We start from the raw sequence: 288,358 nt of genomic DNA, 5'->3' as shown, positions 1-288,358 counted from the left end.
TGCTGACAAATTTACCCCCTGAAGAGGTGGACTTAGCTTCTAGAATTATATTCAACTTCTTTAAAAAGACCACCGTGTTCCAGGTATCTTTCTGATCCTCTGTTCATAAGGGTTTTAAACTGAAGCCTAGAGCAAAATAAAACATGACTGGACTTTTTTTCCCACAAAACACATTTCACAGCTTCCTGATTTAAAAAGTAATTGTTTTTGTCCAGTGCTCATTCCACATAAGAATTGAGCTTGTGGGTGCTGTACTTTACTATTGTTTCCTTTAATATTTTAAAATTATATGATTTTTTTGCCGTTCCAGGATCTGTCCTTGAAGAATGCATGTTTAATCAGCAATGTTATATCATCAAGTGTTGCTAACCTCACAATTAGTAACTTAAAGGCAAACATTACTGTCACTTTACAGAATATCAAACCTAATCAGGTATGATTTACACTTTGGCAGACTTAAAGTACATTTCAGTGCCTCCATTGGAGTTGTTGTTGAAGAAATACTGTACTAAGAATACAGATTGATTGGTTCTGCTTTACTAGTGTGGACATTTCATCTCCATCTGGACTTTCAAAATCATTCATCTTTGCTTATTTATGACTCATATGAATTTTTGTTCTCAAATAGTTTTAGGTAATTTTGCTCTGTCACTTACCCATCCAGTTTATATCTTTCCTATCTACCCTTCTGTTTACTTCTTCAAAGAAAAAAACCTCTTAGATAAAGGCCTGACAGTGGGGGTTGCTATGGAGATACTGCAGTCATGACATCTGTAGGTGCTGCATGGCCAGAAAAGCAAAATAAGACTTTTCTCTTAGGGAGAATGTTGTTCCTTAAATTGGAACACAGGATTCTGTCATCTGGAAGTATTAGTACTCATATACAGGATCTCTTTCCTAAATGAGCATCAAGGATTAAAATATTCTATACCATATCTTAAAAGAGTTTTAAATACTAAAACTTTATAAACTGAAAATTGTAGCAATTCCAGTGATGTACCTGAAGCTTTTTTCAAGAGCTGGCTTAGTGTAGTCTTTACTTGTATTGATATAAAACTGAGTTTTGAGATGTAACTGTAGAAGCATCAGTAGTCGTAGCAGTCTAGTGTATTACTGCTACTGTTTTTAGGATTTTCGTGTGTGGGGGGGAAATTATATATAAAACCTTTATCATCATGGTAATATAAAGTGATCAAATGTTTGCAAATGATTTTTTTTCCTTTTCTGTGTGGTCATGTTCTTTATACTTACAAAATCAGGAAGGATGAGAAATCCCAATAATTTATATGGTGTGGGAAGACAATGGAAGAGTATTCATAATGTTCTACCAGAAATGGAATCTTAGCATAAGCACAAAAGCTAGCTCCCGTATGGTGACTTCAGATTTGTTCAGCACATTTTCACATGCATGTTGCAATATGAATCCATTCTATGCACTTAAATTAATTTTGTGTTCATGTAAACCAGGTATATTTGCTGTATACAGTATTTATTTTTGCCTGCATTTTGTAGATAAATTACTTGATCTTAAACTCAAAGTTTAGTAAACCATCTTTTTTTTAACTTCCTAAACAGGATAACTCAACAGTTAGATGTGCTTTTTGGGATTTTAATAAAAATGGTAAGTACTTGATGTTATGTTATATACCATGCTATGTTAACTCATGTTAATAATGTTAATATAAGGCTTTTATGAATAAAAAAGCTGTTTTCTTAACAGGTGGACATGGAGGCTGGTCATACGAAGGTTGCATAGTTAAAGAAAGTAGAGTAAATGAAACGGTCTGTTCATGCAACCACCTCACGAGCTTTGCAGTTTTGATGGTAATTATTAAAAAAATTATGCAATGATTCAAGAACACATTGAAGCATGTGTTATCTTAAGCAAATGAGTATTCAGTAAGCACATACAGCACATACCACCTATGAAATGCTACTCAGGTTTTATTCACTGCAGTATTAGTACATATAGCCATACAATTAGTCACATGCTTAAGCTGTTGAATGGTGGCCCATGAGTTCCATTGGAGTAAAAAATTTCTTAAGGACTTATTGAACTGCAGCTTTTACATTTCAGCAGTTTATATTGTAGGAAATAAAAATTAGGATAAATAAATTTAAAACAGGTTTTTAATCAAGTGGAATTTCACAATTAGAATCATAGAATATCTCAGATTTGAAGGGACCCATAAGGATCATTGAGTGCAACTCCCGGTTCCTTGCAGAATTAGATTGGATTTTCAGTTTTTCTGTTAACCTTTTATCAGATCCATGATGAAAATAACTGTTTCCTTATTTTTGTTTGTTTTAATTGCAAAGGGAAAGGTGCGTTTTGGTTTTGGTTTTTTTCTCTTTTTCCATTTAATAAACATGTTCTCTGAAATTAAGTTCTGTTTCCATTTTAGAACTTGTATGGAAATGCTCCTTTGAGTCCCACACAAGAATTGGTACTGACTTTTATATCCTATATAGGATGTGGCCTCTCTGCAATATTTCTTTCTATTACTCTTGTGACCTACATAGCCTTTGAGTAAGTACCTGTTCAACTAAGTTCCCATTATTCTTCAATAGTGATTGTTTGTAGTCTTCACTGCCAAGTCCTTTCCAATAGGTACAAATTCTGTCTCTTAATAATGCACAAATTTGTCCAGTTTACCAGGAAGGTGTTGATTCAGTCTTCAGGAATGTTAATCTTGTGGACAAGTGAATTAATCATGGGGCTCTATGCAGTAAGAAGTGAAGAAGTAGCACTCTTAAGTATAATGGATTATCATAATAGAAGTGTGAAGGAATGTGTTTAAAGTATAACATACAGAGAGCAGTGCAGAATGATAGCATTTAAAAATAAATTTGTATTCTTATTTGTTTGTTGGAACATTTTGTTATGTTTGAGTCTTAACTATTGAATCCTCCATACTGTGTTTTGGAAATCCTTCTCGAAGTTATTCAGCACACATTTACTCTCTCATTATCCTGTTATCAAGGACTTGTATCTATCAAGGCTTTAGAAGCCCAGTCAAAAGCCTAACCTATCTTAGCAATAAAGAATAGTCCCATTTTGTGTTTTAGAAGTACTGTAACAAGAAGTCCAACACACAATGTTAAAGAAAAAAATCATGGTACTAAAAATTGTTAATCTTAAGAATCCACATTTTTTTTTATTTATTACAACAAAATTTATTCATACAGACTGTTAATTTGGAAATCTTTTATAAATTACTCTCTGTGTATAAATGCAATATATGAAGCAATATACCTGAATGAAAATACATAAATGATTTTTTTCTTAACGTTTGTGCACTAAGGACTACAAGATAGGAGGTGAGCCAGGGATCCATGGGTAATTGATGTCATCTCACAAATCTGGTTTTTTTTAGGAAAATCCGGAGAGACTACCCCTCCAAAATCCTTATTCAGCTGTGTGCTGCATTACTTCTACTCAACTTAATTTTCCTCCTTGACTCATGGATTGCACTGTATGATACACAAGGCCTGTGCATTGCAGTTGCAGTATTTCTTCACTATTTCCTCTTGGTTTCATTCACCTGGATGGGCCTGGAAGCTTTCCACATGTATCTAGCCCTTGTGAAAGTCTTTAATACCTATGTGCGGAAATACATTCTTAAATTTTGCATTGTTGGTTGGGGTATGTATTTTTTTTCTTTTGGATGCTATGTAGATAAATCCTCTTATCAGGTATTTCAGTGAATGTGACACAGTTCAGAAATGAAAATGAAGCAGTTATTAATTTTACGACCTTGCAGTGATCAGGTATTCATTATCAGTAAACCTGATCCTATATATTCCACTTTTCTGAGGGAGGGAACTCCGCCCTAACTGCAGAACTGAAGCTGCTGCAATGAAAACTGATAATTATTTTTTCTTGTGCCAGTACAATAGAACCAATTTTGAATGTGCATATTTCCATTTACCAGACAGATAGTGTCGGTTGTGTTTTAAAACTCCATTTCTGGGATACTGGTGTTGCTAACAAAAAGCAGCAAAACAGGTCTAACTGGATAAAGGATGCAGAGATTCTGGACCTGATTATTCTCTCTGACTACTTAAGTAAACATGAATGAAGGCACTAAAAACAATTTCTTAAAACAGATGTTGGAAAGAAAATCAGCTATGCTGTATTTGATGTTTTAAATCAGTTTGAATGATAGTATTTATTGCCTGATTCAGAAAGGTTTGGAGCTAGCTGTGGAGAATAACTCTTGTTTCTTGGGAAGTTACACTCCTGAGCAGTTTGAATGCTCCAGTTTTTAGATTCTTTCAGACAACAGTAGTCAACAGAATTCAACAGATGAATTTCAGAAACAAGTTGTAGATTTCATAGAAAAAATAGAGTAATTTCAAGTCCTCATAATATTGTCTTTGTCATGATTTTCACTTATAGAATCATAGAATTGTTTAGGTTTGAAAAGACCTTTAATATGTGTTTACTCATAATCTCTTAGGGTTACCAGCAGTAGTTGTGTCCATTGTGTTGGCAATATCACCAGATAATTATGGACTTATAACCACTGGAAAGGTTTCAATAAACAGACCTGATGAATTGTGAGTTAAAGGGAGGTGCTTTTCTGGGGGTGGGTGGAAGGGAGGTCCTGTAAAATTGCTTTTCTTTAAAGTAAAGGTGGGGAAGGGAGGGAAACAGTGGGAGAGCTTTGAAACCGTGTAGCTCAGCAGTATGTCATGTATTTTGCGCTTATTGCCTGTATGAAAGCTCTTACCCTTTGGCCAAAAAATCCTTTTTACTGAAGAGGCAAAAATGGTTTGCATGTGCAACAAACTACACCTTTATCTGATGCTTGTTTTACATAATTTCTCTTTCTGATAATGGTTGACAGACTGTTCTTGTGTTCTAGCTGCTGGATAAAAAACAGAATTGTCTTTTATATTACTGCTGTGGGATACTTTTGCCTGATATTCCTGATCAATATCAGCATGTTCATTGTTGTGCTGATCCAGCTCTGTCGTATCAAAAAGAAAAAACAACTTGGTGCTCAAAGAAAAACCAGCATTCAAGACCTTAGGAGTGTTGCTGGCCTCACATTCTTGTTGGGAATTACTTGGGGATTTGCTTTCTTCACAGTAAATGAGGTATTTACTTACCTCTTTACTATTTTCAACACTTTGCAAGGTAAGTTCATCCTTTGTGTGACAGCCCATTGCATATAATATAATGAACAAAACATTTGGAAATGGCCTTTTCTTGATTCAGCAATGAAGATGTGATTTAACATGCTTTAACATACTAATTAAATTAGAGATGATACTGCTTTAGTGTAATCTTAAGTTACAGCTGTGTTACAGTAAGGTATGGGAAAGTAGCTACTTTTTATAGGTATAGTATATTTATATCTATAAATACTGTCATTTTAAAAATGTATGCAAACCAGACACCACTAGAAGTGACTGTATTTCTCTAGTCAACAGATCAGTTGTAAATACTTGATTACTCTAAGTGTTCACATAATAATGCAATTAATTTAGTGAAAACTGTATCATTTCTCCACTTACCCCTAAGGCTTAAGGGTGAGGTGTGACAGTCAAAAACGGGCCGTCAAGACAGGAAAGGGTGCAACATCGAAAAAGAGGTAGTGGTCTAACTCTTAAGCATGACCTTTAGTTCTTAACATACAGGAAGTAGGTGTGAAGGCATGTAGCTTTGCAAAGGCCAAGATGCTACTGGACATATCCAAAAGCAGAGTTTCAGAGGCTGCAGAAGCCTTCATATGAATAAGAGGTACTGTAGGTGCCTGCAGTTATCTAAGTATACCTGAATTGCCCTACTAAAGTTTGGATCCACACTTCTGCTTCAGTGGCACTTTAGATGACTGGGTGGCTGATTTCCCAGGGAGACTAAAGCAATTAAAATTACAGTTCAGTTTATGTACCCCTCCTCTGTTTGGTATGTTGATTTTTGAGTACCTTACTCTGGTCTTGGGCGGGTTGAACACGTATCTTCCCAGGTCTTGCATGCAAATGTGTTGAACTAACACAAGACTAGATTTTATGTGGTCAGAGTAACCTGTTATGTGAAGCTACGTTCCCCTTTTACCGGGTTTTAAGTTAGATGCTAGGTGCTATTGACTTTAATTAAGCTTATGCCAGTGTTTCAAAACTGCATTTGAGAATGGTATAGAGCCATCTGGGTAGAACAACACTTGGTTACTTTCAAAAATTCATCCTAAAAGACGAAGTTAAGAAAGTTGTGAGTAATCTCTTCTAGTGGGATTTTACATGCTTCACTGGCCTTAAAAACAGTGTAAACATAACGTACACGTGTGTCTGCACCAGTCTGATCATTTAGTTTTTCTTCATATTGTTTTCTATTAATTGTAAACCTAACACATCTGTTATCAGGGACACATTACAGCTGGAAAATTGTGCAAAAATTGAGAGCCACTTTTTCTTAAAGGGGGATGATGATGATCAACTTCTAAGCAGGGAAAGTTAGGTCCCACCCTGTGTCAGTCAGAAGTGAATGAGAAGCCGGCAGTGAGTCTGTCATGTGGCACTGCCAAGAGACAAGGGTGAGCCTCAGCCCTTCTAGAAAATATTTGGCTTAGAATTTGTGGTAAAGGGGATACTATTTATTACTGGCTTAGATACAAGCTGTTTTCTTTGCATGAATGCTCAAAATTTTACTGGTTCTGTTACAGTTGGTGGTAACAGGCTAGTTGCTAATAAAAGATGGAGCAGTGTTGCACCATGTGCTAACAGATGCATAGCTTGACAGTGCCATCAGGCCCTCTGTTCAGCATTGCTTTGAATGATTTTCCAAAAGTGTTAAGTAAATTTGAGGATCTACAGAATTTTTCCCCTCTTAACTGATAGAAGGAAGCTTTTATGCTCTTTGTGGATTTGTTTGTATTTGTTGTTCTTGCCTTTGTGTGTATGATTCCTCTCATCTGTGTAAGGGGAAACTACTATTCAGTGTTCAGAGTTGTGAACTTTTTCACCAAAGAAAGGTGTCATTAGTTTTGTTTAGAAATTTAAAAGAAATGGAAGAAAACCAAAACATTGTTCATTAAGAAGCAGTAAAAGTAAATTTTGCAACATTCTTTAATGTTATTGCTTTGCAGGGTTCTTCATTTTTATCTTCTATTGTGTAACAAAGGAGAATGTCCGTAAACAGTGGAGAAGATATCTCTGTTGTGGGAAGTTCAGACTGGCTGAAAACTCTGGTAAATATTAATATTTTTTTCCTTTTATTTCTGAATACTTCTAATTGGTGTTAAGTTCCTAGTATTTTGTAAGTCTTTTAAAAAAAAAATACTCAGTAAATCATGTTGCTGCAGTTGCAGTTCTAATTTATTATCCAAGGTATAATAAACCTCAAAAATTACTCATTAAAGGTGGTAGTTGATGCAGTTCTTACAGGCTGTTGCATTAAGCTGTTAACTGCAGTTGATCTCTTCCACTGCAGTATAAAGGCATGTCTTTGCAGAAGACTTTTGATCAGCTAGAAACTGTAAGATTTGTTCTGGCTTCTGAATCAACTGTAGCTTTACCAATGACTTCCATAAAAACAAGATGAAGACAGTTTAAACTAAAAAGACTATAAATGATTTTGTTATTTTGTTATTCAGTAGTTGACTTCTCATAAAGCTATATACTTTTTATACACTTTAACTTAAAGGATCAACTGTACTTCAGTTACTTTTTTGATCTGGTCTGTAGTCATAAAACTATGACAGTTGGATGCTTGTATTAAAAAGGGGACAAGAGAAAAAGGAACTAGATTGAAATAATTTTACACACCAAGAATCATTAAATTTTTAGGAGAATAAATTCTGTCTAGAATACTATGAGGAGAGTGGGTAAAGCCTTGTTTTTGTTTTAATTCAGTTACATTATTATCTATATTTTTATACGTTGCTTGTATGAGTTCTGCTATCTTCTGTAACATGTGTCTGTTGTAGACTGGAGTAGAACTGCTACTAATGGTTTAAAGAAGCAGACTGTAAATCAAGGAGTATCCAGTTCTTCCAATTCCTTACAGTCAAACAGTAACTCCACTAACTCTACAACACTGCTAATGAATAATGATTACTCAGTGCATGCAAATGGAAATGGTATGTATAATGCAAAATAGTATTTCTCAGCTATTTTTTTCTTGTCTTAAAACAGAAGTGCTGCACTCTATCATGCTGATGTAAAGTGAAGTGCTGACAAAATATTATTCATAAGTATCAGGTCCGAGTATTTCAGGGGGTCCTCACAAACAATACCACGCATCTGTTTTAGGGAACTACAGACAGTTTTAAAATGCTCATTTCTCCTACTCAGTGGGAACTCTTGATTTATCTATCAAATACTAAGTAATATTTGTTATTAGACCAATTACTTACCAGAAGCTGCTGTTAAAACTGTTCTTGTCACCTGAGTATATGACAAAAAACTTCAAGCGTGTTTTAAAACAGTTCATATTTAAAACCTTATTAAAGTAAACATTGCTTGAAGAAGAAAGACATACAAGATAATAATATAGCTTGAAAGTATGAAAGAAATTATGTAGGAGGCAGTATGAGGAAAAACATTAATGGAATGCTCACATGGTAGCTGCTTATGAGAGGAAAAGAGAAAATAGAGACTGACTTACAAAATCACCTCAGTGAAGAGAGCACTGCTAGGAGGGCTCACTGTTGGCTACAGAGTTAAGTAATGGAACTTAATTTCTCTACAGCTCTTTATTTCCCCTGTAGTGTTTTTAAGGATGTTTTTGCCTAGCAGATATAATCGTTGTTGCAGGAAACAATTCTTCAGAAGTAAAATTCTCTATGGTTCCTGTTCTAACACAGTACTGTCCTCTGAACTGTTACCCTCTCCTCTGCTCCTGAGAAGTTGAAATGCAGGTGTAGGTAGCACTTCAATTTCACTTGCAAATTAGTGTGGCTTATTTGTGTATTGAGGAAACAAGATATGAATCTCCATTGAATGTACTTATTAAAAAATTATCTTTTTTCAGTAGACATAATCTAGTTAGTTTTTCCACACTCTTGCTGGACAAACATCATGCCTATGATTTGAGCTCTTACAGTAAAGAGAATCACTTTTTCAAAGAGAAAAATAACTTCTAAATCTGTAATGTATAAAAGCCAAAGTTGAGCAAAATGTAGAGGATGTTACTCCTGTGTGCCTGAGGTATTTTTCCCAGCTGATCAAGAGCTGAGGCTAAGAAGTCATGCTATCAGTTAGATTGTTGATAGTATGAAGTTGTAGAACATGCTGACAGAGGCTGTGTTGTCCTTGTTTCCTGGCATATGCTATTGGAAGACAGCAGATAATCAATTGGATAATCCCAGTGCATAATCTCTCAGATGTACAGAGTAAAAGCTATGGAATACGAATGTGCTGCCCTCTTAATAGGTTACTGTCCATTTGGGTGTTCTAGCTGCATATTGTAAAGAAATAGCAACACTTCAGGAAATGGCATTTGGACATGCCCTGAATAGTTTTCCAAATTGAGTTTGTAAAATTAGTTCCTCTTGGGTGGCTTTTTTTTTGTTTTGTTTTGGTTTTGGGTTTTTTTTGTCAAACCTCTCTGTTTGGGTACCACACAATGTAATAATTAACATACTTTGTATCTAACAGATCATTTGAGAACCAGAACTCTCACTGTCATTAAATACAAGCAAGGCAGTATTTTTCAGTAGAAGTAATACTTTTCCAATTCTCTTTCAAAGAGAAATTTTCAGGCACAAAAGCCTGCATGTCTTGCAGGTTTTTTTCCAGCCATGTTAGTTAATCTCATGAAAGGTGCCACCTCTCCCTGCGACATTTGACATGCTCGTACACAGATACAAAAGCATTTTGGCTACTTTTCTCAACAGAAAGAAAGATAGCAGAAATGTTTTATTGAGCTTGGTTGTTGCAGCAGCTGAGCGAATGGTCCTGATGTGGCTTTCTAGAATAAGTTTTTGTTGATTTGGGTAGTATTTTAGAATGAGATACAAAATTGATGGTCTAAACCATTGAGCGATGTCAGTTCTGTGTGACATGCTCCAGTTCCGTCCTAGTTTAGTCATATAATTAGATCTTTCCAGGGTGAGAGTCTGTATGTCCTGTGCCAACTTCTCAGACAAAGCAGCTAAAAGAACTTCAATAGCACTTTGTTCCTATACACTCATGAACACAGACATCTCGGGTGACCCACCTCATCTCTTTTTGTATTCTACGGTATGTTTTGGATGCTGTGAACCCTCTACCACAGCCTCCATTCATATGAAGGGTTGTATGATACCTTGCCTGCATAGTTTCACTGATCAAGTAATTCTTCTGGGTCTTTAGGACTCCCACAAAAAGACGCTAAACATATACTTGGGTAGAGTTGGTCCTCCCAGCAAAGGTCTTTGAGCTTACACTTAAATCTTCCAAACATGGGGCAGCCGTATCTTAGAAGAGCTGAGCAAATGCCTGCAAAAGGTAGTTGACTGGTGTTAGGTGGAAACATGAAGCCTAATTAGTTGTACCGGATTTCCCCACTCTCACTGCCAGAACTTCAAACTAACATTCCAATGCCTTATTTCAAAAGAGTTCCAACAAGAAAACACTGTAGAAATTAAGACCTATTTCATAATGCACTGAGCTGTAAACACTTAAAGGTTTTGGTCTCACTGCTTCCACTGAAATGCTATTCCAGATGCAGGATTGAATGACTCGCCATGGTAAGTTTGGGGTGTCTATACAACCTGTGGCTTTGCTTGCCTACTCGACTGTGTAACTTCGTCTTTTCATGGCATACTAGTATTTCCTTGGTTTTGGTTTTTCTTTTACAGGTCTGCATGTTCGGGGACCTACCATCAGGTATCACATGGCTGAACCTGCAGATTTCATAACTGAGGAACAGAACCCACCTTTCTGAATTTGTTCACAGAATAGCCTTATTTTCTTCTCAGATTTTACCCTAGCATTAGGGCACAGCTATTTTGAACACTCCTTCTAAAATATGAAACAGTTGTAGTCAGGCGGGGTTTAAACAGCTATATATACACAGTTACAGTGTCAGCAAGTATGGTTATTTTCTGTCATTTCAGTCTTTATCTGATTTGAATTAGCAAAGCTCTTCTGCTCGTCTTGCCCTGTTTACATTTGTGCCTAAGTGCTTGGTGGACTTTTAAATTAATAGTTAAATATTAGATTTTGTACTTAAGAGGGTTTGCATAATCTGTTGGGCCATTGCTGCCATTTTGTGGGTCCAATGGCAGCTCAGAAGTTGTGCATGTAATTTGTGATCTTTGTTTGGCAGCCATCACCACAAGCCCACTTTCTTAAACTCCCATCTGGAGATGTCAAATTTATATGCATTACATTTTCAAACTGGTAGTAAGCTTTATCAGCTAGAAATACATGTTCACATTTTATTTAAAAAATGCCATCTCTCATTCCAAAGACAAGTTTGCCAATGAGACTTCGATGCAGCTGATAATGCTGACATCTGCTTGAATCAGTAGGATAACTGCTGGAAGGTATGCAGTCTGTCTAAAGTGAAGGATTATTTTCTGGAGGAAATGTTTGGGTAAACTGATACTAAACCTGTGTGCTTGGGGGATCTGGCCCAAGCGGAATAGAGGAGCAGTCCAGCCCAGGCACTCAAGCAGTAGAATCCTTTCTGTGGGAAGGATTAAGTGCAGGGGAGGGATGTCACCAAAGAGTTCCCCATCTGGTGACCCCAACAAGAAATAGTTGAAGAGCATCCTGTAATGTGGCCCTGCTGCTTCTGGAAGAGTTCAGGAGCTTGAGGTAGTGAGAGAGTGAAAGGGGAGGCAGAGCCAAAGCAGAATTCCGCTCCAGTATATTTGAGGTATTCTGTGTCTGATTACAACTGTACTACTAGAGAGGATCAGATTTTGATCCCTGTAACAGAATCATCTTTCACTGCCTAGAGGTTTCTCACTAGTGTTTTTCCTTCTCCTCCTAAACCATAAACCACAAACCGTTTCTACCTTCACTGTTGTGTCTTTTCAGTAGATTTACTGAAATCTCCCAAATCATGATGATGCTTGTGTATGAATTGTTGTGAATATTAACACAAATAGCAAACTTGGGTGCTTTATGGTTTTTATTAATTCTTTGTCTGGTATAAATGGTAAATGACAGCTCTGCATCTTAGTTTGTGAACTCACTTCTCAGTGTTTAACAAAATTATCCCTCCCAAAAGAAATACTAGCTCTGGTTTTGGTTTCTCCATTGCGCTATTCCTTATAGTTTATTCCTACTGATAGTGATGCATATGATACCAGGGTCCTGGCAGTTTTCTTAAACTTGACTGCTTTGCAAAAAAAACCCTGACCCCAACAAATCAACCAACCAAACAAAAAAAACCCCAACAAAAATCAAACTGAAATCCAACCAGAAGCATTTGCACAAATACTTACAATAAAAAAAAATTAAATTCTGATTCTCATCAGAATTATATAGAACGTGATGCATAGAGGTAGGAGATTCTATCCGGTGAACTAAGCATTTGTGGAGCATTTCATTAATAGGCTTCAGTCAGCAGTGGTGTCACACGTGTTCATTGTAGATTAACCTAAAGGTGTAAGAATCTGTCTTAATATATCCTAGACCCATGATTGGACCTAGGCCGTATTCTAGTTGTCCTCCAGAAATAAATCTTGCAAGTTGAGTGCCTTTCAAAGGAAAAAAAAAATCCTTATTTTCTCAAACACTTTTGTTGCAGATGCATAGCAAACCTGAGAGACCTTTTAAACTTAACTTGTTAAAGCAAAACTAGAATGAAAAGTGTTTTGCATCTTACCTAGTTATATTTATACCAAGTCGAAGTCTACATCCTGAGAATTGTGACCTTCACTGCTTAAAATATGGAATCCTATTGTGCAAAAATTTATTAACATCTCTCAGATCTCTTACTGATTTTGCACAGGAGAAGAAATACATATGCAGTATGTACAGAAAAGCCCACATTTTGAGATTGTTGCAGGAATAATACAAGAGTGCATGAACACCCTACAGTGACTGAAAAAGCATGGGAGACTTGATTCTGAACCTTTCTGATAGGAGATGCTCTTTTTTTTTGTTTCAACAGGCCATCTTCCCAGTGAGAAGAACAGTGTTTCTTTCATTGTACAGAATGGTGATGTGTGTCTCCGTGACTTTTCAGGCAAACAACTTGTATTTCAAGAAAAGGATGATACAGGCAGCCAAAAAAGCCATATCTCACTCAGAAGGACTTCAAAGAGGGGAAGCCTAACTTTTTTTTGAGAAAATGTGATTTCCTTTTAAACAGCACATTGTTTTACAGTGTGAAGTAGAGATTTACTTTAACAGTTTTACATAATGTGAGCAGACCAAGAACTGATTTTATTTAATAATATGGTACTGGAACTTCAAGGCAGCCATGCAATGGATTGACAAGGACAATTATTAAAAAAAAAAAAAACCAACCAAAAAAAAGCTACTATTTTGACAAGGTATGTTGGATGTCAAATTACAGCTGGCACATTTCCATTTCAGTTCTTTATTAGAGGTTTTATTGATGTTGTTTTTTACATTTAAAGGGAAGGTTTTGTTTAGACTTTTTCATTACAACTATGTTTATCTGGATATAATGCATAGTAGTATTGTATAAATGTAGGAAGTTACAACTTGTGCATACAAATGATGTTATCTTTAAAAACATTAGCTACACTGTCTACAACTTTTTGTATCTTGTAGTAGCAAACTGTAGTGATGTACATAAACAGAAAAATACCAACTTTTAAGCATCTTAATGATACTTTTATATTTATTTCTTGTAATATAAATTTAAATATTCCTATGTATAGAAAAATAATTGATATTTTGTTTTAACTTTTATTGTAAGTTTGCATTTTTCTTTAATTGAGATAATTAATATAGCATGATACAGAATTTTTCCAGTAAGTGAAATTACTTACAGTGGTTTAAATATATCACTAGATACAGAAGTGTAAATACGAACACTATCAATCTTGAACCTTTAGCAACCTCTTAGTACACCACAGAGGGAGAGAAACTGGGTGTCATCAGAGTGCCATGAATGAGGGAGTGATAAATAAGGTAGTCAATAGGTTATTGAATATAACTAAGATATGTTAGTGGCTTGAATAAGTCAGTGGGAGCTTTTGCCATTGATTTCAGCAGGGTCAATATTTATCTTGAGTTGTGGTTCCAGAGATTAAACACACTGCCATTTCTCATTTGCAGTGATAAAGAAAAGTAGAGAAGTGTTATTTTTTTGAAGAAAAAAATAGAGTAAATGCTAGCTGCTATATTTAGGAGCTGAGAAATTGTTCCATTGTGTGGCTGTTTTTTAAGGGGCAGCTCTTGAGCTATTCTAATGAATATTTCTGCTTGTACCTTGGCCCTTGGTTGGCAAGCCAAATCCTGAGGCCCTAGCTCAGTGCTTCCTGAGGCAAAATTTCATTCCTGTTATGGTATTTGTCTGAAAATGCTGGATTTTGGCTCTTCATGCACAACAGCTGAAACCCATACAACGGTGTGAGGATTCTTCCTGAACAGAAATTAGCCTGAGCCCTGGTTGTGCCTCTTCTTCCTTAGACAAATGTGCAGCTGTGGCCATTACTTCCTCCCCACCCCTTGTGTTCTTGGACAAAGGTTGGATGCTCCTGGAGCAAGAGCTAGAACAAACTGGTGCCACACTGTGGAGTGCCAGACCCCATAAAGGGGATTTTATGAGGCAAGTGCATGCTGGAGGGGAGCAAAGGGCATTGCTTTCCCAGAAGACTCTCTAGGGAGCCCTGTAAAGATCTTCTCAACAAAAGCATCGATTAAGTGCTTCCTATTTGGGGTTCTGTTGTACTTCAGCAATTGAACCTCTTCAGTACTCAAACCTGCTTGTGGTTTTATATGCAATGCATGGGTTCTTTTGGTCATCTATGTCCAAGACTACTCTGAATATGCTTTTAAAATGGGAATTTAAAGTATTTGTTGTGTTTATCCAGAAGGTTTTCACTGCATGTTAATAAAAGACTCTCCTGGAATGCTAGTAGCTGGAATGCATTTCTGTGAATGCTTTAACTGTTTGGCTAATTGCCTTTGCACTGTTTCCTGTAAATTTATTTAATGTTCTTGTATTTATATTTTCAACTGTAAAAAAATATTACAGCAAGTAAAACACGTAAAAAATATAAACTTTGTCTTTTAGATAAATGCCTCATTATGCTGGTTTTTGTTAGAATTCTTCAGATTATATGAGCTGTAGTACATAACCTCTTGGAGAAAGTGCAGACCCTAGCCCTTAACATTTATTGTCTTCTACATATTTTGCCTTTCACGGGAAAACCCGAAATTAAGTCTGCCCAGCCAATGCTCACACTCACATCTGCTGAAGCTCTTCCATAAGAATGCTATGAGCAAAAGTCCATGGCGACTTTGGCTTCAGTAATTAACTTACCTATGAAAATGCATATTTCACTATCACTAGAGTCTTCCTTTGTTTTTATTCCTGCACACTAACATATGTTAGAATTCTTTTAATCATTTTTTATTTGATATATTCCTGGGGGTGAGGAGTCTTTTCTGACTTCGCCACTTAAAAGCACACATATACTGTAGTAAAATCTTGCACCCACAGCAGCATACTGTTTTAGCGCAGTAAATAATTATCATCATTAAACTAGCCAAAAAAAAGTGTTTGCACACTGGGTGTTGTATCCTTTTGGTACTTGGTCTCTTGTGCACTGCTAGCGTTTTAGCCATGGCAGCCCAGGGCTCGATGAAAGCTGCAACCGCTTGCCAGAGCACAGAGTAAGATTCAGTGCATCATCTTGTGGCTGCCAAAGCTAACTGGAGGACATCTCTAAGGAAGTTTTAAGCTTAGTCATAGATCAACAGCAACAGGCTGTGTACAGCTGGAACCACCTTGCTGAGCAAACCTGTTCCCTAAGCATATGCAATCTTTTCTGTAAAAAGTAGTGCCCTGAAGAAGGAAGTTCATGCAGAGTTTAGGGGAGAGTGGACAGGTCTGTTTTGGGACTGCACAGCTTTCACCGAACTGCAGCTGCAGGGTGCTGGCTGATGGAGTTAAACCTGTGAGTAGTGCTTGTCACCTGCCTGCTGCACAGTCCCTACAGAAATGCTGTCTGCTGCCACTGCTGAATGAACACATCTGCTTTTGAGCCTGCTTTCTCAGCCATGGCTGTTGGTTACACAGTTGATGAAGTAAGCATCAGTTAGTTACAAAATTAACTCTCTTAATGCTGTAATTTCACATGAGGAAAAAGAAAAAAAAATCCTTTCGGAAGTCTCAGTGAATCCCACACCTTCAGCTACTCGGCAACAGCCTTTCCGTGCTTCAGCAGCCATCCATCCAGCGGCTGTCCATCCACACTCACCATCGTGTCTCCCTGCTGCCAGGAGCACAGAGCGAACTCTGAAGATTTTGCAACTGTAACACATGGTTTTGGTCGGTTAGTTGGTTTGTGGTTTTTTTCCTTTTAAGCCTTTGTCAAGTTCCCAAGTCTCGGTTCTCTTTGCCTGACTCCCCTACTTTCCGCTTGCTCCTGGCCCACCCGTGTGCGGGAGCTGCGGCGTCACAGCGCCAGCCGGCGAGCGCAGGGCGGGCAGGGCCGCGCCTTGCCTGGCGCCCCTAGCGGGTGCTGTGGGAACAGCAGGCTCATTCACAGCAGGAATCTCTACATCCTTACATTAGTAAAGCTGGAAAGCCAAGACTGGGGTGTGACGACACCTGATAAAGCCTTGCTTTCTTGCCTTTTTTTTTTTTTTTCCAAGGCTTTCATTCTCTCAGATGTCAAAACGGTATTTTTTTAAGGCTGGGGGAAAAAATCCACCTTCCAACAAATGTTCTGGCCTTTTGCATTTTATCTTATGAACTTAACGATGAGGATGTATAAAATCTCCTTTATTTTTGACAGTTAAGCCTAACTTTTGTCACTTGTCGCGCTGCGGCTCCCGCCGCTGGGCCTTTGCTCCCAGGCAGTCCCTCGAGCACGGACCCCCGCGGCGCCTCCCGCCCTTCCCCTGCCGCTTCCCAGGGCAGCGCGCTGGGCCTTGGTGCGAACACTGCAGGGAAGAAGCCTGCTGGTTCCTCGGAAAAGCTGAATATGGGATTTCAAGCACCTTACCCGCGCGGGAGCAGCCCTGCCCCTGCCCCTGCTCCCGTTCATGTGCCCGCCGCCACAGCCGGCGCCGCCCGCTCCCACCGCCCGCCCTGGGGGAGGAGCCCGGGGGCCGCCCCGTCCCGCCCGGGGGGAGGAGCCCGGGGGCCGCCCCGCCCCGCGCAGGCCGGCAGGGAGGGAGGAGGCAGCGGCCGCCATCAGGCAGTGGCGCCGCGCCGGTCGTGGCTGTGGTCGAGGGGCTGGGCCGGGCAGCCGGGCCGGCTGAGGCGGGGGGCGCGGGCCGGCCGTGGGGCGATGAGGAGCCGCAGCAACTCGGGTGTGCGCCTGGACGGCTACGCCCGCCTGGTCCAGCGGACCATCCTCTGCCACCAGGTGAGGGTATCCGCCGCCGCGGGACGCCTGTAAGGGGCCGGGGGTGCCCGGCGCTGGGGGGCCGGCCGGGGCGTGGGGGGCCGCGGCGGGGGGTCGCGGAGGGGCTGCGCCGAGCGGCTGGAGCGGCCGGGGCCGGTGACCGTAACCTGGGTGCGCAAGGGTCGCGGCGGGGCCGGGGGAGGAAAATACCTGCTGCGGCCGGCGGCCGGCCTCTGCGCCGCATCTCCTGTCCCCGCCTGGGGCGGTGCGGGAGCGCGGAGGCGGCGCGGGTCCTCGGGGGGCTCGCTAGCCGCTTACATAAACGCACGTCGGAAGATACGTGGAAAATACAGCAGGTCTGAGCTTGCGAACAATAATACAGCGCATGGCGATATGACACACGCCCACCCGTTGTAAGACTGTATGTATATACGTGCGCGTAACACCGCTGAGGCCCAGTGACACAGAGCTCCCCGGCAGGGCCTTCACAACCTGCCTGTCAGCATCGGCGCGGTGTGAGTGTGGGGCCGGCGGGGCCCGGTGGGGCTCGGCGTGTGTGCGGCGGGGCACGTCCCAGGGATTCCCGGGCCGCTGCCCTGCAGCTTGTGCAGCCCCGGTGTCGGTGGAGCATCACCCGATGTGACACCGCCTGGGCTCTGGCTTGCCGGTGTGTGAGCTGTACAAGAATGAAGGTGTCGGGGCTGGTAGGAAAAAACCTGTGACCCGCTCTGGTTTTTGGCCAGGCCGTACAGAGGAGCACGTAGGGTAGTGCTGGCTGCTTAATGTGCTCACTTCGCCCAGGCAGGCAGCGGGGAATTGCAGTGTGTTCTGCAGCACCATACTTTGCTTAAAACAGTTCAGTACATCAAGATGAGAGCAACAAGTGTTCTGGCACGAATCGGTTCCCAAATAGACGTAGTTGCTGAGAGTTATGAGAAACTGGAAAACAGTGAAATAAGAGGGTAGGACCCAAATTGGCTTAGGGCAGTAAGATTTTTGTCACTGGCTGTTGTGTGCACAGGGTCCAGACACCTGTGAATTAATGTTTGTGTACTAATTGCTGTAAACTCACAGGAGGAAATGCAAGAACATGGGGTGAGTGCTGTGCTGGAGTGCAGGAGATGCCTTGTCTTGTGCTCCTGTCTCTGCCTTTTGTCTGCAGAATGACAGAGGACAAGTCACTTTGGCTTCCAGTGCCTGCCTTGATTTCCACATTTATAGGATGAGGATGCTGATAACAGCCTCCATTAGGGGAGAGATGGAACCTGAGATCAAACATGCCCCATGAAAGCTATGCCTTAATGATATTAATAGTTAATAATAATAAGGGTAACTTAATGGTAATATGGTAGTTTATCCCAGTGACCTAGAATTTTGTAATTGCTATTTACAGTGCTTGGATGCATGTTCATGACTTGGTGCTGCCTTTTCCACTAAGTGCTCAATGCTGGGGAGAGCTCAGTGGTGGGGGGAGGCGATAAGTAAGTTTTCTGTGTGTGGAAAGCCAGTCACAGGCTAGCAGCAAGGCAGAGGGACAGTGATATCCCAAGAGGGCCCAGAGATGCTGCAAGATGTGTTTCTAGATTTGTTTTCTGTACCTATACTCTATGGTTTTGCACCGCAGTAGATTGTAAATGTCCTGTTCAGCTGGGTGAAAGGATGCAGTTAGACATGGGCAAGTTATGACCATTATCTCTGGGCTACATGCCCTGTCTTGCTTGGGACCAGAATAGCCCAGGCTGGGCAGCTGCTTCACTGCTGCTGGTGCCTTCCTGATGCCTTTCAGGACGGAGCCAGGGAGTGGAAATTTCTGCCATTGGTTTGCCCAGGAGCAGCCTGGCAGAAGAGGCAGGAGGCATTTAAGATTGCTGGTCAGCACAGGGGTGACGTGTGACTCTGACCTTGTACCTCGCATCCACAAGCATGCCGGATATGCAGACTTGGGCCACTTTGCAGGATTGCATTCGTAGCAAATTTTTTCTTGTTTTGCAAGTGTTGCATTCTGCTGATCAGTCTCTGCTGCATGCACAGTGATAAGTACAATCCTGTTAAAGGTTGTACAAGGAAGCTAAGACCAAATTACTGGCTCCTGTCTCATGCCCTTGCTTTGCTTATACTGGCCTGCTGTGGTGTAGAGTCTGCCAGCTATTGCATGTGCCCCTGGGGACCCGAGCCAGAGGAGTGCTTCGATACTGTAGCTGAGCAAGCGCTGAAGAGCATCACCAGAAGGCTGTTCTGGGCTGCTTATTACACTTGTTAATTTGCACGAGATAAGATATGTCCATGAAATAGCAAAACTTATCATCTATATACACTTTAAATATTGCTAGGGTACTATAAGAGAAAAGCATATGGAGCTGATAAGGAAAGCGCATCTGGCATACTGTCGTGGTTTACTCCCAGCCAACAGCTAAGCACCACACAGCTGCTTGCTCACTCTCCCCTGGTGGGATGGGAGAGAGAATCAGAGAAGTTAAACTGGGGAAATCTGTGGGTTGAAGTAAAGACAGTTTAATAGGTAAAACAAAAGTCGCACATTCAAGCAAAGCAAAACAGGAAATTCATTCACTGTTTTCCATCTGCAGGCAGGTGTTCAGCCATCTCCAGGAAAGCAGGGCGCCATCACATGTAACAGTTCCTTGGAAAGACAAAGTACCATCACTCTGAACGTTCCCCCCTTCCTCCTCCTTCCCCCACCTTTATATGCTGGGCATGACACCATATGGTATGGAATATCCCTTTGGTCGGTCAGGGTTAGTAGTAGTTCCTGCTGTGTCCCCTCGCAACTCCTTGTGCACCCCCAGCCAGCTTGCTGGTGGGGTGGTGTGAGAAGCAGAAAAAGCCTTGGCTCTGTGTAAGCACTGCTCAGCAGGAACTAAACATCATCAACACTGTTTTCAGCACAAATCCAAAACATAGCCCCATATTAGCTGCCATGAGGAAACTAACTACGCCAGCCAAAACCAGCACACATACACTTATGGGTAACCCCAATTGTGTTATGGCTGGTTTCATGCAAACGCTCCATCAGCAAACTTTGCTGGAGCTTACATTGTTTTTTGTTTGATGTATCAAAGAGACAGATGCAAAATAAATAGATTTTCAGCAAGATGCTAAATTTGGGCTTACTTGTACTGCTGCTTTGGTTACGACCTTGCTATTTTTGTGCCTTTATTGCTGAAGTTCTTATTAGCATCTGGTCCCCTGTAGGATCTGGTGTTGTGTTTGGGGATTTTTTTTTTTGTCTTCGGATTAATAGATAGACTTAAAAGTAGTATTTGGCATGATATAACAGTTTAAGTCTTAGTTCAGCAATCAGCTTTCTGTTGCAGTGCTCTCAGCTGACAGAGCCCGTGGGTGCTGGTAAAATTCTTTGCTGTGTGGATCTGTATGTGCAGTGTGATTTGCAGGATGAGACCTGCTAGTCCAATTAGTGATCGCTGCGTAGACATAATGCTTTAAAGTACTAGCTGAGCTGAAATCCCTTTGACATCTTTGGCATTAAGCACACTCAATATTTCTTTGGGTTCTTTAGCACCCTGTAAGGGCTGTACTTTTCATATGGTGTCAGCAGGTAAAAATAACTGTAGTTTTTAAGAGTAAGCACTTTCTAAAAAAAAAGAAAAAAGCCCAACCAAAACTATTTAAAATATTAATATATTGTGGTGTTCTGCTAACATTCTGAATGTGCATGAGGAATGACATTAATTTGTCAGTCTGTGAAAGCCAGCCCCAATAAGCCCCAAGAACTGGGACCTTCTTGTAGAGGAACCAAAGGCACTGAAATGGTGATAGCTGCCCTTGGATGTATTTAATGCAGCCTCTTGAAGATGGGCAGATCCCTCCCTGGGGACTGAATGGTCTTTTAAAGTCTTGCATGGGCCATTTTTCTGGGATTTCCATCTTGTTACTTGGAGGCATTTTTATTTTGCAACTGGCAGCCAGCCCAGTGTGGGAGGAAAAATAAGCCAAAATGATCATTTTCTCAGATAGCAGGGCGATCTCTGTCAAGCCAGGCCTGCAGGTACATAGGCATTTGTTGTCCTTCGTGGGAGGGAGGGAAACATAGTGCCCTCTAAAAATACTGGGAATGTGTAGTCTGCCTTTCGAGATCCTAGTTTTTATCACGTGGGCACAGTGATAAACTGGGATCGGGGTCTCCTTTCTTTGCTTGCTCATTTGTTCTTCTGTTACTCCCTGGTCTGACTTTTCAAGTTCAAAAAGTTTTTTAAGCTCTTTGGGTTCATGTGTGCAACTTTCCCCATCAAATAGATAAGTAAGCTGTCCTTTGGTTGCCATTTGGTTTGTGAAGATTATGCTGAGGGACTGTTTCAGCAGAACTACATGTTTCAGTGCTCCACGAGCCACTAGAGATTGCTGTATTTAAACCATAACAATAGCTCTGACTGTGCCCAGTCACATGTGTCAGGCTGTCACCCATGTCCTGTTCAGTTGACAGGTGCAAAGCCCAGGAAATTGTAATTGACGCTCCTCCCTCTCAAAACTTCTTTCTTAAAAGTAACTACAGGAGTCGAGTGAACCGGTGTGTGGCAGAAATAAAAAATTGGTGTATGTATTCTTTTTAGTTTTGCTTATCTTTATTATTGTAATCTTTACCCCTTGTCACAGCAGCCCTGGCAATTAGTCTTTGTTCACTGAAGTTTTCTGTAAAGGCTTGATTTGATTGAAATCTCTGTTGGTCTTTTGCCTCTCTTTTTTTTTGTTAATAAAGAACATAGAGCTGAGAAAGATGGTCTTAAAAATTAATGACAATGAAGCAATGGGAATTAATGATGCAATGAAAAATTTAATGGAGTATTTGGGATGCAGGAGGCTACTCAGTGTGCTGGTTTTCAGGAAGTGTTGCTTTTCAACACCATCAGAATTTGTCTTTCTGTACATTTTCTAAAGGAGAATATAAAAAGGCTTTACATGCGTTCATGCTTTAGCTATTATAAATCCAGTAGGTAAATAAATAGAAATACTTTTTTAATTTCCTAGGACAGAAGTAGTGGTTTTTTACTTCCTCAGGATTGTGCCACAGACCAGTTGCATAGGGAAGAAGAGATCCCAGACTCAATTTCTCATGTTAACTCAGTACCATCTTTTCCTTACAGATATGTAAAATTTAAATTCCTATTTCCTCAATGTATTTCAAATTTCACTCAGTGACTTAGCTAGTAATCCTGTGTGGATGAAGAAGCCCAGCTGGCTGCTATGAGCTTTACATCCTGAACTGTTCAAAGAAATTTTGCATTTCACTTGTGTGAGTTTGGGAAGAAAAGATGGGACCTCACTTCTGTTGTGAAACTGTGAGCAGCCTCAGCATGCAATCATCTTCAATCATATTTGGCGCTCTCTTTTGTTTTATTACTCTTTGATACAGAAAGAACTGGTGCTTCTTAATAGATGGGATTTCAGGCAGTAATGTTTGTTCTTTATTCCTTCTACCATGGCTAGAATCCAGTTACAGGGCTGCTTTCAGCTGGTGCGGACCATAAAGATGCTTGGGTACGGGACAACATCTATAGCATCCTGGCTGTGTGGGGGCTGGGAATGGCTTATCGGAAGAATGCGGACCGGGATGAGGATAAGGCCAAAGCCTATGAGCTCGAGCAGGTATGTCAAAGTTTTAGCATTAACCAGTTATGCTGTTTGGTTTTTTTCATATAGTAGTGGTTTTGAATGGTACATTGGCATTCCTGCTGTATATAGGATCTGGCACAGTTTTGCCACTTGGAGTACGTGTCTTGTTCCTGTGACAGCAGCATCCACGCAGCATGTGGTGTGCAGGGTTCCTGGAGCCTTCTAGCAAGCAGGGTTTGGAGAACTGAGTGGCAGAGAGACTAGCATCTGAACTAAAATATAAACAAAACAAAAGCATTGAGGGGTCAAATTTCCATCAGTTGGCCAATTGTTGAAAACTAGGCTTCTGAGAGATTTTATGCCCGGGTGTACAAGTCTCTGATTAAACCTTGTGATCCCTCCTGAGGTGTATAATGCAGCAGAACATCAAGCCTAGGTAGCTTAGATCGTAGGGTGACAATCTATCTGCTAGACCATTCTTCCCCGTAAGGAGAAGCATGCTGTTTAAAGCAGCAATCTTTGAATTGTGCACTTGTCTCGTGGAAGTTGTACATGTGTCTGATCAAAACAGACAAGGTAACAGTCTCCAAGCTGGTAAGTCTCATGTGCTGGATAACTGGAAGGGGAGGTAAGTCACACCGTTAATTTCTATAATCTCTAGCTGGGAAAGTGGGTACCAGAAGTAAGAGTGTGGAGGTGGGTTAAATGAGGAGTGAATGATGGTGTCAGTGTGCTGCTGTTGTTTTAAGGGACTGAGTAGATTTTATGCTGACATGTACAGTTCAGACCAGGGAGGCCTGTAGTGACAGAATAACTTTGACTCAGTTTGCACCATCATATTTTAAGGCTCTGTTTTTTGGGGGGTAAAAAGATGGGATTGATTTCTTCATTTAAGGCAAAATCCTGCGCTTATCCTTGTATGCACTAAAGGCCGTTTCTTTACATTAGTTGTCTGCTTTCTGTTGTACTCTATAAAAAGCAGAAGAAACTCCGCAGGTTTGCCAGTCATGTCAATGTCTGAGTGTTCCCTGGATCTGCCACTCTAAAAATTATTATTATTACTATTATTATTGTTATACATAGCATTCCTATTACTTCCTTGGCTGGATAGAAGAACCACAGAGTTGCTGCACTGTTTAAAGAGGGCCTTTGGGAAAAGATTGTTCTCTTAGATAGGGATCTGGGAATAAAATTCAACCATTGTACTAAAAAAAAATAAAGGTATGTAAAGCATTTCAGGCAAATATGTGGTTTATTACCTTTGGCGGGACATTAGTAGGGTGTGTGAACTTTGTCACTTTTGAACATTGTTTGTAACAGCTGATGAGGCTGGCCATGTCACTGGTCTGTTTCGTTCCTGCAGAATGTTGTGAAGCTGATGCGGGGACTCCTACAGTGTATGATGAGACAGGTAATGTCATAGGTATGAGTTGAATTGGTACATGTTGTATTTGCAAAGCATTTCATCTGAAGCATGTATTTCTTGTGTCTTTTCTGTAGAGTGATTTTTTTTTTTTTTTCTGCATATGTGTAGATGATGTGGGGAGTCTTTCTAAAACTCTTGAGCAAAACTCTGATCTTACTTGCACCTTTTTGAGATTGTGCTTGTATGAATCACAGTTTTGCGTTTGCAAACTGATTTTCACCAAGATGCATACCTGTAACTAAGATCTGAACTAAGCAAGGTAATTACATCTTCTTTCCTGAAGAGATGTGGATTTAGCTGGAGCCTAAAGCTAGAGTTGTGTTTAAGCACTCTGATCAATCTGAACACAGAAGTGAGTTAACAGGAATTAGGACTTTAAGTTTCTCCTCACCTGAGAAGAGTTGTTCGTTTTGAAATAGTTTGGAGAATTTATTCCAAAATCTTTCAGATTTTATATTTGTGGTGGCTTTGTAGGTAGATAAGGTAGAGAAGTTCAAACGCACCCAGAGTACCAAGGACTGCCTACATGCCAAGTATAACTCTGCAACTTGTGCCACGGTGGTTGGAGATGACCAGTGGGGGCATCTACAAGTGGATGCAACTTCACTGTACCTGCTCTTCTTGGCACAGATGACTGCATCAGGTAAGCAGGAGTCCTTTTAACCTTGACTGTTATTGCACTCTTTTGCCATTCTAGCATTCACTTGAAAAGGAAAAAAAGTAACTATCTTCAGAGACCTTTACTTAATTATTACTCAGATGAAAATACTTCTCTGGAAAAGAGATATGACTTAGTTACGATTTTATGTTTATAGTAACTGACAACGTTCATTCCCTTAATGTTTGTTGGCATACAAATACATGAAAAATTCAGAGTCATGTCAGAGAAGAGTTTCGTGTTTGAAGACTATGTAGGACATCCTAATGGACAGCTAGGTTTCTTCAGAGAGTGGCGATGTTGAGTCAGGTGCCACTAGTGCCATTTGTGTTCCACTTCTTGCTGGTACTGTTTTATTTTGTGCCCTTCTGAACGGTACTCCTCCTGTGAGGATAAGGATTTACTTCCTTATGTATTTTTCTGTCCTCAGAGCCCCTTGCCATTGACCCCTGCAGAGTGGACACCTGCTTGTCCTGATGGTCCCTCAATAGAACTCTTAAGCGGGCGAGGCGGGATGGGGAGCTGTGGGAATTGGGATGCACAGCTCTCAAGCGCCAGAGCTAGCTCAGATGTCTGTGCTTGGTACCAACTGTGTCTGAATGCCACCCTCCCAGGAGTGTTTTTTGGTTTGTGAAACTTCGAAACAGTATGTGTTGGTAGCATTTGAAGTATTTTATCAGTAGCAAGTATTGACTTACTGCCTGATCTTTTGAAATCAGCGTGAGTTTTTCTATTGATTTCAGTGGGGAGTAGATGGTAGCAAATAAACAAAAGCATGAAACTCACTGAAGAATAAATACTTCAGTTCTGATACAGTGTAATTACTCTCTTCTCTTCTTTTAATCAGGGCTACGTATTATCTTCACCCTCGATGAAGTTACCTTTATTCAGAATCTTGTTTTTTACATAGAAGCTGCCTACAAAGTTGCTGTAAGTAGTTATTTGTGTGTAAATCACCTGAACACTGCTCAGATGTGGGTGGAAAATTATATATTGATGGAGAAGGAAAATACAGGCTTCTTTTTCCATTGTAAGGTATCAGAACCTGTCAGTACTCTACATTGTGAGCATTATCTTTGGAGATGGTGGGAGGGCTGTGGAGGATTTACTGCTGCCCGGGTGAGGTGTATATATTCAATCTATATCTATCTAATAATAGTTTTTCTTTATTGATAATTAATAAAACTGCCTGATGTCTCATTAAAAGCTTAAGGTTCTTTCTAAAAAGAACCAAGTGTTAAAAAATGTTTTGGAAAGTGAAAAGTTGGAAGTGGCACAGGGAGAAGCACACACAGGAGGAAGGAATTAAAAGCTTTGTGTGTTCTGTGAAGACAGTGATTCATCACTGTAGACCTGATCCTGCTAGGGTATGTTTTTATGTGCTGCTCTTTAAATATGGGGAGGAGCTCTTTGGAGACTTGAAGCCTTTTGTTTTTTCTTTCTTTTTTTCTTTGTTTTTCTTTGTGGTTTTTTTTTGTTGTTTTTTTTTTAAGTCAAATAAACAAATTTCATGCAGGGGTCTGATTTTGTTGGGGGTGAGGGGGGGAAACATTGTTTTTATATATAATCATGCCATTTTTTCTTGATGATGTTGTTGTTGCAGGATTATGGAATTTGGGAACGTGGTGATAAGACAAACCAGGGCATCCCTGAACTGAATGCGAGCTCCGTAGGGATGGCCAAAGTGAGAATGTCTTCCTGATACCTTCTTCATGGTTGATTTGTCATGCTGAAGGGCTCTGACAAACGTGATTATTTCCTTTGCATGGTGGTCTTGGCTACTGCAATATTTAACTGACTGTATAAGAATTTTTATTTGGGCGTGAGTGAATATTTGTTAGTGTCAAGTCCTTGTGATAACGGCTTTCATTGAAGGACCTCAGTGGAGTTCTGGGGATTGATTGCAAGAAGGGTAGCAGGTTCATTGAGCCATTAATCTGATAGATTCAGTGAGGTGCAGTCTCATAAAGTGGCCTCTAGTTTTCTGTCCCTCATTCATAATTCTCCAGACCCAGTATTATATGTGATGTTTTCATAGTAAGATTAAGTTGGATGTAAGTTCTGGAAAACAACAGACTATCAGTCTAAAAATTATTGACAAATAACTTTGAGAAAAAAAATTAATAAGTAATTAAAAGAAAGTGGATATTTCTGGTTCCCCCATAGCACAAGGTCACAGAGATACCAAATGAAACTCAGAAAGCCATAAATGTGAATGTGTAATTGACAACTGCCTTTTCACGTGGTGTCTGGGGGACTCATAGAAGCCAAACGTAGCTAAGGTCAAAGGTTTAGTTGCATTTCAGTGGGATATATTAGTTACCAAGATCTTGTGTAACTGCAAGAGGGAAAACCTGCTGGTCTTTGCCACAGTTCAGTTGGATAGCAATGGGGTGGTGTCCATGGGGGAGGTTATTCTCTCTTAGCTGTCCATTACGAGATTTCTTGCAGGGAACAGTCTGGTGCAGGTTGCCATGGTCTCTGCACAACTTCTGGGCATGTCGATGTCGGGATGACCCGTGGGACTCGCTGCACAGCTTTGCTTTTCTGTGGCTCTGAGTCCAATAAAAGTGCTGTTTGGGGTGGGGACTTGGGGGGCATACTGGAAGCCGTGGTGCAGAGGGTGAGATAGATGCTATTTTTTTGTAATCTGCCTCTGGAATTCCCTCTTAACATTTATGCCTCATATCTGCTTTGTGTGGCTACCCACGACAGCGGTACAGCACAGAGCACAGGCCTTTGAGTGGTTCTCAAGTGTCTTTTCTGTACTGTTAAGACTGCCCATGGTCCAGGCTATCAATTCTTCAGTGGGGCTTTCTGCTGCTATCGGGAACAACTGCTTGCTCTAGCACTCAGCTAGAGAGGCTCTGCAGAGCCAGTAAACCCATGTTTGTGTTGGAAGAAGAAAAATACGCTTGTCCCTCTGCAGAGAGATAAGGCAGGTGGTGCTGTACAATCCTTCATTTGTCAGAGACTGACACTACTGTGAAGCTGCAGGAGAAAAATGGGCACAGAGCAACGTTCAGTGCTACTGCAACCCTGTGAATACACATTTCAGAGGAGGGCTTTGCTAGCCTGGCTCTGGCCAGTCCTTGCTGTCTTCCTGGCACATTCCCTGCATGGTGCTTCACACATCGCTGCTTCAAAGCCAGGTTTTGTGGCCTGCTAGGTTAAAGTAGAAGTGTCCAGATGGAGTGGGTGGTTGGGCTGCTGATGTCTTCAGTAGGCAAACGCATTATGGCCAAGAGGTATGAGATGCGGTGATTCCCCTGTTGACACGGAATGTGCTGTGCCTTGACTGGCTGTGGAGAGAGGCAGACATCTCTTTTCTCTTTCCCTCGAGAAGTGATAGTGTCAGAGTGTGGTGATGCTCTCCTGTTGGGGCACCAGCCTCTGCTGATTCTGGGTCGCCTTCCTCTTTGAACAACCTTTCAGACAGGAAAAGTGAAAGATCACTGAGTGGGGGCTATTTTGGAATATAGGACATGAGAAGCATTTATTAGTAAGTCCTTTGATATTTAGACATTATCTCAGTGGAAACCCATCTCCCCATTGTTTTGCGTTGCCTTTAAATTGTAAGAAGGGTCATCAGTGCATCAGTCCTGTATCCTGCTAGCAGAAAACCAGAAATACTTAGTTTTTCTAAAATACTGCCAGGCTTCCCTTTAAAGATGAAAAAATGTCTGTGGAGCGAACTTCTGTCTTAGGTAATTTCCTTCAGAGGATAAGCACAAGTGCTAGGATGTATACTTGGCTTAAAAGGTATTCAGTGATTTTGGGTGGTTGTTTTGTTTTTCTTGAAGGCTGCTTTGGAAGCAATTGATGAACTAGATCTTTTTGGAGCTCATGGAGGACACAAATCAGTGATTCATGTTCTTCCTGATGAAGTAGAACATTGTCAGGTAAAAATTAGTCTTCTGTTCCCTTTGCTAGGGGAAAACCAAACACCTGCTCCCTTTTATTTTTAAATGAAATGTTGATTAACTGAACCAAGCACTTGACGTAATAAGGATGGCTTCAGACTATGCTGTTCACCTTGTTTTCTAGTAGATTGTGTGAAAGTGAGTGGTGTGAAGCATTCTTTCTAATTCAGTTAAAAAAAAAATCATGCAGTGAGTTCTTTGTCACTTTGCAGGTAGTATAGTCTATTCCATTTGCACTTGACATAGTCTTTTGAAGTAGGTAAATTGTTTTACATCCCTGTCTTCTGTTCCTGTCTCACTCAGTCTATTCTATACTCCATGTTGCCAAGGGCATCCACATCAAAGGAGATAGATGCTGGCCTTCTGTCTATTATTTCTTACCCGGCTTTTGCAGTGGAGGATCTAAACCTTGTTAATGTAACGAAGAGTGAAATCATATCCAAATTGCAGGTAAGGATTCCCTTTATTTTATTTTTCAGAGGGAAAGAGAAGCAGAACCTCCCTTTCTTAAACAAAAATCCTAATTAAACAAAGGTTTCCAGACTTGGTTCATCCGTGTGTGGAAGAGAAGGAGGAAAAACCCCAAGCGACACTTAAAACTCGGCACATAACTTTTATGCTGATGTTAGTCTGTGAGGAAGAACAGTATGTGAAGTTTTCTATTTTGTCTGTTTTTACAGGGCCGCTATGGCTGCTGTCGCTTTCTCAGAGATGGCTACAAGACACCCAGAGAGGTACTTCTGATGTATATTTTCAGTAGGCATTAGGAATAATTTTATTTCTTGTTTATAGAAATCTTTGTCTCATTTTCATGAAGGGGTGAAGTTCTGTCTGTATCGCTGTTGAGACGTCTTAGTGGATTTGGAGTATCCACCCTAGAAATGGATGACACACATCTGAAGGAAACTAAGGGTTTGAAAACAAATTAAGGACAGAACTTTATTAATAATCCTGTAAGAAATGAACCATTAGATATGCTTATGGTACCTAAGTGGAAGCGGTGTCTGATGTCTCCCAAAATATTTTTGAACTGAGACAGAGCCAAGATTATTTGGGTGACGCCTAGATTCTGAGACTGGGAAAAGTTGATTTGTCTAGGGAGCGATTAAGTGAGTTTGGGACTGAATGTGAAAAAGAAGCCAAGAGACTGTGGAAGCTATTTCTGGTGTGTTTATTGGTTTCTTCGTTTTAATTACTTGTATAAAATAGGTGGCCATTATGATTGGAATATTAGTGACTAAATGAGTGTGATTGAATTTCTAGGATCCAAGCAGGCTGCACTATGATCCCGCTGAGCTCAAGCTCTTTGAGAATATAGAATGTGAGTGGCCAGTGTTCTGGACATACTTCCTAATTGATGGAGTATTTAATGAGGACAAAATTCAGGTGAGGAAAGGAGAAATTACTTTCAATGAAAATGCAAAGCCATTTACCCACGGTATTTTGTAGCTCTGCTCTGTGTTTAATTTGGGTATCAGTTGGATACCCCATCAGCAGGATGGGAGTAGTCTTCAGCCAATCCCACGTTCCTGGGGAGTTTGTGACATGGTAGAGGCTGCAGCGTTGTGCACACTGAGGCCTTGTTGCCTGCTCTCTATGAGGTTGAGTGGCTCTGTTAGCTGGTGTGGTCAAACTGGGCTGAATGGGATTTATTTGCCTGGTTCTGTCTTACCACCAACCTTGATGCTCTTTTCCCAATTAATTCAGGATGAGACCAGCTTCTTTTTCCCCTGACCTCTGTGACTTGGCTGCTGAGAACAAGATTCATAGTGCTTTCAGTCCTTTTGTACGTTCAGGGAGATCTGAGATTGGATTATGAGGAGCCATTTCATTTTCATTGATTGCCTGAGTTACTTCACGCCTTCACTGTGTCAAGCATTCAGTAGTCAGGGGAGCCAAACTGGTTGAACCCTCCAAAGTTATAGTGGCACCTGGAGAGTATTGGTGAATGAAAGAGTGACAAGTAACCAAGACTAAATGTATTCATACCAGGACTTCTGTAGATTGGTGGCTTGAAGGAAGTAAAAATACATGTGATTTAGAAGTGCCTAGTATGCAAAGGGACAACAGTCTGCTAAACATAACCCCTTAAAAAATAAAATGGAATCAGAAACAAAACAGAGTTTCAGACCAAAAAGCCCTCTTTCTGTACCAGATGTTGTAAATCAAGTGAAATACTTACTGACACTAGAAAATATAAGTTGCTTTCCTGAACACAGTAAAAATAGTCTGATAGAGAAATGGCATTAGGTCATGAAGAGGAGTATCAGAATTCAGTCATGTGAGTAAAATACCATTTCACAAAGCAGTCTCTAGAAATTAGTTGGATTATCTGGCATGGTATATACCTGTTTTCGTTTATGGTGTGCAGACAGGCTGTGCTAGGGTATGGTCAGACTGGGCAATTGCTCCCAGTTCCCACCATTTAAACATGGTTGAATGAGTCACTGAGACACTCAGGTGAGTGTCTGATCTGCAGAGAACTGGTTGCAATGGCAGCAACTGGTAGAAAAAGAAGCACCCTGAGGACTGAAAGAGTGGAGAAGGACAGGATACTGAAAAATCAGTTTACCATAATATGAACCTGTGGTTGCTTTACTTTGCATGTTCCACTGTACTCAGAAGGGATAGCAGAAATAGCATTTCAGAGGTGGGTGCTGGTAACACTTTAAAACAGTTCCCCTGTAAGTAAAGGTTTGTAATGAGGTAGTTAAGAAATGGAACAAAATAAGGGATCTGGTAAAAAGAATATTAAATGTTCTTTATCTTGTATCAGTCTGGCGTTCCTGTCCGTAATACGTTGTCTAACAAACAAGAAAAAAAGGATTTTAAGTTCAGTGAACTTAGATATTTTTAAACAGTTTATTCTAAGTTTTCCATCGGGCAAATTTTTAAGCAAATCGGGTAAGAGAAAAAGATTTCCCGAACTTGAAAATGAGAATTCAGAAGATGGTAGACAAATGTGCATGGTAGGAAGCTAACAATTGATATAACTTTTATGAATATTGGCAATCCTGGTGTCCGTGTCACTGCATTGGTGTCTATTGCAAATTTCATGTAGGATTTGTTCCAATGGCTTCTTGATAGGAATATGTTAGAAGTTTTGTACTGCAGCAGCGTGTTATAAAGGTATGTCTTCATGTTTCTGAGGCTGGTAATAGAGATGCTGGAACAGTCTCTGAGAATCTGAACCCTGATCTTCCATCAGCAAGTCATCAACCCCTCCCTCCCTTTTTATTTTTAAATGAACTTTCAGCAGAAAAGTACTGTTAGAAAGTACTAAAACTTTAACTTTACTCTTTTGGGTTTGCTGACTGCATGTAATGTAAATTCTCACTGTTTTTTAAAAATATTTCCAGGTACAAGAGTATAGAGAGGCTCTGGAAGGAATACTTATTAGAGAGAAGAGTGGAATAGTGCTAATGCCTGAATTGTATGCTGTCCCTCCAGAAAAGGTATTGTGAAAATGCAGCATCCACTTCAGTACGCAAAGTATAGATACCGAGATGAACGTTGGTTTTATAGTTTTCCTGTAGCTGATAAATTTAAACAAGCAATAAAAAAAAAAGCAACTACTGCACGTTATTTAAAAGTTAAGAGACCTCTCACAGCTCCTGCTGAGAAATGATGAACTTCAGGTGTCCAAATGGTCACATTTTTTATTTGGGAATCTGGGTGCCTGTGGAAATATTAGAGCAGGTCTAAAGTTTTAAATCTTTGTAGCAGGGCATATATTGAAGAAGTGCTGATGCTGACTTAGGAGCTGAAGCTGAAAGAAAAAAAAGCATACTGTCCTACCTGTGTAGTCTATTTGTTGATAGTCTATTTCTTTTCCAGAGCTTGTATCTGAGAGATAAACAGGTTTCAGATGGGCTCTCAAATTAGAGTTTGGGCTGGGGTTTTTGTTTTGTTTTGTTTGGGTTTCCACCCACCACCCCCCCGTCTTTGCTGTTACTGTTTACCTCATTCTCCCATTGTGAGAGAGAAATTCAGATGAGCTTATGTGCTTTTCCATGCTATTTGCCTTCATATCACTCCCTGCCAGCTTCTCCCACTCCAGACTTCTCAGCCTTCACTCACTAAGGGTGTGGAGCCTCCTGGGTTGGTCTGAGTTTGAGCAGGGAGTGTTGACAGCTGATGTCTTGCTTGCAGATCTGAGGTGGGAACTGTGAATTGCCTTCCTAGTGGGAACAAGCATGTAAGAGTTCAGAGCCGCCTTGGGAATTTTGAGGTGATGATGATCGGATGAATGTGCCAAATAAACAGGGTAGATTTTGCCTGTCATTTAGAAATTTTAAAATGGTTACAGTAAAGATATTGTCTAGGAGGGTTTTTCCCCCACCCTTAATAGATCTATATACCTTAAAACCAAGACAGTTTTCCTTTTTCTAAATTAATAAGAGTCTGCTCCGAATTTTTCCATTGACCATTCTTGCTAACACAGGAAAGGTGAAAAAGTCTTTATTTTTGGATAGCACCTTTACTTCAGGAATCTAGTTGGGCATTAATGAAGTTAAGTGCTGTCCTGCAAGGGATCAGAAAGCAGACACACAATTACTGACAAGCTGTCCAGAGAGAAGGCAGCAAAGGCATAGTGAGAATAAAGGGGAAGTGCTAACACCAAAGCTGTAACTGCACGCAGAGTCCCCATTCAATGCCCAGCTTTGAAGGGTGGGGCAGTGTACTATAAGAAAGCACAGTTCTTGTCCCAGAAAACATACAGCCTTAAAAGTAAACCAGAGAGATCACGATGTCACAGCAAGTTAAAAAGGCTAGATGATAGACCATATTCTTTTCAAATACTTCCATGTTATTGATTGTTCTTCACAACTTTAGGGTAATTTTTCTTGTTTATATGTTTGCTTTCAGGTAGATGAGGAGTATGAAAATCCTCACTCAGTGGATCGTGTTCCAGTGGGAAAGTTGCCTCATCTTTGGGGCCAATCATTGTATATCCTTAGTTGCCTATTAGCAGAGGTAATTGTTTCTTGTATAGTAGGTGAGCTTGTATTTCACTTTCTTTTGAGATGGCTTGTGCTTAAAGTACAGTTCTGTTGACAGGCAGGGTTCAGTGTGTTTTCCAGTAGGAACATGTACATGAACCATGGAAGGGTGACTCCGAGCTTTCAGGAGCTTTTTTGCTATATATAGATATCTGTTTCTAGTCGAGCTGAATAAGTTGTCAGATGAACTGGATGTATAATTAAGCTAGAGGAGTATGCCCAGGCTGATTTGGCTGTTCCAGAGCTAGGACTTTGCATTGTTTCTACTCCACTAGGCTATACCTTACTCTGTGACATAAGTTGCCTGTGGAGTTGTCCCTTATTAGCCATGGACTTGTTAAAGGAACCACTGAATATCTCTGTGGAGCTACAAAAAAAATCACCGGCCTGGCAAAATTGGTCAGTTGCTGCAACTCTAAAATAGGAAACCTGAACATGCAGATTGTCAGTCATAACCTTTTATTTGTTGTTCTGAAAAATATTGCAGCCATTGTTTTTATTGAATGTACTACTTAGTGGAAGGGGTAGATAAACCAGGCTTTAAGTCCTGTGTCTCCTGATAAAATATGGAAATCAGTTAAGAATTCTTCTGGGTGTCATCAGAAGCGTTTTACATAATTTTTGTTTGTTTCCTTTCTTTTTTTCTTTCCTTTGTATTTATTCTAGGGGTTTCTTGCTGCAGGTGAAATTGATCCCTTAAACAGGAGATTTTCCACTGGATTTAAACCTGATGTTGTGGTACAAGGTGAGGGAGTTTTTTGAACGTTCTGGGTGAATTGGATCATGTGATGGTGAAGTCCCTATGTACAGGAAGGAAGAAAGACATGTTTAAAAATAATGTGGATTTTTGCATGGGATATAGATGCTTTGATGATACTGTGAGAAGGAGAAAGGGGTTGTTTGCCTAGCTGCCTTTTTACAGGAGGGAAGATCAGGTTTAACAACTTTTTTTGTTTTTTAAATAGTGGATAAAACATTAAGGCTTGTCAGGGACTGGGAGACTGGCAAACTTGTAGTGAAAAGGAAAATCTTGGTGGGTTCTAGGTAGAAAGAGCAGGACTGACAGGTCAGTTTAGTTAGGTTTCTGTGCAGCCCCTTTTCAGAGGAACCAGAGAGCCATGAGTGGGGAGGATCTCTATAAACAGAGGTGAGGTGGCCAGACTTATGGCTATCTATTGGCTGCTGCAGGATGGGACTTCCTTAGTCAGTGCAGGAACAGCCAAAACCAGAAAATTAAGTAGAGGGCAAACACCAGCTGATTAGGGCTTAAAGGGTTTTCAAGGGCTCGTACTGCTCTGGAAGAGCAGCCAGCTCGTTTATCAGGAGCACCCTCTGTCAATGATACTGTGACCTGGGCAGGTGCTTGCTTACCCCATGTTCGTGGATCATGGGGGTGATATTTTTTTATTCCGAAGTGCTTAATTTCTAGTAGAAATAAAGTGCTTGCTTATTTTTGGCATTCTTTCACAAGTATTTATAATGCAAAGAAGAATACTGAGTTATCAGTCCCAAACCGATAAACCACCTAACATGGGCAAAACCTCAAGCAGGACAAGATGTGGAATCAGGTCCCAGACTGTAAATTCCTCTTATTTTGAGACTGTATTTATTCCTTACCTCTGCCATTTTGAGGCCTCTGTAAAGTTACTATACAAGTGACAGCACTTATTCCTCGTTGACTTGGCTGTGTTGTTTCAGTACGCTGTATTAAAACAACAAAGATTTGCAAGTCATGTTTCCCCTTGTTTTATGGGGGGAAAGCCCTATCTGCTAAAAGAGACTGCGTGATCCAAACCAGCAGTACTGAAAGAAATCAGAAGAAACTGATAAAGCCCCAAAGAACTTGATCTAACCTCAGAGCTTGACCCTGCCTTGAGCAGGAAGTTGGAGTAGAGGCCTCATGAGGGAGGACCCTTCCAACGTGGAATATCCTGTGGTCCAAAGTGGACAAGAATGGCAAGACTTGCTGAGAAGCAGAGAGCTGGTATCTGTCTGACACTCTTGCAATCCCTTTTGATCTCACAGGCCGATAAATTCAGAAAGAATTAAGGTCTTCATGCCTCTTTGGTCAAGCAAATGCATTAGTTGAGAGGTGACAGTAGTGACAGTTGAACAGAACATCGATTCTAACTTGTGTTTTCATTTTCGGTTTTACAGTAACTGTTTTGGCAGAATCTAATCAAATAAAGAACCTCTTGCAAGACCGTGGGATCAATGTTCAGAGCATGGCTGATATCCATCCACTCAGAGTGCAGCCAGCTCGCATCCTGAGTAACCTCTACACCATGCTGGGTAGGTATTTGAACATGGAAACCTCTTTCTGCTGCTGTGCAAGGTATTTTTTAAGGGTGATGTTTTGAGGTTTTTTGTTTTTCTTGCTTTACACTGTCTCAATTCCTTTGATTTAATTTATATAAATCAATTTCTTTGACTTTTAAAAAATGCATTTGTACAAAGAAGCTTAACAAAATTAGAATTTGTCTTAAATAGGGGATTCCAACAGGAAACATAATAATTCATAATAGCCTTCTTTCACTAGTAGGGGAGTGAGTAGGATGATTTGACACATTGGTGGATTGTTTTTAACAATGCCTTCTCTGGGAATTTTCACAGTGGTATTTTTTCAGGCACAAGGTTATTTGGAACAGATTGAAGATTCCTTGTCAGACAGATTCAAGTCAGCTCCTGACTGCTGGAGCAAATGGTGCATTGTGGATCATTCACTAGTAAGCTCTGCTGAGAAAAGTGCAGGTTATTAGCCTGATGAAAAGAATAAAAATCTGTCTTTGTATTTAGATGTACTTTGTATTTAGATTTAGCCTTCTTCAGGCAAGAATCTTTAAGGTTCTACAGTGAAAGCAGTGCAGTTTCTGTTGTGTGTTGGTGGCCTTGTTTTTTGAAAGGGTGTACCACCTGACCTTGGTGGGGAAGCTTTGGGTGCTGAGCAATGACTGTAATTGAAAAACCTGATCCAGTGGTCAGTGTCAGTGAAGCCAAAGTTTCTATTTTTAATTAGGCTTTTGAAGAACTCTAGCTTTTATATTGATGGCTGCTACAAATGGACCAGTCTGTAGCATCTCACTGTTATCTTTATGTGTCTTCTGCCTTGCTGATACCAATGAAGTAGGTCTCCTTGCCTAAACTGGTTGTTGTGGAAAACCACAGAGGAAATATTATGTGATTATTTTTTTTTTCTTCCCCTTTTCTTTACAGGCCGGAACAAGAACATGAAATTAAGTGGACGGCCACACCGACATATTGGAGTGTTAGGCACCTCCAAGTTGTATGTGATAAGAAATCAAATATTTGCTTTTACCCCTCAGGTGAGCGTGTAAAGCTGGCAGAGAAATCACTGCTTACTTAATGGCTAATCGTTAATGAAGCACTTTGCTGTTCTGTGCTGTCACTCTAGGTAGAGCAGAGCTGATAAAGCAGATGTGCTTTGCTTTGTGGTTTTTTTAAGTGTTGAATGATCTGCATGGTAGGAGTGCTGATAAATACCTTGTCATACAGAATCTGGCTTCTTTGGCTTCTGGCTTAGGAGAACACAGCAAATCAATAGTACAAAGTTGTTACTGATCTCTGCCTGAACCAGCATTCCAGCTAATGAAATACTTTCTCCAGAGATAGGTCACTTCATGTATCTTTCTCCTGATTGCTTTGATGGAAAATTTTGTTTCACAGTAAGTGTGCCAAGTACTGTAACCCCAAGAGCCTAAGATGTGATCTTTTCATTGTATTGTTGAAAGGGTCAGTAGGGCAGAGGAAGCGATATTTTGTCTTTGTTTTCTGTTTAGTGCCTTTTTCAGTGTTACTCAAAGTTCGGATCCCCCCAGAATCAATGGCTCTTACTTATGCATGTAATGAAATACAACACACTTATTCCTGTAGATTTATTCTAGCAGTTGGTACTAGACAGCCAAGGGGTCTCCTACTCCAAACATGTGCACCTGAAGTAGTATAAAGAATGCTCACACCCTCCTAAATAGATGTTTGATTAATTTAGTCTTTAAGTTCCAGTGGAAGATTTAAGTTCAGTGGACTCCATAGATGGCTTCTGCAGTGCTTCATGATGTCCAAACATCAGATTTACTGCCAAAAATGTGGATCCTTTCCCATTCTTCCCAATGTCAATTGATCACAAGCAGCTTTATGACAGATCATTTATGTGTTGTTCCCCCAACCCGTTCTCACTTTTGCAAATTAGGTAAAAATTCCTTAGTCATGATTTTTTTCAAAATATCTTTGTCCACATCTTACTATGTAAGTAGGACTCAATATTCCAGCTAAAATCTTGCCATGTGTCAAGTGTGGGCATACTAATATATTCCAAAATGGCATTTATCGTTGCATTAGCAGCACACTGACAGTTCCTGCTTATTCTGTGTTTGACTAAAACCTCCATAACATTTTCTGTTGTACTGTGTAGCCAGACATTTTCTCCTGACTTTTTTTTGAGGGGAGTATGACTTAATGTTTAATTTCACCTTCCTAATGTTAGCTCAGCATTAGTCCTAACATTAGTCAGCTCATCTGTGTTGATCTTGACTAATGTCCACAAATACCGTGGTTTTGTAGATTATATTTCATCCTGTTCTCTAATGAAATCATTGATTACGTGTGGGGCAAAGGCTGACCCCATTTAGATACCCTCTCATTCTGAAAAAAAGTGGTTAATAACTACCTTTCGAGAACAATTTTTCAAGCAGTTCTGCCACATCAGATGTTTTTTCTTCACCTCCCTAGTGTGAAAATTTGCAGGAGTTGAGAGATATCAACCAGTTTCTTGTACCTACCATGTAGTTGCTCTGAGAGAAGGAAATTGGACTCGTTTGCTGATATTTTTTTATATGACCGTTTATCCATTTTGCTTTATCATTTTGTAACTATCTTGGCAGTCTCAAACTGGCTTTGTTGTCATGTGCTCTCAGGCACTGGAATTGACTTGACTGGTCTATGTTGTCACTGCTTTTCCTTTCTAAAGACGGGCGGTGTGTTGCTTCTGTCTGTATTTCTGGGACTTGTTCATCCACAATTAGCAAAACTAATTGTGAGTGGCTCGGGGATTGTTTTGGCTAGTCCCTTAAGTTCCCTGAAGTAATTTCTCTGGACTTGTCCAGCTTGAATTTACATGCTTTTTATGTGCTGACCCATCCCCAAGTCTTCTATGCTTCCTTAACTTTTATTGTGGCAGCTTTAACATACTTACCACTGTTCATCTAGCTTTTTTGGTTTCCAGCTCCTGAAGTAGCCATGATAATCTCTTATTGTGGTTCTTGGCTTTTCTCTGTAGCGGAAAAGGCACGCTTTACCATGGTACATCTAGTGTACCTTTTATCCACAGTAACTGCCAGCTTTTCTGTATTCTGCTTGACTTTCAGATTGTTCCCAAGAGACATATGGTTACTAGTTCCCAGTCCTTAACATGCTACTGTTAGCTTTTTTCTTCCACATTTACAGTACTTCTGTCTTCCAGATCATAGGTTACTGTAATTCGTCATTGTGAGGATTCTACTTCATGGCTGTGTTTGTCTACTTTTTGTTTGTATGGCTTACTTCTTTCACAGTCAGCTTACAAGTGTAAGAAAATGGACTCTGCATAAGTATGGATTTCATTTTCACAGTCACATGCCTTATTAGGTTAATTCATGCAGTCTGTTTTGTGGGCAGGAATAGCTCATATGGCTTTTGTGAATGATTTAAGGGAGGAAATGGGAATAAATGAGAGCACTGGCAACTCATGTACCATATTTCTCTGTTCTCTAGTTTACTGACCAGCATCACTTCTATCTGGCTCTAGACAATCAGATGATTGTGGAGATGCTCAAGACAGAGCTGGCTTACCTCACTTCTTGTTGGAGGATGACAGGAAGACCAACCCTGACGTTTCCCATCACCCACACAATGCTTGGTAAACTTGATTTTCAAGCAAAGTAGATTACTGCAGGGGAGTAGGATGGAAGTCAGTTTGAGAGGAGGCAGGAGGCATGACTGTTTCAACATCTGAGTTCTAACATCAGAAGTACAATTTAACTTTCTCAAGTATACGCTGAATTTGTATGACATGGTAATATTTCATTTTGGTTTTACTCCCCCTTTATAATCTTGCATCTCCCCATCATCTCCATACTATTTCTGTCCAAAGAAATTTGATAGAAATCCCTTTGGAACTTGTCGTGAGTGGGTTGGGTTTTGTCCTGAGAGATCTCTTTAGAATTTGCCTGAGGGCTGGTTTTTGTTTGCTTGCTTGTTTGGGTTTTTTTGAATAAGCTGGTACTGGTAGCAGTTGTGGGTTCTATTTTAAATTTGTCTGATTTACTTCATAGAGAATACCCAGTAATCCACTGGACATGATAATTTGAGGATGTGTTGGTAAGCTTCAACTCTTTCATTATTCTTTTTCAGTTGATGATGGTACTGACATTCATCCAGCAGTTCTTGCCACCATAAGAAAATTAGAGGATGGTTATTTTGGAGGTGCAAGGTAATGTCAGAAACCCCAGATGACTGTCTCCATGATTTTTAATTTATTTTTTTTTTAATTAAATCTTGTACAGGCCTCAGTTTTGACCTTGTGATAGTGCACAGACCTTGTACTATAACTGCATAGAGCGAGGAGTTTCAGCTTTAGTTGTTATTTGGCGATCAGGTGGTAGCTGGACTTCAGATGTAGTGGGAAAGATCTGTCTCCCAAAAGGTGTAGCATCTCTGACTGCCATTAGTGGATAAGGAAAAACAAATGTCAAACTTAAGAAATACAAAAACTTGATCTTGGCCGGGCTTCTGTTTTTAAGAAGTAATTATCTTTCACAGTTATCGGACACATTTTAAACATGAATTACGTGTAGTACTGAGAAGCTTATGTGTTCCATTCATCAACATATAAAAGCAATTTAATTGTACCTTCCTATTCTCTTTCTGCTTGCCGTCTTTCAATCAGTATTTTCCTCCGACAATCAGATGTGCTTTCTGATTTTTTTTAGCAGCAGTGCAGTTCTGTGAAAAGCTACTGCTGTTCAGAGGAACTTCTCAGCCCCAGTTCCTCATGCATTATCCTTGCAGTCTTTGTTTAGGGTCTCTCTTCATGTAAACATACAGCACCCTGCATCATTAAACTTTGAGTTAGGCCTGTAGGTGTAATGCAGTTAGGTTCAATTAGCAAGCAGAGCAGTTAAGTACCCAGATGGATCTGCAACTGTTGTTTTGTGGGGGTTTTTTTCTCAGTATCAGTATCTGCTGCTTTGTAGTTACTAAAGGCAGATTTAACAGTAGGTCTTAGAATTTTGGGAGTTGTTGAAAGCTCATTGAGCATTAATCAATATCAAAATGGTGGTTGTTAATGCTCTTTGGTATGTGTTCCTGTTTGCAGGGTGAAGATAGGTAAGCTGTCAGAATTTCTTACCACCTCTTTTCACACGTATCTGAGCTTCCTGGATCCAGACTGTGATCTAAAACTGTTTGATGACCATAATGAAGGCCATAATAGTCCTGACAGTGAATATGAAGGTTTTCCAGCAGATTTCTGTGAAAAAGGTAGGGTTTTTTCACTTCAGATTTTTTCTCTCTCAAGTTCTATCTGCAGACCCTGGGTTTACCTACAATGCAGAGTTTTTGTGCGCAGTTGATAATCATACAGGTTTCTTATGTATCAGTCCTGTACCTGCATGACTTAATTTGCAGAAGGAATTTGTGCTTATTCTTCCTACGTCCATAGTATGGCATTGACCAGTAACTGCTGCTGTAAAAGCTGAGTCTGAAGAGTCAGCAGATGGAGGGGGGTATAGAAGAGGCTAGAGGGAGGAAGGGCCTGTGAGGAGCCATAGACAAGGGCTTGCATGGAGGAGATGACGGAATCATGGAATCATTTAGGTTGGAAAAAACCTTTAAGATCATCAAGTCCAACCATGATCTGTGGACTACCAGCAAGATAAAAACTATTTTGCTTCCTTTGAAAGGGAAAACCAACTTCTTAATATAACTGTTTTCAAAGTGTCAAAAACTGATTATTTTTTTTCTTTCCAATTTGTTCAGCTTAAAAATCTCTTGCATTTTTGTGTGCCTTTCTATATAAGTGAGAATAGAGTGGTGTGTTTGAAACAGAAAGCACTGATAAATTATGATTTTAGATTTAATAAACCTTGTATGTCACACTAGAAAGCCAGGATGAGCTGGATCAGTATATACATAATGTCCTGCAGAGTACAGCACTGAAGTCATACCTGCCTCCAACTTCAAAGACTGCAAATCAACCACCTGTGTTCAGCGCAAACCATTCTACAGAAGAGATACTGTCAATAATGGCCAAGACAAAGGGTTTAGAGGTTCCAGGTATTTCTCCCTATTATTTACTTAGTGATAATAATAATAGAAAACCTGTTTACCTACAAGGGGCGCAAGTTCAAGTACTTCAGAACTCTGCCATTGAAAAAGAATTGGTGGCACAAGTATGTTGTTACCAAGGAATGAGTCTGAAGCTGTAACTGTTGTGTTCCCACAGTATCCAGTATCTTGGTGTATGCATAGACAACCTGCTATGAAATGTAACATTTAATCAAAATTAGGTTTATGGAAACTCCTACAACTTCTCAGCTGGATAGAATTTTAGAACCTGAGTCAGTGAACTCATTTTTTTTGGTCTTTGTTTATAAAAAGGCTTTCAAAATGTACTTTCTTGTTTTAATAAAGTTGTGGTGAAATTAGATGTTTCAGTGCCAGAAAAATAGAAGTATGTGCAGGTACTTTCTAAATTTGTGAGAACAAATGGAGTAGAGATGACATTATTCCTAATAATGCTACATTTTTAATAGACTGATTGGAGGATTTACACCTAAATAATGCTTTGACTGAATTTCTAAATAGATTAAAACATATACCTTGTTTTATATGTAGGTACGTAGTATTTGATGCCCTGGTCAAGGGAAGGCTTCCCATAACTTCAGTGTAAATTAATAACTTTCAAGCTTTTTTGTTAGTTTTTTTCACCCATCTTTCATGTGCCGCATCATCTGATCCTCTATTGAATTCAGTATATGAAGGTAACAGAGCATTAGCCTGTATTTAGCATCACCACTTTGATTATGACACTTTGCCAGTTAGACCGTTTTCTCCACATTCTTCCTGTTAGAGTGTTTAAAACACTTGGCAGGGTCAGGTCATTGGGCTGTAGGATTTCTGAGGCATGGGCAATCAGAAGGGATACCAGTTGAGGACGTAGTGCCTGAGCCTTTGACGTGCTGATGTTAGAAGCTCTGGGGGCAAGCCTGGAAGGAAATAATGTTCAGAATGCGTGCTTGTCTCCCGAGTTCCACGTACAGCATCTCAGAAGCATTGCCTCTATATTTTGACTCTTGGAGGTATTTCTCTTCTTTTTACCTAGTATAGTTGCTTTGTGTAGGTGTTCTCGATTTTCATATTTATGAAATGGACTTTTAAAATCTTTTTTTCTGGTGGCTTTGCTTTCCAGCTGTGTCTATGTCTCTTCCCACTAAAGTTCTGAATACGCACCGGAAGTCTCTGAATCTCGTTGATAATCCTCATTTGTTTGAGACAAAGGTAAGCTGTGGGAATTTTTATGCTATTTGTAGTTTTAGGATGCAATACTGTGGCCTTTCCTGTGTTTTCCAGCCAAACCCTATGCTAGTTCTCATTTTCCTTCACAGACAAGCCATTTTGCTTGAGGCACTGGATAGCTGCTCCCTTGGTTTGAAGTTTATTTTTTGGCCAAGTGAAAGTTTTCTGGTTAAATAGACATTATCAAGTGGAAAAATGTTAATTGTGTGTGCAAACCAGAAAATAATACAATAGGTGCTTGTTTTGAAGGGCCAAATGCTGTTGTCTTTAATTCTAACTGAACACACAAAGGGAAGGATGGGATGTTCACAGCCTTTAGAGACGTTCTCCAAGAAATGCTACTTACAGTAATGTCTGGGGAGCAGCGTAGTGTGTGAAGGGACAGATGTCCTTAAGGCACCAGTCACATCCCACTACAAGGCATGAAGATGGGGTTGTGCTTGGCACTTGTTTTGTCTTAATATATGTGTGCAGTTGCTGAGAATGGTTACAGGAGGTAGTGTCCAGCCTCCTAAAGGATTCTGCTCTACAGGCTCTGTTTGTGGAAATGATATTTTAGGATCGTATAAATTGCTGAATAGCTTATTAGGCAAAACTCCTCTTCATCCAAGATCTCACCACAGGATTGCATCATCTCATTAGATAACATACTAGTTTCATAAGCTTGTAAAAGTTATGATGGCAACATCTGCATTCATAAAGCACCATATATATATACTGGTAGGAGGTGGAACTCAAAAACCTCTGAATTATTTTAGCTAAAAAAAGGTAGTATCCTTGTGCTTTTCTCTTTACAAGTAACAGCAAATGACAGGAAGAGCATGCAAATAAATTGGTTTCCTTCTTTGACAAAGTATTTCTTTGTTTTATCCAAAAAATGGCTTTCTTTGTTGATTGAACCAAAACTAGAGGCAAAGTTCCATTCTGGAACTTTCCTGGGATTAGTCTCCTTTTCATGCCTGCAGTGGTCTGGCAAGGACTATGTGATGTGTCCGTATGTCAGCTGGGGTTATGTTGCAAGTCTGTTGTGTTGTTTAATGGGAAGTTACAGTTTCACTACTTTTTTCAAGATGATTTCTTTGATTTTTCATCCATCTTTGTTATTAGGATCATGGAAATGTTTTGCACTTACCTAAAGATGCTCATGGTGATTTGGATTGTAGGAAGCTTGTTGAGCAGCTGAAGGAATGTCCAACGCTCCACGATCAAGCAGATATCTTGTATATCTTGCATATACTAAAGTAAGTTGTCTGAATATAAACTTCAGCATCTTTTGAGTTTGGTCACAACTGTCTGATTATTCCTGTACAAAAGCTTTCCACTGTTCAGGGTGGGTTGTTGAGGGGAGAGGTTAAAATTTTCTGAGCTTTAACAAGCATATTTTCATTTAGCTTGATTACATAAATGATTTGAATACAAAAAAAAATGCTCATGCAGATTTCAGAGTTGATTGGCACACAGTTGTGAATACATACAAGCTGCAAGGCTCACAAGTGAAATGCACAAATCCTTTCCATGAATGGGAACACACTATGCTGTATTTGTGGCATTCTTAAGTTCACAAAGATTTGGTGTGAGTTTTATGCACAAGAAGAAAAGCGGAGGGAAACTTCATCTTGTCATTTTCTAAATAAAGGCAAAATGCTATTTAATGACTAATTACTATTTTTCCTCTAATACCTCTCCATATTTAAGTGCACCACTGGCTAAAACTCGACGTTCTTCAGAACATTCTTGGAAACCATCTAAGCCCAGCTGCTGGGGTTAGTAAACAGCTGCTATTTAAACAGGTTTGATGGGACCAAAATGGAAATACACGCCATCAGAATCATCTTCTGGAGTGCATTTTCTGGGCCTTTTTCCATGTGCAGGAGAACACTGCTGGAACCTGTCAGGAAGCTAGCTTTGGGTGCAAAGACAAGCATGTATTAATCACAGATGGTCTTCCTTTACTGCTACAAAGATTGTACTTCTGTTTATTTTCATTTTCTCCTATGAGGAACTCTGTTTTGATCATCTTGATTTCCCAAACAAAACGTTTAGCAGCCTCTTTTTAAGAGCAAAGGAGATCCTGAAAAAAATACCATTTTGTTGTTTAACTACATGTAACGCCCTTCTTTTTCCTGTTTTGGACTTGTTTTGCTGTGGGAGTCTCTGTTGGGCAGGCAGGTGGACTTCTGGTGGAATCTGCCCCCCTGGCAGGGATTGGAAGGTCATTCTGTGACACAGCAAAATCTTATCAAAGAGAAGCCATGCTGCAGTGAATCTCAAAACCAGGAGAGGAATAGAAATCTCCTTTGCTTTTTCAGTAATGGCTTAAGCAGCATAGAAGCTTAGTTAATAGCTAAGAAAGAGGCAGGCCCCCCTGAGACATCTAAAAAATGGGTGCAGTCTTCAGCAGTACTGAAGACATTACTGAATTCTGCTCTGAAAAAGCACCACATGCAGCAGTGTTCCTCCAGCAAACTATCTGCGTGCATACTCTGAAGTCTGGTGGAAAATCCTTTGGGTGATTGCTTTGGAGTCACAGGCTCATGGCTAAGAGGATGCTCAAGTTAATATGAAGGTTCCTGGTGTCAAGAGGGTTTTGTCCACATACAACCAATCTCTGGTGAAGGCCCACATGTCCCATGCACTACTTAATTCTGTCACCAAAATGAGTAATGGGATCAAAGTCAGGCTGCTTGTTGTGTGGTAAGGTTAAGCAGTGTAGCTTTTTATCTAATGACCGTTACCTTCTGTGTCTTTTCTGGCAGAGGCGCTGACTGGGACACAGAGCTGGATGGACAGTACGGTGTTACTGTTCACTGCCTGCTCAATGAGCTTTACAGAAAAGCAGGCCTCAATCAAGAGTGGGGTTTAATCCGTTACATTTCTGGTATACTCAAGAAAAGAGTAGAAGTCCTGGCTGAGGTATGAAATATAAATAATGTTGATTCAGTTCCCTGCCTGGAAACCAACATAAACTACCGGTTTGCTGGTGGGGCTTGTGCTTGCCGTTCTGATCTTACTTCACAACATACATAGTGCAGCATTTTTCAATAACATTGGTCACTTTTCTGATCTAAAATCTTATTTTGACATCTTTACCTTTCATCTGTACTATGAACTGTGCTAATGTTGGCATGGACCAAGAATGTCATACTGTAAATGGTTGTGAAGGCTTCATTTCATCTCAGTTAATTGGAGAAGTTTAATTATGTGCTTTGAAAACTGTAGTTGTCATTGGTAATTATCTATTGCTGTTGTGGTTGCATGAACACTTTTGGAGCATCACTATGTCAAGATGCTAGCAGTGATGCAAAAGCATGTTCTGCCAATTTCCGTCCCATTGGGCAGACAGTCTGCTCTGTGTGTGGATATGAATGGTTGAAGGCATTAAAATATCTGGGACTATTATATGGCAAGAAGAAGGATTCACTGTAAGGGTACATACTTATTTTGAACATAACAAAAACGTTTCCTCTCAAGTACTCTAAAGTATTTGTTTAATTTCCTGCTTACCCTGCATATTTCTGAAGAGCTCTTTCACTAATTCCTGGCCATTTTCAAAGCTTTGGCTGTCACACCTAGGATGCCCTTTTTTGGTGACAGTCATATCTGCGGAGAGCACTTTGTGGTAATCGCCCTGCTCAGTACTTCATTAAGTGCATAACCTTTTCCATCCTGAAGACATGATGGACCAGCAGTACAGACATGCTCACAGAAAGCTGGGTATGTTAAATCAAGAAGATAACAACAAAGAATTGGGGAGGAAAAGAGTAGAGATGATCTGTTTTGTTCCACATAAGGGAGGGAAAATAGACCCTTAAAAATTAGACGATCAGTGCTCTGTGAGGTCTTTGATTCAGGATGCTAAAACAGGTAAACTGAACACCTAGTTTTAAAGGAGGTTGATACAAGAGAGTAAACATTGTAGTACTGGGGGAAGCACCTATTTCAGAATATATCAAGATGCCTAATTCAGGAATGTGATGCAATATGTTTGGTGTGTGAAGAGATTTATTAGTACGCAGAAATTTTTTTTAGCTAATACTACCAATTTTCATTCATTAAAAATGTTTTTTTTTTGTCTTAAATAAAGAATTATCTTATGAGAAAGTCCTTTACTGATCTGCCAGCCCCACTGGAGTCCCTAATCATCATGCTGCTGATTTCACTGAACAGGGAAGCAGGCTTTCAGCCTGGGCAGACTCTCATAGCCCTGTTAGCCTCAGGGGATCTTTGGCAACTAGTTAACAGCATTCTGCTGGATCTGCATGTCTGGTAATTAATAGAAATGCGCTTAAAAATTGTTAAAGAATTGCTTATTTCATGGAATACCGGATTGAAAAGGGACCTCAAAGATCATCTGGTCCAACCTTTCAATTTTTGGGAATTAAAAGCTCTGTCACGTCCACATGACTCAAAAAAGGTCTCTTGCTTTCTGTCTTATTATGGTAGGCATGCACAGACCTTCTCTCGCACCACAAGCAACTTACAGTGGGCCTGCCACCAGAACCCCGTGAGAAAATCATCACCACGTAAGTTGGAGCTCTGCCTCAGTTACAGAAGCAGCCTGCCCTTCATCTTCCTGCCTGTACCGTTCTGCTGCTATTACCGTGGCTTAAAACTTACTCCTCACCTTCAGAAGGAATTGCAGCCACCCAGGCAGACTCATAGGACCTTTGTGGTGCAAAGGGGTTTCTGGGTGACTTGGCTCCAGTGCTTGTTCAAGAGGTTAATAGCAGATGCCTGAGTCACTGCTAACTGTGGTTTGCCTTCTTGTAGCCCGCTGCCACCTGAGGAGCTCACAGATCTTATTTATGAAGCCAGCGGCCAAGACATCAGTATTGCAGTCCTGACACAGGTATGCAGCATGTGTAAAAAGGGTTCCTTCAGCTGTGCCCAGCGTGATGCCAGTGTTTGTGTCTGGGAAAGCCAAGAGGACCCACTCTGAATAGGTGCCCTTATGGATTTGTCCCTACAGGAAATAATTATGTACTTGGCGATGTATGTCCGGTCACAGCCTAGTCTTTTTGTGGAGATGCTCAGGCTCCGCATTGGTCTGATAATTCAGGTGATGGCCACTGAGCTGGCTCGAAGTCTGAAATGCTCAGGTAAGAGCAATTTTATCATAAGGGTACTTACAGTATTATTTCTGCTTCACCTCAGTGGTTGATTTTTCATTTTTGTGTGTTAAATCCTTTTATTAAATTCTTCATTCAGCATATGCAGTTTTTTGCTTTGAAAAAAAAAAACTTTGAAAATAATTTTCGTTTTGATTCAATGAAAGATTCCTGTCCCTCCATCCCCCAGTTATTCAAACTGAAGTGGATATTAAATACTTAAGTCCCCTGACTCTCAGTATGTGTTTGAGGTCCAGGTCATCAAATTGCATGTGTGTGTATATTTAGGGACCCTGTGCTATTAATGTCAATGGGAATGGGACCCTAGGTATCTTCTGAATATTTGAGCCTTAATTCATAGTTCGGTCATTTTTTATTCAAAGTAACTGCTGATCATCTTCCTTTTATGTGTATGCCTTCTCCCCTTGAATGTGCTTAGTTGAAAACTATCTGCTGTTTAGATTTCAGCTAGTGAAACATTATTTTGCCAGGAGGTCAGTAAACAAAATAATCTCACAGGCCCCCAGGATGTTGCATATGCCCTACAAAAACCCAAGAAGTAACAAACAAATGGTGCAACACAAAAGTATTTTTAAACTTATTTTGGAAGAAAAAACTGAAACTAGAGAGAAATCACGACTGAAGAGAGATCTGAAAAATCACTGAAGAGTTTTCCCCATTGAAAAGGGTCAGAAGTCTAAGAAGGACCAGTCTTGAAAAGTAATCAATTGAAGTGACATATATAGTCAAACATATGTGTGACACTTAGGAGCATGATCTGGGCCATATTTTTATGTTGTCAGCTCTTGTTACCATTTCTAATGCCCTAGCACATCCTAAAGGGGGATAACTTTGTAGAAGCATGTTTTCTGGTCTCCCCAGTTTTCTCCCTCATGTAGTGAAGAGGGGGGGTCCCTGGTAGCTGGTTAGATGGAGCCCACTTTGAATGCTACTGCTCTCTAACTTCAGCGGCTAGCTGCCACTGGGGGATAGCAGGTTTCTCCCTTAAGTTGACAAAAGGAGCCAAGTCATTTCTGGGACAATTTTTCTGTGTGAAGAATGTACAGAAAGCCCTGTTGTCCCCAAATCTGTAGCTGAATAGTGGAAGCTGTTTTGTTCACAGTCAAAGCCTGTCTTTCCTGGGGTCCCTGCTGTTATTCCTTAGCCTTAAATGCCAGCTGCTTTGTACACTGCCCTCGGCTTCATTGCTGCCTTTTTTTGTGTTCTCCTATGGGAGATTTGTCTGTGTATACATGTGTGCTCATGTGTATGCATGTGCTTTTTATATCTCTCACTTACAAGCATGATCGTTTAATCCACACGCATGCAGTTCTTTATAGAATAACTCTGGCCTGTAGTTGAGATCTACATGTCATCTGCTTTTGGGAGATGGCTGTAATGCCTTGCCAAGTGGTCTTGCCCTACAAAGGAGCAACTGCTTTCTCATCAGCAGCTTCAGTAAGATTTTGCACAAGGTGCAGCATAATATTCACTGTGCCAATAGTGTTATTTCCATTCAGTGTTTGTTGTTCAGTCCTGAAACATATTTTTGAAATCTGACTCTGCATATTAGTTTTTTAAAGGAAGTCTTAGCTACAAAGGTAAATGTGATTGAACTTCATTCATTAGCAGTTTACTTAAGAAAACAAGCTGTAAAGCCACCTATAGTGATAATTTGTCTTTTTTGTTGGTTTTGGCGTGTGTTTTTTTTAAACTAGGTGAAGAAGCTTCAGAGAGTTTGATGAATCTAAGCCCCTTTGATATGAAAAATCTCCTGCACCATATTCTCAGTGGAAAAGAGTTTGGAGTGGAAAGAAGCTGTAAGTTGTCCACTTGGGCACTTTTGTATGTTAAGTGAGAACTATAAATATAAAGTTAGATTGTCTTATGAATAGGAATCTACTCTCTCAGCACATAAAATAGAGGTATATGTAATGTGTTAATTATGGGTGGGCAGTACCTGTGTCTGCCTGCTGTGGAATAAACAAAACAAGTACAATGGAAGCTGTTGTGCACTGGAATAAGGTTGTATCAAGTTTTCACTGATATGAAGGCAAGCTTTTAAAATGAAGAAATTTTATATGACCTGTCCTGGTTTTGGCTGGGATAGTATTTTTCTTCTCAGTAGCTGGTACAATGCTGTGTTTTGGATTTAGTATGAGATTAATGTTGGTAACACTGATGGTTATAGTTGTTGCTAGGTAATGCTTATACTAAGTCAAGGACTTCTCAGTTTCTCAGGCCCTGCCAGCCAGGGGGCTGGAGGGGCGCAAGAAATTGAGTGGGGACACAGCCGGGACAGCTGACCTGAACTAGCCCGAGCTCCATACCATAGACCAGGGGTCCTCAAACTGTTTAACCAGGGGGCCGGCGTGTGGATGCAGTGGCAGGCCGTCATCTGCGGCTGCTTGGTTTCCCCCCCCAGCCCCCGGCGGGGGAGTCTGTAAATACCGGGGGCCGGATTGAGGACCCTGGGGGGCCGTATCCTGCCCGCGGGCCGTAGTTTGAGGACCCCTGCCATAGAACATCATGCTCAGTATATAAACTGGGGGGAGTTGGCCAGGGCCTGCTGATCACTGCTTTATTTTATTCCTCTCCCGTTCTCTCTCCTTTATTATTATCATCATCATCATTATTATTATTGTTGTTGTTGTTAGCATTATTGTTATTATATTTCAATTACTAAATTGTTCTTATCTCGGTGCTCGAATGTTACCTTTTCCCTGATTCTCCTCTCCATCCCACTAGGGAAGGGTGGAGTGGGGGAGGGAGCAGCTGCATGGCACTTAATTGCCAGCTGGGGTTAAACCACAACAGACCATAAGGAAAACCATAACAAGGTCACATGTAGCCTGCCTTCCAGGAGCCTGTCTCTGGTGCCCACATATTCCCAACTGGCATGTCAACTGTATCCTGGGTTCATTCTTGGCCCTCACAGACTCATTGTAACTCTAACATCTTTTAAGGCTACAATTGCTCAGTGTCATGGAAAATCAGACCCCAATATGGAACTAGGCCCTTTACTTGATGCAATCAGGTTTTGAACTGTTGATGTGATTTCAAAGAATGTTGTCATGAAGAGCATTGTACACTTCTGAAAGGATATGTGTTTAAATTGTAGATACAATTTCATCTGTTTTGCTACCCCTAGAATTTTAAAAATGTCCATTTGCTTCTTTTAGTGCGACCTGTAGATTCCTCTTCATCTAGCCCTGCAATTTCTATTCATGAAATGGGGCATTCTGGAGCAACCAAAACAGAAAGAAGTGGTATTACTAAATTGAAGAGTGAGATGAAGCAGGTGAGGGTTTTCTGTCAATGCTCATCAGAAAATGCAGCTGTTCTGGAACTGTGTTATGTTAGGTTTTATTCTTGGTAAATGGCAGAAATTTCCAAGGGTCTGATTTAAAGCTGGTAACTAAACAGAAGGCAGTAAGGGGATGTGCTGGTAACTAAATAGAAGGCAGTAAGGGGATGTTTCCTCCAAAAATGTGCTCCCTTTTTTGTTTTTGTTTCAATGCCTAAATACAGAACTTGAACAAACTAATGCATTCACAGCACCAACTTAAAACAGCTCTTTTATCATCTTTAGCTAAGGAAAAGTCAGATGCACAAAGTGAAGCTTTCATGCAAACAGTGTTCATTCTTGTGTTCCGTACAAGTTGCTAAGGTGGTCCACATGCCTTTTGGAAAAGATACACTTGGAAAAGAAATGTTGGTCTGTTTTCTTCCTGTTTTGTTTCTTCAGGAATGTGGGATGATTGCTGCTAGAATACACTTAATTTCAGTACTTTAAATCACACAGCAACAGAGTATATGGGGAGATATCACAGAAAACCCAACAAAATATTATGAATGAATGTGACTGATGGTTTTGTTACGAGTGGTTTTGATTTCTCTGTTTTGTGTGTCTATTAGTAATTTTCTTTTGCTCTAGATAAATAGGAAGGTAGTGGTCAAATAAAATGCATTTCTAAGAATGGTTCTATATTTTCCAGCCGGGGTTATTCAGCCTGGAGAAGAGAAGGCTCCAGGGGGACCTTATTGCAGCCTTTCATTATATAAAGGGGGCTTGTAAGAAAGATGAAGATGTGATTTTTACGGAGGCCTGTAGTGGCAGGACAAGGGGCAATGGTTATAAACTGAAAGTGGGTAGGTTTAGATTAGACATAAAAATAATTTTTTTTTATTATGAAAGTGGTGAGATACTGGAACAGGTTGCTCAGACAAGTTTTGGATGCCATCCATCATTGAAAGTGTTCAAGGTCAGGTACGACAGGGCTTTGAGCAACCTGACCTAATGAAAGATGTTCCTGCCCATAGCACGGACTAGGTGATCATTAAAGGTGAATTCCAATTCAGCTATGCTATGATTTTGTATTAGAAACCTGTTGTTTAAAGACCGTCTTAACGAGCCAGCCTGTATCATTTAATCTGGGGCCATTTCTGCACGTTTTGAAGGAAATATTTCATGTTTTCCTTTCTGTGAAACAATTTGCTCAATGAGCCTTCAGAAAGGAGTGGCATTTCTGCATGGCCTTGACATGGTGACAATAAAGATCAGTTAATGATCCTTCGTAGGACATGACCAGGCAGGGAAGCAAAGCCACCTGTGAAACGCAGTGTCTCTTATGAGACCTGCTTGTGGTGTTTAAGTCATGCCGCTGCCTCAGCATTGTCACAGCCAAGCCTCGTGCTGTGGCTGTGGCTGTGGAGGTGCTGCTGGTGGCTTTCCACGGGCCCTGAAGTGGCTTTGGGGGTTCACAGTTGCACTGCCAGCGTCTGACTTCGGCCCTTCCAGGAAGGAAGAAAGACTAGGCACTAGGTGGCAGCATTATTTTGTTTTAATACAATTTGTTTTAAATACAGAGGTGCACCCCAGCTGAAATATTTGGACCTTTCTTGGGGTTGGAAATGTCGTTCTTGTGTGGCTTCTGCATTAGATTAGATGGAAACTTGGTATCTTGCACAGAGGAGGAGTTGGCTGGACTCCTGGACATCATCTACCTGGACTTGTGCAAAGCATGTGACACTGTCCCACACAACATACTTGTCTCTAAAACGGAGAGACGTGGATTTGACAGATGGGCCACTTGGTATATAAGGAATTGGCTGGATGGTTGTACTCAAAGAGTTGCAGTCAACAGGTCAATGTCCAAGTGGAGACCAGTGATGAGTGGTGTTCCTCAGGAGTTCATCCTGGGACCAGCGCTGTTTTAACATCTTTGTTGGTGACACAGACAATGGGACTGAGTGCATCCTCAGCAAGTTTGCCAACACCGAGCTGTGTGGCGTAGTCAACACGGTGGATGGAAGAGATGCCATCCAGAGGGACATGGATAGGCTTGAGAGGTGGGCCCCCGCAAACCTCATGAAATACAAGACCAAGTGTAAGGTGTCCTGTACATGGGTCAGGGCAATCCCAAGCACAAATACAGGCTGGGTGGAAAATGGATTGAGAGCAGCCCTGAGGAGAAGGACTTGGGAGTGTTGATGGATGAGAAGCTCAACGTGGCCTGGCAATGTGCGCTCACAGCCCACAAAGCCAACCGTATGCTGCGCTGCATCAGAAGTGTGGCCAGCAGGTAAAGGGGAGTGATTCTGGCCAGCAGGTAAAGGGGAGTGATTCTGCCCCTCACCCTTCTGCTCTGCTCTTGTGAGACCTCACCTGAACTACTGCATTCAGCTCCAGAGCCCCCAGCATAAGAAGGACATGGACCTGTTGGAGTAAGTCCGGGGGTGGGCCACAAAGATGATCAGAGGGCTGGAGCACCTCTGCTATGAAGACAAGACATGCCGAGAGGGTTGGGCTTGTTCAGCCTGGAGAGGAGAAGGCTCCAGGGAGACCTTCCAGCAGCCTTCCAGTGCCTAAAGGGGGCCTACAAGAAAGCTGGAGAGGGACTTTTTACAGGGACTTGTAGTGATAGGAGAAGGGGTAATGTCTTTAAGCAGAAAGAGGGTAGATTTAGGTTGGGTATTGGGAAGAAATTCTTCACTGTGAGGGTGGTCAGGCACTGGAGCTGTGTTGCCCAGAGAAATTGTGGATGCCCCATCCCTGAAAGCATTCAAGGCCAGGCTGGATGGGGCTTTGAGCAACCTGGTCTACTGGAAAAGGTGTCCCTGCCCAGGGCAGGAGGATTGGAACTAAATGGTCTTTAAGGTCCCTTCCAACCCAAACCATTCTATGGTTGCATGTTTGTTCCCCCCACCTTGCCATTCATGCTGCTTCCTGCCTCATCTCACTGCATCCTTTGAATAATATGCTAGATATAAATTTAATGTCATTTTGGTGGGGAGGGAATCAACTTTGTGTTACAAGGAACATTTCAAGTACTTGTGCTACCATCTCTTTGCACCAGAGCTCAGGTGTTGAGTGACTGCGGCACTCTTGTTTGCTGCCATTGTTTCTCAAGTCCAAACATCAAGCCTTTGCCTGGGTCAGAACCATTAATGGTGAATAAGGAGGCATGGCTTGGGGTGGACAGTTACAGGAAAGTGCTGTAAGTCTGCGGTGCTGCATCTGCATTTCAGCAGAATTTTTTGCTGTGCATCTGTTTGTTTAATGCTGCCCCCTCCCAGCTGGCAGCCCGCAGACTTCTGCAGCAGGATGGCCTTCTCGTGCAGAGTAGCTCCTGGCATTGCAGTGAACAGGGAATGGAAGGAGGGAGCTTGGGGTTTTTGCCAGCTGTAAGTCACAGGGAGGCTTCTACCTGCGTCTTAAACTGTGGCGGTTTGCGTTGGAGCTCAGTGGATGGCGTGGGGGCTCCTGGCACCGTGGGGTCTGCCTCATGGTGGCCCTGGGAATGAGCAGCTGCCCCAAGGTCAGTTGATGTGCAGCACTGCAAGGGGCCCAGGGGCCCTTGCAGTTTTCCCCTGAGTACCTGAGCTTAATCCATGTTTCTTGTCTTTGCACAAACGAGTTACTTAACCTTGTTTGCATCCTGTTCTGTCATGGCTGGCTGGCTGACATGTTGGTGTCTGTCTGGTTTTTTTGTAGTTCTTTCATGAGGGCCACTCCATGCCCAGCAGCATGTTCACTTCCATGGTAAAACACTGTCTGCAGCTCTGCACCTGCTCTTCACCCTGTGTGTGTTCCCAAGGGTTTTAGTTCTAGACACCTCCTGTGACTTCTCCTGCCTACAAACTTCTTTTCAAACCCCGCCTCTTTCTTTTGTTCATCTTAATTGATAACCAGTTCTCATTAGTAATCTTTTAATAGAGGTTGAGTCTTGCATTTAGATCTACTTGGTTCTTCTGAAGCTTAAGCAGTTGTAGCAGATAAAACATTATAGCAGATTTAGCTACTTGATGGTGGATTACCTTACAGGTGTCATCAGTATTTAAAAGTAACGTAGCGTTGATAAATGCTGGCAGTCTCTGGGCAGTAATGAACCCAGAATGGCTTCAGGTTGCTGAGACGGGGGGTTTATGGGCATGAGTATCTCCTCACACAGTTACCTTCTTTCAAGGCAGAGAACTGTAGCTCTTCATTAGCTCTCACTGTTAAGAAGGAAGATTACTGTTTAAATATTTTACCAACAGAGACCTCAACAATTTGGAGTAAGTCTGAGGCTCCAAGTCTGTTGTGAAGAGATGGAAAGTTTGCAACTATACATGCACCTTGAACTGGCAGTTGTGATTTATGGTTCTCTGCACCTGCAGATTTGCTGTCAGTGGCACACCTGCCAAGTGTCCTAAATACACATCTGCAGAGCACCACTAGCCCTGTGGCCTGGCCTGACAACTGCCAGGTTGCTGATGTCTCTGTCTGCCCACAAACCAGTGCAGAGAGGCAGTCTTCAACTGTGTGTTTGATTCAAGTGCACAGAATTGTTCAATGACATCTTTGCTTCTCTGAACCACCTGAATGGCCAGATTAATTATTGTATGCAGATGGATTTCTCTACTTTGGCACTGATCCTCTTGCTGACCTCCTGCATCCCCTAGCTTTGCTCAGCAGGGTGGAGGAAGTTCCGTCTGTCTTGATCGGTGTGCAGTGGAAAGGAACAGCAAGCATCAAAACATCAAAGGAACACCACCTATGCCTCGCTGATACTGGTAGTAGTAGAAATGGGCTCTTCTCATTTGCTGGTCTGTGCAGAGCTTGGTTGTGTAGAATCAGTGAGCAAACAAACAGTTTTCAGTCTTAGTTTTCTCCTTCATAAGTACTTTGCTCAGGCGGTTACTTACTCGGAGATGATGGGATTTGAGATGGGGCGGTCAGTGAAGTCCTTTCTGGGCTGAAAGTAGTAGATGTGCAGAGAGAAAGGAAACAGAAGAGCACAGTCTCCGTGAGTGCAAAGAGCAGGCAGACTGCGTGTGTGGAAATGGGAATCAGAAGTTGGTGGTAGTGCCACAACTTTGAAGGTGATTGGCTGCCTAATTTAATCTTCAAGTCTGGTAGAGTAAAATAATAGAGCAATAGCGAGAAAGGAAATAAGACTGACTGATGCACAGAGGCAGGCATGATGATTACATGACCACATTAAGTCAATTTTTAATCTGCTTACTTTAATGGAGCTTTTTGCGTTGAAGACCTCTCTTGCTGGATGCATGGACCCTTTGGTTCTCTTACAAAACTGAGCCTGAAGTCCGAGTGAGTCAGACCTGCCTGCAAATCCCATCGTCTCGCACACCGGTGATGCTGCCCTGGCCGACAGCTTATGCTTGTTAAATCAGTCGGGCCGTGTGTGGAGCCAAGCCGTGAAGTTTACTGGGTTATGCCTTGTTGAACTGCTTGCCTGTTCTGTTGAGAAATGATTGAAGTACTGGAGAGGTAAAGCTTGTTGTGAAGGGAATAGAAAGGGGTCAGGCCTGCTCCATCATCTGGTATGACGACATGCCCTGTATTTTTTTCCCTGGTTTTGAGGTGACGTTTTAACAGAATGATGTGTTCCCCAGGAGGAGCCCTTGGGGTGGTAGTAAGCAGCTAACCAAGGCTTTAATTTTTTTACAGAGGGGCAGTACTCCATCATCTCCCACTAGTACTTCTCCTACTCGGTCCAGTGGAGACACGAGCTGGGGTGACCGAAAAGGGCAGTGGCTGCGCAGAAGGAGGCTTGATGGTGCTATTAACAGAGTTCCTGTTGGCTTTTATGAGAAAGTGTGGAAAATCCTTCAGAAGGTAAGCTGACAGCTGCGGAGGGCAGGAAGCAAGCAAGCTGTACAGTGACTTGGGGAAGTGGTGGTCCAGAGGTGGCATGTTGATGGGAGTTTAAGCTGGTCTTCAGCTGGAAGTCTGGTGGAAACTAGAGTCAGTAGGAGTGTGTCTCTTGAACATAAAAGGGCTCCATTAACACAAGTTCATGTGTTTGAAAGTGTTTTTCCCTGAAACCACCAGCACTGAATTTTGGCTGAATGATTCTATTCTGTCACTGTTTTGCATCACCTGTGGCCCAATACAAATTACAGTCAGTGCTGCTGAGGGACACTGTGATGCAGTGCAGCTGGTGTGCTGCAGTTCAGAAAGGCTGTGAGGAATGAAGTAGGAAACTGCACTGGCTCTTCCAAAAGGTCTTGAGATTTCTTGCTGGCTCTTCTGAGCTGTGTGGCATTCTTAACATTTGTTTGTTGTTTTTTTTTTAAGTGAAAAGTAAGTCCTTGTCAGCACCTTGAAGACCAGGGATATGGAAATGTTTTGAAACAGCTCTCCAGGAAGAAGGAGAGAAGAATTAGGAATTTTTATTCATTTCAAAGAACATTTGTTCTTCTGATTTGCTGGATAAAAGCCAGCATTCGGCACGTTGCAGCACTGAGCTGTTCATGCCTACACAGTTGGGAAGAATGTGTATCACCAGCTTTGATTTTGGTTGTCCTTCTAAAATCACTTACGCTGAAGCTGTTAGTGTTGATGTTAGCCAAGACGAGTCATATGTGACCTCGTGGCTATTTGCTAAGGGGATCTTTCAGCAGAGTGAGCATCACTTCTGTCCTGACCCTAATATAATAGCTGGGAGTATTTGAATGGTTTTCTCTGGCTGTTAAAATCGTTTGTGCTTATTTAAGTTGTCTTCAACATTTAATTCTTAAACTCTTTGGACGATTCGTAAAATATCTCTCTTGTTCTTGGTGCATTTTTGATACCTTGGGTACCCAGATGTTTTATTCCTTAGCCTGCCTACTTTTCACCATTTAGGTTTTGTCACTCTTTTCTTGTATACCACTTGGTATTTCTAACACTACCTCACCCCCACTGTTAGTGGCCCACGTCCATCGCCACAACATATTGACATGCTGGAGTTGTGGTGCCCTGGATCTAAAACGCTTTATGTTGTTTTAGGGAAAATGAAAGAAAAAAAAAAAAAAAAAAAGGTTCTCACTTTCGTGGTCTGTTGTCATGCTTTTACATTATCATTTATTTTCACATCCTTTCCCACAGAATGTTCTCATTGATTTGTTTCTCTCCTTTGTGTGCTTCCTGCTGTAGTGGCTCTCTAAGTACTTTTTTCCCCTTTAGTAGCTGAACTGGAGCACAGCACGCTCACTACGTGTCATGTCAGGCTATTTCTAATGTTTGCCAGGTTACATAACTTTTTCAGCAAAGATGAAATCATATTTTTAACAGGTCTTGTGGTTTTTGTTTGGGGGGGTTTGGTGGTGTTTTTTTAAACTGAAAGTTGTTACATACTGGCTTAGAGCAGAGAGCCCTTGGATTTCTTGCAAGAACTGTAATTACTGTTCATTGTCAAAATGTTTCAGTGCCATGGTCTGTCCATTGAAGGGTACGTCCTTCCTTCTTCAACCACCAGAGAGGTACAGTACAATGCCAATGATTTTCTAGCCCCATGACTGAATGTTTGGTTTGACAGTGTAAGATGCAGCAGGGCTGCTGCTGCAGGCCCTTGGTTTCTAGAAGGTCCAGATCTTCTGTCCTTCCCCCAGCACCTTGCCAGCTTCCCTGGGGCTGTGCCGATGAGTTCCTGCCAGGCAGGCCTGGGAGAGCAGCTGTGTGCAGGCTTTCCCGTCTCCCAGGCCTCCCTCTGCACACCTTCGCTGACCCCGTGCGCCTGTGGCTGATGGCAGTCCCTTGGGCAGGGTGAGGAGGAAGCACGGCCTTGCTGGAAGGAAGCAGGCACATTGCTTGCCGCTTTTCTTTTTTAATATGCTGCAACAGCAGCCAGTGTATTTTGGCATTACAGTCTCAAAAGTAAATACCAATTAAGGACGATTGTTTCTAACCAAATCTTGGACTCCTTATATCCGTAAACCCTTCCTTACATATTTTTTTTTCCTTAGCTGGATTGCCACTCTATCTTTAGGTGCTCTGCAAGTTTTGAATTTACACCTATAAAATGAACTCCTGTGAACTGTAACCCATCAGTGGAAGAGAGGTGCTTGTGTGCCTGAGACTTTTTTTCCTGTCTGGTTCCCTCAGATTTGTCTCTGGCTTCCTTTTCTTCAGAGGGATGGTGGTAACAGCTGAAGAGAGGAGCTGGAATTTTCTGCCAAAATTAAACATGTTTTTTTTTCAGAATGGAGAGCTTTATTTATTCCTATTGTGTAGACAAATAGGCTTATATTTTCAGCCTGTCAGACCTAGACAGTATCTAATTTTGGCATTTAAAGGAGTCCATCGAAGTAAGCACAAACCTCCTAAGGCAGCAGCCTTTCACATAACATCCATAGAGCTATGGCAGTGCAAGTCAGGCTGCTTTACCAAAAATACAGCTGTATCTCCGTGTTGAAGAGTTTTCACTCTAAGCAGTTATTTTTAAAACTCAACAATACTTTCGGCTTTGCAACTAACCTGCAATGCCAGAAAGATACTTACAAGGCAGTGTGTTGTGAGACCACAGCATGAGGAGCAAGGAGTTAATTTGCCAGCTAAGCATCAGCAGACCTGTATGCAACTAAAACGTGTGTGTGATGGATCGCAGGGCTGGAGCAGTCTTCGGAAAGCTGTCCTGTTCACAGGATCAGGGTCTAGCAACACAAAAAATCTCTGTAAGTGCTAAAGCTGCGCAGAAATGGTGCTCGCTTCAGTCAGCCTACCCCCGTGTGCAGAGAGGAGCATACATTTAAGTGCTTGCAGGACGTGGGGATCTAGTCTTGTGATTTGTCAGTTTTTCTTTCCATTTCCACTCAAACTCGCCAGATGACCCCGTGTGAAATCAAGTTTGCTGTGCACGTGGAGTCGGTGCTGAACCACGTACCCCAGCCTGAGTACAGGCAGCTCTTGGTGGAAGCTATTCTTGTTCTCACGTTCCTCTCTGACCTCGAGGTGAACAGCATCGGGGGCATCATCCACATAGATCGAATTGTGCACATGGCCAACGACTTGTTTCTGCAAGAGCTGGTGAGTTCAGGGGGCAGCGGTAGGAAGCCTCTGCATCTGAAAACTGTGCCCTGCTCCTTTTTTGATACGTGTGATGAGCTTGATCTGATTCTTTGCCTTACAAAGAGAGACCAGATAACTTAAGTATCTTCTGGAAATATATTTGGAAAACTAATTTAAGGATTGTAGGAGATCTAAAGGGAATAAAATTGTAGTGGCTGGCAAGCTCTGAAGTGGGTAGATTGAAGTGAAGTTTTGCTTTACCACAGCATTAGAATTACCAATATTTGAGTAATCCTGCTGCAAAGAACAAAAATCTGTGAAGTTATATGTTCCTCATTTACTTACGCTGATCCAGCGATGTCATGTGGGTCCTATAATGATCCTGATTAAGGTTTTCATGAGGAAAAGGAGAATTGCTTTCAGTGTTCAGCACAAATGCAAATCATAATGCGGTGGGGTGTTTTCCAATAAGTAGGCATGCACGCGTAACTTCCCTTACTTCTTTGCTTGTATCTTTTCAGAAATCATTTGGAGCTACTGGCTGTATCTTGGAGAAAGACGTAGCCACAGGAATTTGCCACTTCTTTTATGACAGTGCACCAAGTGGGGCCTATGGCACCATGACATACCTAACAAAAGCCATAATTATTTATTTACATGATTTCCTGCCTAGCACAGGCTGTACGATGCAGTAAGCGATGCCTCATGCAGGAGGGAAGGCTCAGAAGCTCCTTCTCCCCATTTCCCTGTCATGAACCTCTTGTTTGGTTGCTGCATGTTTGTGTGCCGTGCACTACCTCAGCATTTTACCCTAGTGATCGTGCTACGTGCATGCCTACCTGTGGGGGACAGGTAGGTGGAATTGGGCCTGGTTTTAAGAGAGTGTGTGAGAAATAACAAATAACAAGGCTTATTCTGCCCAAAGTGCATAAATGTAATTCATATTAAATTAGCAAGAATTACACAGTTCTGCCAAGGGGAGGACAGATTACTCTGTGGAGATCAAAAGGCATAATAAAACGAGAGCCCTGTATCTCAGGCATAAAGCCTCCCAAATAAGAGAAGTGATGGAATTCATTAATTTTTCTCCTGCTGTGTGTAAATGTGCATTGTTGTGAATCACTAATGCACGGTGTGAAACATCCAGGGAAATGTAAATTAGAGGAATAGGAATAACTTGAAATAACCAGGTGATACTTCTGATACATTTTTATCCTGACTCTCATTGCATTTGCATCTAGCCAGTTCAGGGCTAATGCCAGTAGAGACAAATGTCTTAAAATATCCACTCATTTGAGAAGGTAGCCTCCCTCAGGAAGTTGCATCTGTCTTTAATCTGAACAAAATAGCTTCCTTCCCTGCATCCCCAAGGCTTTGGAGGCAAAATGTCAGGACTCCAGCTCTTCCAGGGTGACAGACAGTTTTATGCCTGTAATCCTTTCCTCTGAATGCAGCAAGATAAACCTCTTCCACTCAGGCACCTGAGTGTCCCGGTCCTTTCCCTTGCAAATAGCCTCAGAGTTCAGAATGGCCTAATTGCCGGCAGTCCAGCACAGCATGAATTTATGGAAGGCTTTGATGTTTCTCTTCACACATCCCCACCCCTTTCCCTCCCCCCCCCCTTTTTCCCCACTATTTTTTTCTTTATTTCCCTTTTTTTACCACCACCCCCTTTTTTTTTTTTCTCCTTTTTTTTTCTTCTTTCCTTTTTTCCCTTTTTTTTAATTTGAAGTTGCACTTGTAGCATGTGGTTAGGGATGGGCTGCCTGGAAGTCTCCCCTCAGACAGCTCCCAGGTTAGTGCCTGCACCTTGAACCCACCAACCGGAAACCACTTTCTGGAGCTGCTGCAAGAATGGTTGTGTCCTGCAGGGAGGTGGCTCTGTGGCCACTGAAATTGAAAACAGAGGTCTGCTGCCTCTGGAGGGGAACCCCTGCTTTACCCCAGGCCTCAGCTGAGGTTTTCCTTGTGCCAGGCTGTTGGCTTTGCCACCAGCCAGCATGCCTGTGGCTGACAGATGAGGAAAGTGGCTGTGGCTTTCGCCTCTCCCGTGGCCGTGGGCTCCCTCAGCAGCGTGGGGGTGCGCCAGCACTGCTGCCGTGCAGGCAGGGGGGATTGGAGTGGTTCTGTCTTGCCAGGTAGAGGGGAAAAGAGCAGATATAGCCTGTTAAAAGCAAGTATTTTCTGTGCTAATAAGCCTGATAAAAGCAATTTCTGCGAGACCCCTCCTCCACTCTTTCGAAACATAACTATGCCATTTGTACAGGGTTTGAAATGAGACTTTTTGTGACAGTAACACGTGGTGCTTTTGCAAAAGAGGTTTTTGGTTCCAGTTTTGTACAGGTATCTGAAATAACCTTGATGAAGGGAAGGGAGTAAACCCCTGTCTCACTTGTCATTGCCAGCAGCCGCGGTCCTGGGCAGCGAAGCTCCTGCTGGCCGTGCCACCCCGCGTGCTGTCCCCCTGCAGAGTCGCTGCTGCGGTAACGTCTGGTCGCTGGCTCAAGAGAGCAAAGGTGTGGGGAGGCCTAAGGAGGTGACTTTGTGGTTTTGCAGAGACCAGTCTGGCGGTCCAAGGGTCTGGGATTTCTTGGACCGGGTGCTCCGAGAGGCATGTGCCCTGTTCACCACTGTGAAAACTGTGGGCTTGTTGAGGGTCTGCCGTAAAGGTACGGTTTGGGTACAATTAGCACTTGGATGTGGAAGTCATTTTATTGGCAAGGTGCCTGTTCTGTAGGGTTTTGCCTTCATTATGGTTTGGGGTTTTTTTCCGTTTCATAGGTATTGTGAGAGATCACTGAGCCTGTTTCCCAGCAAATGAAAGTAAAATCCTTTAGTGTAAGCAGACAGCTGTGACAGTGCAGAGCACGAGCACACGAGAGCCTGTGTGATGGCTTCTTGTTCTATCCAGTATCATACAAAAAGTCATTAGTAGCAGTTATTTTTGCTTTTCTTGTTGAATCCTAGATTGTGAGGGTTGCAAGGTGATTTTCCCTCAGACTCTTAGTTTATTTTCTTTGCCAAGGTTGTGGTGTTGTTTTTGGAAACAAGAAGGGTGATGTTGGTTTCACATGCAGCTGCGTTGAAGTCTAAAGCAATTGAGCTTCTGGCCAAACATACCCAGACACCCCTTAACACGGTTTTTGTTTTAATGGGCGTATCGTTAATTTGAAATTCATAGTATGACCTAGGTTTCGGTAGTTTATGCTCATCGTGATCAGTTATCACATGGAGTGCCAGTACTTAGAAGCTATTTATGTGGTAATTTGAAGAGTTTAGGTAGCTGGTGGCGGAGGGTAGAATTCTGAAACGCTGGGCCAGTAGAAGGGACACTCGTGTTACCCCGGGGTCGGGCCCAGCTGCGACTTGCTGCTGCGTTACTGCTCGGGCAGAAGAACCACACTGGCTGGAGAGTCGCGTTTTAGCCCAAACCTGATTAAGCACATAAGGTTTTATACAGACCCCCAGCTTTGCCGAGGATCCACCTGTGTGTGTGTGTGTGAGGCTGTTGCGAAGCAGAGGTAGCGGTGGTGCTGGCGGGGGTCTGCTCCCGGTTAAGTCGCCTGACAGCTTCGCAGGTGTGCGGGGCTGAGCGCTTTGGCAGAGGCGCGGCTTGGCTGTCAGGCCAGCCTCAAGTCCTTGAAAATTCATTTATGGAAACAAGGGAAAGGTAAACAGACACGTCCTGTGCCTCCGAAACCAGGGCACTGATGAATTAAAATAGACCCACCTACAGGAGCACCGGCACGGCCGTGGGGGCGGCCAGGCGCGCCTGCACACAGACCGGGGCCGCTTGGGGGCCAGGATAATGAGCGGTGCCCAGCTCAGCACACGTACCGCATGGCCCCCAGCCCAGCTCCTCCAGGCCAGCGCCCTCGTGGCTGTTTCCTTCTCCCGGCCGCTGTGCCGAGGGGATGAGTGTGTCATACTAGACAGATCAAAAGCAGCGTTCATCTCCCTCGGCTGCTGTTCCTCCAAGTAAATGTGCAAACATCATGGTTGGGGGTACAAAGTTTATCTGGTTTCTGCCCTGCGTATTGTGGTCTCCTTCCCCAGGGAAAGAGCCCTGCTTGCTCATGGAAGGTGAAGGTGAGCTGAGCAGCCCTAAACGGGGACTGTCACTTTCTGTGGTTGGAAGTGAAACACCTGGGCTGCACCCCTGGGCACAGGGCACTGCAGGGCAGCGTCACCCCTCGGCAGCGGCCCGGGGCTTGAGTGACACGAGAGCTTGGGTCAGTCTGGGCCCAGCACCGGGCACTTCCTGGTGTGGCCGGGGGATGGGAGCAGTTGCCCACAAAGTGGGAGAATGAAGGATGCCACCAGCGGTGGCATCTGCACCTGTAGGGCAAGAGTTTGGGGACTGATTCAGTCCCTGCTCAAGGGACCACTCCCAGCTGTAACATTAAGTAGCCGCTGCAATAAAACTGTGGGATAAAAATAAAGGATTTGTGCGTGGGGGTTATGGAAGAAGAGCTTCAGCTGAACGGTCCGGCTTTCAAGTACAAGTAGCCGGGCTCTCTCCCACTCCCAGTTGCAGTCTCGAGTGGCTTTTTATTCCTGGCATTAGATGTTTCACAGTTACTCCCCCTGCCACCCCCCCTTCTTCTGTTAGGGGTAAAGATGCTCTAGCGTGCTGCTGGCAGCTGACAGGACGGGCTGTTTCCTCTTCTGGCTGTGTGACTCAGCTCCTCTCATACCTCAGTACTGCATCCCTGAAAGCCTCTTCTCGCTGCCTGCTGAGGGAAGCGCTGCACCGCAACCTTCGCATCTCCTCTCCTGAAGCGATCCCTCAAGGCAAGCATCCTTCAGCTCCGTGTTAGGGTAGCTTCAGGATCACGTCACGAGAGGGGGACATCCAAGCTGGAGGCTGTCAGCCATTTCTGGGCTCCCACGTCTTGCTGCACACCCTAGCTTTGCCCTCTTCTCGTGGGGGTGGTGGCAAAGGACTTTGGAGCTGCCACTGTCCTGTTCCACCTTGTTGCTTTGCGCCCACAGCAAGGAAACCTACAGTGGGAAGCGAGAGCCCACCACACACGGTGTTTGTTTATCTTGGGTGGAGCCTTTTTGTCACCCCACTGGAGTAAGGTGGAACTCATCCTCAGGGTGCATAGATCAGAATAAATGCATGCTAAAAAATACACATTCAGTATTACCAATGCCATTAAAATTTTACTGTAAATCTTGTTTGCACTATTAAAGATTTTACTTTCCCCCTCCCCTAGGCAACAGAAATAAGTGTGTGCATATTTATTCATTCATCTGTCAAGTTACAAAATACTTACGGAAAAGTAGTTTGTATTTAACTGTAGAAAATAAGATTTAAGATGGAGCAGTACCTTAAGCTTGGGCTGTTGTGACATTGTGTGATGATGAACTGGGAAGGATGCTTTTTTTTGTACTGTCAACACTGTTATTAAATAAAACCTAGATACTGTACTTTGCTCATATTTTACTATTAAAATTTAAAGATGGGCTAGGCTGGAACCTTTTTCTACCCAAAAAGCACTTTATGCACATTGTTTTTACTAAGGCAGAATTAGGTTGTACTGTTTTCAAAAAGCTCCTGACCTGGTGGCACTTCATACCAGTGTGTCACTCTCGGAGTGTGGCGTGCAAGAGCATGAGGTCCAGGTCTCCCTGTTCTCCCCGCCAGGAGCCAACATTTGGCTTGAAGCCTTGGGGGAGGCCAGGGGCGCTGGACTCTGCCATCTTGCTGTGTTCCAAAAACTCAGTTTCAGAATTTCTCGGTTTACTTGGTAAAGAATTTATGCTTAACTATATGTAAGAGTATTTAGGTTCGGTAGTATCAAAGTTTGTTTCCTTTTGTGTTCTTACTCATCTCTTTTTTTTAAAAGATATCCAGTTCATCTCGGGAAAAGTGTGGTGTACTCTGATTATGTGTAGGATACCAAAATACAGGCAAGAAGACACCATACTTAAACATTACTGTGAAAGCTAAAGCTTTATTTTGTGATCTATCATCCGTTACATTAACATGCTATGGGTTTAGCCTTTATTAAGGTGACGAGCTAAGAAACAGTCCTAACTCCAAACCCCAACAAATGTAGGGAAAAGTAGCCAGTGGCAAGAGGAAATCTAGTGCAAGTGTGAATGCTTTTCAACTAAGCTCCTTTAAGCTGTGTCTGTAAACTTCAAGGAGGATACAGTGACCCGGAATGTTTTATTTCCGCTGCATCATGCAAAGAGCAAGATTAAATGCAGAACTACCCATTTGAACTAGATGGTTCTTCTTCCCCGTTTCCCTCTCCTGAGCTGGCTAGCCCCTCGCCGGCCTCTGTCCTGCCTGTTAACGTTGCCAGGGAGGGTCTGATATGTTCCTTGTAGCCACCAGTGCTATTTCTCAGCTGTCGCTAAGGCTGCTGAAAGAAATGTACCAACATTTCTCCTGGTTGTAGGTGTGACCTCGGCAGTGTTCACAGGTGAGATTGATGGGGGAGATGCCAGCACAGGAGGGGGAGTAATTTGTGATGCACTGATGTGGCAGTACTCTTAAGTACTGGGTTTTCATCTCTCCTGTCTCATTACTAGCAGGTATATATCACCCAGAAGGGACTAAAGAAAGGCTTACACGGTGACCACAGTGCTTACCATTTGTTGTCAGTCTGGAAATGGGTTTCCCAGACCGCTTACGACAAATGACAGCAAGGTGAGCTTCCCAAACAGCCCAGAAGACGTTCTGCCCTTTCATGAGTTTGCCTTTTTCTCTAGTCTATGAACCACATGAAAGGCCTCTAAAAATTCATTGAAGTCGATGTGGCCATCTTTGTTGTAGTCTATGCTGAGGACTAACTTGTCAATGGATTCATCATCTGCATCAATGCCCAGGTGAGAAGTGAAGAGTTTCCATGTCTGGCTGAACTCCTCAAGAGAAATCAGACCTAAAGGAGAAAGAAAGCAGGTTCCTTTTTCCTGTGCTGTTTCCCCTTGCTGCATGCATGCAATGCACGCACGCTCCTGCACTGCAAGAAAATTACCTGCCTACTGTGCCTCGGGTGTGTTTTGTGGTTTCATGACTGAAGTATGTTTTTACTTCAGGTGATGATCTGTTTTCAACAGTGGAATTGGGAAAGTAGTAAATACTGAGGGTGGACAAGGGGAGAAAAAGCCCCCAGAAGAATGAAGCCAGTACTGAAGATGGGATACGTGAGAATTTTGTCTCAAGTTAGGCTCTGTGCGCTGTCCCTTATATGGTGTTACAGCCCGACTGCTTAAATTAGGCTTCACTAAATGGGGAAAAAATGACATCACCTCTGGTTCCTCTATATTTGGAAGCCTTAAGGAGGAAACACGGTGGGCAAAGATAACTAGTGTAGGGCTTCCTAGAGCTGGTACAGTGAGGTTACGTACACTTACCTGAGTGATCTTTGTCGATGACATTAAAGATGATCTCCAGATCCTTTCTGTATCTGCACAGTGTTTCCACCAAAGCTGGCTGAACCTGGGTCTGAAATTGCGTACAGGAAACCACTCAGCCCTCAGTTTGAGTTAGTCTAACCAGCAGAATAGGCACTATCCCAGTTCTGTTTCCTCACTTTAACTTGTCAAATGTACCAAAATCCTTATGCTTGAATTCCCTGAAATGATACTTCGTGTCTTGCCCTGAGGAATAATCAGCTAAACCCCGTCACAGATGGCAGGGCATGGGGAAGGAGCCTTTCACACCTCCTGCTTTCAGTAATTATATGTGGAAATACGGATAATCTAGGGAAGATGCTGTATACCATGCACTCGTACAAAGTTTTTTGCTGTATGTATGTGAGTGGAGCCTACTGTTTAGAAAAATGATGGTGATAGCTAAGTACTTGAGCACTACACAGCCACCGGGTAACAACTGGCCTCTGAAGAAGAGACCTCAGCTACCATTAAACATCTAAAAGTCCATCGACAAATGTGACTCTCCTACAGGTGCCTGAACTGGCTCTGGAGCACACTTGAAAAGCTCATCTCAAAGAGTGAGGGTTGAGTGCTCTGGGTAGGATTTGACGCATCTCCTCAGCCACGTTATCTAAACGCCCTTGCAAGTCAGGGGAAAGTTAAGAAGCAGTTCTAGCATGTGATTCATCCAACCTATTTTAGGCAGCATCTACCTTAGCAGGGAATGATGAGTCGTACCCTAGCAGTGCTCATTTCCCTCCAGTGACTATAAAAGGAAGCTCAGCAACTAGTTCAGCCGTAGATGTCTACCTGATTGGCCAAACCATAGTCTTGTGCCTCAAGTTGCACCAAAAGCTGTTCCTCCAAGATTCACAAGGAGGAGTTTTCCTCCTTACCTCTTTTATAGGTTGGCCTATTTTCAAATCGTAAAAGCATGACATGAAGTCAATTTCTCCATCTGGGTTCATCTGTGCTAGCTGAGACTGCAGCATCCTCCAGGGCAGTTCCAGCTGTAGGACAGACTCCATGGCTTCAGCCCAGTTGTTGACAGAAATCCTGCCTGTCAGAAAGGGTCAGTTCATGGTTACGAGTGGTACGTGACACGGCACGCATCAGTCACCAGCAAGCCACCTGCCATTTTTAAGAACAGTTGCAAGAGGTAAACATTGTCTCCTAACCCTGGGATAAAAACCTTCAGATCAATGAGCGGCAGCATTGGGCTACACGTTTGTTTCCACAGGTAAACCTCAACAACTTTGTGATGCTAATACAATGTTTGGCATGTTTTAATAGCTTCTGAGAAAACCAGATTATGCCATAAAGAGTAGTTCTGGTTTGAGCTGAGCTGCAGCTAGAGAGACCTAAGTGGCTGAAAACCCAATCAGACAAAAATGTTAAACAGTTGTTCAGCGGCCTAAGAAACAGTACCATCAAGTTATCGATTGCCCTTTTAGGGACACAGATAACCCAGTCAAGTGAGAAGCCATCATGAGGAAAAGTTGTATTTGTGCTAGAAATCAACTCCTTGCTCCTGCATAAAACGTTTGTGTATAATTTTGCCACTGACTTTTCTTCAGCTGATGCATGAGTGTGTCTGCTAGTGGCATAACCAGGAAGCGTTCCATGGATGTCTCCCAGATTCAGGAGGAGACCGGTTCCCCCTCACCTGAGACCCTAGTTCCCTGCCTGACATCTTCTGAAGATGCTCGTAAGGAAAGGTGGTGCCCTCTGAGCTTCTGGAGCTGGATTTGCCTACCCAAACTCTGCCCAACAACAACCACCATTTCCTTATTTGCCCACGTGTTTCAGTTGTTTTCTTCTTCCTACTTAAAGCTTCATCCCCTCAAGTTGTTTTCTGGGGCTGAACACTTGCTAATACCTGTCCTTTGTGGTCAGGAAGAAGACGAGATCAACCAGTCTCTCTGCCCTCCAGCCTTACGCTGGCAGGCAGGACCTTTGTCTGTGGGGTTTGTCCCCTTTGCCCCCCGACACACAGAAGCTGTTTTCCCCGTGGTGGCAACTGGACAAAGAGGTAGCATTACCTGTGCCTTTGAGGTCATACTGTGCAAAAGCACTAGTGAGTTCAGATCTGTGAGCATAAATCTTCTCTCGTAAGGACTTTAAGGCAGATGATTCAATTGTACCCACCCTAGAGGGGAAAAAATGCAGACCAAATCATTAAAGGATTTAAATCTTCTAGCATTTTATGCTTTTTAACATGATTTGCCAAATTGCTATGTCCTTTAACATGTAGTATGTTTAGGGTCATCCTAAAAGACAAGACTGGGGCAAAAAAAACCCCAAACCAACAAAACAAAGAAAGCCCAATAAGAATAATTTGAATTTACAAGATAATCGAGTTTATGCAGGTAATTCTAAGCTGCTTTGCTTTAGTAAGTCTTATCACAGCGCTAGGCATGGCAAAGCTGTCATGATAAACTTTTTGGACTCAATTCGTAACAGGATTTGTCCAGATTAAGGCTGTAGCCTTAACACAGACCTGACAGACAGGCACAGGCCCTTTTATGAGTCCATGACAATTGTCTGTTCTAACCACTTACCTTCGGGAGTTTCTCAGGAAACCAGGTTAGAGCACTTAGAACACATTTTTGTCTACTGTATTAATTTGTAAATTGTAAAATAGAAAAAAACCAAGGAAACCCAAGGAAGATAGATGCTTATTCAACTACTCAGTCAAGCTATACATTTGTGGCAGGTACTCGCATGCTAAGTGGGTACGTGCTCACTGCACACAACGCACAGCTTTACCTCTCCCGAAGATTCTGCCTGCGTGTGTACTTGCTGACTTGATACTGTACAAACCGAGGAATCAGTTCAGGATTCAGTTTGATATATGCTCCCCGGTTGCTCCCCTCTTCGTAATAGTTAGAGGCAGAAAATATAGTAATAACCTGATCATAGGAAACAAAGAAACTGGATTGGCTACAACTCTTCTTGTGACCAATTTCTGAAACTGATCTTAGAAAAACATGCAGGTTACAAAATGAAGTGTCTACATGTAAAACCAGAGATCAAAAACTATGTTGTTGACCAAATTGCTCATATTTTTTGAGTCAGAGCTTCAGGCCTGTATTTTTGGCCTGTCATAGGAAGACTTCTGTTCAGAGGGCAGTGTGATACAACGTGCTGCTTAACAGAAACCTCTTCCCAAGATAGACCTGTTGTTCAGGATTCTAGCTGGCCTCCTGATACAGCATATCAGAAAGCAGGGCCAGACACTAAAAGACTTCTAGAGCCTTAGAGTATCCCTTGCACTGTATTTACACAAAACTCTCCTCAGGGATTTTGTTTATGTACATTTGTTTTCACACAAATAAGCTAGTTCCCCACTCCTGAAGCTGTCAAGAATTTTGTTTGTCAGAACTCCGTAACTCATTCTAACAGCTATCTAGCTCATGATTCCCGCAAACCCATCTTCATTTTTTTAATTAACTTTGCAGACAAATCTACTGCGAATGTGCCTGTGAAATTTACAGGAGAGTTCTACTTTATATGGAAGCATCTTACCTTCCCATTGTGACTGATCTCATAACCTTCTGGCTTAAATTCATGAGATCTGATGAGCATCTTCAGGTTATACTTTTCAAACAGCTTGGCAGTGACATCAGGACCAAAGTAACAACCTCCCCCTCGACACTTATTTGGTGTACAGCCATTTTGGCTTCTTGGATCACTCCAGAGAATGTCAAGGATCTATAAATGGCAAATTCAAGCAAGTGAGGACTGACAGGCTATGGCTGTGTAAAGTACTGGCCATAACAAAAACCCCGCAGCAGAGAAAACACCTGAGCTAACAAGTAGGTCTTGTGTTTTCTTCCTTCCTTTCAGTAGGGGATTCTTCTGGGCTGCAACTTCCGTTCTACTTTTCTTAAGAAACATTATGGAGACTTTGGGTGAACTTTTTTCAGATACATATTATTTCAGAAACGTACCTCCTTTTAACGCTGAGGTTTCCAGGCTCACGTAGGTGCAGCAGGTATGGTACCTGGGCTATTTGAGAGTGCAAAAGCTGCCGCCTTTGGATGTAGGTGAGAGGCATTTTCTATTTCCCAGCACAGACCTGATAACCACATGGGTCTGCGGTTCTACCTAAGCTTGGGAGTGCCTGCTCTGAACATGACAGGAGTTGCTTTTGCCTCTGTTGTCTTCGGTTAACTCGTATTTCTAAATAAGATTTTACATGTTAGCATTTTAGCAGGATTCAGACATGAGGACGAATTATCATGGTTCGAAGTCACCTAACCTAATAATTCTAGTCGATAGCAAACATTAGGCAAAAGACATTTGTTTAAAACTCCCTGGACAAGGTTTACATGAACACATTCCATTTCACATTTGTGAGTGCAGCTCAGTGAACACTTGGTTAGCTGGGGGAATGACAGATTTGGGAAGGAGTGGGGGTTGCTTGTGCCTATTACGTTAGTTTGTGGGTCAGATAGGTATCTTGGGAAATCACATTTTCAGAGAGATTTACTTCCCAAGAAGCAAAAGAAAATTGTCTGCCCCTTAAAGCGGTTGTCTGAAGAGAAGCTCAGAAAAATAAACTTATACAGAACTAAATTTTGAACTTCTAAATTGCCTTGCAAATTAAGCTTTTCAAGTTGTCACTATTTATTAAATTGTAGTACAACAAGAGCTCCATATTACCTGTAACCACTCAAGAGGAAATAAAGAGGTAGAGGACAAAATCTTCCCACTCTTGAGTAATCAGTCTCTAGGTCTCAGGAGCTGGGGTTTTTGGACGGTATCAGCATTCAGCTGTCAAAACCAGGGCCAAAAAAAGGTGCTCGCTCTCACTAACAATTGCAAAAGCTGACCTATTTAAAGCAACCACGTATGTCCCAACAGATCCAGCCACACGAGGGCATGCAAACACACTGCACACTCGGCGTTTCCCCCTCCTGACGGCTAAGAAAGGGAAACACTGGGCAAATTGTACTTGTAAGATATAAAATCACAAGCCTTTATTGCCAGGTCTACAAAAAGCATCCAACTAACAAATAGCTGGCTAGTATACTCCCCAAAATGATGGGTTTCTTCGTAAGAGACAGTTCCCTCAGACTCAAACATACTGCCTGAATAGAGCATGGGCTGGTTTTGTACAGGAGGGGTTTGGGTATCAGCCTGTCTTTGGTTTCACCTACTTGTTTCCATTCCTTCAGGGCAGGGTCTGGTGGCAAATGTGAGCCTGAAGGCTCAGTGGAGCCTGATGAAGAGATGTGTTGTGTTTTCCCTGCAACATTCTGGTTGGCAATATGTTTACTGGGTCTGGTTGTGGGAATTCTCTCCTTCCCTTGGTGCTGTGTGTCTCTCACTGAATTCGGTGGCCGCATCAAAGACTTCAACTTAAAAAAAAACAAAACCAAAAACAAACAAAGAAAAAGCATTGTTACCAGAACATAAAGAAGATACAGAGATGTTAGCTGAAAGGCCCATCAGTTCCCATTTCCTATACTCAATATTGAACTCTTGTAATGTCCTGAACTCACAGGTTTGGTGGAAGCTGCAGATTTTGGCACTTGCAGAAATTTTGCTTTATATCTATCGGTGAACAGCCTCTTCAGAGCTGCTCTCTTATTCTTATCCAGATGCACAGACTCATTTCAAGCCACAGTCAATCATAAGGTCTCACTGTACAGCAAGTACAGCCTAGGCTCAGGGATGACACGTAAGTGCCCAGCTTCACTGGAAACTGAAAACTCAGTACATTTATTGTACTGAGATGAAACTGCATTCACTACTGGTCTGATACAGTAACTTGCTGCTAGGTCAATTTGGCTAAAATAAATGTAATATCAGGAGGATAACAGTAAAATTGATGAAGTATTACATCAGGCCCTTTTATTGTTAAATCAGCCTCCTCCACTGTGCATGGGCATTTGCTTTTTATGGCTCCATGAATGCCCATTAATACAGACTCTTCTCCAGGGAGTGCCTTCTCTTCTCATTTGAAATTTTCTCATACTAGCTCATTTCCGGAACAAAAAAAAAAACCCCAGCAACAAAACACACACACTGCACAACCACACACACACATACACTGCACACACACCCCCAATTCTACTCTTTAACAAAGAAAAGGACTGATGCAAAACAAACATGCAAAACACTGGGTTATTCCCCTGTGCACTGACCAGTATTTGAGACCTGTCAGTTGCCAGCTGTACCAATTAAAATACATCAGTTGGCCTTGAGTGATATCGCCCTGAGTTGTGGCCCACACATGTCTCATTAGCAATGCGCTCCCGTGGCAGCAACTTTGACCTGTTCATTCTGCATTTCACAGATACCGCATCGGTAACACGCTGAGCCCAGCCTTGGTGAAAGCGTGGGCAGAACTCAACTCGCAGTTGACACACCTAAATCTGTAGTTAGGCACCCAATTTTAGTGCACAGTGGTACAGCCAACAGAGCCTAGGCTCCGATGACCAGAAGTATTCATTGCCCTTTTTTCACATCCTTAAGAAACAGATTCACCTGACTGTCCTGTAAAGCATTTAATTCTGCATTAGAAGACACGAGCATGAAAGAAATAGCTCTAGATTCCACCGATGCTAATGACAAGGTACACAAGGTTGCATAAACATAGGTATCTTGTGCCACCTGGGATGCTCTACCATGCCTGTGAATTACCATGAGGTGGACAGATACGAATCAGACCTAAAGGAGACCAGTGGAGGAGATCTGCAAAGACAACTTTCTCCAGAGGCCAGAGGGGACATCCCTAGGCTACAGGGTGCTTCCATGAACAGCAACAGAGACTTACACCTGAGCAATGACAAGACCAGGATCTCCACCAGATCTCCTGGATCTCCATTGATTATAAGGAGCCTAAGCACCCTGATCACAAGCAGACGTCTTGATTTAGTTGTCCAAATCGAGACCAAATCCCACACCATTTTCCACCGATTTGAAAGAGCTGTGTTTGCTCACCATTTCAGAAAAAAAAATGAATATTTCTGTATTCCAAATCCCTGAAAAACAGTAGTTTCTGTTCTTTCAAGGACAGGTCTTGAAGTTTGATTCTGCTGGAAAGAGTCTCCCACATCTGCAAAGCTCAGCTGCTGCCAAAGGAGCACCTCACAGCTGGAGAACTTTCCCCACACAACAGATGGAAGAAGCACAGCCCCAGGACAAAAGGCAATGCTAGAAAGATGTGGCTAGATTGATTTTAAAGTGTTTAGAAATGGCTGGGAATTAAGTACTTTTCATACTTCTCTGGCTAATGCGTCATCACTGCAGGAAGGAGGTATCCAAAGGGGGTTTAGTTATTTCCGAGTCAAAAGACCCATGTTGTTTTACAGCAGCCAAACAATTGGCTCCCAACACTTACTAAAACCTTTCTTCCTAAACACTGGTTTTGAACAAAAACAAAACTTTTTTTTCCTTACATGCCTTACACAGCAGCCGTTTCCTTTCCTATTGCAAACAACTTGATCTTAGCATTTGTACTGCTAAATTTTGTAAAGAAACAAAATTACCCCCACATGAATATGACCTCTTACCTTATTTCTCTTGAGTGCATTCAGGAAATCCAAATCTGTGGTGTCTGAAATCCCTCCGTGTAGGATAAGAACTTTGCTATCAATTATAGTGGCAAGGGGAAGCCAGCTAAAGACATCTTGCAGAAGACACAAAATCTGTTTCCCGTGGTCCTGTAAAACATACTCTTATATTAGATCCTATTTCTGGCAGATGCTGTTGCTTCTAAATTTAAGATTTTGCCGAAGTGTTTGCCACAGTCTGCAAGAACAGTTCTGTCCAGACACCCCAAACTGCAACACTGACAAACATGTTCTGATATTTACTTTAGAGCCATTTACATTGTCTCTGTAGCATTTCATTTTTCTTTCATGTTCACCTCATTTTGTGTTCTTGAGTGGCCTTATGGACGTTATTTATTTCATCCCATAGAATTCTAAGCATAAAAGAGTTAAAAATGTATTTTTAGTTATTCCACTGACAATCCAAAATTATCTCAACTACATTACTAAAGTCATTCTGTGTTACACCTAAATGAACTGGTTGGAAGTTTTCTTGTTTACACAGGTTTCATTTTACATGTGCAAGACTACAAAGAAAATACAGTGGGAGGAGGAACCACCTTACCTTGTACTTCTTCGAAACTTCTTTTGTGAAGCCGTATCTGAAAATAGGACAGCATCGTGAACTGGTTTTCAGTATGCTTCTTCTGCATGATTTTTTGTGCTATAGTGTTTGCCACGATTTTTCTAGACCTCTTTTTCTCCTGCCATTCTGTCTCACCTCAGTTTAAATGTGCTTTCTTCAGCTCTGTCTCGAGAATTGCGTTAAACCGATTCCTTGTACATACAAGGGATCAGGAACAGAATCCAGACCAGTTAATTACTAAGTTTTTCACATCTTTTTCACATCTAAATGAAATAGCTTAGCAGTTTTACTTTTTAGATACTGGAGAAAAATTTCAAAGGAACCTAACTGACGGTGGGCAAAAATTCTCACAAAACCTCCACAGAGGTTTTGTTCTAAATCGCTCAACTTGATTAGACAATGTTGTCTATCACGTCTTTTCCCCCACAAGGATTTAGATACTTTGTTCTTTTAACGCTAAGATATCTTTGGAGCAAGAGGCATTTTCACAACACCCTAACTCAGTTTTCAGATTTACTGATATGCAGCACTGCTAATCAAAACGCTCGGCAAAGAGCCATACGCAGGAATGCATCTTTGCACTCCGTACCATCACAGACTTAGTTAATATTTTCCGTTATTTTGGGTGGGAATTTTCCTACCTTGTAGATAAAGTAACTGGTTTGGTTTATGTTGGTTTGCTGTTTATTTTCTTTTAAATTAAGTGCTGGAAAAAGGAAGTATGTGAAACTGATTCTCTTAGGTGTATCATTAATAGGATTTGAACACAGGCAGGCCCTCTAACCCAGGTTTATGCCCGTGTTAAAACTGCAACGTATTCTGTGAGCATGCATCAAATGCTCGAAGTGGTACAACAGGTTACCCCCCAGCCAGTCACCCAAAGACTTACTGGGGTGCCTTAGAATTGTAGGGACTGGGACTGAGGCGTTCTCGTGTCTGTGAGATGATTTTGTTTACAAGTCACACTTCCCCTATGGCAAGAGACACTGGCTGTGCTCGCTCCCTTGGCAGGGCTGTACAGCTGAGTGCTACCGCCTGTTTTAGAAAACAGGGTCTCAGCTGGTCCTGCAACGGGGCAGACTGCCACCTCTCAGCTACTGGACCTCCACTGTGTAGAAGTTGGGATATTTACCTGCCCCTCATGTCTGAGAAGTGACATCTTAGTCTAAAGTTAAGTGAAATATCAGCTCCTGGTTTACTGGTTCCATTATATTGCATACTATTATGTCTTTTGCTATGCTATGGAAAAAGCCAATGTTTTAACTAAAATGTCATCCTCAAATTTGATACTCTGGAAGCTGCACTGAGCCCACTGACTTCAATGGATTGTGGTTAGGTCAGAGACAACACATGACCGCCATTCAAGTGTCTGTGTGTAATGAGGATGTTCTTTGTCTCCCTCCCACATTTTGAAGATGCAAAGCTACACCTGAATATCTAATAAAACATTATTTCTGCTACAGAGTGTCACAGTGGCTGAAGTAGCATTCAAAAGCTTCAACATTTCTAGTGAAAGGCCAGATACTCCCCCCTCCCCCTAAATCTACCTCAGGTTCATGATGTAGTCTTCATGGTTTCCTCTATTTAAGTGTAAATCATTGGGGTAGATAAGAAGAAATGCGAAGAGGATTATAAGTATTTCCATAGAGTTTTTCCCTCTGTCAACAAAATCCCCATTAAAGACATAACGGTTTTGTTCTGAAGGCAGACCATTCTGCAGAAAGAAACAAAAACAAGGACATTTAGAGATGCTGCTATGCTACTGTAATACAGGAAATAGCATTTAAATGATGATCACATTGCTAGAAAATCTGCAGAAAACCTGCCTAATACCAAGATCTAAAATGCAGCATTTCTTTATTTCCACTGCTTAAGAACAAAAATCTCCATATGAGACAATCTGTATGAGCCATCAGAGAAGAGGTGACCTCTTTAGCTGTTCTTATGATACCGTCCCCAACCCTTTGCTCTACTTGTTAAGTTAAACTGAAAAGGACCAAAAGGAACATGATTCTTGCAATAAAATACACTTTTCTGTTAATGCAGCTGCTGCCAGGAAGTTATGCACTTGCAAATAGAAGTCATTAATTTTTGAATGGAAGACAAAAAATCCATGGAAAATTATCTTCTGATGCAAGTCTGCAGGTCCTTATGCTTCCTTACACAGTAAGAAAATGGATTTCATATATTTATGTTGTTTGCAGCGTATGCTTCCAAAACTCCCGAGAAAGACTAGTCCAGAGGACATAAAATCTTAATACAGAACTCTGAGGAACTTGATTCAAGTTGCTTTAATCCTGAAAGCACTACTTGAATTTTACTCATATTGCACTTTGTCCCCACCCAGGGCAAACGCTCACAAATACTGGAACACTCACAAATCTGAGAGGCTGTACCTACAGGTATTTCTTACCTTATTTTTCCCTGAAGATACAGAGCAATGCTTTATTATAAATAGTGACTTACCAAAAGCTAGTATTGCGAATTGATGTCACGTTTCATTAGATTAGTTATCAACACGTCAATGGGTGCCATCAGCTTACAGAAAGTATAGCAGCAACTACACGCAGCTTCATCATTTCCAGTCATGAACATCAGAAATATTATTTCAATTTTGACTTGCCAGAAAAAGGAACCTCTCTTTTCACTATTGGCATGCACAAGAATTATCGATAGAACATATCTATAAAATCACATTACGACTGTGTAAGCCACTCTTAACAGGTTTGATAGCATTGCAAGACATTCCACTTCCTGAATATAGCCACTGCATCAGAGTCCAGCATTTCCTATGTTCCTGTGGCGTTCCCTGATGCACTGCCTTTGCAGGTTTATTGCAGAATGCATGACTGGGCCAGGGACTCAATTAAATGTTTCATTTGAATCCATTAGGAAATATCTTTTTTGTCCCAATCAGTGTCCTCTGCTGTTATGTCAGGATGCAGTAGTGAATCCTGGTCTCTCAGTTCTCACAGCAGCACAATCCTGACTGCTGTAAATATGGTTTGCTTGGATTTTGCCATAGCTTCTCCCCAGCTCTCTTCAAGTTTAGAAGAGGCCTGTGGTTGCTCTGTGCTCACAAGAGTGGAAATTTCTAAGACTCTGCTAATGCAGTGGATTGTAGTGGTTTTAAAAAAGAAAGGACAGATTTCAGGAGTGGAACAGACAGGAGAGACTCAGCAGCAGCTCCTGGAAAGATGAATTAACAAAAGCTTTGCCTTAAAAACCAATAGGCATGTGAATCACCAGCAGATTTTCACTATACACACAGCCACTCTGTAACTGCAGTCCTCACGAAAGATAGATCTACTGAAGCACTTGCCAGACTCTATCATTCTTCTTTTGGAAAAGTTTACCCACAATTCTTAGTTTTAAATGAGAGTTTGTTTTAGACTTCCGACTTCAATGAACATTTTAGTTCTGTTCCACACTCATGCAAAGTTTTAATTTCCTTTTCTGTGGTTTTGACCAACAATAAGAGCAAAACTAAATTAAAAAGCTGTTGCAGCCTCTGATCTGTTAAAGAGGTGAACAAGGCCCTCTAATGATTAGCAACTTGTTGCTGAGCATCATTACTGTATGTGCTGGGTTAGTGATTAATTAACTTCCATTTGTCCTTTGCATTTTCTACGGCTTCAGGCTATTTCTATCCATAGCATCCATTTAACAATCAAACTTAGCAATACATAATGTAAAATTCAAGCATTTCAAGGAACTTCAGAAATGTTGTAATTTAATGGAGATTAATGCAGGGACTGAATGAACCTTACAATCTGGCTGTCGAGAAAAAAGTAATTATCTTAGTCTTACCCAAACCAGGTTTAAGAATTATACACACTATTACAACCAGTATTCTATCGATAAACTGTAGACTGCTAGCTTCTGTGTATTTGCTGTTGGCAGTTTGTAAAAGTGCTGTGACAAAAGTTCCCTGGACAAAGCCCCATGCTCCAGGCACCTGGTCTGCATGCAGGACTGCAGAATACTTCAGCAGCGATTTCAGCTCTGCATAGCTCTGCACAGACTCCGGAGATCACCACGCTCCTCATCGCACTGTTTAGGATTGCACCCTCTTGTTTAAGGTTACAGGTGATTCATACCACATTGAAGGAAGAAATCTCTTCCAGCTGAAACAGAGTTAGGGAACCAGAAAACAAATGGATCCCAGAAGCTGACTGGGTTCACTGCTCAGCTGAGTAAACTGCTCAGAGGGGACGGAAAATACTGTGTCATTTAATTTGCTTCTAAATAACTAAGCAGCTCTATCATGCGCTCTCCATTTTCTCAACCACTCTGAAATGACAAAGTATTTATCCATTTTATTTGGTTTGGTGGAAGGACTCCACTAAAAGCTTAACAGAGAACAACTAGGGGTAAACTCTTGTCCCTGAAGTCAGTGGGAGTTTTGGCTCTGAATTTACTGAAGTCAGGATTTACACCTTGCTTAGAGGTGTTTTCTCTGTAACATCCATTAAAGCAGGGAAAAAGAATCATCATCTGTTTACCCCAGAAGGGTAAAATCCAGGCTGACTGCAGTTGTAAATATAACTATAGTCCAGCATTTATCTTCAAAACAGTTCTTTTTCACATTCCAGTGTATGAAACCAATTTGTATCATACTCCTATTCCAGTTTCAAAAACGGAGATTGTCTAATTAAAATAACAACTGAAAGCCTGCAAGCCAAGGACCATCTAAACGTAACTGATTGATTAATAAGAAAAGCAGAACTCTGTAATAAGGTCTGATTATACTTCAACAGACTTCAGGTATGCACTTGGGCAAGTTTCCATTCAGCCAATGTCAGATAACATGTAACAAAGTTGGAAGCAGGGGGGAATACATCATTTAAACACCTGGTTTAGTTCACTTCAGTTTCCATTCAGTGCAGATGAATGTATAAGGACCAGACACAAGCCCTTTCCCCCGGAAAGCTCAAATCAAAGAGTATCTGCTAAATGAAAGGTGGTGATTCATGCTAAAGATAAATGTGAAACTAAATACAGGAAATTTCCCGCATCTTCAGTTAAAGATACAATTGTGCAAAAGATAGCCTGGAGCTTAATCTTTTTCACATCAGTAAAATGGAGCTAAGCTTTTTTAACATTAAAAAGTGATCAGCTGTTCAAAGATATATGAAGAGTGCCCAAGGTACTTCCATTTTGTGCAGGCTATGTGACTGCTTCCAAGCCTTAAAAAGCTTTTAAACAGATAGCACTGTTTCATGTAAACAAATAACAATAATAAACATTTTGCAGGTATCAACGGAGAACCTAAATGAAAGCTTCTGCATTTTTTCTGGAGGGCCAAAATTATCCATGGTGTACTGTTACATCAGGAATTAAGTTAGCTCCTGATTTTAGAAGACTTAAGTCAATATGGAATATGAAACAGTGGCAAGACTTTGGAGACATTGCAAGAAACCCTCTAAAGTTTTGGTTTGTGCTCCAGTTCAACATTTAGGAAGAGAAACATCTCCTGGATCTCCTTGCACAGTGAGGAGAATATAGAGAAGGAAAAGCTATGATAAAGACACCATTCAAATTGGTGCGTGGTACACACACAGCACATGTACAGTTCTAACAGTGATAAATAGATCAGACATAAATATGTGTTCTCAACAACAAGTCGTGAAGTGAAAATGCTACGTCCCAGACTACCTACTTACCTTATAGAATATCAGCAAAAGATCATCCAGGTTTCCATGCAAATCTCCTACAGGAAACAAAAACATGATTTTCTTTTTTTTTTTCTTTTTTCCTCACAGAGGAGGGAAAAAATGAAATTATAAAACTGGAATTAGTTAATCCTAACAATTTTTTCCCCATGTTTTCCTTAGTAATTTGCCTTGTATTAGGATTAGCTTCTTTTTAAGGCACGTGCTGAAGCTGCTTGTAAAATCTGGCAATTAAATACTTAAAGGAGTATACAATTGTCTTGCATAAAGTTTTTGTCTTTCCAGCTGGATCTGAAGATCAGACTAGTCACACAGCCAAAATTTCACTCAGGCAAATGGGAGTGAGATGAACAAACATACTATGAACTTGAAAACCAGAAAATGTCACTAAAATACATTTACAAATATGATAGACTTCTACATTCTAACGTAGCTCACTATATACAGCACAATTGAACATCTGTCTGATTCAGGGTCAGGTTTTGATTACTACAGGCAGGATTTGATGGAGAGTGTCAAGAACTGTCTGTATTTGTATGCCTCAGTGCTAAGGCTACAGGAATGACAGATTTGGCCTTTCCAAGAGGTTTATTTTGGCAGGTATATTAGGCAGGGGGATTTCACCCCAACAGAAAGGATCACTGCAGCATAGCTCCCCTCTGTATGTCACTGAATTTCATGCTCACAGAAACAACCTTCTCACATCTGTGACTCACCACCACAAAGCCACAGAACGGTTTCAAAACCTATCTTGTGATAATATGCTTTCACCACCAATGAGTAGCAAAAGAGAAATGGCATTTTTACCCTGCCTACATATTTTCTGTGCAACTTTTTACCAGTTATGATCCTGCTGAAGTCATTCTAAGGAATCCTTCAGGCTATGACAGGTTGTGGATTCAAACATTTCAGGTGTGTATTTAATCTGTGTTATTCATTTGAAATCAAAAGAAAATGGGGAGAGGGATATCTTATTTTAAGGAAAAGAACATTTTGGACCAATTATATCTAAAAATTGGTCTTTCATCTTCTACAGAGGATCTTTCTGGTTAAAAAAGCTGTTAAGTTTCAATGGCAGGAAAGGGACCCCTTCAGACACTGCTTACATAGTTCAAATGCAGTACAAACATAAGGACGTACCGTTTGCTTAGTAAAAACATGCTGTGTAGCAAACAAGTATGAATCTGTGTTTCCTTCCTTTGAAGAGAGGTTGTGTTGGTTTGGTTAATGAATTATTGTTTATACAAACCTCATTTCAACAAACCATTTCTCGGCAATCAAAGTAGGTGCATAATCACATCTTAAAAAACATTTTTTGTTTTCCATGGGTGACAGTACCCATCTTTATACCGTTTTATACCACACACTGCTAGCTATCAAGAGTTAATGTCACCATTACTGTTCTGTTTTGCAGCTACTGTGTTCTGTGGTGATTCAGGATACTGCATCCCCTTATCCATAATTTACAAAAGCGTAACAAAATAGATGGGCAATGAGCTCTTGGTTCTTTACCTTATGACACATCACATCATTCTGTGAGACTAATTTGTTGGTTGTATAAAGACTGATTTATCCTCTTGGGTCCCTTTAGAAATGAGGGTTTATTATAATTTCAATTTATTTTAGATAGTCATGCTGTCAATGAAAGGTCTTGTTTGCCACCCTTATTAAGCCCTCATTAAAACCATTACTGAGTAAATTAAGATGGTAAAGTCTTTTTCTCAGTAAGAGGAGAAAGCAGTGAGACTTGCAGTCAGTGATCAAAATACTCAGCGGCATTTTAGAGATGGAAGTGCAGGAATATTTAAGCTAAACTGCAGTGTTAGCTGAATGAATACCGACTCATTCAGAAATGTTTAGTAAGAAAAGAAAAGAGGAGGTGAGGGACTTTCTTAAAATATAGTGTGGCTCAGGAACCTTTTTTTTTTGTTTGTTCCCATTTATGCATTTGGAGGGGTGGGGGAGTGGGGGGATGGGAAGCACCAAGAACTTTCTTGCAATGGCAACATTTGGAAATGTCTGTATCATTCTCTAACTACTCTAGAATATCAACCTGTAGCTCAAAGCAGTTATCCTCTCCGGCACCTTACCACAGATAGTTATCTCCTTGGAGTAAGAAGTTGAAAGATGGGTGATATTTGGCATCTCCTTGAGAACCCTCCTGGTTTCACATAGTAGCTGCAGTACATAGCGGGCATGAAGCAGCTGTGAGGAAAAAATGCAGGGAGAAAAGGAACTTATTAGAAGTAGCAATATCTCTGCCTGCTTTATTAACATCAGACACGTATTGCCAAGATTATTTATACTACAGACCTCCAGACATGATTATAGTCTGTATGGTTTAGTGCTGGGAATTATGAGTGTTCCTAGCTTTGCACTTGCTTCCCAGTGAAAGGATATAGGGGCCTTTATGAACTTGCTTTACATATTTTCATTTTTTATTTCTAGTGTACTGTTTCTAGTCTTCCCATCTACAGAACAGATAAGAGACTGAGTTATATAGCATTCAGCATCATTGCATAAGGTCATTTGTTCAAAGTAAGGTGGCGGGGGGGAAGGTGGGAAGGCTGTAGTTCTAGCTGTGAGTAAAAACATAGACCACAAACCAATGAAAACAACCCCCGAAGGCCATAAATGACATTTCAGCAAATTACAAAAATAATGAGAGGGAAACTCCAGCAAGGGTTGCCTTGGTAAGAGTTATCTTCCTGTTTACTGTGAAGATGTTACGACAATGCAACATTGAAGCTTCTGGTCTTCTCTGCTAATGCTTTTTATGAAAATTTTGTCAGTTATTTTTAAGGCTTTTAATTCAAACACAGCTCTGAGGAAATTTGGTAGAGGAGATGATAGATGAGCTACAGACTGACTTTTCAAGATTCATGTTTTTAAAGCAAACAAAAAGGTCAGTTACATATAATCATTTCCTTAATAAAATGCCAACCATAGTAAAAGGAGAGATGACAGTAAGGAGAAGTTTGGGTGGGCTCATTTATCATATTTTATATTGTAAGATCAACCTCCACAGAAAATTACAGAACCCCACCACCACCATTATTTAGTAAATTAAAAAGCAAGATAGACCCTTATCCTTTATTTACAGAATATTCTTCAGCACAAATGATCACAAGTTCCACTAAAGCTAATGTAAAGCCACCCTGCCCTACCCTCATCTTGTAAAAGGGCAGCATAGGGGCTGGCTCGGGAACACAGAGAGTCAGCAACAGCTTTCTCAGTGCCTCGGCAGCTGTAGACAGCAAGCTCCTGAGATTTGTGCTGTCACCCTGTTCCACTACATTAGCAATGCTTATAGTCAGTCTTCCATTAGGGTGGAGTCTTGCACACTGGAAAGAGATGATTAACTCTTACACCTCAATTGCTCTGAAAAGAATGGGATGCGAGGCAAAAAAAAAAAAAAAAAAAAAAGAAAAAAAGAACAAGGACCATACAAGGCGCACTTTTAACCCAGAAAAAGACAACTAGTTTCTAGGTTATCTTAGGACACCTTCCCCAGTCCTGCACCCTCACTGATAACCCCTACCTTGCAGCTGCTAAGGTTTCTCATTTCGTGATCACTGTAATCTCAGTGCTAGAGAGGAGGTTCCCACTAGTCCCTGCCCCTCCCCAGCGCTGGCTCTGGTGGTGTGCAGATCTGGTGGTGAATCAAATCTGGGAACCAATCCGGCTGAGAACTGACTGCTTTTGATTTTGTTGTGTTACCTTCCAGCCAGATCGGTTTCCCAAGACATCCCACTATGTACCTGTATGATCATGTGGGGCTAGCAGGAAAGGGTAATGGGATGGAAGGAAAAAGTGAAATATCTCATTGGGCAACAGTTTAGCCTTACATTGGATTCAACTAATTGTGTAGCTACAACTTAACAGACATGTAAAATCAGTAAAAAGTAATCAAACCAGCTGCAACTTACCTGTTCATTCCTGAAAGCATGAAGAAGAGCATTGGCATCTTTAACAGTAAGGGGGAATGAGAGTCGTGGTCCATAATAGGAGTCTGGAACATCAATCTTCTTTTCAAATTCTGTTAAACATAAGCCTTCATCCAACATCTGAGAAACACCAGGGCTGGTGAAAATGTGAGAAACTGGAACAAGAGGGAAGAAAAGCAATCAATGTAGAAACTCCAGCAGTCCCCCATAGGGCTGTAACAGCAGGACCAGAACCGGTTGAATGTAACTGATGCTTTGCTTGCTGCAGTATTACCATGGCTAACTCCTGCCTTGTACAGTGAAAGAGCTCCAGGTCTCCCTAAATTGTTTCACAATACTAAAACCAACCAACCAACCAACCACACACACACAAAAAAACCCCAAGCAAAAACCAACCAAATGAAAAAAACAGGCAAAACCTCTGTCCCAACAGCCAGTAGCTGTGGTCAGGATGCAAACCATTTTGCACTGAAGTTGTGGAGAAATATTCTATTATAGGTAACGAGAAACACAACGTGTTACAGTTACAGACTTTTCTTCTGCCCCCACAAAGCAAGGACATTCAAAAGTCATGGCTGATCATTCGATGACAATCACCTGTTTAAAGTGCAATATTACACTTTTAAAACAGTTTTTAAAGATTCATTTTTATTGCTTTTCTACATAAAATCTTTAGGCTAAATACCAGCAGGTCAGTGATTATTTAAAATGTCATCAACAAAATCCTATTTATTTACAGTGCTTGCAAAGCACTCCTTTCTGATACAACTAGGAGACAATGCCAGCTTTTGGTTGGCTGCCATAAAACCATTGGATGAAATAAAGTAAACAAAAACATAGCAGTAAAAGTAGAGCATAGCTTCTAATTTTCCTGGAACATAGACAAAGCAGGAACATTGCTAATTGCTTCCATCCAATATTTTCTTGACATACCCTTGAAATGTAACTGAGTAAACAGTAGATTTTCAGTGTTTTCTTCTTGCAGATTGTCTTTATCATACATCATTCTAAAAGACAGAACCAGACCCTAGAGGACCGTGTTCTGGCAGCTGCTGCTGCAGAACTGCTCTTGTGAGATGATTGTTGTAAACACTTTTTGCTGGGCCACGGGTAAGTTTTCTGTAACCTTGATTAGATGCAACTGGAAATAAAAATGTATTATTCATTGTTGGAAGAATACCTGTGGCTGTGACTCAGAACTCACAGCAGCCAAAACTGGCATGTGGCCTCATAAATTATGAAATTCATAAAGGCCAACTTGTCTTGTAACTGGATAAAATCCATAGTAAAGAAATAAACAGACAAAAATACACTTCTAATCAGCTCTGGATTAAACCTCCCCCCTTTTTTTTATCAGCTCTTCTGCTGTGAGCTGATTATCACATTCAGTGTACAGCCATGTAAATGGATAAAGGCATCAAGTAACAGCAAGGTGCTCAGGGTTCACCGTTTCCACCAAGTACAGTCTGTTTTGCAGTCTTCCACCACAATGACAGCTTTGACTGGCTGGATGCCAGAGTATCACCCATGGACTGAAACTGCTGGTTCCCACATACTGATCAGCCAAGCACATCCGCACCAAGTCTCATCCCACCTCTAGCAGCAGGTCTCTGGACGGCATCTCCCCCTGTGCCCTATTTCTCAGGAAGTGGGTGGCTGCAGACCACCGAGCCAGTTCTTCAGACCACCCAAATTCCTCATTGCTTGCCTTTTCTAGCCAGAGGTTCTCCTCATCTGACATGATTCCTTCGGAGTCAGCGGTCTCCTCAGCGTTTCAAGCCAGGCAGACACCTGCCCATGCCTGCTTCTACTCCGGCCCTCCCTTCCTGCACACAACAGGCTACCTCCGAACGTGAACCCTGCCTTCCTCACAGCCTTGCTTCCTTTTTGGCATATACCCAGGCTGGGAAACCCAATCTCCTTCTCTGTAGGGCATATCTCTGCAAAGTACACCTCATTTTCTACTTCTGGATGAATTGTCAAAAGCCAGTCATGGTCATTAGCTTTAGAGTGCACTTACGTCGCCTCAGGCAGTTTTTCAGCGGGATTTTAAGGCTTTTTCCTGCACGGAATGAGTGTCTTGTCTCAGAGCAGTCAGTAATGGATGCCCTAATGCAGCCTGGAGATTAACTCACTGGCCAACAAGTACCCCAGTTCACCACAAGCCCCATACAGGACAAAATCTGAAGGGTTTGGCACCCCTCTCATTTTAGTCATCTTCTAGTCGAAACTGTCAAGGCTCTTTCAGTCCATGTTGAACAACAGGGACAAAAACGCTCAACGTGTCTAGTTCAGGCACATGTCTTAAGACAGAACGAAACACCCTCTGCCAGTATCTGCATCTCTCCACCCACTACAGAGAGCACAGGCGATGACCTGCTTTGTACTCTGACACCAGAGATCTAGCCCAAGCTCAGCGAGTTGAGCCTTCACTGTTAGCAGACCCCATACAACTACCCTACAGGACAGTAGCCATATTCCATGTTAAACATGAAAGCCCAGAGCTATGTGGAGTCAGTTTGGGCACAGAAAGTCCAGGGACCTGGTTCTCCTGGCAAGACCACCTCGCCATGGGAGTTGTTCAAGGCAAGTCAAAGACACCACTGCCAAGGATGTACTCACTATTGGGGTAATAGGGAATCCGCTACTTCTGCAGCTTCAAAATAAGCTCTCTTTTCTGCTACCATCCATGCACCTTCAGACCATTGGGGTACCTGAGAGCACCTCTGACTCCTGAGAAGTGCTCTTATCCCTGCCAGACGCTGATCCCCAGCCACCATGTCAAAGCCAGATGGTCCTTAAGCCCACTCAGAGGATAAAGATTTCTCTCCGAATTTGTATTCCTTCACTCCATTCCTGGTACTGTGAGCTGCAAGCAGCTGTAATTCCCCACTGGAAGAATCACTCTATACAAAAAGCCTTGAAAGGGTGTTCATGATGTAAGGGAGGCATCATGGGGAGTGAAACTGCAGAAAACAGCAAATTTTTTTGTTCCCTTTTGAAGGAAGGCTCCAGAACGTGTGGCTCCTGCCCTGGTGACCTTGAGAGGCACAGCCAGGACTACCTTGGACTCCCAGTCCTATCACTTTGCCCAGGACATATCTGCAGCCTTCTCACCCTCAATGCGCCCACAAAAGAGTGAGTAAATGGGTCACCTCTTGCTAGAAAAGCAGTTTCCACCTTTCTCTGACCAGAGGTCTTTCCATTGAAAGGCTGAGTAGCTATGAAGGTTTTTTGGTGATGGAGGAAGAAGAGTATAAAGTGGAAAAGGTTTTAATTTTTACTTCCCACAAACCCTTGGAAAATAGCCTTTAATCAGGAGCAGAACAAGAACAAGACACACAGCTAGATAATATCCCAATCACAACTTAAACAACACTGACATCTTAAGCAGGATGACAGGATGAAAAAAAGCTTCAGGGTACAACAGATAAATAATCACATCTAAAGCACTACTGTGTTAATGAGATGGTGGCTGCTTCTTTCTTTGAAAAACATATTCTGAAAAAGAAGATTAAGAAGAGGAAAGTGACAAGATGAATTGTGGAGACTGAGTGGTTTATAATGCAAGGAAAAACACAGATCAGAAAATCTTCAAGTAGCTTTCTCATCACATACCGAGAACAGGCAACCTATTCTCTGGTAAGAATATTATATATTATCTTCTTGGAGAGGGCTTTTGAACCATATGCTATCACTCTAACTAAAGTGAGCACAGACTGATGAAAAAAAAAGCCAGAGAACCATGGGTTTTAGAACATGCTTGAGAATAGCAAAGCCAATTTAAAGCCTCTCTACCTGTTATGTTTACACTCACCATGGCTCACATCTTAAGACCATGATTCAGCAGAAGTGGAAGCAGTTTGTTAACAATCACTCTATTCAGCACTGATTTTGCTTAAAACAGTGGGGCTAGCATGCGTGCTGCAAAGGTCACTTACAGGGGCAAGCAATCAAGAGCTTGAAGTAAAGAGTGCACACAGCCAATAGTTGGACAAACATAACCGCAAACCACACAACACAAATTTGATATGCAATTTCTCAAAAGAGACCTGAGTCAGCTCCTTTACATAGATGGCCTCAGCCATCTCTCTATTAAACATGTACTTTATGGAATATTTGTTTCATTTTAGGTTCTGGTATCTGTAACACGGCGTGTTAGAAAGGGGGAAGTAACAAACCAAGATGAAAATAAAGCCTCTGGAGCAGTTACCAAGTCTTAACAACTTCAGTCCTAACAGATGAGTTTTAAGCAAGCCAGATGAAGGGGAGCTTTGCCATAAACCATACACTTTATCCCGTGTTCAGCCTCAACCACATCCACAGCTCCCAATATCTGCAAGACCAAGAAACAGGTCACCCACGCACTGGTGACACAGCACAGCCCACAGTACTCTCCATCCCTCCCTGTGCACAGGTAGTGCCTGCGTCTCTACCTGCCCACAAACAGCCTATGCATGCAGCAGCTTGCTCTGTACCACCTGCGTACTGAACCCTAGCAAGTCACTGAGGCACCTCACCTTTGTTCTTACTGTCAATAGACACTTCATAAAGGTAGATAAATCGTATCTACAATGAGCAGCTATAAAATTCTCTTTCAATGTTATCATGCAAATAGAGATTAACACTATTTTTCCAAATCTCAGAAGTAGCATTACTATTTTCTTTCCCACTCAGGTGGAAAAGATGAACTGAGGTATGCTATCAGCATGTAGAAATAGACAAAGTGAACAGTCTCTGATTTTTCTTTAAATCTGCCAACTCCTTCCCAGGAAGTTAAATGACTAAAGCAGATTGCTTTTCAGAATACAGTGGTAATGGGAAAAAAAAAAGCAAAGGAAGGACTGTTGTATCATATGCCTTGGCTTTGGAGCAAGGCTCAAACATAATTTCTTTTTCTGCAGAGCACAGAGAGCATTAGGTACTCTAAAGTATTTAAGAGAGAAAAAAATGCCTTTTCTAATGGTTGTTATTAGAACACGGAACCACTTACGGTTTTGATGGTGGTTTTATCCTGCTATCAAAGTGTCTTGTGCAAATTTTAATTGGAATAACCTGTGGCTGGACCAGATGAAAGAGAAAGGACATTCTCTTGTAATTCAATAAGAAGGGGACAGCCTCCTTTTTAATTCTGCTGGGATTAGATCTATACTTAGTTTGTTCAGGGAAGTCATGTCTGTTTTCTGGACTTAGGAATCACTTTCAGTGTGTCCTTCTGTAAAGCTTGGCCTCAAAAGTAAGTTTTGTCCAAGGATCCCAAAATACTTCAAAAATTAATGGTTTTCTTTGAATAACTGAGCTTTAATTGAGATGGTTTCTAAAGATTTACCTCCAGAAGTTGAAATGCATTTTATTTTTAATCACATATTGATACATGTTTTGCAGTGAAATCTAGAAGAAACTAAATTAAAAAGTGGTCCAGAACTGCTTCAGGGGGGGAAAAGAAAGAAAAAGAAGAAGAGCAACCTCTTTGAAGGCAACTTCTTTGATTATACCTGCCCTAAACCAACTAGACAGGCCTTCTGGATAATCTCATCTCACAGTTTAAGAAAACAAGCTGTGAAAACTGGAGTCAGTAAGAATACTGGGAGAACAGCCTAAGGGCAGTAACATATAAGAAACCACTCTGAGCACCTCTGAGTATTCTCATAAGGACAACAGGTCTATGTTCTGTCTTACATCTTGACTCACTGAGTGGATATTGAGCAGAGTCAACACTTACAGGATCAAATTGTTATTACAGTATTTGGGAAATTAACACTCAGCCCCAGCACATGCCATAGGCTGTAAACATCACATTGAAAATTAATTTTCCTCAGATCAGGTTTTTCAAACAGAATCTCCATATTACTTTGATTTTTATCCTTACCTGAATCAGGTTGAGTACAGTGATCCAGCATGAATGTAAAGAAGTTGGATAGCTGAGTGTGGAAAAGAAAAGAACAAACACACACTGATCAGTTTAGGGGATCCAACAAGCATTAACATTCTCTTTCCTTACTCAATTACTAGTGATTTCCCATTTACGGGGATCTAAAACACTACTGTAAGTTCCCATATCATCAACCTGCAATAATGACACAACTTGTGTCCTACTACAAAAATTGGTTTACTCCTTTCCTTCTTTGCTATGAATTTGACACTATATGAATACACAAAAGTTCCAGGACTGTATCAATGCTGCTGACAGTTTTGGGTGTAATTCGTCTTAGCTTTCATCTAGACTACTTGCCTAGACTTCCTTGTAGTCAATAGAAAAATACTGCTACAACGCACCGAACTGACTTTAGACACTGATGCTAGGATGAACACAAACCCCTAGAAGTTCCTAATTCCCTGTATTGATCCTAAAGGAAGCCTTCGCTGACATGCTGAGACACGGATGTCTCTCTTGCATGTATTGTGCCTCACAGACGTGATTAAGATCACCCATAGTGGGATAACCTGCAATCCCTGGCTAATAGAGCTGTTCTGCAGGAACCTCTAACCTAGATATGGCTGTATAGGCAGAATGGTGTCCTGCTGCTTAGATGTGTGTGTGTATATATATATATATATGTATACAGATATATATACGCACAGCACACATATATTTATGTATGTATACACACAACATAATTAGTTTATGTGTGAGGTAGGGAAGCAGACACAGCTCTGTAGGAAGAAATAACCACATGTCCATTTTGTTTGTGCAGCTTCAGTCCTCTGGGGATAACATAACTGTTCATACAGGAAGAATTGAAGATTACAAACCTGTAGTTGATCTTGCTCATCAGCATATTCGATTGACTGAAAGATATTCAGAGAATAGCGGCGCCTCATTTCTAGCCGGGCCATCGTGAAGCGGTACCAATTCTGGATGAGGATAGCAGCTCTAATGGCTGTCAAAACAGAAAGCAATGGAGTACACATGGAGGCAGTATAATCTACAATGAAAACACACATGCTGCCTTTGCAGAATTTTGCAGACAGATGACAAATTCAGTCCATTGTGCACAGTTGACATTAAGATGAAACTGCAAAAGTGAGACTGAAAAAGTGTTTTCTGATAATGAACACATGATGCTTTTACTGTTTCTGTCTTCACGGACAGATCCCAAACTAGCTGACTTGCTCAGGCCTACATTGTTAGAAACCTTCCCCATTTCATTGTCCTGAAGACAGTACTCATTTAAGAAGTCAGCCATGTTCAGCTGATGGGCAGTATGTGGGTTTTGGAAAGGCGAGGAAATGAAGAGCAGCAGTTTGGCCTACCAACAAAATGTATTTCTTTACCAAGCAGCAGTAAAAAGCTTCAGAATTCGCAAGCTGTAACATGAACACCATGTAATGACACAGTTTGTAATAGCTTCTTTTAACAGAAAGTTTTTGCCTGCACAGCTGTATCACCAAGCCAGAAAAATTCAAACCTTAGGATAAAATGTTAACTAATAGTACTGAAGGGCAGCATATGTTGCTTAAATAGACGTGCCAAAAGGCTAGCTTGGTGAACAAAGGAATGCTCGCCACAAGAATTCAGTGGGACATGCCAGAAGATAATTTTGGACTATGTGTTGAATACACATCCCACTCAGCACTTTATGAAGTTGTGTCTACTATTGTCTCAGTCTGGAGTACTGCTGGAAACATCACGGAAGGACAATCACCAAGACTGCAGCCTGGAGCAAAGGGCCTGCTGCCTACAGGACCCATTCATGCCACAAAAGGATCACATCCCCTTAGCTGCTCAGATAAAAGTTTATCAACCAGATCAACAACTGGTTGCACAAAGAGGTCCTAGAGTGGGCACTGTCCTGTGCAGGGAGCTCCTCACACCTTTATCAAGCAGTTAGTGCCACATGAACAGTGGCCACCAGTGAGAGCTATGCGGGAGGACAAGAGCTCCAGGAGCTGATGCCCACTTGATCCCTCACTACCATGCTGACAATCCCTCCTGCTACTCCTGCTACCCAAAGGGCAGCAGCTGTAAGGAGACGGGGTGTGAAACATGGGTGGCAGTAGCACTGCTAGCAGGAAGACAAGAGGGAGGAGTGAAAGCAGAAGGCTGGAGGGGCTGTGTTCAGCCTGAATTAACCATGAGCTTGGGAAAGGAGGAACAGGTAACCTCAGCAGTAACTTCTGCTGTTGAAGGGTGCTTATTCAGAAAAATCAACTAACTTTGAGAAAAGCACTCCTTGGTCACTTGTTAACGGGTTTTTTAAGGTCAGCTACAGAGGAATAAATGCACCTTTCAGATACTTAGGGCATATGTAAGTATGGATTTATCATCCAGGGGAGGACACCGTTTACTATACAAAATTGGAAAAAAATGCAGCTACTGCCTTGAAGATCGAGCAGCTGAAAAGATGGTAAATTCAAATCTAGTCATTTGCTTAAATTATGGTCAGAAGGGGACTCAGTATTAATGTGCTTAGCCCTACAGAGCACTAACAAGGGCAGTCAAGAGGCATTACATGCATCACTGCGTAATGGTGAGAGGAAGATAAAGCACAGGGGTATTGCTTCCTATACCTGTCCCAATATAACCACATTGCCGCTACCATATTGCCTGGCAACAAAAAATAGAGTAAGGTATGAGACTGCTCTCAAGAGATGACAAGTTTACTCAAAGTTGAACACAAGTATTTGTCAGCTGGTTCCTTACCTTATTTTCCCTACCTCTTCTTCCCTATCTCTTTCCCCCTGTACTCTCAACAGGATACCAGTAAATAGACAGGGCCAGCAATGCCAAGCCTTTGCCTCCAGCCCTGCCAGCTAACACCTCACTTTAAGAAGTTTCCTAAGGAACTCAATCCTGAATAGCTCAGCATAGGACACAGAAAAAAAGTCTTTACGCTTCTGATCTTGGGGGAACAAGCCAAAGCACCTGCAAGGCACCACTGTCAAAAGTACAAGGACCAAAGGGGTACACTGATCTTAGCTCCTGACACTCCCAAGAGCTAGAGCTCATTTCTGAGCAGATGAACAGAGGATCAGAAGCACAGAAACAAAACTGAGATGTTCCCCTGAATTCCAGAGTTTGACAATCACCACTGCACAGCACTGCAAATTCAAGAAAAAGGAGGAAACGAAAACCAACACTAATGTCTTAACACAAATGTTTCTGTTTTATTACTGTTGCCAAAATGAACAGTTGATGCTGAAAAACAAAACAAGAAATAACAACCAACAAACAATTCATATTAATGCTTTTTCTCCCTCCAAAACAGCAAAGAAAAGCTCTGTATTAGAGGGACAACAGTTTATACTAGTCAGTTATTCTAGCTGATCACAAATACCAGGAATTTTGAGACTCGGACGAGTAGTACCCCCGAGCGAGAATGATTTTTTTCTTAAACTGACAGTTACACAGGTAAAGAAAAACCTTCATGGAAAAGTGATTTGAGTAATAAATGTATAACATTAAGGGAGCTTTTTCATTAAAATGCTTACAGGTGCCATAATAGCACGTTGTTGGTATATTTTACCGTTAATAAGTATACAGTATAGTTAAAGTGGTAAAGTTTTCCAGTCCAGACAAAGCCATAATCAGTAAAGACTCCCATCCTACAGGTATCACATCCAACCTAGAAAAATCCTCCTGCCTGAAGGGTACGTAATCCTTATATGACTAAGAGCATCCTTCATACCCTACATAAACCCTGAAATCTCTCTTATTTTCTGTCCTTTCTAGAATTCACCACCACTACAGACCTGAAAATCTGACACACCATAGCAAGGCTGTCATCAGCTTTTCTGTTTAGAAGAGTACCTAAGGGGCAAAGCGCAGCCACCAGCACAGAAACTGAATTCCAGCATCAGAACCATTAAACTTCCCATTAAAGCCCCTCTGGGTTGCTTAATGGTCCTGAGCACTTAACACAGCACAGTTCCACTGGTATTACAAAAGACAGATATATATCGACCACTATGGTTAATGTTGCAAATCTAACAGAATATTTCCTGGTGTTTTTTTTTTTAATTGTACTTATTACAGTCCTGTTATTCTCAGGACTGAATCAGAATATGATTTTCACACTAGGCTAAACCGCATCTGTAAAAGAAATTAACAGCTGCAGAAGGTCCCCACATCAGCAAATACCTGATAAATTCATGTTATTAATGCATTAGAGGGACGTACAGCCTCAGGCTGCAGATGGAATTATGGTTCAACATCATTTGACTACTGCTGAAGTGCAGAAAGAACACCATCCAGCAACTGGAGAGGACAAAGCATTGTCAAACAAGCACACAAAATCATAAGCCAGCTTTGGAGTAGTGAAGCCTGGCTCCATGCCAATGTGTATTGATGACTGTAAGATGAGAAAGAGTACAACTCCTTGTGACGACTCCAAGCTTTTACACCCTCAGAAATATTCCCAACTAACTCATCGCTGAGGCCTTGCAAGGCACAAATATGCACAGCATGCAAACCCAAAAAGGATGGACTGCTTCCCAGTTACAGGTAGGTCTGTGACTCCAGATGTTTCCATTCTACTTTCACTGCTGTGACACAGCACTGATGGTGCTGTGACAGCCAAGTAGTGTACCTCAGCCAAGCTGAGGGCTACATTAAACCAGTCAGCTTGGATCCCTGTAGCCATGTAACTCCAGCTTCTTAGTCATGAGTTTCCTGTGACTTGTGTCCTGGTTGTTCAGTGAAATAATCTCCTAAGACTATGCACAGTGCTACAATAACATGGCTCTCGGCAGACCTGTAAATTGTGCTTTAATGACAAACCTTGAAAGAGAACACAAAGAGTCTGAACAAAGGTCTGAGCTAATCCTGGAATCCACCTGTCTGTGCAAAGCCCCGTGTGTTCACATCAGGGTGTGGTATGATTAAAAGCAGGGAGATGATGCATTAATTTTTTAATTGTATGTTTAACTAGGTACTGTAGAAACTTCCAACTGACAGCCCCGGTAACTGTCAGGGAGAATTTCAGGCCAGGCACTTGTATGGCAGAAAATTGATTCTGAGAGTCATTGTAGTAGCTCTGCTTTATTACAGTTGTTTCTTATTTGGGGTCACCCAGCAGCAGGGAAGAAACTGGGGCAGTTTGCCCAGGAATCTTGTGTTGTGAAAGGGCATAAGAAGTCCCCCTCAGTACCTTACCCCATATGTTTTAGCGGTGACAGAGCAAGCACAGACACATCTGAAATTTAGCTTCTGTCTCAGATGCTGTGAATCTTTTCCAACTCAATCTGTAGATGTTAGAGATTGTCTACAGTTGCCCTCTGACCGCAGCCAGCATCTAAAAGCTATGCACAGTCTTTTAAAAAGAGGACTATCAGAAAATATTTTTTTCTGAATAAGTATTTTGACACCAGGACTAGGGAGAAATATTAACTTGCAATCCTCTTCTGGTATTACAGAGAGAACAACCACTGACCCTGAAGACAAAGGCAGCACTCACCTTTCTCTGACCTTCTGTCAGCTACAGAACTGCTGCACCCCATGGTTCCAATGGTGCTGCCCATCAGTTTTAATTGCTGCTGATACGAAGCATGTTTCTGTCAGCTGTTTGCATTACACACTTTCCTGTCTGCTCCTTCTGTGATGAGGATTACACCCCTCGGGGCTCCTGGGCACCTCCTAGCACTCCCAATGAGCGGACTGGGGGAGAGGGAGAGGGGAGGAGGGGAAAAAAAAAAAAAAAAAAAAAAGTGACAACACAGAATCGCACTTACCTACTGCTCATAACAAATTACTGTACAGCACATTCTACACAAACTGGACCTGATGAACCACACTAGGTTTCTTTTTCACATTTGATTACTATCAGCTTGCATTCAAGACATGAACTCAGTAATTAATACAGTTTACTCCTTATATGTTAGCTGAAAGTTAATATGCACCAGTGATTTCTTAATCTGAAGCATAGCTATTTAAAGCCTTACTACCAGGGACAAGGGACTACAGAGGCATGTTACTCTTCATTCTTGTGATTTGAAAATCGGAACTGCAGAATTTTAAGGCCTTAAAATTACATCTGATACTACTGCTAAAAAAACCCCAAACCTCAGTCCTCCTAACACTATTGATTTGAAAAGGTGCCCTACCACCCCATTTATTACTTTAACCCACAGTGTCACCACCACCGCACTTACAAGGGGAAACAGCGCCATTGTAAATTGCTTTATTATCAGATTTCATTTAAATAAACCATCCAATTTTCTGTCGCATTTCTACTGAAACATTCTAAAGAAACGATCGGGTTTCATTAAATAAATGAACAAAGTACATTTTGCAGTGTGGCCTTTTGGGTTTTTCTCCTGGCACTTGCTCAGCCCTTCACTCAATGGTATCATTCACTAATGCAACACACTTCCTAATCAACAAGTTTAAATGAATGCAATTCCCCTGAGATAGAAAATGGATTAATTTCTAAGTAACAAGAAAGTCACTGATGCTCTTAGAGAGACTGAACTTTGCTGTAGCTAAAGATTTCTTACATGATCACAGTGACCCCACTCTCTCCCTGTCTCCAGGGATACATGTTTCTCTCTAGCATGTCTGACAGCTACATTTTTACATTTGTTTTGTTTCATTGATATTCCTTTTCTTTTAACTTGAATTTTAAAACAAAGAAGAAACTCATTACCATATAATGAATGCTTAACTACTATTCTTTTCCTTTGGCTTTACTAGCAGAAGTAAAAATAACAGGATGATAAGAGAGAGAAAAACATAAATGCCTATTTTCAATTTCAATAGTTAGACTACATTTATTGTTGTGGGACTATTTGCAGGTTTAATATATTTATTATTTTGTATTAGATTATAACATGTCATGACATATTATATTAATAACATATGACTCTTTATACCTGTGGGGCTATTTTTCAGGGTCCCACAACACAAGGGTATCCTACACTTGAACTGGTTCTGTCTCCTTCTGAGTCAGTTTTTATTTCAGAAAAGAAGGATTTTAGGGTTTTTTCCCTACAATGGACTGCTTTTCTTCTCTCTGAAGGAGCTATCATGAAAACCAAAAAAGTGCTGTTACATTAATTTTGAGCCAATCCGTGGCTTTGGCGGCATCAAATACAGCACTGATATTGCCAATAGCTCAAATCAGTCTTCTCTCCAAACCATTGTTGTTCTCCTGAATAACATTTTTGCACTTGCCCTCTTTGGAAAATCTCAGGTTTTCATTGCTCCATCTCAAAACAGCCAGCCATGACTTGAATTGTGATCTGAAGACTAGTACCAAGAGCAAAATAGAGCTTACAATCTAAGTCCTGTTGTAGCAAGACTGTCTTCACCAAAGGGCACGTCAGTGTATGCCCAGCGACTGGGCAACAGGAGCCCCAAACAGAACCATCACACCTCTCAGGACTCCACCCAAGCCCTAGCAAACAATGGAATAGCCCAAGAAAGGGTGATCTGAATCACTGTCACACCCTACTTTCAACAGCTTAAGCTTTTCTCCCAGTCATTCCCACTCTTCCTTCCACCTACCTCTAAATTCATGGACTTCTATCACCTCCTTGAGCAAAGAAATAAAAAAGAGACATAGGGACAGAAATTTTATAGTGATAGTAAATGAAACCTGAAACATACACTCAAAGCTTGGAGGAAAACTTGCAAAACAGTCTATCGTTAACCTCTTAACAAAGCCAAATCTGGCATCAAAGAGCTGGTACAGGGGAATAATCATCACCTTCAGTCCCAAATATCTGCATCCTAAGCTGGACACAGTAAGCATCCAAGCTACTACCCTATTTCCTGATGGCTTCTTAAGCTGCTTCAGAGCCCTCCTGGCCACCAACCTGCATGTCCAGACTGCAGCATGCAGGGTCCCCACCCAGGCTCAGCAAATTCACTTTCTTCCCTTCTTGTAAGAATCATGAATGAGGGGAACAAGCCACTGCAGAAAGAGACAGTGCTACCCCATCCCCCCCACCCCCCCTTCCCGGGCTCTTCATTGCTCCTGACTGAGCCGCTTCAAAGGAAGAAATCCCTCGCCTCCCCCTCCTTAGGTAGGTTTGTTCAAGCCAACTCCTGCTCCATGCCAAACCCTGCCTTCCTGGGCAAAGACATAAAAAAAATACTGGGCAAAGGCCATGAAGGCCTTCCAAAGGGAAGAAGGTTGAAAACCAAGCATTTAAAACATTAGAGTAATTTCTGTGAGTTATTTACCATGCAGTGTAGCAATGTCTGGTGAAGAATCATTTGTCATTACAAAACTTCCCCAAATGTTGGCTGATGAAATGGAAATCTGGGCGATTACCAAGGTACTGAAAAAGGCTTCAGAGAGCCAAGGTAGCTGGATGAGAATTTGGGACATAATGCTCTGTTAGCATTCTGGATACTATACCACTAATTCACCCTTAAGACAGAATCTGTCATGCCCACTAAAAAGCAGGCAGTAATTCAATCTCTACAAGCCAGTGACCTGTCCCATTTTCAGACATAACTCCAAGAAATTGCTACCTTTCAGTTCAACAAAAAGGCATTTTTGTGATGGACAGGCACTAAATACACAGCCCATCCACTGAAGCAAAATAAAATGTTATTCCAACCACGCCAATAGACGTGCATCAAGCTAAGTTGGAGTGGCATATGCTGCTCTTTTTCTGGATAGGAGTCACTGAAGGTTACACTGTAGCAAGTGCTCAGAAATTTGGGGTTCAGAACCTGAGCTGTCGAAAGCCTGATTTACAGAGATAATGAATCAGCACCATTTGATCTGGATATGATAGGTGCTGCCCAAAATCAATCATGCTTCCAGTTTGTCAGTCATGTAAAGACCAGGTTGCCTCAAGAATAATGGAAATCTTGTAAAGATTTATAGCTGACTTTTAATGAAATCAGCCTGAAGATCCTTTGGGAGGGAGCTATCCTTTCAAGCGTACCTTATCTTTTAAAATTAGATGAGCTGTGCTGCTGGCGGACAAGTGTAAGCTAGGTCAAGCCTGAGGATGTGGAAGCCATATGAATAAGAGCCACTAGGCTTTAACTTCTTATTCTTGCTTTGTCCCATTTGTTTCTTACCTTTGATAAGCAAAGAATGAAAGGCTCTTCCCTTTATTTTTGTTAATATGGGATTTCCACAATTATGCTACTTCCCCTACAAGTTGTTTCAACAGCTACCACCAGCAATGTGCCTTGTTTCCCTACTTGCTCCTTTCTCAAACGTATTTGTGAACAGATAGTTATGATCTCCCATGACTTAGAAGGTACTCTCATGTCTTAGAAGGTACATGTGATTGGAGAGGTGATGAGATAGGGAGAGTTTTCTCCATAAGGATCAGGTAGATGGATGGGTGGATGCTTCCAATGCTATCTATTTTTTAATGTTCTGTGACTCACAGATTTCTTCCAAGAAAAAGTTGTTTTCCTTTGGAAACAAGGACTGAAGAGAACTGAGAGATCCTTTAACATGGGTTTGTGATGGATTTGCTGCTGTGCATTGCTGAGGGAATGAAGCAGGAAAGAGAAAAATACCCTAGAGAAGAGAACCCAGACATTAAATCACAACACCTAGGTAGCACCTGTAGAGGGACAACTCTTTAAAACTGTCTTGTTGCCAGAGCTGGGATTGTCAAGGACAGGAATCTAGAGATGAGTTAAAAGTTTTCATTAGCTAAAAAGACCCACTCAGCAAAAAGCAGGATGAAGCAGCCACAGTCAACTAACAGAGTGAAAGAGAACCTAGCTATGGCACAAGAGCTGTAATTTTGACACCGACACTGAATTTGGTGTGCTAAGAGGCTGGCACGAGAACATCAAACACAGGCAAGGCAGTATGTATTTAGTTCTCTCTTATTTTACATCCATGGGACAAATTGATGCTTCTATCAAGTGACTTTCAGTGATTATATATATGTGAAAGAAAGAAATGAGAAAGCCTTTTTGTTTACAGATAATTTCTTCAGCCTGCTCAGAGAAGCAAGGCTAAGCTTAATATAGAACTGATGGAATAATTTCTAGCGATGGCTGTGTTGACAGATCTCAGTGTTTGGGCCAAGAATCAATACGGAATGGATGTAGTAAGATACTGGAAAGCCAGCAATGCCTGAAAGAGAATAAGATTAAGACAGACCAGCTCATTAAGGTGTACTCATATTCCTGACCCCAAAAATGCACTACAAAAAAAAGAAATAAAAGCAAGAGCTACAAAGGTGTGAACTTGCAGAGGTTGTTTGAGCAATTGTTGAGTTCAGGAACTGCAGGCAAATCCAAAGAGAATCTGCAGAAAAATGATGGGAGAATGCCAGTTCATGCTATGTAAAATCAATAAAGGATACATTTAAACAAAACATTTGCACTTCTTTGTATGGAACATAAGCAAACAAAACAAGCAGCCTTATTTTTTGTGCAGCAAGACTTTGGGGAGAATGTTTTTTAAAAAGAGGGGAAATGGCATATACAAGTAGACAAATGGGGTGCAGATCACCTTGAAGTATAAGCAAAGCCATCATATCACTTTCCAGAAAGGTTAAATGCCTCTAGGGGGAGATTCCTATAGGAAGCAAGGAAAAAACTGAAAATCCTGACGGGAAGTTAGTTCTAGTAAACTTGATCCAACTGGAGCATAAAAGTTAACACCCATTGTAAGCAAAATCCGAATCATGCACTGTTCTGCAGTTAATGAGCAGAGTCTTAATGACATCCCATTCAATTCTCCTTACTTGAAGAGGGAAAGTGGTGAAAAAGCAAAGCTCCAGCATAAATATGTGTTGACTTCTGAGTCAGTTTAAAACTGAAAATCATGCTTCAGCTGAAATTCATGTTGGTTTTAATAAAGTTTAAGTTAAGCATCAGAACAAGGTTCAAAATTATTATAAAATACTTCTTCCTAAACAGAAAGCACATGAAATATTCTCAAAGCTATTTGATCTCATCTGTGCTCGGAAGTTCTGGATAACTGATCTAGTCCAGGTCAAAATTTATAGTTTGAAGCACACAGATTCTTCTATCATAAATAGTCCACATACAACCGTCATTCATTCCCTACACAGACTTAGGATGAAGTCAGTTTTCTCTTTAAGTGAGCTAAAATATATACATACACCCCACCCAAAGATATTACCTGTTTTTTTCTTTCTGCTTCAGCAATATCGGGATTTTTTCTACAAGAGTACCTTTAGAAGATTCTTTTGTTAAGAGAAAGCAGCCCCTTTTTGGAAGCAGAACTGCACAATGAGGGGCACAGCTCTGCGGAACAGGTGCTCCGATTCGCTCTGGGGCTCTGGAGCTCAGGAGCTGCAATGCACTTGCCCTCCACCTATTTATACAGCTTCCCGAGAGGAAATTTCTTGAGCGCTGCTCTTCAGAAACAGTCAGGGGAAAACACCGTATTCATTGTCCAGCCTGATGTGAAAGTTCATGGCTGCAGCCCTCCAGCTGCACTGTGTGCGTGCTGTTGAAGAGCTGGTTTGTCACCATGCATCCTGAATCTCAGGCAGAGAAAGGGATGGGCTGAAGTTATCTGCTTCGCATCTGGAGTCACATGATCTCTTTCAAGAGGAACGGTCTTTCTGCTGCGTTGAGGCAATGATCTGCATTTTAGCAGATCTAGCACAGCAGGAAAAAACCTAAGGGCTGTCTAGGTATTTGGTTATTGGATGTGATTGGCATGATTATGAAAGACCTTAAGGAAAGAAATACTGAATTTACCATGAGGCATTGTATCTGCACATTAGTGATATAGGTGTCCTCTGAAACACTCAGTCATACCCAGATAACGGGGCAAGTACAAAGCACTCAAATCTTGCGCTCAGAAGCACTGCATTAATGCCCGTACACTTTATTTCTTCATGTTCATGCACATGTTTCTCCTCTTAAACCGTGAATTCAGTGGACTCGGTTCATGCTTCAGCTCGTCTGCTCCTTGTGCAACCACTGGAAAGGGATGGGACAAGCCGAGAAGGCTGCAGCATTGCTCCCCTGTGCGGTCAGGAAGCCATGGTGCTGCATGCTTTGAAATCAAATCCTGACCCCTAGCAGCAGGGTCTGCACCTCTGCCCTGGCTCCTCACCCTGCTGACCACGAATTCTCAGTCACTGCACGGGTGCTTGGGGAAGGGCAGAGCCATCACACCGCAGGTGAGTTGTCACTGCCCACTGCTGGCACAACAGCCCCTGAGGAATCTGCCACTTCTGGCAGTGTATCGATGGGGACACTGCGATATTGAACACATCCACCACAAACCGCTCAAAACCAGGAGGTGTCAGTAGAAGTATGGTATTGTAATATCACCGGTACAGTTTTGGGCCCAGTCTTCAACACCACTCGTCCACATCCTCATCACACCAACTTTTCCCCCCGTCTGTCCTTCTGTCCCTCTCTGAAAGCTGGGGAGGGGCTGCTTGCTGCTGCGCGTAGTGATGGAACAGAGCACAGCAGTCACTTCTGTGCAGTCAGCATGGAGGCCTGTGGGTCCAAAGAGGACCATGGTTTATAAAGCACGCTGTGGTGGGAGAAAGCTTCACATGGATGGGCACAAGATGGGGGATCACTGTGCCCCTTGCCCTGCAGCCTCTCCACATAACGGAGTCCCACCAGGACTGGATAAAGAGCAAAAGATTTCTGAGAAAAGAGACAAACAAAGCAAGATCTTCTCCCTCCTGCCCCTGCCCCAAAGTACTAATAATACTGTAATGTGATATTTTAAGGAAATTTTTGCCATCAGCCACCACTGTGAAGGACAGAGTGATCCAATTGTCTTTTGGGACAGACAGACAGCTGCCCTTACCATGACAGAACGGATACAGTTGTTAATATGCAAAAGATATTTAAAACGCCAAAACAGCAGAGCAGAAGGCACTGTGTGAATACACTGGTTTGATTGACTGAGCTAGTCCTTTGAGATTCTGGAGTCCCAGACACAAGCTTCCACTTTCAAAGCTGTTCCTCTCCTGTGAGACGAGATAGTAAGTGGAATACATACCAGGCAATTCTGCATGACCCAGAAGACTTTTGATGTTTGTTTTTCTGGCAGGGTGCACTTTCCCTGATCAGGGTTACAGTAGCTAATCATTTATGTATGATCACACTGTTCCGCCAAAATGCATGCAAGCAAAAATACGTCATAAACTCTTTCCACTGCACTCTGGGGATACACATTATTTATAAAACATTTACAGTACCTGATAAATGCATCTATACTGGCATTGACCAAGATCTCTGCACAATTAGAGGCTATAAGGTTTGTTCCAATGGCCAACAAATCCATCAGAAATATTTCATCCAAGATCACTGGGAGAGGGATCAAACCCTTGGCTGTTAGATTCTGTAGGACTTAAAGTCCCCACTGCATGTTTTCTTTTGTTATTCATGGTAGCTGTTCATCCTCTGTCTTAGTGGTCAGCCATGACTAAGCAACCTGATAAAGAGTCAGTCTTGCTGGACTGAGCCACCTCTCCAGTTACCTATGGGGATCACAGTAACATGCAACTTGAGGAAACACAAATGTGATTTCCAAATTAACCTTTCCTGTTCAAGTCCAAGGACATAGGCTGTACCAAACAAGACCATTCTCCTTCCTACAAAGGGCGAAGAGAACATACTAGTCCCACCAACAAGGTCACACATACTACTGCTTTTTTGTTCAGCAGTCATGTCACACACTTATGATACTGAGAAGGGTTTTAGCATTAAAAGCTGGAACAGAAAGTAGGCCAGAAATTCTGACAATATGTTGTTGAGCAGTCTAGCATGACAAGAAAAAAACCAGTTATGTTGCTAGTGCAGAAATTGGGACATCCCTTTACAAGAAGCCCTTTTCAATGTAAAAGCACATATTCTGTTTTCCAAATACTTTGGAAACATTAACCTCCTGACCAAGCCTCCATGCAGGCATTCGACATACATAATTCAAATTCTGCTTCAGGCTTATTTCTCAGAAACTCCCACTACAAAGTGATGTAACCATTATTTTTCAGAAAGACTGAAGATAACCATAGTCTAAGCGAATGTGCTCCTTCTGAGCCCTGAATATGGTTCCCCTCCTCTTACCCTACCAAGCTCAAAGAATTATTTTTATGTGACCCAATAAAGTATTTTAAAATACTAGCCAGGGGACAAGTCCCTGTCTGAGAGACTTGGCTGTCCAGTCACAAACAGAAAGATTAAAAGGAATAGAAGAAATGAAGAAAGAAAGAAATTCCAGAACAATTTTAAACTGTGTCTCAGTCAGTGAAACGACAGAAATCTGTTCTCACAATCAGAAGGAGTAGGTTAATTTGGGTGAATGAACAGGAAAAGAAATCTCTCCCCCCCTGCCCCCCCCCCCCCCCCCCCCCAATTCTGGGTGAGATGATGAATAAAAGACACCAAAACACACAAAATCAGAAATGTGAAAGAAAGGCAGATGTAGGGCTTCCAGACTCCTGAAGGCCAAGAAACTAGACCAGAACTCTATGAAAGCATCAGGATACCTTCTGTAAAAATTAGAACAATTCTTTTAAGAAAGGAGAATTTCCCAAATTATTAGTTGAATGCAGATTATTCTGGGAAGCAATGACTAATAACCTAATTTGTACAATTCTACCTCCCTCACGTTAGCTTCAGCCTCCACTTAGACCTATAGAGATGACAGCTATCTACAGCACTCAGGTTTTGCCAAATCTTAGTAAAGCAACATAAGGAAAAATAAATGGGTTCAAGAATTTCCTAATGACAGCTTGGTCTGCATTTTGTTGGTCTCGTGAACCATAAGCTGCACAGAGAGTGCAAAACCTACATTCTGAAGCCTCAAGCCTACCAGATTGTCTCTTCCTAAAAGGTGCCTCTGGGTTAAAGCAGGATCTCCAGGTCAGCAGAGTACACAGATTTGACTCATACACTAATGGATCACTATGTAAAAGGATTTAAATTTTTTAATTGGTTTTTTTTTTAAGACTGGGACCTGTCAACAAAGTGAAGCCATCACATACATGGTGGAGGGTCAGCAAAGTCTATAGAAACAAATTTCTTCACCTCCATATTAATCTTGTCCTTATGAAATTGCTTCTAATGACAAAAAGACAGAATTGCTACCTTGTAATGGTAAATCATCTGCTGCTTCAGCAAAAATATTAGTTTCAAAATTCACGGCAACTACAATATTTAGCTACAAAAAATACAGTTTTGCCCACAGGCACCACGTGCTTCTGAAAATTCATAAACTCACCTTTATATTTCGAATAAGAGTTTCTGTTCGTAACTTTTAATCACAGCCCTATAAACACTGTACAGGTGCCTTAATTTGTACTTCTAGAAGCCACTCCCTTTGGGATGTGAAGATTTAGTATGGTGGGGACTGAGGTAAAATGAATAGTGCAAAACCCCAGGTAAAACGTAATAGAGGAAATAAGGCAATTATTGTGTGGTATAACAGAAGACAAAGAAGTCCCTGAATGAATGAATACCTGATGCAGATGGGCACAGAACTGCACAGAAACAGCCACGCTACTCTGCATCCTCACCAAGAGCCATCTTCTGCAGCAGATACACCATGAATCCACAACCTGAGTAATCTTGGATATTGCTGGATGGAAGTAGGGGGTTAGCAGACAGTACTCCATCAGCTTCCCTTTAGTAAAGACACGCTTACGCACACTCAAGGCCTTCTCATGCTGCTTGTAACAAAACACTTTCCCCTCCCCCCTCCCCCCCAAAAAATCCAGTTGCAAAGGGGTGTCATTCACAACCCCCACGGACCGGGCGGCGCAGCACCAAACGCCTCGGCCCGGGGCCCTGCGGTGAGTCGGTGAGCGCGGGGCGCCCCCTGCTGGCGGCGCCGCACCGGCAGCTGCCCCGCTCCGAGCAGCCCAGCGCAGCCCAGCGCAGCCCAGCGCAGCCCAGCCCCGCTGCCACCCCAACCGCCCCGATCCCGCCGTGCAGGCCCACACAGGCTTTACGTGCTACGCGACGAGATGCAGCAGCGTTGTGGGGGAGGGTCTGCTTTCGGGGCCTCTGCCAGGCTTGTAAAGGAAGGTCCTCGATGCTCTCAAGGTGGATTTTAGAAAGCATATGGTTTCGCTTTCACACCTCGTTCTAGAAACACTGATTGGTGTGTCCCATGCTGTGTCTGAAGGGATAAACCACAACTTTTGCAGATCCATTAGGCACCACACACCTTCCTCAAGGGCTTTACAGAGTCACTGACAAACTTCAGGCTCTGCCACCTCTTAGTACATTATTTTAGACACTGTCTCCTGCGCTGAGGAAATGATGTACACCTTCTTCCTGCAGCTGAAAAGAGAGGTGAAACACCCCACAGTAAGCAGCAGAGCACCTTCCCATGAGTGATTTACACAAAATCCATGCAGCCAGGTTCCCCTGAAGGAGTGGGGGTGTTGCTACACCTCTCACGGGGCTCAGCCTGCCTTTCCCATGCTCTGGGCCACCTGCCAGGTACCGAGAAGTAACGCACCAACCCAGCGACCTCTGTTCTCCACTTACCTGGGAGAACCGAGCAGCCGATCAGATTGCAGGAAGGCTTGCCAGCTGTTTCCAAAGTCAGGGTTGGAGGCAATGAGGTTAGGAGCGCATAGGCTGAAAGCAGAGATGTACCAAACACGTGCAGGGGAGGGGAGTGCTCAGGGTCCCCGCTGCAGCCGGCATAAGGCCATAACGGGGCCCTGCCCCTCAGGCTGTTACCGGCCTCCCTGGGCCCAGCCTGGCGGGGAGGGCCGGGCCCCAGGCTGCGGGCTGGCAGGCCTCACACGCAGGGGCAGCCTGCAGCGCTCCCACAGACACCTTACCTCTGCTTTCCGATGCCATGAGCCCTATTAAAGTGATTTACTCCCTTCAGTGCTCCTCTGCAGCTATCCGAGGGGCAGAAAACGCGTTAAGATATTTGTTAATCACTACACTTTTAATTAACTAGCAATTAAAAAAAAAAAAAAAAAGACAAGGAAAAGCCCAGGGGCTGCTGCTGCAGAGAGCTGGCCCGCCCCGCCCTCAGAAGCTGTTCCCCACAGCCCAACGGCTCGCCGCGTGCCCAACGGCTGCCCGCCGACGCGGGTGTGTGTGGGGGGCAACGCACGACACCACCCCCCGTCACGCACCACATCCGCGTCGGCAGGGGAAGCGCGCCAGCGTCTTATCGATAGGGGCACTGCTGCGGCGCTGAGTTGGCGTGGCGGTTCCATAGTGTAGTGGTTATCACGTCTGCTTTACACGCAGAAGGTCCTGGGTTCGAGCCCCAGTGGAACCATCGCCAGCTCTCCATTTTGTACTTTTGCTTACTTTTTTTATCATTTCCGTTGAAGCGATGAGTCTCTGGTTTTTTCCTGCCCAAGACGGACAACCTCATAACTGCAAAGAAAGTGGGGTCCTGCCTCTGGCAGAGGGGGTGCAGTGTGTGGCAGAGGAAAACAGGAAGGCCCTTCAAGCAGGAAACCCTGGCCCAGCAGGGTCATTTCCACAGGCGCTGTGCAATCATGTGTTTCTAAGGGTATGAACATAATTTAGACAGTGTTGCTGCAGTGCTTGCTTTTATCCCCTAAAAAGCTCTGTTTGCTGCAACAACATCAACCAAAGTGCACAGAGACCCAGCACCCTGAGGTGCTGAAGCAGCCGGCGCTCTCACCACCCACCTGCCTGGCACAGCGCCATTTTGTGGTGGCTCGTAGCCCCCATGCCCCTGGTGTGGGGGGGCAGCCTGGAGTGGCGCAGGGGCTGTGGACCTCTGCGCCGAGGCCTTGCTGAGCTGTGCGGTGCCCAGGTGGGGGAACGGGTGGCTGGAAGCCTAGTAAAGGAGTGTCACCCCTCCTTGTAAGCCTGTTTGATCTACGGGCCGTCAGGGGCCATTTTGTACCGTCCCCTGAGCCCCTTCTCACTGGTGCAGGTTAGGCCCGGGCTGGCTGCTGCAGGAAGGCGCAGGCAGGGCTGCTCCCTGCCGCAGGTCAGAGGCTCCATCCTCAGGGGTGCTGAGCACCCACCCGCAAGGGGAGCTTTTCCCTGCCAGCGCAGGCGGGGGATCCCCACCTTGCTGTGGTCCCTTGGCTGGGTAGCTAAGGAGACTGCAGAGACCAGAGGCAGCCGTGGCAGCAGCAGTGTGCCTCCTCCACGCAGGGCCAAGGGCATGGGAGTGCCTGTGCAGCGGTGGCGGAAGCTGCAGCCCAACGCACCCCCGAGAAGACATCTCACCAGCGCAGACTGGAGCACTGTTACCTTCACCTCGGTGTTCGGAGAAGTGTTTGAGTGCTGGGAGAAGGCCAGCACTTTTCACAGCACATACCTAGCAAGCACAGTTAATGCCGTCCTTGTTTTCCCCTGTACTTGATCAACTGAGAAAGAAAGAGCCATCTCAGCCTGACTTGGAGCAGTTTAACTTTTGAATTATAACATGTTGTCTTATTTTGCACGTGCAAGCCTTTGGAAAAGGATAACCTCTGGGCATGGATGCTGCTATGGCATCTGTGCGTGGGAGCCCTAATGAGTGCTAGGGCTAAGGTGCCTCTGCAGGAGGAGGAGGGGATCCCTTAGCTCCGCTGAGCTGCAGTTTGCTCTTGAATATCTTTGCAGGATCAGAGCGGGAGGGTGTGATTTACCTGTCTTAAAGATGAAAGAGAAAAATGGGCTTAACTTACTTTAATCAGGGTCTCATTAAGAAACTTACTTTAATCATCATCTTACAAAAACTATTAGCCTTTGTCAGTGCTTTCTCTTACTAAAGAAACACTCTGGGGTATGAACAAGATGTAGTTAAGAGATTGCAGTGCAATGGAAGGATAGAGCCAGGTTGAAAATCTCTTTTGAGTAGAAAGCACCCATACATCACACAGTGAGACCCAGCAGGATAAGGCCATAACATTAAGCACTGTAACAACATTAAGGGCTTGTGTGTCCTGCAGCCTGAAAGGGCAGATGTGCTCAGGTCTGGCTTTCTTCTGCTCAGCTTCATTAGCAGCATGTACGCAGCCCGTGGAGGGTGAAGCCAAAGCAATCCCGCCTCATGGGTAAACTGTTTTCTACAGATGCACTGCTTTCAGCATACAGGCTCAAAGCTGAATCAGCTGTAGGTAGACTTCTCCTATGCAAGCCTACATTGTAGGTACTTCCCTACTTCTAATAGAGATGGTGATCCTATGGTGCCTACTTTGCCAACAACAGCCACAGCTCCCCCGGGTGCATGTGTTAACAGGGATGGGCTTGATCCTGGTGGCCAGTACCAGGTAACTATCTGCACGGTGTTTTCTTACATTTAGGAAAAGCTCATTTTCAGAAGAGGACTTAAGCTTACACTTCAGACTTATGGAAAGAATATTTTATTTCAAGAGCCAGATCTTCAGCATGTGTAGACCATCATAGCTCCAACCATTTCAAGGGGATCCAGCTCCTGATAGTTTGACTCAAGCTCTGAAAGCATTGATAGTCTTGGTTTCTCAGCACGTCAGTATCCTGCCTCTGAGACATGCTTATGGTTCACATGTACATGTATAATCGTGAATTTTGTATGTTCCCTAACTGCTAAAACCAAAGCGTGCCATTCACACATTTGTGCTGAGACATCGCATGTCATGTGCGTTTGGCTCCCAGACACATGAAATCTGTGTGTGCTACTCTGATTTAGCTGTCTGGCACTCTGTGAGAAACACTAAATTGCTACGTGCAGTTGCACTTCTGTCTCACAGATTAGTGCTTTTGCCTCCTCCTTCCCCTCTGAGGACACACGCACATGCTGCCAGTCGGTCAAGTGCCAGGGAGGGCTCCGTGCTTATGTATGTGTTTTGGGAGCTCATGGATGCACAGCTCTGCCTTGCTCAGAAGCAGATTAATTTCTTATAAGGAGAAAGCTACAGACAGAAAGCATTAAGTCTGCATAAGATGCTGTCATGGGGCTTCTCAAACAGTGCTGACCTATATGTATATCGGTTAACAAAGGAAGGCCAAAGTACAGACTGGAGCACTGGCCTCTGGTCATCTATGCTGTTTAATTCTTCACAAACTCCTGGCAAAATTGTGGTTCGGGCCATCTAAGCCAGCTGAGGAAGGACATGTGCCAGGGAACATCCTCAGGCAGGGTGTCAAACAGCCTTCACTCAGCTTTGTTCCCCCTTCTGCCATCCCAGGGGCTTAGCACCCTTACGTACCTTTGTGCCTTCACATCACACCCTTGGAAACACAAGCTCTATTCTCAGTTTTATGGGCTAAGAGCATCCCAATGATGCAGCATGGTCTTTGTGTTATTTCCCACAGTCTGGGAGAAGAAAAAACACCAAGAGGGCCATGAAAACACACCAAAATGTCTTCAGGCCAATGGAACACGAGCTGAACCTGGAGAAGATGTGTGGCCGAAAGGGTGAACCTGCCCAGGCAGTTCCTGCCTGTAGCAGTGTGGATGTGACCAATCTGTCCTACTTTGGACCATTTTGTACCAGTCACAATTTTGTTCCATAATCAATGCTAGGGTAATTTTTATCCTTGTTAAAATTTTATTTTTATTTTAAGGGCAAATGTAGCCCTTTCTGGTGCTGTATTGTGTACTGGTTTAAAAATGTTTTCTGTCTTCTGTACCTGAAAGTATTTGTGTGCTTGCTAGGAACTAGCTATGTGATTCATTTAGCAATGTCTGCAGTGGCAGCACAGTTTTGCTGTTTACAGTTATTAAAATGAAGGACCATCGACACCAATAGACACAGTGGGTCTGAACTGCATAGTATTTATACAGAGACTTTGATTTTAAGGCTCTTCTACTTTTTTGAATGCTACTGGCACATTTTTAAGCAAAGTCTTCCCTTTTTTCTGTGGGGAGGGGATTTTATAACTGGGGAGCCACCAGTCTTGAGAGAGTCCCTTTGGATGAAATGTCCTTTGATAACAGCTGCACTATTTATGAGCATGATCCCTGAGATATTGCATTTCCTACATAAAATCAAGACCTATTTGAAAGGTGGAGTTGACCATAAACCAAGCTTATTTTAAACTGCTTGGGGTGATGGGAGAGAACTTAGTTTCACTTTTTACAAATATGGCAGGTGATTTCTTACTGTTTTGGACAGCTCTGCCTCCCAGTGACCTGTGCCTATGAGACCATGTGGTGAGAGGCTGAAGCCCTGGTCTGGTTTTCCAAGAGATATGTGGATGAAGGTATTTAGGGATTTTTAAGCTGGGATTTTCAGGCCCATGGGATTTAGATACCAAGTGCTCATCAATGCAGAGAGGGAATAGATATCCGAGTGTCTTCAGCAGCTCTGGAAGTCTGTGGCTCTGTGGCAGCCCATTTTGGACCGGTCAGCAAAGAGAGGGAGAGAGCGAGCATTGCCCAGATACTACAAAGAGCCTGGAGTAAAGATGCTGCACTGCAGCAGATGCCCAGAGGCTGCCCTGGTACCCTCAATGAGGCTTACATTTGTTCACCCCCTGGCTGGACCTTCTGGTGGGTCTTGCTGCCCCAAGAGGGGTGCTGCATATGAGTGTGAGGCCTCTGAGAAAAAAACAGGAGCATCCTCCTCCCCTTAGGAAAATTGCTCCTTTCCTAGTGCCTAGGATGAGCCACGCTGCTTGCTCGTCCTGCCATGCATTGACACTCCCCAGTGTTTGTGGTGAGCTGGCCCAGGTCCACGAAGCAGGATGGCCATGTCCATGAAGGGATATCTGCCTGCAATAACCTGCCTCTCCCCCAGGGTAGATTAAAATGGGAAAAGTGTTGTGTTGAGAAGGTTTTAAACTGCTCGAGGCTGAGCAAAGCATTGAGCCTCCTTGGCAGGAAACTTGTCCCATCTATGTTGCATGCCCTGACGAGGCTGGGACCTATCGGTGCTGGAGGTGCAACTGCAGAGGGATGTGGTACCTGACATCCCATTTATGGGGCATTCCAAATGTGTGGGTATGCAAAGGCAGGTGAGATGAATCCTGCCCAGGAGACTGTTTCTGAAGAGTCAGCATCCCTGTTTGTGCAGTATTTTTTGAATGAATGTAGACCAGAAGACTAGAGACAGGTCGAGCTTAATTCAATAGCAGCCTACACGTTCTATGCAGCACTTTAATCTATTCCCTGAGCATGCAATCTGAGATTTTCGGAAACAAAGAAAGCTGCTTCTGAAGCAATTGCTTTCAAAAACCTCCATTAAAAATTCACTGCTAATTGCACGTAATTTACAAAGATTGGAGGAACGGGTGTAAGATCCACTGGCAAGACTAGCAGTCTGTTGTTGTCTTGAATCTTTCAGTCATTTTAAAATCAAATGTGTAACTCTCTTTGATGTAAATTGGTTGAGAGGATACTATAGGTAGAACTGTTAGCAAAGGGAGGTTTACTTTTTTCATTTGAGATTTTTACAGCTCAGCAAGTAAACAACTGAAATGTGCTATTTCCATTTGATCTACTAATTGCAGTTTTCAGCCCCTTGCAATTAGGTGACTGAAAGAGCAGTAAGGCCAGGGCAGATTTCTACACACAGCTGTTATTAGGAAAGGCATTGATAGTGTAGAGGTAAATAATTGGGGTGGAAGATAATGAATACATACTATATAAAATAGACAATATATATGACATTTATTTATAAGTATTAGGCATCTGCATTTCTGTGAGGGTATATGTGGTTTCTAGGTAGGTATATGCTTGTTTATTTGTACATATGTCTGCATACACAATCAGATTTGCACTCAGTGTCAGTACCTCAGTGCTTTTTATCTTTTAAAAACTGTTACATGTGACACATCCTCTATGCTGAAGCTTGACAGTAATACTTGTGTGGTTGGCTTGATGGTGCTTGATAAAATCATGAGAATGGAGGAGTAAGGTGCTTAGGCAATGCTTAAGTTAATCTCATGCCTTCCCAGCAAGCCAAGCAGCACGCTAAGGAGCTATTCCCAAAAGAGGAAGGAAAAGATGCGGTTCAAGATGGAAAGCGTCCTGCTGTCTCTTCTTTTCTGGTACAAAGGTACGCACTTTGCCTCCTGAGAGGCACTTTCAGATGTCCCTCTTTGCATTTCTTGTTTCATCCATGCTTCTTTCTTCTGCCAGGGGCTGTAGGGTACAGAACAAGCTCTTCTTTACATTCTCATGGAAGCATAATAATTTGGGGAAAGGCAAAATTGTGGAGGAGATTTGTAATTTATGTACATGAGTGAGCAGCGTTCTTACAGCTCTATGAATATTCAGTAGTAAAACTGTTTCACAAAATAATTGCAGTGTAAAAAAATTGCCATATAATTTGTCAAAATATGAATTTGCAAAGAAAATTGTAGTGCAGCTGAGCCAGTGTGTAAATAATAATGCTGATTTGAAAAATGAGGTACAGTATAACATGAAAGACTGGTCCTTCATTAATCAAAACCTGATCATTTTCTCTAGCAGCAACACATTGCTGATCAAGACCTTCCTTTTTTTAAAGGCTCTTTCAGGTATTTTGGCCTGGAAAAGACAACCAAAAGCACTTTAGGAACAAAAAAAATCATAAATCAAGAAAATGGGAAAAGTATTTATCAGTTTTGAGGCTTTGTCAAATTTACTTCTCAGAAAAGTAGCAATGAAAGCAGGTAAGCAGCATCTATAGGAGGCCAGAAAATTCAGGGTCACGATCTCCTTCCATTTTAAGTAACCCAGCTGGGGAACGAGGAGATAAATTTTCTGGGTTGTGTTTGAACTTCTGGCTTCATTAAAGCCAAAGGCGAAGATACTATTATCTTAAACAAGGCTGGGGTTGTTCTCGCTAAGTGCTGGGCAATATCTACGTTTTGTGTATATAGAGTGTGTGATTACTACATTAATGTGTGAATAGGGTATGATCTGTCAGAGTGTGGGACAGATTCATCAGACAGTCCAGCTTTTCCCTCATGGAAGTTGAATACTCAGTGTTTGGCTTTGTCTAGGTTTTTTCATCCTTCTCTCTTTCCATTGAATACCTTGGTCTACCAAATTTCACGGATAGGAAAGTTTTCCTCAACTAGCCATGCCTTCACTTCACCCTGTTATGCTTGGCTGTACCTTGTTTTGTCTAATTAATAGGTCTTCCTTTTAATCTTCGGGCAAATATTTGTTCATTCTCCTCATACCTTATCTCTCCACTCTCCTTTGTTTCACATGGGAAGGTTACTGGTGCCTGAGCTTCTTGGAAGGCTGTTTTTATCCAGAGTCCAGAATTTTTTTTTCCCAATGGGTGGCATAACTGCAATTAGCCCTTGGAATGAGTTCATACCTTGCTCTGAATCCCAGACACAGCTTGCTTTTAATAGACACCCACACATCAGGATATTTTTGGAGAGCCTGCAGTGAAATATTACTTGCAGGATCACTTTCCATGCATCACTCCCTCAGAATTTGATTTATTTTCTTAATTTACTGGTTTTGTTAATTTACACTTTTCCTCTGCTTCATGATCTAAATATCCTCTTCCGGATAAAGAGCAAGCAGCGACCCTTTGCCCAGGTCCCCCTCACACTCCTGCCTCGCCCACCACAGGGAAGGTGCTGCCAGGCCAGTCCTCTGAGCCATGTGCCCTGATGCCAGTGATAAGCTCCTTAGCTTATTTTCTCTGGCAGAGCAAGTGGCTTAGAGGAGCACCCCCAGCCCCCACGCCTTGGCTGGGCTTGTGTTTGCTGGGGACACCACCGCAGCAGCAGTAGCATATGGTGCAGCAGGCAGGCTCCTGCGTCAAGAGCCACAGCAGCTGCTGGGCCCCCTCCATATGGTGAGGGGGAGCACCCCGAGCCCTGGATTGACATGGATATGCTTTTAGCACATTGAATGTGACATGCCTGTGCTGCATTACTCTATCCATGCTCACTACACACTGGGGAATAAGCACATCTCAGCAGTTTAAAGAGTGGATTTCTTTTTTTCTCTCTCTGTTTTTTGGAGCTTTGGGAAAAAAAAACACCACAACAACAAAAACCCAAAATCAAAGGCCCAAACCCTCCTTTGGATCATTGTAAATAACATCTTTAGTGCCACCCTTTGGCATAATTGATACATCTAATGAAATTACTATGCAGGTAATGTTCTGCATAGCTCTAAGCAGGAAGGAACAACATATCAATAAGATCAGAAATTGCCAAAAGTTTTCAGAGGAACACTTTGGGAAAAAAGATACACGTCTCTTAAGAAGAAAAAGGGAAAGGTTGATTTTTTTCAAATTATGTACTTTTTTTCAAATATTTTCACAACTTCAAAAATTGTGTGGAAACATTATGAAGACAGCAGGCATAAAAGAGAAATTAATATAAATTAATAGGTATAATTGTCATTATTTAAATATGGGGTTTATCACTTCTAGATAAATACCAGTAAATATTAAGTAAGACACAATTCGAATGAATGAAAATGCAAACCAAATAAGAGTAATTAAAATAAAGAAAATTAAATGGAAATGAAAAATAATAAAATCATGAACAATACTCACAAAATGAATGAGGAAAACAGCAGCTGTGTTACAGCGTGAGAGAGGAGCTTAACATGAAGTATGAGCTCTCTCCCCTTTGCAGACTGATGCTGGTGCTGGTCCTCTGGCCTTCAGTCTCTGGCCCTGACAGTGCCTGTCAGTGATCAACAGAGACCAGTCCTCACAGGCTGATGTGTGCCAGGGCAGTGGTGCCCTCCTGGGGAGTGCCAGGGCCAGAATATCATCATCTACAAGGGAAACAGGCTGAGCATTTGGGCCAATGTGGCTTTAGGTGTTGGGAGCCCCTGGCTGAACACCCTGCTTTCACCAGGCTAGCCTGGCTTCCAAGATCTTTTGGTGGACACAGACCTGCATGTGCCCTGGGGGTCTCTGCCTGCCAACATAGCTCCCAAGGACCATTTACAGCCTGCACTTTTTAGAAATAAAGGCACTGTTTGCATGACATGGTCCCATGGAGCCTGCTTAGCATGGCCACGGAAAAAGCCCTCGGGGAAAAACAGCAAAAGCAACCATGAAGTGACTGACTGAGGGGGCTATATCTGCTGAGGGGACCTGGGGACTGGTCATGGCTGCAGCAGGGGTCCCTGGGACCATCGCCACTGGTGCAGGGGCAAGGAGAGATGGGGAAAATGCCACATGTGACGGTGGCCTGGGATGCAGCAGGTTCTCCAAATGCACCTCGCTGCCGAGGCTGGTGCAGCCTGATGTGAGTCACCTCCCTTGCCTGGCACGATTTCCAGGGTTGGGATGTAAAAATAGCATAGCTTAATAATATAGCAACCCACAAACTGGCACCCCTACAGGCACAGAGGTGCCACAATGCTTTTTTCAGTGTCTTGACCCTCTGTGTTGCTTACAGACCACCTCACCTAACTCTGTTCCTGAGGGTCTCTAATGTGGTGCTCAAGGAAAACAGGGACTTGCAGTGGTGTGCCTTTCAGTAAATGTGATAAAACCAGTGCTATTCATTCCAGTCACCTCTTTTCATTTCTGTGACAGCTCCAGTCACATTTTTCTGCTTTTAAAGCTGTTTTCCTTTCTCCTGCCCCATGGCCCGCATGTGCATAAGGGAAGCAGGTGACTGGCTATGCACCACACTGGGAAAGCACTGCATCACAGGGGGAGTGCTCTCCACTGAGAGAAAAGGAGAGAAAATAATTTTGCTTGTCTCCCTGAGCTCTGTTAAACTGCTAAGTTTCTTGCAGAAATGAGGGGCAAAATTAACTAATATTCAGCTGAAGCTTCTAGACCACCTAAATTGTAAAGTCAATAAATAAAGTCATTAACATTTTTCACATATTTTGCCTGCAATTACCAAGTTTATGTGAACTTATTCTAGTAAATTGAGTGACTGACATTTATTCTGTGTTATATTTTATTTCCTTGGCTTATTTTATAATGTGCTTTCTCATGCTTGTACATCTGCCATTAATTCTAGCCACATTAAAAAAAAAGATGGCTAGCTGTCGTGGCTTGATGGTCAGGATATTCAATATGATTTCTCAGAGCTGACCTTATTGAAATGTGCTCAGCCTTTGGCGGTGTTACTTCTGCCCATATTTACCTTCCTCCTTTCTTTCTGTTGTTTAACCGTGCAATAACCACAAACTTTCTGAGACACTCAGTCACCTGTTCCTGTCATTAAAATGCCAGCAGCTGAGTTTACTTGCTACTGCTTGCTATTTCCTTTCCCCAGCTAGCCCCAAGTTGCAACTGCTGCTTCGTCATACTTCCACCTTGGGAAATCTGTGTTCCCTCCATCCCAGGACTGCCTCTGCTAGCTCTTTCCCTTGTCCCTCAAACCTGGTCCAGTCTCTGGAGTATCTCTCCCCTCCATCCTGGTCAGCAGCAGGTGCTGAGTGCAGCCATGCCAGGGCCCGTGCTCCAGCCCAGCTCCACCATGACGGGTGTTTTGACACAAAATCACCCCCTGCTGCTTGCCCAAGCCCCAGTCCCCAAATCCTGTGCTACGGGGTGGCATTTGTGCACGGTGCTGCGTGGGACATGCTGTGCTGCAGGGTGGGACAGGACAGGAAAGGCACATGCCTTATCTCCCAGCCTCTCACAAACATGCACAGATAATAATTTATTTCACTGAACTGTTGGTTTGCTGAATGTCCCAGGGGGCTGTAAATAGGGCTCTTAATGGTTTGGGTTTGGGTTGGGTCTTTTTTCAGTCCTGTACTTTTAAAACAACAGCCCCCGGAAGCTATGCAGGACTTATGACTCTCCCATGAATTGCAGCAATTCGTTCTGTCTGACCTACAATTACCAATTATCTTTGTAACCTTCCTTGAAGGCAAACACACTCACTATAAAAGCATGCTGGCCATCACATTTTTAGATTATTGGCAGCCAGCTTTCCTCTTCATTTCCTTTGTAGGACAGGGCCCGTCACAGTTGTAAACACACCAATATATCAATTACTACTTTTTTCTGGCCGACTGCAGGCAAGGGCATCTTTTCCTCTCTTTTCCTCTCCCGACACCAGAGGTTATCAGGCTGTGCTGCCCAGGCAGGACCCTTGGCCCATCTGATGCTATACCTACCCCAAGGCAAGGCTGCTGCTCCCCTGTGCCGCAGGCTGTGGCTGTGGGTGGTGGGATGGGAGCCAGCCCTTAGCAGTTAACCTCTTCTAGCTCAAAAAGGCAAAGCTGACCTCCTATTTGAGATGTTTGAACCAGTGAGCCATGGGGCAAGGGATGGAGGCCCCCAGCCCAGCAGAGACAACCAGAGGGGCTGCACGCCGGTGCCCCTGCCCTGGCACTGTCTTTGCACCACTGCATGTCGCAGGGCTGACTCAGTAACACATGGCATTGAAAAAAGGGCTTTTGTGCTTGAAATTCACAGATTTGTAGTGATGTCTCCTGGCAGACGAGCCTAAAAACCCTAAAAGCTGCTCTCATAGTTCAGGAGCAGGCATTACTGTCTGGGTGCAGCCACCCAAGCAATGCTGGGGTGACCTGGGTAGGGGGATTTATTCCTGATGGTTGAGTTTGTGTTACCATACACCCACTGACCTGAAAGGTATTACTTTTATTCCTGCTGTTTCACTCACAGCCACTGAATTTTCAGCTGCATGTGTCAATGACATGCCAAATTTTGACCTTGGCTTTCATGTACGCAGGCAGGGACGCTGAAGAGCTCAGTCTGGACCCAAAGCAATACCCTACATCAGCCTGGTAATTCACATCCCCTTTCCCCACCACAAGCACACATTGTGCAAGAGTAAGCTTCACCACAACACAGTCTTCCTTATGCTGGACAAATGGACCCGACGCACATATAGTCAAATACTTTATTGCTATGCAAAGTATATTAATTTGCTAGTTTGTTTACCAGGTTTTCTCTGTAGCCCCTAAAGGTACCTTTGGGTGCTTCAGGGGAGCAAGTTTTTAGGCAAAGGGGTGCAAGCACCTTGGCTTTCACCTCTGCATGGCCCCACTTACTTGTGAGGACATTGCCAGGCCAAAGTGCATTTTACCACCGTAAAGAAAATAGACAACACCCCACAAAAGTTTTTTCCACAAAAATTTGTCTTCTAAAGACAAAAATAAAGAGGTTAAGACACACCTAGTGAATGCACATCTCTAAATGAAACTTGAATGCCTACAGACTGAAGGAGCTGAGCCTGCAACCCTGCAAGCTCAGACCTGCTCAGTGATTGCTGGGCAGCGGGGACCCATGGTGGGCTGCCCTGGGTGGGGAGCTGGGCTCCCAAATCCCAGGGTAATGAATCTAGCCCTTGCAGCTGGTGCTCCCAGAGCAGGGCGCCTGTCCTGCTGGGAAAAGCCACTGTGCTGTGGGATGAAGGGGCAGGAGAGGTGTCTGCCAGCCTGGCTCCCATGCCACTGCTGCTCCATCATCATCATCAAACAAAGCATCAAGCAGGCAGGAGAGGTACTACATTGCTTTTATTGGCATAGATGATATAGATTTGATTGGTGATAAAGTCTTGGTTTGTATTATATTGATCTGACAACAGACAGTGTTGACTAGAACCACTTTCACACCCGTTTCAGTCGACCTGCTTTGCCCCGTGTGGCACAGCATGGAGGTGGCAATGTACTACGTGGCCTTGGGCTTGTACCTCCACCTTGGTTTTCTCGTTGCACAATGGAGTCACAGGGCTTGGCTGTGTAACATCTATTCGGGGAATTGTGGAGCTTGGTGTTGTGCATGGCCCCCAGCATACACTTTCCAAGATCCCAGATCCAGAGACTTGCATCCATGCTTTCCTCCTCAGCTTGATGGGGTCTGGGTGCCCCCTGCCTCCCTCTTGGCCCTGACTAAAAGCCACATCTTTTTATTGTAGACTGTTTACTTCTGCCATGGCTGATGCCTTGGGTTAATGTGGTACGTTCCTGATGCCAGAAATGCTGCACTGGGACACTGAAGTAAAAAAGACCATCTCTGCATTAAAGAAAGGAATTTAAAAAAAAGTCTTTATAATTTTGTTCTTTTCTGGGGTCTTTCTTTCAGACTGTTGATACATTAAGTCTCAGTGTCACACCCAAGGAGCGGTTGGATTTCAGTAATAAACAGAGCTTTGTATATAGTTTATATTTCAACTGATTATAATTGCACAGTGTTTGTGAGTCTTTTGAGATGAAACTTGCTATAGAAATGTGAGATGTAAATTCCCAGCATTAGTTGGAGCTTCCTAGGCTCAGCAAAGTGGCAGTGTATGAATGAATAAATCATAACTAGATTTCAGTGAATAATTCAGAGTCTAATTCATTTGGTGAAAATATACTATTTTTATATTCACAAAACCTCTTTTTGGAGATGGTAGGTTTCTCGGCTTCTGTACACAAGTTCTTACCTGCTCAATAACTTGGTCCTTAGTGGTTTGCATATTCCCTGCTGGCACTGAAAACATGATGTTTGACATTTGCCTTGTGTTGATGAGTTACCAGAGGTCATGGACTATTTTTAAAATATTATTTTATATTCATAGTTGTGTGGGCACTATTCTGCCAGTCCAGATGCTATGAATGTCGTCTGCTTTGGACTTCACTGCAAAGTGGGAAAGCCCTTTCATCAAGGAAAGGGCTCATAAAAAAGCTATTGCTCAGTGACAAGCAGGTGACAAAACAAGTCAGATGTTACAAAAGTAGTCGCTCTTCCTCTACAGCCACAACTGGTTTTCTCTAAGAAAGAAAAAAACCAAAGGGAGTCTTGTATGTAAGATAGATTGGGAAGTCCTAGTTAAATTTTGTTTTCCTCCATGTGGTCCAGAGAGATTGATCTCAGACCAGGCACCTCACAGGATGTCCCATCTCCTTTGAAGGCACTGGGGATTTGCAGTGGCACCAGGATGGGATTTCACCCTTGGGGTTCATCAGCTCACATTTTAAGGGCAAGATGGGAAAGGGAAACCATGGGGCAGGAAGACAGCAAAAAAGGCATAGGGGCAAAATCAGCTGTATTAGCAGAGGCTGAGGGGGCTGGCATGGGTTTCTCCTCAAAATGTTTCAGACATATCTGATCAGAAAGAGAAGATGCCAAAGTCATCAAAAAGAACACGCAGTGGAGTAGTAGCACTGACATGGGCACACGCAGTTCCCTGTTCCTGCCCACATCCTCTCACTTCCCCCAGCAATCAGCTTGGGGAAACATGGTAGATTCCGCCAGTCCTTCCTTGATTTATTTGTCCCCAGCTCAGAAGAAAATGTTCATTGCATTTCCTGATGTTTGCTTGCAGCATCTTCGTTTCTGACATCTCTCTCTTTCTTCTTCCCTCCATGCCCGCTGACACAGCTGCGATGGCCCTCTCCCCAGGAGAGGTAAGTCTCTCCAGCTGGTTTGGCTGACAGGTAAATGCTGGGGGTCCAGCACTGCCTGGCTTCAGTGACTCAGAGCAGAAGGAAGGATGGCACCTGGCCCTCCAAGCCTAGGACATGTGCTCTGACCTCTGAATCTAAGGGAGAGTCATCCCACGTTTCATGCCAGGCTGCCACACAGAAAGGGGCTCAGAGAAGGTGCAGCATCCCAGGAAGACACAAATGTTTTGAGTTTCAGGACACAGATTAAGCCTCATGCCACTATTGTTGATGACTATGTTCATTTATTACTGTTTTTTTACCTTCCCTTTAGGATGAGAGACTGGACCTGTGGCACAGCAAGGCGTGCAAATGCGATTGCCAAGGAGGTCCTAACTCGGTGTGGTCCAGTGGGACTAACAGCTTAGAGTGCATGCCAGGTAATGGGCCAGTGTGCTTTTAGCCATGTTTGTCTGGTGGTCTTCAGCAGCTTCCCCCATTGCACCCCGCATGCAGAGGTGGCACATTATGGCAGTACTTGTTCCAGACCCAGCTGCCGGAGCTGGGCCGGTGGGAGGTGGCAGGGTAACCCTGCACCATCAGGCAGAGGGGCAGCCGCAGTGGGGGCTGTGCCTGGGCCTTGGGAGGGCACCCAGGATGGCTGGTACTGGTGGCTGCTTGACTGCCCTGTCCCCACAGCCCTCGGCACTGATGGTCCCAGAAACTGCGTGGGGCAGCTACTGCTGAGTGCAGGATTTGCTGTAGGAAACTTTTTGTACCACCTAGGCTCGTTGTCCCTTGCTGTAGTTTAGCCTGTGACATCTTCACTCTCCAGCGGTCAAGGAAAACAGTTTGTTCTTTCTTTGCAGCATATTTTTAAACAGTAAAAGACCACAATTTCTCTAGGCTGCCCCTGCCCATCTACTTTCAGCCATTCCTCACAGATCATGTTTTATAGGTTTCTGATCAAGCTCTTTCGTCATGATTCTCTGCAACTGCCACATTGTCCCTGATGTGTTACCCCAGCAAGGCCTTATCGGTGCCCAGCTGATCCTCAGGTTTAGCTCAAGTGTCCCACAGAAGCTGCATTCCTGTGCAGGCCTCTGTCATGCAGATGTTCAGAGGTGTTCACCCCCTCTGGAGCTGAGTGCCAAAAATGGTACCAGCTCCATGCCTGCTAGCAACCACCTCTTCCCAGCTCCTGTAAGAGGCTATGCAACAACTTGAGGGGAGTTTTGCTGCCCCTGGGTTCCCCAGGTGAGATACATGGAGGAAACTGTCCCTGCAGTGCTCAGCATTTGGCACGGCTACCCTGAAGGAGGAGGGGGTTTAATGAATCACCCTGGAAGAACTCGGAGTGGAAGCCAGGACAGACTAGGAGGCAAATAAAAAAGTGTATTGACCAGAAGACACGACACCATTGGCAGAGCTTGCAGGCATACGCAAACAGAAACAAGAGGGGAAAATCCCAGGCGTTTCTATCCCACACTTGTGTTGGACCTGCAGATTTCCCTCCCACAGTGTGAGGGAGCTGAGAAGCAGCAGAGGCTTTCCAGTCATCCTTGCCAGGCCATCTGCTTCCCCTGAGCTCTCCCTCTGTGCAGTCTGCTCCTGTGGAGGCCAAGTCCACCTGGGGCTCAGCCAGCTTAAGCATTGCCCACAGGCTTCTTCCCTGCCCAAAGAAGCTGCAAGGAGAGGATTCATTTGCTCTGCATGGATGGTGTCTTTCCCCCAGGGTGGAGCAGCCCCAAACATCCCCAGTAAAGGACTGTGGCTTCTCAGGCTCTGTCCTTCCAGTTTCTGCAGCTGAGATCTCCACAGGGCTGCCTGCTGGGGCAAGTATGAAAAGGAAGAGAGCATTTGCTGGAGACAGCCCCTGTGATGCAGAGGAATTGCTTATAGGAGCTCCAGAGATGACACTTTATATCTCTTGTTGTGGGGGTTTCCTCCAGTCTCTTATGAAAGAAACCCATACGCGTGACCCCAAACACGAGTCTGAGCTGGCGTGGCCCTGCTCAAGCTCACCACTCCCTTTCAAAGGGCTGGCCACCACAACTCTTTTTTGTCACAGCATCATCATGAAGCCCACCTGTGATGGCCAGGGCCCTGCAGTGCTTTCATCCTTGCCCGGGTCTCTCTCCATTTGGAAGGTGCCCCTCTGCACCTGCACATCCTCTACCTGTAACTATCCCTTTGCGTGAAACTGCAGTAAAGCATATTTTGGGCAATCAGAGGTTAACACACACTCCAGGTCACCATATAGGATCCCCCTGCTTTCTGACATGTGCAAGGAGTGGAATCGGCATGCTCACACACGCCGCAGAGCCTTATGGCAATGCTGAATTGCAGCTGGTCCAGCAGATATCCCTAACCAGCTGCTTGGGAAGTTCTCACCATGATTCCGTACTGGCACCTAGAGCTGGCATGCCAATCTGGTCCTACTGCATGTTTTCTTGCTGTTTAACCTTAACAGTGTACAATTCTCTATCTGAAGCCTTGCTGCAGCCTGGTACCACTCTGCTGTCACTTGTACCAAGGAAACACAGAATCACAATGTGGTTTGGGTTGGAAGGGACCCTTGAAGATCATCTAGTCTAACTCCCCTGCCATGGGACATCTTTCACTAGACCATGTTGCTCAAAGTCCCATCCAACCTGACCTTGAATGCTTCCAATAATGGGGCATCTACAACTTCTCTGGGCAACCTGTTCCAGTGGCTTACCATCCACATCATAAAAAAATTCTTCCTTATGTCCAGTCTAAACCTACCCTCTTTCCATTTAAAACCATTGCCCCTTGAAGGGCAGGGAAGGAAAGGAGATGTGGCAGGTTTGGTTGATCTGTCCATGGCTGAGGGATGTGTGTGAGAGGAGCAGCGCTAGGTTTCCCGGCTAGGTGTGTGGGGTGCTCTCACACATCAGCATGACGTAGCTAAGTAATGAATGCATCTTCCTTGACTAATGAAGGCTGTTCTCCTGAATAATGAATGTTCTCACTGTATCTCCCAGCTGTCTCTCTCCCCAGGCAGGGGGGCTTTGCGCTCTCCTCGCCCAGCCCAGCCATGGCGATGTGGCCCAGCATCCCCGCTACCTGGGGGTGGTATGCTGAGCAGGCATGCTGAGGTGTTGCTGAGCTGTCTCTGGCATGGCCGGAGGGGAGCAACTGGCCTTGCAGCTGCTGCAGAAGTTTACTCCAGGTCAGCAGTAACAGTGTTAAATGGCTTAGCCGGTTTGGCCGGCTGGGCACCAGGCATCTATTTGCTGGTCCCTGTGTGTGGTGCAGCCAGACGTGCCAGAAGGTGACCCGCTAATTGCATTACCATAGTGTGGTCTGTGGATTAGTGTTGCTAAAAGTAAAGTTGCGTGGTGTTGGAGATAAGCCTGCCCAGTAGTGAACACGTGGGACCACCCCAGCCCAGCCGCTCTCTTGCACAAGGGAAGCAAAGGCTTTAACGTGGTGGAAAACTGTGATGTTTCCATGCCTGGAGGAAGGCAGGACAGCAGTTATGTGTTTCCATGGGGAAAAACATGTTAATGAGGTACCAGCTGAGCAAGATATGTTAATGAGATATCGATGCATATGATATCGACCTAGTGGAACTTGCTAATGAGACATTGACTGCGTGGCTGCAGTGCTGGGGCGTTGCACCAGGGAGACCGTGGTCATGCCAGGCCCTGGGCACCCACTGATGCTTCCCACATGTGAGTCGTTTTTAACATGAGGCACCACACTGGTCAGTCAGACATGGTTAAGGTGAGGAAACATCCTACCCACAAGTGAAGCTGCACAGAGCTTCACTTGCTCCTTTATTGCCAAAACCCATGAGACTATGCTAAACTGGAAAACATGACAGAGCTACCCTTGGGGCCACCACATCTGCTTCACAGGCTGCAAAATTAGAAAGTGCTGCCCTTGATACAGGTGTTTGCCCAGGCAATCACCATGTGATGCTTGTGAGTGCCTTCTTCATGTGTAGCTAGATACGTAGTGATAACCTGATGCCACAAAAAATGATCATAACAAAAAAAACCCCAGAACTAGGGCCAGGTAAGGTACAGTCATGGCAGCATCACTGAAGGCTTGCCTTCCAGAGCACTGTGTGGTGACCCACCACAGAAAGTTTAATGATGAATAAATGTTTCTGGCCCACGTGGTTTCACAGCCAGCAGGAATCTTGCTGAGCTTCTCGCTATTGCAGAAGACAGCTGCGGGGTCAGGTTTGATAGCCTGAAGATCTGAAAGCAAACACTCTGATGGACATCCCTGAGCCTTTGGCAGGGCCAAGCATTACACCACACTGGCACCAGAGTGCCCGCAGGTTTTCCACAAGGCAAGACCATCTCCTGATGCAAAGATAGCAGAAAATGCAGAACATCTGAGGGTGCTTGTGGAGGGATGATCAGAGCAGGCTCAGCTATTTTGCTGTGCAGGCATGGCTGTAAATCAAGACAGTGAATGGAGGAGCAGAAGAAGATAAAGCCCAGCAAGAAAAACTGTGCCAGACATTTCTCAAGGACCGGGCAGAAGCTGACAGCCTGGAGGCTAGGTCCAGTTTGATGGATCCAGTCTGGACCTGCTTCCACATGCTTGCAAGAAGGAGGTTTGGACTGCAACATCTGAATAAAACCTTTCTCCAAAAAGCTGCAGGCAGCACAGGTTTAGTAAGTTTGAGACAGAGAGAAGAGTTAGAAATTCTCACAAGAGAAGAGTTAGACATGAAGACTCCATGGCCCCTGGAGAGCAAATACTTCAGGGGTTCTGGTCTGGGTTTAAGAGCATCCCCAGTAACCTGGCCAGGGAGGAGAGGGAGCAGTGAAACCACAGGGGGTGTTGACAAGTGTGCAAACACACCCAGGAAACAAAGCCACTCATGTCCCTTAAGGTATTTTTTCTCTTCTTCTGCAGAGTGCCCCTACCACAAGCCCCTGGGCTTTGAGTCTGGTGCTGTCACACCCGACCAGATAAGCTGCTCCAACCCGGAGCAGTACACGGGCTGGTACTCCTCCTGGACAGCCAACAAGGCCCGCCTCAACGGCCAAGGCTTCGGGTGAGTCCAAAAATGCCTCCCCGAGGAGCCCTGTGGGCAGGCAGGTGGGGGGGCCAGGGACCCCTGGCAGCGTGGGGGCAGGAGGGTCTGCCTGGAAGGGCAGTGGCAGAGGACATAGCAGAGCTGGTGGTGTCCCCCCAGGTGTGCGTGGCTCTCCAAGTACCAGGACAATGGGCAGTGGCTGCAGATTGACCTGAAGGAGGTGAAGGTGATCTCGGGGATCCTCACGCAAGGGCGCTGTGACGCTGATGAGTGGATGACCAAGTACAGTATGCAGTACCGCACTGATGAAAACCTCAACTGGGTTTACTACAAAGACCAAACTGGGAACAACCGGGTTGGTGGACTTTGCACTTTGACCACTGGTGGAGGGGTGGTCTGTTTGGTGACATGAACACATCAGGTCTTGGTGTGGGGGGTGCCCCAAGAGGGGGGTCCTGTGAGAGCAGCAGGGTGGATGGGGCCCGGTGCTCATGCCACATCTGGGGGCAGCACAGAGGGGGGCATCCCCCCTATGGAAAGAGCAAGTGCCATGCTGACCAGCTGCAGAAGGACAAAATACATTTTTTATGTTTCCTAATGATGATAATGGAGTATGGATTAAGCTTGGAGGCATTAGCTGGCATCACACGGGAGGCAGCACCTCCATGATAAAACCCCTTTCCAGCTGTGGCCACACAACGCCAGCCACGCCTGGGCACTGCGGAACGGGGGCTCCTTCTTTTGCCTAAGTCCAGGGCTAGTGCACAACGATGATGCAGAAAAACCCAAGACAAAATCTGCAACCAGTGAAGTCACAAACAGTGAACTGTTCTCATGCTGCACTTAGTGGTGGGTTTGAAGCAAAAAATTGCACTGGGGAGACCTTACAGTCCCTGTGCAGCCCAGCTGAGCTGGGGGCTGCCACAGCTGCTGCCTCCCAGGCGTCCTCAGTGTCCATCTGTGGGGATGGCCCTGTCCCAGCATGGGAGGCTCTGGTGTCTTTACTGAAGTAACTGGTTCCTGCAGCCCTGGGGAGATGCTGAGCTTTCCCCAAAACACAGGTCATGGCAGCAGGAGATGTGGCAGCATGGCCATGGAAATGGCAGCATGGTGGAAAGGGCCCCCAAATACATTCTTTGTCTATATTGGTGTGTCTGGGAGCCCAGCTCATGAACTGCAAACAGTCAAGGTCAACCACGCTCACTCTGGATGTGTGGTACCCTGGTGTGAGAGGGCAAGTAGGAGAGAATAGGGTGAGATTAAGTCTAGCCTAATCAGAAGTAGTGCAGGAATGATGCAGGGGAAGTGACTTACTCAGAAAAACCCAGTCAATGTGACAAAAATTGTCTACATCTGGCTACTTTTAAAGTCTTCTATTTTGGGGGTGGAGGCAAGAGAGCCTCCTCTCTGCTCTGCACAGGCACCCCAAACTCATGGGGCAGGATTTCCAGCCCCCCTAACCACCTGACCACACCTCTCCCCACAGGTTTTCTACGGCAACTCAGACCGCTCGTCCTCAGTGCAGAACCTGCTGCGGCCACCCATTGTGGCCCGCTACATCCGCCTCATCCCACTGGGCTGGCACGTGCGCATCGCCATCCGCATGGAGCTCCTCGAGTGCCTGGGCAAGTGTGTCTGAGCACCATCTCCTGGGATAGATGCGTAGGTGTCCACCTGCGCAGCCGCCCTGCCTCACCGTTGATGCCGGCTGTGGCTGCATTCCCACGGTGTAAATGCCCAGCCCGCAGAGGGACGGGCCGTCTTGAATAAAATGTTGCTTCACACCATGCCTGGTGATAAAGCTAAGCCCTGCGGTAAAGCCGACGAGTGTTTATGGGCCACGCATCGGGGAAGGTGGGAGGAATCGTGGCTGTGGCTTTGATCCCATGAGATGTGCTTCTGGCCCTGGGTGTTAGGTTGGGGAAATCACCATCATGGAATGCCGTGAAGCTGAAGTAAATGCAGAAGGGGTCCAAAGGCAGGGCCTGGATTCCCTCAGGGAGGACAGGTCTGTGCTTGATTATTTGTCCCTGAACCTGGGCACCCCCCACCACCCCACCAGGACCAGCGAGCGTTCTCATGCCGAGCAGACCTCTTACCCTGCTTTTCCTCATGCTCCTACTGCTGGTCTCTGCCATCCTTGGGACAGGGTTTTGGGCCAAATCTGGTCTGTTCCAGTACCAGGAGCCCTGCCTGCCTCTCACACTCTCAAAACACCTCCTGGCCTGAGCACCTGTGGCTGTTTTTGGGACAGGCATCGGTCCCTTGCACACTGGATGGCCAACCCCCCTCCCATACACTCTCTGGTTTTGCACAGACACGTCCCGAGGAGCGCAGGGTGCTTTACTCCGTGTGGGTGTTCGGGCACAGGAACAGGAACTCACTCTCATCAACTGCCTTGATCTCCATGGCCCGATCCCCAGCGGTGCTGAGTGCCTGAGTAATGTGGGGCAAGTGGAGGCTCTGGTGATGCACCCCGGGGTGACAGCCAGGGTGCTACAGCTCATGTCCCTGCCTCTGCCTGGGAGCCAATGCTCAGCATGCCCCAGGTGGGCACTGCAGCCCCCACACCTCCCATGTGAGAGGGTTGCGGGGGGCTCTGGGGCAGCAGCCACTATTTGGCTTTCCACACATTTGTGGCACAAACCTGGCAAGGCACTGGAAGCCTTTTCCCTATTTTTTAACAATCCATGCATCCGTCCCAAAGAGTCACGGCACTGGCATCTGAACTGCCTCAGTGAAGAGCAGAGAGGCATGAAGACAACGGCACCACGGCAGGCCATCGGCCTCATGCCCTCTCCTTATCCCTACGGGCAGAGAGGCAAATGCTCGGTGTGCAGGACAGGAGTTAAGATGTGACTAAACCCAAATGAGATGTGACCAAAACCATGAGAAAAGTCTTTGGATGTCTGTGCAATTTTTCACATTTTTTTCATTCTTGAGGGCAGATGTCTCTGCCACATTTTTTCTTGTATATAGAGACAAATAACAGCTGTCAGGAAAATAAGCTGTTCTGGCGAGTCTGAAACCTTCTGCTTCACTATACAAACAATGTGAAGTCTACAGAGATGTAGAAAAGACCAGTCCCCATGAGGTCACCATCACTCCCTTGCTTCCCCTGCACCCCCCAAATGAGTTTTGCCTATCCACAAATGGGTCTAAGGACACATTTTCTTAGTAGAAAATGGGTGAATTTCCATGGTTCTCTAATGGTAATCAATTAAGGCAAGCTCTGCTGAGTAGGTCCACTGAGCTTGAGGCAAGTCCTCCATGCAGCCAAGCTGTGGGACCAGCGTGGGGTAAGAGCCTCCCTGGAGGCGCTGCACATACAACAACAGGGGGACAAGAGCTCTCTACCAGCCACCACAGCTCCTGAGTTAGTAACAGCAACGCTGAAAGCTGAAGCGTTTCCAGGCCCTGGACACAGTTGCCATCCCATTAACACACTGCTCTCCTTCCCTAAAAGTAGCACGAGCAGCTCTGCTCCATGTCCTGGTGGATGGTGACTAGAGGGGAGGAGGCTTGGTGCTGTTGTTTTGTTGCATGACTGAGGGGTGGTGGGGTGGGGTTGAAGGCTGAAAGGACGGACTGGGCACCAGCTGATGATTTTTTGTAGCACCCCAAAGCAGTTAAGCTTGACTGTAGCTATGCTCAAAGCCTTGGCTGTGATCGGCCTCTGAAGAGCTCCCACGCACAGCCCAGGTTTTTGCAGGTTAAGTTGTCTGGTTTTGGAAATACACCCTGTGGCAAGGGCCAAGAGCTCCTGCATAATTTGGAAGAGCTCGCAGGCTTAATCCACAGCCTGAATGGATGGACCACACACCATTATACACCAAGGCACCACACTAAATTATGTATCTTCACATGACTGATCTTATATATAGCATATAATAAAACCTTGGAGGGAGAAAACACTTGCCTAGGTAGAAGGGACCTGTGCTATCACTCTTCCAGCCTCCCAGCTTCAAAGAACTCACTAGACCCTTTTACCAGATTGAAATGTACAGTGATAAATAAGGTGGAACTAACCGGCACACAGTGCATTTCACAGTTCATTTGCTTCCTGCCTCACCCTGTCCTTTGCCTGCCGTTCAACCTCTCCAGCTTGCATGGGGAACGGACCTACTTCTGGCTTTCATCTGCGATGTCTAAATGGTTCCTGGTAAAGCAGGACTTTCTGTTACGATCCTAGCTATGCAGCTTGCTTGCTAATTGACCTTTGGAAATTCACTTAACCTCTGCCTCTTATCTAGAAAGAAGAGTGCTGAGAGGCTTAATTAATTAAGTGGTCCTAAAATGCTTTCAGAATTGCACTTGACTTCCACCTCTGCATAAATGCAGCAAGTTGGAGTAACAGTGCGTCTTGAGGGTGTTATGAAAGCAGGATAGAACCAGCCAAAATACAATTACAAAAATATGAAGCTTTTTCTCATAAAGTCTAACTTTTCCTAGCATATCGCTATCCTTTTAACTTACTGGCACAGCTGCCTCCAATCACAATCACCCAGAACAGAGCCAGCGACTCAGGCTGCAGGAGATGATGCAAAGCAGTGCTAAAAGCACATTTATCTTCTCGGAGTGAAAATCCCGTGGTTCTTTACGTGCAGAGGTAGGGAGACCAATGCATGGCTCTGCAACAGTGTAAAGCACAACAGGTGTGAAATAGGAGGCAGGACCAAGAGCTGCCTTCAGCTTTGTGACCTGAAGTTTTAGTCTGGGATGCGTACAGAGAAGTGAGGGAGCTATGCTGAGAAGTCAGGCTTGCCCAGTCTAAGCTATGAGACTGCCTCAGGCCTCCAGACCAGCCACACGTTTGTAAGTCAGTAGCTCCTTTCTCTTAATTGAGTCCGTGCAGGAATTATCCCTTTACTTCAGTCTGAGAGAAGAATGCCTACACCCACCGTGCTCCCCACCCCACAGGGGACCAATGCTGACCTACGCTGGCTGGGGCTACCATGGCAAGGTGCTTGACTTCTCCTAGATGTCCACTCCATTTTCTGGAGCTCTGCAGGTGGTACAGAAAAGGGCACCGAGCGCCTGGGGTCACTACAAGGAGATCCTTGAAAGAGTAAGAGCACCATGAGGTTGTAAGAGTAAAGCCAAGTGCCCAGAGAGCTCGGCGCTCAGGGAAACTGGCATTTTAAATGCATTTCTGGGTGGGACAGCTGAAATGGTGGGCTGCTTGTCCTGGTGGAAGTTGAAGCCACTAGCTCAGGCCGGCAGTTTCCCCATTTGGGAGGCGATGGGTGCAGCTCAGTGCTAGCACTGTGGCACAACCCATCAGGAGGCTGTTTTGGAAAGATCTGAACAGGCTGCAAGTCCTGGCTTTCAGCACGTCTGCTGCTGGAGCGCAGAGGGAAAGAAGGGAGGCCAAGGTAAAGTGGTCCCTGCTCCTCTCTTTGCAATTACCCTGAAGAATGAGAGACAAGCAGAGAAATATTTAAAGTTTTTTTTAAAGCTGCACACAGTTGGTGGGTCAACACTGTTCAAAAGAGAGAACGACAGAGATTTTTGCCCTGAAAGGAAGAAGAACCCCCAATGTCTGCAATCTGACGACAGGAATGGTGGGCAACAAGAGCTCTCGGACAACAAGGTGTCCCAGAGCTGTTTTGTGCTCCTGTTGTCAGGCCTGTGGACAGATACAAACCAGCTTCTCAGATGGGGTGTTAGCCAGGACAAATTTCTTCACCGAAAGTGTTGTCAAGCATTGGAACAGGCTGCCCAGGCTGAGTCACTATCCCTGGAGGTATTTGAAAGAAGTATAGACGTGGCACTTAGGGACATGGTTTAGCTGTGGACTTGGCAGTGCCAGGTTAACGAAAGGTTATTTCCAACCTAATGATTGTACAACCTGGCAGTGACCTGTCGGGCAGAGGAGTCCTGGTGTGGTTCTGGCCCGTTCTGCTCATCCAAGGACAAGCTAACGTACGGGGAGGTGCTCTAGAGGAGACACGTCATCACTAAGGTCAGATGTTGAGCAATGCCAGTGTTCTAGTGCAAAATCTGCATTTTTATTAAAGACATATTTTGGAAGGCCCATTCAAAAATACATTGTGCTCAGTAAAAATTAACCATTTCCATGCTGTTACCACAGGATTTTTTTTTCTGTTTTAGAATATTTACAGCAACAATAGAAATTGTACAGAAGTTAAGAATGGAATACATGCCCCAAAAAAAATTGGTAAGGTGTAACAACAACATGATACAAAGGGTTCTATACAAACACTTTACAAATGGTTTATCAACTTGCATGAAGTCATCCTTAAATATTCAACACATTTTAAAATCAATTTGTATTCCAGGATTAAAAAGGTTAACACCACATCACATCTCTTCCACAACAGAGAGCATGGCAGATTTAAAAGTTTGTGCGCTTTAGATTTCTAGTAGCTGTTAAAAAACATCAGGGAATCTTATCCATGAATTTAGAAGTTTTGAAAGCTACCTCCCTAGCCTGTTATTTTTGGAATAGTCTATACTGGCACAGATTGTGAAAGAAGATCACATCTTTCTAAACCTTGTTCTTCCTTCCTTCTCCTAAATGACACAAATTCAGAATTCAGCATTTCACAGTAGAGATCTACGCAGTCGTGGAAGTCCCTAGCAGATTAACCAGATTTTAAAATGCCTGCATAGAATTTCCAACAAAATTACAGTTTCAGGGAAGATTTTAGCTTATTCCATATAAACCAAATATATATATGTTACTATGTTACTTCTTTCAATTAGACATATCCTTCAGTAGTACGAGTCTAAGATGTACACTAGCAAAAAAAAAAAAAAAAAAAAAGAAGAAAAGGGAAGTCGAGACAGTTACCTACACTTAGAAGTTTTACCTTGTTACTACACAGTTAAAAGCTCTGCCATTGGATTTACATGTCAAGAGTTTACACCAAGAGGTTCATATCCTATAGAGAACTCGAATAGCGGCTTCCATCTTGTGCTATGAACATGCTTTAACATTGCTAATGGAAAGCTCTACACAGCAGATACTTCACAACGCATTTCTATGCCTGTACAATTAAGATGCCACCTTGCATTTCTCAGAACGGATCCAGAGAAACAATGCCCTGTGAAAACAGAGACCTGGTGGAACGAAGAGCCTGGTAGACAGCGTGTTTTGGTGGGGGCACAATGAGGTAAAGTATCTCACCCAGATGAAATGGAAAATTAAAATTAAGAAAATCCTGAGCAAGTCTAAGGATAGCTGTTTGAATAAAACAGCAAACAGGGTGGAGTAGTAGATAAGGCCTCTAACTCCCTGATAATCTGCACTAGAGAAACAACAAAGAACAAGGCAACTGCAATATTTGAGAACCACAAGGGGAAGGGCAAGGGAAGACTGCAAAGCAGTGCAAACGATGGCATTGGGATTCTAGAGGGACAGCTCAGATGGCTTGGAGGTTTCAGAAGTGTATCAGATGAAGGCCCATCAAGATTTTATTACTTGTTTGCTAACAGTACCTAGAGAAAGCATCTTTTTAGATGTCTCTTCAAAATTTGGGAGTCAATAATAAGCTCAGAACAAACAAACCAAACCTTGACCACATTCTGCAAGAGCGAGGAGGTAGATTGACTTGCAGAGAAGACAAGAGAAGTGTAGAGTTACTCTTCATGTAAGTCAAAAATTACATGTTCAGATTCTTGGGCCACGTCTTAAGAGTCACTTTTGCCTGGCTGCATATTTTGAATTATGTTCTAAAAGAGCCTGAGAAGCGATCTAATCTGGTGGAATGAAAGCATCCAAACATAGTGGGGCTATTCCTCTCATGCATCTTCCACTCTTAAGTTTGTCAAAAGCCAACTTCTGCACTGAACAACTAGTTCTACACAAGGTAACAAATAAGCATCCAAGCAGAACTTGGAGCAAGTAAAATTCAGACCTAATCCATCAGATTTACCTACGCTGTCTCATGCAGTAGCTGTTAAGACAGTCCACCGAGAGAACAGATGACCTACCACAGCTTTTCTCTTCCCATTGAAAGAGGATCTCCTATAAAGTTTGCTTTGCTTAATCTTCAAGAAATTTGCCTCAAGATTGCACAATGAGGAATCTTCAGTTTCAGTACAACAGCTGAACCAAGTGATGGGCACAAGCCTTCACTTGCCTGATGAGCCTGAGCATTGATGCACTGCTTCTGTTTGACCCTTTGAAGAAGGAGCCAACATCTAGAACTTCCAATTTGTGTTATACTAAAAGGGTTTACTCAAATTGCTCCCTTTTTAACAAAGGCCAGAAGTTAAATGGCTTTTCTCCTCATTCACTACAAACCCAGTTAATGAATGGTTAACATCATGACACCACTAGAAAGAGCTGTGTAGGGAAAGGCACCTGTTCTTAAATAGTGTCCTGATTTGAAGGTCATTTAAAAATGGTTAAATAGGGCACATCACCTTTCCAATCACCTTCTGTGACATTTCTATCTTATTTTGAATGGTGGGCCTACTCACATGAACAACAGCCCAGATGCATGGTCTATGATATAACCCCATTAACAGATGTATTATGTACGCTGGCTGGAATGGAAAAAGTAGACATTCATTGCCACCCCACAATTTGCAGTATATTTTATATGGCTATCCTTTTCATACTCTTTGTGTGACTGGGATTCAAATATTCTCCCAGCTCTACTTTGACAGTGTTCAACACATACAGAATTAATTACATGCAGATATTTTTGAAGCATGTCTCACTACGAAATCTTTACAAGACAACAAAAAACTGAAACATGAATAAACACCCCGAACACTTGTAGAGCATGGCTCCCCTCAAAAGCGGCTGGGTTTTGCCTTAGCTAAATAGACCACAACAGTGCTGTCAGAGCTGTACGATCTGTGTTCCCATTCTTGTAAGGGAGGTCTGCAGCACTGGATTGTTAAGAATACATAGGTTTTTTCTGGGTGAGCACAGGAGTCTACTCAGCTAATAGCTACAGCAGCTTTTGAAGAAAAAAACCCAAGGTTGGTATGTAGCTTTTTACACTAGTAAGATTCATCTAGTAAGAGATCTAACTGCAATGACAAGGAATGGCTAAAGCCTATCACAGGACACTGCTTCTTGAAGAATCCCTCCAGCTTTGCTCCCAGAAACCAAGCTGGAGTAGCAGAGAGAAAGGCAACAAGCCTAAGGATGACCTGAAGGTGTCTCGTACATTTGGAAGTTTGAAGCCTGCTTTAATATCAATCTAAAAGAGCAAGTACCTATAGAGTGGTGTCAGGATGCACACACGCATTTAGGTGCCTCTGACTGAGTATCAGAAATCAAACCTTAGTATCAGTCCCAAGCCCTGTGGGATGAGGAATGTTTTAGGAAGAAGGGACTGAATCTGGGATCGCTGACTTCCTGCCAAGAACTGCCTGGTGCTCCATGCTGGTGACTTCTCAGAGGAGCAATGAATCTTGGACTGTGATAAATGGAGCAAAAAAGCATTAAATAGCTCTAAGGGACTGTTCTCTGTGGTCAGGTGTATTGAAAAAAAGATGATGTTCTAGGTTAATACATTTACATGGCAGTTTAAAAGTACAGCATAAACACATATACAATTTCAGTTAAGATGAGCTTAAGGTGCTTCTTTTTCAGTTAAAAAGAGCTCAAGAGCTATAGTAAAAACATATAAACACGTTTAGGCAGCTTGAGTTCTGCAAAATGACTATAATTAATTTCTGAAACTTAGTTGCTTTTCTATTCACATCATTAATGATGCCATAAGGCAAAACAGGTTGCCAAAGAATAAAATGCAGTTTAACTAAGATACTTTATACTAAGTAAATCTATAGAACATGTAGCACAAGACTCACAGACCAGTGAAGAGGAAAGCTCACACTTACAAAACAGTTTGCTCTGTAAATCTCCTCCCCTTTATTGAGCCAGCAAATCTCAGTCACTATAACAAGACTCTTTTGGAAGCCTCGGCAAAATTACATCAGCAATATTCTAAACGTTGGGAAGCTAGACCAGGTTAAAAACACACAATTTATCCCAGCACCAGCTGGCCGAGCCGCTGGAATTTCTTTCCAACAGAAGGAAGAAAATACTACATACATTCAATACAATTGAGTATTTGACTGAAATCTACTATGGTTTATTGAATTTGGGACGAAAATGCAGTATGAAGTAGAAACAACTTTCTGTGAATATGGGCCACCAAATATTTGAACGTTCCTTGGGTCACCCTTGAAGCTTTGCTAACTACTTTAAACAGCTATATGTACAGTCAGAGATTACCCTGATTTAACTTAATGGGTACTGAGAAAAAAAATCCTTCGGAAACATTTTTCCTTGCTAGAAATCAGAATAGCCACATACACTCCCATATCATCACCTCCAGCATGAAGCTCTTACCAGCAAGCTAAAAGTCTGGCAGAGGCAAAAGGATACAAAACCACAAAGTACAGAAGAGTCTAGTCTGAACGCTCTCTCGGAGACATTCAAACCATGCTGCTTAGAGTCCCACTCTTGGACGTTGCTTTTGTGAGGGATTTCAGAGGCATCAGCCCATTTCAAAGCTGAACTAGCGGGACTAACCTAGTTGTGACCAACTGGTGAATCCAAAAGAGATTGCTAAAATATGCTGCTAAACTCTGGTAGTGATGACCAATAAATATCACAATGCCTTTCCTGGATGCCCACTAATCATACAAAAGACTGAATACCTTTTCATGTCTACTGTATTTATATATGCCATATATATGATATATCAACACAGTATATATCATATATAGCTAGATATCATATAGATCTATAGAAAATCACATGCACATTTCTTGCAGGCAATTGACAAAGAAAGAATTCTTATTCTGTAATTTTTCAAATCTACTAGACTAACCTTTAGCCCTGGACAAACCTGATGTAACATCCTTATTGTATGTTTTGACAAAGATTCTCAGACTAGTGCTGCCAAATTTGCCGTTGTTTTTAGAACTTTGGTATGACTTGAGAGGAACTGAACAGCACGTCCAGTTTGCATTGTTACCCAAGTAGGAAGTTCAGCTTTTACTGCCTGGCTGCTTCTGTTAACTACATCTATGGCTAAATCATCACATTTACCTTCAGGTTAATCTCTTTTTGGAAAAGACAATGTATTTGCAAGTACAAGTGTCTTATGAGGACAGCATCTAGAAAACAAACTATGCTGCAGAGTAATGGAGTTGAACTAATGTGATTAAAAAGGAAAGATTGTATTGTTCTGACACTACAGGCCTGACTCTCCTCTTATTGCACAAAGTCTAGACTGGCATAAAACTTTTGACTCCTACTGGCTCACCATTGAGTTAGTTTACCGGTAGCAACAGAGGAGTCAGGTTGTGTATTTGCTACACTCAACATTCACCAACGTAAAGGCAGTTTTAACAATGCTGTACAGGAGACTGGAACCCAAGATCTAGTATCTTGCTGAGACTGGTAACTGAACTGTGTATGGGAATATTCGGATAGTAAGACCTAAGGAGAAGTTAAGCTGCCTGGCAACCTTCTCCCTCCATATCCAAATACCAGATTTGTAGCTTTAAATACATCCTGAAATATAATAAAAAGTGCAAGAGTAGTTTAGATTTAAATACAGTGTTTATCTTATTAGTTAACAGATTGCTAAACAAGATGTAAAATACACATACGCATAAAAGCTTATACCATGATCTGCAGTGCCATGCTATGCGTGTCAAAGTTTGGCATTTCACTTGCAACTCATGCTATGTTTCTTTGGTTTTCACCCCTGCTATGAAGTGGAAGAGCACCTGCTTTAGCTTGTAGTCATGGGGCACTTAATGTCTTCAGAAGAAACAAAAATTTGGTACTGGGGCTCTGTGCTCTTGATGCAGATGCAGAAATCCCATTAATATTACTAGGAAAGCTAAGGACACAGGGGAGAACATACCACATTTAGATTACTGCACAGTTCTGCAGTCTCTTATATTTAGCCAATACTTCCAACAAAATAGCCCATAATAAAGCTTGGAATTGAATGTTGTCTTTTGCTTGTTACCAGTAACGCCTATAATACCGGGCTCTCATAAGCTGAGCAAGATTCATACTGTTAAAGTCACGTTTATATCCACATTCAACTTCCTTTTATTAGAAGTATAATACTGCACTTTATATCACAAATGTATAAAAATATGGCAGATAGTGTCATAACAATACTTTTCTTTTAAATGAGTATATTTAAAAAACAGACAGTTATTTTCCATTTATATATATATTTATATATAGAATAAAATACTCCTGATGCAATATATAAATGTTACTGTTAGGTTTTTATAGAAACTACTGTAGCTGTTGCACTGCTTCACAATGTTTCAAACAGCTCAAAATAACTTTACATTATAACATAAAAGATATGATTATAACAGTACGATATTAGGTCATCATAAATAAATATTACAAATCCTATCAAATATGGAAGTTTAAAAAAAAAATTAAGACATACAATTTAACTTTAAACCCTTAACGGGGATACACTTCTATCACATAAACCCCACTGTTTTAACTAGGCAGCAAAAAATGTAGTAAGGACCTAGGTCTAGACATGAATGTTTTCACCCTTATAAGTGCCAATACGTACCAGAAGTCTCCCAGCTTTCAGACAGAGATGTGCACTAAGCTGGAATGTAAATGAGAGAAAATGGCAAAATGCATTTTTCTCCCTGACTGGCACACTCTGCCTGGCATCCAGCAACATTTCTGATGACTGGTAATTCATAATTCAACTTGGTTTACTGTATAATCCCTGACTCTCACTGTGGTGCCAAACAGCATAGCTCCACATGTACATATTGCACACCTTTATGAAGCTGAAAATGCAGTCTTACCATCACCAGAGCCACTACCACTCCCCTACGCTGATCTCCACCTGAATTTTCTGGAGTGCAATTACAAGGCTGTCTCTTTTAAATCATTCAGATTTGGCATTCGCGATCGGTTTGTTCGGTTGTACGTGTGCCCGTTCTGTCCGCTCTTGGAAGGCAGCTGATCGGAGTAGGGAGGCCCATCACTCGTGCTCCTGTTTACTGGGGAGACGTGCCAGGTAGGTTCCAGCTGACTTGGTATCTGCAGCGTTGGCCTGCTTTTCGGCTGAGGCTCCTGCCGCACGTTGCTGCTGCCACTGCTGGAGCTTTGACTCATGGGGTGAATTCGCACTTCAGAAAAAGAAGCTTTGGCTGGCTGACTTGGTAAGGGCTGGAAGCGAGGCTCAGCAGGGCCAGGATGATTTGAAGAGGAGAGGTGTAAGAGCTTTCGAAGAGATTTTAATGGCTGACTCTGAAAGACACACAGAAAAGCACCTGACCTTCTGCTCTCCATCATATCGGACTTCCTATAACAAAACCATCATATCCTGAACTGAACATCTTGAACTTCACAGGACTCCTTCACTTTTAACTTTTATTCATTTGGAATATTTCATTCCAAGCTATGACTACACACCTGAGAAAACGTCTTCTCACTATGATTCAATCTATTAGCTACCTGAAAAGATGGGACACTTTGTACATCAGAAAAAAAAAATTGTTACCATCTATTACTTTAACCTTGTATCCTAGGAAAATGGGGGCACAGACAATTGCATTAGCTGTCCATCTGTCACTAGTCCTGCTATTAACTTTAGAACCTCAGCCACATTTCATGAGGCACAGAAATCAGAAATATGAAGTTCCTAAAACTTTTGTGAACAGTTAGGGGATAGAGAGAGTCTTGAGTAATCATCTGCACTGAAATAAGGGCTGGCAGAACTCAGCAGTTAGATATTTTATTTGCTGGCAGCTGGATGATAAGCTGCTCTAGTCCTTCACAGCTTCTCTAACTGGTGAGCACGTTGAAGAAAACGGAGACATGGGGTTACTGAAATGGGTTGCAAGAGCCTGGGGAAGCCTGAGTACACAGTGGTACAAAAACAGACTCATCAAATTCCACAGCTCACAGAGCAACTTGCTTCTTCAAACACTTCAGCTGCAATGAACCCTCTTCTTCAGTTTTCAACGCTGTAATGGCAACACAGCATGGCACTCAAGCTCCTGCCAAACCCTGTCCCCCAAGCTGGTTTTAGAACCGGAGAAAATAAAGTTGCATTACTGCGGTGCTATGCTCCAATAATATGCATCCTGCTTAAACTGCAGTCCATGCCAGCTGAGGTACAGCTGCACCGTAACGTGGTCACAACGCTCTGGTGACCACATGAAGTATCACGCTGTGCCGAGTAGCAGTACGCCTGCAGGATTCACCGATCCTTGCAGAGCTAACTGGAGCGCTTTTCTACAGCACTGCAGAGCTACCATAGACATGCACCCAAACGTTGCTTGCCTCGAATACAAAAACATAAGCAGTATTTTGAAAGGCTCGAAGACTGACACAGGGACATTTAGTCTCTCTCCTTTTCCTTGCCATTCATGGCGGGACTTTGAAAGAATTATGCAGGACTGCAGGCACATGATTTTTTATATGCAACGAGCAGGGAATGGGAAGGTTGGGAAATAGTGTCAAAAGCAATTTTTCTATTCACCAGAGAAAGATGTGTCAAGATACCTCAGTGATTTTAAAATACAGGGAATTGATAATGTCACTTACATGAGGCTGGATTTCTGTCATCTTCTCAGGATGCCAATCCTTCTGCCTGCTGCTCTGGTGATTAGAAGAATGAATGGCTTTCTGTAATGCCAAGAGATCCTGACCATCACTGCTAGGCATCTGCAACAAAATTTTGAATCCTGGTCTCCTAATATATTCTTAAGAATAGCTGTAAATTATTTCCCCCAGTTAATTACAGAATAAAAGTGAAGCCCATTACTGCAGCAGAAATCAATGACCTTTCAGTATTTTTCCCCATAGTAAGAGCAAGTGGCTGTGGATATCATGCAGATTTGCTATACCCTTAGCCCTTAAAGCATTCACATGCTGTTAGTGTTATTTGCTGTAAGAGAGAGCAGTTAAACAAAGCTTCAAAAATAATAAAAAGAAACCCCCAAAAACCTGTTGAGCCTCATCTTCATCCAAAAAGCATTCCATACTGCAGTTAAGACCATGGATCAGTTCTATAAATTTGCTCCCGAGTGAAGCAGACCAGAATCTCTCTAAACTGATGTCTGGCTGATTTTGCTACCACAAAACCAAGAGCTTTTCCTTTCCTCATCTTTCTCCTCCTCCACAAATATCCCTAACTAAAGCAAAAATTAAGAAACTCCCTGCCCCTCAGACAAGCTGAAAACCCCACAAAAAATAAGGCAGAAGGATAACTTCAAACTTAGTTTTATCTCATTTCAAGAATTCTATCCAAAAAGGACAGTTAAAACTCAACCTATTTTTAATGCAAGCTGTCTTTTATCATGTACAATCAGGACAAACAAAATACAGCAGAGGCATGAAAATTTAGTTTTCAGATAATCTGTTGTTAATATTTGATCATTTAAATTTATATATAAAGGAGCAGTTTGCATAAAAAAATGTATTTCCAATATAGCTATAAACCAAACCGGGTTATTATTTTTTTTTCCTGATTGAAACAGAATGAGACAGTTTAATTTTAAACACACACAATTTCACAATTATTTTCTTCCTTTAATCTTAGTTCCAGGGCTCATTTTGTCTGGAACTTTGTATGTTATATTTTCAGTATATCAAATACTAAAAAAAAAAAAAAAAAAAAAATTAGGCACAATTTAATTCAACAGAACTGCCAATTTTACTTAAATTTATCGAACTGGCCCAAGATACTTAACTGACATGAAGAGAAAGTGATCCCATGAAAATAAAACACATGCTGCTCTAGTCAGTAAAACAAGTTTACTGGAGCATTTTACAGTGCTACTGTACTTAAAAATTAATACCATGGGTAGAGTGACTACAGGAAGCTTTTTCAAAGAGGAACTATGCTTTAAATTATTCTTTGAATTAAAAAGAGGAAAGAGGGATTTCTTGATGCTTGGATTCTCCCCGTTGGTTGAGTCTGTCTGCAATATAAGATACAAAGACTAAATGCATAGTATTTCAATTCAAGAGATCTGTCCTTACTATATTAAGTCTTTTTCCTTTTTTTTTTAAAAAAAATAAATCAGACAATATATGGTCTCAATCCTATAATTTGCTTTGGGAAAATACAATAGTGATTGAACGAAAAAAGCATATGGAACAAAATTAAGGAACTCAATGCATATAGAGAATGTAAAAAGAGATCGGTACACCTATTCTTACATCTATGCTCATTAGGAATGCAGAGTGCATTTGGAAAAAATTGGTAGGTCTTGTTGATTTACTAAGTTTTGGATCAAATGCTGTAATTCTGGCAATTATTTGTTACTTATGATAATGACTTAAAGCAGTATGACGTTTCCTATTATTACATAAATAAAATATCAAAGATACACTGACAATAACAGCAATTGACTTCAGAATGAGCGGTTGATAGTTACCTCTAGAAGAAATAAAAGCATTCTATTTTTAAATTGTAAAAAGAGCTAGGGCTCTAAGAATTATTTCAGTTCTGACAAAACTATGCCGTCAACAACTTCAAGTATAACTGCAAGGACACTGACTGTTTTATTTGAATTGTAATGCAACCAAAGAGTGTACCAATGGATGCACAAACAACAAAAAGAACTAGCAAGTATTAAAATTATGAACAGGCCTATTTCTCTCCCAGTCAGGTACAAACAAGCATAGGACACATACGCTGTGTCTGGCATTATTCTGCCTACTGAAAGAAAAAATTATAATATAATGTAATGATCATATAACAAAAGAAAATGATGGGTGCACTACCAAAGCAAGGTTTTTCAAAGAGCTTTCTCAGCTTCTAGATTCCATACAAGTTAATGAAAGAAAGAGTCACTAATTAGCACGGCCTGTTGAAGAACTTTATGGTCAGAAGAATTTCCTGTTTCAAGTTCAGCAAATTAAAAAGGAATCAAAGCACTGCTAGGAGAAATGCTCACCTGCAACTGTTTGTTCCAAAGCAGATAATTTCTTCAGACCTGTAGCTTGCAATATGTGCCAAAATTTGCAAAATTCAGGCTCCTCTGAAAATAGCCCCTATTGACACTGTGCACAACCCTCATGGATATCAAATTGTTTGGTGGCAGATAACAGAAAACAACTAAGATTCTAGTAATGCTCAAAACCTTTTGCTATGTAACTAAAAGACTTCAAACAAGATGAAAAGTAGAATGGATAAGAACAGCTCTGCAAAAACAATATTGCAAAGAATTCCTGTAGCAGGCAGTAACGATTATTATCCCATGAGGAACTGCACCTGGAGAACTCTAGGGAGAACGATTAATGGAACAGCTCTGCAGGAGCAAGTGTCAGGAATAGGGATCCGTTCTGGGCTATTACAGATTTTGAGAATGACATTATTAAGATGTCTTCAGTCCAATTTCAGATATCTTTTATGACTCTTACAATGATCACCAGCAAAATGAGACTTGCCAAAGGATATCAGAAGTAATAGTAGCTAGTAAATAGTTCTCAGTGTTGTGACAGTTCTTAGGTCTAGTTTGTTATTTGCTGCAGAAATTCTGTGTCAGAGTAAATAAGTGGAATTTCATTCTTCTAGGACTCTAAGAATTATAAGCATCAGAAAAAACCCTGGGTGGTCACAAGCTATCTGTTAGATTTTTAACATGAATTCATAGAAAACATTATTCATGTAGTTGAAGAGCTAATATTACAGTGCTGTTAACAGCTTTCACTACTGAAGTCAAACTTGGTGCTGAACTGAAGGTAGTAATTTTTGTTTGTGCTGGAAGATCCTAATGAACATCCCAATGTGTTAGGTAGATGTCCTCAACTGACAAAGAAGAACAAAAAACTGTGTCTGAACCAGACACTTGTACGTGTATCAGTGGGTACTGTCTATCCCTAGATACTGTCCTGTTAAAGAGCTGTAAGTAGAAATGAAAAGAGGTTTTTCTGTCTGTGGTTGGGTCTAAAAATCAAGTTGACGTCAGCAAGTTTCTAGCTGAGGATGTAAGAGTTTTATCACTACCTCATTTCACTGATTTATTCATCTTCCTATGATATATTATTTCTAACTAGCCAACATATTTTTCCCATATGCAAAACCTCTCTCTCCCCCTCCCCCTCTTCTTAAGAATGAGAAGAAACAGGAGTAAGGATTATGTATAAAACTGCCCAGTCTTGCTATCAGTGATGGTTTTCGTAGCTATAGATCAAGGTACTTGTGATTTAGATGTTTTAGAAAGTGATGGATTTTGAGATGCAACACAATCCAGTCTATATTTTAATATAAAGTGCACACAGTTTAATCTGGAAGTAGTTTGATACACCATCCAGCTTTTAGAATTTTTATCTGGCCTTTTAAAGTGTTCCTTGCCACCATGTCCAAATGGCTGAAATCACAGTAGACCAGAACAGTGCAAATTTAACATCCTTTGTTTTTTAAATTGGAAAATGCATCACTGGAACTAATGACCTTAGGCATGCTATCCTTTCATGGACACGTTGATAACAAAAAAATCCCAGAGTTATAATCTACACATTTTATTCAGCTGTGTAATGCAAATGATCATATTTGAACTGCATACAGGTATCAGGACGAATGAGTTCCGAAGAGAACGGAGAGGTAGATGCCGCTGAAATAAAACCTGCCCAGCACGAAGGCAAGGTGCATTTCTGAGTGCTAGTTAACACATATATGCACGTTCCATACAGTTCAAAGAAACCAAAAAAAAAAAAAAAAAAGGAAAAAAGCCTGATAATACTCCTCTCCCCAATTTTCAACACACCAGCCTTCCACCAACAACCAGAGTCATGCCACCTCACTCTGTGACAGTAGATATTTTGATTCATTTACTCTTCTTCACCAGGAGAAAGTGTTATTTATTCCCTCTGAGAACCTTCAACACTGTAACTGCAGTTACACTTACAGAGATGTTGAAACTTCATGTGAATAGAATTTTAAAATATTTAACTGTTTCCAGAATCATCTTTGAGAATGAGATTATGTTTAGGTTACTTCAGTTCTTAGGGAGATTTTCATTATAAAACTTTGTGAAATGTTAATATACCACTGCTCTCTGACAAAAGAAAGCTCTTTTTTCCCCTCCCCAAAACTAGATGAAAATGTGAAAATGTATAAAAGACACCAAAGGCTTATACCAAATAACAAAAACCATAATCCATTCCCCATCAAAACATAAAACATTAAAATGGTTAAGACGCATCATCCTTATTCCATCCACGGAGTGCAGCAAGAAGATGGAGGCTGTTATCAAGACACTTCCATGAAAAATACTGGAAAGAATTCTCATTTATAACAGTTTGATCTCCTCCTAATGGGTGTCTGAAATTATCCAAGCTCTGAGGACACACAATAATGCATTTGCTATTCTTGGAATGGTATCACCATATCCTGCAAAGGAATTTGCTGCAACATCAGGTTAAAACTCACATCAAAACTGGCTCTCAAAGGGTCTGAATGAAACCACAGATGCACAGGACTAGTAGATAAAGAAATATTTGAAGGGGCAGATAAATAAACCCTGAACAGGAAAAGAATTTGAATTTCATATAGTGAAGAGAGGAAATAAAAGAACAAATAGATACACATGGGCACGATCATAAATAATGCAACGGTACTGTACTAACCTAGCATATTAAAATGGTATAAATCAAAACTGATATATTTCTATTAGAAATTCTGTTTACTTACAGTTTGAGACTTCTTCTTTTTCTTTTTTATTGCCCTGAAAAAACCTTGTTTTTCTTTCTCCTTGAGCTGTTCTGAGTGACTGTTAAGGTTTTCAGGACTTTTCCTAAACATGAAACAAGGTATTGTAAGAGATATTTCATTTTGATATTATATAAATTCTATGTAATAATGAGATCTGATGCCAAAGAATGCAAATTATTGATTAAAGCAAAAAGATTCTTAAAGTTTTAGCATTCATTGGTTCAAGAGTTACTACACAAATACCGGATAAATAGACTTATTAAATGGGATAGGAGGAACACAGTGTTAGGCTAAAATGATTAGCTCAAACCAGTGAATAGTTATTTAGGGAAAAGGAAAGCATGCATGTCTTTTTTTTTTTTTTTAGCCAGATTTTAATATTCAAACCAAAATAGCACACACAAGTTCTTTTAGAAAAATGAAAATTGTATCTGAGAGAACATACAAATGGTGATGATGTATAAAATCACAGGTCCGATTTATCCATTGCTTGCTGGAGAGCCAGGAGTTGCCAAGTTCGTCAGAGAGAACCAAATTCAATCAGACTTCCTGACATGGTTCCAAATTTATCATCGGGGGAGCTGGGGATCTACTGTTGTCCATTTCAACTTAACAACTTCAGTTAGTTTGTTATGCGTGGGTGAGACGGTGCTGGCAAAAGAAGATGACCCGAAAGTGGAAGAGGTGACTTGCCTGAAGACCAAATCTCCACCTTTCAACTTATCTACACAGCTGAATTAACTACAGCTGATAAAGAACACGTTACTTCAGGTATACACGGTAAACTATGTATTTAAAGTACTGATATGGAGTAAAAAGATGGTTTACATAGGATGTAGGTGAGACAACTGAATGAAGTTCTAGTGCCCTTTGAAATAGTTTTAAAATTGGAAATGGTGCAGGAAAATGTCATGGAAATAATTTCAGAAATAGGAAAAATGGCCTACGTTAAAAGTGTCAGAGATTTCAATCTCTTTAGTATGTTAATAAACACAGTCAAACCAGCCCCAATATTTAGTTTCCTTGATTGTGGTGCGCAAATACTTATCCAGGAAGAAATTACCGAATACTAGAAGGATCTTCAAAGTAAAGGGCAAAGACGTAACAAGAACAAGTAGGTGGATGATGAAGCCAGAGAAGACATATTAGAAATAAGGCACTGATTTTAACAATAAGAATTGTTAACCGCCAGAACAAACTCCTTAGTTAAGAAGTGGATTTCCCATCTTCAACATTTCAAATCAGGACCTCATACTCTTCTGGGAGATGCACATTAGTCAGGTATGCTACCAGGCCTGGACCCCGGAGAATGGATGACATTTATTGGCAACTAACATACAGAAAATCATACTGGTCTTTTAGTCTTAATAGTCTTTTTTCACTCTTAAGTTGTATGAAAACAAAAACTGAAGTCATTCCATTGTCTTGATGGAAAACTTAAAGGAAAACCACAGTTCTAAGGGCTCTGGATGACAAACAGGAGCAGCTTTTCTTGGAGTAACTGTAATGCAGCAACACTTAGCTGTCTACTACAGTTATCGCCGGGCTTCTAATTCTGGCTTTAAATGCTATGCTATCAGTTGGTGATTCAGCTGCTACTACATGCCAAGCAGATTTATTTTTTTTCCCCAAGCAAATGTGAAACACATAATTGGGGTAGGAATCACCGGAGTCATCTTCCTCATCGATAACAGCATCTTCACTCTGATACGTGGTTTGATCAGTTCCTCAATTTCTACACAAAACCACCTCAAGCTTGAAAAGCTACCTGGTTCTAAATATAAATGCATGCAGTGTTTAAATGCTGTAATAAAGTGCAATTGTTGAGTAAGAGAATGGGCTTAGAGGAAAGATTCATAGGCAGAGAGTATGTTCGAGATTTTCCTATTTTAGATTTTTTAGAACTTACATTTAGATCAAGAAACACATTCAGGTGCACAACAACCTAGATTTAATGTGAAAATTACAACACTACAGGAAAAATACCAAGTTTAATACAATTATAAGATTTCTAACACATATTTTAAATATACCGGATTGCTAAGATTCCTGTTTCTGGCATGTCCCCATATTTGGTACCACCATGTAATGGCAGTAAGGCAGTCTTGTATTAGCCACTTAAAGCACTAAGGAGAAAGCCCGAGTAAAGACTACTGACGGCTTTACAGACTCGGTGAACTCACGAGACTGACTTAACACGGACAAAACACCTATTGAATTATTTACTAAATGATCTTTACTTCATTTGTTAGAAAAGTCAGAGGAAAGAATGTGTGTCAAGGATGCTGCTTGTACTCTAAAAGTCATGTGAATGGGGCTGAGAATCTTCTGAGCCTTTCCCCAAAGGAGCTGCTGTGCATCCATCCCCCAAACCACAGCCCCAGTGCAAATTACCAACCCAGTGACTATGTTGTCTGCTGAGGAACCAGTGTCAGATCATAAGGAAGTCCCCATGTGGTTACTCTACATAGTCCTTCAAAATTTTTTCAATGTCTTGCTATAGCTTTTCTGTTCCAAGGTCTATTCCAAAACGGAGACAATGTATTTTTAAAGGTGAACTTAATCTTCAGCATAAAGCTTGGGACAATTTTTGCCATACTTAGAGATTCACTCAAGTGTGATTCTTTTCTTTGGCCCAGTGAACCTGGATGAGAAAACTGGTCCCTACAGCAGATGAGCAGAGAGGAAAGAAGTGAAATTCTGCACCATCACTTCCTATTTATGACTACAGTGACCAGACAGAGGAGGAAAATAAGGGGCTGAGGACTCTTCTCATTTTCGGTTGCTGCTTACCCAAAAGGCAGTGGTTTTATACCAACTGGTTTATGTCATTAACTCCTATGACTCATATTGCAGTACAGTTGTCTGAAAAAGTGTTGACCTTGGAAAGTGACTGCTTCAAAACATGCTCATTATGTGAAGAGTGTGAACATATATAGCATTATAGCAGGAAGCTTCAACACCAGGATTTTGTACTGAGTAAAAATAGAGCAGAACATTTTCATCGTTGAGATGAAACACTGGGATATTTTAGGCATTCCAAAAGATGGTTTTCAGACAATGGACAGTACAGGAAAAAACTCACATTACCAGAAAAAATCAGTATGGTAAAGTCACTCACACTAAACTCTTTCAGTATAACTGCAGGTATCTTGGTATTTTGCATAAAGCTTCAGCCCTTGAAATCAAACAGTTACACCAGAACCTGTTACCCAGTGTCTCTTTTACTAGCAAGACTAGCCCTAGAGAAGAGCCCCATTCTTCAGAGAGCTCACCCTCAAGCAGAAACCAAAGGCAAAACGTGCTGTTCTTTGCCGTTTTATCTTTGTGTGCCTTTTGCACACCTAGGACATACAATGTAGAACACACTGGTTATTCTGGTCTGAGACACTTGGAAAACGCATAGGTATAAACCGAAATTCTGTGATAATCACTAGCATTCATTGCCACTGACAGGAAAGGTATCCAACTTCATGCAGATACAATGAGGTGTAGCAGCAAACATGCATGGGGCAAGCAAGCTGATGTGCTTTAATATAAATCAAAAAGAATAGACAGGAGGCATGCTGCATCCATGCTGCCATAGATACATCTGTATTGCAGACAGCTCTTTTTGTGAGGCAATTCCTCATGCTTCTTTCAGTCATTCTTGAGCAACCCTAATTTCAGTGGGCAGTCTGGCTTGGAGATCCTCTTTAATCGCCAGTATACTACCCCCTTTACTGAACCGTTCACAATTACAAGAGTAAGATTTTGGTTTAATGCAGGAGGTACTGAAATGTCTGAAGTTTTCTTCGGAAGATAAATGAGCAACACTAATTCTCCAAGTTAGCTTTTGGTTTTGCGTAAAACACTTGGCAGTTATAGTTACCATAAATGAAAGCAAGAAAATGTCAGAAACTAACAAAGCACCTCAAACGGATGGTTTACTTAAGGTAAGAATCTCAGTCCCACAAGCTGAAGCCCATAGTAAAACTTCTTGGTCTAAAAGCCTGGCATTGAAAGCTTAAAAATCAGAGGTCAAATCTGAACTTTGCTTGGAACAGCAAATTTATTTATTTATTTTCACACAGAAAAGGAGGATTTAGTCACTGGAATAAACCCCAGATCTACTATCTTATATACTGAATACTACCCAGAAGCCACTAAAGCCACTAGATCACCTGACCTTATGGCACCATTAAAATGTACACATATAAATGTATATATACACACATACATTTTACACCCCTCCCCAGTACTGTTCAACATTAGTTACCATAAAAATTTGAAGTGGCTGGTTTTGTAAAGTTATAAAGTGTATACTTCACCAGGTTCATTTTTTGGACACAATATTGATGAATACAAATTCTGGAAAGCTTCCTTGCAGATAACATTAGACTCATCATCTAATTTTTAGTACAAACCAAAACCACTGTTGATGGGGGAAGTGTCAAGTAAGAGGCACTGGTTAGTAGAAGAGACTGGTTGGGAGGCTCAGATGTTGCCAAATACATCAATAAAGCAAACATACTGGATGACAATGCACAGGGAAGAGGCATAAACAGGAAATGTCAGAGGGAAAGCTGTGCCATTAGGAAGCTGAACATCAAGCTATGCAGAGCAGATTCCTAAAGCCTCAAGCAATGTAACACACACAGGTAATTTTTAAGCGTGCAAGTTACAAATCTGCAATTTCCTGATATTTTTTACACATTCAGAATTCTGTAAAAGAACCGGTAAGTATTTACAATGCAGCAACAGTTGTACTGCAGACACAGCTGAACAAGCATTAAACTAGCTTGCTCAGATATTGGTAACCCAGTTTCAGGAATATTAAGTGTGACTACATTTTTACACTGATAATGAAACAGCAATATAGCCAGTCATGTCATGTTTACAAAATATGGTATTGTTCTGCAGTCTTGAAAATTAATGGTAGATAGATGATTGTAAGCCTTTGACACTCCTAAGAGGAAGATGTTCTTTTTTTTTGGTTCTTTTCTGAATGACAGTTTGTGTGTGTTATATATATTATATACATATAAAAATAATAATAAATATTATATGTTTTCCCTTCTTATTATTTTTGCAGTAAGGTCCTACATATGCTAGAGAAGATATGACAAGCTGTTTGTCATAGAATGAATACATTTTTATGGACATAAAAGGTCTAAACAACAAAGCTTTCCAGAAGCCTCCAGATATCGTGCAAGCAATCAATGCAAACACTTCCAATATGATGTGAGATACAGTACTGCATGTTGGAGTTTATTCCAAAGAGATATTTAGAATGATAACAACAGTCAAGATAACTTATGCCAACATTTTGGCACACTGGCAGAACAAGGTTAAGCATCTTGCCTATACCTACTGATTCTGCCCAGCTCAAGACAAAGCTTGTACAAGTGAAGGAGAATAAAACACGTAGTCTTGCATGAAAAAAAAGGAAAAAATAAGCAAGTTCAAGGTCACTTACAGGAAATTAAACTCTGGAAAGAAAAGATTTTCTAAAAGGATGAAAAATTTGCCATTTTTCATATCAAGTTGTCTAAAGTTCAGAAATGATCTAGTAGTTTAAGAGTAAAACCTGGTGACAAAAGTAGAGTTTATAACATCTTTATTTTAAAGAGGCAGGACAGTGGGGACAGAGTGAAGAAATGCACACAAAGACAAGGGAACATCTGTGACAATTCAGTCTAGCAAACATTCACAAAATCTTTGACAGAAGGCAGGCAACACAGAGCAATAATATGTGAGAAGCAATATTTTACAGTAGTGGCAAGTCCATGTGGAATACATGTCACTCATAATTTGAGATGAATTGTCACGTACCAGTTACGTATGTCAGTCAAACATCAAATATTTACTTCATCATAAAATTGATGTAAGCAGAATCACATTCCATTAGAGCTTTCAACATTTTCATAAGCGTTTACACAACTTCTATACAGAAAATTAAGTAGAGGAACATAGACTCTACATCACTCGGGAATCTGATTAAGCTGTATTTATGGCACAGAACAATTTTGCAACAACATTAGACTATTGCCAGGACAACTTGCACAGAGTTAACATGTAGAGCTGGGCAGGAAACATTTCAGGAAAATAGGGAGTAGGAAAAGCAAAGAGAAAGAGAAACATATGCCAGCATAGCAGTAACTTGGTGTTGCAGGCACTGCCATGCCTCCCATTTCATAATAAGAAATGCTTATTCTTCTGTGAGTTCTTCTCTCAAAGGAGCTGTTCCACTTTGTGAAAATATTTGAGTACATTAATTGGAGCAAGGACTTCAATCTAACTGTCTCAAAGTTAATGAAGGGCCTTACTCACTAGGCCATACTCAGCATCTCTGTGGTACTTTCACTGTTTCAACAAGATGAAACAGCTTCAAGAGAATATACTGAGGGAAACAGAGAAAGTGCTCCAGAATAATCTCTAACTTCTGGTTCAGGGAGTTCGCTTGTTAGATCAAAGATCTTGGTTCAAGCCCCCGGCTTAAATAATGAAGAACAAAGGCCCTGCACTCAAGTTCCTCACATTCCAAAATATAACACTGACCCCAGAATATTTGTTGTTTTGAGAGTATCTCTGGTTTTGACTGGCAATTCCACCCTGGAGCTGAAGAATCTTCACAATAAAAGGTTAGTGGATATCAGTCTGTTCCTTTGAAAAGTTTTGGTTTCGATAATTTGGCATTGTAAGCCAAAAAAAAAAACCTTAGTCAAAAAATTCCCAACCAGCTCTAATAACATACGCTATTATTTCAGTTCAGAGTTAAAATAACATTACATATTTCTTTGGAGTGACCACATAATAAAAGGTAATATACTGCCAAATGATATATAAAGCAAAACAACATTCTAGTTGTCTTATGTTATATGCAAGATAGAAAGATTCAGATATGAAGGACAAAATATGTAAAAGGCTTCAACAGCAGGAATAAATACCTTCTTTAATAAGTCACAACATAAATACCACCTTTTTACATAAATGACTGGATTCCTCAGCTAACTTCCACAAAATGGATGTAGGTGGAGCTACTGAAGGACAGGAAGCAGACTAGTGAATCAGAGCAGGTGACAAGGGTTCTGGAGTAAATATCTTCTATTACTGACATGGGTATATAACCTGAACACAAGCTGAAATACCAATTGTTTTCCCTCCCCACCTCCCCCCACCCATTTCTTTTTTAAGCAGGTAATTCACAGATTGGTCATGTGAAAACACAGTAAGTCAACAAACCACTGAAACAGTTCTTCAGATAGCATGATTTTATGACACTTTCAGAGAGCAGTATTTCAGACAGTGGTATGAAGCATAGCTGAACCATGCGAATGCATACAGTCCATTCCTCCCACCAATCCTTTGAAGCTCCATTTGCTTATTTTTATTCAGTGTGCTTTATTGTGATTGAACAAAGTAGAAGATTAAGAGTATTTTAGAGCTTAACAGCTCTCAGACCAACAAAATTAAGATATTCCCCTTCAAGTCCTGCAAAGCTACGCATATGCTGTCATTCTATTAGCATAATTATAGTTGTGTTCTATGTTACATAATGGAGCCATGTGATGCTTTTAATCTTTTAAAATCAATATACACCATTAAGATGTTGCTTAGTCCATTTTCCCATAGAATGTACTCATTTCCTTCTGTGGTGCGTAAGCAAAAAGAGCAGCAGTCCCCATTGTAGGGTCAATATTATATTCTTCATTAAAACAGTCCTATTTTATATATGAAAACATGCATTTTGATATTTTTTCCATTTGCCTTACAATTCATTCTTCTGGAATCCACAGATGAAGCTACAGCCTTGCTATGCATACTATATGCACACAAGCACTTTGCATTATCTTTAACCAAAAACCGGAAAAAAATCAGGAAAAACTGGGCAAAAATATATAATCTTTAATGCATTCAGTGTGATGGTGTAATGAAGTATTTCTTGTTGCTCAGAAGGGGACAGAAAACATGCAGTGCTATGTCAGTATAGTCAGGGGAAGCAACTATGCACATACAGACAATTACAAATTTTGAGAAAAATGTGGAGTTTTTTTCCCTCCTGTTAAAAATCCCTTTTTTTTCCCTGCCATTCTCTACACATCTGTGTAAATAACAACTCACCAGGTATCAAAGGTGGTTTGTCTCTTTGAGTGGTTTGCCACCGTGCTGCTGTCTGTTGGTAACACAGAGGCTCTGTTTGACACATTGTTTTCTATGTACGTACTCTCTGGACGTGGAGATGGAACTGAACAGAGAAACAGCAAACAATGTATACTAAGCTCTGCCAAAAATCCCAAATCTTTCAGTTGTCTGCTTCCTCTCTACCTCTTTTACAGAAACAAGAGAGTGAAGACACAGTTGTACTTTATGTATGACTTGAAAACAGCATACTTTTTACAGTTTGGAAAGCTGTTGTTTTGTGATACTTGCAAGGTAACATTAGCTACAAAATGAGACCACCATCAGAACTTGGGTAAGCTGTTAATAGATTTGAGAACATTTCTATGTGTAGGCAGCCACAAATGCAACTGATATTTAAAATCAGGATACAGAATAAAAACTTGGAATACTGTTATTAAAGACACAAAATATTACAGCTTACACTTTGTCTTCACTTAGACCTTAAAAAAGGTAGTACTCATCCTGAAAAAAGTTATGTTGGATTTTAAGATAACGAAGAATAAGATATTACTCACTAAAAATAAAAGGATCAAAATCAGATATTATGTATTTTTTAAACAGATATACTGTGGTTTTTAAAATAGGTTATAAATACCTACAACTTAAATTTATTAGTTATGACTACCACCAGATATACCTGCACTAGACTAAAAATTGATCAGATACTAGTTGCACTATATATCAAAATCGAATCTGCAAGTTTTTGTTCAAGCTGTAGTACAAAAGTACATGCTAATAACCCTTGTGTTAAGTCAGTACTTAAGAACTGCATAAATATGAACTTACATTTTTCATAGTAACTTTTTCTTTCAACGGTTTTTGCATATACTATTATCAATTAATTATTTACACAGAGTATAATTTTCCCAAAGCAATAATTAACTGTGAACTAAAATATATTTGTTTCATAAACATAGTTAAAGAGGAAGAAACCTCTCCTTTATAATAAAGTATTGAATAAACCCGAGACATACAGTTTTCCTAGCACATGACTTAGGGAAAGCCTTTCTTCCTTGCAACTTCTGTTCACTATGTATAAAAAAGAAGGATAATCCACATCCAATTTTAGGAGCATTTTAAGGATCAATAAAAGCAATTCAGGACTAAGGATTTGTAAGGATCTTCTGTTGTACGTGATACAAAACCTTATACTCAAAAGCATTGCTCAAAACAGTACAAGTTTTAATATTGCTTAGAGGTTTTAATATTGCAATGGGACACTTGCAAGGATTGGCAGATTTTAACATGTCTAAATCAGGTTATCAGCCAACTGATCAACCTGAAGAGGATCAGAGGGAGATTTGTGACTCTGCTTAAGGTTATTAGGTGACTCATAATCGAATTTTAGCTGATTGGGACTTCTTAAGGTTCAGGGGAGCCCCACAAGCCTCCTAACATTTGCAGGACAGTAGTGGCTTCTTACTACCCTTGTCTTTTTCAAAAGGATTACCCAGGTTTAGCCATGATGCAGCTGCTCAGAAATCATCTTTTGTGTACCATAACAGAACAGGGTCTATTTGTGTGTGTATATATATATACACACACACATGCACATACATACATATATATGCAGATACACAGTCCTGTTTTATTATTTATTCTGACCTGGGATTATCTAAGTGTGCTTTGCTTTTAGGAAATGCAGATCTTTAGTAAGTCTGAACAAAAGAAATGAACATAGGTCTTGACCAATGAAAAACTAGTGTTACAGTTCCATGCACCACAGTATTTGAAATAGATCAGTAAGTATGTCAATGTGTTACAAGTATAAAGATGTTTAGATATAACGTTAGTAGGAATTTAAAATACTAATTGAAAGCATTAATGAACTGCTTACTCTGGTAAAATATTCATTCATTTTGTTAAAACTCCCATTGATAAATTATCTTCTGCTTTACAAGGCACTGCACTGGATATACTTTTCAATCAAAGCAAGTTATCATTTGCAAATAAATAATATGATACTAACACAGTTACTGCACACAACCTAGGCAGGTCAACCCAGTCTCTGAAAGTGAGGTAACAATTCTTTTTCTAACAGACTTTTTTAGTTGTTCATGTTAGTTCTCTGTATCCATTCCTATTATTTAATTAATATTCCATGTTAAAACTCTGGTTTAATTTTGAAAGATCCACCATAAAATTACCTCTGTAAAAGCTGCCAACTCTTCTTGGAACAGGGTCATTATACAGAATTCTATTTTCCTTAGTAGATGCTCCATCTTCTGTGTGTGGATCATGATATGCTCCACCCTAAACAAAAGAACAATCAATATTTAAAATTAAAGATTATAAACTGATATGCAGTTTTTAACCAACATACGTAAGCAAGAAACCCCAGCCTTAATCACACACAATTTTCCTTTCATGTTATTAATAACTGCCAATATCAAATCACAGACTGCGTAATCAACAATCACTTGGGTTTGCTGCTTGCTTTATCCAAAATGACAAATATGGCATTAACAACATTTTGCCTCTTAATCGTAATTTTAAAGACTCGAGCATGATTCAGACCCCCAGCTTTTTGCTGTGAATGAAATGCAGTTGTAATATCTCTGGAGGAATCTTTTACTGGAAGTCTTGTTAAATTAATTGCTGATGGAATCTGGTCACACTGCTAATGCTGAATATTAAAAAGCAAACAGGAAATGTATATAATTTGTGATAATTGCAACACCAAAGCACTTTCTTTAATCAGCTGTTATCCAGTAGTACCTAGAGGTAGCAACAGCCACAAAATCTAGCATATGCAAAATAAGAGGTAGCCGCTGAACTAGGAAATTTATAAACTAAATAGTTAAGTTAGACAGGACATCAAAGAAAGTATCATTACCTCCAATTTACTCTATTTTCCTGAATACAGTACTTCCTGGAAGTACTTCATGCAAAAGCTTAAGCAAGCCACTAAAACATCCATTTTGTTTGCCACCAAACATGACTTAACCCCACACTTAAACGAAGCAGATGCTGCAATTTTTCCCACAGAATGGACCAACCAGATAAAATTCAATGCTCTCTACAAGACCGCACACGAAACTGCACTGAAAACGTTACACGAATTTAAATCTAAAATGTCCAAGAAGGACAAAGGTTAAAAAACCAAAACCTAAAAAAAAACCTGACCAGAATTAAAAGAGGGGATTTCAACTCAATATATGAGTGATTTGCAGAGTCTATTTTGCCTTTTTTTAATGAAGATCTGGCTTCACTCTCACAGATAAAACAACCCTTGAAACTGCGCCAAGATGAGAAGTGCAGCTAAAACAATGCTTTAAATCACAGTTTGATTCTTCTAAAATTTACAAGAGACTGAAGCATTTGAGTAAATTGCTATTTGTGTAACATACCTCTTCTTTCTCAGCAGTTAAGTTACAAATATAAGACAGTAATAGCAACTTGTACTTGATTTTCTTCGGCTTGTCCCTTTTTGAGTACATTTAATTTAAAATTAAAAAGAAACCTTAAAGCAAAAGTGTTGTACTGAGACTGGAAAAGCCCCAAAACTAATACTGAATGCGAGACTTTTCTTCTTCTTCTTTTTTTTTTAATTATAATTTAAAGCCTGGTAAACAAAGAATGTTTCTTTTTAAAAAGACTTGGTAGAGCTAAAGAGAAAATCAGTGAGAAACTAGAAACATGGAAGTGAGGAAACTTCACAAAACATGGGCAGAGAGAGAAAACCAGTAGAACTGATAGGGAAAAAAATAACAGGAAAACAGTAACGAATCTCTGAGAACACTCATGTTATTCCTGAATTTTTTAGTTCAGTAATCCTGAGGGAAATTAAATTTTCTCATTTCTAATGCAGAATGTAAAAGGAAAAAATAAAAAAAAGGAGAAAAAAGGGAGTGTTAGGAAGGAGCCAAAAATGACTTCTTTGTGAAAATGCCTTTACAAGGCATAAGAAGATTGACAATTTAATTCTGATTTGTTACTAAGTAGAATAAACAAACAAAAACAACTTTGTGAATTTACAGGCTTGCCATCCATTTCAGAAGGGTATTTTTCCTTTCAGACTTCTGCTTATTGAAATACAGATTTAAAAGCATTAATTGAAGGCTTAAATTTAAAACCACTGACCATAAAAGATAAGTTTTTTCCAAATGATTAGGCATTCTAAAGCAAACAAAAATGAACAAAAACATAAGCATTATGATATACGTACATTTTTGTAATGAAAATAAAAATTTGTCAACCAATTCTCACAAGACAAAGAATGATCTGATAAAAACAATCTGCCTCTACATAACATGAAATAAAATTAAAATTACTTATCAGACTAATATCTGCTGCAGAATGCAGAAAAAGCTCCTCATGCACTGAAGAATACAAGGTAGCATGAGCTTTTGTTACAAAAACCCCTCAAATGTTGGTGTTATTGCCCATCTACAGTAACACTTGATATTTAACAGATTAAGTATACCACTTGACTGAAATGAGAGAGAAAAATGACTACACAAGGAAAAACAAAAAAAAGGTTTTGAAATGGAGCTGCTGTAATCCCTTCCAAGTGGCTTTCTTTTGTCTATATTACGTTGTATTTCTCCCATTTTTATGAGATCTATTCTCATGTGTGAATACACATAAACCTGAAGGGAGGAGGTAAGTACAAAAAACTTATCGTGCCTTTTTTTCCCTGCTGGGCTGAAGAGGCAACCACAACATGAAAACTCTTTTTTATGGTATTTGTAGACCTCTACTAACAACTCAGCTACATATATTTCTTACATAAACTAACTAGGCAGAGTTTTTCAGTCTCTCACAACAAAGCGCAATTTTTAGACCTTAAGTAATATTGGCAGCTCTTTGAATTCCTTTAATTTGTCAACAAATCTGAACTACATGTTGTCTTCTAAGAAGTCACTTTATCACAGATGTCCGTATAGAGAAACAAACACTCTTTTTTTTTACTTCTCCCTGCAGTGTTTTGCTCGAATCTGGATCAATGGTACAGCAATTTAAAGATCTGGGGACCAATGCAGTCATCTTTACACATCTGATGAGTAAAACATCAGATAATTCAGAAATGTTGTGTAAGAAATGTAAATTAACACCAGAACTAGGCCTTCCTCTACTTATTAAATAATTATCACAGTAAAACACAACAAGGCATCTAGTGACACTGTAAGGATTCAATTTACCAGTGGGTTTCTCCAGCATAAAATCCCTAGACTACATCAGTTACATATCATACTAATCAAGAGAAATATTACAAGTTTTGATATTCCTCTAGTAAATGATGGTGTTTCAGCAATAATGCCCTGCTCTAAGTGATTAAAAGCTCACTTCAACAATTAGCATTAGCCTTCATAACAGAAATACTGTCATGGGGCTGAAACCAGGACAAATACATACAAGAAAAGCTAAATAAAACCACAAATGAGAAGGTTAATTAAGCAAAACAATACGATTAAAATAAAATCAGACAATGTAACCAAAGTCTAGGAACTACTAACGAAGTTTTAACTTCATTTTTTTTCCGTTCTCGCATTTCAGTACTTGAAGAGAATAGTAGTATTCGAAGCCCATTTTTAAAAAAAAGCCTCTCATTTTGCCCTTGAAATACTTAGCCCTTCTGAAAACACATCCCAACATCCCTCATCTTACAACAAGACAAATCAATGAATAACTGCAAAGAAACAAACAGAAGCGAGAAAGCAGCACACTGTCCCCACATGAAGTAAAAAGAGGATAGTAAGCCTCCCATAATAGGCAATATTTTGAACTAACCCTATTAGTATCTTCTGTACAGTCTTCTCGTGACGAGCCAACAGATCTTGTGAGTGACTTATGCTGCACCTGTGGAGATAACAGTTGCAGGCTGTTTGCTCTGGCTGCCATCCCTTGCCCTATGCTTAAGCCACCCTCTGAGCCCTTTGACCTCACTCTGTCCCGGCTCACATACATAGAGTGTCTATGAGGGCGCTGCTGTGAAGAAAAAGGACTGGTATAACCTAGACCATAGGAAAAAGATTCGTGTGGAGCAGACAGAGAGTGGGAATGGCTTCCATCCATGTGATCTGGCAGTTTTAACTCCTCCATTGTTTTGGAGTGTCTTGTTGATGGTCTTCGGGTGTCCAGGGTACCCTCGCTGCGGTTATTCCTCCCGGATGGACTGAGCAAAGTTCTGTTATCACTGTGTCGGGGAGCAGTTGGACTGGTAGGAGAGTTCAAGTCCATACAGCTGGATGGAAAATACCTACTGCTGTTTGGTTCTGCAGCCTGGGCCCTGGCCTCAGAAAGGTTGCCCACGGATTTCGAGTCTGTCAGAACCCCATGGCTCTTTGACTTTGTCCGATATGAAGGACTCTTAGAAGACTGCGGGATAGTATCAATGTAGCTGTGGCGACTGTGCTTATCGCCGGGTTGCAGCGTCCCAGTTTTGCTTTGAGAAGTTTCCATAAATGAGTGACGGTTCTGCTGAGATCTGGTATTAGACTTCAGGTACTTTGTGCCTGAACCATCAGAACTTTTTGGGTCCACGTTAAAATCAAATTCTGTTTTTCCCTTTGTTTCCTTTGGGCTGAGAAGATGCGGCATGTTATTATTGGCTAGATCCTTGTTGCCAGAGCCAGGTGTGTTGCTTGATTTTTTAGCATGCATTGGACTATGCGCAGTTCCAGGAAGGTTTCCATTTAAAAAGCTTTCATTTGCTGGAAGACCCTCTTCTCTTGGCCCGCCAGCCCCTAACGTCTGTATATCCTTGCTGTTTGATCTGTGGTGTGACTGCAAAGCAGAACTTTTGCTGGCTTGATTTCTACATTAAAATGCATAAAGAAGCATTAATATACCAGATTACATATTCATGTATTAATAACTTCAACAAAAGTATACTCATTTCAGAAAGGAGCTGCCATTTAAACCCACAAAATTTAACTGCAGTAAGATCAAATGCTGCCAACTAGGCATCAGAAGTTCCACTAAAATAACAGATTTGCAAGTGTTAGTACATTGCAGTTTCTTTCTGCTTAAATCCTGATGGACAAACTCAGCTTTGGTTAATAGATTTTGCTAACAAAAAGAAGTGAAGATATAAAATACAAACAGAAACTCCAGCATATATTTACACATTTATGCATGTGAGTAATATAACTGCACATCAATAATGTAACACTACATTATGAAAATTAGCTGTATACCCATTGAACAAACTCTTAAATACACCTGGCATATCAAAGTGAATGCAGAACAACAAAGTATGCCAGCATTGTCACGAAAACCTGATACAATCAATGCTCCAGGCCATCTAATGTATGTCTGACTTGGAGGGGGAGGGGAGGGGGAAAAGAGGTTACTGTGCTGGTAAAGGCATCCAGAGTAAGCCTGAGCCCAGTACAGTGGAGAAAGCCCTGTAAACACCAAACCCCAAACCAGGTCTACCACAGGAACCCCAATTTTTGTGGAACTTGGCACCATCCCAGTTCTGGGCACACTAACTCATCCCCAAAGCTGCATGTGAAATGCTCTGCAACCAGACTGAATTGGTGCAGAGCTACTTGGTGATGTCCTTAACCTCTACTCTACCTTCCAGCTTTCCTGGTTTTAGGATTGCAGGACTGAGATATGAATTGGATTCTACAAACATTCAGTCTGACTTCATTTATTATTTAGCAGGATTTATTATCTCAGGTTTTCTGGCATAAAACCAGTTCTGCTTCTAGGCTTACGCTGTCTTTGCAAACTAACCACAACTAAGCAGTGCTGCAGCTGTACTTGTAAACCTTGATGGACCTAGGCAAGCTATGAGCAAGTTAACTTATCTCTGTATCAAATCTATGATAATGTAACTCAGATACATTACTGAGTGTTAAAGTGAGAGCTCACTGTACAGATGAGTTTGTACCTTTGTTGATGTTGTTGATAATTATAACTGAATGATGCTAGTCATTTTTATACCTAGGATTTTTGTATTAGCTGCTTCCAGTGATCTAATTGTGTTATTATAATTAACTATTACAGTTTCTAGAAATTTAGCAATTTTAATGCCAGTTTAAAATATTTTTTGTTAAAAAGAAGTGTATTTTTAAAAAAACTTATTGATATAAGGAACCTAGTAATTTTAGATCAAGCAGCTAGGCAAGCCTTTTAGATAAGAAGTTTCCCATGGATCTAGGTTCTCCTTTCTGATGCCACATTTCTAATGGTAAAACTTCTAAATAACTATAAGGGCAGCTAAAACTTTTTGGTGTCTATCTCTGAAAAAGTATAGATCATAAATGTCATCATCCCAAATCTTAAAATGAGGAGTAATTTTTTGAATTTCACAGGAAAAGCTAAAGAAAAAACATGGCTGGAATTAAAAGCCACTATCATTCTGCGTACTTCAGAGGGCGACCTTTAGGAGAGCTTTTGTCAGAGGAATACCATGAGGCTTTTTGTACTGAAGTATTTCATCCACCAGTAAACCTGGTTCATTGATGTATTAAAATCAAGTGGGTTCTCGCAAGCTCTGTGTGTCCAGCAAGGAAGTCACTGGGCAAATATGCCCTGCTTTAAGTTCAAGTAGACTAGACTTCACTCGTAACTGCAACTTCAGACAAAACTCTGTTCATTGCCAATTTGGAGCATGATCAATCCATGCAACTTTGGGACATTTAGCTGCTAAAAATCTGGGTGAATTTTGAACTTTCAAACACCAAAACCTTGGACAGGTTGCACATGTACAGTAGTGCCGGCATTCCAAAGAAAACGGCATTCCTTTGGAATCTCAGGCATACTCCAAGCCACAAAATTCCTAATGTTGTTCAAGAAAAAGGTTAACATTTTTTTAAGACTGGTAAGCCAACTCTTTTTTTTTTTTTTTTTTTTGTCAAATGCAGAGATACTTGAACATTGCCTTTGTTTTTTTCTCTTCAAGAAGCATTCACCTGATGCAGAAAGTTACCAAAACTATAACACCATAAAACTGTATCTACTTCCTTCATTTAGTGAGTCAACATGGAGCAGTACATACCTCTCAATGTGCCTAAACTCTCAAATACAACTTCTCTTTTCTTGTAGATGATGATGTATGTAAGCATGATGGCATCATGAGCATTATTCATTGGCAGAGCAAATGTCAGTGATGATGGTGAGATAACTAAGTTTACCTGTTAGATAATGTGTTGCTGTCCACGTGGTAAGGTTTTCTCTTAGCTGACCTCGAAGGTGAGCTTCCGCAGCGATCCAAGAGTCTTTGGGTTTGAAACGAAGGATGGTTCAAACATTGCTCTGTCAAATATCTATCTGCTGGATCTAACTTCAGTAAGTTCTTTTGGAAAACAAATCCCAAAGTTTAAAAGTTAGTATCTGTATTTGCATCAGCAAACAATATAACAAAATAAATATTATTGGGATAGCTTTTTAATCTGTAGAGTTTCTGTGATTAGATCTAACTGCTAGAACAAATATATGTTGCATTAAACTACATGTGATACAAAACAAAGACTTACAAAACCTGTATTCTACTTAAGAGATGGAAGGTCTCAGCCTTGCTTATTATGAAACATATATACTTGCTATATGTATATAATGAATATACATACACATACATAAGTAGTTAAGTATGTGTGCTTAAAATATGTCTAAAATACAAAAATATCTAAATTTTAAAAAATGTTTTATCTATATAACTACACATGCCTAAGATGTAAGTATTTTAAACATTTTCCCAGGATATATATTACAAAAATGTTTTTTAGAATTAAAAATATTAAATTTACCAGTAATAAAATGCTACAACAAAACGGGCTTTATAAATAGAACAAGCACACAAGAACAATCCTATACAAAGAAAGATATTTTAAAGTTAGCATTTTAAAAAATACACAAATAAAAGAGTTCCGTTTTTTTACTGCTAGAGTTCAAGTCCACCTGTAATTTTAAGAAATCATCTAAACTGTTTACAATGCACTCAGAATAACATTTGCCTTATAATTCTGCTAGATCTGCTGCGATTCTAAACAAAGTCACTTTCTGGCATGTAGAAAATATTTAATCACAAAATTGAAAACCAGTAGGTTGGGTATTTTGACAGTTTTGAAAGGTTTCTTGCAGGAACAGGGCAATAAAAAACTTATCTTGGAATATCTGAATACGCATGACTGTCAGCAAAGATAAAAGTATGAATGGCTATTAAGTAAAAAGAATAGCTATTTTTTAGGGTTATATAGGTTGAATAGAGAACAACTCCATGTGTATATATGCACTCTGTGTGTGTATACACATGCATATCTGTGTATGTATTAACATAGTATTCAGCCACTTGACCACAAACTGGTTTTCCCTTCACAGGATCCCTGCACTTCGAATTAGAAAATGCACAGCAAACAAAGCAAGAGGCAAACTACATTCCTACGTAGTTTGGTCATACGGTATGCAGTATCTTCCTTTCTGAAGTGACAAACTGTGTACTGAATGATTAACTTTTTCTTTCCCTCTTTTTTTCTGGTGCTCATCACTATGAGTGGCTCAAATGGCCAAACAAACATGAGAAGGCCACAAGTGATACCCACATTTCCTCCTCAGAAAAGAGGATGTCCAGAGGCTTCCCTCAAGTGCCTGTACACTAAGTTGCGGAGCCTGAACCATGAGCATGGTTAACCAGAAGTCCATAGGGAAGCACAAGGCTGTGAACCTGCCTGGAGTCACGGAGAAGTAGTGGGACAGGGCTCATGGCTGAGGCATGATCATTGATGGGTACAGCTGGCTTCAGAAGGAAGGAGGTGTGGAGGCAAAGGAGTTGGTACTCCATATAATTGAGTTCCTAGATGGTATCAACTGCTAGCATGAAACAGAAGGTCTATCCATTGACAGTCTCTAGGTCAGGATTAGAAGGGAAAGCAACATTTGTGACGTTATGCTGGGGGTTAAACCATGCACTGAAAAGCATGAAGGAGATGAAGATGACAACTCTCTACAAAAACAAGCAGAAGCCTCCTGATCACAGGTCCTCATCCTCACGCCAGACTTCAACTATCCAGACACCCAGCCTGTATAGACAATTCAGGAGATTTCTAGACTATGTTGGTGGCAATTACTAGTGCAGCTGCTGAAGAATCAGCCAAGGGTAGGACTTGACTCGACCTGCTGCTCACCAGCAGTAAAGTACAGGAGAGCCATCTGATTTTTAAAGAAAATTTCTTGAGAGTTCAGGAACAAAGCATCTTACTGTACAAATGACCACAACATTTTGCATAAGGCCAGGCTGGCTAAACAGGGAGTTTCTTAATGAACAAGAATGCAAAATGGGAGTGTGCATGAGCTAGAGTCAAGGACAGGATACAAAGGAGGACTTTAAAAGCACTGCATTAGCACAAAGGTTAGACCACTTTGGAAGGCCAAAGTCCAGCTGGAGCTAAGGCATCTGAAGAACATCAAGGGTAAAAAGAAGGTATTCTACAAGTATTCTAGCAGTAAACAGAAGGTCAGAGAAAATGCATGTCTGCTGCTGAATGGGAGAAGACAACTGAATGACACATGATATGAAAAAGACTGAAATACTCAACATCTTTTTTGCCCAAGACACCACATGCAGAACCAGCTCCCAACTCCGAAATGCGTGCTTACAAAACAGCATGATTTGTGAAGGAGAGGGGAAGAGAGGAGCAACAAAGCCACAGGGCCAAACGGGTGCCTCTTCATTAATTCAGTTCAGAAATGCTCTCTAAATATCAATAACTCACTACTTTAGCTGGCATAAGTTGAAGTGTGGGTTATTCAGCAATCTAGTAACCAGACCTGAGATCCCTGGGAATGCAGATAATGAGGAACACACCAAGCAGGGACATATGCCAGACTGTCCAGTGCCTGGAGAAGAGACAGGCAAACAGCAAAGTATGTGCAGCATTTGCAGCACGCAACTTAACCACAGATCTCTTCTGTTCTCTTCCTGTAGTCTTTTGCTCATTCTTTAACAATGTTCCAATTCCTGAATTATGTAAGTCAAACACAAAATATTTTCTCTACGGAATCTTTGACCTTTTTCACCTTGTAGGGAGAAATACAGACAGAAAGGTTGAAAAGAATTATTTGAAGTGGAATGGAATTATTTGGAAACCTGTGTTTCCCTAAAATTCAAGTGCTATGTTTACAACTTTATAACTTCTAAATCACACCAAAAGAACCCAAAAGACATTGAAATATAACATAAAAATCAGGATAAAATGAAAAACCCTGCCCCAGCACATGTAACAATGGCCTGAAGAATGATCTTGAAACTGCTGTTCTGCAAATTATGCTACTACAGCTTGAGCTACAGCTAACTATGATAACCAGAAAAAGTGTCTGTGAATTAGAAAATAGAAATAGGAATTCTGTGAATAGAAAATATCAAACCAAGCAATTACATGCACCGAGGTACCTAATTTTGTGGACTCCATGAAACCAAGATAAAAGTTATGCTGACTCTCTTCATAATGCAGGGAGATTAAATGGAAGTGATTTGAACCAGTTGCATTTAAGAAGAGCAGAGCAAATGTGGTGAGTTTCTGCTAGCTACATCAACAAAGTAAATAGCAAAGTATAGCCCAAATAAAATGACCTCTGGTTTCCAAGACAACTGGTGCAGATGGACTTGGCACCACACAATTCATGTAGAGTTCATTAACCATATCCACTCTTCATATTTAGTCCCGATCACCTTGAATTCTTAGGTGACATTTCTGTGACTCTAAACCTAATTTTTGACACTATGACTTCTTTTTTCAGCTTACTGTGGACGAAATAATTGGAGGGTTGTACTGCATCTTACCATGGTGATGTTTTTATAGTACAACAAGGACAATAGGTGTTGCACACCCAGGAATAAGGTACAAAAAATGCATAGCACAATGCTTTACAGTGTTTGGCCATTTTGAGGGGAGCCAGCTTCTACTGATCCCCTGTAAGAAACCATCTCAGGACCACATCCCAGTTTGGCCATGGGTAACTAGCTGACTTGTTCCAAAACAGGACTGAAGAGTAACATAATATACACACTGTATAGAGGTGAGTGATAGCAAGCAGATTAAAGGCTTGGGTTAAAAAAATACTATGGTGCATCAACTTTGTCTTTGACAACTGTCCACATCTTCATGTTTATCCAACAACAAATGAAAAACAACTCAGGTTATCTTAATACTCTGTGGATTTATCTAAATTTATTATGGGTTGAGAGCTCATGCTCCATTACAAAGGCAACCTGTGCATCTATCTGAATGTTTGTCAGTGTGAATGCCTATTGCTGCAAATGATGGTGATTCTTTTGTCTGGACTATGTACTGTTTATCAAATTATCAAAATTTGAACAGACTCTCCTGACATTTGCAAAGGGTATTTTCCTGATTTCTAGGAAATATCAATCCTTGCTACAAGCAATGGTGATATCAAAAACATTTCAAAAGGAAGTTCACAAGTACTTTAAGACGTATTATATTAGGAAAAAAAAAAAGTGTCACTTACATTTTTCCTACATATTACAGACAGAAAATAAAATACATTTTCCTACCTTCATAAGATCAAGCAATACACCACTTAAAATTCCCAAGTATCTTCTCTCTAAAGACTGTGGATGATTGACTGCTGGAAACTGTAAAAATAATACAGCACAAATATACTGAGAATGTAAACAAGGTATACATGAATATAATGTTTAAAAAAAAAAATAGGAACTCCATAGTGAATCAAAGCATGTAATTAATGGGAATCATATGCACTGAAAAAGTTACTGGTTTATGAAACATTATAAAACATTATAATGAAACAAATAACTGTTGGTGTATGATTTGCATCCAGTCAACCAGACAAAGTATACTTGATTAGTAGGGCAGTCAAGGAACATCTCTTAAATGAGAAATAATCAACTTAGATCTATAAATGTGTTTGTGGCATTATGACTGACAAGAAGTGGGAGGTTTAAAATAGATTCAGAAATAACAGAAGTAATACATACTTTAGAGAAAGATTAAAAATAGCTTTGAGAGAATTTGAGAGTGCAAACACAGTACTGATGAAATACCAAAGACTGGGTTTCTCACTAAAAATTTTGGAATTGTCTGTCAAAGGTTTAAGGTTAAGGATTACTCTTGTGGTCATGCTGTAGTTAAGAACTGGCAACACCACAAGGCATAGCGCACATGGCTGGAGGGCTTCTTTTGTCAACTGGGGTCTAGACAAAACCTGATGAAGGCAGTATTTTAAACTAGCCCTGTCTAGAAAGAACAGGACAGGCAGGGATGATTTGAAGAAAGAAAAAAAAAAAGCACAGAATTGGGGGTTTTTGCTTGCTTTGTAAACAAGGCAACAGTCGAATAAAATGAAGACAGAATCTTTTCTTTTTATCAAATGAAAGAAAAGTTGCTCAATATTTCATTACTATAATGTAATGTCTAGTACAACCAGTTGAAAAGAAACATAACAAAGAACCATTTCCAGACCATATCATATATTGAATTGACAGAGAACAAACAGATTTCAGTGAGGTAAATTCAAATTTCAAAACTAAACACATACGCCAATGTTTTCAGAATTAGAAAGAAAGGCTGGATTTCCAACAGAGATATAAAAAAACCCTCATGGATCCAACTTATGCCGATTTTAGAGAATTAGAGAAAATTATGTATTTGAATACCAGAGAAGCCTCTGGAAAAAAAAAACACAAAACAAATAAAACAAATGATCAGCTAGCCTATTAGCATTAATTACAGTTTATCCCAATGTACACAACTGAGATCCAGAGACTTTGTTAGCAGTTCCCAGAGTTGTGGAATTTGCCTAATACTATGCAAGTGTTTCAGCTGCAGCCTGGCTTGATCCCACATCCCATGCATTTTCTAAAAAGCCCTCTTAAGCTAAGACATCAAAGAATACTAACAATAGGAAGCATGCAATGTTCTTGTCTACTGGCACATAAAAGCCATCACTGTATGTCCATATGGGCTCCAGTCATACACAAAATATACCCACATAAAATACTCAATTATAGTTAAAAATCACTGCAAATACAAGAAAACAACAAAGTTCAAGTCAGTGATTAAGACAGACAACAGCAACAAAAAAATCAACAAACTTGAAGATAAACATTTTATGTGGAAGTTTGTTATAGTATACAAACATGTGAGAACTAGATGTTTGGTCTAAAGTGTCAATGAGCAGGGAGTCTTAAAGACCTTTATTCCTTTACTTTCACTTGTACATTTTCCAGCTCTCCCTTACCTCTAGGGATTGTTAGTCAGGTGCATATATTTACATGTTCACCCTCAGATTAAACAGTAGCTTCAAACCTATGCTTTAAAGAGCAACCTAGTACAAACACTCATTTCCAAAAATGCATTTTATTTGGAAGCAAAATGCACTGCATATTCACTGTATAGGGGTAAGCGTTCGACCACTACGGATTGTTGCCCATTGTTTGTACTAGCATTACTTTTCATCAATTACACTATGTGAGCTTTGAAGGAAAATGAAAGAACATTAGTTTGAATGTGTTTGTTCCTAAATTGTCTCTGTATTTTTCTTTTTACTGTGCTTTCCTTTGAAGTGCTTTACTAACAATTAAGAATTATTTTAAGTCCAAGTCTACTACGTTGATTTTGGATAGTGACTTAGATGAACCAAGGCTTCTATGTTTCCTCCGCTTTTTGCATAAACCAAATGGCAAAATATTCTTGTCTTCATGTAGAATGACCATAATAAAGAAGATTTTACAACTAGAATGATCAGGGCAACATGAAAATGTGCCAAAGCCATGCAAAACAGTAATAAGAGATGGCTAGTCACTGGAACTGTTCAGATTCTCCAGCTTATTTATAACTTTATTGTAGAACAATATTTGCAGCCCTATATTACCACTTACATTTTCCGTAAAAGCATGAGCCTATTGGTACTTTCTGATCCCATATTATTTTATTTCCTTGGGCCTTCAACATACCATGGATGTTTTCTTCCTTAAAAGGACTGAAAAGAGATCACTAAATACTCCCTAAACCTCAGCAGTGAGGAAAACTGTGTCTATATATATGCATGGAGGAAACTAGAAGGAAGAGATGATAGAAAGTTTGCAAATGTTCATCTGTATACATGTGCATGTGGTGCTGGAATGTTCATATTAGAAATTTTAAAATCCTGTGCTACAACACTGTACTCACAGTTACCGTAATGCAGAAAATCACAAAGCCCAAACATATGGATAAACAATTCTACATCATGGACTAGTTTCTATCTTGTGAATATCCAGAGCCAGATCCAGCTCGTAAATAATATGTTGCATGATCTGCTATGCAACAGATAATCTTCCACTATTAAGCACTATGCTACATTCAGAAAAATGTACTTTTAAGGTTGTCTTATACCACGAAATAATTTTTTCCTATGAATTAACTAATGAATATCACATTCTGAACCAGTATTTTTTGAAGTATTTTTCATGTTTAAGCCATTATTCAGACTGCGCTTCACTATTCAAAAACTACTCTCTATTGGAAGGCATATGTCACTGTCGTCATCATTAGTATTCTGACTTTACAGATGGGGCTACGAAGGCAGCAACATGTCTGAGGCCAAGTAATAAACCAGATCCAGGATAACAGAGACTCAAAACTTTAAACCCATGCTAATTACATTAGGTCCACACTGTCTTTTTCAATTACTGTATTTTAAAGCAACAAAGATACTTCCTTCTCATTCTAAGATATTACAGAGTATTTATCCAAATAAGATTACACTGCACAACTAGAACTGCTGCAAAATAATGTTGAACAGGCAGTGGACTTACTTTGCTTACAACTTTTAAAGCATTGCTTTCCTGATAAGGGGTTATAAATTTTTTAAAACAGAAAATCCCACCCAGCCCATTGTTCTAAATAGGATCAAATACAAATAGGACCTTGCAAGAAATGCTTGTCTAAGCATTTTTTTAAACCCTCCACTGGTGAAGGCTCTACAAACTTCAACAAAATCTCTTATGCGTTGGCTATCCTTGTAGTTAAAATAATTATCCTAACGCTTTAAGACGACTATTTCTTTTCTTACCATCATCAGCTAAACTCAATTTATGGCAACTTTTAACACATTTTAACATAACTAGGACCCCCCTCTTTCCCTTTCTCATTGTCTGAGTTTTCTCTTTTACAGAGTAAAACTCAAATCTCGAGCCTTTAGCACATATCACGTCTCCTAAATCCTCTGTATCTCTCATTATAGGATTTTACACTAACAGTTTCAGACCATTTATCAAGATCACAAATTCACCTTTCTAAGCAATATTCACTAATAAAAAAATGACAATCAAAACTGAACGACAAGGAAACATGAGTACAATCAATGACCAGGTATTGTTAAAGATAACAGAGCTATTATATATTGCTCCTGGGATTTTGCCATATTGCATGTCCCAACTTGAGCAGCTTCTCCACACTAGTAAGTCATTACATGGTATTGGCAAACCCCTGAAAGGAGAACAATGCCGTCAGCAGGAAGAGCTTTTTTACTCACGTGGCCAACACCAACTCCCCAGGAATGCAAGTCAAAAGGCAAAAAGCTCTTCTGCCATGATCTACGAGTCAGATTTTTCTGTAAGAGTAGCCTGAAATGGCAGGCATGAATTTTCCACACCCTGAACTGACAGAGCTATGCCACTAAACTTCACAGTGCAAATCTGGCAGGGCAATGCTAAGCTGGGTATAAATGCTAACCTGCAAGCCAAAAAAGTCAAAGAAATAAAAGAAAATTTTAATCGACTTTTAACAGTAAAACAAACATATTTATAAAACTCAATACTGGTGTAATCAGAATTTTACTTTGAATTATGAAAGCCTTATAATCTAAATATCCTATATTTACACAGAAACACATGCAATAGATAATGTACAATGTAAATGAGAAGAACCTTCACAGCAACAACGACAATCCTGTAAATACTGTGTCAGTAAATAAAATGAAAAAAAAAAGAACAAAGCTTTCTCTTACCCGCAAGCCATGGAAGCGTGGGTTGCTGTAGAAGAGCTTCATCTGCTCAGCTGGCAGTGGGCCTAGCACCTTCTGAATGGTAAAGAGTTGGTCAATCTCACTCTCGCCAGGAAACAAGGGTTGCCCATCACTCAGCTCTCCCAAGATACAGCCTACAGACCACATATCCACAGCCTTCCCGTAAGGGGCTCTGTAAAGTGAACATACAATGTCTTTCACCCATTGACACTGTTTTCTTACTGAGCTGTTTCAATTTATTTGCCATATTTCCTACGGCCCGCTTCCTTAGCACAAAGACAAATAAACTTTGATATTAAAGGAACTACTTCAAATACCAAGCTCACTTTTTCTCCCCTGGATTGTCTGATGTACCGCTGCTGCTGAAAAGCCAGGAGAGGAATTCTCAAGTACCCCCAAGGATCTGGTTACCTTCGTGAAAAATCTTACGTACAAGAATAATCTTTTTGACTGCGAAGCAGTAATCATTCCCAGTTAAACCAGCAATAACTTCCCTTCTCTCTAGGAGTAAATGACTGTGCTCTATTTTTGCATTATATTTGTTTTTTCATTGTGCTTAACATATGAATAGGCATACGGGGTCTGGCCACTGGGAGGACAGAAATCATATGAAATCTTTCTTTCAGTATTCACACAGTGAAATTTTAATTGAAAACAGAATGCCCCTGAAAAATATTCCTTAAAAAACACAGGTGAAGAAGCAACAAAAGCATCACAAAAGCCCCAGGTGGGGTTTTGGGGAGAAATTCTGATGGGTGGCCTCTGTGTTTGCAAGCAATGTTGTGTGGTGGGGAGGATAGCACCTGGTACTTTACTAGTGCCAAAAGAAGATAGGTCAGCAATGGAGCCGTGTAGGGAATTCATCAGAAATAAAACTAGAGTGATATGAGTGTTACACCAGCAAGAGATATACCAGCTTTTCTTGAGACTATATATGAGGGTATTTAATGTAAGAAGAGGCAATATGGATACTCTAGCCGGGAGAGACTACGGGCTTGAGGATGGTTTGTAAGACACATAGGACAGAAAATCGGGATGTAGAGAGCAGAAGTTTTGTATGAAAAGAAGAGAGTGGTAGACCACTGAAACATTCAATCTAAAGGCATGAACACTGAAGGAACACAGAATCCTTTTGGACAGTTTCTGATTTGCACTCTAAGTTTCTGTGCCTCAGCAAGCTTTCTTAGCGGCTCACCTCAACTATGCAACAGTTAATGCACTACACACTTTTGGCTTTTCATTGTTCCTACTGTAGACTGAAGCAACTCTGTATGCCTGCTTGTTGAATTTGTAAAAAATTTTTGTAAACATCCAACTTACTCCAAGAATCTCCTTTAGATGTTTAGATTTTGAGCAGAACAACCAGAAAATTCTTGTGTCAAAGAAAAAGCATATAAAAAGAAGACTGGGATAAAGACTGAACTGAAAACATATTTTGCTGTGTCTCTTCTTTTTGAAACTTGTAATCCAACAACTCAGCCTCTCAAGAAGTTTTTAAGTTACAGCTGGCTTGCCGATTTCTGGAATAAGACAGCACCAGGAACTGCAGGTGAGAAACTGTATCCTAAACCTGTTCCCTTCATCCCTTCCTTACGCTGCTGATTGAAGATGTTTAGAGAGAGAACACCCTCAGACTAAAGACAAAAATATCTGACACTTCCCCATTAACTACTCATGATTAGTTAGAGGACACTTGGCCAGAGGACTCTGTACTCCCTATGATGATTTAGTTAGGTGAAGGTGAGAAAGCATTTCTAGCTGGACTGGCCTGAGTGAAACTATACCCACTGAGATGCCTAGTGCAGGAGTCTGCAGTAGCCAGTAAAGCTACAGTAGGACACCAAAATTTCAGGAACCATTTGCCTTTCAGAATCTGCCATGAGACACTGCAGTCCCTTCATAAACAACCACCACAAAATCAAAGTTTGCCCCATTGGAATAGACTGCTGACAAGAAACCACCAGTGGCAAAGCAGAGCATGCCAAAACTCCCCAAGTACTACTACAATGTCTCTGTGGGTTCATAATTCCCTTACTAATCTCACATAGTGACTGCTCATGGATTTGCTGAGAGACTCAGTGTTCGTCCTTTCTGTGATGCTGCTAGTCCAACCCACCTATTAGGTCATGTCTGAGTGTGAAAAAAGGACGGGTTTTTCTCCACACTGCAAAAGGCAACACAACAAGAACAGACTCCAAAGCCAAGGATCTGCTCTGAAGATACTCTCTGCTGTCCTGGAAAACTGAGGCTCTGTTAGCAAAACAATTTGTTGAGAGTACAACTGAATAAACCTACCTTTTCATTATGACAGAAAAACAAGCACATCTTTTTTTGCAACCCCTTTAATAGGCAGGTTTCTCCACTAGAATGTAAAATGGGGGAAAGGTTGCAGTAGGCTGGGGCATTGGAGAACAAGCTACAGTTACAACTGAGGAATGGGCTAAAACTTCTTTAAGGCAAGGACAGTTATCTTTCCTTGCTCACAAGAATAAAGGAAGCTGAATCACAGTTTAAGAAGTTTCCGCTCTGTAGTCAAACAGAAACAACTCTGAAAATACCCATTTCTTAAGGCAGTGGCATGGTAAACTGCAACTTTTTTGTTTAAAAAGGCATGCTCAGAACTCCTGCTGACTGCTCGGATTGGTCTTGTCAGATCACAACCAGCAAACAACGCAAGAGTGCTGTGGCTGGATAAAGGAAATAACTCCTGTAGGTCAGAGAGACCACAGTTCAGAAGTACTATAGTCTATTCCCACACAAATTAGATTCTCCAAAACATGTTTTCATCTAGTAATTTGGTATGCCTTAAAATCTACTGGCTTTTAGCAATATTTTGTCACCAAAGGCTACAGAGTACTCCACTAACAGTTACCTGAGGCTCTCCAAAGTGAGTAGATTTTGGATGTTCTGTGAATAATTAGGCAGCTATTTCCTTCCTCCCTTGAAATTTAAGTCTTGAACTTTATTGCAAAACAGAGCATTTAAAAAAATTAAAAATAAACCCGTATTCATTAAAATGTATATATTTAATAATCCTGGCAAGGCTCTTGAATATTAGATGCTTATGAAGATTTGATAAATGCAGGGGAAGGGGGAATGGGTAAGATGAGTGTCTGGGAAATAGAATGGGATTGCCAAGAAACATACATCACTTCGTGCCCGAAAAACTTGGCATTAAAAGAATACACCAGCATTCCTTTATGAATGATATGCATTAAATACACATACCCTCTCCCTTCCGCTACAAGCTAATCAAACAAATTTAGTCAATTACAAACAGACATAATTCCTGTTAAATTTCCTTTGGTAATGAAACAGTTTTGAAAACTGCAGGTTAGATTAACGATAAGTCTGTCAAGCTTTCCATGCCTTTCCTCCTAAATCCTCATTACTACTAGAGACAAAAGAGTAAAATGTGTAACTAAAAAGGCCAAACGGATGCTCTCTTTACAAGTCTTTTTTCATACTTATATATATACACACACACACACACACTTTCTTGGAAGTTTAATAATATCTGTTTTCTCCAAAATATGAAAACCTGAGCTTTTACGTTTTTAATGGCAACTTTACATACTATTCTGCACATAATAACACAACTGCCTACCAATCTGGTTAAGAGTAGCACAGCTCTGGGAATACTGGGGTGACTTTACTGACTAATGCTTTACCTATTCAAGAAATGTCTAGTTCATTGTTAATCAAAAGAAACAAAGACTTGTTTCTCAGCAGCGTGAAACATGTTGCTTAAAGAATCTTAGGAATGACCAGTACTTTTTTGATTCACTCTGTGGCTACCAATTTCTTATTTCTAGAATATGTGTATATAAATACATCTATGTTATGCCTACAGAAAATGTGTTCTGTGAGAGTGTTCTTGTGGTTTAGAATAATGCAGTGTTAAAATTGATACAATGGGAAGATCACATATAGTAGATCTCCAGTTATTTTTGTCTCTTCCTTTGCCCTTTTGGGTCCTATGAATTTCTTCATATAGTATCTGAGAATCTGTTTAACCCTGTGAGGTAGTAAAACACTCATTTTAGAGATTAATGAAAAAGTAAAACTAAATTGTCTGGCTCAACCTACTCATGTAAACTACTGCTTTCACAGGTAATGGAACACTGACTTCTCTGCTTTATTGAAATGATTCATACAGCTTCCTTCAAGAAATTCTTCTGGACTAGTACAAAGCTAACACCATCCTTCTGAGCCACTTCAGCAGTGCTGGTACAGGGCAACTGGGAATGAAAACCAAATCACAGTTTTGACCCAAAGAATGAAGACAACTAGGAGCATAGCATGGTGTAAGAGGCACTGCCATGGCTACGTGATGTCCACCACAAGGCTGATGGAACATTTCAGGCCACAGGACTATCATGAAAACCTCTTCTGAAAGGAATTGGGGTGGAGGAGGCAGGAACGTGAAGTGTATCTGTTATAATTCAGCTTCATATTTTAATCACTTAAACACGGTTCACCTCGAGAGAGGTCAACACATCAATGATTCATGCTGACGTACTGGAAATGAACAAAAATCAACGAAAATCTGGAAGCCTCTTGAAATCTTCCCTTTAATCAATCACAGTTCTCCATGGGTCAATCTTACAAAAGGCACTCGAAAAAATGTAAACAGTCAAGATTTATTGTGTCAGTTCTACAAACTGTACTTACCCAAGCAAGAGTTCAGGTGAGCGGTACCATCTGGTAGCCACATATTCTGTGTAGTTAGCATTGCTTCCTTCAGAGAGATTACGAGCAAAGCCTGTCAAAGCAACAGTGTGAAAGATTATACCCTATTTTAAATGCAATATGCATATCACCACTGATTTTTGCAGCAAGAGGTCACACCTATTTATATAGAAGCAAATTGTTTACAATCCCTAGTACAGAATGATGCCTCCAAAAATTGCTTGTCTACTGAAATGCAAGCTTTTATTGATACGACAGTGCAAGTCAGCATGTCTGCTTTAATGACTACTTCACTTGTATACTCTCCTCATTAGTCTACGGGGTTTTGCTATTACTTTTGGACCTTGCCAAAATAAAAAAAGATTGATAAAAGTTACCTGACAGTATATCATGCAATCTATTGAACTACTGCCACTAAGTTTTACAGAGATACTGTTTGCAGAAGAGTCATAACATCAGAAACGTAACACGTGCATGGGGAGCAGACTTCTCCAGTCATTGAGCCCAACTACTACAGTCTTACTGCATTAAATTTTTTAAACTAGCTAAGAAACTATGTATTATTCTCATTTAAGAGCACTCCCTCCCTGACCTGGAAAGGAACAGGGTCATCTCCCTAAAACTACAAAATGCAGGAGTCTCCCAAATATCAGCAAAACTGCTTTATATTTGCATTTGGCTCACTCCATATGTCAGCTTCCCACCTGCTTTAGCATCACATTCATAACAAGGCTCTTAATGAATTAGGATCAGAAACCAAGTCCAAATTAACTTCCTCATCATTTTGTTAAGAATAAATAATAATAAAAAGTATACTTATTTGCAATTATATCAAAACTTAAGTCCTGTCCTAAGGCATAACAATTAACACCACTGACTGAGAGAAGAGTGCATATACTGGAAAACCCAGATGTAGTAATAATTTAATTTTTGTTTTTGTTCTCCTTCATTTACAAAAATTCAGCTGAGCCCCACAGTAATGATGTTACTGGATTCTTCATGTAGAAGTACTCTAGGGCAGATGCTGGCACTGTTTTCAGAAAAAGTAGTGTCTTATTGTTCTCAAACAAATAATTAATAATAAGGCCAGACAGGACAGATGGATCTCGGCAGTAAGACTCCAGATGTGTAGGCTCCTTACTAGAGCTCAAAATTAGATGAGTTTTTGGGACTGAAATGCAGAAGCAACATTATAAAAATGCTTTCTTACTGGGATGTGGCATTAAAACTTGGTCCAAAATTTACTTCAGTGAAATCACTATGAGTCTTTCCATTACTTCATGAATGATGAAGAAAGTATAAGAATTCCAGAGTGTTGCAGAGTTAAGGTATAATTTCATTTTCAGAATCAATAAGTGCTACTTAAGTCCAACAGTAAATTTTCTTCATATCACAGTTCTTATGCAGAAGCTGCCAAAATTGATTTTCCCACACAACTATGCTTGTAAAGTTGTAAATTTTTGATATTTTTTTTTCCAGTATTCTGAAAGTGTATCCCATTTGGCAGCTTAGTGTGAATGCACCCAGCCCCACTCACCCCTGTTGAACGTTAATTTACTCTAAACTGAAGTAAAAGTTTGGATGCAGATTATTATTACTATTAGATTAGTGATTTGAGAAAACACTGATAAACTTGTTAATGACATAGGTTACTCCTGTTACTTTTTGCAAGATACCTCTACTTTCAAGACTTGGTAAACTAAAAGGCATGTGTGCTGAGGAACACATATTTCAAAGCTGAACCAAAATAATAATAAATCTGATCTGTTCCCATAAAGTCTAATGAACACTACTGATGCTGCTGGAGAAAAGCTGGAAAGTAATTTTTTATTACTTTCAATGTTAGGACTGAGTAAATTTCTAAACGTTACTATATTTAGAACTACTTAGGCAGCTCTGTTTCTGTTTCAAATTACATGACCTATCTGATTAATCTTGTCAGTGAAAAGTCCTTCATTCATGTGTTTAAAGAAGCGAGGGAAGATAACCAGGAGCTACACTTATAAAAATCAGGGATGGCCAAAATGAACAGTAGGAAGCCCCACAAAGGGGGGGGGTGGGGGCGGGGAGGAGGCATGGGGAGAAAGAAAGAAAGAAAAGAAGAGGTGTTGCCTGGTATAAATAAACACATGTCCTAATGTAACACATAAGCCTAGCAGCCCATGAGCCCACGTGCACCAGAAGAATTAACAAGTCAAGGATGCATCCTCCTCCTTCCAGGCCAGTCTATTGGAACTTGGTCACAGCCAGGTATTAAGTGTCCAGCAACAAGCAGCAGCTAACGTAGTCTGAAAAATCATCCCTCAGCTTTACAGGCTAGGCACAGTACAGATTTGATGTGGCAACACAGAAAGGAAAATTATTGTCATGGGCTTCAGTGTCATCTATATATTGTTGGGTGATGTAAGAAACCATTTTATGGATTCACTGCTGCTCTGACTCTGTGACACCATGCTGAAAGACGATGGACAGAATTCATGAAAGCATAATACCTTTCTGAGAACACAATAACTTTTTTTTTTCTTTCTTCGTGGTGGAGTTAGCTTATAGCGCCTTCCTCCAAATTGTGCTGAGGTATCAGGAAGAATATTTTGATAAAAAATAAGAGAAGGTAACTAGGGAGAAGGTTAGACCAAACTCTAAACAGTGAGAAGGAATAGATTAAAAGATGAAAACAGAAGGTGATCTGAATGAGAGCAACTATGAAAGCAAAAGTGTTTGCAAATGCATCATGATGCAAGAAGGGAGAGCAAGCCAAAAAAAATTTAAAAGGGACTTTAAACAACTCAGAACATGGTAGACGAGGTGTCAAGGGCAAAGGTGTAAGGAAAAAAGGAGAAGACTGTCAGTTTCTTATAGAGAAATAAGGTAAATTTAAGCTAGACAAAGTAAAGCATTCTAACATTAATGGCATGTAAGTACTTTAATAGACGCCTGGGAACACTGGGGAACCTCCATTACCAGAATTTTAAGAATACACTAAGCAAACACCTGTCAAGAATGACACAGACGTGCTTAATCCTTTCTTTGAGTAGGTGGGAGAAATAGCGAATTTCTTGAGGTCTTTTCCAGTCCTGTGTTTCATGACTTCTATGCTTACACATCATACAGAGATTAAGAGATTGCTAAAACAAGTAATTTTGAAGCCCTCGTGTTGAAACAGCATACACTAGTCAGAAAGCCCAACTATTTCCAACAGTCAGATGCATCTGCTGTAATTGGCATTTTGTACTGTTCTTTTTCCACTTCTATTGGCAGAAATGACACCCACACAACATGTGTCCAGGCAACCACCACATTCAATCTCATTTTTATCTAGCACGATATGTACAGAACACATGGCACAAGGATTATGAAGAACTATCTTGTTAAAAAATTATGAACTTTTCTATTCAAACTGTTTTGTCCACTGGGAACATTGGAAACATCCAATTACTTCAGTATCTGCATTGGGACATGCATAGATCTTTTCTTTGCATTTGTTATCACATAAGGAATGTGGCACTGTATGTGACAAGTACCTGTGGTCCAGAACATGAGGTTAGGTCGGCAGACAGCATACATTAAATCATGTTAAAAGGCAAATTCTTATATCCTAATCTCTACATGTTCAGGAAACACTTGTGGCTAATACCATTTTGACCGACATTTTACTGTAATAGCTTAAGCAACCAGCAATAATGTCATAGAACCATAGAATTGTTTAGGTTGGAAAAGACCTTTAAGATCAAGTCCAACCATTAACCTGGCACTGCCAAATCCACCACTAAATCATCTCCTTAAGTGCCACATCTACACATCTTTTAAAAACCACCAGGGACAGCGAGTCAACCTCTTCCCTAGGCAGCCTGTTCCACTTTGCAGCAATAAGGCTGAAAAACTAAAATTGACCCAAAATTATCAGAATTGCTTGGAATTTTAAATTCCACTAAATCTGAAACATTGACCAAAATTCAAACTAACCCCCATGAACAGTAAGAACAACAGAAATTCCCACAGCTTCATTTGCCTCCTCAAGGTTGTGCTGAGCACTGCGAGTATATTGTGATTGCATGTCTTTTCCAACAGTAGAAAGAGAATGAAGCTGGCGCTTACAGTGTGAGCAAGCCAAGGGACCACACCAACACCACCGCCAACAGAATTCACACCACCTATCCCTAGCGGGAAAAACGATGCCGAGAACACAACTGTACCATTTGCTCAGCTTTTTTATTTTCCTGTAATATTGCTGCACAGAGGGCGCTGAGACAAGTCCACACGCAAAGATCTGTCAGCTGATGGCGTGTGTCAACTCTAATGGTGAACGTTACTTTCAAGGGGGGACACCCCCCTCCTCCAAAAAACAAACAACAACCCAGGAGGGAGCAGGGTGAGGAGCAGGGCTGGCCTTTGGCCCTTGACCCCTGCCCCATGGCCCCTGCCATCAGGACCTACCCACGCCCCCATTGGCTGCTCCTGCTTGTGGTGCCGTCAGCCCCGATTGGAGCAGATGTAGGTCAGGGGCAGGCACTGCCAGCTGATTGGTTGATTAGCTCCACGGGGGTGGGACAAAGGGGTGGATGGGGAGCAAGGGGCACCTGCACCAGGCCTCTCCGCAGCCTGGGAGAGTGCTGCCGGGCGGGTTTGCTTTGCAGGGGCAGGGCCCTGAAAATACGTGTAGGGCAAGGGAACAATCCTGCCCCACCAGCTCTGGGCAACGGCGCTGGGGCAGCCTGAGCACGGAGCTGCCAGGGAAGGGTGGCCACAGCAGCACAGACAGGAGGCCTGTGGATAGTGAAAAAACTGAGGGTGCCGTGCAACAGCACCCTGGTGTTCTGTCGGAGCTGTGCAGTTCCTTACAGGGTAGAATAAATTGCTCTTAATTCAAAGAACTCGTATGGACCAAAACCTCTAAGGCTTTTCCTAAAACAGTTATTGTTTCTGAATGCTTAAGCACAAATGCCTTTAGGATTAAAAGAATTTAGCAGCACTGCAAATGAGAAAAGGCTTTTTTGTGTTCACAAAAGCCTATTCTAATCTATTTCTTAGCAGTTCTTCTTCTCATTCAAAATTGCAGAGATTTGAAAAGACAGCTTTCAAACTGCTGTCATTGAAAAGTGTACTTGGGTAGCATTACGGAATTGGTTTTTATTTGCCAGGCCAAACTGTAAGCTTTTTAGAGGGAACAATATTTTATTCTTTGTTTATGTTGCATTTAGAATAAAAACAAAGATTGTTGGAACCATGCATATACTCTGCCCTCTCGTCTTCTGAGGATTATGCAACATGGGCAAAGTTCGCCTCGTGCTTGGGTGCTGATTCTTCAAAGTCTTAAAGCTGACAATAAACAATATTGATAGGTTAGGAAACATCAGTTAACGTTACATGTACAGTGCTGACTCTTAACCTCCAGACATTCAGTCGCTAATAATATGTGGACATATGACTCCTTAATTAACATAAATAACAGTAAAAGCTAACCTACAACTACACATATAACAGTCCATGAAAGCCACTTTTTCCAAAAAATATAGAAAAAGTGTAATTTTTTTGCATCTTTGCTAAACAAGGAAGAATTACCTTTTCATTTAATATGCAGGGCAGATAAACCTACAGTTTTGCTAGCTTCCTAATCAGCTTATCATCCGTACTGTTCTCAGCTGGGTGCCAGCAGCACCACTGGTAAAAACCTTGTTGAATATAGGAAGAGATAATTGCAGCTTTTCTACTGACATGTTAATACAGGTATTTCACAGGGTGTGCAAATCAAGCCCAGAGATCTTTCAAATGAAAGTACTAGCCACAAGCCTGAGGAAGTAATCAATTCTGACAACTAAATGGGTTTTAAACAGTACATACTGTAGAACTGTTACAAGAACAAGGCAAAATTCCAGGCAGGTATTGAACTTACCAAAGTCACACAACTTCAGAACATCATTGTGGCTTATTAAGAGATTCTCTGGCTTGATATCTAGAGTATCAGAGTGAGAGAGGAAAAAAAAATGCTGTTAAACTTCTCTTTTTAATTTTGAACTTTGTCAACAAATATTATTTCATTATAACATATTTAGAGATATTCATGCAACCATAAATGAAACATTACGAGAGCAACTGCTGAAACAGCTTCCAGCAATTCAGTTTGTAAACATGCAGAATTAATTTTCTGCCTTTCAAAGTCTTTTAAAGCGTCTCCCAACAAAATACAGAAAGATAAAAGGTGCTTACAGATATCCCTGGGCAGCAAACCAATATGCAGAATACTGCATATCGCAAAATAATACAAAGAACTGACATTTAATTACCCAGTTAACCAATAAAATGTTAAATGTGTTGTGCTCAGCATTTTCAGTTATGATGCTGCTCTTGATCACCTCTTGTCATTTGTTTAGAAACAAATGTGTTGTCTAGTTTTAAGCCTGTTTTTTTAATTCCTGTATGGATATTATGGTATCCATATATGGTACATTTTTCAAACTATATTTTACAAAATATTTTCAGACTCTTGCTTATGTTTGATCAACTTTAAATATAAATTACATACTGTAGAGAATTTTAATTTATTGGAAACATTAATTAGAGATGTTACCCTTGCAAAGCCATAAAGCAAAATACAGTTTTATTAAATCAGGAAAAAAGACAGGAAACTAGATAAAGTCACACATCAAGATATGTACTCCAAGTGCTTGAAGCTTAAAGGAGAAAGTAAATATACAGAGCTGAACTCATGGGAGCTGGAGGAACTGCCTTAAGTAGTAAAACACAGGAGACCAAGCTTTAAGTTTTGGGTTATTTTTCTTCTAATATTCTATTATCAGATTCAAAAGTGAAATGACTGAGCATCATGAAATGTTTTAAAATATTCCCTTTCCTTTGGCAACATCTGTACTGCAGTTACACTTCGCTGTGCATATGATACAATCTTTATATAATACCCCAAAGACAGTGGACAACAAGCTGTATATGCAGATCAATTTAGTTTTAAAACATTCTGAACTCACGCAGCTGAGTTAAGACCCAGCCAAATTTACTGACTTTTTTTTCTGCTGATATAAAGCAATTACTTGTATTTATGCGAACAGCAAAATACTTCATGCTGCAACATCTTTCCCTTTAGAAAGCAAATTCCTACTTACTTCCATGTGGAGAACTACTCACCTCTATGAACAATGTCATTCTTATGGCACCAATGAATTGCTTTAATTAGCTGATAGATATAGCTTTTCACTTTTTCTGGTGGAACTCCATTTGGCATTTCTTCTAGCAATTCAAGCATATTCTAGATGTTTAAAAGATACATTATTTAAAAGAGTTATACTGTAGCTGCTAGAAGAGAACATGCTTTCAGCATTATGAAGCGATATGCTTGCACCACTGAGCCTAGCTATGCAAAATTAGTAGTTTAACATTTAAGGAGTGTATTTTAATCATAAGCATACTACTAGCTGTTTTCATTCTAGAGCACTTGTGAAGACAATAATCCTTAAAGGTGAACCACAAACATACCACAAGTGCTTAAAAGACTGTCATCAAGCCACTTACCCTAAAACTTCTAAAATGCCATTTAGTTCCAAAAAGTTGCTTAAACAGAAACGTCGGTTCAGTATGGCTATATAAAGTGTTTAGCAGAACACAGCGTTTTGTAAATATCTGACTGTGCTTTAACATACTGTTTTCTTCATTATTAAGCTGCTGCTGCTGCTTCAGCATAGCAGGGCCATGATTAATGACAAACCATGTCTGTACAGGAATGGCTATAGTTAAAGCAAATCAAGCCTGCTAGTGCAAATGAAGTAACAGGTACAAAAATGTCTCACAGGAGCATAAATAGCAACTAGGGAGTATCCCATAGCTATATATCAGCTATATTGATCTTAGACATTTGCACTACAGTAACTATGGCCCTATTAACTGTTTTATGGCTGTACCTAGTGAAGAAAATAAACTGATTGTTTATACCAATAAATTTCCTCTTTGGAAAAGGACACTTAGAACCCCATCATGTTAGCAAATGTCTCCAATTTTGCACAATTAGATGTATACTGGAGTTTGTACTCTGAATCCTGCATGAATAATGGGCTGCAGCAGCCCACTTGAAGAGAGGAATGTCTCTTTTAATGAACACTCAAATAGAAATAAGTATTTTGGCTATATTGCCTTACACAACTCATTTAATTATGCATTTGAACATTTGTAGGTTTTTCATTTATCTTGTCTGTAACAAACACTTTCTTTAGCAGTACAGTAAAATCTTTAAGGTTTGTCTTGTAAGGTATTTTAATGAACACAAATATAAGACAAAACAAATGGAGACTTTGGTAATATTTGAAAACATTTCTAAGTTTTGCAATCTTGACTGAATACTGGAACTTATGTGCTTGAGTATAAGTTTCCTTAGAAATACACCTCAGATCCAAGAAAAGGAATTTTCTGTTAAGGAATCATATTGATTTTAGTTAGACTTTTGTCCACACAGAAGCTTGTGGGTCTGGATAAGTAAATCAAGGAGTTAGTGTTACAAATACGAACCAAAATAGTAGTACCAACACAGCAAGACATAATCCTATATGAAGACATTAACTAAGGGGATGATGAATAAAGGAGATTAGACTAAATGTGAATTTAAGTAATCTGGATTTGAGCAGTGCAGAACTAAGACTCCCTAAAGGACATAAGGTGCTCATCACCAGTTAAAACAAAAATTAGCCTACTATACCATATTTTATTTAATTCCTTCTACCTTTCCCCCATCCAAAAACACAGAAATCATCCTGGCCCTCAAATAAATTATTGTGGAAACTGACATACCTGAAAATGAGAAACATTCATGGACTATAAAATGTAACCAATACCAAAGGTGACCATTAATATGGAAATGACATTAGGCACCGACTATACATGACGGCTACCTTTATCATTATATTCCTTTATTCTGATGCAAATAATGTTAGATATTGCAACCTGGTGTTTCTACCAATATTAATTTTTGAAGCACACTCCTTATCAGATCAATTAAATGTTTTTTACTTAGGCTGCTCTTCCAACCCACTACTATGGAGAGCTTAGCCAAGTCAACTACAATAGAAAATTAAACGTATGTTCTGAGTTGGTATATGATCAAAGACATTCCACGTGCCTGGATCAATGACAAGAAACATGAATGGAACAATTAAAGCTTTGGATGTTTGATCTAAGTATGATCTACCCCATAAGAAGCCACTGATCTGCTGGCAAAAACTGATTTCTGCCAAACTGTGGGCTAATATGGGTCACTTCACATTATGCTATAAAATTATATGACATAATAAATTGTAAACTGAGGTCAAGGAGACAGTATTTAGGACAGTATGAGGAATCTTTATGCGACAGAGAATTGAGTGAAAACCACTAGCACTCAGCTAGACTGCAACATCACACTGGCAGGATATTAAATGAAAACTTCAGTCAAGGGAACAATAATATCTCATGAAAGCTAGAGATATATATATTTAAGCTTCTGTTTATTTTTACTGTGTGTATCTGAATACCATCTAATTATTTCCATGAAGAAATGCTAAATGGTTAGAATTCAGAGGGAAGGCCTACCTTCATCATGAAGGTTGCAAAAATAAGAAAAGACCAATCTGTTCTAGGTTGTTTCTCCCTGGAAACAGACCAGAATGCTTGGCAGTAGCACACCAATCTAAGGAAATTCTGGAATTGTTTCAAATGAGGTCAGGATTGGAGATAATGACAGTGATCTTTGCCAAATCCTTCTAAGCAACTATTGATACTGGCCTTGTAACAGAAATATACAAATAAATCCTATTTTTAACAGGGAAGGATGGAGAAAGTTGAAACAGATTCCAAGGTCAAAAGACTATGATCTTGTTTTGAAAGACTACGTCAAGATTTATTACACAACACAACACAGAACAGTTAATCAGGTTCACAATTAAACTGGACTATCGCATTTGGATGGAAATTTTTCTTCAAATGACATCTTTTCCAGTCTACATAATTTGAACATGTTTGTGTTCATATATGGAAGAACTTTTTTTTAAATACCAACACATGAAGTAAAAACAATAGTGAAGTTATCAGTGTGGCTTTCTCACAATGAATGTCTAATTACTACAATTCAGACTGTATTAAAATTTCTACAGTTCCTCTTTATAGATTAGTATAGTTTAATTTTTACAAGTAAAAGCAATTTTAAAGATTTTTCCAGTAAGCTGATGATTTAACTGTGGCAAGGACAGTACAAACTCAACTCACTTTTTCCACATATTCAAAAACTAAGTATAATTTTCCTCTTCTTCTGAAGGCTTCCTTCAGCTCCACTATGTTCTCCTGTTTCAAAGTGCGAAGCATTTTAAGCTCTCGTAAAGTGGTTTCTTTGACTTCTTCATTTTCTAGAGTGCAAAGTAAAAGTGACAAATTTATTACAAAACAAAACAAAACCCCCAAGTAACAAGTGTTGTATTTTTTTATTTTGAACCCATGATTAAGTTCTGTTTCTAGATATTACAGAGAAAAAGGCTTATTTTCCAGTATGGGACTCTCTCTGCTGCCTGGATGCTTCTGCACTGAAAGAGAGGTAACTGGTGACTGTGCTATCATTATGCAACCCTCACAGACTATCATCTCTACCATCTAGGTTTTCAGTGGCAGAAAAAGTCATAAGAAACAAATCATTTGCATTTCTATCTTTTTCATTATGAAGAGCACTAATATACTACCAAAAACGTGCATGTATGTGTACAGACATACCCTCCACCCCATAAATACATGTCACATGCATGAAACACTGGCAAGGCTAATATATACTCAGATGAAACACTGGAATGCAAAGCTCATGTTTGATCAATGTCAAAGAACTCTATTTGATTCTAAAATAATTTTATTCTTCAAAAGCGATGACAGATTTTAAGACTGAAGCAGAATTTGTAAATCCTATGTTTCCCCACATGGCTTTCAATGAATTGCCATTGAAATGCAGGTCAGTGTAGCAGCTATGGAGGGCGGTAGAGCAAGTATTGATTCAACAAAGCCTTGAATCTGATTCTGAGCAGTCAAGAAATTTAACTGTGTTTTGACAATTTGGTTGTCTGAAAGTTGTTCAAGAAAGGAGGAATGTTTCACTAACGCTTTGTACACTACTTATCATCAAGGGGCCCTGAACTGACTGGGTTCTAAAGGATACTACCAACAAAACGTCAAGTAAAGCAGACTATATTAAGTTTTATTTTTCATTTTGTAAAATGAAATCCATTAATTCAGCAATTTTTTTCCATGCACATGTAGAAGCAGGGTTCTGAAACTCTTACAAGTATTATCCACAACAGAGGGATATAAAATGGGATATGACTGCATAAATGCAAAGCTGAATCACTTTTGCAGGTCAGGTACCACAAAGACAGTCAGAGACAGAAGAAGAAGGAACAAGGAAGAGAAACTCTTTTCCCAAGCAAGCAAAAGGCAAGAACAGGTTTGCAGGGGAGAGAGAATAACACAGGTCATACAAATGCATATAATTGTCATCAGAAGAGGGGAAAAAATAAAAATAAAAAACTGGAGTGTAGAAAGAGGAAAGGGGAAAACAAAATACTATCAACCCAAATGTTTTGATTAAAAAATATATAATTTAGTGCAATCTAAATAATTTCTTTTTAAAACTGAGTGCTCGGTGTTGGCTTACATCAGCCTGATTACATAATTTCATCTATAACTAGACACACTCTTTCCAGCGCATTTAGCATGCATATGTCAAACAACAGCAAAAATTCAGTGAAACAAAAATGGTAATAGAAACAATTACAGTACATTCAGATTCCTAATGAACTACCATATTAACGACACAGATGTGAAATGGGCTGAATCAAATCCATCAAAAGAACTTGTGTCTTATTTCCAGAAACTTGTAAACAACTAGCTACAACTCTGAAAAGCAGCCATCAGTCATGTAAACTGGTATTATGCAATACTTTTTGAAAGCCAGACCTAATGGCAATGTTGCATTTTTTGTTTTCATTTTTTTGGGGTAGACAGGCTAATATAATAAATCTATTTAGGTCTTAATACTGAGCTTCATCACCTAGGATCTGTACGGAATAGCCATATCAATTCCTAAAAGCAGTTCTAAAGTACTCTCGCAATCTGGTCAAGATGGTCACCACAATTACATTACCTCCTACATTCCTTAACAGAGATTTAAAACAGATTTCTTAACAGCAGAGCTAAAAAATTCATCAAATATACTCTTGAAGTGTCTGGCAAAATCAGCTGCAAAGCAAAGAGTTTCCATTGCATAAAACAACACGGTATATGGTAAATCATAGCTGCATTGCCTCAGACTGGGATGATGCCTCTTATTACTTCATACTTGGCTTCTGTTTGTGCTAGGTCATTAAGGTCAGGGTTAACTTCTGCTGTACGCAAGGCAGGCAGCTGCTCTCACGGTTGATTGCCAGTTTTGCCTATGATAGGATGCTGGGATTCACTGTCCGCCAACAAGCTCAGGTCAGAGAGCTAGTGTCATCTTGTACAGATCTTTGGGTTTATTACTGCTGGGTCAGAAATAAGCGTGTGCAGCACTGGCAATGACTTCCATGTGTCCTGCCTTCAGCCACTACTCCCTTTGCCAGCATCAGTGAGCCTCGCAGGAGCCAGCTCTTCCCGCCTCGCAGTGAACTGGGCAACATGGGAGAGCACACAGAGGCTGCTCTGGGGGCGAAGAGCAAGTTTCCTCTGGAGAGTGGAGCCTGCTGAAGGGAGGGCAGAGCTGCTGCCTCACCACACGGCTCCCTCAAATTCTCCCACAGATTCCCGAGAGCTCCCTGATTCCTCTTCATAACACTGAACTTCTCGGTGACTTCTCCCGGTCTCCTCCATTTACTCCTTCATGTCCCCCTGTCCGTCCCCCCCATTTAGATCCCCTCCTACAGATGAGGGTGATAAAGCCCGAAGACTCTGTAAGCCACTACTACAAGAGGAAGTTTTGCCATTTACTTATCACATCCCATCTCCAAGTGGTAGATCTTACCACCACGTACAGCACCACAACCTTAGCTATATTAAGATAGATGCCCCAAGAAAGAAAGCAGTTATCCAGTTGGAGTGTATAATGCAGTCCCCATGGCAGCTATGAAGGATCAAGTGCCTTGAATATTCAGAGAGCTAGTAAGTCATTATAATTTTAAAATCATGTCTTGATATACGAGACATTTTACTTTAACTGGGGAGATATTAACAACGTACTTATTGACATGAAAGATTATGCAGCAGAAAAGGTTACCTTCACTGTCTTTGAATTTCTTGATCGCCACAATTTCATGTGTCTCCTGTAAAACAAAAATGAAGAAAGGGAAATGAGCAAGATCTGTTGTGTGTTTTCTCTTTTTTTTTTTTTTCCCTCTGAGCATCAGACAAAGAAAAACAAAAGCATCCAGAAAAAGTTCACAATGCAAAACAAAATGAATTAAAAATCTGGCAAACACCTCAGTGATCAGGCCAAATGCAATAGAAAACCACATGTAGCAGATACCTCACAATTAGGAATCCCAGTATGAAGAAACAAAGTTAAATGCCCAACATATATATATATAAAAAAATACCTGAATATATGTAAAATATATATAAAAATTCTGAAAATTGAATTTTCAGAAGCGTTGTTCCTGTGACTCTTGTTGCTTAGTTACTCTGAAAGTCAGTCTTTTATCTTACCAAAGTATGAGTGTGGGTGCTTGTCTTTGTGAGCTGAAATGAAAATAGTGTACTAGCATGTGGATAAGGCTTACAATGAGACCTGTAATTTTAGTTGCCAAAAGTTTTTGGATTTCAAAGTTCAAATATCCATAAAGAACACAATTTTAGGAAATTCTCTGTGGCTCCTTAAAAAAAAGTTGTTGTCTTAAGGGGAGCCTATCTAAAACCAGAATCACCAATTGCATTTCAAAGTCTTAATCCATGATTACTATATGGTCATAGGTGATAATTTCTTAATGCCTGCATGCTTTGGCATGCCTCTATTATTCTCTATTCTCACCAAACCTGATCATCATAGGTCACATTTTTCTCTTAAATAAAGACATTTCTCTTGTGTGAGCAGGAATGCATTTAGCCAAAATGTAGCCAGGGTGACATGACTAGTGCAGGTCTGTTCATGCAATGATGCAGCACCTGAATTTTAGTAACATGATGGGGAAGAAGCTTTAAGGGTCACAGAACAAGGGCATATGAGCAGACAGGCACTTGGGTTACTTGATGACCTAGATGTAGATTACACACCTTTTCCAAATATCACCACTTAAAAAACCCCAAACAATATTCCATTATTAACAACATACAGGAGCTGGACTGGAGAACAGCAATAAAAAAGCAAAGCCATTCAGGAATACCCGAAGACATGTGCATAACCAAGTACTGAGTAACACACTCATTTACTCAATTTTTAATTTCAAATCATCATAACAAATGAACCTGTAAAAAAACATCTAAACCATCTAAAATAAAAGCACCTGGAAAGAACTACTGTGGATAGTGAGTAATGCTTTTCAAATGAAAATGAATACCACTATGAATAAAAATCAATTAAAATGAGTTTGCAAACAAACTTAAGTATATATATGTGTGTACAAAATTTGCATGTTTTAAAAAAATAAAAACAATCAATTGATCATCACTTATAAAATCTATCAGAAAAACTTGGAAACATGTTTTGTATTGTTTTAAGTGACCAAATTTTATCTTCCTTGTATTGAAGAAAGTTAGTTCAGCAGAAGCAGCACAGGCTACTAACTCTTAGAGAGGACTTGCATTGCTTTTCTGCTACTGAGATCTACCCTTCGTATACCCTGGCCTAATCAGAAGACTGATACATTGCATAAATTCAGCTGAGATACCACAGAAGTCCAAGCACTACCCTTTTTGCTGAACCAGTTTACACAACAGCAAAGGAATAGATGTCAGAACTGGGAAGATAATACGCATTTCAAGTTCTGAGTGATTCTGAAAGGCTTGTCTATAGTTTTTATGTCAAATACAGTTCCTAAATATTTTTGTTTCTGGACACTTACAAACTGAATGGTCTAACCCAAACTGAACAGACTATTTTACTAATTGTATTGTTACTGCTAAGTTATAGTATTTTTATACTTATTAACTCTAAGTATAGTAATAGTTACTAGCACTATGAAGGAACAGAGCTAAGAAGGTGAGCAAATTTAGCTTGACTTCTGGTATCTACTGTTAGGTGCTCCGGCTAATTAAGCCTCTGAAAGGTTTTTCAGAAAAGGAACATCCTAATTGCCCTCAAAAGCCTCTGCTAACTGTAATATGCCTGTGTTTAGACATACGCATACGCCACTTCGCAAAAGAGCCAAATTTATCCATTAGCATTACACTCCTATTTCACATGAAAGAAAAGAAGAAAAGTGTAGATGTTTCAGCAGCCATCGAAAGGCTGTATTTTATTCTCAAAGTAATGGCTAAGTACACTGAAATAAATGTAGGAGTTAAAAGCTGTTGCCTCACACAGACAGCAATTCTGCACCATTCAAGAAATCTAGTCCACGTGAATTCTCTGCCATATGCTGCTGTCCCTGACGTGTACAGTGAATATGATAATTTGGAAATTAAGTTTTAAAACTTCTTGGGTCACAGCATTGCAAAGACTTATGTAAGATACGCTATCAAATGTCCTGTAGGATTTTGACTATTCACAGTATTTAAAGCCTGAGTGGCTCTATGAAGAACAGGAACATAAAGATTTCAGCAACACGCATACGAAAGAAAAAGTTACCAAGAAAAGAAACAGTTCAAAATTCTGTAACATTTAAGAAATTGTCATTTGAAAAGCTTTATCATTTATTATTTGTATTATTTCATTAAACTAATTAATGGTGTCATAATTGAGCAACCAAGAATTTATACATGACATATTCCCAATCTTAAAAAACCCAACAAATAATACATGTAAATAAGCTCAAGAGAAACACCACTAAAATGAGACCAGACAATAGGTGCTTTGAGGAGTCGCACTAGTAACGTGTTGCTCCTCCTTAGGAAGGGACATTCCTGTCTAGGTTTCCTGGAGGACCTCATTCTATCCAAATGGTTTTCTCTAAGAATCAGCTACCGGTGCAGCAGTCAAGCCAAAGCTGAAATGGATACAAGGATACTGAACATTACTGTTCATAGATTTTTAAATCTTTTGCTTGACAAAAGGTCTGTAACTTTCCTTTGATGTGGAACACCTCCAAAACAGTAGGGTTTCAGAGTGCTCCATCAGGCAGAACAGAAACCTGAAGCGGAGTGCATATTTCCCACTTCTTGGTCAAGTGCTCTAAACCAACTAAATAGTTTATATGAGGTGACATAAAAAATAGTAGCTCCTCATCAATCATTTTTTAAACTAGTTTACAAAGGAAGAATTCATCTGAAATGCCCTGTTTCACATTTTGCCATCACTGCCAGTGATTTTGAACTAGATAGCCAATTTCAACCAAATTTTACAGAGAAATGTGAGTTTTAAAAATGAGAAACTTTAAAAAAGATTTCTTAAACTTGTCAGCCATATATAGAATATCCTTCCTTGGGGGAAGAAAGCAGTAAGAAGTCAATCTCCTATACACTGTATGCTGTTGCAGACAAGCAGCATATGTAGACTATGCAAAGAACTAACACTCAGAGCTTTTGTATCAGCCATTGCACATAACTGTCATTTACACAAACTAATGCAGAATGAGATTGGTAAACATGGAATACATTTTGTATATGGCCCAGTTCAGCAGGTGTATAGTAGGGGTGGTAAGAGCACGCTTCCTGGGTTAGGAGCCAGATGCTAGAGATGTCAGATGATGCAGGGCAAACCTGAAGTTTCATACAAGTACTGATACACACGAGGTATAAAGCAAACAGATACCACATTGCTAAGCCCTAAGAAGACTGACAGAATTGGGGATACAAAGAATAGCAGAGCTTTGAGCAAAGAGGGGATTCAACAGTAAAAATTCAGACTCCTGTGGGAATCTGAAAGGTTCTTTACAGATCAAATTTAGACTTTGTTACTTAAACCTTTACTTAAATGTCCTTTTGGAAATTCAAGCTCTTTTGTGGATCTGGTTCTCTGCTCCTTACAACCAGAACAAATTACAATTCTCCAAAATAGAATTGCCATTCTCTAAAATATATTTTTTTTGCATTTCAAAAGGTTCTTTTCAAGAATGTACTCTGAAACAGAACATTACTGAAAACAATGTTCAGTCTAATTGTGGAACCCCTCCTCAAGACAATAGCTCAGTATCCAACTCCTAGCATGGAAATTTCTCATATTCAGTTAAAGTATCTTCTAGCTAGATAGGCTGTTACTAGTTGATTCAGTGTTCGAGATTTCAATGAATGTCAAGGAAAGAAAAAAACTCAGCAATCCTAAATATTCTGTGCTCTTTATGGAAGCCAGAATATTCTTTCTGATCTCTGCTACTTACTACTACTAGCTTACATCATGAAGTATGAAAATTTGAGTTCACTCAGCTGTAGTTTTGCTTCACTCAGCTACATTTATTACTAAGCATCTCATTTTCTGGCCTCAATATTTCACTTTACATTCTGAGGCAAAGGCAAATTTGCAAATGAACAAGTCAAGCCTCTCTTAGGATTGGTATTTCCTCTGCTTATTGAGCACACATATGATAAACATAATGCGTTATAAAACTATAGGAAAACCACTGTTTTACAGTTAAGCATGCAACAACAAATGAATGTTATTGAAAACACTACGTAAAAGTTAAGGACATACAGAAAGTGATGATTCAGACCCCATAATTTCATGTGTCTAAAATGGGGCAAAACATGTCTCTTCTCCATGTACACACCTGCTAATACCATTTAATAAGAGCAAGACAATTTTCTTAATCCATGTCTGTTCTATTTGCTTTATATAAAAATATTTAGAAAGAGAGGAAGAAGGAGATATCTGTTCTGTTCATGGGAAGAAGATATCTCCAGTCCTGGAGATGGGAATGACTTCATGCTAGAGCTCAATCCTTTCCTTTCCTGCAAAATATGCGTGGCAATTGCATCTGAAGAAAACATGTGATTTGCTGTCTGTCCACTTAGCCACAGATGAGAGGCAAGTATCCTTATGCTTGCACAGCTGCTCTCACAGCCCTTCTGTTACCCACCGAGAGATCTGTGTCCCAGGTTTCGTCACAAGATTGTAGCAGCTGGTATTTCCTGTCACCAGTATCAAACTAAGGGGGTTCCCCACTTCAAAAGCATTTCATTTTATCTCATTTAAAGGACAGAGGTCCCCTATCTTTCCGTTACCTCTACGTAATATATATGACATGACAGTGTTTTTCCAAAACCGTGAAGTACCTCTGTTGTTTTCTAGAAAAATCTTTGATGTTAGTGATGGGAATACTCAAGGACAAAGGTGCTCCCTCATCATAACTCAAGATCCTAGAACTATAACATTCTTCTCTGGAAAGAGAAACATAGCCTACCAAATTATATGCTGTTCTTCAAAATATCATGTGATAAAAAAAGATTCTTGAAAAATAAAATTATGTCCTTTAGAAAGTTACATCATTGAGCTATAATTTTACTGCCTCACCCTGTATGATTACAAGAATTTCTCAAGTAGGATTTTTTAAGCAACCAAAAGAATAAGTGTTTATAAAAATCAACAAACCTTAGTAGAGACAGCAGTAGTCACTACAGAGCACGTGCCATGCAGAAGCAGCATGTTGCTCCCTCTACTCAGGCAGTGCCACTCAAGCAATATCTAGTACATCACATCAAGGTTTTATACTGATATATTAAGTGGTATATGAAGATATGATATGGCATGTTCTGTGATTGGCTCATGTTTTCTGTCTCTACAAGTATGAGGCTATAAGACCCAAAGATAAATGCATGCTTAACTTCTGCTACATAAAGTTAAATCATTTGCATTCTCTACTCACAGATAATATTTACATTTTATAAAAATAATTCAGAAGCAAGCAAGAAACTGTTATTTGATCCTCACCGATCCATAATTACATCCATACTATTTAGTTTACCACAAAAAAAGACACACATTAAAAAAAAAAAAAAATCAACAAAATTCAGCCAAACATATCCTATGGCTAATATCTTTTCTGAACAAAGTAGTACAGTTTTACTTCAACTTGCATAAGCATTATTATGTTCTTCAACATTTAAGTGTTTAGATTAGATTTTTCAATAATCTTGATTCTAGCAAAAATCACAGAACATTAAGCAATCACTGACATGGCAACAGAAGTCCATGGAACCATTACAAGATAGTAAAGCATTTATTTTTCATGAATCATTTAAAATGAAACTTTTAAAAAACCCACAAATTCATTTTTCAAAGTTACTCTAAAAGCAAGAACAGTATCAAAACAACTCTGTATTGATCAATGTAGCATAAATGTTACATGTGTCTTTGCAAAAGTCTTTAAACTTCGGCCAATCTACCTCGCAATGGAAGTTCTGAGAGGTAACAGGCATCGTTACCTGCATGTGAATCAGGTCCTTAAGGCATTACTCAGACACTGTCCTGACTCCATTTACATTCTGCCTTAAAATGCTGCTACCTTTGGACAGTACTGACAGATCAGAACACAGCCTCCTGTCTTCTCAAGACTTCTACTATTGTTCTGGCAACTTTGCAACATCACTTTAAAAATCTAGTAGAGTACCTTAGAATATTCTCTGTAGAAAGAGAGATGTGCGAGATGATGGATTCAATTTATTTTTTCAAACAGTTTGACATCGGGAAGTATAGGTCATAGCACTGTGTATTCTTGTACATCTACAATGCTTTGAGAAATTTCCCTCAAGAGGTGTTTCTCTATTTTAAACTTCTCTCTCTCCTTTGAGAAAATTGTAATACTCCTACTTTTCAATTAAAAACCCCCTCACACTTAGTTTATCTAGAAAATATCACTTAGCACAGCAGCACTTTCAGGAAATTACTTCCTAATTCAAGTGTCCTATTTATTTTTAGGAAGAGATTGAACCTCTGGTAAATAATGACAGAACAGTATGTCTGGGTTATCACAATGCCTTTACTGGAGAAACTGATTAGAATTTTTCCAACACATACATGTTACAGATTACTTGAGAAGAAGCCTCTAGAATGAATCACCACAAATCAATTTTTTATCTTTTGAAAGCAGAATGTTATTTACTAACCAGCTAAGTGTAGGAGGAGACTTAATGGAACAAAGATGTATGTACTTCTGATGCCCATTTGAAAGAACATGGCCCTACTGTCTCCTAGGTGGGGAAGAACAAAAGGAGGACCCACTGGAAGATTTCCAAGGAGGAACAGCTATAAAAGCTCAGCTATTCCACTGGGGAAAGATGCATAAGAAAAGGCTGAAACCTTCAGCCACCCGTTTGTCAGGAAGTGACCACTAAGTGTGTGCAATGACAGAAACCAAGATTTTGCAAAAGAAAAAAATGCAAGCAGATTGAAACAGTTTCTCTTATTTCTTTATCTAAGTCTGTCATAAACACTTGCAACAACCGTGTTGTCCTTCAGATGTTACAATTTTACCAATCTGGTTTAAATAAAAGTGTAATTTAAGGGAATCATAAACAGTGCATTATTACTCACCCAGCCATTCAACAAATCTGTACACCAAGTCAGTGGCCCACCCGTAGCCCCAGGCTCACAGATCGGGGCGCACCCCTTCGAACTGCCCCAGCCCTGAGCGGCGGGTGCAGGAGAGACTGAAAGACACCCCGACACCCCCACCCCCGTTCCACGGGCAGCAGAGGCTCTCCAGACTGCACCAAGTTTACATGCTCACAGGACAATTACACAGCTGGAAGGCACCTCTCAACCCATCTCGAATGTCCCTAGCCCTGGAGATATTCTGAATAGCCTCTGAGATATTCAGAATCCACCAGGTCAAGATGTGGAGCAACCTGCTTTGAGCAGTTATTAGGAGGCACACCTGAATCCTGAGGAGCGCATTACAATGCATGCATTTTATACTCTTAAAAAACTTGAAATCTACCACTTTATAGTTTCTTTGGGGTTTTTTTCCTTCTACTTTCCACAGAAGTTACAAAGACTAATCTTAGCCTTGGAGGCTAGTCCCTGCCACTTTCGTTTAAGATCGGCAGAGGCGCAAAGAGTGACTGTATGGGGTCTGGCTGAGCCCCATAGCATCCCTCAGTGCTGTGCTTGCATTGGTAGCTAGGAAGGTGCTGGTAACACACCAGGGGTTTGGCTGCTGCTGGGCGGTGCTTGCACGGCACCAGGGCTGTCTCTCCAACCTTCCCCCCTCACCAGCAGGCTGGGGGTGGGCCAGATCTCAGGAGGGACACAACCAGGACAGCTGACTCAAAGTGAGCATATTCCATACCATATGGTGTCTGCTCAGCAATAAAAGCTAAGAGAAAGGAGGAGGGAGGGGTGGAGGCATTTGCTATTTACATTTGCCTTCCAGATCAACCGCTACACATACTGAAGCCCGGCTTCCCGGGAAGTGGCTGAACATCGCCTGCTGATGGGAAATAGGGAAGGACATCTTTTGTTTTCCTTCGCTTCCATGAGTGCAACTTTTGCTATTGTTTCATTAAACTGCCTTTATCTTGACCCACAAGGGTTTTTTTCCATCTTATTTTCTTCGCCCCTGTTCTGCTGAGGACAGGAGTGATAGAGGGGGGGGTTAGTGGTGGGCACCTGGTGTCCAGCCAAGGTCAACCCCACTGCAGTGATTCAGAGCAGGACTACAGTTAAGGTGCTCTCAGTCACCTCCACATAAATGGAGGACACGACTTCCCTAGACTCCCAAGGAAGCCTAGGGGGCCTCATCTCTCTAGAGTGAAGTTGGCTCTGTGCAAATTCTCCCCGCCTCCTCTTTTATGTTACACTGAATGTTGGCTCTTCATATACATTGGGAATTAGTAGTTTCTTTAACCCAAGGTAGTAACATTACCATCTGAACAGTCCTACACCCCCTAAAATACTACCCTGAAAAGAACACTTGAAGGAAGTGAACCCACTCAGTACTTTCTGCTAACTGCTAGGCTGATGACAGTGCTTAGCATTGAAACCTCCATTGTTCCATATTTATTCACAATTTTCTTCAAGCAAAAAAGTAAATATGTATTCCCAAAGAATTTGTACAACAGTGTAATGGAAAGTATCTGGAATAAAAAGCAGCTTTTAAACACTATAAATGCAGCTATTCTGGCTTTTCATGGTGAACTAGCATTATTGTAGCAATTTTTAAAAATAAAATGGCCTCCATTTCATCTTACGGTAGTACTAACCTATATCATTTTACAATTTGACAGCAGTTTAATCCCAACACTAGATGTAAAACAGAACCCAAATTCACTAAATGCTATAAAATTTTTCCGATATCGAAATGTGAATAAGTCATTTCAGTTTCAGACCTCAGTCCTCTTTCAGTTCTGTTTGGCCTGTAAATGCTGAAAACTGTGAAAATTCTGGGGAATAAAAATAAAGATATAAATAGCATAATACTGCACTGGGCAGATATGGGCTTTATTTAATTACTTACAGCATAACCTTGACACTTGGAATACAAGTGGTGATAAAGTGGTAAAAGCAGGAAGACAACCTGTACTACCTTTATGGCTTCCTTTAAGATATTGCTGGTTCCATAGATACAGAGGTCAGCAAGACATTTATAATTACATTGTATTTCTTAATTCTTTGTTGCTACTATCTAATGCTCCTTCCCTGAGCACCTTTTACCTTAAGAGTAGGTAGAAATTATTGGAAAATGTTTCTTTGTTTTGTTTGTTTGGTTTTTTAAACATGCATCAGCACCAAAGTTCACTGTTACTATCCAAACCTTAAGCATCAACAAGGTTTTAGCATGATTGGCTAAACTTCTAAAGTTCATAACAGTTCAAGCTTTAATTTTGAGATCTTCACTTCTGCAACTGATACAATTTATTTTTTTATCTTGTACTTTCATATTTTTAATTTTTACCTTTTTACTTATCAACAGTCTGACAGGCATTTTCTTTGATCTGTAAAACAAGATCTGCTACGAACCAGAGGCAGACTTGCCAGGCAGGTTCTCGAGGCCAAAACTCTTCAGGTGGAATTCAGTTTCAGATTAAGACACCTAAATTCAGAGGCACACGAGTTGTTCGTTCAAGCTTCTACTACAACAAGCAGAGCCAGAGAGCTCTAAGTTTACCAGTCACTCAAGACACGATTCAATAACCTAATCATAGACATCTAGTAGCATTTAAGATTCCCTAGATATCTACAACACTCACACAGTATTGGCAGAAATGACAGAGGATTTATAGAAATGTGGATGTCTTAGAGCAGAAGTTAGAGGTAAGACATAGCATGCCAGATATCACCAACAGCAATAGGAGCTTATGCTTAGGCAAAAGTGCACCTTTCATTCCTAAGGAAGCATGAATTGAACTTCCCTCTATCCCTTGACCAGATTTCCATTGACTATAGTGGGAGTTCAGACACTTGTACAGGTCTAAAGCACATACCTAAATTTGTATCTTAATCATGTCATCTTTCCAGGTCCACCAGCACATGAAAAGAAAATCAAAGCAAAGCACACATTCATCTTAAGCATGTATGGGAAATGCATGGAAATCACATTTGGATTTTCTAATCACGGGTAAAATCAGTTGGAGTGTTAGTTTGGTGGGGGTTTTTTTGTTTCTTTCATTTAAATAAAAATGTTGGTCCCTTCTCTTCTTATTAAGCATCTCTCCTAGTCTCCAGAACCTTTCAAAGACAATCAAGAGCTGTCCTGCTGCAAGGACTCAGTACCTTTGGATGCTCCCCATCTGGTCCCATTAAACTGTATGGGCTGAGTTCTCCTGAGTAACTCCCAGCTCAATCCTCACCCACTGGTGGCAATTCATCTCCTTCCTCATTAAGTGTAGAGACCTGTGAGACTTTGCTGGTGAAAACCAAGGCAAAGGTGGTACTGAGCACCTCAGACTTCATCGGGCTCTGCTGTCACTAAATTGCCTACCCCACTGAGCAGTGGGCCCATACTTTTCTTGTTCAGCCCTTCACTAACAAAGTAGCAGTAGAAACCCCTCCTGCTGCCCTTGCAAGTCTTAACTCCCAGCTGAGCATCAGCCTTCCTGACACCACTCAGATCGAGCCAAGCAACGTTTCTCAGTTCCTCCTTTGCAGCCTATGTGTGGCTTCCACCTCCTGTATGCTGCTTTTTTTGCCTTGGAGCTCCATTATGAACTCCCTGCTTAGCCAAGTCAGTCTCCAGCTAGCTGCTTGCTTTCCTGAGCACTGAGACGGACTGTTCTTGTTGAGGACTTCTAAGTTCTAAAAGGTTCCCTCGCCTTTTAGAGCTGCTGCCCACGAGCTCCCCACCTACCAGTTTCTTGAATACTCTCTGCTGAAGGTCTGTGCTCTGTTACTTTTTTCCCCATCAGTGTACTCGAGAACTTGTACTCCACTATTTCACAGCCATTGTAACCAATTATTGTAATAATCTGGTTGGCCCTTCCAGCACCTGTATCAAGAAATTTTCCCCGACATTCTCCATAAATCTCTAGGACTGCTTACATTTCACCATTTCAGCAGATGCCAAGGAAGTTAAAGTCCCCCCCGAAAACTAGGGGGTGTGATTCACAAACTTAATCAGCTGTTTAAAAAAAGGTTTTGCCCACTTCTTCCCTCTGATCAGGTGGTCTACAACAAAGTCCCAACACAATGCCACAGTTACTGGCCTTGCCTCTGATTCTGAACCACAGGCTTTCACCCACACTGTCATCCACCCCAAAAAATCCTCCATGTATCTGAGACACTTCTTCACACAAAGGGAAAATTCACCTTTCTTTGTCTTTTGAGCCCATCTTTCCTGAATACCTTGTATCCATCCACCATAAAGCTCCAATGTTGTTTTAACAATTTTAAATACTAAGTAAATTTGCATTTCAGAATGCAAGCTAGAGATTGCTCAAGCTTACTTTGCTCAGTTTACCATTACCTTAGAAAGAAAAATTGTCTATCTTGCTGCTGGATGAAAATAAATAATTAATAGCAGCAGCAGGTACTGTCATTTCCATGCTGCAGACTTGCACATGAGGTTTGCCCTAACTTTAACTTTTCCTCTCGTGCAAATGGCAGGAACGACTCCTCTGTGTTCTGGAGTGGGCCTTAAATCACCAGAGGTGGTAATCATCTATTCAGATACCAAACCGCCATTCCGATCTGCTCTGGAGCAGAAGCCAGAGACATGGCTGGGGTTATTTTTTAATACATTAATTTGAAAGAGTATGTGTTAGCAATGACAAGCTTTCTACCTCTGGAGAAAAGCCCAAGCTACAAGGTTCTTCTTGTCTAGAATCCTAAAGATGAGAAGGTCTATGTTTAGTGTTTCCAATTAAAAAAATAAAATCTTTTAAACTGAAAACTGTTCCCCCCACCCATCATTTTGGGCACCCAAATAGTATAACAGTGTTGTCCATGCCATTTAGGAGATAAAGGGTGTTATTGAATGTAACCAACACCTTTGATAATCTGGTCTCAGCTCATTGATAGGTTTGGCTATGGAACATTTCATAGATGTCTACATTAACCCTAAGAATCTGCTATTCCATGTCCTCTCCATCACATGGTTTCTCTTCTCTCATCTCCTCAAGTAGCACTAAGGCTCATGAACTCCCCTTTCACTTCTTTCAGATCTTTAATGACAATATTTTTGTGTTGTTCTCTAATGAAGGGATGATAAATTTGAACAGGAATTGTCACTCCTGCTTTCTAGCTTAAGTTCTTTGGCTACTTCTTCCATCGGACAACAGTAATATGAAGAGAAAATAATCTGCCTCCCCCTGCCCCGCCAAGGATTTTGGGTTTGTTTTTTACAAAAAATACTTTTTGCTCTCTAAGTTGTTGCGTTTTTTCACCTCAAGAGGTATTTTTGCTGACATTATGCTCTTAGCAAAGCAAAATCCTAGGGCAACCTGGTAATAGCGCAAGCTCTACAGTTGCAAGTTGGTACTATTTTCTTGTCCTCGATTTTTTGGTTCAGCATTACAATACAGCAGGATCATTTTTCCTGGTGCTTTATTGATCAGTTCTCCTCACTTCTGACTCCTTCCCTACGACCCTGATGGATGTTCTACAGAATCCTAAATCAATGCTTCTTCCTACTTCCCTTTCCATTTAGCTATTTTTACAAAAAAGTTTTTTCCAGTCTGTATATCGATATGGGTTTCAATGTACACCTTAATTTCTTCTCAAAGTTTCTACATTCAGGTTTGCAGAGAAAGAAAGGCCTTTCTTCTCTAGGATTATATGGACAGTGCATTCCTTAGATAATAAGAGATAAATTCTTGCCTCTTAAGAAAACTGCCATTTTGTTCTGCCAGTTTTCTTTATAGAATAGCATCAAGGATTAAAATTCAACTCAAGCTACTTAAAAGAAGACAGCAGGCAAAGTTCATACCTCAGACACATTCAGATTTTACTGATCGCTGTTGCAGAGGTCAGAGGAACAGGAGGGCTGCCTCTGCACAAGCTGCATGGTAATTTAGTTAACTTGAGAAGCAGAATGTAGATGACAAAATATAGGAATCTGCACCCAAGGAAGGCTTCTGTTACTACTAATAGAAGAAGATGAAATGGCAGCTAAGTCTTCACAAAAATAGCATTTCTAGAAATGAAAATTCAGTTTTGGAGCTAAATTGAGAAGGAGAGTTTGCAGACTTATTTCAGGCACTTTCTGCAGCATCTGAAGACTCATGACTAAATCAGTGTAATTTCTCTTATATCTTAAAAAGAAAAGAAGTCTAAACATCACACAAGCTCCAGGAAGATTAAATAAAGCTGTTCCAATAAAAATTGCCCCTACTGATAACACTAACTCTAACACATCCCACTTTTAGATCTCGCACACACACATGTGCTTTGGAGCCAGGAAAAAAAAGATATGCAGAATTTAAGTTCACTGTGAAAGGTTGCCCAAATGTGATAAATGAATACTTCTTGGGAAAAGGGGAAGGAAAATAGCATCTTGATCTCACCAAGTTTATTGTCCCAAGCACTGGAAACAGTATGTGGCAAGAGGGTATAAAAAAGTTCAGAAAGAAGAGCTGAGGGCCAGGAATACCCGGGCTAAAGAGACTAAGAAAAGGTGGCGGACAAATGCAAACTGAAGAGATTGGAAGAGAACTGGGATAAGGCACCTGGACTCAGAAGTTAGTATTAAAACCATCATAACAAATAAATGAATCTGAACACCTAAAACACCTAAAAAAGAGTATCAGTGAGAATTCAAAGATAGCTGCGAACCCCCTAAAACCACAGATGACTCTCATTTCACAATGTTCTGGATGCATGGGGGATGAAGGCAACAGGTTACTAGCTACACCATCTCAAATACTAGAAGCCAACAGCTGTGTGACAACTGCGTGGGTACCCATATGGTGTTATATGATGAATTTTTTATTTGAGAAGCCTAGAAAATTATGTGCAACGAAGTTGGTTTATCACAGTGTATGTAAGCAAGGCAGTATTTGAGGGGAAAAGGTAGCATTCTTTTATTAGAACTACTGGTGCATGCAAAAGAATCTGAAGCCCTTCTCCAGGTCTAAAATAGAAACAGCAATCCCCAAAGCTAAATTTAAACTAAGAACAAGTATATTCTGTGTTTAAAAAGACTCAACAAATCTACAGAAAGCCTCAAATATTTCCTAAGTTAGAGTCCATCTCATTTAGCTTTAGCCAGCTCCGAGTTACATATCTCGTGTGTGTTTGTCAAGGCCTTCCCCACAGCTACTAAAAGCAGGGGAGGCAGAGAAGATTCAGCCAGAAGGATGCTGAAATTAATCATTTCCAGATGACAAGAATGGCTTTTCAGATGCTGGGCTCTCTCAATTCATATAAACTAGGGAGACTGGTTATACAAGACCTACACAGTGCAGCAGTGAATGAGATTAATTCCACCCAAGTTACTTGACTTTGCAGCCCTTTGTATGTTTTATTTTTTCACAGATGCAGAAACTTACATGCATGTATGTGCTTTTAAGGTACATTTCAGAAATAGTGGTCAACACTAGTAATTTCAGAGGTATTAACTTCTCTGTATCAGTATTCTTTTGAGTTCCATTGCTACATTAATATCACAGTCCATTGGATTGTGTTTGTAATACACAAATAAAGTATTCCCAGCTCTGCTACCGAAGTAAGAACGTCTCCATTGCCAATGTAACTGTGCAGCATCAATTCTCACATCCCACAAAGCAATCTGGCATAACTAGCAGCAAGACCAGAATTTCTGAAGCTCATCCTTCTTTAACCTGCACATTAGAGAATAATTTAAATCTTCTCTGGCGAGTATCTTCAGGAAGCTATAAATATCTTTGCTACAAGCATTCCATTTCCTGGTATAATTGAAGGTACTACCTGAGATCAATAGCTTTAAATAACTTGCAGGGAAGGCCCCATTAGAAGTAGCTCCCTTCTTTATGTTAAGCTTCCAGGAGAACATTTCAGATAAGATCCTTAAGTAAGAGCACAAAGATTAACATGAGAGGTTGTCATAGGAAAAATATGGATTTAGAATGTATGATATATATTGATCTCTTAGAGCTATATTTCTCTCAGTTCCAAGGCACTATAAAGATTCATTTAAATGGAAGCAAAAGAAAAAGTAACAACTGGAAAAGCTTTAGGATTCTTCCTGGAATAAAGGTTTCAAGTCTTCTACTTAGTAAAATTTCTCACTAATAGCTCATAGTACTCTCACTTCAGATTTGATTAGGGGGAGTGATACGAAACATTTGAGAGCACTGCAAAAATCCAAAAGCTAAAATCTGTAATGTTTGGAGCTTTATGGCAGTACTTGGTCTAAACAAAGCTTCTTCAGAGAAAGGTTGCCTTCTGTCCTTTGTAAACTGATACAGTAGCAAGCCTTCTGGTGGTACAGAGCATGAACAATAGCTCCAACAGCAGTTTGTTGACCAGCATTTATGTTTGAGTGTACTAAATCTGATCTAGTTTCATTAGAACATGATTCTGGATGTGATTTTTTTTTAATGACATTACAATATAAGATTATCTAGCCAAAGCTCCGGGTGTGATGAGTAATATAAAAGAACATTAACAAGTGAATCAATTATTCTAAATCCAGTTAAAATCCTCATTGAAAAAAAATGAATCAGTCTCCTCACACAGGTTTCACTCAGGTACCACAGTGTGAGTAGTCAATTATCATCACCTCCTCAAATAAGAAAAAGGTGCCCTTGCAGAATGTTAATATTTAACCTACCATAATCTAAAAATGAAGAGGAAAAAAAAGCAAACAAATCCATGGAAAAAAGATCCCTGGACATTATTATTCCTTTATTTTTGTCTTTCCACAGATTTATTCTTTGCAAGAATAAACTATCTCCTCATAATTCTTTTCCTAGCCAGATATTTTCAGAAAAGGCGTGTTCTCCCATTGAAAAATTCTGGCATTTAGTGTTTACTGTAGAAATAGAGCTATCAATATTGAATAGACTCTTCAACTTCACTTTTTTTTTTTTTAATAGCTCAGAACGCCAACATGTCTAGGGAAAAAAGCACAAGATGCTTCAGCAATGCAGATAATTTTTCAGAAAGTTCCTGAAACATGGTCTTCAGACAAAGGGACAAGTGAAAGCTGAGAAAATATAATCGCAAGACTTCAGTTGTGACTTTTATTCAGATTCTGGTTAAAGACTTGTACACTCCTGCTAAATACTTTAATAAAGCAACAATCATTGCATTTGTATGTCATATTGAGGCACAAACATTCAGTTCTCATATTCACAAAAATAAAAAGGATCAGCCTAACAGCATGCTAACTAGTACATACAAAAAGCTGCTAAGAGGCAACAGAAGGAATGGGCAAGTATCAGTTTTAGAAAACTGACCAGAAGAGACCACTTGCTCTAACTCATTAACAAATGTGTGTGTGTATACACTTTGTGTACGGCTCTGTACACATACGCACGTGAAACTGAAAGGATGCTGGTCAAGCAAAATAAGCTAATCTTCAGTAACAGAAATGAAAAACCATAATTTCATTGAGAACCACATGAATAGAAAATGAGAAATACTATAGACAGGCCGATCTCCCTTGACATTGCTTTGAAATTTCATTTGCGTCTCTGATATTGACATCTGAGAGATCTGGCTTGCAGTCTCTGTTTTATGTGATCTGGGGAACCTGGATGAATGGGGAGCTACACCCCAGAGTTTCTAAAGAGAAATACCACCACCACCTGTTTTTTTTGGGGGGTGGGGGTTGGTTTTGGTGGGGGTTTTTTGTTTGGTTTTGGTTTTTTGGTTGTGGGTTTTTTTTTGGGGGGGGGGGGGAGGGGGGTTGAACGTCCTACAGTCCATAGGATAGATGTTGTTTGGCATCTCTTAAGTATTCTTAAAGGCCACTAGTGAAATTCTGACTGATTCTCTTCTGCTCCCCAAATAGTTTTGATTCCTTAGCACTACAGCAACATGTGTAGCAGTGAAAGCATAAAGACGCTTACAAAATTAAAGCAGGTTCAGAGCCCAGGCTGCAATTCCACCAGATACTATCTTGTAACACCAGTTTTCACTAGCTGATGCTTTAAGAGGGGCAGGGAGAGAAGGTATGCACCACTACGATGAATTTTTCACACAAACAGTCACAGGAAATTTGATCCTGTAGAAGCATCAGCTACTCAGCTTTAGTCTGCAGATGGCATTGCCTGCAACATATTTCTGTGCATAAACATGGCATTACTCCATCTCTGTTGGAAATGTTAATTGATTTCAAGAAGATAGCTTGCCTCCTGGTCAAAATGTATACTGTCAAAAGAAGAGGTAGGTGCAACCAGCCAACCAAGGGGTTTTTTGGTCCTATAGAACTGCATCTTTCCACACCTCAGTGCGTGATTACACTCACAAATGTCAACTACCTCTGCTATACCTGCAAACCTCACAACTTAGAAAAAGTCTCTCTCTACAGCCAGAAGGAAAATTGATAATGATGGTAACCTTGTTCAGCCAACGTTAAGTCTAAGAAAAATGCTTTGCAATTAATTTTCAGCACACTGGAATCTGCAGTAATCTTTTGTTATTAGAACAGTATGTAAAAATACGCTTCATAACACATTTGGGAAGGAATTCTTCTAAATATTATAAAGGCCATTTGCCATTACAAGACTGAAAAGTCAGGATATAGCATCACCCAAACTAAGCTTTCTCTCTCAAAGCATTTTATGGTCAACTGATACTTAGTTTAATAAAGCAGCACAATTCTACAGCAAGAACAGAATAACAGACCTCTCGGAGGGCATATGCACTTCTGCACCTTGTTTCTGCTGCAGAAGTATGTAACAGAGCAGGGTAAGTATGGGTAGGATATTGGGGGAGGCACTGAGAGAGTATGCAGACAAGCATGCACAAGCACGAGGAGAAACTGCACAAGTTTTCAAGAACAATTTTTATTGGTAACAAGAAATAACTGTTCCTCGGATAGCGTTCCCAATAGGAAAACTGCGTGAAATATTATGCCAAGCCAAGAAGGTTGCAGCACAGCTGGCTCATAAGCAGACCTTGCATCCTAACTACTGGAGAACAGCAACAAGGTTGCAGCTTAGAACACATGCAAGCCTTTCTCCTGCTAGCCCATCAGGGAAACCAATTACAGACACACATTTCAAACAAATTCCAAACGAGAAAACACGTAAGAGGCTCATGGAAGTTGAAGTAAGCACGATGAGGCTAAGGACCATTCCATAACAACGGACAGCTTCTAAACATTGAATATATACAAAAAGATCTAAGAACTCGTTTGCCATCACCACCAAGAGGAACTCCAGAGATGTAGCGGGGACTTGACAGCTACGTACCCTTGTCCTCCATCCTGCATGTTAGAGAGACTGCTGAAATCAGATACCGCCCACACAGCCACACTCATGCCTTAATACTTTTAGGAGTGTGGGTATGAGGGTACAAGTGAATGAAATCATGAAAAAATGGGCGTCTGAGTACAATTGTTCCACTTCAAGATCCTGCAAATATTCATCTTCCCCCTCCATAAGATTTACACTGAATTTTGTTACACTAATCATTCTGTGCTGCAGTACTCTACAGAAATTACTCACATGGATATACTGGAATACAGAAGTATTCACATGGAATAAGAAATAGAAGATGCTTTCTCAAAGTTTTTAAGGCACAAGCAACTATAAACCAGAGAGAGGTATCCACTTCAAACAAAAGTTACCTGTGCTGTTCAGATACAAACCCACACTTTGGTACACATCTGGAAAAATAAAAATAGAATTCCAAAAAGTGGGTGATTTTTCATAATGGGCAAAGTCAAGTCATTATGTTGTAAGGTGTTAGGATTTAAAAGGGACTTGCATGAAGACTGGTCTAATTTAGCAGTCTAAGCTAACATAATTTAGGGATAATATAATAAAAATGCAAATACTTCATAAATCCAGAGGGTGTTCTGGTTTTCCTTTTAAACTTGAAGAAGCTTAAATAAATTCCCTTTAGAACAGGAGAAGATAGCATGCAATTGGACTATTTATCACAAGCAAGCAGCAGACTCATTGAACTTTGTGGTCCAGGTACCATATCATACCAGCTAAATACAGCAAAACAGCAGTATGTATTCTGGAGAGTTTCAGAATCGTAATATACGTAAGAAGGGACATACAGTGTAAAGGATGCTTCTAGTTCTGTGCAAACCTGTAACAATTGCTATCAGTTGAAGAAAGACTGAGCACTATGCAGTCTTAAAAAAATACAGCCTCTACTCCAGAGCCCAATCTGGCCTCCCACTGTATCCAATGTACTCTTGATGCCAGGCTTGTCCAGTCCCTTAGGCTTTTAGCTGAGATCAAACACCACACACTGTTAAGTGAAATTATTAAGTTCTTTACATGAAACTTCACACATTTGTACACATTTTAAACAGCTGTAATGTTATAAATGGAAAGTGTTTTCCTTCCCCCCTCCCCCATTTATTGTTATCCAGCTTTGAATGAGAAGTAAATACTCACTTGAGAAGAAGTTATATATTGCAGGAATTTTTATTCAAGGACAATAGAAAGTTTTCAATATTTTTAGGAGGGTATTCCACCAATTAGGAGTTACATAGAACTGAGTAATCACGGAAAATTAAATTACTTTAACCAAGACATTCTGAAGGACAACTCAGTATTTAAAAAACACACTGTAATCCTTAAGGATGAAAAGATAACGTGTCAAGAAGAGCTATAGCTTTCAGATAAAGTGAAATGCTGGGAAAGTTTTCATTATTATTGTCTGTATTTTACCTACACTGTCAAGTGTTCCTTTTCCAGGACTCCTGGCTTAAAAAAAAAACTGTTTTAAATTCACAAAAACAATTAAGAAAAGTTAATGTAATGGTATATTCAAGAGACTTTAGTGTAGTAACATTTTCTATCAACTTGGCTTCTACAAAAAATTCTGAAAGCAGCTAGATGATCCCGATCCATTTTTACCATGGTACATTTAGTAATCTACATTAACAATCTTCTCAAACACTGAACTGTGCTCTGTTTTACTGGCCTTCATTTAAATACACGGAGTGTCCAGAGATCAGCAATTAAACTAATGCTCTTAGAGCTGCTCACATGTCCTACAAAAGTTTAAAGTCCACAAGAATCCCTCACAGGAAAACAATTAGCCTAAAAATTCAGAAACACAATTTTCTTTGCATCAGTTACGCTATGCAGTAATTTGCAGTTTGATGACAAGACTAGACTGTAATCCAATATTCAAGCAATTTCATACTACTACAGATGTAGTCCTATAATTAGCCATATGTTGTTTCTTCTCCCATATATTAATTTGCATTAACTATAAATTCCCTAGCCTGCACCACTACTTTCCTAATGATCCAAGACCGTACATCAGGTCTCAAATCCTCATTTATTTCAATTTATTGTGCTGCTGCTTCTACAAAATACTGTAGTCATACCCTTAAACTTTAATTTTCAGCATAAAATTTTCAACTTTTTGCAAGAAGGAACAATTTGTATGAGTAGTCTTGCTTTGTGTGCTCATTGCGTCTACACTTAAAAATAAGATTTCATGTACAAGTGCATTAGCATGAGATCTAGCACTACAAGCTGTTTGAAATTAAGAGCCATTAGGGGCAGCCACAGAACACACTGCTGCAGGTCTGCATATGATTCCTCTATTATTACAAGTGTAATGATACATAAACCCTTTGCAGATGGGAGTGTGCAGCAACTACTAAGGAGCATGTTTATTTATTGGCATTTGTTTGTGGCATAAGCAGTAACCTTTCACTTAGTCAAACCAGTACCCACAGCAGGAATTCATGCAATATATTATGTAAAAGACTATGAAAAAGAAGTTTCTTTAAGAAACAAAAGAAAAAGTGTAACAGATGTCTGGTTAATCTAGAGCCATCAGTGTGACAAACTGGAAGAAACTGTGTGACCAAAAGAAATACTGATCTGAGATACTGTGACTGTAACAAGTTACTTACCTTTGACTTAATGTACATGGAAGACCATCAGTGATATGTTTCACATATCCTTCCCAAGATATGATGAACCACTCCTGCTATTTTTAACTCAGGCTTCTATGCCTCCTTCAGTTACCTGCATTACTGAAGTATAAAGGTGATCACCTGTTTCTCTCCCCCTTCTTTTGAAGATGTTCTGCAGCATCAGGTCTCTCTGCAGCCCAGTTTTGTGCTCCATGAAATTGTTACCCAATGTTATAATGGCCAAACTAAAGCCATCCTAATTTGTGGCACTGAAAGTAATACCTTCACATTGCACTGCTTTAAACTGAAAAAAAATAATATATAATCTTAATATTCCCTTCCACAGCAAGTTAGTTTCTTCCCTCTGAAAGCACACTCTCATCTTTCCCCTGCAACTTCCATTTCTAAATTAACCTTTGGGGAGAAAGGAGAGAGGGAATGACTTTTGAATACTGAATATCACCCACATCTGAGCAGGGTTCGTGACATGACAAGTACAAAAAAAGGAGGTAAGGGAATGGAGTATCCTACAAGGGACCTTTCATACAGCAGTCTGGATTGTCATAAATGACTCAAAGGGAAACACCACAACTGCAAACATCAAAGCAGCACTGTTCCACCGATACAGCTATAGACAGACTGACCAACAAAAACTATTATATTTAATGCATTTATTTCATGCCCGTTTCATGCAGCCTGGCCAGGTCCTCAAAGAAAACATCGTATGTGACTGGAAAAGATAACAAGGATTCATATGAAAAAAAAAATTAAAATCCTTAAATATGAAAAATTTAAATCCTTAATATAGCAATCTGTAGCAGAAGTAACAGCCACAAAAGACAGCAAATGCAACAAAAGTAATCAAAGGACACCTGGGACTATCTTACTTTATCCTCTCAACCTATGTAGCCTTAAAGTGTGAAAAGCAAATGTTTAGTTTTGTTGTCCTAGGACTCAGACATGTAGGAAACTGGGACAACACCAAACAGATCTAATTTTATTAGTTTGTTTTTTTTTTCCACTGGAGTGGGTAAGTCATTGTAGAGTTGGATAGCTTCCTCAAAATTAGTGCTTTAATGGTTTTTATTAAGAGATACCTTATCAAAAAAGGCTTTTAAAAAACTGCAGAGACAGACTTGAGAATTAGACTTTGAGGGGAAAAAAGTCAGCAGTCTTGTGATATTATTATATAATTATACATTATAGCCCACCTTGAGGGCGGGAGAGGAAGAGAGACTGGTCAGCTGTCTTCTCAACCTGTGGGATCTCAGCAACTCAAGTTTCTACCCTCCATTCTGCTGCACAACTACCTGAACTTTGAAGCAGAAACAGTACACATATGAATCTTCCACTTAATCAGGACTTCAGTGACATCAATGACATCCAAAACATATTACTTTAATGCTAATATGATTGCCTGTTTCCCCCACCACAGGAAACAGAGAGGACTATGGAAGAGGCTCAGGTTCAGGTATAGACAAGAAAAATGAAAGGTTTAGAAACTTTCAATACCACATTAGCATCTACCCTGCATAGCAAGTAGTTACAGATGTTTATTGCATGTAATTTATTTATACATATAGGAAAGTGCTAACTGAAGTGAATTAGCACTAATCGAGCTTGCCTCTCATGGGAATGCCATGGAGCAGAATATGGAAGCCCAGGAAAGAAATACTATATACCTAATATTTCAAACCAGAATTCTGTAAGGAATTCAAAAATGTTATACATGGCCTAATGATGAAGTTGAAGAAAATGGCTATTAAAGAGTTAATACAATTTTCAGCACTACATCTTGCCTAATAGCTCTATTTCCCCTCACACAATACTCAAAGACAGATCTCAGCACTGACTACTGTAAACATTTTCTACTGGCACACTATTTACTTCAGAAATCCAATACAGGTCTTATGTTTACTGTATGTATTTCAAAAAGTTCTGGCACAAATACACATTAGTGAGTTGGTACTTTAGCCTGAGGAACAACAGCATTAAGTGTAATAATCCTCCATAGGTAAGCTGCCATTACTGAAAGAAAATGGTATTCTGCACAGGGATTTGCCCTTGGCCATGACTAAACCCAAAAATCTTGCCAGAGAGCAAAAACATACTTCATTAGAAGAGAAAATTAACAATGCTGCTTTAAATTACATTAAAAAAATACCAATGAAAAAGATTGGCAAAAAAATGTGAAGATGTAACCAAATAGAGAAAGCAACAAGATAGCAATAGTAGCAATGAGAGAATGTGTGACATCTCAAACACAGATCAATAGGATTTGGCACTGTATTTTTTACCTCGTTTTAGGTAAAGGATAGTTATACGTAAATTGATGGTATATATAAAAACGCATAAGCACAGAACACTTTACACAGTGTACCAAAAAAAATTGGTGAATACTTCAAACAGTATGTGCAGGCAAGTAGAAGACTGAAAGGAAGATGGCTTTAGCTACAGGATGTGGTTAAAAACAAAATACTGGCATAGTACGTGCTAGAATATTTGGTGATAATGACCTTCCAGTAGCACTGTACAATTAGAAACTGTGAATACTGTGAGGAGTATAACGACATGCCTGCCCTGTTCTTAACCCATTGTTTACCTCTAACAAAGTCACTTTTAAGATCCTGAGCTAGCTGAACTCATCTGACTCAAAAGGACCATCCTTGTGTATATCAGGGTATTAGATTGGAAGAAGGCTATGCATTACTCAGCTTTCCACTTCACTCCAAAACGAAAAAACTGAGTGCTCAAAATACTTTAACATAATTCAAGTTTTGCTGGAAGGTTCTAATTTTGAAAGTCAATAGTATATGAAGATAAATATTTAAAATATCCTTTGCCTGAATTTAATCACTTGTCATGTAACGCTAAATGCTCTGCATTATCTTCTATTACTTACCACTGCAGTCTGTTTCCGTAACTTAACAGCAATACTTTCATATTTACTTTCAGATCAGTCATTAAAATGTTGAATAGCAATATTCTACCTAGTATCTCTGTCAAAAGCAAGTCTCCTTGACTCACCGTATTAGAAAAAGTTTAGTGAAATACAAACATCAAAACCTAGAAACTACTAAACACACACAGCTAGTGTTCTATGGTTCAAATACCAGACAGTGCTAGCTTAATCGCTAGCTGAGTAGTCAAAATCTGAAATAAGCTCATACTACCTCTACTATACAAAAAAAATATTGAGGGGGGAAAATGCAGACAGCAACTGGTGCTTGTTTTGGGAACTCAGATTTTTCATTTACTCATCATTCCGTTTCTCAGTCATCCAAACAAGAATGACTGTCAAATCCAAAGTCAAAAAAAAAAAAAAAAAAAAAGTTGTATCCCTTTCAGTACAGAAGCTAATACCCCAAAAAAGCCGCAGATAAATTGCAATTAAGACTGTATTCTTCAGTCCAAGCACTTGGCTTAAAACATGCTGGAGAGCTAAGGAAACTTGAAAGCCAGATCTAAAGCAAGAATGTCAGAAAAACGCAACACTGAAGATAAATGCAACTTTTACAAACAAGTACACTTACCTTATAATTTTGACACTAAAAAGAAACTCATCAACATAAAAAGAAGGATTAGCAGATTTCCAGTGAGACAAGTAAGACAATAGTATCAGCAGATATACAAGTTAGAGAAGGGATTGTAACTTCTACCAGGCAAATTCAGAGTTTTGTTTTTATAACATCAGAGATGCCCCAAATTTTCTGAGTATGAAGCTCTCATTCCCTCTGTGAAAGCAACATGACCAGGTCCCAAGTGCCTGTACACAAAATGCAGGTGTCACAGGAAATAAACAGGAAGAACTAAGCGTCCATGCACAGCTAATAGTAATATGTGCTATCTGAACTACCCGTCATCCCAGGTGATGAAATCACTCATTAGGATTACAGAAAGTGTGGTAATATAGCTTGCATGACCAGAGCACTTCCAAAACCAGATTCAGGATATTTTGAGGAAGCCTAGCTAAGATCTTAGGCAAGGAGTTTCTTGCAAAGGAAAGGGAGGCTTGAATGCACGGACATTTGTTTTGCAGTACGTGTATGAGGGTTAGAAGACAGAACAACACAGGTGACATTAGGGTGGATGTCTGCTTCAAAGCACCTGATCAGGAGAGTGAAATAGATAAAGCCGCCTTAAGGGAAGCCTCACCATAAAGTCCAGTTTTCACATAGGACTTGGAGCACTCCAGCATCTGCTGCATGGTTAATACAGCATGATGGAGACAATCAGGAGATTTTTGGAAGACTGAGAAGGCAATTTCCTGACACAACTGACCATTGAACCAACAGGAATGTGAAGGCTGATAGTAACCTCAGAGGCAGTGACAATGTGTAGTCACCCTGACTAGAAGACCATTGCACATTGAAGAGGTGGTGATCCACATCAGAGTTCACCTGAGGAGGCCCAGGACTGTGCGGCACAACTCCCTTGGCCACAGGACAAGCTTGGCCAGCTGAGGCTGTAGCAGAGGTGCTCCCACCCAGCACCCCCAGTCACATCACCTGCCTGGCCTTGCCTAATCTAAAAGCGCATCAAGACGTTTGCATATGAAGATCCATTTTGTTTGACAGCAGAAATGATTAATAGTTTCCTTGTAGAAAAACCTGTAATTGCTTGAATAATGAAAATGGAGTAACCCCTTCTTACAGACACTGTCTGCACAGCAGGCTGCACCCTGATGAGAGGCCCATTTGATGCTGCACAACTCAAGGTTCCCAGCGTCTAAAGGGATGTAAGATTACCTGTACTGTTTTTACTTTACTGAAGCTAGTACTACAAGGAAATAGCACTTTAAAACAACATTTTACGGAGTCTGAATGTCTTTCTTACTGGGATTACAACAGACCAGCATCTCCTGATGCAAAACACCATGATACAGTGGAATTTAGGATCCTGAAAGAATTAAGGAAGAAGGACAGTAGAATTACAATCCTGGCCCTTCAACAGAACAGGTTTCATCTTGTTCAAGGATCTGCTTAGAGACAGCTTTAAAGGGTAAAGGGATCTAGGAGGGCTGGTCTACACAGATGACTTCCCCAAAGCACCAGAATGGCCTGCTCCCACACACAGAAAGCTGGGACAAGTTTCTTGAGTTAGCCAGCATTGCTAAACAGGGGATTCCTGACTGAGCTCAAACACAAACAGAGTGCAAAGAGAGCAGAAGTGAGCTGCCTGGAAGAACAGAAAAACATTGGTTTCAAAGGGAAAACTAAGGAAACTGTGACCCTGCTGATCAGTAAGGGATCTAGGGATAAAAGACATGGAAAAGACTGAAATACTCAAATGAAATTAATTATTCTGTTACATATGCATATCCATTATATTTTCTAATGAGTAAACTATTCCTTTCTTTTAAGAGGTCAGTAAATGTTTCCTTCAGATACTTTGAGACACACACAAAACTCACCAGGAGACAATGCAAGAGTATTACTTGGCTCAAACAAGACAAAATTAAATACTAGGCAAAGAGGAAATTGCTTGGAAGTATTAAACCTCTTAGAAAGGTTATTTTCCATTATTCTTCAGTGCACTGAAGTGGCCAAATAATTCTGTAAACTAACATTTCTTCTTCTTTGTTTTTAATAAGGGAATTCAGTGGTGTTTATCTTAAACAAAAAGGTCTAAAGATATCTCGTACCATAAAGAACAACCAAAACCAGACACACATGTAAAACAGAAAACCAGAAAAAAACATCTTATTAGGCAGGAGATGATGTACACATAAGAACAACTGGCATTAAATTTCTAAATCATTAAAATGTATCCCCTCAGGCTCAAGGACTCTGCTAACACACAGCACAGAGCAAGAGAAAGGATAACTCTAGGAGAATTCATAAATTTCTACTGTGCTTTTAGAGAACTTGCATCACCACACATCTTCCTGCACACCTAGCTGACCTAAAACAAAACTCAAATTTATACATACAGATACACATATATAGTCATCTTCCCTTCTGCGTTTTTTTCCTGCAAGTTTCTGCCAACTCCCCCCATCGACAAGTCTAAAAGCAGAAAACCATCAGCTACCATGCTTTATTATTTATATAACAATCAGCTTTAGGTGTCTAGGTGTTTCACGCTCATTTCTTAAGATGCAGTCTATTCCTTATTTACCAAATAATAATGAAATTCTGCTCTGAAAAAAAAAAAAGACCTTATTTTTTACAGACTTGCATCTGTGTCCTTCTCAAACATTTAACTGAACATTGATAAAACCCTGGTTAGATAAAGCAAACCACTATGCACGCTCTGTGGATGGGAACTAAAGCAGAAGTTAGAAACACTGCTTTCAAAGCATCGGTAGAACAGCTATGGTTTGACTGCCTGCTAGTACGAATCCTGCTGCCTCTCTAGCCTGGCTTGGTGGTGAGCTCTGCCTCATTCTAATGAATGACCCCCTGTTCCAGTGTCATCGTCTTGTCTACTTAGAGTTTTCACTTATCTCAGTCATGCAAGGATGTATTCACCCGATTTCCAAAAACTCCTCCTACTTGCAGCTACAATTTTCAATGTTTCCTCTATATACAGTTTATTACCCTACAGTATATGAATACATTCCCTTTTCACACTGACTTTTGGCTTAATTTTTTCCTCTAGGCTTCCTTCTTCAGTGTGCCTGTCTCTGGACACCTATGGCTTTCCCACAGCACCTTCCTATCATTTTATTGATTTTAAGTCACAATATTGTCCTATTAATTTTGTATCTAATGTCAGAGTCCTCTTAACATTTGTGCATTAAGTCTCTATTAGCAAAGGATAACTTCACATGAAGCTCAAATACACGTTGCAAAGTAAAGGGGGTAGTGGTTTTATTGAAAGGGCAAATATCTGACAAGTCTTGAACATAAGCAAAGATTCTTTCCCTCAGCCATGATCTCTGACACTGCTGAACTGCTCAAGTGTTTTTCTTTTAAGAAAACATACTTTTAGAGTTTGTGAATATAAAATACCTTTCAAATATTTTCAGACACAATGTACTCCATTATATTTCCTTATGAAAAGTCCTCTCATCAAAAGAAAAAAAGAAGGAAAAAGCCTTGCAAAACATCAGATATGCTTTATCTGAACATTATTTGTATTAGCTTAACATCAGGAAAAAAAAAAAACACAAAACAAAACCAACACAGATAAACAAGTAATCTTTATGCACAATCCACAATTAGCCATAAAGGATTTGTGATAAAAACTCGCTGTATAATAACACACACATTCTAGAGAAGCTACTTTAGCTTTTCTGATAATGTTTCCTTAGCAAAGAAAAAACACATATAATAATGGCAAGGTATTTGTTCCTTATGCCATTCCCTCTAATTTAAATCCATACACAGATGCCAACAAAATGCACTGGGGCAAAAAGCTACATATTTATTGAAGCACTAGTGGATTATATGTTGGAAAATTGTTGCAATTAGGGGTCAGTTCTTCACACAAAATTTACCTTCTCACCAATACAATCCATTGTATTTACCCTCTCACCACCAATACACTGACTTACAATACCTGATAATTTGTTCCCTAGCATGTTACCACTATTCTAAAGATGAATATAAATACTTCTACATTCAAATCTTATACATAATTGCTAACTTTGCACAAAAAGAAAAGCAGTACATGCTGAGAGTACATGACCAAGGATGGCTTGTTATATACCACACATACATCAAAAATACTGCAACATTCTCTATGTTTTCATTTTGTTTCTGGACTTCTTATGTGGTGCTGAATAGACTTACTATGTAATGCACTCAAAGTTCAGCTGTGCTACCTGCAGTCAGATATGTAGAAGAACTTAACTCTTCGTCTATACTAAAATATGCATGCCCATCAGCAGCCAAAAAAAAAAAAAAAAAACCCCAACACATATCCTTGCATTTGCATTTCCAGATAATTCTGTGTGGACTTCATCCCCATTTTTAGCTAATTAGTGACTGGTTTTAGGCTTCACCTAAAACCCACCCTTTTAGTTTATAACATCTTTGATGTCACAAGAATTAGAATCTTCTCCCCTTTTCTTCCTCCCCTTGCCTTCTTATTAGAAGGGTGTTTCTTACAACTACAATTCTATCATGTACACTCTAGTCAATGATTAACATCAGAGCCTTACAATTTCTGTCTATAATTTGAAACTTTTCTGTCTTAAGGGAAATGAAAATCTGGAGCAAACAGGCAGCATTTTTTCACTTTACTTAAAGCTCCAACTCATACTGTCCCTCCAACTCTCTTCCTTCATAGCCACTTCACCTCCATATTTAAAAGGAATGAACCAAATAAAAAAATAAATCAATTAAAAATGTAGAAACTAATAAATAATTCTACTTATTATGATGCTTACAATTGAACACTAACAAAACTCTTGCAGCAATTATCAAATGTTTTCTTAACGAACCTTGTCTATCTAGGCAACAAGCGGGACATGTCTGCTGAATCTGTGCAGTACCTTGCAAAAGAGCTGCGGACAGGTGTTTCTCAGCATATTTTACCAAGGCATAAAAGGAAAAAGTTAAGATGACATACAGCCAGGGGAAGGATGAGAAAAAAGATGCATGTCAAAGTTTAACTTTTAGATAGTTATTCTTTTTAATAAAACAGGCAGCCCCTAAAGTCATCTGCTCTTAGAGGGTGGGTGCAGCTTGTTTTAAGTAAGCGAAAATCATAAATCAGTAAGTCTAAAATTGCAACATACCTTGCCTTTTCTTCATATCTCCAAATACTGGAAACCCTAGGTCTTAGCGAACTCACTTTCTAGAAGCTTTAATAAATACCACTTTGTTTTAGAAGTTCAATACAGTTGTTTCAATTAAGCTTGAAGCTGCAGAAAAAAATGATGCAACTACCTAAAAATTTAGAGCTTCACAAGCAGTTTAGCATCATCACACAGGCTGTAGGAAGAAGCACCTCCCTCTGCTAAAGGAAAGCCTTTCCTTTCTAGTCATCTGGTATATTATAAAGTATTCTTATAGGAACTCAGACAACAGATTACCCTGCCATTATACTATATTCTTAGAGTACCAACCTCTTTAGAACGACGACATGACTGAAGACAGGCAGAGCTTAAATTTCACTCAGCAATGCAGGAAATCCTAGAAACTTCTTGATACTGGTGAGGTTACCTTCCATAAAGAGAGCTGCCCAGTATAAACTGTATTGTCCTCAAACTATTCACCCTGAATTATTATTCTGTAACTATCCAAAAAATATCCAATTTACCAAAGCCATTCTATTGAGCATAACAGTCTCCCCGAAGCCTGACACTGCTTCAGCTTCAGATAGGATCTTTCCAAGTTCTAATTTTCTTTTTTCGTTTTTTAACTTTAAGTCAGTACAATAGCGCAAGTCACTCAAAATATAACTATGTCCTGGGCAAAAGTCCTTCTGTGTACATGCTATAAAAGCCACCACAGGAACACAGGCCCTCTGCATAGTGTTAACTTTTTCTAGAAAGAGGTATGAACTACATAGAAAAACTTTCCTTTGTTGCTGGGTCACTACAAATGAATAATTCCATGATTCGGAAGCGTTTTGCCTCAGAGAAGTAGAAGTTATTTTGTTATATGACTACACTGCAGCTCCAACAACAGCAAAGTAGTTCATGCCAGTTCCCTGTTGATGACCAGTAAGTTCAGATACACCTAACTTACACAGTAGTTAAAATAGTGTAGACAGGCTGCCAGACTTCATTTTAATCTGAAACAGGGTTTTTCCTTTCCTTTTTTGCTTCTTCCTCTTCCAAATTAAAAATAAATAAGCATAAAAGTCAGTGCTTTCTTTCTACAGTTTGACTGTCCAACAGTTGTAGAAATTCCACAGAGATCTCACTCCTTCCTCCCACCAAGACAGGTAAGTGCTTATACAGCAGTATTTGGCAATTAATTTGACATTCTAATTGAGACTGCTTGAGTGTAAAGTGCCTTCCAAAGCAACTTTTTTTCCCCCTTTTTTTAAAACATCTTAGTTGTGATTAATTTCAGACTAATATTAAACACCAAAAAATGGAGGTTTGGTACTAGACGTAGCCATTTCCTTCGACAGTACTGCAATTAGGAAAACTGAGTAACTGACAGCAGGGAAAAGCCCACCCCAGCTGCCACAGCTCATAATTAGTAACATTTCAGCTCTCATCAAAAGTTGTTTCAAACAAATACTAATATTAATCTCTGACTTAAAGCAATTTACTTACCTTGTGTCTGCATTTAAGTACAACGCCATAGGCTCCTGAAACAAAGAAGAAAGGAGATAAACCATCTCAAAGCAGAAGTAAAAAGCAAAAAGACAAAGCAGTCTTCAGTCACCTTCTGGCTATAGAAATATTATAGTTCCAAGTATTATTATTCAGAACTTGCACATATAGGAACTTGGACTAAATTTCTGTGCACTGAAATAATTTTATAAAAATTGCTTGAATAATGCTGAAATTATTTTAAGTATACTTGCAGAGAATTTTGTTAAGTTGCATCTCTCTAGTATCACTACAGAGAAATGCAATACATTAAACAAAAACCCAATCAAACAAAAAATCAAAACCCCCCCAAACCATCTCATTTCTATTCCCTTTATCTTCCAAACTTCTCCTTCCACCTGAGAATGGAATTAGAAGGTGCTGCAGATAATAAACTGATGTTTCTTAAGATCTGCATACAAGCAGTATTTTGCAAATCAAAACTTAGTACCATTAAGAGGACTAAGTCAAATCTACATAAAATTCTAATTTATTTTTTATTAAAGATACTACTTACCTTCACCTACAACCCCAAGGATCTCAAATTTATTCATCACATTACCAATGTTAGGAATCTTCATCAAGACAAATTCCTCTTACGGTGAGAGCCACAAAACATGGCACAATAGGGAGCGTCCAAAGATTTTGCAAAAGGCAATTGTGAAAAGGCTCTTGGAAAACAAGACTACACCTTGGTCAACCAGACTTGTCACGCCCTTTTTCAATTTCTAGGCAGTCAGTAGCTTCCTGGGGAAAAAAAAAAAGAGAAAAATAAAGTAATTAGTACTTTGTTTTATTTCGGTAAGAGAGCAGTGGTACATATACATCACACATATACTGTCCAACAATTGTAACAGACTACTAACTTCCACGTTTTAAGGTCAAGAGAGCTTAGCAGCGTGTATAATGGACAGAACCTATTGAGAACATATCTGACAGAACAGCTGGCCTTGTAATCCCATACGTAGGATAACTATGTAAATAAGTTATTACTGTAACAGACATTTTCTACAGGACAGAAGCAAACAAAAATGTCCATAGGAACTACCACAGTGAGCAAAAAAACACCTATAACTCCTTGTGTTCTCAGTTTGGTAAATGCTGACAGCTAGGTATAAAAAACAAATTGTGTTTAATCAATTTATTATTTGTCCACCGTAATGAGACAAAAAGGGTAAGGCAGAAACAACACTAAACAATAGAAAATACTCTTCTACTATTATTTTCTGTGCCTGTATAAAGAAAATAAAGGAAATTACTAGCTAGACTGACTAGCAATCAGATTTAGAAAATTATTTCTATCATCAACTTATTTAATGTAAATGTAATAAACAGAAAGAAAATGTTTTTGCAGGATTTTTTTTCATGTTTCCCAAACACTGAAGTAATTTGTCAAATCAAGCAACTATACACAGGCAGAAGAACAAATTTTTTTGTGCCTGTTTTACGCTCAACACATTTCTCCTATAATCTTAGAACTCTGCAAACTAAACACATCAAAGTTCAGTTTTGCTAATTCATGCTAATTTTCATTCCCCCCCCCTAATATTAAAGGCATACAACCCACATTCCAAAATAGGCGAAAACCTAAAGCAGCTTCACCACAAACTGGAAATATGTCATTTCCACAGTTCGGTGCTCCAAGAACGGGACTGCTCACGAGAAATGAGATGGCAGGGTAGAACTGAATTCATTTCACTAACTTATGTGTAATGGGCAAGTGTGACTTAACAATACTGAGTTCAGCTTACACAGATGGGATTTCACTATAAACTAGGGGTGATGGCCAAAAGACCTGTGTTGACCAAGTCACACATAACAAAAAGGATGACTCAAGGGTGGAAGGAAACAGCACTAGCCTCCAGCAAGACACAGGGAGACAATTTTTTGAGGAGAGACTTATTTTAGAAGCAACTTCAGAGTTAATCAACCACAGTACTTTGGAAACAAACTTTGAAAATAGATCAGTGACTTCTGAATTAAACGAAGAGTTAGGAGTTACCAGTTACCCACTCCTTAATGGATTATTTCAGTGGTTTAATTTACTGTTTTAATTAATAATTTTTTCTTCTCTTGTGTATTTTATAAAATACTCTTTCCTTTCCCTTCCATATAATCTTCTCCTATCTCACTCGGCATCTCCTTCTCACAAAAGCCTTTGTGTTATTTGTCCAGGCTTTCTAGAAAAACAGGAGCATCTGTTCAGTCGCACCCATCAACATGAGAACAGAGCCCACACTGAGCTGCTCTGGCTTTCTACCGAAACCGGCTGGTACCAGGCACGCGGGCACAGCTGGCTGTCCCTACGCTGCAGCCGAGTGACAGAGCTACTGCTGCAGAGACCTTTAAGGAACCATTAATGCCATAACATAAGCAAGACACAAAAAAACACCTCAGTCACATTGAAAGCAGCGAAAATACTTGCCAGGAAGAAAGGAACGGTCAGGAAACATACATTCTGTTTTCTATTAGCAGCATTCAATAACATCAACGAATTTGCTACTTCAGTTCCCAACATTATTCGCTGACACGTCTTTCTTAAAAGCAGTTTGTGATAACATTTGTTACTTAATCTGCTAATGTTATTACCATACATTGTCTTTCTACCTTACTATGTATGCAAAACTGTTTGGATCTATGACAAAAGTGAAGAAGCTTATGAGATAACATACTAAAAACCAAACAAGAAATTTAGATGCAGTTTCCTGTCCCTCATTCATAATTTCTAAATTTCTCACAAACTACTTAAAGCTATACACGCCAACAGCTTGTGATCCGTTATTTTTATTTTTCTATTTTTAAAGAGTCTGTAAGTGTATTCAGTACATACGCTACTTTTTAACTGGGAATAAAGGTTAGATTTGCAAGCAGCTAACCCACCTCTCTGAAATTCGGTACTACACATCTTCTCCCCACCAACAATACAGTTTTCCCTTTTCACTCCATAAAAATTAAGAGCCACAGAAAGCTGACCCACTTGTTACAGTGGTGCTCCTTGGACATGTGGCATCTGGAGCAGCATTCATATGTAACTCCCAAACACACACAAACCAGCTTCTTGAATTCTCTCCAAAATGCATCATGACTGACAGCAAAGGTAATATGGATACAGGGGGACTCCCAAAAGAAAACTACACTTGAGTGACCCACCTCTTCTATGCTCACTCCAGAGTTCCTGCACAACTCCTCTGCAGAGAGCATTTTATGAGAACCTAATCTTGACCTAGGGAAAGCTAATGAAAAGATGACAAGTGACATGCAGCAATAGCATGGATTCATACCCAAACTCCTTTTGCCACATCTCCTCAAGCAAGGCAATAATTCAAACTAGTTCTCTCCTGCAACATTAGTGAACCCAGACTAGCTAGACCCACCTAATCCCTAGACAAGAAGTATACACTTATTTGAGATCTTTGCTTTCAAAAGCTCCTGAAAGATTGAAGTTAAACTGCTGAAAATACTTGCTGAGTGGCAGCATCCCCTGAACTTTTAGGGATTTTTCTGCTTTTTGAATGGCACTGGCCTTGTTCAGACTATTTTTGAAATCACTGACTCTTGTAGGAAATCTGGTAACGTGAAATCAAACTCCATAAACAACACAGTCTTGCAAACAGCAGAGTAACAACAATAAAAAAAGAAAAAAATCTAGAAGTTTAAACGAAAAAAAGTTATTTCAAGGAACTGATCCATAGCAAGAATAACATTATTCCATAACTTAGTGAAGACAGCTTGGGTTCTTTCAAGCTGAATACTGGAAATAGCAAGGAAAATCATATTAATGGCAACCACAATTTTGTTCTTTGCACGGAGTACCATATAGGTCTGTTTTAATAAGTTGCCTGCTGGCTAGAATGATAACACTTGCAGAAGAGGAAATAAGGCCATTCTTTACCGCTCAGAGGTTCTCAGTAGGGAAATAGCACTCGTTCTCCTAACAGCCCTTTTTGTGAATCTGGCTGCCTCAATACATCAACAACTTATGAATTAAACCAACAGATCTCTGAAATGGTCTCAATGTTACCGTAGCATTCTACAAAATGCAGAGCCAATTCAGCAAAATGAAACATCAGGAAATGAACAAGAACAAGTTAGTTTTACTTAATGTAGAACTACAATAACGTGAGATTTTAATACAAATGTAGTTGTTTTGCAATAGCATGTAAGGCTTATCTGTGCAAAGCAAAAACTGTATAAACATTCTAGGAATGAACATACAAACTAATACAACATTATGGTATATGATCATTTCATTTAAAATAAAACAATGGGGAAAACTCCAGCTGTTCCCCACTTCCTTTTTCCTTCATGACCATTAGGAATCCTAAAGCATCACCCAAAAGGATCCCACTTAAGCACTCACTCCAAGGTCGCAATCCTAAATAAAAATGCTCGTCATTGTTTTATAATCATCGATAGCTGGAGGGATGAAGCACCTTTTACATAGTTAGATTTTAAGACATCGAGTGAGAATTATAAAAAATTTGACACAGACATTTGTCTTCACAAAATTTGGAGAAATAAAGCTGTTCCATAAATATACAGTTATATTTGTGTATCAGTATAATGTATATCAAGCATACAGTTCAATTCATATGTCAAGACAGAATGCAATTTGCACCCTGAAGTTAGTTACAAACTTCTAATTGACTTCAAAGTCATCCATTAGCTTTCAAACAAGCTTCTTGCTAGGAGTTAATACACTCACCCCCTATTGCTCTCCTAACACAAGTAGTAAATTCAGTCTTTTTATCTATTATTTTTTACTTACTGAGAAGATACAACTAAGGATTTCTAGGGGCTGGGTACATTTTCATCCATTCACTAACAAAACAGTGGGTTAGTAAACAGATGTAAAGAACTTATACCATGTAAGTATCTATCTTTGATGTTTACACATTAATGCAAACCCTGGCACATCATCTATCGTACAAGCTGCACACGTGAAAGGATGCTTAGCTACCTCTATCAGTCATGATTTACTACTACTACAGTATCTTTCTTTCTCCCCTTTGTATGTGTAAGTCTATTTCTTGAGATTTTCCAGAAAACTTCAGTTAGAGTTATAAGCACCTGATCCAGTGTTATACCAGAATATACAAATGACAGAGTTAAGAAAATAGTTGGAGAAAATTTTCTGGATTTACTGATATAGAAGAATGTGCCAGGAGTATTATGAGGGATTACAGATTAGAAAGAACAAATTCAGTATCTAAACAGCTGTAAGGAAGCTAGTAGTAATATTCTAACTTTAAGAATGAAGAGGGGAAAAAAATGTAATTAAATTGCTAGTGAAGTTTTGCCAGTCTTGCTCTTGCATATGGAAAAAAGCTACCATTTGTTGTTTTTCCATTTTGTAGAGGGACAGTAGACCTTCTAATGGGACACAGTTCTGCAGGAAGAGCCATCAAGATTTCATAATATGAAGAAACCCACAAAGTGGAAGTTGAAAAAAGAAAAGTTTGAAAAAGAGATAAAAACAACAAGAACTTGCAATTAAGCAAGTCATTTTTCATACTCCAAGCTTCAATCTATCCTCCTCTGCTCATAAAAAAAAAATTAGGAATGAAAAGAACAGCTGGTGAAAATAAATACAAAATTTAGAAAACTGTCAAACTTGAACAAATTATGGAAAAGCAAAACACCAAGGTTGCTTGCACAAGCTCACAGCTTTTAAAATTCAGTTCCAGAAAGCTTTTATTGACATTGCTAATATCATCACTGGAACTTAACTTCATTGTTGTTGGGTTTCGGAGGACTTGTTTTCACCTTTGGTTTTGTTGCTTGGGGTTTTTTTTTTTTAATAGCTGTTGATATACTGAAACCTGCAAACTTATCTGAGTAATTTATACATCAAAGGAACTCACTGTCACATAACTGGCCTAAAAGGGAGAATGACTCCATGGCAGCAAGGGCCAGGGGTGTATGGGGGGAAGAACCCGAACAAAGTTCCTATCACGCAGCAAGCACACAACAAATAAAGGGATTGAATCAGGTCCCAACTATTAGTGATACCCGTTTGGTTAAATTCCTAAAGGAACACTCAGCTTGAGGACCAGGGCACCACTAACGATTTGGGTTTTTTTAAAAATCATGTTCTTCCTTTTGTATGCAAGTAACAATTCAAAAATAAATTCATCTCATCTTGCATATATGAACTGAATTCACTTCTCATAGTTAAAACGCAGGATTCATGAGCTTCTCTAACAGCTGTGGCCAACTCAAAAAGAGTGGGTGCTTAGCACGATGCTTCTAAGACCATACTGACAAATAAGCAGACTGATTATCAAAGCATTGAGCACAAAAGCAGCTCCCATGAGTCATAACAGGAGGACAGGAAAGAATTTTGCTTCCATTTTAGTCTTCCTCTCCAATAAGAACCTTAACAAATGTGTCTGTTGGGGGTGTGACAGCTTCTTACGCAGTTTATGCTGGTCCTTACGCATGCTAGGCTGTCTTCGCCATACCTGCAGCAGCTCTGAAGAAAAACAACCACTGTTCAGAGGACAATGCTCTCAACAGCAATCTGCTAAAACCAAAGCCTTTGCAGTCTCATCTGGCACAAGGAGCATTCACTTCTATCACACAGAAGCGCCCAACATTTGTAGTTAAAGCAAAACCACACTTCTGCTTACTGAGATACTGTTAGGCAAAGGGGGGCAAGGAAAAAACCAGCTTATTTTTTTTAGATAGAAGGTCTTATTGCATAACAGAATATCTTCCTGTGGAAGGAGCTAAATATTTCTTTATCTACACAGTATTTGTAGTGGTCTCCTTAGAAGTTGGTTTTGTCATTTTAATCTTTCCTTTTCTCTTCTCAGAACACCAGTCTCCAGTAATATCCTATACTCATTTGTCATGTTGCTTACTATTTAGTCCCTTATTATCTTTGACAATTTGCCACAGACTGTAAAGCCCTAGGCTACAAAATAATATTACAGGCATATCTTTCCCATCTTTAATGATTACCAAAACCCCCTACTCTTTGAATAGAGTTACACGTTAAGACCCACTTTCTGACTCAATTTCCACATTTTTGTTTGAAGATTTATGCTTAAAAGAAAAAAATAAATAATAATGTTGAACATAAAAGTCTTCCTCCTTTACCACAAAAAAAAAAAAGCAGCACATTTATAGTCTTGAGCAGAGGGAGTTCCTGTCCAAGAAAAGTACAATATATTACCTTTAAGGGAACAACTTCGAAGCACTGAGCAGCAAGTCAGCTGAAGGACTGTTCTAAATTTTAGCTCAGCAGGGTATTTGTGGAAAGAAAGGGCCTCTCCAGCTCTTCCATCATGGTTTCCAGTCCTTCTGTTCTCCAGCAGCCTACTGTCAACGAGCGCACTGCTAGGTTCCTCTGCACAAGGGCAGCAGCCACAAACTGCGCATCAGCAAACCTATGCCACCACGCTGTCAGCAGACAAAACAAGTGGAAAAGACCTGGCCATTTCGAAAAAAAAATAAAAAAAAAAAAAAAAAAAAAAAAATCCTCTGGTGCATTCCTAATTGGATCAACCACCACATCTTTCCTACATACATACAAAGCATACTGGTGATTTAAAGACTCCTAACACACACAAAAAAGACTGATTTTTTTTCTGATCTGACAAACCTTCTCCCTCCGACCAACCCAGTTTTGTCTTCATTGTTCTAAAAATAACTCCCATTCACATTCTAAAAGTCAGATGTTCCTCTCTGCACTGGCTTTGGCTGGGATAGAGCTTTCTCATAAGAGAATAGAAAAGTAAAGGTGAATATAAAGTATTTATAAATCTGAAATGAATGCCGAAATTAAATTCTGTGGGCATTCTAATGCAGATCAAAATAACCGCAATGACTTGTAAACTTCAAACATGTAATTAAATACAGATTACTGGTTCACTCTCTGAAGAGAAAAAAAAGAAAAAAAAAATCACTTTTTCCTTTAAAAGTGCATACCAAAGATATAGAACAAACATAAAAATATGACGGGGGTGTCCTCCAGAATTTTATAATAAATTAATATGAAAATATAATACATGCAACTGAACAGAATTATATTCTAACTACACTACAAAAATTAATTATCATTCCTTCTTGATGTGTTTTCCAGACAAATAGTCGGAAGCATTTTATTTAAATAATACCAATCCATCTTTCACAAAGTGAACCTTGGAAAGAAATTTTCAACAAAAGACAAAAAGAAGCCACTCAATTACTAACTGTCCTAGCACCCAAAGACAGGTAATTTCAAGAATAAATTCACATTAGTACACAAGCACATGTGGAGGAAACATATTTAAAGAAACAACTCAAAGGCTTTTCATCACTAGCAGTTTTTCACAAAAGTCATTACAAGTGATTAAATCACATGGTGGGCAAATAGTATAGTGGAGGGTTTTGGGGGGAGTGCTGGGGTTTGTTTTGTTTGAGTTTGCTTTTTTTTTTAATTAGAAAAATTCTCTAACTCCACCAACCTCAAAGCGGCTTGCTTCAAAAAACAAAGAAATTGAAACCTACAGAAACATCTCTCCATACAAAGTTTCATCTGAATTTGAAGGTATTGCTACTATTTCAATGTGTAAAAGTCTATTACAAGATGTTTGCTCCAATTCTACAGATTTCAGAGATAACAGCATGTACAATACTGAAAACGTTTGCACGTGCTTATTTTAACACTTCATAGATTTTTTTTGTTTTGATGTCTATTAGAGAAATTAAAACTAACCATGTTTAAAGAAAAGGTGAGTTTTGCCACGCTTTGTAGATGAAAAAAACCAACCTGTTAATTGATTTACTTATCTGGGTAAGTTTAAGTGAAACCCAAGTCAAGAAGACAGAACACCAAAGTGGCCCTGATTGCATTAAGATCTTATAACCATTACAGTAAGCTGAAGTTCAATAAAAGAGGTTCACATTCTGGAGACCGAACAGGAGAGCAAAATTCAACAATTCCTCTCAATTAACATAAGCTTCCTTGAAACAGAGGATTCAGAATAGAGCTTTGAGTCTTCTGGAATGCCATGCCATAGATGGGGCAGCATCAATGTATCAGATTCTCTAGCATGAACTCTGAACATTAAACTGAAAACCCTGAAATAAACTTCATGTTCAATGCAAATCCACTACAGAGAAAGTACAGCAACAGAGCAATCAACTTGTGCTGTTACGACAGATGCCCTCATGCTAGGCCACCTAGAACATCGTCAGGTAAGGGAACTTCAGTCTGCTACATAAATACTGTAAATATATTTGGAAGATGTATTAAGGTGATCAAGTTTATTTGGAAAACGTGTAAACAGTTTTCCAGCAAAGAAAAAAAAATACAGAAACAAACCCACAAATTTAATTTAGTGATGTCATCTAAAAGCAGCAAAAATCAACTTGGAAATAATCAGGCAAAAGCAACAAAGACCAGAATATTATCTTCTGCACAAGATCATATGCTTATGTCCACTACTGCTAACTGCACCAGTGAATGGATACTAATGAAAAGTTCATCTGTATACAAGAAAAAACATGCTGGAAGCAACACTTGCTCATACTCATTCACGTACCATTTGTTTTACCTAAACACAACATTTAAATTCCATTGAAATTATAGTGAAACTGAGCTGTGGTGGAGAAAACAGGCTGTTGTGATTTTTATCAGCTTTTGAATATTTGTACTCAAAAATCTCTTCAATGATCAAAAGATCCAGTTTCATCTCATACAGCATAAAATAAAACTACTATAATCAGGACAGTTCAGAGCTTGGCAGCTTAAAAATTATAAAATCTAGCAGCTTAAAAATTATAAAATCTAGTGGTTGTAGATTTAACGTAATTAGAGCATTAGCCAAAACAGAAGTACTTTTTCTGGAAGAAAAAAAAAAAAAAATCTACCATTGTGCTCCCTACTGCAAAGCTGCAGGTGAGTTCCAGGTTGGAAGACACATATTGTATTAGTATGTTATAAGGCAGGGAGCAGTTCTGCTACAAGGAAACAGGTAGAAGAACTACCTTCCACGAAGACGAAAGGAAACTGAGAAACCAGTGACATAATTATGAAGGCTGATGGTCTGCCATCCTGTACACACCATCCAAGAATAGAGGCGGATCACAGCAAGGCTGAACATGAACCCTGCAAACAGGCTTGGAGCACTGGAGAGACTTACTCCCTTAATGAGACCATTTGAGAATACTGAAATACATAGAATACTTCCCCTTGTATACCTTTCCCGTACATTATGAATTTAATCTACAGTGGAAAAATTATTTGCCATTTCTAAACTTGGTATCCGTAATTTATATTAAAACAGACTACATTCTTACTATTATTTTATTTCTCAAAATTAAATGACTCCATAACCCCTACTATCAAGCTGTACTGGGTTTGCGTGGCAAGGTTTGGGGGTGGGGCACTACAGGGGTGGCTGCTGTGAGAAGATGCCAGAAGCTTCCCCCATGTCCAACGGAGCCAACGCCAACCGGCTGCAGGATGGAGCTGCCGCTGGCCAAGGCCAAGTTAATCGGCGGCGGTGGTAGCACCTCTGTGATAGCATGTTACGAAGGAGAAAAACAATAATGATCTGCAGCAGCAGGAGAGAGGAGTGAGACTACGTGAGAGCAGCAACTGTCTGCAGACACCAGGGTCAGTGCAGAAGGAGGCAGGAGGGGCTCCAGGCGCTGGAGCAGAGATTCCCCTGTAGCCCGTGGCAAAGACCATGGTGAGTCAGGCTGTGCCCCTCAGCCCATGGAGGTCCACACCTGCAGCTCGTGGAGGACCCCACACTGGAGCGGTGGGTGCCCAAAAGGACATGACTGTGACCCCAGGGGCAGCCCGCACTGCAGCAGGCTCCTGGCAGGACCTGCGGCCCCATGGAGAGAGGAGCCCAGGCTGGAGCAGGTTTGCTGGCAGGACTTGTGACCCCATGGGGGACCCACGCTGGAGCAGCCTGCTCCTGAGGGGCTGCACCCCATGGAAGGGACCCACGCTGGAGCAGTTCGTGAAGAACTGCAGCCCGTGGGAAGGACTCACATTGTAGAAGGTCATAGAGGACTGTTTCCCATGGGAAGGACCCCACGCTGGAGGAGGGGAGGAGTGTGAGGAGCCTCCCCCTGAGGAGGAAGGAGCAGCAGAGACAGCTGTGATGGACTGACCCAACCCCATTCCTGTCCCCCTCGCTGCCAGCAGGAGGAGGTAGAGAATCTGGGAGTGAAGTTGAGCCCAGGAAGACAAGACTGTGGGGGTGCTTTAAGATTTGGTTTTGTTTCTCATTATCCTACTCTGATTTGACTGGTAATAAATTAATTTCCCCGAGTCGAGTCTATTTTGCCCATGACAGTAATCGGCGAATGATCTATCCCTGTCCTTGTCTCGATCCATGAGCCTTTCATTATATTTTTCTCTCCCCCTCCAGCTGAGGAGGGGGGCAATACAGCAGCTTTGGTGGGCTCCTGGCGTCCAGCCAGGGTCAACCCACCACAGAAGCCTAACTGCAAAGACTTTAATCACTTAGGAGGTTCACTTTTCCTCTCCTGCTTATTTCAACTATTAGATACATTCTTGGGTCTTGCCTTTAATTAGTTGGGTCTTGCCTTTCATTTGGTATTAAGTTCTTTGATAAAGAAACTTTTTTTCTGTGTTGATAAGCCTCTGGGTGTTGTATATAAAATAATGTATGAAGGTGCAATGTTTAAAACCATGCTATGGTTCTTTGCATGAACACAATTGTGGTAAAATGTAAGTCTTGAGGTAAATGAAAGCCTCACCAGATGACTCAGGGAAAAAAAACATCAAAAACATTCAAAGGCAATTTGATTCATCTCTGGGAACAGGATGTGGTAATAATTTTTTTTTTCTAATAATAAACAACACTGTTTCAATGCCAGCCTCCATAATGACTTTAAAAAATAAAATCAAGTAATAGCTTCACTTGCTATACCAGCCTAGCAGTTTCCATTTAATAGTTAAAAGAAAAAAAAGATATTTTCAATCTCACGTAACAAGGAAACTATCCCAATAATTGTGAATATGAATGTTCACACAAACTTCCTTAACACAAATGCAGCCTTTGCTTGTTCTATACCTTCATCTACCACCATCAATCTACTGGCAAAACATACATATCCAACAAACCACAGCTAACTAGTATTTTTGTCAAAAGTTTAGTATTTAAAATAAAAGCCCAATGAAAGAATGCCACAGCCCTAGTCAACATTATTATTCTCGCAAAATGGTCTCTAAACTAAAGAGTTCTCTTCTATTAAAGAGAAACTAAAAGGCATGAGCTACCTCAAAAAAAAAAAAAAAGTGAAAGACTAGTATTTACAAGTTTCTCACTATAATCTAAAGTGAAGAATCATCTAGATTAGAAGTTTATGTTTCAATGGAAAATTTTTTAAACATACGTAAGAAATGGCAGGTGCATGACCTTTCTTCCAAGCAGACTGCTTCACAAGCGCCAACAGAGTTTTTCTCTGGTATGCTGACGGCTTCTTGCATGGGAGATTCCCATGGCAGCAAAAGCATGTCTGGATATGTAAATGACCCAAAAGAGGACCTGAAAAACAGGTCTTGAGAAAAGGCAGATGCATCTAAACAGTAAACAATGTTGGCAGGCTTACCAAAAGAAAGGTAATAAAAAAAGCTCGTAATCCTGATTTTCATCCTTCACGTGTTTCTCTATTCTTTGACTCTTTTAAGTTTAATTATAGCGTGGGGAGGGTGGCAGGAGAAGGGGGAAAAAGAAGGAATGCAGTGCCCCAGCAAAGGGCAAGAAGGGTGGGTGAGGGAGGAAGGGAAAGGAAGCTACTCCATGGAGTCATGGAAGACAACAGTGAAAGGTTGGCATATAGGGAAGTTCTGGAATGAAAGAAAAGATGAAAACAAAAATTTAAGAAGATGTTTCAGGCATAAACAAGTTCATAATGAGATTTGAGATATATTTTAGCCAGCCCAAACCCAACAAAACAGATCTGCAGCACCCAAAAGTCAATATTTGCATAACTGACTTTCCTGTTTGTAATATATTTAGTTTCTTCTCATACACATAGTCCTGTAACATTAAGAGAAACACAAGTAATTTGGGAGATCTGAACGCAAAAGTCTGCTCCCAGCAAATCATTATTATTTACTTCCTGTAAAAGTCAAGTAACAAAATCTAAGAAAATAAGGGCTGGCAACTGTATGAGGCATACCATGTCTCAGAGGATTAAGAACTTCCCGAATTTCAGTTATACCTAGTGATGAAAGCTGCTAGGGAGCTTCTGAAGTGAAAGGCTCAAATCAAAAAGATGAAAGAGCCACCTCTTGCTTGTGGTAAGCAAGTTGTACAAAACCATACACATATAATGGCAGACCTAAATATCAGTCATCAAGAAACTATAACTGAATGGGTGCATACTGAAACATTTCATCATCCACCACAGGCAGTAATCACAAAGCAACAGCATACTGACCCCGTGCCTAACCCAGCACATGCAACCAAAGAAGCCACTGCCCAACAGGTAGGGAGACAACATGCAAGATTACAGTTTTAACTGCACCACATTATTTCTTTCCACTAACATTCTCTTTCTCTGTGCCTTTCTAACACTGGAAGAATCATCTCCGCTTTCCTTCGCAACCCAGGTAGAACGGGGGATACACTATGTACTCAGATAAAAAGTCAGAAATAATTCTTATTATCTAATTTATACCACTTTGCTGCTGAAACTGCATACTAAACCACTCTACATGCAAGTTTAACACTTCAGCCTCTCGTGGTACTAGATAGGCATTTCCTGTTCCTGTCTACTCGTATCTCAAAAAAAAAAACCAAACCAAACCAATCAAACCCAACCCACCACTCTACAGAACTGAATACCTACTGCTAGAGAGACTTTTTTATGTACAGGAGACATTCCTCCTATCCCCAATGAACAGAACTAAAAGACAATCAAGTAATGTAAGAGTCTCCATCCTGAGCTAGACTTTCAAACATGGATGTTAAACACATTTCATAGCCTATTTGCATCCATTTTTAAACTGATCAAAATACTCAGTAGCGTAGAATAACTCGATTTCTCTGCTTACATGCTCAGATTTTATTAAAAAAGCAAAATACTTGCCAGACAATTGGCACAACAGCATTTTGCAACAAAAACCAGCTAAAGTATTTTTTCCCACTGCAAGGTATTTACTAGACTGCACTTAGTAGTCTAGTAATTCTCTTAGCACTTTTAAAGCTTGAAACACACCTTCTGTTGAATGCTATGAGTCAGTTTTAATGACAATGTTCTATTGCTCTGTAGCTTATGCAAGAGAATGAATTTGCATTAAGTACCCAACTTTAGAAACCACCTTCTCTTCTCCATTGTTAATACTGAATAATGGTAAAGTAGGCTATATTCCCTGCATGATGTCTTAATTTTTAGAAGAATAAATCTAATTAGCTGCCTGTAATGTAAAATGGACATAAAATTTGTTATTGTCACCTTATGGATATGTACTTGCAGAAAGCCAGAACACAGAAAAAATAGAGAGTAATGACAATTTTCATATTTAGTAAAATTTCAGAATTTTAGTTGTGTTACCTGATTTCTGTTATTCTTCTCCCCGACCCTGGCTCGCAGGAAAACTTAAACCAATACCTTTAAATTACTTCATCTGGAAGAAAACTAACTTCACTAGGATGAGGATAAAACAGTCTAACATGCTAATTGAAGGTGGGGGGTGAGGGGAAGAGAGGGAGTAAAAGTAACTTTTGAAGACTGTCACTGCAGTCATTGGCAGGGAGGTGTGTATGCAATAGCTATGCCTTTTTCAAGAAATTCAACAAGAAAAAGTTATAATGCAACATCTTTTGCCATCATGGGTCTTGAAAACATGATTACACTTCACTCAGCTTGACAAAAATGATCGTTTGTCCAATTTATTCCTAGAAATACAACTGGAAAGTTTTGTAACTGGTTCTCATGCAAACCAATGGCCAAAAACCCCTCACAAATACACCCACAAGTAGCTATACAGATATACAGTTATAGGGGTTTTTATCTCTGCAGATATATATATACACACACATTCAGAGAAATGTACATATGCATGCACCTATTTTTAATGACAGGCGACAAATTACTCCTTCCAGCAAATTTATTTTCTTAGAACTTCAGCTAAATTTTTTTTATCACCTTTCTTTTCTTTATTGAAAAGGAATGTGAATAAATTTGATTACTACTTCTACTCTCTACTTTCTAGAAATGAATCATACATAAGCCAAAATCTTAACTTACTGTCAAATCAAGACATTATTTTTAGCACTTTTAAACAGATCCCAAGTTGCCCAAGCAAGAAAAAGAACATTTATTTCATTTTTTTATAGTGTAAGTTCACAAGTTGAACTCTACAAGAATGAAGAAGGGGTCCGATGAATATCTTCTGCCATGGCTGGAAGATCTGTTATAGAAGGCTAAACCATTACAGTAATGCACAACAATTTCCAGTGCAGGAAAAGCATGAGGAAAACAAGAGAAAACCAGATCCCACACCTATGGATTGGAAGACTGATACAGACAACTGTTTTCTGAAAGGTGTGCATAGAACACACTTCTAAAATAAAGCAACGCTTTGGACTGAAGAAATAATGTATTTACAAACCTGTAAAGACAGCAGCTTATGCATTAACAAAGGAACTGCACCTGCATAAGGGTTTAACAGAGACACAGATCACACCAGGATCTACCACAATCCGAGTAGCAGATTTGCCCAGCACACTGGAGAATAATATCCACTTTAATGAAGACAACTAAGAAAAACGTCAACTGTCTCCTGCACTGAGGCAACTTCTCAAAATATGAAGTCTGTCATTATTGCCCTGAGATGTGAAAGCAGATTATACTGCCATTTTTATTAATTTGCAATTAAAAACAGAGATGCAAAATCTAATACCATTCTCATCTTGTTTGGGGGTGTGAGGGGGAGGTAACAGCACTTTTCTTTTACTTATGTAAAAGCAAGCCGCTTTTTTTTTTTCCCCCCCTCTTTCCTTACAAGAATTTCTTATAGTACTTGAATCTGCTCCAATAATAAACTCTCAATTAACTTCAGAAATATATTCTATCTCATGAACTTCAATTAACTGGGGGTAGGGGGCGAGGAATCCATCAGCACATTTTCCAGCTATTAGAGACTTGTTTCTTGGCAAGCTGAGCACTTGGCCAACTAAAAACTTAAATAATTTTGTACCCTTAGCTCTAGTGGTGGTGAAATGCAATGATCTTACTTCTAATTTAGCCTGTAAGCAGCAGCAGCAGCTAAGTAACACTAGAAATAGAACATGGAATGCAGTTAACTTCAGGGATTCAGAAAGATTCCCCAGCACACATTAACACCTATATCCATCACACAAGAAAAAGATCAGTGAAATATTTAATCCAAAATTCACAGATATTCATACTGCAAACAAAATCAACTATGTTAAGTCTGCTGAGAGAAGTGCTGATGGACTTTCTCTAAATAAGGTTACATTAATTTGTGTTCAGTACATAGTTTTGTTAATAATTTTTAAATGGTATGTCATTATTAGGAAGACAAATATATTTGCACACAAACCTGAAGCAATGAGATCTTGCAATACTTGATTCCAGAAGTGGAACTGAAAAACTATCTTCACTCGCTTTTTAAATGCGCCATGCCATCAAAAATTTGCATCCACTTCTTTTGTGTGGGAAAAGGAAAATCTTCTCCCCAGACACACTGTACACAGGTAAGCTCTCCTCAAAGCTGTTTGTAAACTTGTGTCTACTTCCTCAGCAAATGTAACAATAAAAAGGTGAAATAGTATTTAACCCTGTCTCAAGCACCCAATTAAAATAGCAAACCATTAAACTTTCAAGGTACAAGAATTTAAGAGACTAAAAGTTAAGTTATAATACCACACATTTCAGTTGTAACAGAGGTACCGTTAGAGGTGCCCATTAAGCAAGTGTAACTCGTACAAAAACCCAGAATTAATTTAATTTATGTCCTTTTAGCAGTTCTTTGCCTGATCTAAATTTATCCACCTTAGTTTATGTAAACTGTTTGGACACAGAATGTGCCAGTTTGAATTTGGCAAGGAAAACATACTTTTAATACATAAAGCCTGATGTATTTTAAATTCTAACCTAATTAGTTAAAATAAAGTTTTTTGATGGCAGATTTACGCTAAACTAAAAGTCAAGATCTCCCCCAATAACATTTATACAATATTTAAAGGTATGAAGCTTTTTTTAAAGATAATCTACTGCTATGAAAAGTCAAATCTGCCTAGTACTGAAAATATTCTTTATAGTAAGATTATGTAAACTACTTAGGAAAACTCTACAAACCAAAGCCACCACAATACAAAGCATCAGCCACTGGTGTGGTGATCCAGTTCATTCACAGCCATAGAAGTACAGCATTCACTACCCTCACCAGCAAGCTACCTAACTGGTAAGAGTAATGACCCCAGCACCCACCAAAGTATATGACCATGTTGATCTCAGAACACTTTCTCCTCACCCCAAGTACAAACAAAAGAAACCCCCTAAGATTACTTCAACTTTTCTTTTAAATCTAATCCAAGTCAGTTTGAGATAAGTACATTTCATCCTCAAAAAAAGTCTTCTCCAGAGTGTTACACCAACTCTGCACATAAATCAGCAAAAGACCACTGAGAAATGAAGAGCAAAGCACAGCCAAGTCTAGACGCTCTAATGTTTTTTAAATTCTACAGAGAAATGAAGCCAAAGCCTTGACAAGCCTTCAATTAACACCAACCAACTTTCACATAGCAACTCAAGACAACACGAAATATGAGCACAAGGCTCTAGTCCTCTCCATTGCCTTCACTAGACATGCAGGGTCTCAGTCCCAACATCCTACTAGGGCTCTAACCTCCATACCAAAAAAATTGCTGCAGTAAGGAAAACCAACTTCAAAAACCTAGCTCAGAAGAGCCATACAATCTTAATATTCCCCCAAGTAAGTTACTCTAAAAGTGAAATATAACAGAGGTTTTGGGTGGTGGGAGTACAACAGTAGTACAGTTTTACAGCGCCTTTAGAGATATTGTCCAATCTAACCTCATGTCATTAGGGCACAACAGGTAACAACCCACCATTTCAGCAAGATAGCGACACACATTTTCCCCTCAAACAGGAAAGTCTTTCTAGTTATCTCCACACGTAGACACAAGAAAAGGAAAAACAACAGAGGCCACACCAGAGAAATGTCAACCTGCCAAGGACATCTCCACTAGGAGTAAAACAAGTGTTTACGTTCGTGCCTGTAACAACAACACAGCTTCAACAGCTCATCTGATCTGAAAAGAGTAGACAACCCAGAGATGAGTTTTTACAGCTGGAAGGAAGGAATCAACATTTGCTAAGGGCTTGGCTTCCAGCAAAGCTACACCTACACTGAGCTTCTCTTTCAACATGTAACTTAGATCAGCATGCTTTTGAACACTCATAGGTTATTTGGCATCAGCGTGTAAACCAGCTACACTCAAATGCACTATCTTAATTAAAAATGCTCACCTTTATAGCATGTAATTTAATTCACTGGAAAGCACTGACCAATTTACTAACCAGCTTCTAAACACACGTAACTGAAGCTGCCAGTATCAGCTTTCATGTAATAAACTCTTGACACCACATAACTTGTCAGACAGTAGAGGCAAAGATGCAAGAAGCTCTAGACACATCATCCAAGTCTTAGCAGCCAGAAACATACCACTTGTCATACAGTATATAGTTTTATAGATGCACGTATATTTATAAATATATATACACTATACAGTATACCTAGTTATAAGGAAAAATAATAGGAGGGAAAATGCAAAGAAGCATTTGTCTTTGAGAATGTCTGCACGGCATACCAATAAACACACCCAGCCCGTGAAAAAAAAAAAAAACCAAAAAAAAAAAACTGGTTTTCAGAAGCGAGCAGCAGAGCTATGAAGAAGGAGGTGCACCAGATTGGAATCAAACAATCATTCTGGCTGGAAGGAACCAAACGAGAATGCCCGGTCTGCTCTTGTTCAAAGCAGGACAAAGGCATTCAATTAGGTTGCTCAAGCCTTAGCCTATAATTCTTACTAGGATTGCTGAGCATTTCTAACAAGACAAGCTAGAACAACAAGGTGACAAAGTGCTTCGATCGTAGTTTCTGAAGCAAAAAAATAAACCTGTAACACATTTACAGCCAAATCAGTAACAACAAGAAAACAATCCACATAAAACCAAAACAAATTTAAGAGTGCAAGGAGCAGCAGACCATTATTCAGTCTCAAGGGAGCTTCTGCACTTAGCATTCTTCTATTCACACATTTACATTTAACAAAAAGCTCACTGAACTGTCCAAAGATTGTTGGGGTTTTGTTGTTTTGCTTTTTCTTTTTTTTTTTTAAATTGTTGGCACTATCTCCCAGTATCACACCAACCTATTGCAATATGCCTATGCTAGGAAAACTGAAGTCTACAAAAGTACTTCTAAATTTGATTCCATCTCCTCCTCTTAAAAGCTTCTCTAATGGCATCCAATTAGTCTTGAAAAATCTCTAAAGGAAAACTAAAATTTTCTTATGTGCAGTGAACAGAAATGGAATCTCTTCTTTTCCTTAGTGTCATTCTGGCCAATTAGCTTCTTTTTCATACTCAGGTAAAACCCCGTACCCAACTGGGAACCCCTCCAAGCCCACAAATCAAGATGCAGAAAGAAAAGGTGCTTGTCAATCCTCAAAATTACCATTCTGAAAAGCCCTGTGCTTACTTGGTTTCTCCTTTTTAAGTGAGTTCAGTACACAATCACCATGTTCCAGAAGGAGAAGGCAGGGCCCAGATGAGTTGAACAATCAAACAAGGTCAACTGAGATCGTGGGGTGCTTTTTCAGGTGTTCCACCACTGCTAGCAAATTTTCCACAGAACTTACAGCTCCACCCATCTGCTCCACCCATCTGAATAAACCACAACAGTACTAGTTGATTGGAAATTCCGCACAGAAAATTTTATAAAGCATGTACTTTCTCCAGGCCCAAGAAAAATAATTTGCCTTTAGTATTTTCATGTTGTTCAGCCCTAAGAAAAAGTAACTTTTTTAAAGCTAATATTTTTGTCTACTTAAAAGAACTTTGAAGAACTGTGCTCTAAAATAGCTTCATCAGTATCCAGAACAATGACTGTAATAAGGGACTACAGTCAACTAAGTACAGTAAGCAAAAGGCATTGACAAAGTTTTTTTTCCAGAGAACAGATGATATTTTGCAAGACATATGGTATTTATTTTTAGACATTAAGTCATATAATAATACTACAGATTTTATTTTTCTTGGAAATAGCACAGTGTTTTATGTTGAGGTGCCTTGCTGGTATTAATTTTATACAGCTTAACATTTAGGTTTGCTGTTACAAAAGTTTTGACTGTATTTTTCAAATCATTAACATACTGTACATGGAAAGAAGTATTCAGTATACGTACAGCTATACAGTGCACCTTTAAAAAAAGAGTTAAGTTTTCACAAAAAAGCAACACTGAATTCAGACATAGAAGGAAAAAATGCCATATGCAAACACATGCTTCTTTTTGAGTATCAATCAAATTTTGCAAAAATCACATTATACATGAAACAGCAACAGATAACTGGCTTTGGGACTGCTGTAATGACTGACAGGCCAGTACAGTGCAGGCAAAAAGGTGCAAAATAACATCAGCAACAGATTCCATCTGGACTTCAATTATCCTTGTTGACTTCATCTAAGCAGAAAGTGTTCCAAGACCTTACAATTTTCAATATTCCTAATTTTTACATGAGAACACATATGAAGGAACCTACTGATTATTCTCCTCAGATATCAGTTTATGCAGGTTTTGATTCAAATCTACACTTGCAGTCATTTCAAGGATATTTCCAAGTTTACTTATTAGAATTAATTAGTATTAACTCTCAGGTAATGTAACAGATTCTTCAGGTGAGGTTAAGTATTGTCTATGTAAATTTGGTATAATTTATTTTCATGTCATCACCTTTGTCAGTTCCTCTCCCCTTTCCCTAATATACTTTCTAGTTAAAGTACTTCAGGGCTCTAGTATATGAAAATTTTCATGTAGCATCAAAAATAACCCACAGGACTACATTATTTATTCCTTAAAGGAAAAAAAAAATCCCCACCTAAAAAGCCTTCATCTTTATTCAAAGAAGAACATTAACAAAAATCTATGAACCTTGCAGACACAGAAAACTGAGTTTGTTGGTTTGCAAAACCAATACTTGCAAGGGTCAGCCCACTCAGAAAGAACATAACAGAAGTTGGCCAACACCTCATCATTAAAAACCAGTCTCTACCATGGTAAGACCAGCATGTGTTTGAAAGGTTAAAACACCCTAATATTATTTTATGATGTTTGAGCAGGGATTTTTTTTTTCTTTATGTAAGCATTAAGAAGCCTGTACAGTACACTAGTTTTGGCTGAGTTTATAGAAGGTCATAGAACTGAAAAATAAAAATAACAAAAATAAGTGTCCACAAATATTTGTGAAACAATAGTAAAATGTTTTAGGATACAATCAGATACTCAATTCTAGCTGCTACAGATCCATGTAAAATCATCAGCAAATCCAAGTATCCATTGCTGACTGCAAATCCCTATTTCTACCAGCTCTACCACTCTGGGCGCAAAGCGCAGCTGTTCTAGTTTAAGTTTTTACACTAATTTATTTGTTTTAACAAGTATATGTAATTATTTTTAAAAGGAAGAAATCCCCATACACTTATTAGGCTTTCTTCTTTGAAATTAGATACTATTTCCAAAAACCTTTGCAATAAACCTAGTATAAAATTTATATTTTTTTTTCAGTCCAGAAGATATTACACAATGAAGATAAGAGAGCAGATTCCCTGCCCCTCCCAAAGTTTTGCTCTCCCTTTACGCCACCATCAAAGCAGGCTCAAGGGGACTCTTGGGAATAGCTTTGCCATCTAGATCCGACAGGATCCAGGTTAATAATGCTGTTCCATACAATGACTCTAAGCAAAGAGATCAAAGCTGTTGGGAGTATCCTGCCATTGTTTTCTCTTGCTAGATGACAATTCCAGCCTCGTATCACTACAGGCAATTCACAGATCAAGCTACCTAGAATACATGGATTCCCACACACCTACTCTTAACCCAGCCTAGGTCAACATTAATATTTCAACACTACAAATACATTCATGGTTGTCTTCTAGTTCTGTTAATGATGTAGTGGAGACTTAATCACTACTGTTAGATACAGATTAGTAGCATGACAATTTTTTTTCAGTAGCATGACAACTGCAATGGTAAAAGTCATACCTGTTTAAAAAAATAATTGAATGTTTCTGTTCCAATGCAACACTGATTAGCTTGAACAAAGATTAAGAAAGACAGAAGTACTTTTAAAAGCAGTAAATTCACTTAGTTTTAACAGCTACAAATGTGTTTCCTATGTCACATACTTAGATCTGGGTATATCACTACTCCATGCTGTTTAATTCAATGCCTGCGGATACTAAATATAGATCATTAAGGTACCGTGATGAGGGAACTGGACAAAGGAAAAGAAAACATAACTGATGAGCATCTCCATAAACCTATACAAGAATACGTGTCTACAAGGTAACTGTCATGAAGATGTAGTATCCATCCCTCTCTTCCTAGTGTGAAGGATAACATTAGTCTAGTACTTGAGGTAGAACATTCTTATAAGTTCAAAATTTAAGACTTTTAGAATGATATAAACAAACTGAAGCATTAAGAATCATTCCGAGAAAATAGATATATTTTTTCTTAAAACCCCTACAGCATTCCAAAAAGTGGAAGTTTAACTTACCATGAATGAAAATATATTTAAACATTTGAAGAACCCGTATTAGGACCCTTGCCTATTCAGTTAAAGGAATTACTCTAGTACAGGCAAGCTATTAAGGAAGAGCCAAATTTCCTGAATATCATCTAAGAAAAATTAAATTATCTTCATCCTCCCACGGATTAACTATACTCTCTAATAAACAAAGGAAGTCAGCACAAATAAGCCAGTTACATGGCCAGCCAGGAAGTTTCTGGAATTAAGTTCAAGAAGCTCTACACAAGACAAACAAGTCAATAAATTTAATTATTTCTAAATGGACTGCACTGAAGCTCTGTAAAACAAATGCTACCAAAAAAATCTGTACAGCATGGAAAAACTCTTCTGTCATTCTTCCCTGGGTTCCCACCTTGATAGCTTAAGCAGGTTTTTCCAAGCATGTACACCATTCACAGCTGCAACTGATCTCAGGAAGAATAAAACTAAAGTATGAAGTACTAAACTAAATATTAAAAACTAAATATCTAAAATAAGACACTAAATACTAAAAAATATTTTAAACTTTGTGCCCACTCAAGTCTGGTCAAAAGGGAACACCCACCTTTCCAAGTAGAACACAAAATCAGAGAATTGTAACAAGTGCTCATACCATACAGTGATCAAGACACTCCGAGCCTATAAGAAAGCAAGCAAATCTGCTTTCCCACCAGTGTTCAAACACTGTAAATACTGTTTTCTTTACCATTTTGCTCACTCTGTGCAATATACAATGCTCATTTAATAATCAGTTATTCAAGATTTCATTTTTTTTACTCCTGTTTGGTGTGGGTATGCAACCATACAATTACTGAAAAGCAAATACAGTAGACCACAAATTCAGATGACACTGGCACCTCAATTTTCTCATTTCTTAACTGAATAGTCTATTTTGCTACACTAGTATTTTTAACAATTTGCCTACGTGCACACAGGCATAGCTTTATGTAGGTTCTCTAGACCATGTGCAAAAACTCGAAGAGCAGATTAAGTCATTTTGCATGAAGCTTGTAGATAGTTCAAAGGCTAGTCAGAACCTCTGACTGTCCCAGACATATCATTGACATTCAAGCAATCATTGCACCCACTGAAAAGTGAGCTTTCACATGCAGCTTCTCAGTGGTGCCCAGCAGCAGAACCAGAGGCAATGGGCACAGACTGAAAAACAGGAGGTGCCATGTGAACGCCAGGAAACACTTTCTCACTGTGACGGTGACCAAGCCCTCCACAGGTTGCCCAGGGAGACTGCAGTCTCCATCCTTGAAGATAACTCAGAAGTCACCTGGACATGGTCCTGAGCAACTGACTCTAGGTGGCCCTGCTTGAGCCGGGGGGGTTAGACCAGATCACCTCTAGAATTCCCTTCCAAGTTCAATCAGTCTGTGATGCTGTGAAGAAACAGCGCTAGACAGGAATAAAAGACATACCTTGCCTCTGGTCACAGCAGATGCAGACTGAAGAGACTCCCTTCCAAAATCTGGCATTCCAGCAGCCTCCAATCACCACCCTTTTCTCCCAACTTTTTTGTCTTCTATTCCATTCTCGATAATCTATCTCTACCTTGTCCTCAAACACCTTCTTCTCCTTCCCCTTCCCACACCATTATCCTATAGGCTAAGCCCTGTCTTCATATCAAGTCAGATCAATTTTCTTCTGTCCTCAGGCTTTTCATCTTTGGATCCAGGTCACTGCTAAATTCTAATAAGTCCACTCAAATAGGAATTCTATACACACACACACATATATTCAAGTGCATGAAACCTGGCCGGTTTTTAACCATTATTAGTGAAAACTTGACCAAATACAAACCCATGAGAAGGTGATCCTTCTGTTCCTTATTAAATATTGTAACAGCACTGAAGGTGTTTAAAAGAAACCTTCTAATTTTTTCTTCTGAAGTAGCTTCTTTCTCACCAAATAACTGCTTTGGCTTGAATTAAATAAGAGAGTCAGAACCAAACCACATGCAAATCCATAAAATAATCAGGCTGAGGCAGTCATCCAGTATAGGGAGGGTGGAGAGAAGGGGAAAAAAAAAATTCAGCCCAGACACATTTGGCAAAAGCTATAAGCAATTTAAAAGCTAGGTCTTAAAGGGGAAGCTTTGGGAACCTTAATTATAGATAGCAGTTCCAGATCTGTCTACTTAACAACAACAAAAAAAAAAAAAACAAAAGAAAAACACACCAAAAAGCTAGTATGATCAGATGTATCAATTTCTTCTTTTCCTGCATTTAGTAAAGAAACATCTTCTTTTAAATAAGCTTAGAAACTCCCATATATTTCAATATCTGTTCCAAACTAATAGGATTTAAATAACTTTTTAATAAAATTCTATATGATGCTAGTTGTCATTCCATTACCATGAAAAGCATTAACAAATTCTGCTTTCTGGACTAACACTGCATATTAATATTGATAATTGGATTTATATATCTGCCAAGAAAATGCAATTCAATGTTCATTTCACATTTTGTCTCCAAATCTGTATATATCACAGGATACAAGTACAGTTGCAGTATTCAATTACCAAATTTATAAATTTCAAGCTGACAATGATATTGATGAAGGCTTTGCTCAATTCAGAGCAGATATCCGAGACAATGGGATGCATTCACCATATAGTATGGAACTGGTGGTTTCCTTGCTCTTAGTGACAAATAAAATTGACACTGCAAGATAAACAAGGTTGCTTTAAATGTATATACTATAATCTTTATAAGTTCTTAAAATGAGCTTAAGGACAGCAAATCATAAACAGAGCAGCCAGTGGTCTCAAAAAACCCCAAACTAAAAAACTCCACATCTTTGCACAAGCATTAAACCAGGATCTGGGTTTTTTGTTTTGAGTTTTTGTTGGTTTTTTTTTTTTAATTTCTTAAACTATCTTCTGCTCTGCTACAAGCTTAAAACTGTACCAAGAAGCCCATCAGTTACCCAAGCATTTCTTTCCAGCATAATCCTGCTTCTTCGTAAGTTTCTCTCAGTGAAATGAAACAAAACAGGAGTTAAATCAAAAAAGCAGTTCATGCAAAATCATGAATACAATAGACTTCTGCTAGGTCTAATAAAGGAGAGACCTGCAATCAAGAACAGATGGGTTGCTGCTGGTGAAACAGGCAAGGCTGAAATAAAGGAGAACTGTAACAACACAAAAGCTCAGAATACAACAGAAAAAGAGGGAAAGATAATTGGCTACAAAATTAAAGGCAATTACTCAAGCAAAGTGTTTTAAATCTTACATATGGGATGGAGGAACCACTCCCTTCTGAAGTACTGCAATTCATTAGCTATTGCATGGGTATAATTTCTTTACCACAAAACTTAGATCAGTAAACTGATAAGACTTAAAACAGATGTGAATGTAATTCAAGCTGAAGACTGCCAATTGCTTACTCAGTAGGACATTTTCAGGATTACCTGAAGGGAGCAGAAGTTTCGTTAGTAAAACTGGCATCTTCTGGAATGGCAACTGGGATAAAACCCCTCAAACCCTAGCCTTTTATACCCATTTTTATCACAGTTTCTTCTTACTTGGGCTTTCTAAAATGTTTTGGTTTTGTCACAACAAGGAAAAGTCTACAGCTTGAGAAGACACATTTTAAGTGTTTCATATTATTTTGTACTAAGTAAAGACTGCATACTCTTACCAGAGCCTTCAAAACTCATTTTTCTGGATGATGTTACGTTGTCATTTCACTACCATGAAAAACATTAACAAATTCTGCTTCCTGGATTAACACTGCAGATTAATATTTGATAATTTGATTTATCGCTCTGCCAGGAAAATGTGATTCAATGTTCATTAACAATACTTACTTAAGTCTGAGCATCACTCACTGTATCCGCATGGTTAGTGGGGACCACATGAAGAGTATTGCTACAGTAAATGAACAAGTTACAAAGTAATGCTTAATTGTAACAACACATTTTCCTAATATAATTGAGAAATTCTGCTTGTAATTATAAAACTTAAAGTTATCAGATTCAATTTTGGAACTACTTTGCATTCCTGTGAAGAGGGAAATGTTACACAATGAAGTAGAGAATAGTATTTGGGACCAGCATCCTCAGCAGATAAATACTGTTTAAATATTAATCATGGAACCTGTTTTGCAGCTTAGTTAAACTGAAGCTAGAAATTGCAGCCTTGGAGAAAAACAAAAGTTATTTTTGATCACTGGTTAATTACCGGTAATACAGTTTTCCAGAAACCAAGATTTTGGCAAAATCCTGAGTTTCATTTGTATCTCAAACACTGTACTGCAATGCTGTCTCTCTTAGTTCCTATCTCTTGGGCCACTACAATTTGGTAGGCAAATCAGTTTGCATCCGACCACACAAGAAGAAGGGCACTAAGCCTGCATTCCATCCAGTTATTAGGTTTTTTCAGCATTAATACTTTTCTCTACACTGCATTACCCTGGGAGAACAAAATAAAAATTGAGGAATATGAATAATCACCTATCTTCTTCAAAATAACTACAAATTGTCCCGCTCTGGCAGGATTTTTACCTTTAAAACCCAGTATATAAGAAGTCAGTCACCTCATTATTTCAGTACTGTACATAGTCATTTTACAGGCCAAACTATAAAATTCCGAGAGAAGACACTAAGTTTTCATTAACTCATTATGAAGAAATGAAACCACTGTTAGAAGGCTTATGTCTCTACCACAGGTGCTGAGCTTGTCTATACAGAGCAATAACAATGGATTTTATAATACATGTAATATTCTCTGCAGCAACTCTAGCACAGTCTCACTTAAGTCTAATTCATTGCTTTATATACACATATATACATAGCACTTTTGCTGTTTTAAGTCCCCTTCCACATGATCCAGTTCTACACATCTTTAACTCCTACTTTAGGGACTACACAGCAGATCATTGCAAGAATAAATGGACATCTACACAGATTCATAATGCCACATTACAGTCAGAAAACTAGGAGTTACTTCTGTCTGTACTGATAAAAAGAGTACTGCTTTAATCTATACTATCCCACAATAACAGTGATCACTGCAAATACACTGTGGTTTGTAGAGACAAACATAATACCTTACAAGTCAGCCTCGGTAATAGCAAGCAAGTTGCAATAACAGCATAAAAGTTCTTGGACCAACTGACGTAGCAGTAAGAGGAGACCACTAAAAAATGTTCAGCAGAGTGCTGAAAAGGTAAAAAAATTATATAGAAACTTCACAATTCCAGCAATGACTAGAAAGTCCTGTGACAAAAGACACTTAACAGAAGGCTCCTGAGGTTACCTAGTTACTCAGGCATGCACCACCAGCACCTGCAGACTAAGGATACTCCATCAGCTCAAATGCTAGCAAGCATCAGCTAGCCAGTTTCACACTGGCAGAACAACATTAGGGCTATTGTGCTCTGCCCCTTGCAGTTTTAACAATGGTAGAATGGTACTGGCAGGACATGAAAAATCCTGACAGCTTCAGATTAACAGGGGTTCCCAAATTTTCCCTTTCTCATAGGCTCATAAATTGAAAAAAAGCTATTTCTTCAGTGCACTCCACAACCTACCTGATCACCATGGCAATCTCACAATAAATAACACTGCTCGCTCATGACTAGAATCTTTAGCAACTCTCACCTCTGAGATGAAAAATCAGCATGAAAAGCACACTGCCATGGACTAACCCATTCGCTTTCATCATTATGATTGTATCAATAAGATTGCCATTCAGAAGCTTAATTCACAGAAATAGAAAATAAAAAGTTTACCAATTAACTAGAGAAGAACTGCTTAAGAGATAATTAACCAGCTGCAGGTTGAACTTTTTTTCATGAGACTGAAAAAAGATGGCAGTGTCTTGTGATCAGATTACAAGCTGCTGAGCAACATTGTTTATAACCGCATAAGCAACATCTGTGAACTTCACTGATGGCCAAGAAAGAAGAAAATTCTCAACATGGTCCTCCATCATTCAAAGCACTTTCAGAATACAAGCAAAATTAGCAGGGTTCATCTCAAGCTGGAGAACAGAAACACATGATGTTATATGACAACAGGAATGCATTTCCCAAATCCAGTTCAACAAGAGTGTAAAACTTCATGTTGTCCCTTTCTTTTCCTGCAGTGTCCTGGTCCATGGTTAACTCCCACATTTTTATTTGCCATAATCCCCCTTAGCCCTGAGATGTTCCTTTGCTCCTGCCCTCACTTCAAGGCAGCCAGCAGTTTTCTAAACATGATGTTATCTGCAATCCTTTCAGATGCACCTAAATTAAGACAGTTCTTAAACTCAAGTGTTGCTAATGTTGGCTCAGATACCTATTCTGCCAAAGGTGAATTGCCTGTTCTTTCAACACAAAGTGTCTCCTGACTGTTCAGACGTCTTCATAGCTTCCCATTAAATGAACGAAAAAAACCACCTGATAGCTTTGCTTCTTTACTCCTTATATCTTCTACATTAAATAAATCAATTTGTTAACTTGTATAGTAAAGGGCAGTTGATAACTGTTGTGCATACCACAACAGGAACAGTTACTTTGGCAAACAGAAATTCACAAATGCCTGTGAACTTCAGGGATGGTTCAGCAATCGCAACTTTTGTTTTAAAATAGTTTCAATGATCCATCACCAAAATGGTAATAAAATTAAGGTAATAGATTATTCACTTACAATCCCTATCAGAGGCCCCCAGGAATGGAATGATCTCACTCTGTTAACTTCCTATGTTGGAAGAAGCAATAGGAGCTGTGCCATCGTCCTTCAGGATCATAAAGTAAAACAGAGATTTAAGATGAACTTTAACTTCCCCTGAAGATGCTGCACACAGCCTGAAACGACTCTTCAAGATATTCTAGGTTACCAGTGTTTGCTTCACCAGGGGATTATCCCACCTTAGTGATTTTATTTGCATAGTAAATGACTTAGCTGCTTAAATTCTCGACTTCGTACTACAAAGAGAAGACTATCAAGTCTAAAAAGCTGTAACAGAACACTGGAGTAGAACTCAGAAAGTACTATGACATAATGCTACAAAACGTCAGGCCTACAAGCAGGACATTGATCAAACCATGAACCAAACATGCAAAAATGTGACACCATCTCAGATTCTCCTTAGGATTTTAGTCTTTCTAATTTGCTTTGGAAATCCAGAACAATGGGTGAAAGTTTACTATTTGGACCACCAAAGAGGAGAAAAGATTCCAGTGAGAAGTTACTGAAAGGGACCAAACTTTTTGTTCCCACAAGAACAACAGGTTTTTGTCTTTCCATTCCTTGCTTAACTGTAACTGTATTTATGATTTCTCTGGAGTGTACCAGTGCTGATTAAGCAATAGTTTTTCCAAATTAGAAAAGACAGCCACACATAATCAAGGAAGGAAGACTGGCTTCTATAGTCTCATCTACTTGCCACACCGAGTAAGCCGGGAATCCAGAGAAAACTCTTCGCTTAGAAGGTCCCTCCTCTCTAATATCCCTCTCCCATTTCAGCATATGGCAACAGCCAGCTTGGCACTCAGCGCAAGATACAGCTCTAAGGAAACAGATTCTAAGCTTCTTAACTTTGTTTTGAAACTGATGCCTGCACTACTTGCCTTTTACAATTAGACTGCCAAGGCACAGCTCAAAGGCTATCAAATCACATCCACGTACCAAAGAACCGCTTAAACGCTCTTCTCCACAGAGGCGCACTAGGGGAGGAAAAAGTCCAAGTATGTCCATTTATACACATCACGTGCCTATTATAACATTTAATACATCAAATAAAACAATATAAACTGAGAGAGAGATTCTGTTTGAGGTCCCAGGTATGTAGTTTGAGTATAACTGACATTGAAACCATTGCCTGCTGAAACCTGCTGAAGGCTTTTCCATCACAATTTTTAATCCATTATGATGGATTAAATCAAAACCATCTCTCAGAGTTCCTGAAGTTTTCAGTAGCCTCAAATTCCTCCATCCTGTTCACAATAAAATGTGATCTACTGATGATATCCTCTAAATTCCTCTACTAAATTGCTGACCGAGAGGATAGTATTAGAGAAGTTACTTCAGCATAACCTGCTCCTGATACAATACAAAATCATGCAAGAGCAGATAGAGGCACCAATAAAAACCTCCTCTCATGATCCCAATTTATTAATCTATCCAAAACACTTTTCTTAATTTTTTTTTCCTACTGCATTTATGACATGGAATAAAGATCTACACAACTTCAGTTAGTGAATTTCTTGAATTTTTTGAAGGCAGATACACTACTTTCACTATTAGAGAATGCAAAATGTCTTGCTACCACAAGCAATCATTCAAATATTTGGAAGAGATAGGCACAAACACCCAGATCTTCTCATTTAAAACAAAACAATCATAAAACCAGTAATACAGGCAGGGAACAGTTAAGCATAAGACTCGCAGCTTAAGCAAAGGTTAAGATTGGCACTTCCAAATATGTTAAAGAAAACAATAAAATAAAAAGCTTATTTACTGCCCTCTTGCCAGTTAACGACCAGGGAAAGATACTGTTACTCTTTCCTCTTCCATTTGCTTCTAGTAGGGGTATTCCACTTTCCTTGAGAGTCACCTTGTGTTCTACACAAGTCAAAAGGTTTCCTCACAGCTACCAGTTCAGATTTTAAGTTAAGAAAGTAAAAATCCTATCTGTAACACTAAAAAAGGTCTGCCTAAATACAGAATCAAACTAGGGACCCAATACCTAATCAATCTAGGTTAGCAAATTTTTCTTTTAAAAATCCCACCCCAGGCCCCCAGAAAGAACACAGGCAGCGTGTTCAAAAAGTGTTATGCATTTTTCCTAAGCATAGGATTTGTTCTTGTAAAAGAAGGGGTGGAGGCTGGATATCTGTAGATGCTCCTAGAGTAGTAGGTTGTTTTTTTTTTTAAAACCAGAGGTAAATCATTAACACTAGTGAGACCTGGAGGCCATAGGTATTTCAAAGATACGTGGAACTGATGACATCGTATAAGTCTATATGTAGTATTCTCATCTGCCTAAAAAAATGGATCTTTACTAAGATCCAATCTTTCAAGAACATTACAATAGCTATACTTGTTTGACTACAGGTCTTCCAAATCCAGCACATGGTTTCTGACAACAGCCAGAAGGGAATACAGAGTACACTATAGGAATGGTATAAGCATGTAAAGACAACCCTAAATATTCTCCTGAAGACACTGCCCCATACACACACACACACATCCCTAAACATCCTATTGTCCTTGTATTCAAGTCAGATAATCTCTTCCTCGGATCTAGATTTCAGTACAGTCCTGTTTTGCATACTTTGACAAAATAGTATCTATTTAACAACACAGCCCAAAAGCTAAAAAGGGCATAATTTCATGCCATATATGACAGTAAGACAGTTATAACAAGAGTAATTTAATACAAGAATAACCTACCAAATATGGATTAGCAAGTAAAGACTAGTTTTGCTCAAATGTGATGTTATCATACTTACACACACAAGTTACTGGATGGAGTTTTATAAACTAATTTGTAGCAGACTGAGGCAGTTACTCCAGGACTTAAAACCTATTAGCCTTACCCTGTGGTAAAAAGACCATAGGTCTAAGGAACAGAGCAAGCTAAAAAACCAAACTGCCTTAGCTAACCAAGAGTCACAGCAGCTAATCCAAAAAGACTGAGTAATAATTCAGCCATATGTTCAAAGTATTTTTTCCTAAAAACATCACATGCATTATTAAAAGGCCACAAAGCTTGTAGCTTGTTTGAAGAACCTAACTGGTTACACCCAAGGGTCAGCAAAAAAGGTGAGGATCCCAGATAAATGAACAAAGGGCTATACTATTTTTCACTGGCAACAGCCCACATGAAATGCAGTAGAACACTCCAGTTCTACCATGTCTTTAGATTACTTTCACTGAATATTGAAAATAGTGCTTAGTGGTAACTGTCTGAAAGAACAAAGGAACCTAGAAATTTCAAAAATTATTAAGTTATAGCTGTAGTCAGTTTATCTGTGTTCTTACAACTGCATCTAGTCAGAAGTGATTATTCTCATTTTATCAGTCAGTGCTATTAAGTGCAGCAATTCAGCTATAACAATGAATTAGAACTTGTACCCCAAGAAGGGAGCTGACCAAGGCAGGAAGAGAAGGAAAAATAGCACACTTATTGCACACTTTTGTAGAATTGTGTTTCAAGTAAAAAAGATTTCCCTTTCTTCCTCTCAATTGTTTAAAAATTCAGCAATTTCAATACGGTGAAATTCTCATTTCAGTCTACTAACAGAAACAGAACATTCCTTACCTACTTACATCTTCTAAGAATTCTTTGCCCCTTTGGTTTTTTGCAGATTTGTGACATCCAAACAACAGTAAGTGGCTTTTGACCATTGTCCTTTGAAATACACTACTGTTACACTTTTCTAATAGCTATTAGGTGCAAATCCCATTTGAGTATGGAATCCTGACACTAGCATCAAGTTAGTACACAGCAGCAGTCCTATGTGTTCTTCTTTGACTCTCCATTTCTTTTATCAATTAAATGGAATTAGAATGGAAATAGAATAGGGTGTGTTTTCAGTACTTTGATAAGTTTAAATTACTTGATCCATTCATCTCAACACTCATTAAGGATTGTAATTAAATTGCTTTAATTTCTCTTTTTTGAAATACTGTTGTTTATATTTAGAAATTGTAAGCAAAACATATTAAAAGTCTTCCTGAAAAGGAAGATACACTTGCTCTTTCTGGTTTAAAAGCAATTCTAACTGATACAAGAACATGAAACAATATGGAGTTGCCACTCTAAATATTTTCTGATCTCCTTCAATCTGTTTCCATTGATTAGCACACAAATACATGACAAACAGAATCTTATACTCACTACAGACAAACTATGTCTTGTAAAAAGAGTTGATCCTTAACAATACACATTTTCTTTACTATATCTTATCTGTCATAAATATGCAGAGTGAACAAGTATTATACAGACCCAGTTGCAGAAAAACGTCAATAAAGCACTAATATTGAAGACACTGTCACATGATCTTACGCTGTAAAGCAAACCCTATAGGCAGTAACAGTGAATTTTTATTCTCAGGCAAGTAAAAGAAAGTAAGAGATCATATGTATATGAGTTCCAGTTATGAAATATACCTTGATAAAAAAATAATCAGAATTCAAAACGTTAAAGGCTGCTGTTAAAAACCTCATTAATACAACCATGTATCAAGATGTTAGCCACACGGAAGCGCAGCAGAGTAACAACAGAGCTTCCATTTGTAGAAGATCATTAACAAAACAGAACTTGCTAAACATAATACCCACTAGCAGAACCTATTAATTAGCGTCAATTTTATGTATGCCTATCAGTCTTCTAGAGGTGAATGAACTCTTGTTTCTTCCCCTCTCTCAATGTACCTGATCAATGCATTATTGTGTCATCTGGAACAAGAAAACGAGCATCAGCTTTTCCAGATAATTGGGGATAGACTTCCTATAAACAAAATATGTTTTACTATTACAACACCTTGCATCATTCTGTGTTTTCAGGGATATCTGACAGTAAGTAAGGCTTTGTAGAATAGTTCTAGTTCAGTATTTCGTTTCGTTACCATTGCCATTACAGATAAGCTATCATAGCCACATCTTTAAACAAAAATAGTATGCCTAGAGGTTTTTAATTCTTAAAAATTTGGCTGTGTATTGTAAATATCTAAAGGTAACTGTCAAAAAAGCAGCAGGAATAAAACACAATTAGCTAACTAGTTTCAGTCCCTTTTTTTTTTTATTCATTTATTTGATAAAACAGTTCACTGTGATTTTTCAAAGACATTTTCTTATTACAACTGAAGAGCTTCAAAACCATACTTGGGGAAGAAAAGTGGGCTATGTAAGACAAAACCAAAAAGATTAAAAACCCATATACCACACAAAAGACTTCTTCCTTTAAGAAGATCATCTTCCATTTATAAACTACACGCATAGTATTTCTATATCATACAAGTGGCCTATTTGTAAGAATGTAATCATCTAACCTAATTTAATACTGTGTATTACAAAATTCAATGCAATTCTATTTAAAAGTTAAAAAAACAACTAGGCTTCACTTCAGACTGTCAAAAACCATAAAACTTCAGAGAAACAGAAATGGACTGAATCAAGTTCACATGTGTATTTTTTGCTCTAGTGAAAATGAATGTATGTGCTGTGCAGGCTGACTTTTTTTTTCCCTATTTGAGGTTGACACAAGACACAACTGGCATCTAAGCATTAAGTTCTTAAATTTTATTGCTAAAATAAACACAGAAGTGTTGAGTTTGATATTTCACCAGGATTTTATCCACACGAAGACTTCTTTTTCTTAGTCTCCCTAATTTACTGCAACATTTGCAGAAGTCCAAAAAAAACTACAAAACCTTAAAAGCCTACCAAACAGAATAACCCACACTGGAAAATTCAAGAACTGTAGAGATTAAACTGTCTGTAAAACAGAGTATAAGACCAGATCTCACCAAAGATGTATTTCCCACTGTTGAAAAAGCAAATTAGCCTGCTGTTCCTGAAATACAGTATTTGTAAAATGTGTTTATAGCTGTACTACAGCAAAACGCTACCCCCTCCTCCCCCAGTCTCACAATCAATGCTTCCCCTCTTGGTACTTCCACATCTTATCACCTCATTCGTTAATTATTGCTTAAACCCAAACATACACTACCTTTTTAAGACAAACTCTTAAACTTCATTTGTTTTACTGTCTCATATACAAGAGTACAACAAAACTGGAGAGCTAAAAATGTAGTTTATGCAACTAACTTAATTACTACCAGGCCTCTACTCTTCAAGAAAAAAAATTACCAACATCATAGTGGTTTTTTGCATCCTAATTAGAAGAACAAAACTGTTAAATGCATGAACAAAAAAACGCATTATGCAGTTGAACAGCTCATACTAAATGTGGATTTTTTTCCTACACTTGAATGACTTATCTAAAGGACAGCTCACATTTTAGGTCATCATACAGACCAAAACAAACACCTTGCCTCTCACAGTAAATTATATTAAGCCACTATCTAAACACAGTCACAAAATAAACGCTTTTACCTTTGCAGAAGATGAGAGTATTGTAACTTCCAAATAAATAACAACTTTCCAACACTATATAGATTTAGGACTCCAACTTGATTTCATTATGGTGCTGGGGGTTATTAATCTCTTTTGCAAACCAGCATAAATTAGGTAATAAATTTCTTAATTTCTCTCCGTACAGAGAATCTGGATACAGAAGAGCTATGAGATCCAACTCCTAACATTTGCTACATTTACTTATTAAACACCCACTGCAAATACAGTTGTTAAAAAAGAACTCAAACGTTTTGAGGTTAATATTCAATAAATATACATTACAATATCAAAGACAAAGGCTTATCAAAAAAACTTAGCTAGATCCTACAAGAACTGCTTATTTTCTAAAAAAAGGACTACCATCCACAAATTTCCTTCAACAATCAATAGTCTTAATCATTTCTAGAAGTCAATGGTTAGGCTACTGAAAAGCACATAAAAAAAGCCATAACAAACAAAACTAGAGAAGTGTGACAATTAACACCTTCACTGTCACATTAAAATAATTGTTACTAGACAAAACAATCCCCATTCACTTCCTAAACTTACCCTATTCAACATCCACCCTCCACGGCAGCAGTCCTAAAAGAAGCATGACAAAAACCATTTCTACCACTGATCTTCATCATACCTTCTAGAGGCTCACTGGAAGACACACCAATGTCCTACAAATAAGCAAATTTATTCGAAGCAAATCACAGCATAAAATGGTGATCTTCATTAAAATGCATCACTAAGCAGCTCGCCATTCATAATTTGAGCAGTATTTCCCAACAAGAATGGCAGCCTGCAAGATTCCATTAAATTGCAACAGAGAGGAAAAAAAAATTAAAAAAAAATCAAAAAACAACAAACCAACCAAAACAATTTAAAACATACACTAATTACAAGCAAATCCCCTGAAGCAACATCCTAACCTTTCATAACTTTATAATAGAAATGGACAAAGTGAAGGGCATATTACCGGAAATTCTAGGAGAAATGACAATTATCGCTCAATAAAAGAGCTCAGCATATTACAGTGTTCTATCTTAAAAGCAGTCTGCAGCCTAGGGAGTCTTTTTTTGTTTCTGTTCCTGTTCAGCAATCTCAAATGCTGAGCCAAGAACTCTATATGAAATACCTATAATTCAAAACAAGAAAATGAACAAGTTCCAAACAACTTTTTATATTCAGAAATAGGAGCAGTAACACTCTGAGGTCTGCCCAGAACACCCCACCTCATGTCACTGGCAAAGCTGCAACATCTACATCCGCAGTATATACACCAGCAAAATTCATTTCCACATAAGCTCTGTCTTTAGGTTTCTTAAGTAGAATAGATGAAAACTTTTGTTGTTCACATCCTCCAGCTCTGATTCAATTAAGCTGTGCCTCAACTGCAAAGAACAGAATATAGGGATAGCTTATAGTATTACCATATAATTAGAGGAGGGGGAAATCACGTTTGATATTTTGCAAAAGGACTACTTGGTAATTATACTCTTTAACTGAGAGAATCATTACAAGTAAATGTCAAAGAAAACACTGACCACTTTTCTACCTTACGTACAAACAATGGCATGTGAATAGTAGTGCATGAAAGAACAAAGACACCACCCTGAACAGAGCCAAGCAATGACAGTGAAAACCAAATAGCAAGTTCAGATACAGCCCAGAACATTCAGTTTCTACCAAAAGGCATAAGCATGCTACAGATTTCTGTTTTCTCAAGTTTTGCTCAAATTTGTATTTCTCCAATTTGTTTCACAAACCTCTTAAAATAAGACATGCAACACAAGGCAATTAAATAGGCTCATTCATGAAACTCAAAGTATTGTTTGAGGTCATGCTCAGCACAACTCCTTATACAGCACAGATTTTTAAAACCACATATATTTTTCCACTCTTTCCAAATTCAATATTTACTCCACTTACTATCTTTGAACAATTGTTTATAGTCATTTATACCATGCTGCACAATGCTTTATTGTCTAAACTCCTCAAAGGCACGAAGGCAATTTAAAAACACATATACTATACTTACTTGATGTCCCATAATTCTGGTAGATTTTAACCAAAAAGCTCAGACTACTTGTTTGCAAAAACTGACTCTCAAAAGTGCTGACAGAAGAGATACAGCTTTCAACGTATAATTAAGAATTACTTAACCTGCATTTGTTATCTGGCAATTTAAGTAATCAGTTTCACACTACACAAGGACCAAGTCCTATTTTTACCTAACGGAAAGAGAAGGGTCATAAGGACATATGTTTAATATGTTTAGATTTTAATTCAGGTATGACTTGTTCATAGCATTGTAGAAGCAGAGTAATGTACAAAATAAATGTTAGTCAACAGCTGCACACCAGAACCCTTACTTACCTGGAATTTAGTCCAATTGCTACCTTAACTTATGTTCCACTTTTTTTTGCCCTCGGGTCACAGCTGTACCGTATACAGCTAGCACTGGCACATGCACAGTATTCTCTCACCCCACTACTGACATCTTACCTAAAATCAATTTGGAAACTTATGTTTCTCCTTCAAGAGGATTACATTTCTCTTTAGTACTGCAGTGCAATTGCTCAACACTTACTTTCATCTCTTTTTTTAGATTAGTTTGAGCTATGTTTCTCCTCCTCCAATTATTTGTTTTTGCTATTAATTAAATAACAGTATTATTTTCCTCAGGTGGAATTATTAGAAAGCATCTTAGCGAGCTATAACAACTATAAAACTGACAAGCACGACATACATTGTTCTGTATTGTTAAGGAACAATGTTCGAAAGACTGTCTACTTGTCTTCATTGAATCAGAAAATGGAAAAAGACATATCAAACTGAAGATGTTACTGGAAAAAAGTAATATAGTAGGCACATATTCCAGAAGACTACTTTCTTGAAAATTATTTTAAAACATTCCTTCATATTCTAGTGTTCCATATATCTTTTAGATAATTTCTCTCCAGTTCATGTATTTTGGAAGCATATTTACAGGAGAAAAGTTCCAATATAATCTGTAGCCTTTGTGCAAGTGCTTTCAGTTTTCAAAAAAAAAAAAAAAACCAACAAACAAACAATCGGAAGAAAATAAGCTTGTTTAGTATGCTCTCATTTTCTCCATTCCTTAAATATTATACAACAAAGACAAACAAACAAACAAGAAATCCAGTATTTTCCCCACTATCAATACATCACCATTGGCAGTCCCACATCATAAATGACTACAGAAGTGGCTCATGTCGGGGGCATGCAGGAATACCAGAAACAGCAGCAAGACAACCCTAAGAGCTACTTCTTAGCCAAGCTAGATTAAGTACAATATGAAATAAGACTTTTGTAACATTAAATTTGATTTTGTAACAAATAATTTGATTCATAATAAAACTGTAGAGCATTAATGGTCTATTTTGGACATTTTTGTACTCCTTAAGAGTCAGATTTAAAGCAAGCATCACAGGGAATTCTCTAGTCTACAAACACTTACGTGCCCAGCACCATTTGCTGTTCTACCACTAGTCCTACACAACCTAAACATGAGCACCTACTACGCTGCAGTAATATACTTGTGATTTGTTTTGCAGAACACAACTAGACAAAAGCATTTTCATGTAAGCGTTATTACACATTAAAACAATCTTGGCTTTTGATATTTTGCTTCTAGATTTAAACTCCAAGCTAAAGCACACTAATGCCACTTCTGCTATGGTATCATGATGAAAATCTGTCCTATGTAACTATCAGGCATTAAAAGACATTAAGCAATCCACATCACATTCAAATTTATTGCTGGTTTTCACCAGAGGAACTTCACCACCACAGTCTGCCATACATAATGAAAATTAAAGCCTACAATTTCTTTTAATCTGTCCTGCAGTTCCTCAATAAAATAGTAAAAGTCTATTGGAAAAGGAAGCAGGGAAAATTCACCACCCATATCAGAAAGGTAATTGATTCTACAGGTCCATTTTAATCTTCATCTATCATTGCACCTGAAAAAAAACCCAATTATTTCAGCTTCATAGGCAGACTAGATTTTCATCCTGAGAGATAAGAGTGAGCGATGAAATGATAAAAAAGCCCATAAATTAACATCACACAAATACACATGCTACATACAAAGCTTTCAAACTCCACACCTTGAACATTAAACAGAATCCTCAGCTCCCCAGTTTAAAACTTTAGCATGACATACCCTCTGAGCCATCAGTAGCACAGCACAGGGACTGCTGTCCACTGAATAATGCCACACCTGGGCAGCACAGCTTGCCCACGCAGTGTTTCACCTCAAGCAGGAAGACTCAAGGCTAGTGGGAGCCCTATCCACAGGGGCAACCTCTCACCACAGCCCTGTGCCGCAGCCTTCTCGGTTACACAGCCCAGCACAAGGCAGCTTTCCATCAGACCCAGCACACAGGTCTGTCAATGTGAGGGCTCTACAGCAGATGAAAAATCTGTAAATATGCTCAACAAGAGCCTCATTTTCATCCCTGCTTCCATTTCTTAATTCTCAGGATCATATGCAAACCCAGCTTTAAGGACAGGAAAGATGCCGTATTTTCCTAAGTATTAGTTACACGCACAACAGGTGGAAGAAACTGAAGTGGCATTTATCTGTACAGCAAATTCCATAAGCACAAATTAGGATGGGGGTCTCATCATACATCCCCTACCCTCAAGACTCTTATTTTCATGCGTTACATGCCCTACACCATCACCCTTGTACATTTGAATACTACAAATTATTCCCCAAATTTGGGGGTATGTATGCCTGTTGGACAGTAAAGGTGCATGGGGCTTGGCAACTTGTGCATTTTGATGGGGAATGTTCTAACTATTGCTGTACTTCACAAAGTAAAAAGACATTAAAATTAAAACTAATGATCAAAATCAGAAAGTGAGCAAGAGAAGTTATATTAAACTAAGAAATGTAAGAAAAAAATCCAGAAAATAGTTTGATGGTCACAAAGGCACAGTTACAACTATTGTTAATAAATTAAAAATCTGAGATATTAAAAGAATGTAAGAACTAGCATTAAAAAAAACCCACTGCTTTTACAGTGGAAAAGTTTACTAGAAGAAAACTGTTTATTCATATTTTATGTAATTTAACAATCTTTTTTCCACTAGCATTGAAGCTTTATGTAGTCTATTTAAAAGGACAGCATACTTCCTCTTTGTTAATTTCTTTGAAGAGCAGCAAACTAACGAGCTTGATCTGCCATTCCATTTTCAATGAAATAGCCAACAATAGCTCAAATGTTATTTTAAGTGAATATAACTGGAACAGTCAAACAAAAGGTCACCCATTTTACTGGTGTGGAAAAATACAGTATGGGCCTCCTACCCTCCCAGGGCTGTTCAGTACTTTCTATGATCAAAGGCAAGTGGACTTTGGCCTTAATACAAGTATCTTCTTATCTCCCCTCATTCATACATATTATTTGCAACACAATTTAGCCACTGTATTTTACAGTGACTTGTATAAACAAATTTGATTTATCCCACAGGAAAAAAATACAAACATCTCCCTGCATCCAAACTTATACATAAACCAATTTTAAGTTTCAAATACATTTATTACAAATATACATTGATTTTTTGCTGTGAATTATATCACATAATTTGAGTCTGCAGAAGGAACCGAAAAAACATTTAGGTTAACAGAAGAAAAGCATTTTTTGTTGTTGTTTTTCAAATATAGTGTTCACTCACAGAGCTTTAGGCAACTAAAATGTCAATGTGTAAAGAGTTTACTGAAACAGATTTAATGATCTCCAAATGACAGCAATAGCTATTTGGTTAGGAAAAGCAGAGTCAAGGTTCACCTTCTGAAAATACCGTTTTGTTACTATTACCATGGGCATCCCACATCGTCACCTTCATACCAAAATCCGGTTTTATTTATAGCAGTAGTACAGTTTTTAAAGAAAGTCAAGCAACACATTTGTTCTGTTGAAATTGCAGAATTCTTGAAATCCTAAACTGAAAGACCATTTCCACCCTCCCAGTTTTTCAAGAAATATTTCCGTGATTTTGATTTGTTTTCCTGTACTACAGCCCCTCTTTTCTCTGTAATCCCCCTATGTTTGACACATGAAGTTCTATGTTTGAAGTTCCTCCTGGCTGGCTGCCACTCTTCTTCCTGCATCAAGTCCATATTTCTGTCAGTGACTTCGTAAGATATGTACAAACTCTTACCCACATACATCAGATGACATGTTTTCTATTCCACCTACAACTCCCTCCTTTTTGCTTTGCTCTTTACCAAAGGTTTAAACAGAGCAGCTCTTCCCCCAATTCTTTTAAAGATAGGAAATTCTTTAAAAAACATGTTACACTTCTGCGTAACCTACATAAGGCGCTGTCAAACAAGTCTCCCATGACACCTCTGGGTCCCATGTCCAATCATAAGAATACCCTTACTTCCCTCCTAGAATAACTTCCCCAAATTATTGCCCTCAATGGCATGCCCACCCCACCCCATTACGCACAATGCAATAACCTATCCTGTCAGCTTGATGTTTCTCCTACTTTTCATACTACCTTGACTTTGCACACTATACCTTGGCAAAAGGCACAAATGCCATTATAGGTGTTACTACAGGCTGACCACAGAGACACTGAACGGTTCCCCATTTCTTGCTCAGCCTCTTCTGTACCATCTGCCTGTTTCTGTAAGACCTGTATGTCTGCAACAGACCTGGAGAACGCTGTCCCTCTGCCAAAGTTGACTAGGAATTGAGCAAGTGGTTCAGAAGTTACTGGCATCGTGGGAGGACAGGCTAATGGACAGATGGATGGACAGATGGAACAATTGCATAAGCAACCTTCCCTCAAACTAAAATAAAACTTTGAAGTCCCACCTGTTCCACAAAAAATTTCATCAGCTCTTACCGCTCCCCACTTCAAGGTTTTCTGTTTTATAATAGGTTATACTGCATAAAGTAGTAGCTTCAGTCTATAGACTTACCGGATCAACTCATTACTGACTGTACATCACGATGTACAGCTAAAGTTCTCCATAAATAACTGTCTTTAAATGCAAGCTGCACCCAAACAAGATTTCACAGTCAAGTAGAAAAGGAATGGTTGCATAAAAACATTATAATGACATCTAATTGAAAACATCCTTTGTAATAATAATAATGTCAAAAAAGAAAAGGAGAAAGGAAACAAGACTTCCGGGGTGGGGTTTTTTGTGTTGGGCTGGGGGGGTGTTGGTTTGTTTGTTTGGTTCTTTTTTTAGAAATACAAAAAGATGTAGAGAAGTAAAAATAAAGACTACTACCAATTAAAGGATCTGCAAAGGCGTCTTGCATTTCAACAGCCTAAGATTGTGTGAAGGGATGAAAGAAAAAGCTGTGCTAGATGAACAGATGGATCAGGAAAGTGTGAAGAGGTCCATAAGGTAGACTCAAGTTTTTAAAGCACAAAACTTCTGAAGCAAGCATAGACTGATTGTAGGTTTTTTCATACAAGGATTAGTTAAGGTAAGGGATTTGGGGGTTTTCTTTTAGGGTTTTTTTTTAAAACTTATAGATGTAGGTAGATAACAGCATAACCATGTGTGCATGTCTGGAATGGTGGATTCTGGGATACTGCAACTCCATCCTTGTCTGATGGTAAGGCAAAGAAGGGTGGAAGCATTTTTGCAGAGGTTAAGCAAACAACCATATGGCAACATTGTTGATGTGGCAGATTAAGAGTAGAAACAAAAAAAAAAAAGGGGGGGAAGATCAGAGCCAAAAAGAGGAGAAAAAAACCAAAACACATCTGCTTGCATCAAAGACCTTTTGCTTCCTTTTAGCTGGAATTCTCTTTTCAAGTGCTCAAAATAAGATAATGCAGGCAGTGTCATTAAAATTAGTTGAGCACTGTCAGGGGAAGAAAAAGGTGCCCTGGTAAGAGAAGAATAACTTCATTTTATACAACTTTTTCCTAGTGACATTTTAGGAATAAACATATTTTTAGGAAAATACTGCTTTTGAGCAGAAGGTCTAACCAGGCAAGCTCCTGAGGCCTCTCTTACATCCTCGATGTCAATTATCACTTCAAAATCCCTAAGCAACCCTATTAAAAACAGCAGCAGAAAGTCAAGGAGGGGGTATTCTATATTTGTTAATAGATTCAGCCTCACTTCAGCAAACTTCCATCTTGCAATAAAAAAAGATATAATTTTAAAAAGTGTATGTTCTGAGGTTCACAGCTGAAAATTATTAACATCTACTGTCACTGCTATGACAATTGCCTACTCTTAGACTAATAAGCAGCTTTAACTTTTGGATGAATAGTTCTATACATAAGTAGCCCATAAGCAAATTAAACTTTTTTGATCTCAAATGGTACATAACATAAAATCTAAACTTAATCTAAGTTATCATAGATCTATGCCCATCCCCTGTTTCTCAAACTCAAAATATATTCTAACACAGAAAACACTTAAAGAGCTGCCAGTATATCTACCAACTATTTTGAACAACACAAATTTGAAATATCAATTAAGATGTGAGAATAAAAACAGTTTAATATACTATATAAGGTGCTGTATGTTTTGACAGTTTTAAGATTTCTTCACCTCTGAAGGGGGTCACTAAAACTGAAGTTAGCTGGGCCCCAACCCTGCATACACTTCTCCATACACAATACAACTGAAGCTAAACATACATTTAACTCATTACATGTGCACAAATGTTTGTAGAGAGGTCTTAAGTGGCTCCAGGGAATAAACAAAATGTTGCCAAGTGTTCAAAATAGAAAACAGAAGAGGAAACTTTTCCTGTAATTTGTTTTCAGCTACTGTAAAGTTTTTACTGATCACAGCAGGTTAACAGGAATTTAGTGTAATAGCTCTAACAAGAGCAGCTTTACAAGAGCTGGCTATGACATATCCTCAACTTCCATGGACCTCAGTTTTGCTATTACTATTTAAGTTAACGGCCAAAAATGCAATCTACAAAAAAAACCCACCATCCTGAAAGATGCAGAACAATCAAACTACATTACGTTTATTCATGGAAAACCACTCTGATGAACCTGCAATTAACATGACAGGCTGCAGCAAGCAAGATAGCAGGCATACTGAATTTTGTTGTAAGAGTAACAACCAGCAGAGAGTAACATCCAAATCATTCCAGCAAGCATTTGGGGCTTATCTACAACAGGACTCCCACCAGAACACATTTTCCTCTTCACCATCATCTAGAAATGTTGTCCACATGAAAAGGGAGAGGAGAGAGAAAAAGAGTAGTGCACACCACCAAGCATCCTGAGTCTGCAACATTCAGGGCATACTGGAACTTCTTTTTCTACCAACACCAGCATGGGGCTGATGCACACACAGGCAAATGCAGGGGGTTTGTGAGATGTGAATTACACACAAATATGGCCTTCTTAAGATGGGGAAATGTAGCAACAAGTAGAAAGCTTATAAACATAAATTTACTGTGCCCTCAAGTTTAATTCAAAAGTTTCTATGCTTTAAAGATAAATATACAAAGTACAAAGTCCCACTTGCTGGTACAAAGCTTAAAAAAGCTACCAGCTGGCAGTTATTTTCTGGCCATGAAATCAGGTAATTTAACAAGTTAAAACGTCACCCAGTCTATCACATACAGACTAAACAAATATCCACCTTCTCAAGGTCATAAAGGGATAAGACTGTAAAGCTCATGTAGACTGATGTACATTCAAGTAGCTATTCACTTACTTCATATGTAAGTGGGACTTCACAGCTGAGTAGTTGCTCACTTCATAAGCATTAAGCTCAAAGTAAACCAGACATACTGATTCTATGCCAGATAGTTACCCTACATAATTATCAGTTCAGTAGAAACTTTAAAAAATCCATTTAAAGATCACAAATTCTATGAGTTTGAAAACTGTTTCCTCACAAACACAAGGGCTTCACAATTAGTTGTTAGACCATGAGATCAACCAAAACATAGTTCTAAGGAACCAAGCTAAGTAAGAACTCTGTCCTACAAATAAATCATTGTTAAGTGTTAACCATTTCTTTGAATTCACTAGGAAATGTACAGTTCCTACAACACACGACAACTTTTAAACACCGATATCTAATTATGAAGAAAAGTGGAGGAAGGGGTGAAAAAAGTTTTGGTTTCATATTCAAGTCCCAAGACTTTTACATTTTTTTTATACTTAATAGTTGGATAAATATTTTATTCTACTGAAGCTTACAGCCATATCCTCCCTTTCCTTCAGCTGAATGAAGCACTGTGTTACCATTAACATCTGTACTTCTATAGTCATCTGTAAAAAAAAGTTAACAGACAGTGCTACAACTAACCAGAATAAAAGAGCTCTATGTGGATGGCATAATGCGAATTCAGTTAAGAACTGATTCACATTTTGGTTTTTTCAGAGAAGAAATTTGGGGGCTTCCCTCCCCACCTTTTTTTTTAAATATTGCCATGCAATTATTTCTTGTGAATGCCATCCACACCATGACTATCTTCTTTTCCCAAAATAAGTGTCAGTGATAAATTAATTTATCCTATTGTTAAAAATAAATCAACTAAAGGATTAATTTGCAAGACATCAACAGGCAATTCCAACCCTCTTAGATTAGGAACACAAATTTCGAAGCCAAACTGAAACACACTAATATCTCTTCTGAAGTGATGTTAGAAAAATAAATCTAACTGCACTAAAGCTAGAATTAAAAGCTTCTGAAGACCTAAATACTTCAGTATACCAGGTAAGTATCATAGCATCATATATTAACTATACCTACTTATTTCATACACATTTTCCTCATTTTAAGACACAGCAACAGATTATTTTGACTCTACAGCAACTAAATAGAACTTAGGTATGAACTTTCAAATGAACAGAGAAGCAGAACCCAACTCTAACTTGAGAACCCATACATTCATTTCTGAAAGTTATTTTGCCTAAAAGAAACAATCATGGAAGTTCTCTGAAGGCTAGCCTATTCCTATAGAATTCTCATGGTTGCCTCAGCAAAGAGAAGGGGGAAAAAATGCAATATTTCTATAGCAACGCAGTTTAAGACACGTAGAACCTTTTAAATTTATTTTGTTCTTTCATCATGATTTCATCAAGATCTTAACATAATTATTTCTGCTATGCTAAAGTATCTTAACACAGTGACAAGGAAACATATTACCACATTCTAAATAAAACTCCCTTATTTTTAAAAGCTGCATACATTAGTGTTGTGAACATTCAGAAAATTAACATTTTTTCTTCATCCATATTTAATATTCTGAAATTGCACAGACTCAGCAAGAGGGCTGATGTAACAGCTATTTCCTTAGTTTACTTATAAATTAGTGAGCATTAAAACAATACATACTATGAAATTAATTCTTATTGCTTCTGATGCAGAAAGCCAGTACTACCATTCACAAACAAATCTTCTTCTAGAAACTAAAATAAAGTATTATAGTTACAATACACAATTTGGAACCAGGAAATAAACTCTATTACTCATTATATTACATACATTCTTTAGTGATAGCAAGTAACTGATCATTCTCATGCCTTGATGTTCTGATGTGAAAAATCAAGACAAAAAAAATCTAAGTTGCTAGATTTAGCTCGAGTAGTGCCAAAAGTCTCAAACAGAAGTTATGACAAATGTAAGCCATTCTTGTTCCTTTCACACGATGAGCACACAGTTCACAATGACTTATTTAGCCTCCATGTCAACACGTTTTCAGGGTGGCTCCCTCTCATTACTGTTCCATGACCCATGTTCATGCTCTGCTCAGGGTAAGCGTATAAGCTCAAGAAAATTCTCAAAAATAAGAATTCATATCTTATCCAGAGCTTAAATAATACCTAGGGAAACTGCTGGTTAGTTCTTTCTTTTCAGATTTCTACTGCTGAAACGTTGTGTGTTCGAGTGAGAGAGAAAGCTAATGCTTATATGTGAACAGTTTTCAAGAGCATCCATATATAGTCAGCATTATAAATAGCTATTTTTGTAACAGCACTGAACTGACTTTTTGTTATATATAGAGAGAGGGTGTTCTCTGCATACAGAAATTATTCTCTTATTCTACCTTGTACTTGCTGTCTTAACTCTCCTCCCACTCACGTAGTCCTGCTCCATACAACAGAACTAGCCACTGCCAGTGTCAAACCACACTGGCACGATAGTTCATAGAATCATAAATACCAGAGTCAAAGGGACCTCAGGGATCACCTGGTCCAACCTTTCTTGGCAAAAGCACAGTCTAAACAAGATGGCCCAGCACCCTGTCCAGCTGAATCTCGAAAGTGTCCAACGCTGGGGAATCCACCACTTCTCTAGGGAGATTATCCCAGTGGCTGATTGTTCTCATTGTGAAAAATTTTCCTCTTGTGTCCAGTTGGAATCTCCTCAGGAGTAACTTGTACCTGTTACCCCTCATCTTTCCCATGTGACTCCCTGTAAAAAAGGGAGTCTCCATATTCTTTGTAACCACCCTTTTAATACTGGAACATGGTGTTAACTATAGCAGTGGGCCAATAATACTTTCCAACAGACTAGCCCAAACCTCTTTTTATAAAGAGGCTCTCTCTATACAGACCACACTTTTTTTTTTCTTTATTTACCTATGGCTATTTCACTACTAAAAAAGGCTCATGAAATGGATATTCCCAATGATTTATTTAGGAATATGGATCTACAGTAAACATTTCAGTATTTGAATCGCAAAGTGTATTTTTTCATTATTATTAAACTGAAAGGATCTACGAGAACATTGAAATGGATCTGCAATTTCTTTGTTTCAACACCTCAAGTTTTGAACACTAAGCCAGAGCAGATCAGCTACAACAGGTTTGTTACAACTCTCACTATAAGGTCAGGCAAAAGGAATCACCTAGTTCTAGCTTCCATAAAGTTCAAATTTAAAGCATTTAAAAAAATAATCTTTAACATAAACCAACAATGGATTATGTATCAAGTTAATTAAAATTGTTAACATTCAATTATAGTTAAAAATCAGCCATAATTCAAAAACACAGATGGAAAAAATACTTGCGTGGTAACTGCTTTCAACTACAGGTCTAAGCACTGGCTGAAATTAATTAAAAAGATTTTGTTCCAAAATATGGTATAGCACTTGCTCCTTGCAGCACTTCATTGCTACAGTTTAAGATTTCTCGCCTTTCCTACAAACTACAGTCTTTCACCCACTGTAATATATGATCCCGTTTTTTGACCTGCCAGAAAAATCTAAGGGGCTAAAACATGGCTACAAAAATTCCGATACAATTATTTAAATCCTTAAACACTACAGTTTTAGGTAAATACTGACAAACAAGGCCATGCTCCTGTGTGTTATTTAATGTGGAGGCTTCTTTAGGCAGAGAGCTCTCTCCTAGCAGAACATCTTGCCAGAAGTACAAAGGGGGAGATTTTCCTTCCTATTGCCAAATGAGCAAAATGAAAGAAATCTTTGAACACCCACACAACTAGAGGTAGTATTTAAGTCCGTACAATAAAAAAAGCCAATACTTCTATTCTTCAATCTACCTGTTAAAATGGCGCTTTTTATTTCTACTACAGGCAGGTATGTATTTTATAAAAAGCTTGCCTTTTTTTTTTTTTTGCAACTGCAGACATCTTCACTATTAAGTCAGCACACACACCAAAACCAAGAAAAATCTTAAAGATCATGTTGTTTCACATAAACCCATCAGACTATTTGAAATGTTAGATTTGACATTCTTGCACTGAGATCTCTGGAAAAAAATAATTAAGTGTTCTCATAGACAGTAAAATCAAGAGGGAATTGTAGGTTGTGCTAGCCAAGAAACCATTATCAACTGGCAATATACAATTTGATCGCTCATTATACTGGAAGCTGGTAGTGCTCAACAGCAGAGAGACATGAGAACAACAAAAGAAACTAACAGGAGAATTTAAAACTTCTGTCCTGCAATACTGCAGGACCTGAAAGCCATTCATGGTGTGCAATCTATCAGTATGCCAAAGGATTTTCCTAGCCCTGCTGTTTTATATTCTCCCATAGCCTGTTTGAAAGGTCTGAAGCTTTGCTAAATAAACACATATTTGCAATAAATAAGAACTCTTCCAGGTAGAACCGCAACTAATGCATTACCATCTTGACAAACCTACTGGGTAGAAGTCAGGTAACAGCTTCCCTCAACCAAGGCATGGCACACAGGAATTTGCATGATCATTACTAATTTCACTATGGCAGTTTCAGGCTGTTGCTGTCTCAGGCAGTACCTGCCGCAGCAGCAGCACACGATGCAGACAGGAGGAGGATCTCGGAGAGGGAGGCTGGAGTAGTTCAGCAACAGCAACAGCACGCAGAGCCCTCACATACACCAAAGGGAACCGAACAGGAGCAGAGCTGCTCGCTCCTCCAGCCCAGGAAAGAGGCATCGCACACAAACCACACAAAACCCTGCTTGTAAAAAAATCCTTTTCTTTTCCATACGCTCAAGTCCGAGGATAGCAACCGAGTTCTCCCTGCTCACCGAGCAATACTGAAGATGAAACCTGAGAGGAGAATCAAGGAATAGCCCTGCAACGGGAATCCCGGCATCCCTCTTCCTCCTAGCGGCTCCGGCCGAGGAGCAGCCTTCCCTCCTGGGTGTTGGCCCCTCTCACGCTCTCCATCACCGCTCACCCGCCGGGTAACAGCCAGCTATATTTTCTCATAACTGGCACAGAAAATACACAAGCCCGTCGACAGTGCGACTGATAAAAAAAAAAAAAAAAAGGCAAAAACCAACCAAAAAACCCACCGCCACCAACACAAAAAAAACCAACACAGAAACCCGCAGGGAAACACTCCCACCGATGGCAGTAACCTCGGGAGTATCGTTACAGCAAAAGCCCGAGCCCGCAGCGCGGCGGAAGGGAACACGGGGAGGAAGCGGGCACGGCCAGCGCCAGGCGGGGAGCACGGGCGGAATCCCACAGGCGGCCGCCCCCCCCCCCCCCCGCCCCGCTCCCGGGGCACCTCAGTGCAACCCCGGCCAGCGGGACCGAAGAGGGGCCGCGCCCGCCGGCTCTGCCCCGGACGAGAGGGGCGGCGAGCGGACACGGTGCCGCCGCCAGACCCCGCTCCCTCGCCCCCTCGGCCCCGGGCCGGGCGCACCTGGGCTGTGGCGCTTCCCTGCCCGCCGGCGGAGACCCCCGCCGGCGGAGACCCCCACCGGCGGGGACACCCACCGGCCCCACGCCCACCGGGGCAGCGCCAGCGAACGGCTCCCGGCGGGACGGCGGGGGGAGGGGGGTGGGCGGCGGCCGCCCAACGGCGGCGGGGGCGCGAGCGGCGGCGGTCGCGCGGCCGGGCGGCGGTGGGGGAGTAGGGACGGAGCCGAGGGAACGGGGTGAGGCGCGGGACCGCCCCGCCGCCGCAGCAACAGCCCGGCAGGTGACAGGTGAGGGCAGCGGAGGGCAAGGGGCGACCTGCCGGCGCTCGCCCGGCCCCGCGCAGCTCCCCTACCTCCGCTCCGGCGCCGCCGCTGCTCTCGTTACACCCGGCGGCGCGCGCTCACTCGCCCGCCGCCGCCGCCCCCTCACTCCGCTCCCCCGCCCGCCGCGATCCCTCCCTAGCGCGGCGCTCAACCGACGCCACTAGCCACCCGGCCCCGCCCTCAAGCCCGCACTGACATCCCCTCTCACCAATAGCAAAGGAATGAGCCGGCCTCAGGCTACGCCTACAACCTCCTCGACCAATAGAAGCTGGCCGTGATCCTGCCCCGCCAACCCCCACTAGCACCGCCCCCAGCCTCGGTTCGGTTGCCTCGCAGACGCCGAGAAACGGGCGCTGGGCTGCGGGCGGCGGCGGGCCCGGGCCGCGGGGGTAGCGTCGGGGAGAGGCGGCGGCTGAGGGCAGGTCGGGCTTCGGGAGGGGCGGCAGCAGTCACGGGTGACAGCCCCGCTGCTGGCAGCGCAGGCAGGTGGAGGTGCGGGGTGTCGGCCTCCGGCAGCAGCGAGGGCTGTGAGGGACGTGGCCCTCGCTGGACAGGCAGGAGGGCCAGGTGGCTTCTGGTTCGAGGGGATTTCGCCTAACTGGTGGGCTCTTCTTCCTTTTCTTTCTTTTTTTTTTTTTTTTTTTTTTTTTTTTTGCCGTGGAAACTGGCCCACGCCCCCGGCACGCAGAGCCGTTAGTCACCCATGTGGGGAACAGGGAGGGGGTGCAGAAGGGCAGTAGGAACTGATGCTGCTTTTGCTGGCTGGATGCAAAGACGGGCAGTCAACAATCAGTATCTCCTTGTTTCCTCAGATCACCTCCTGAAACGGTGAAAATGTCTCCAGCATGCAAACGTTTCTCCCACCTTTAGAAAACCATAACCCCGGCTTGCAGATTGTGTTGCAAGCAGCTGTAAGGCTTGCACTTCCCAGGTTTGCTCACACAAAAAGACAGTTAAAAACTGAAGCCACTTTCAGCTGCCACTTTCAGGCAAACATCGACTATCAGATAGGCATCATGGCAAAATGCAGTTCTGCAAGTTATGAATGCTTGAACTTAGCTTCCATTTTCTTGATATGCTTGAATGCTTATTTAAATTAGAAAAGTCTTATGAAGCCCACTGGACATAACATGCCGTAGGGCTCAGTGATAGCTGAGGATTGCTAATCTAACACTAGCTGAAAGTGTATTTCATTTGAAAGGCTATGAACCTTAAAAAAAATCTGCGTAGACAGATAACAGAGCTTAAGGCATTGCAGTGCATAAAAATCAGGCTTCTCATTTTCATTTGTCGTTCCACACAAACTGCTTCATGAGCCTTGGGGCACTTAAGTGTTTTAGTTTGGATCAGGGATGCAATTTTGAAGTAAATGCTGTCATCATGTCTGCTTACAGTGCTTTGCTTCACAGTGTGATGTGGTGTTGGAGTGCAATGAAGTAGGTCCCTTTAGGACGAAGCTAAACTGGCAGAGGTGCTCCAGGAGTGCACCTAATGCGTTCCAGCCACAAATGAGCACTCAGCAGGACTCAAACTGAACTAGTTGAACACTAGGGATCCCTGAAATTAGTTTAGCTTAGAGATCAGGCCCTCAACACCAACTGTTGCACTCTACAGGTCTTCTGTTAGGCCATGGTGCTTGCCAGTATAGTCAAAGACTTGGAGCTTTGTAGTTCGGAAGGTCCCAGAAGATTTCTAATGTAACATCTGAAAGATCTGATTCATGGTTCACGGCAGGCAGGTGAACTGATCTTCTGAAACTTTGATGCTTAAAAGTCTGCCAAAACTTGCAGTTTTCACATGAATCTTCCTATGTAGTTCTGTCAGGAGTACAACATATCACCCATAGCAATAAGGACAACTTGAACTGAAGTTCAAGATACAATGCTGTGTCTAAATGGTAGAAAAGGTGCTACCAGTGTTGCTACTCTAGATATTGTCAATGGATTTTGTAGTCCTTAATTACCTCCCTATGCCTGTAACTGAGTCCAGGATAGAAGGCAGAGGTGCTACATGTTAAAAATCAAGATAAATGACTGGGTAATGCTTTAATGCTTAAAAATAACAAAATTAATTTTGAGCAACATATGCTAGCAATTAAAACAATTTTTTGCTGTCAGTGTATCTTGTCATTTTAATATGAGGCCAGATTGTAAGTGATGTAGTACATGTTGAATTTTTGTGAGAAGGCATAGACAGAACCACTGCTGTGGCAAAATCTGAGCAGAGAACCGTGCATTTTTTGTTATAACCTATACAAAATCAATTTCCTTTTCCAACAGTGCTTCTCACAAGTAGCCAGTTTCACATGCTAACATGGTATAGTTATTCTTTTTACTGAGATCTGCCTTTTTTTTTATTATTTCTCATACAATATGTGATAGGGAAGATAGAACACTTTATAATACATTTTAATCTTGAGCTTTGCTTCAATAAGGACAATAGTCCATAACATTACATGCCTGAAATCAAACCTCATAGCTTGTCTTCTGGATTTCTTCAGTATTCATAATATTTTTCTCTCCCATCTTGTGGTTGTAACAGAATTGTTAGAGTACAACAGATTTTTGTTTACTGCATCCAAAAGTTTAAGGCTAATTTCACTCAACTATAAAGATGGCATTTTCTAACATGAACCCTTGCAAACCAGGCATGGCTGTGGAGGCCAAGCCCTTTTTTTCTGACATGCACATCATGGTCTATAATAGATAATTTGTTTTAAGAAGCTAGACTAGACTCCACCAAGTCACTAAAATAAAATACAGGAAAAAATATTATTTACCAGGTAAAACAAGCATGTATGACTCTGAATACAAATAAGCAGCAGATCTCATTCATAACAAGATACCATTTTTAGACATTTTTTCCCATGGAGGGGAAATGCCAAAGTTTGGGCCACCTGTGGTTTTTTTCCAGGGACTCCGAAGGGGGTTGTGGAGTAATCCAGGCCAGAGACAAGCACTTGAAGGCAGCAGCCAGATTGTCTTGGCTTCCTTTTTTGGTCCCACAAACTAACTGGCTCAGTGTCAGGCTGGCCCTCCAGTGCAGATCAGAGCAGTCTGATCTGTTCTGCTGGAAACGGCGTGAAGTGCCAAGTCCTATGCACGTTTTCTCTAGGAGTGCCTATGAGTCATTGTATCAGCTAGGCATACAGGCAGCTACCAGTTTGATGGCTAACCAGTGTAACACAGTCTCGGTAGGAAAGAGCTGCTTACCCACTGCATCTGTATCAAGCCACTGACTCTAAGAGTGAAGTAGGAATAAACTTAATGTAAGCATCAGTAGAAGTGGATGGCAAGAGGATACTGAGTAAGTAGCATTACCCACACAGTTTAGGCAGATAGAAATGTAAATACATAGGGCAAGATAGTACCACAGCATAAGAGCCTTTTAACAGGCAAAAATCAATGGGAGTTTTGCCTAGCTGAAAAGTGCAGAAATTGGCACATGGATAGGAGCAGATTATTCATTTCTTCTTTCTTGCAGTGACATTTCATTACATACAGAGGAAACAAAACCCATGAAGAAGTGAATAGATATTGTTTCTTTCCTAGAGTCTTGAGAGAAAACAATGTAACAAAAGGGAGTGATGCTGATTTTATTATTATTCTCTACAAACTCACTCTTCCTTTCCCAGGAACCAAGCTCTCAGTTGAACAAGCAATAATTTAAAAATAATTTTATCATTAGTTTCCTATACAGCATTGCATATTTAATACATGCAATAAAGGCCAACAGTAGCAATTCTCAGGTGGTGGAGTCTCCTATAACAGCACTGACATGCTTTTACAAAGCTTTTCTTAAAACATGTATTTTAAAACGTGTAATTTGCAAGTATAGCTCCTGAATGGGATTATTTAATTTTGAAGATAGGGCTCATGATCAGAGTTACAGCTTTATTCCTCCCTGTGCAATCATTTCTGTGCAAGGGCTACAAACCAATTTTTTCCTCCTTCTTTTGGTGGGTGCTGCAACCATCCTTCACCGAAACAGAAAGTGGTTCACTCCACAGGATGTGCCTGGTATGAGTATTTGTGGGGATTCAATAGGGATGAGGGTTTTCTGTGCATCCCCACCACAGAACTGCAGGCTGGTCTGCCCAGCACTTTTAAGCCAAACACCCCTTCCAGGAGAGAGGAACTAACAGAAGAAATAGTGCTTAGTCTATAAGAAATAGTTTTACTGTCTTATTTAACAAGACTTGTTTAGGCTATGAAAAGTACCAATGATCTAGAGCTTACCTACTCTCTGCCTCTTGGTTTAAAAATAGGTTTTCTGTGCTGCTTAGCCACCTGCTGTATTCTCCTCTTATGCATTACCACTGCCCTTTCTTCTGGCTTCCTAAACATATGTGGGTAGATTGCAAGATACATATTCTGCTTTTACAGAGCCAGGACTCAGCCTAATTATAACCTGCAAGATCAGGATGTGACTGTTTTGACTTGCAGAAGCAAAGATGAATAATTGAGTTGTTGACATTTACTTTGTTTAGACATTCTGAGCTCAGTCCACTTTTTACTGTAATTTATTGTGTTTATGACAGTGCTGATACCTGATGAAAATGACCTATCTATGCAAGCCATCATTTGCATTGTATTTCCAATGAAGTAAATGGACTTCTAGCAAAGTAAAAACACTTCAATTGTTCTTTTATGATTCTAAAGCCAGTGTGGTTTTATAACTTCTCCATGACAAGAAAATAGTACACAGAATAAAGTTAAATAATATTTCTTTCCAGACTACAGTAATTTAGAAAATCTGACATTTCAAAGAACTATACACCTTTATTTCAATAATAATGACTAGTTATGGTTAATGGATTTCATTCATCCTAATATCTCTTACTGTGTGTAATAGGCACCTTCTGTGTGCACGTAGGTAGCTTTGCCCGTGAAGTATTCCATCCTTGAGTATAATTCACAGTTTTATGTCAGCATTTCGTTGGAACAAGACAAGGGGTAAGACGACATGATTGTAGGGTGGCTTTCTGTTGCAGCAGTCTGTGTCTTAAGCTCTTGAGGGCAATTCCTGTATGTCTAGACCACCAGTGCCTCAGTTCTCAGCCCATCTCAGAATAATGGTACTGACATACAATATTATAGTCTCATAGATCACATTGCCTTCTACCTCTTTTTTTCCCCCCATGGAGCTCTGGTCTCCCTAGCAATGATGTCAGAAAGAAAGCAGATTAGATAGGATAGCTAAGTATTTTTTCTGTTTATTATTTTCTTAAGACGAGTTTTGTTTTCAGAACATTTGTAACTTTCCATAAATAGTTTCTCAAAGCATGCCCCTCTCATTATGTTTATGTATTCTGTTTTCCTTCTCTGTCTGACTTGTCCCTCACACTCCTTTCTCTTTTAGTTGCATTTAAACTTAGTTACTATTGTTTTCAGCTATACCAGCAGTATCCCCAACTTGGAGCTCTTTTGACCTATTTTCTAAGAGAATAGGTTTCCATAAGAAAGAAGAATCACCCTTCCTCTCTAGAAGAATTAGAATTTATGAACTGTCTTACTAAGCCAAGCTTGATGTAGAGCATCTGCATAGAGAGCCCCAAAACTTTATGTACAAAACAGTAATATATGAAATATTGCATCTAGGCTGACATTGTCCTGCTAAATGTAATCTTAAATTAAATCAAAGCTGTAACTTGGTTTTAATATATTTTTAACAAGGGAAAAGATGTGTATATTTTTTGTAGTCTGACATATAGAAGATTATGTTCTAAAATACGAATTTTAATGTAGAAGAGAGAGAGGAGTTGCACAATACCAACATGGCTGAGATGTTACAATTTCTACCTATTGAAACATGTATTATCATCACTATGGTACTTAAAAGAGTCCTGTTCTTGGTCATAATTCTTATTTAGGTGGATCAGGTGTTGTACAAACACAAAATAAGATGATCCCTGCCCCCAAAACCTCATTGTTCAAGAGGTATGTAGTGGTTTGACCCTGGCTGGATGCCAGGTGCCCACCAAAACTGTTCTGTCACTCCCTCCTCAACAGGACAGGTGGGAGAAAATATAACGAAAGGCTCGTGTGTCGAGATAAGGACAGGGAGATCACTCGGCAGTTACCATCATGGGCAAAACAGACTCAGCTCAGGGAAATTAGTTTAATTTATTACCAGTCAAATCAGAAAAAACACTTTCCCCCAACCCATCCCATCTTCAATGGCTTAACTTAATTCCTGATTTCTCTACTTCTCCCTGACTAGCGCAGGGGAACGGGAGTTATGGACAGTTCACCACACATTGTCTCTGCCGCTCCTTCCTCCTCACATTCTTTCCCTGTTCCAGCCTGGGGTCCCTCTCACAGGAGAGAGTCTTCCATGAACTTCTGCAGTGTGAGTCCTTCCCACAGGCTGCAGTTCTTCACTCATGGTGCAGCCCCTCAGGAGCAGGCTGCTCCAGTGTGCGTCCCCCATGGGGTTACAAATCCTGCCAGCAAACCTGCTCCAGCCTGGGCTCCTCTCTCCATGGGGCCGCAGGTCCTGCCAGGAGCCTGCTGCAGTGCGGGCTGCCCCTGGGGTCACAGTCACCTCCTTTGGGCACCCACCTGCTCCAGTGTGGGGTCCTCCACGAGCTGCAGGTGGATATCTGCTCCAGTGTGGACCTCCATGGGCTGAGGGGCACAGCCTGACTCACCATGGTCTTTGCCACGGGCTACAGGGGAATCTCTGCTCCAGCGCCTGGAGCCCCTCCTGCCTCCTTCTGCAGTGACCCTGGTATCTGCAGACAGTTGCTGCTCTCACATAGTCTCACTCCTCTCTCCCGCTGCTGCAGATCATTATTGTTTTTCTCCTTCGTAACATGCTATCACAGAGGTGCTACCACCGCCGCCGATTAACTTGGCCTTGGCCAGCGGCAGCTCCATCCTGCAGCCGGTTGGCGTTGGCTCCGTTGGACATGGGGGAAGCTTCTGGCATCTTCTCACAGCAGCCACCCCTGTAGTGCCCCACCCCCAAACCTTGCCACGCAAACCCACTACAAGGTAACAGGTGACAGCATTGGGAAAGGACAAGGTAGTTCACACAGCATGATGGATAGTTGGCTAGATCCAAATCTGTAGCATTGTGGCAGAGGTGATTTCAAATAGAGTTTCTTAAGCAAAATACTGAAGTACCTTTGTTGATATTTATGAGAAATTTGGCAAGAGCACGTGGGAGCAGTATGGGAGATAATGTGGATGTGCCTACCTGGAATTTTAACAAGCAGATGATAACTGTCATCCTGAGTAGGCTGGCTGTAAGAGCTTGAGAGATGATATGGTGGGAATAGATTGCAAATGGACTTGAAAATTAAGACAGTATACACTGATGCCATAAAGATTGGGAGAACAAAGAAAGGATTGTAAGGGAGGAAGATTTAGAACTTACCATCTCCCTGAAGGGTGATGAATTATTAAGGTAGTGCATGGCAAGGGTAAGGAAACAGATGTTGCAGCTATCAGTGTGTGGCATAATGAAAATTCGGATGAGATTTTAGTATGCAGATGAATGCACAAAGCCTTCTACTAGAAATGCTAGAAGAAAGTCGTGTTAGGATTATGGCATAATTTGGCTATGAGAAAAAAGATGGAGGTGGAAAGTGCAGATAAGTGGCAGGCTAGATATGATTTGTCATGGTGACTGCAAAGGAGATGCAACTGAAAATGTTGTTTCAAACATACTGTTCTTGGGGTCATGTCCCTGAAGAATAAATCTGAGCCAGATTTTTTGAGACTTTCCTTTGAATAAAAACAGACAGATCTGGAGTGAAGGGATGAATATTCAAAATAATAACTAAATCAATATAAGCTTAGATCATCATAAATGCTGGAGGTGGGTCTTGAAAGAGCTCCAAATGGCATAAAGTGGTAATGGACAGATGCACAGAGGGAAAACAAAAAAAAAACAACAAAAAAAACCAACAAAAAAAAAGGACAAACATGGGAACTTAAGGAGGACAAGATTTTGATGGTGGATTATTATTTTTCAACTTTGGCTCAGTTCAAAACCAATGAGAGACACAGGTAAGACCGGACTATGTTGTGTCTAAGGGGAGAAGGCTAGTTTACAGAGGTTCTGGCATGAAACTGGAGAATAGCTATGTTTAATGAGCTTGGAGATGGGAAAGAGGAGCAGAGCAGTCTGTAGCTGGTGAGAAAAGGGGATCAGAAAAAGAATGTTTTTGCTGGGAGTGTGAGAACTGAAGGAGGAGTGAACAACAGTTTGCTCAGGATGAAAGAACTGAGGCAAACGGAGGAGTTGGAAAAGAGAAATTCTTAATATGTGACATGGAAGAAGGAAAGGAGTTACAGAAAGGGAAGTGATGGAAAGCAGATGTCTTCATGTACAAGACATGGGTGAGATCCCAAAGTGGAGAGTGAAGGAAATGCAGAGGCAGGCTAAGCGGGAGGATGATTTAGGGTAAATCATTTAAATTATAAATTTATAATTTATAAATCATAAATTTACAAAAAACCTCCTTGAAGTGACAGATATTCTCCAACTGGAGAATGGAGAATTACTTAACTAGGAAACTGGAAGAACTGAAGGTGGAAAAAACAGACTTGTAGTGGCAAAAGACAGCTCTTGGGTGAAAAGGGTGAAGAATGAAGCAGACAGAAAATGAATGTAGGAAAAGAGAGGGGAGACAAATACTGATAAATATCGACGAACTGGAAATTGTGGAAAGACTGGGTGACATAGCATGAGGGGGAAGGAGACCTTAAGTATGAAGCTGAAAGATACACGACCATTGTTTAAAAGGGAGGAACATCACATCAGAGACCTGAGAATATGGCTGATGAAAATCATTGCAGTACAGTTGGCTTTGGCATAAGGTGAACTGAAGGAGGAATGGCCACTGAACCCAGAAGGGAGATGTGGGACTCCAGTAAAGAGAATGGATGGATCAGCACAGACTTACAAGGCGTACAGTGAAGATAAAAATGCATTGAGTTGAAATAGAAGAACAGCTGCATGGAGAGCAGACAGCAAGAAAATGATAGGGGGGAGTGGAGAAGGGTCATACGCTGCTGAAAATGGAGAAAGAGTGGAAGGGATGTAGCCAGGGAGGAGCACAGGCAGGGAGAGAGCAGAAGCCCAGTGTGACTGCCGTGAAATGAAGCTGAGGGGCAAGATGCATTTAAGAGACCTCTGAAAGAGAGGGAAGAGAAACAAAAGGATCCAGGACTTGGTGAGGCTGAAAGGAGCGACATATGAAGAAGTCATGGGTGACAGGGTTTTTTTTACAGAGACAAAGAGAGTGGGAGGAAAGAAGGGTGTGGGTGTGAATTTTGAAGCTCTGAAACAAGACAGGTAGAAGCAGCAAGACAGGAAGACGTAGCATAAGGTAAGACAAAATTTTCCAACTTGGGTGGTAAAAATAATGGTCCTCAATTCTGTTCAGTCATGTCAATAGAAAGTGGCTTTAAAGCATAGTCCCCTCAAAACATTTATCTCTTTTCTTTCAAGAGATCATCTGCAAATAGTGCGGGCTTTCTTCTGGAGAGGGCAGAGGGAAATGAACTACTGATTCCTGCTCTCTCCTGTTCAATGTGTTCATTTACGCTGGTGAAAAGGCTGATAGAAACCATTGTTAATTAGGCAGCAGGTGATTGACTTAGCTGAGAGAAGGCATAGATGTTAACAGCATCATTCCTAAACAAATTTAGATCTTTCTGTTTCATCACATGTGGCAGGTCTGGTTGGATGATGTCTGTATTAATGCTTAAGATGGACTTCAGCTTGAATGCGGTCTGAATGGCTGAGACCAGGTTTACCTCAGCAGTCTGCACTGGAGGGCTCTGCTGCTTGATGATGGTGTTCCTTTCTGTCTTAGGGACTTTCCTATTTCTCCAGCTGCTTCTGCAAAGTAGCAGCAGCCATGAAAACTTATTTCAGTGAGAGCTTTGCTTGGAAGTAGATACTTTTTTTCCTCAGTGCAGGCCTTGCCACTTCTCCGTGCTTCTGTCACCTGGAGTTTGGGTTTCTGCAGAGAGTGCTCCATAAAACCATGCTCAGAAATCAAAAGAGAATACACGAGCGCAGAATGCCCACTGGCTAAGTGAGTTCCTCGTAATGTTCCCAGCAGGCAGCCTTGGCTCCTGTGAAATTCAAAACGTGTGTTTTTACATGCGCTGCAAATCTTCGGGTCAGGATCTCTCTCGATCAAAATACACCACTCATTCCTTGCAATAACTCAGCAACTGAGGTTCTTCAGGTGAAGGGGTTCTGCTTTCTCTCATACCAGGGAAAGATCTGTTGATCTCATACCTTTCGTGCTCATGAAGGTGCTCTTGAACAGCATTAGTATTTCATTCATTATGTCTGCAAAAGAGCCTGAAGCTACAAAGCCTGTTTCCAAGATAAGCTTTCTCCCTTCTGTTTTTGAAAAGGGATTTGGTTGTTAGGCTTGGGGAGCCACGGCAGACTGCGGTTCTGGTTTGTTTTCTAGGAATGACTAAGAGAGGAGGAGTCATTTCTGATGACTTTGTTAGCAACCGCATTTATTTAACTGTACATGAGCTTGCTGAAAGTATGTTTTTAATCTTGTAAAACCCTCCTCAGTTTCCGATGTTGCTTCTCACACACATTCTGTTATTTTCCCTTTATAGCTTCAGTCCTTCTGTGTTTGACATACAGGTATTTCCAGGAATATTTTAAAATGGATTTTTTCAACTTAGTAAACTTATTATGTTTGAATATTTTCACTGTTGCCTAATGTCTGAAGATTTCTTAAGTAAAACCCCTCGACCCTGGTTAAAAGCAACATTTTGTTTTACTGTATTATCAGCAAAGCCATCTTAAAAGTGAAATACATGAAATCAGAAATATGAAAAAAATAATCTGGTAGACATTTTGCTTTCAAGTTATATCAAGAAATGCAGAGAGAAGGCTTCATATCTTCATCAGAATAATGCATACACGGGCTTAAGGATTTGATTGGAGACTGCATCAGAAAGAAGGTTGTGATTTGAGTCCTTAGAAGCAAAATAAGCGAAGTGCACAAAAGCTGGTTTTGGTTCAGAATCATCAGTCCCGATTAGCTTCCATGATGTGATTTCAGCTGCATCCGACCATGACAGCAAATAGTTTCTTGTGTTTGGTCCCAACCAAGACGCAAAAGCTTAAGAAAAAATTTTGGATGTGAGGACTGATACTCAGTGCTGCTGAAAATCTGAAAGCATAAGGCTTCAGTTCTCAGTTGTGGACCACACTCCCTGGTGAAACTAATGTTACCCTTTTCCCCAAAACTGTGTTGGAACTAGTTATCCTGTACTGCAGTGACATCTACTGAAGAAAAGCGAAAAAAGCCTTAGGAAAGCAGCGTTGGACTCAAAACATAAATGCAAACATTTTAAAGCTTTAATATTTTTTAAATATCGAGGTGGTTTTTTTTCTGTTGAATATTTCAGAGCTATTATCATCTGATCGTTACTCAGCACCCATCATCACACACATACCTAACTAATGTATCCTGCAACTTGTTTTGTATGCAAAATATATTTGATTCCTGAAAGACTGTGTTTGTTCTCCATTTGAAAATGGAAGTGAAGGCATTTTTTTTGCACTGAAAGAGGGAAGACATGAGAATTTTGGGGCTGGCAAGTCTACAAGGTGTTCAGACAGAGCTGGCTGTGACCTGCATTCCTCAGCTGTTGGGAAGAGGTGGAAAGGACAAAAATTTTGCTATTAAGGTGAACTGCTTGTACTTGCATTCCATTTATCTAGAAAGTATTTGATGACATGTTTTCTTTATGCTTTCCTCTTGCCAACAAGCACTGGTTTTACCGGACATTAAACTGAACCCCTGTTTTTATTGACTAATGACTTGTGTTATGTATAGCTGCTTGTAGGCAAGATCCACCTTGTTTGCTGGGGAAGGTTTGTGGTCTGTAGCTGCCCCACCTGGATACTTCCATCTTTTTCTTCCAGGGGGCTGGATTATGGGCTCTGACCTTCCTGCCACTGGCAGCAGTGGTTGCAGGTCTCTGGATCAGGAGGAAAGTGGGATTCCTGCCTGCACCTCTACTTCTGAAGCAGATAGCATCTTGTCCTTTCTGTTGCAAGACCCTTCTTGAAGGGATACTTCCAAGCAGAAGAAAATCCATCAGTGTATGCATGTGCCAAACCATCAATGAGCTAGAAAAAAAGAATAATGTAGGTGCAAAATTTTGCTCGATTGAGATTACTGTTGTTTGAAAAAGACCTGAAAACAGTGATGGGAAGGTTTTATCGTTCTTCTCTCTTCTGCATTTTTTTTCTAGTCTCCCAGCATGCAACACTTACAGCCTATAATTAAAACAGCTTGCTGCTATTTGCATTTTCATGAAAGGAGCCTCTTCTAACATACCACTCTTAAATCTCCTATTTGAAGTTGAGTGAAATTTAATTTCAAGGCTTTCCTCTCTGCAAATCATTTAACTCTTAATGGCTTTTTAGTCTAAATCTTTCTCTGCTTCTCTCTGAGTGTGTGTGTCCCCTTCCCGCTCTCTGTCTCTCTCTCTCATTATTTGTTCACCTTTAAGCCATTCCAAAGCTATTGGAAAGACAGATTGCAAAGACAGAAGCCTGAATTTTGCTATTATGCTCAACAACTCTGGCACGAGTTCCTACACATTCCTATATAAAAATATGTCTGGAGCCGAAAACCCAGTGAGGGAAAAATGGGCTTCAGGCTGCTTATTAGTTAAATAGTTCTATATGGCACTGTCTGCACATGGGAGCCATATTTTCGGATTTAGATGAACAGTGGAAGATTAGTGCTTGACATGATATTCTTGGAAGTGCTGAATTTAAGGACATATATAAAATTAAAGTACTGTGCATATGCTAAGTGGTAGGTACTTTGTGCAATACAACTGAGCAAGGCATCCCTTAGAAAAGTAATAGCTAGCAGCAAATAATGTCTAGCGAGTGGAATTTTCTGTTGATTCTCTCATTCCCTTCCCTATCTTTCCTTTTCCTGACAGAAACAGATGGAATTTTATTTTCTCACAATTAATATGAACTGAGACTAACAGCTCCTAAACTGGCAGTGAGGAGGTGGAAAGGTGTGGAAAGAAATAAAAACATGCAAACCCTCTGTAACAGTCTTGAACAGTGAAATGAGGAAATAAACCTCGTCATATGAATTAACCATGACTTGCCTGTAGCTTGTGGATTACGCCCAATATGTAAACATCCATCAACTCTTCAAATAATTTGTGTTTGTGAAACAATAACACAACTCTGTTGTCCTTCTACTGATGATTAGATCTTCCAAACTGTTATGAAAAAAAAGGAGCATTGCCATGTTATTTACCTAGCATTGAGGCCTGCAAAGGTGCTTTTCAGCTTTGAAATTTTTTAAGCATTGACTATATGGAAGCCATCAACTTCCTTAGAACATTTCCTTTAAGTTCCTTTTTGCTTAGTTTCCTCTTTTCCCAAACTATTTTCTTTTTGTGACCATTACTTTATTTTTAAAATTGTATTATTTAATCACAGGGGAGAGCAGTGGTATTAAACTCAGTTTAAAATCTACTCCATCTAGCATATGGACATCTTCTGAGAAAGCATCCACTTGACTTTCTTGTAGGCTAGCTCTGGAAACAGTCTGGATGTGCCCCAGGTACTGGCCATGGTACGATTGT

General features: G+C 40.4%; 5 protein-coding genes and 1 non-coding gene across 19 annotated transcripts in view; 4 read left to right on the top strand and 2 right to left on the bottom strand.

Moving 5' to 3' along the window:
- ADGRG2 (adhesion G protein-coupled receptor G2) overlaps positions 1-15,134 on the top strand; it is a 62,334-nt gene extending 47,200 nt beyond the window's left edge. Inside the window, exons 18-29 of one of the 3 annotated variants that reach the window (XM_055802947.1) lie at positions 1-83; positions 311-433; positions 1,576-1,621; positions 1,721-1,824; positions 2,406-2,530; positions 3,378-3,646; positions 4,464-4,563; positions 4,872-5,146; positions 7,095-7,196; positions 7,935-8,087; positions 10,791-10,818; positions 13,061-15,134. The exon at positions 1-83 is cut by the window's left edge and continues 67 nt beyond it. In XM_055802947.1, the coding sequence (XP_055658922.1) occupies positions 1-83; positions 311-433; positions 1,576-1,621; positions 1,721-1,824; positions 2,406-2,530; positions 3,378-3,646; positions 4,464-4,563; positions 4,872-5,146; positions 7,095-7,196; positions 7,935-8,087; positions 10,791-10,818; positions 13,061-13,076 (1,424 nt within the window). In that variant the 3' untranslated portion in view covers positions 13,077-15,134. Of the gene's footprint in view, positions 84-310; positions 434-1,575; positions 1,622-1,720; positions 1,825-2,405; positions 2,531-3,377; positions 3,647-4,463; positions 4,564-4,871; positions 5,147-7,094; positions 7,197-7,934; positions 8,088-10,790 lie in introns of all 3 variants that reach the window. The other 2 variants (XM_055802943.1, XM_055802944.1) reach the window with 2 other exon arrangements.
- Positions 15,135-17,265: 2,131 nt separating this feature from the next.
- Positions 17,266-66,442, top strand: PHKA2 (phosphorylase kinase regulatory subunit alpha 2). 5 transcript variants are annotated; one of them, XM_055801856.1, is made up of 31 exons: positions 17,266-17,465; positions 22,905-23,063; positions 24,394-24,441; positions 24,931-25,099; positions 25,962-26,044; positions 26,718-26,798; positions 28,918-29,016; positions 29,341-29,487; positions 29,718-29,771; positions 30,301-30,423; positions 32,397-32,492; positions 33,907-34,014; positions 34,707-34,785; positions 36,198-36,332; positions 37,254-37,363; positions 39,807-39,951; positions 40,446-40,524; positions 41,410-41,573; positions 42,195-42,368; positions 43,504-43,592; positions 44,718-44,851; positions 46,367-46,523; positions 48,054-48,133; positions 48,381-48,459; positions 48,580-48,709; positions 50,437-50,538; positions 51,901-52,019; positions 57,675-57,842; positions 59,417-59,470; positions 60,813-61,013; positions 61,517-66,442. In XM_055801856.1, the coding sequence occupies exons 1-31, from the start codon at positions 17,388-17,390 to the stop codon at positions 61,688-61,690; spliced, it is 3,618 nt and encodes a 1,205-aa protein (XP_055657831.1). In that variant the 5' UTR covers positions 17,266-17,387; the 3' UTR covers positions 61,691-66,442. The 5 variants fall into 5 exon arrangements, with proteins under 5 accessions (XP_055657831.1, XP_055657832.1, XP_055657835.1 ...); XM_027778953.2 differs by lacking the exon at positions 17,266-17,465 and adding an exon at positions 21,895-22,013; XM_055801857.1 differs by lacking the exon at positions 59,417-59,470.
- A 130-nt stretch (positions 66,443-66,572) lies between these two features.
- On the bottom strand, positions 66,573-108,622 carry PPEF1 (protein phosphatase with EF-hand domain 1). 4 transcript variants are annotated; one of them, XM_027778959.2, is made up of 17 exons: positions 108,542-108,622; positions 97,560-97,759; positions 92,917-93,044; positions 92,033-92,084; positions 86,146-86,318; positions 84,307-84,421; positions 82,208-82,254; positions 78,089-78,255; positions 76,521-76,557; positions 75,917-76,066; positions 73,556-73,756; positions 71,919-72,104; positions 71,160-71,302; positions 70,433-70,539; positions 69,287-69,450; positions 68,370-68,460; positions 66,573-67,894 (listed from the first exon to the last, which is right to left on the bottom strand). In XM_027778959.2, exons 2-17 carry the CDS (start codon positions 97,621-97,623, stop codon positions 67,701-67,703), a joined length of 2,019 nt encoding a protein of 672 aa, XP_027634760.1. In that variant the 5' UTR covers positions 97,624-97,759; positions 108,542-108,622; the 3' UTR covers positions 66,573-67,700. The 4 variants fall into 4 exon arrangements, with proteins under 4 accessions (XP_027634760.1, XP_027634756.1, XP_027634758.1 ...); XM_027778955.2 differs by lacking the exon at positions 108,542-108,622 and adding an exon at positions 107,506-107,624; XM_027778957.2 differs by lacking the exon at positions 108,542-108,622 and adding an exon at positions 103,185-103,689.
- Positions 108,623-109,225: 603 nt separating this feature from the next.
- On the top strand, positions 109,226-109,298 carry TRNAV-UAC (transfer RNA valine (anticodon UAC)). Its single transcript has one exon. It is a non-coding gene; the product is annotated as a tRNA-Val (tRNA).
- Positions 109,299-114,834: 5,536 nt separating this feature from the next.
- On the top strand, positions 114,835-130,010 carry RS1 (retinoschisin 1). Its single transcript, XM_005231948.4, has 6 exons — positions 114,835-114,972; positions 123,196-123,221; positions 123,532-123,637; positions 128,103-128,244; positions 128,386-128,581; positions 129,713-130,010. Exons 1-6 carry the CDS (start codon positions 114,843-114,845, stop codon positions 129,863-129,865), a joined length of 753 nt encoding a protein of 250 aa, XP_005232005.4. The 5' UTR covers positions 114,835-114,842; the 3' UTR covers positions 129,866-130,010.
- A 4,205-nt stretch (positions 130,011-134,215) lies between these two features.
- On the bottom strand, positions 134,216-274,846 carry CDKL5 (cyclin dependent kinase like 5). 5 transcript variants are annotated; one of them, XM_027778961.2, is made up of 18 exons: positions 274,760-274,846; positions 223,924-224,153; positions 223,368-223,402; positions 191,953-191,998; positions 188,934-189,070; positions 185,835-185,955; positions 184,591-184,650; positions 178,683-178,773; positions 173,991-174,180; positions 169,534-169,614; positions 165,158-165,318; positions 161,799-162,825; positions 158,213-158,318; positions 156,006-156,129; positions 147,882-147,984; positions 144,040-144,162; positions 142,784-142,903; positions 134,216-141,481 (listed from the first exon to the last, which is right to left on the bottom strand). In XM_027778961.2, exons 2-18 carry the CDS (start codon positions 223,985-223,987, stop codon positions 141,095-141,097), a joined length of 2,976 nt encoding a protein of 991 aa, XP_027634762.1. In that variant the 5' UTR covers positions 223,988-224,153; positions 274,760-274,846; the 3' UTR covers positions 134,216-141,094. The 5 variants fall into 5 exon arrangements, 4 of the variants coding, with proteins under 4 accessions (XP_027634762.1, XP_055657926.1, XP_055657927.1 ...); XM_055801951.1 differs by lacking the exon at positions 274,760-274,846 and adding an exon at positions 273,783-273,968; XM_055801952.1 differs by lacking the exons at positions 144,040-144,162; positions 274,760-274,846 and adding an exon at positions 273,783-273,967.
- Between the last annotated feature and the right edge of the window lie 13,512 nt (positions 274,847-288,358).

This window comes from Falco peregrinus, chromosome 4 (genome assembly GCF_023634155.1).
Source record: "Falco peregrinus isolate bFalPer1 chromosome 4, bFalPer1.pri, whole genome shotgun sequence".
NCBI classification, from domain to species: Eukaryota; Metazoa; Chordata; class Aves; order Falconiformes; family Falconidae; genus Falco; species Falco peregrinus.
This window is presented reverse-complemented; position numbering and strand designations above follow the sequence as displayed.

Coding starts and splice junctions, on each gene's coding strand:
- PHKA2 (XM_055801856.1), top strand. CDS start 17,388: ATGAGGAGCCGCAGCAACTCGGGTGTGCGCCTGGACGGCTACGCCCGC. Junction 37,364..39,806: donor TATTTGCTTTTACCCCTCAG/GTGAGCGTGTAA, acceptor TCTGTTCTCTAG/TTTACTGACCAGCATCACTT. Junction 50,539..51,900: donor GTTTGGAGTGGAAAGAAGCT/GTAAGTTGTCCA, acceptor TGCTTCTTTTAG/TGCGACCTGTAGATTCCTCT.
- PPEF1 (XM_027778959.2), bottom strand. CDS start 97,623: ATGGGCAGCACCATTGGAACCATGGGGTGCAGCAGTTCTGTAGCTGAC. Junction 71,303..71,918: donor AGATCAGTCACAATGGGAAG/GTAAGATGCTTC, acceptor TCCTATGATCAG/GTTATTACTATATTTTCTGC. Junction 69,451..70,432: donor GTATGACCTCAAAGGCACAG/GTAATGCTACCT, acceptor CCTTTCTGACAG/GCAGGATTTCTGTCAACAAC.
- RS1 (XM_005231948.4), top strand. CDS start 114,843: ATGCTTAAGTTAATCTCATGCCTTCCCAGCAAGCCAAGCAGCACGCTA. Junction 123,222..123,531: donor TGGCCCTCTCCCCAGGAGAG/GTAAGTCTCTCC, acceptor CCTTCCCTTTAG/GATGAGAGACTGGACCTGTG. Junction 128,582..129,712: donor ACCAAACTGGGAACAACCGG/GTTGGTGGACTT, acceptor CTCTCCCCACAG/GTTTTCTACGGCAACTCAGA.
- CDKL5 (XM_027778961.2), bottom strand. CDS start 223,987: ATGAAGATTCCTAACATTGGTAATGTGATGAATAAATTTGAGATCCTT. Junction 191,999..223,367: donor TACTTAAATGCAGACACAAG/GTAAGTAAATTG, acceptor TTTGTTTTACAG/GAGACACATGAAATTGTGGC. Junction 147,985..156,005: donor CAAACCACCTTTGATACCTG/GTGAGTTGTTAT, acceptor TTTCATGTTTAG/GAAAAGTCCTGAAAACCTTA.